Raw genomic sequence first — 277,930 nt, 5'->3', positions numbered from 1 at the left:
CTGCCTCGGCCTCCCAGAGTGCTAGGATTACAGGTGTGAGCCACCGCGCCCAGCCTGTTTTCCAAATATTTACTATAATTTATTCCTGATATATTTGAAAATCTATAGTTTAACCATTGATTATTTCATAACAAAATCATGGAGTTGGAAAATGTTAGCATTTATGAAAGAAGCCAGTCACAAAAGACCACATATTGTATAATTTCATTTGTATGAAAAGTCCAGAACAGGCAGCTCCATAGTAATAGAAGCAGATTAATAAGTGCCAGGAGCCAGGGGGAGGGGATGGAAATGGGCACAGGGTTTCTTTATGGTGTGATGAAAATGTTCTAAAATTGATTGTGGTGATGGTTGCACAACTCTGTGAATGTACTAAAAACCATTGTACACTTTCAAAAGGTGAGTTATATGGTACATACATTTTATCTCAATATAGCTGTTAAAAAATCTAGCATTCACTTCTCACTGGATTTTGAAAGATAATTTAAAGTTTTCACTTCAGTCTTTAACATTTCTCTAAAATAAGTAGGCAGGTGCTCTTTTCGGCAGCACATATACTAAAATTGGAACAATTCAGAGATTAGCATGGCCCCCGTGCAAGGATGACATGCAAGTTTGTGAAGTGTTCCATATTAAAAAAAGAAAAAAGATTAAAAAAAAAGTAGGCAGTCTTTGGCTGGGTCTTCTGCCTAAACTTAGTTCTCCCTATTTAGGTCTACTTCCCTGTTTCCTGCACCCACATCAGCAAATTATCTTCCCAGAACTCGGCCAGCATTTAGGATCCTCCTCCCTTGCATCACCAGACTCTGCCTTTGCCAAGATGGTTCCCTCCACTGAGAAGGCCAGTTTATGTGGTCAGGGTCCAGATCATACATTACCTCTCCAAGGACCTTTCCTTTCCACCTCACTGGCAGTGGTCTGCCTTCCAGAATATAAGAGGTGACATTTTGATCACGTTTTGATGCCACATAGCAAGGGTCGTTAGCCTTCTATCCTGGAATCCTTGGGCCCTCACCACCCACTAGTGACCCCTTTCACCAAGTTAATGCCAAAGTCAGTTTTCCTTATTGTAGCATCAAAGTCCCTATCTGTTATTTTCTTTGATTTTTGCTTTTTTCTGCCCATTGTGCTATCCTTGCCCTCCTCTTTTTCCTGTCTCCTCACTTCCACCCACTACCATCCCCTCCCTTCATACCTGGCTAACTCTTGCTGAATATTCAGGACTCTGGAAAAGTGTTATCTCTTCCAGGAAGGCTTCTCTGACACTTCTCCTTACCCTTAGGATGCTGACTGAAGTAACATAATAGCAAGGGAAATGTAGAGAAATAAACAAATTTGAAAAATATCAAGGAGACAGATTTGGTAGAACTTGCTAATGTGAAATAGATGTAAAAATAAATAAATCCTAAGATCAAGCAAAATAAACAGTGAATTTGAGAATAAGAATTGGTAACAATTTAGAGTAATTTCATATGTTTTCTTAAAGCTTGATGTCATCTGTAATTTTAATCAGATGGAGTCTCTGTATCCTGCCAAACACATCTTCCTTAAACATCCCTTTTATAATATTGCTTTATTGATTCAGGGCCTTTAATGACTCCCTCTTTGCTAATGCACCAAGCCTAAACTCTGCCTTGCTTTAAAGGCTTTCACAGCTGGTCTAGCCCTTCCCATCAGGGCTCCACCCTGCTATGTCAGGCTGGCTGCTTCATCATCCAGAACAAGGTCTTGCTCATTCCTGCTTCTAGCACTTTTGCCACCCCCCACCTGCAGCAGTACTTTCCCTATGCACATCTTAGGACCATTCAAGGCTCAGCTTCAAGATCATTACTCCATGAAATCCTGCCTGGCTAGTCCATGCCTCCCTGTGCCCTTTTTGAACTTCTGAAGCATTCAGAGTTGATAGCATCCAATTTAGCACTTAATTATATATGCTCATCTTACATAGTTTTCTGTTGTTTTAATGTGTATTAGTCATGTTTACCCCAACTAGATTATAAATTTATTGAGGGCAGGAACCATAATTTATACTTAAGATCATGAAGTCTGGAATCAGACTGTGCTTAAGGTCTGGCTCCTCTTCTTGCTAGTTATGTGGCATTGGGCAAATGGCTTAACCTCTCTATGCTTTAGTCGATAATATTTAAAGTGGAGATAGTAAAAGTACCTATCTCATAGTGGTGGCTATACGGCTAAATGAGGCAACTCATATGCACTGCACGGCAGACGTTCGGCACATTGTAATAGCTTAGTAAACACTAGCTATTATTATTATACCCCCACATTGCTTAGCATGTCATCAAACAGTGAATAGGTACCTAAAAAATAATTTTGGCTGATTTAGTGGGCTGCAAATAAATCTCTTTTAGATGCCTAAGAGAACCAGAAACTCTGGGATTGAGGCGAAAGGGGTGTATTGTACAGATGATAATTATTTTTAAATGTTAACAAGGATAGTTTTCTGCCCAGATGCTCAGGAGCATGTCACCATTGCCCCTGTGTCTTCACCTGGCTCCTGGAGCTCAGACAAGGAATTGGAAGGATGATCTCTCTCACTTCATAAGGACCAGAGATGAGCTTTGGACTGCAAAACAGAACCGAAATGCCTAGGGTATTCTGGGTGCTAAGTACTAGTAATCTGCTAAGAATCCATACAAAAGAATCCCTATTTGTATAGTTTTCTGTTTTTGAATGCATCTACCTCAAAAAAACAAACATAAATTACTGTACTGGCTGTTGGCAGTTGAGGAAACAGTACGTCTCGTATAGTGCAAGACAATAATAAAGGTGAGAAGAAGGTAATTAAAGACCCAAGGCTGAGTTCTAGATACACACTATTATTATATTTTATATTATACCAATTACCATGCTTGCCCTTCCCCCCAAGTACTCTACAAACTAAATGGTATCAACCAGATTATCTGGAACAGCCAAAGCTTTGAGTCCTATGTGGTCCCTGGACTGCATCCTGGTAAAATCCTTGTTACTCAGGTTACTATGGAGAAAACAAATTATTGTTGTTGGTGAGGAATGAGACTGCCACAGCTGATAATACCTAGATGGCCTTTGGACGTGCATAGGATCCATGTCATCATAAAAGATTGTAGAATGTGAATTGTTTTGAAAAGAAATTCTATGGGATTATTCTTCTTCTATTACATTTAAATATCATATTTTCCAAATGAAAGATTAAAAAATAAGACCAAGAGTTGGTTGAAAAGTATAATTGACTTATTGTATTAGGAAGCAAAGATACAAGCCATGGAGGCTAGAAGGTAATAGCACTGAGTCACAATCCCACCTGCTTTATGGTTCTCTTTGTCCAAAACCTCTTAAAGTCATGGCCATGGTCATCAGGCAAGGTGGGGTCTGATGTGGTGAGAGGCCAGGGGTGTCATGAGAAGAACCAGCACACCCAGCTTCCAGCCTGGTTACCACCTGGCTCTGCCTCGTGGGACAAGTCACTCTACTTTCCTGGTCTAAGGTTCCTTATCAGTAAGATGACCAGTGAGGGACAGGAAAATCACCTCTAAAGCTCTTCCAGCACTGGCATTTTATGATTCTGTTGAGTCTAACAAATCTTTGCATTATTCTGGATTTTAGATTGCCGCTTCTCTTAAAAATCAATCTTTCTCTGGCCCCTCTTTCTCTCCCTTCCAGCATCCACATTCTGTCCCTCTTTCCCTCTGACTTTCAGTTCAGAATTTGAGAAATATTCCTAAGCCTAAATATATTGGTTACAAAAATGTACTCCTTACATTTTTTCCCCTGGAGGTGTCTGGTAGGCATCTGCTGAAAGCTTGAATTTAAATTTGTAGTTGCAAAGGAACAGGGGGGAGGATGATACTGAATGCGTGGCCATGTGGAGCTGTCTCAAGGCAGTTTCCCTAGCGGGGCCGAACAGTAGTTCCACACAACGCTGACGAATATACTGCTTCTCTATTTCCCTTCTAATGCTTCCTTACAGTCTCCGTAACTGCTCTAAACCACGCGGGGTCTTTCAATGCAGTCCTCTGACATAATTTCTGAGCAAGCAGTCAGCATAAAAAAGGACTAGGTCAGCTCTCTTTGTGTGTCAGTGCTTGGCAGCACAGCTCCTCTGGGATGTGTCTCCTGGCATCCACCCAGCCTATCAACAATAAAAGCTTCTCTTTGTGCTTCCAGTAAGGCATAAATAAATCTCCTCTGTCCCACCTGTTTTCTGAGAAGAGCTGCAACCATGTCCTTTAGCTTGGGTTCAAAAAAGAGAAAATATTGCTGCTTTAGAAAAACAGTTTTTAAATGTCCACTAAGCAATTGTTCCTTTTCATTGTTCCCTGCTCCCAATATTTAGATGTGTAATTTGAGTTATGGTCCCCTTAGCTACCAGGTTCTGAGACTGGACTGCTTTCCCACTTTATGCTAATTGCCTTTTTGAAGCTGCCCAGCCCTAAGTAATCCTCTTGTGTATAGACAGTGTCAGTGAAGGAAGGAATGGCTCATCCTTTGAGCAGCAGGGAAGGCAAACCCTCTGCTGGGGCAACACCACACAAGGGGCAGGGGCGGTGTCCTGCCTGCTATGGCTTTAGGAACTCTAGTAACTGTCCCCAAAAGGTAAGAGGGCCAGGATATTGGCCTCTGGGGGAGTACGAGGCACCAGACCAGCATTAAAGGAAGAGTAATATAGAGTTCTTATTTAGCCAAACAAGAAAACAGTTAACCTCAGTTGCAGTCCAAACACATTGGATTTCTTCAACACCTCTCATCAAAAAATGCCTCTGAAACATCAGGCCTCATATTACTGTTCTGAGGTAAACATTAATCCTATTTTCTAGCAAGCTGTAGAATGAAGTCAAGCACATTATTTTCTATTGCAGTCAATGTTGGAATTAAAGAAATCTGCTGAATCCATCCTCAAAACTCCATAAATGAGTCATTTCAGATGACTCATCATTGAGTTCATATGAGCAACACGTTTCCTGGGGCATTAAAAACTGAAGTAGGAATTTTTCCCTCTCACATTCCACTGGCCATGAAAGAGGCCTGGAAAGACAAGATGTGAATATTTAAAAAAAAAATCTCCTATCTGAACTTTGGTCCCTATAAAAGAAAATGGATTTCTGTGTTTGTCCAAACTTCCCCTCTCTTATAATACCAAACTCTGCAAGAGAACTTTGCACATGTTCCCACAATTCAGACAAGTTTTTCACATTTAAAAAAATTATGAAATATTTTATATAAACATAAGATTATAAGCAACATAAAAATCTAAAGCATAATTATAAAACCAATATCCATGAACTTACCACCCTCTCAAGAACTAGAATGTTACAAACTGATGGAGCTCCTGTGGTCCCTCCTACATAGCATCCCCCCCCACGCCACTCCCCCACGGAAGAATGTATTTATTATTCTCTTGCTTTTCTTGATAGTTTTGCTACATACATATATGCATCCTTGGACAAATGTATTTAGTTTTGTTTGTTGTCTGTATTAGTTTGTTAGGGGTGCTGTAATGAAGTACCATAAACTGGGTGTCTTAAACAACAGACATTTATTGTCTCACAGTTCTGGAGGCTAGAAGTCTAAAATCAAGGTGTTGGTTCCTTCTGAGAGCTGTGTGGGAAGGAGCTGTTCCAGGCTTTTCTCCTGGACTTGTACATGGCCACCTTCTCCGTGTCTGTCTTCTTTCTATGCATGTTTGTATCTCTGTCCAACTTTCCCCTTTTTGTAAGGACACCAGTCATAATGGATTGGGGTCTACCCTAATGACTTCATTTTAACTTGATTACTTCTGTAAAGACCCTGTCTCCAAGTAAAGTCACATTCTGAGCTACTGGAGGTTAGGACTTCAACATACAAATTTTGGGTGGACACAACCCCTTACGTTGTCAAAAATAGGGTTCTCAAGAAAACGAACTCTGAGATGGAGTTTAGCATGCACGATGGTTATCAAGTCTTGTCCTTGGGATCAACATCTAGGGAAAGGAGGGAGGGGACGCAGGATAAGGCAGAGGGAAGTCAAGTTGTAATGTAGGCCCAACAACTGCCTTGGCTAACCCTAGAGGGGGCTCTGCACTCTGAAGCAACGATGGCCCTTCAGAGTTGTGCCAAGCTGGGCCAAGATGGACAGGCCTCTTTATACTACCACATCAGTCATTGGACTTGGCTACATCAAGAAGGTTATGACCTTGGGTGAGACAGCTCTCTGTGGCTGAGGCAGTCTCTGAAGGGTCTGACGGCTGAAGGCATCTAGCAACAGCACTCCAGTAGCAGGGGCAACAAGTCCCTCAGTAAAGGGGAATCTGAACAGTATATCACAGTGTCCACAATGCTGGATTTGAATTCTATAAAAATGAAGGCCAGGAATGGTGGCTCATGTCTGTAATCCTAGCACTTTGGGAGGCTGAGGCCAGAGGATCATTTGAGCTCAGAAGTTCGAGACCAGATTGGTCAACATAGCAAGACTCTATCTCCACGAAAAATAAAAAAATTAGCCAGGCATGGTGGCCTGCATCTGTAGTTCCCGATACTCAGGAGGCTGAGGCAGGAGGACCGCTTGACCCCAGTTCAAGGCTTCAGTGAGCTATGATCACATCACTGTACTCCAGTCTGGGTGACAGAGTGAGATGATGTCTCAAAAAAACAACCACCACAACAAAAACAAACTAAATATTATATCAGTTAAGATGGTTTTGCTGAAAATAACCAAAACAAAATAAAATAAAATAACTCCAGCCTGGCTGACAGAGCAACATACCATGTAAAAAAATGGAGTCATGCTATATGTCTTTTGCAATTTGGTTTTCAAAAAATCTCATGGGCTGGGCGTGGTGGCTCACGCCTGTAATCCTAGCACTCTGGGAGGCTGAGGGGGGAGGATCACTCAAGGTCAGGAGTTCGAGACCAGCCTGAGCAAGAGCAAGACCCCGTCTCTACTAAAAATAGAAAGAAATTATCTGGCCAACTAAAAATATATATAGAAAAAATTAGCCGGGCATGGTGGCGCATGCCTGTAGTCCCAGCTACTCAGGAAGCTGAGGCAGAAGGATCGCTTGAGCCCGGGAGTTTGAGGTTGCTATGAGCTAGGCTGATGCCATGGCACTCTAGCCTGGGCAACAGAGCAAGACTCTGTCTCAAAAAAAAAAAAAAGCACAAAAAAAATCTCATGAGTATTTTCAAACACATTCAAAAGTAGAGAGAATAATTTAATTAACCCCTATATACCTATCATCCAGATCCATCAATGATCGAGATTTTGCAACACTTGCTTCATCTGTTTCTCTTTTTTTAGTTAGTATTTTAAATCAGACTTCATGTCATTTCACCCCTACATACTTCAGTATCTATCTCTAACAAATATGGACATTTTCTTATATAACCTTAATGTCATTATCATACCTAACAAATTAACAACAATTCCTTGGTCCACCTTCAAATTTCCCTGATTACCCTAAAAAACTTATTTTATTTTTTTGAGATAGTGTCACACTCTGTCACCCCAGCTAGAGTCCAGTGGCATCATCATAGCTCACTATAACCTCAAACTCCTGGACTCAAGCAATACTCCTGCCTCAACCTCCTGAGTAGCTGAGACTACAGACGAGCACCACCACACTTGGCTGATTTTTCTATTTTTTGTAGAGATGGGGTCTTGCTCTTGCTCAGGCTGGTCTTGAGCTCCTGGCCTCAAGCAATCCTCCTGACTTGGCCTCCCAAAGTACTAGGATTACAGGCATGAGCTACCAAGCCCTGCCCTCAGTGGTTTATTTAACTTGCTCCTCTATTCCCCATATTACCTGTAAATGAGAAGTTAGCTCGAATGCTTGGGTAGATCCAGATTCAAAGGTTTACATCATGGGTAGTGCTGTGTGCTTCATATTGCATTACATAAAGAGGTGCACAATTTCTAGTTATCCAACTATTAGAGATGCTAAGACAGGTCCAAGTTGTGACAACCTATTCCCCCCACTATAAAATGCCCCATCAACCTTTCTTGTAATGGTATCATCCTTTGATGATCTTTCCCTTAATCACTGATTTGATACTACAGGTTGCAAAGTGGTGATTTTCTAATTCTGTACTTTTTCCTGCATTCAAAAATTTTTATTTATTTATTATTATTTTTTAACTAGTCCCAGTCAACCTCAAACTTTTTCCTACATCTATTAGCCAAAATGATTTTGTGCACTCTGGGAGGCCGAGGTGGGCGGATCGTTTGAGCTCAGGAGTTCGAGACCAGCCTGAGCAAGAGCGAGACCCCATCTCTACTAAAAATAGAAAGAAATTATATGGACAGCTAAAAATATATATAGAAAAAATTAGCCGGGCATAGTGGTGCATGCCTGTAGTCCCAGCTACTTGGGAGGCTGAGACAGGAGGATCCCTTGAGCCCAGGAGTTTGAGGTTGCTGTGAGCTAGGCTGACGCCACGGCACTCACTCTAGCCTGGGCAACAGAGTGAGACTCTGTCTCAAAAAAAAAAAAATAAAAATAAAAAAAAATAATAAAATAAAATAAAATGATTTTGTAAAGAAGTGCTATTTGGTTGCCCAAAAGAGTTCATATAGAAAAGAGAGGATAAAGTTTAATTCTTTCCCTTTAAATTGCCAATTTTCAGAATATAGTGATGAATATTTTTTGTTTTCTCTCTTTAAAAATCTCATGAATTCATGATTTAAAAAATATGATCAGTGTGTTTCTTTCAATTGCAGTAATTGTTCTTTTGAATGCTTAGAGTGTCCCTTTTTGCCTCAATAGGAACTTCATGTTAGCTCCAGTGCCCTTTTGACAATCCCGCTAATTTTCCTCATAACTTCATTGCTTTCTGGAATAACACAATGTATTACTAACAGGCACATCTTGCACATTTTATACTCCAGACCAGAAATTAACCATTTCTCCAAGAAGCCCTGATTTTTTTTAGTAGAATATAGTTTAAAAAATTTTTTTGTTGTAGAATAATTTTAGATTTACAGAAAAATTGCAAAGGTAGTACAGAGAAATTCCATGTACCCTACATCTAGTTTCTTCTATTATTAATATCTTATATTAGTATGGTACATTTTCCCCAATTAATGAACCAATATTATTAACTGAAGTTCATACTTTATTCAAATTTCCTTAGTTTTTACCTAATGTATTTTTCTGTTGCAAGATCCCATCCACGATACCACATTACAGTTAGTCATCATGTCTCCTTACGCTTCTCTTGGCTATGACAGTTTCTCAGAGAAGAATTTCTGGGTCATATGGTAACTCAGTGTTTAACCTTTTGAAAAACTGCCAAACTGTTTTCAAAGCGGCTATACTATTTTACCTTCCTACCAGCAATGTATGAGGGTTTCAATCAATTTCTCCTCATCCTCAATAACACTTGTTATTATCTGTGTTTTTTATTATAGCCCTTCTAGTGAGTGTGAAGTGATATCAGATAATTTTTTAAATTTCAAAATATTAATGGGATACAAATCTTTTTGTTACATGGATGTCTTTTATATTGCTTAAGTTGGGCTTTTGGTGTGCCCATCACCTGAACAGTGTTCATTGTACCCAATAGGTAGGTTTTATAGACATTTGTTTTTAATCATAGAATTTTCTTGTATCTCTGCTCTTTTCCCAACACATCTTGTATGGTAGGAAACTTAATCAGCCTCCTGAGTAGCTGGGACTACAGCTACTATTAAATTTAATTTAATGCTTATAGTTTATTGCTAATAAATATCTTTAAAAGTAGAAAGAGAATGAAACCCAAATTTAGATAGACACAAGATCAAGACTTTATGAGTTTCTGTCTTTATGTGTATAAAATAAAGATAATAAGAATATCTATTTCACATAGTTGTATAGATTAAATAAGATCATAGATGTAAAAACTCTCTGTAAACTGTAAGATACTATACAAGTATCATTATTACTAACTATGTGGGGTGGTGGAGAAATAAAATCTTTTCATCAATGATGCTCCTTCATATGATGTTGCACTAGACTTTAAGTTCCTAAAGGAGTGAAGCCATATCTGATTAATCTTTTAGTTCTCAATAGTGTCTAGAACATGCTGTGCCTATAACTTTCTCCTTTGCTCTCCTTTACTTAGACTCTCAGGGAACACCGAGACCCCTATTCAGGAATTATTTGCATGCTTTTTTGGTTTAAGGAATTCTTCAAGATTCACTTTTCAACTGTCTTCTTAGGTTGTTAGAACTTCTGCAGGCAGGGGCTCTCCTGGGTCTCTAACTTGTTTGCTTCACATCATGCCTTCTCGTTTCAAACATTTGGATTGAGCAATTCACCTTTAGAATGTCGTAACCTTAGCACTACTAGCCTGGAAACTTGAAAGGCCATTGCATCTGGCTATATATCACACCTTATAATATCTCACCTCTCTGCCTAGCCTTGACATAGGACAGTACTAACTGCAGCATCTGGGAAGGGATGCTAGACACTCATGTTCTGTTAGTTACCAAATCCTGAAAATCTGCCTCTGAAATCTCTAACATTGGATGTTTTCTTTCCATTTGCACTGCCACTAGCCTAGCTCAGACTTCCATTACCTCTTGCATCTTTTCAAATCATATGTTCATCTTCAACTGACTTTACCTCTAGATCATAGCATAATTGGAAAGGAAATAAGGATAGTGTGAATTCTGTTTTAAAATAGGACACCAGTAGTAAACTGAGCCTTGGTATATACTAAAAGTTAGTACAGTGAATTTCAAACAGTAGGTTACCATTCATTAGTGGTCAAGAAATCAACTTAGTGAGTTATGACCAGCATTTAAAAAATGAAATAGGGTTGGGCGAGATGGCTGATGCCTGTAATCCAGGCTCTCTGGAAGGCCGAGGTAGGAGGATTGTTTGAGTTTAGGAGTTCAAGACCAGCCTGAGCAACAGCAAGACCCTGTCTCTACTAAATATATAAAAATTAGCATCGTGGTGGACGCCTGTAGTCTCCGCTACGTGGGAGGCTGAGGCAAGAAGATCACGTGAGCCCAGGAGTTTGAGGCTGCAGTGAGCTATGGTGATGCCATTGCACTCTACCCAGGGTGATAGAGCAAGACTCTGTCTAAAAAAAAAAAAGAAAGAAAGAAAAAGAAAAGAAAAGAAAAGAAATAGAATAGGATAAATAATATAGAGGGTATTAGGGCATTATGTATGCTAAGAGTATTATTTTGTTTTGGATATATAATATAAAAGCAAAATGTGGCTGGGCCCAGTGGTTTACACTGTAGTCCCAGCAACTTGGAAGGCTGAGGCAGGAGGGTTACTTGAGCCCAGGAGTTTGAGGCTGTAGTGAGCTATGAGCGTACCACTGCACACCAGCCTGGGTAACAGAGTGAGATCCTGTCTCTGAGAAAAAAAAAATCACTGGCAAAACCTAAATGTAAGTTTTGATCCACATTTAGCATGAAAAATTATACCACAAGGCTCATAAAGGGTTAGAAAGACTGCTTGGTTTTGAACTCTGGCTCTGTTACGTACTTGGTAACTTTTGGCAACTTAAACTTTTTATATCTCAATTTTGTCATCTGTAAAATGGGGATAATTATATGGGGATAATAGTATCTGTCTCTGACAATTGTAGTGAAGAATGAATGGATTAATGCAAGTATAATGCCTAGAACAGAGCCTGGCACATAGCAATAACTTAAGAAATGTTAGATATTTTTATAGATATTCTCAAATCACTTAGCAATAGGAAGGATTTTTACATCCCATTTTTCTAATGACTACTATTTAAAGTCAGATCATAAAGCTTCTCACATGCAGTGAGTAAGCCAGTCAACTATAGATTTCAATAAAGATTCTTTGGCTGATCATCTCAGAATCCAAAAGCCACCCACAGACACTATAATGAGAAAACTATGCCATCCCTGCAACTTGCTTTGTATCTTCACTCATAGACACTCCCACATACATTCAACCCTCTGAGAAGACTTGGATCATACTACAGCCTGTCCTGAGTTAAATGGTGAACACATCCCAGGTTGGTTTTTTTGCTAAAAAAATATATACATAGATATAGATATACATATACCTATAGATAGGTAGATACAGATATACATATAGATAGGTAGATATAGGTATACATATAGATATAAATATGGTGAACATGGTCGGGCGCGGTGGCTCACGCCTGTAATCCTAGCACTCTGGGAGGCCGAGGTGGGCGGATCGTTTGAGCTCAGGAGTTCGAGACCAGCCTGAGCAAGAGCGAGACCCCATCTCTACTAAAAATAGAAAGAAATTATACAGACAGCTAAATATATATATAGAAAAAATTAGCCGGGCATGGTGGCACATGCCTGTAGTCCCAGCTACTCGGGAGGCTGAGACAGGAGGATCCCTTGAGCTCAGGAGTTTGAGGTTGCTGTGAGCTAGGCTGATGCCACAGCACTCACTCTAGCCTGGGCAAAAGAGTGAGACTCTGTCTCAAAAAAAAAAAAAAAAAAAAAATATGGTGAACACAAATTCTACCAGGTCTTTTGCTTGAGAGAACATGCTATATACCCTCATTTAATAAAACTTATATTAGCACACATCACTGAGCAAATGACTTCCTTCATTTATATGATACAAGAAATCTAGCCATATGATGCCAGGATGCCAAGGATGGGCTCTGTTTCACTGAAGTTAGAGTGCTGGCACATTGCTCTTTAAGAACTCCTCTCCTAGTGGTTTTCTGATAAATTTTTAACTGGCACTGGGGGTGGGGGGGGAAGGCTTAATTTGTATATTTGTCAATTTCCATGATGTACATATTCCCATCATGGCCAATTTCAAGCTACCAATGTGATGTCACTGAACACAGAGTTGGGAATAGTATATATACGATTGGTTTGCGAGAGCCCTTACAAGCAGCCACCAGCACACCAGCATGTATTGTAACTATTTCATATTTTCTGCCCAGTGTATATGTAAGAAGGGAAGCTTTTTAAAATTAAAATATATATGTATATATATATCAAATGTTTCTTTGTCCTAAGAATATCAATTCAACGGATTTTTTGATTATGCAAAGAGAAAGCAAAGATTTCATTCTGAAATGAAAATTTTGAGACATTGTGGCTCCAAAGGACTGAACCAAGCTCGGGATAATGTAAAAGGCTACAGTCCTTCAGATCGTCCTTTTAAAAAAGCATTTTTTTCTAAATTACAATTCAGACCACACACGGTCCCAAAAATGATCTCCTATTCTTATTAGACAAGAAAAGGAAGAAAGTGCATTCCTACTGGATGAAAGTAAGAAGAAAGAAAAAAAGAAAGAAAGAGAGAAAACAAAGAGATCAGATGAATGCAGGAGGCTCTAGGAGCCTCGCCCACATTGAAAAAGAACTAGGTTGACTTGACTGGGATTGCAGAGCCCAACTGGAACCACCCATCTAAAGACCCTGCAGTGTTATTTCAGGGAATAACCTAGATTTGGGGAAATCCAAGGATGGAGAATTTCTGGGATCTGGAGGATCATCGTGGTAGGGCCCTTGTGGCCAGGCCCACCCTGAAGTGCGCAGACATTCTGAATCTCAACCATCCTACAAGGGGACAGAGGGACTCCAGAGCCTGTGCTCTTCACCTTGACACAAGATTGTACTATGCAATTTATTTCCATATAGAAGGCATTCTCTGTTAAACAAAATATGCAGAAATATGGTTGAGAATCAAACACTGAAGCCAGATAGACTCAGATTTAAATTTTCATTTTGCTACTTACTGCTATGAGAGACCTTGGGCATATTATTTAACTTCTCTAGATCTCAGTTTCTTTAACTGAGAAACATAGTGAATGTAATTGTTCCTACCTCCTAGAATTATTTTGAGGATTAAATTAGATAATAAATATAAAGTTCTTAGCCTTCACTAGGTGTTGTAATCACAACAATAAATCTCTTCAGACCCTTTTTTGGAGTCTAGGTGCCTGACCTAAACAGATATTTACATCATCTCAACATTAATGTTTTCTAAATCTCAGTTCAAATTTGCAGTTGTTTCCAAGTTCATAGCTGTGACTAGCCTGCATTTGTACAGGATGGCTTGAATAAGTGGATTGTACTGATTTCTGGGGTTCATCTAAGAGCTGAGAGATTTGACTTTGAGAGATGATGTCAGTCATTTCTGGGAATGATGCTGGCATGGATCTTTAATCAGAATCTTCTGGATTCCTATATGGAAATAGTACCATTATTTGTACCATGGCATCTATGGACACAAAGGTGATATGAAGCTGTCAGCAAATGCTGATGGGACTACCCTGTCTCAGAATTGGAAGTCACCTAAATGTGGTGAAATCTTTCTCGTCTGTGTTCCTTGTCCCAGATTTTTATTATGCATTTAGTTAAAGCTGGTGACAACAGAATACAAATCTTATTTTAATTAAACCTTTCCCCAGTGTCCTGCACTGAAGGAACTGGCATTCGTGAATAGGAAGCTGAGGATGAACTCTGTGAGAAGCCTCCATTTTACACTGATTTTCACTGAACACAAGATGGACTGTTTGCTGTAAAACCACTGGGGATAACGGGTGCTGGATTTTTTGCTACGATTTTTATCTCTGGTGTTTCTGGCACTGGCTAAGTTTTCAGGCAAACAGAGGAATGAAGGACCTAGCAACAATCGCTGGGGAGCTTCCTGGTTGCTAGCAACAGTAAATACCACTGAGACACAGACACAAAGACTCAACCTTTCACATGCACACAATGAAACCTGGAGCCTGGTTTCTTATTTCAGATACAACAGAGTCCTCCAGGTAGAGTACAACAGCTTCTTCTTTCTCCCCTTTATATTAGATTTTTAAAATTTTGTACAGAAACACATACTTCCCAGAAGCCTATACGACCATCTTGCTTCTAAATTTGTCCAAGAACACTAATATTCTAACCTCTGTCTCAGTACCATCACTTTTTACTATTTTGAGGGAGAAATGGAAGGAAATGGTGCTGTTTATTTGACTTGAGAATTTTAAATAATGTGTGACTTGTTTAACTTGTTTGTAATTGCCTGCATTCTGTAAGAGTCACAGTTGATTTTCGCCCTTCTGAAAATATTCAGAAATAGTATCTGAAAGATCTTCTTCTCCAAGTTTATTCTCTAATTTGTTTTTAGAAAAGGTAGAAGCATACAGAATATGAAATACAGCACTGGCAATTTAAGGTTTTTCCATGACTCATTCAAGGAAATTGCATAATGGCCTTTCCCTGCCAAGTTCACACACTCTTCTCAAATATCTTGCTATTTTCCTTATTCTATCCCTTTATTCCCCAACCCCGGTCTCTCTTTCCCTCTTTTCTATATACTATCAATTTTTTTCTCTTTCTGTAAGGCTGTAAAACGCTCTAGGGTATTGTCACGTGATACACAAGGTGACAAGGAAATTTGAAATACCCCCAACCTTGCTAGTCTGTCTCCTAGCAACTGTATAATGGGTTGCTTAGTAACGCAGGGGGTGAAAGTCACTCTTACATATCTAAAAATACTGAAATCGTTTTAAAAAGATTAATAGTGGGCTTATTTATTAAAATATACTAAATCCATAGACAATCTTAGCACATAGGAGACTTATTTCAGGGTGTGCTATCTTCAGTAAACCTCCACATCTCTTATAGTCTATATGCAGTGCTAGAATAACAGATTGTTTTTCATATAAGCAAATGAAGGAAAAAACCAGCAGCCTTTTCTAACCCTTTCTCTTCTATACATGGATAATCAATGTTTAAGTCTACAGGAGAATGAAGAAATGTTTCCTAAATGATCATTTAGGCTGGGCAGATGAAGAAAAACGCAGCCTTTTCTAACTCCTTCTCTTCTGCACATGCATAATCGGTTTTTAAATCTAAAGGAAGATGGAGAAATGTTTCTTAAAATGCCCTGTCAGGTTCGGCTTCACTGGGAGTTGTGTCTTTAGGGTTACAACCTTAAAGAGAGTAACTCTTAGTCAACTTATCCAGGGGTTATTACAATTTAGAAATAACTGAACCACACCAAACACTAAAATTGTTTAGTTCTAAATGATACATTATTAATTCTAAGAGAACAGTATTTGCTGAATTAGACATATTGAATCAGCTCTCTGTGAAGGAACTGGGAATCCATATTTTTAAATAGTACTCCAATTACTTCAACACATTTAGGAAACAACTGTTATACAGGATCATTCTAACGCCTTACAGAGAGATAGTTTCTATTAATATTTTGGTCTTACATTTATGCTTGTAATGCTAGAAGAGATAACAGTAAAGACCGAGTCAGTCCTAAATATTCTGCAACATCCTCCCCTTCAACTAGGCCTATTGTGGGTTTTTTGGGTTTTTTTCTTTTTTGAAGAGACAGAGTCTCACTCTGTCACCTGGGCTGGAGTTCAGTGGCACGATCATAGCTCACTGCAGCCTCAAACGTCTGGGCTCAAGTGATCTTCCCGCCTCGGCTAATTTTTTATTTTTTTTTTGTAGAGACAGGGTCTCACTATGTTGCCCAGAATCCCTGACCTCAAGTGATCCTGCTGTCTCGGCCTCCCAAAGTGCTAGGATTACAGGTGCAAGCCACCGCATACAACTGGCTCTTTGGCTAATAAAATTGGTCAAGCTTTGAATATTAATCATTTATTCATTCTGCAAATATTTATTAAGACAATTTTGAAATATAGTTGACACAATTTAGTGATCAGTTGGGATTAACTTGAATGAATTAACATAAAGTACTTAGAATAGTGCCTGGAACATAGTGTTATGTGAGGTTATTATTATTAATATTTTAATCTAGCTTGGTAGACCAGAAAGATGGTGACAATGAACTGATATTGAGAATATAGAATAACTGAGAATGTGGAGAATATAAAATACTGAGGAAAATAATGGAGAAAAAGAACTAATTCTATTTACATTTACTGCATTTGAAATGTCTGATTTTAAATAATGTGTGACTTGTTTAACTTGTTTGTAATTGCCTGCATTCTGTAAGAGTCACAGTTGATTTTTTTGAGGCTACAAGTCTCAAAGATGAAGATATGTTATATAAGACATTTTAAAAATGAATTGACTTTTTGTGTGGCTAGCTATACATAAAAATGAACCAGTTGTAATTCCTCAGTATTTTATATCTAAGAAGATCACTGCATCTATAAACATTTGGAGGCACTAAATGCTTTATTTTTATTTTTATTTTTTGAGACAGAGTCTCACTTTGTTGCCTGGGCTAGAGTGCCATGGCATCGGCCTAGCTCACAGCAACCTCAAACTCCTGGGCTCAAGCAATCCTTCTGCCTCAGCCTCCCAAGTAGCTGGGACTACAGGCATGTGCCACCATGCCCAGCTAATTTTTTCTATATAGTTTTAGTTGTCCAGCTAATTTCTTTCTATTTTTAGTAGAGACGGGGTCTCGCTCTTGCTCAGGCTAGTCTCGAACTCCTGAGCTCAAACGATCCACCCGCCTCAGCCTCCCAGAGTGCTAGGATTACAGGCGTGAGCCTGGTTTTTTGATCACTAGTACATCTATCTCACCCTACTTTATCTACAATGTGGAATTAATTAAGATAAGGATTTGAGAAGAAAGAAAGAAACCCACATTTGGAAGGTTGGGGGAGGGGACTCTGGAGCTTTTTTTGATTACTATTAAATCCCTGTAGCCAGTGCACCATGGCAACCGTCCTAGCCTGCCACCTATTTCCATCTGCTTTGGAGAAGGAAGGGGGCTGGACAGAGGTGGTTCAATGTGTGCATTCTTATGGGTATAAAATGCAACCAAATTATAAATTGTGCTTCATGAAAACTGAGATTATCTATAGTCATCTCCATTTCCTTCTCTTTCTTCTCTTCTCAGGATGCCTTTGAGCCTCTTCAAGTTTTGTCCCCTTTTTACAAATGTCAGATTTCATCAGTAGGCTTGGGTAAACCACCACTTCAATTTACCAGAGCAAAATTACAAATTAGAATGTGTATCTCAAGACATAAATATTTTGTTAAAAAGAGTGATTCAGTAAATGAATGAACATCAAATGAGTGACTTCAAAGCATTGTATTCCAATGCCATATATATTTATATTTTTAACTTGGTTCTTCCTACCAACAGAGATATGTTTTTAATATTACAGAGAACAGGTATTTATTATGTTATTTTGTAAGTCTTACTTCTGGAATAGAAATCCATTAATATTTATCTCTGCTATACACATAAAAATCCTTCCCAGAATAGATAAAGCTCAGGTACTAGAATGATCAGAATGATAATTCTTACTATAGTTATCCAGAAAAAGCTATTATTTAGTAATATTACATTGTGTTGACCAGAGTTTGAGAAAAAGAATGTTAAGCTTTAAATAAAATTCTAAAGTCTAGATATGGCATCACATTCTTACCTAAATTGTTAGCGTTGGAATTTGACCAAGGTGAATTCAGGGGATAGTCTTTGATGGCCACACATAGTAAAGGCCAATTAATTCAATATATTGATAGGCACTGAACCCTAAAATGAAAGTAAATGTAAATTCAGTGTATCATCATAATTATGTTCATTCCCTTGTTTAAATTTAGAGTTTGAAGTGTGTTTTGCTAGAGAATTTAAGGGAAACCTAGTTGCTTAAATTTACCCATTTACACTCAAACATGCACCAAGAAGGTATTGTGACATGGACAGGTGTGGTCATTTCACAAAGGATGCAGAGGCAGTGATATGGCGTGAAGTGGACACCACAGTGAACTGTCAGCACCTGGAAAACCAGACAACCAGCTTCATCATCTTTGTGTCCAGCAGCTCCTACATTGACCTCCATCTCGCAGCACTCATCACAGTATATTGTAATAACACTTTCCATCCTTGGACCTTGAACTCCTCTGGGGCAGGAAATATTTTTTATGTCTTTTATGCCAAGCTCTTGCTGTATACTGATGTCTTTGTCAGTAAATCCAATGAGCACTCCTCCGTCCTTATTTAACAACTCCTTGGGAGTATTTGATATTATTTAGCATCCTTTCCTGACATCCTCTCCTTCGTTTCTGTAACATCAATGTGTTCTACCTTATTTCCTCATTCTTTGGCCACTCTTTGTTTCATTTTCTGACATTTTTTTCTCTTGCAGTCCTTTACTGTTTTTAATTTCTTAAATCTGTCCCCAAATCTGGTAACTCAACCTCTTAAATATCCCCCAGATCCATCTCTTTTCCATTGAGTGGCATAACTTGAAATTCCGGGTTATGATTGGACAATTCTATTCCCATACCATACCACCAGCATTATAATCATGCTGTTGTCATTAGACTCCAAATATACATCTTCACTCCTCTAGTCCTGACCTCTCTCTGAGCAGTGCCAATCTCATATTCCCAGTAGCCTCTGAGACTTCTGCCCTCAATCTCTCTATTGCCTCAAATGGTGTAACATTCAACTTGCTAGATCATGTCAATTGAACTTTTCTGCCCTCAATACCTTCCCCCCAGGCCGGGCACGGTGGCTTATGCCTGTAATCCTAGCACTCTGGGAGGCTGAAGTGAGCGGATCGTTTGAGCTCAGGAGTTCGAGACCAGCCTGAGCAAGAGTGAGACCCCATCTCTACTAAAAAAAATAGAAAGAAATTAGCTGGACAACTAAAAAATATGTGGAAAAAATTAGCCCAGCATAGTGGCACATGCCTGTAGTCCTAGCTACTCGGGAGGCTGAGGCAGGAGGATCGCTTGAGCCCAGGAATTTGAGGTTGCTGTGAGCTAGGCTGATTCCAGGACATTGCAGCCCTGGCAACAGAGTGAGACTCTGTCTCAAAAAAAAGAAAAAAGAAAGAAAAAAAAAAACCCAATACACACACAAATGTATTTCCTGCTCAGACTTTGTATCCTTTCTCAACTTCCCTATTTCTGTAAATAGCACTGCTACCATTTCATTCCTTTAGTCTTTAAGGCTAAAAACTTTAAGGTTTAATTTTGACTCCTTCCTTTTTACCATGTCCAACCAATCACCACCAGGATTCTTCCTTTGAATGGTCTCTTCTATTATCCATTTCTATCCATTCTCACTGTAATTACGATGGGCTGAGACCTTCTGCTTAGATTATTGCAATAACCTCCTTCTTAGTCTCTTTGTCTCCTGTCTTTTTCCCTACTCCACACACCAGTCAGATTAATTTTATGAAAATGCTGTTTCTTTCATAAATTTGTCACTCTTTCCCATAAGAAAATAAAAGCTTCACACTGTATATGGACTCAAGCCCAAACTCCTTCAGACTGAAGTTCAAAACACTTTGTTAACTAGCTCTACCCTTCCCATATAACACAACACTCACAATTCCATTGCATGCTCTAAGTCAATTTCTTTGTCTACCCTTACACAGGCAGCAGATTGTCATTATGATGTCTTTGCTAATGTTATTTTCTCTATCTAAAGTACTCATTCCACTCCCATCCCATTTAAGTTTAAGAGCCACCATTTCTTTCTTTTTTTTTTTTTTTCAGAGACAGAGTCTTGCTCTGTTGTCTGGGCTAGAGTGCTGTGGTGTCAGCCCAGCTCACAGCAACCTCAAACTCCTGGGCGTAAGTAATTCTTCTGCCTCAGCCTCCTGAGTAAGTGGGAATACAGGCATGGGCCACCATACCCAGAAGAGCCACCATGTCTAATGAAGCCTTGTATGATAAACACTAGTTTAATTTGAGATACCTGTGAGAAAACAAGCCAGAGATTGGAAGTTTACTATATGATCTGAAGCTAAGAAGAGCTATCATTAAGTCATCAGCATATAAAAAGGATTTGAAGCCTTGGGAATGAATGCACTTACTATCCACTAAGAATGGATGAGATCACATAGAATATGAAGAAAAGGTCTAGGACACTAGAAAATGAGGACAAGGTCTAGGACTGAACTTTGAGGAATTCCAACATTTGAAGATTATGGAAAGGAGGAGGAACCAGCAGTGACTGATTAGAAACAAAAATGTAGGAGGGAAACCCAGAAAATGTAGAGTTTTTGAGGCCAAAGGAAGAAAGTATCTCAAGAAAGAGATAATTGTCAACTGTGACAAAACCTATCACAGATTAACAAGAATGAAAAAGTGTCCAGTGGACTAGCAACAAATGTGGAGGGACTTTAGTTTAAAGGAGTGGTAGGAGCAGAATCCAGATTGGAATGGATTTAAGGATAAATAGGAGGTATAGGAGGTATAAGAAGTAGAAAAAAAGTGTTAGACCATTGTTGTTTCCTACATAAATTATGATACAGGGGTCATGCAATGAATTCAACAAGGTCCCTTTCCATAAACACACAAACACATGTCATTCTCAAACCTACATAAATGTATAAGTCTTAATTCTTCAATTAGATTGGAAGAGTCTATAGAAAAAAGACCATGCTATTACCTTTGAATTCCCCACCACCTAGGATGGTCTGGGGCTCACTATAGACACTCTGTAAATGCTTGTTGAATATAAATGGTAAAATGATTTATTAAATACTTTTACACTACTAACCATGATAACAGTTAATGAAAATATGCACAGAGAGCTGCTCATTTAATTCAATAAACATGTATATAATGTCTACTGTATGTTAGGTACTTTGATAGGAACTAGGATTCACATTTTGATGGAGGAGACATATAGAAATGCAAACAAATAATTAAAATTCCACAAATATTAAGAAAAAATGCTTTATGCTAATATTATTGTGTACAAAAATGAATCCAGTAACAGAATTATGCATGTATATTGATGTAAGTTAAAGAAATTGGCAGTAAAAATGAGAAGTGAAGCCAGGGCTCAATGGCTGAAATCCGTAATCCCAGTACTCTGGAAGAATAAATAGGTGGGAGGATTGCTTGAGGCCAGGAGTTCCAGATCAGCCTGGGCAAAATAGCAAGACTCTATCTATACAAAAATACTTTAAAAATTAGCCAGGTGTGGTGGCACATGTCTGTAGTTCCAGCTACTGGTGAGACTGAGGCAGGAGGATTGCTTGAGCCCAGGAGTTCAAGGTACAGTGAGCTATGCTCTCGCCATTGCACTCCAGCCTGGGTTACAGATCAAGACCTTGTCTCAAAAAAAAAAAAAAAAAAGAAAGAAATTAACTTTTTTTTTTTGAGATAGGATCTTGTTCTGTTGCCCCAGCTAGAGTGCAGTGGTGTCATGATCGCTCACTGCAACCTCAAGCTCCTGGGCTCAAGTGATCATCCTGCCTCAGCCTCCTGAGTAGCTGAGACAACAAGTGTGTGCCACCATCCCCAGGATTTTCTGTTTTATGTAGAGATGGGATCTTGCTCTTGCTCAGGCTGGTCTTGAACTCCTGGCCTCAAGCAACCCTCCCGCCTTAGCCTTGCAAAGTGATAGAATTACAGGTGTGAGCCACCAGGCCCAGCCCAGAAGTGAACTATTAAAAAATTTTTTTGGCCAGGTGCGGTGGTTCACACCTGTAATCCTAGCACTTTGGGAGGCTAAGGCAGGAGGACTGCTTGAGCTCAGGAGTTTGAGACCAGCCTAAGCAAGAGTGAGACCCCATCTCTACCAAAAAGAAAAAGAAAAAAAAATTTTTTTTTTTACTTTCCACAGTTTGAATGCTATTACATCAGATAATGAGGAGCAAAAAGAAGAGATTGGCTATTTCCCCTGATCTTTGATTTATATATTTAAGATTATCAGTGCTCTAGTAGTCTATTTCTGACCTAGATCTTGTTGTTACTTATGCCCAAGGAGAGAAAAAAACCGTCATTTACATAAGGAACAAAATGGCTCTGAGAAAGAATTACAAAGAATCAATTGCATGAACCCTTCTCTTTTTTATTTAATCCTCTGTAAATTGCATAAAGAACTGAGACTATTGGAGAAAAGACATATTTCTTAATTAATCTTTTTACGTGTAAAGAAAATAAAATTCAAAACTCTGCCTCTCTTTCCAAAAAGAAGACTTGTACACTTTACCATTGTCCAGCAGTCTGATTTATTTTATTAAAACTGTGAAAGTATTTTGAATGGGCTACTTATTAATCCTTATGCTCTATCATGCCATTTAATTCTTATTTTTGTTAAATGGACTTCTGGGTTCGGAAAGAAGCATTTAACTCATCCTTAATCCTCCCGTCTCTTTACTGAAATATACTTTTATTTGTTAAAGCGATGGAGATCAGATGATGTTGAGAATTATTTTCTCTACAAAATATGCAATAAGTAGATAAAATGGTTTATGTGTTGGGTTTTATTTTTTCTAGAGAAGACTACTGCAGCAAATTTGAACAAGTAAAGCAGAGCTGTGGATGGCAAGGCTAGAAAAATCCATGGCTGCCTTTGTCACACCACAACCTGCAGCAGCTGTCTTAAGTCCCTCCCTCCCACGCCCTGCTCTGCCTGCCAGCCCAGCAGGAATGAATGGGCTCTGCAGAGCACTGTAAATAGCGCTGCAGACCTTGAAAATCTGTCGCTTAAAAGCCAAAAGGAAAAAATATCTACCAAAATACAAATTTTCAACTTTGGTGGCCAACAAACCTCTTTACCTGTGAAATTTCATCAGAAACATCAAATGATATCAAGTCCAGAGACTTATTCTGCATAGCCCAGCATTGCTGATAATGGAGCCTTTCTAAATAGCAAAAGAATGTTACTGCAATTCATTTCCTATGGGTGAAAGCAAAGCCTTTTTGTCAGAAGGGGCAGTTGAGCAACCATCAGAGTGTCTAGTTGAATAGCAACGGTGTGAGGCTGCCTACAATTCCCACAGTTAGAAGCCCAACCGCAGAGGAGGATATTTACCAAATTCACAAACAAACTACATAAAAATGAAATGCAGTTATTGAGCTGACATCGCACAGTTGTCTGTGGATGGAGGCAACATTAGAAAATGGTCTTCTCTTTATACAACTCTCCTTTTTAATTTGGGTCTTCGTTATCATTATTATTATTATTTTTGCTTGTTACTTTCCAGAAGAAAGAACAATGAAGAAATAAAACTGCACACACAGGTAGTGCTAGCTTCCGAACTCAATTCTTTCTCCTTCTATTTTTCCAATTCCGTATCAGGAAAGATGATTCCTAGGGACAACGCACCACACAAAATATATTACATAGACTTCTCATAAAGGAATAGCTCTGGTAAACTATTCAACTACTGTATATTCATTAGTTCTTAATTACTGCCATGTTAGAACTATTTGTGCGCTTCTTTATTTAGTATGGTTATTCTTCCCATCTTCCATTTTTGTTAAGCCATTTGGGGTGTGTGGAAAAGAAGGTTTGAAAATAAATTATTTGAACCTGAGAAACCATTTTGAATGACTCTATTTCTAAATCTTTTTTAAAATAATAAAAAAAAAAATCACATTTACCCCAGCCATTTTGAGCATTACTCCCGTCTTCTCTCCTACTTTATTTTTAAAATTAGAAATGTTGAACTCTAACCGAATGCAGTCGAGTTTAATAAACTACGAAGGAGGGGCTGGGAGTAATTTTCCATTAAATATTTCGTCTCAACATAAATTCTGCGATTAAGTGTAGGGGAAAAAGCTTACATAGGTGATTTTATCTGTAGTTTGAGGTTTAAGCAATGTAAAACCATCCAACCCCAGTTCTCTTTCTTCCCTTTCCGCCCCTCCCCAACCCCACCCCATAATGGATGCTCGGCCGACTGCTTTTGCACAGCCTCTTTGTCTGAAGGATGCAAACAGTCTATGGATGCTAGGGAAAAAGGGGTGGAGGAGAGATTACCTCATCCCATGTTGCTTGCACCAATCACCACTCTCCTGTCATGGCTTCTCTGGGCAGATTGAGGGGTCTGGACCAACAGGAAAAGGCCCCGGCCCATCCCCATGGTGACCGAGTTGTATATAGGGAGCCGCATCCGCCCATGTGCCGCAGGTTCTCTTACATCGACCGCCTAAGAGTCGCGCTGTAAGAAGCAACAACCTCTCCTCCGCGTCTCCGCCATCTGCTCTGCAGCCGCGAAGCAGCAACCATGGTAAGAATCTGTCGTCTCCGGCTCTTTGTGGCCGTTGGGTGGAGTCAGTCCCCCAGGTCTACTGGGAAAACCTTAAGCTCTTTTCTTTTGCAACTTCTTTGGGTAAGGGTAGTCTTATGCTTTGTGGTGAGGTTTAGCTTTGTTTGCCCTACATCCTTAAGCCTCGGCGCTGCTGCAGTGCAGGGAGCAGGAACCGGGCCAGAACTGCGCCCAGGACGCAGGAGAACCACGGGAAAGAACAAAGGCGGTGCGAGGGAGTTTTTGTTACCCGAGAGCCCTTCGGGACCGCAAGGAGCCCATCTGTCGTGATGGAAGGGACTGGGGCAGGGAAAGGTGTCGGTGGCGTCGCATGCTCGGCCCTCGTGTATGTGCGCACGGTATTCGTGTGACTCAGGCCCTTTTCTTTCTCGTGTCTTTCCCCAGGGACAGGGAGAGGCATTGTCGTCCAAAAAGACCGAGGGGCGGTGGGTATAGCTGGGGGAAAGAGGCGGAGAAGACAGGGACAAAGCGGAGCCTTTGGTTAGTTTAAGAAAATCCCTCGCGGGTTCTTTGGCATTTTAGAAAGATACCCATATATTAACGGGAAAAAATGGTTAGTTTCTGCCGGAGCCCTTGGCAGCCAGTGTCAGGGCGGCGCAAGGGCGGAGTTGTTTGTTTCTGGTTTCTCTGGCGTTGGAGCCACTAGGCGGGGTTCGCCCTCACTAAACCCCCTCTGTCAGAAGACGACTTTTAATAAAAGCCTTTCATCATTGCGGAACTGTAGCTTTCAAGATGTTTTTCATTCACTGTTACAACTTAGATGAAAGATTTTTTTTTTTTCTTGAGCAAAATCACAATTACTCGGCAAGCTCTTTTGTATCTTCTCTGGAGACGCCCTGCCCTGACCAACTGAAGAGAGAGGGGGATAGATAGAGAAACAGAGACAGACAGACACTCTCTGTGTGTCTGTCTTGGCCCCCTGTTCAGCAAGGGAGAAAGCCCACTTTGTGAGCCCCAGGGTACCCTAATGGTCAGGACCAGGGAAACGCCCTTTCCCGCCCCCCTCCCATTCGACAGTGAATAGACAATGAAAGTTGTAGTCCCAAAGACCATAGAGAAGAAAATCTCTGTTGGATGCAAAGAGAATAAATATTATGTGGTGGGTAGACAATCTCAGAATGAAAATACTATTTTGTTGTTTTAAAATAAATATTTCAGTATCCTTTAAACTTGGCTTTTATTCTTTGTTTGGTAGCTTCTCATGTGATATTTGTTTCTAACAGGAACTTTTCTTTTAAGATACTAATAATTTTTCAGTTTTTTACAGTGGAGGAGATTCTGGAAAAATATTTTCTTAAAAAAAGTAATGAAATTGCTACAGACAAAGAAGAATTATACTCTGCATCCCGTTGTCTTTTGTTCTAGTGCATCTTCATTAATTCATTTCAATTCAGGCACATGGTCCCAGGCTGGGTCAGGGGAGGAAAACCAGCAAAACAGCACAATGAGATCATGTAGGCAGTTGCTGGAAATAGAGCTTACTCTGTTAAATAATGTAGCAGACAGTACAGGCTAGAACCAGGTACAGCAAATACAGCAATGCAGCAATGCAGGAGGCAGACCTTGTCTAGCTTCTAAACCCCCTAGTACTCAAGGATTCTGCAGATAGACTGCAAAAGGGTGTGGCTTCTAGCCTCAGCTGCAGTACAGATGTCTACGTTGTAATACCAAGTCCTATTCAGAAAAAAACCTTCATCTTTATTTAAAGGGGAACAAAGCAGTGAAATTAATTTATATTAATTGATCAAATTTAATTTACTTCGTTTTACAAAATCTGCTTTGAATACTTTTTAAATATGAAAAATCTTCTATTTGAGCACGACTGTGAGAACAATAGGTACGCAGCATGTGCTAAACAGCACTGAGGCGACATTATTCAGACCACACCCATATGCAGCATTTGTAGCAGGTGCTTTTCCTTAATCAGTTCTATCATGTTAGATATATGACCTCAAATAAATGTGAAGAGTACTGTATATTACTAGAAATATTTTTAGAAATTTACTGAAAATTCAAAATGCTAATGAAGCTTAATTTTACAATTTTTTTTCACTTTCTCTTCCCACAGCGTGAGTGCATCTCCATCCACGTTGGCCAGGCTGGTGTCCAGATTGGCAATGCCTGCTGGGAGCTCTACTGCCTGGAACACGGCATCCAGCCTGATGGCCAGATGCCAAGTGACAAGACCATTGGGGGAGGAGATGACTCCTTCAACACCTTCTTCAGTGAGACGGGCGCTGGCAAGCATGTGCCCAGGGCAGTGTTTGTAGACCTGGAACCCACAGTCATTGGTGAGTTGACCTCAGTAACCCAAGTGAGATCCTAGTGAGCTGGGACAGGAAGTCTGTCCTGGGGGCTCCATTGATTACACACACACAGTGTCTCCCCCATCCGCTGCCAGGGCTGAGCAGGCCAGTGCAGGTAACTCAATGATGGGTGGCTGGTTTGTTTTCCTTTTCCAGACGAAGTTCGCACTGGTACCTACCGCCAGCTCTTCCACCCTGAGCAGCTCATCACAGGCAAGGAAGATGCTGCCAATAACTATGCCCGTGGGCACTACACCATTGGCAAGGAGATCATTGACCTCGTCTTGGACCGAATTCGTAAACTGGTATGTTTATTCTCAAGAATAAACTAAATTAATGAGTCGAAGGAAGACATTTGAAATAATGTTGTTTTTTCAAACACAGAGTTGAAATGTAATAAAGAAGGAGATGGATTATTCTTTTAGGGATTTCTAAAATTAAGTTAAAACAAACTATTTGGTGTCATTTTATAAATATTAATGAGGATTTTAAGTTTTAAAATGTTGAGTAATTCCCAGAAGGTCTACACTTTTAAAAAGCATTTGTCAAAATAAGATCTAAATCCTTGGAGATGCATGAAAAGTGAAAGCATATTTACTATGATTGTATTACAAAGAACAAAAACTTATCTTCTATTTTTCTCTTTTCTAATAGGCCGACCAGTGCACAGGTCTTCAGGGCTTCTTGGTTTTCCACAGCTTTGGTGGGGGAACTGGTTCTGGGTTCACCTCTCTGCTGATGGAGCGCCTCTCTGTCGATTATGGCAAGAAGTCCAAGCTGGAATTCTCCATTTACCCAGCCCCCCAGGTTTCCACAGCTGTAGTTGAGCCCTACAACTCTATCCTCACTACCCACACCACCCTGGAGCACTCTGATTGTGCCTTCATGGTAGACAATGAGGCCATCTATGACATCTGTCGTAGAAACCTTGACATTGAGCGCCCAACCTACACTAACCTGAATAGGTTGATAGGTCAAATTGTGTCCTCCATCACCGCTTCCCTCAGATTTGATGGAGCCCTGAATGTTGATCTGACAGAATTCCAGACCAACCTGGTGCCCTATCCCCGCATCCACTTCCCTCTGGCCACATATGCCCCTGTGATCTCTGCTGAGAAAGCCTACCATGAACAGCTTTCTGTAGCAGAGATCACCAATGCTTGCTTTGAGCCAGCCAACCAGATGGTGAAATGTGACCCTCGCCACGGTAAATACATGGCTTGCTGCCTGTTGTACCGTGGTGATGTGGTTCCCAAAGATGTCAATGCTGCCATTGCCACCATCAAGACCAAGCGTACCATCCAGTTTGTGGATTGGTGTCCCACTGGCTTCAAGGTTGGCATCAATTACCAGCCTCCCACTGTGGTGCCTGGTGGTGACCTGGCCAAGGTACAGAGAGCTGTGTGCATGCTGAGCAACACCACAGCCATTGCTGAGGCCTGGGCTCGCCTGGACCACAAGTTTGACCTGATGTATGCCAAGCGTGCCTTTGTTCACTGGTACGTGGGTGAGGGGATGGAGGAAGGAGAGTTTTCTGAGGCCCGTGAGGACATGGCTGCCCTTGAGAAGGATTACGAGGAGGTTGGTGTGGATTCTGTTGAAGGAGAGGGTGAGGAAGAAGGAGAGGAATACTAAAGTTAAAATGTCACAAAGGTGCTGCTTTTACAGGGAAGTTTATTCTGTTTTAAACATTGAAAAGTTGTGGTCTGATCAGTTAATTTGTATGTAGCAGTGTATGCTCTCATATACAATTACTGACCTATGCTTTAAAACATGAATGCTTTGTTACAGACCCAATCTGTCCATTTCTCTGATGGGTTTTGAATAAAGTATTCCCTGTCTTAAATGAGTTCAGTCCTGTGTTTTCTATTTGGGTGTCTGAAAATGTTCATGTATACAGTACATTGAGAATAAAGAACAATGGTTGCCTGGTTATACATGTACATGAAGTAACTTACTTTTGTTTTAAGTTACCTTAGTATTTTAAAACTTTTATATATCAAGTATAAAATGTATATCTAAAGTTACCATTACATAGCATCATCTACTATTCTTAAGTTTTGACCTCATTATAATAAAGCTATTTAAATTGTCAGTACTTTTTAGATTGAAAATTGCTAATGCACAGCCAAGGTCTCCTGGTTGGCTGCTGAATCTCATACAACTAACAGCTAAAATGGTGAATATTCCAAATGCATCACAAGGTCTTCTAAGGTCCTCTTCATGCACCCTCAACTCCTTGGCATGTGTCTAGCGCCATTATGCTCTCTCTGCTCAGGGTTCCCAAAAGAAGTCAGCTCTCTCCAAGCAAGTGTCACCTATGCTATACCCAGTTCTTTACTTTAGCTGAATGTCACATTGGAAAAGTCTGATAAATTTATTTACTCTAATTCATTCATTACATATCTCAATGTTAACTCTCTCAAGTTAATATGGACCAATAACTTCAAAAAAAACTCACCAACACTGAGGAAAAGTTTTGGACCTAGCGTTTTTCCAACAATAGAACTCTCCTGCCAGTTCAACTGACCAAAAGGGTGTTTCTTCCCAAGGACAGCAAATTGTCTTCCCACTGTCACATTTTTTTTTCTGGGATAATACTGAGTGGAATGAAATGGTTTTTTGATATTAATCGCCTCTTTAATCTATTTTTCCCTTGACACTGGCAACTATGGGGTATAATAGTATTGTAGTTACTAGAATCTGTATTTAATAGAAATTAATAGAAATAATGTAATATAATAAATCAGTCAAGATCAACTAATTTCAAAGCCAATCCAATACTGCTCAGCAGTTTTAACTAGAAGCCAACACAAAAAGTAAAAATCAGGGCTGGACATGGTGGCTCACCCCTATAATCCCAGCACGTTGGGAGGCTGAAGTGGGAGGATTGCTTGAGGGCAGGAGTTTTAGACCAGTCTGGGGCAACATAGAGACTCCTACAAAAAAAAAATTAGCTGGGTGTGGTGGCACACACCAATAGTCCCAGCTACTCAGGAGGCTAAGGCAGGAGGATGGCTTGAACCCAGGAGTTTGAGGCTGCAGTGAGCTATGATGACACCACTGTACTCTAGCCTGCGCAACAGAGCAAGACCCTGTCTAAAAAAAAAAACAAAAAGAAAGAAAAGAAAAACTGTGGCAGTTCCTCAAAAAATGAAACACAGAATTACCACATGATCCAGCAATTCCACTTGCAGGTATGTACCCAAAAGAATTGAAAGCAGAGACTCATACAGACATTTGTATATCCATGTTCACAGGAACATTATTCACAACAGCCAAAAAGTAGAAGCAACCCTATCAATGGATGAATGGATAAACAAAATGTGGTGTATATGTACAATGGAATGTTATTCAGCCTAAAAAAAGAATTAAATTCTGACAAATGCTACAGCACAGATGAACCTGGAAAACATTATACTAAGTGAAATAAGCCAGACACAAAAGGATAAATATTATATTAGTCCACTTATATGAGGCACATGGCCTATAAAATTCATAGAGACAAAAAAAAAATAGCAATTACCAGGGGCTAGGAGGAAGGAAATAATGGGGAGTTATTGTTTAATGGTTACAGAGTTTCAGTATGGGATGATGAAAACATTCTGGAGATAGATGATAATGATGGTATAATAACACAAATGTACTTAATGCTACCAAATTGTACACTTAAAAATTGTTACATGGTTCCAGGCATGATGGTGTACACCTTTAATCCCAGCTACTCAAAAGGCTGAGGCAGAAAGGTCCCTGGAGGCCTGCTTCAGGCCAGGAATTTGAGGCTATGGTGTGCTATGATCACACCTGTGAATAGCCACTGCACTACAGCCTGGGTAACATAGTGAGATCCTGTCTATTAAAAAAATTGTTAAAATGGTAACTTTTATGTTATATATATTTTACCACAATTTTAAGGAGAAAAAACAAACAGTGGAAGAATAAATCAAGAATTAAAAAACTGGTTGCCTATCGGAGGAGAGAATATGGTCTAACTGGACTTCTTTTGATACATGTGTTGTGTCATTTGACTACAGAAACATGTAATCATATCACATAATTACAAGAAAGAATTAAATTAAGGTAGAAAAAAAATCCCTAAAAATCAAAACCAAAATGAAACAAATGAATCTAACTAAGTTTCAGATTGGTTCTTAACTATAGAGAGGGGAATTATTTCAAATGAAAAATTACTTGAAACTTAACATAGTAATTTGATTACAGATCCATAGTGAGATATCTTAAAGATAAAAGAAACTCCCCCAAAATGTACACTGTTTCTGTATAATCATATTGCTAGTAATAATTGTGATATTATTATTTTGAAACTATTTGTATTAGAATAAATCTAGTATATAAGAACTTTAAAAGTTATTAATACAACTATATTATAGATGTTCAACAAAGTAGATGAATTTTAAGTATCAATGTGGGAGGAAAGATCCAAATCAGAATTCTAGAGATGAAAAATATGTCTGAGATAAAAAAAATACACTGGGCCGGGCACGGTGGCTCATGCTTGTAATCCTAGCACTCTGAGAGGCCGAGGCAGGAGGATCGCTCGAGGTCAGGAGTTCGAGACCATCCTGAACAAGAGCGAGACCCCCGTCTCTAGTAAAAATAGAAAGAAATTAGCTGGACAACTAAAAATATATATAAAAAAAAATTAGCCAGGCATGAGGGCACATGCCTGTAGTCCCAGCTACTTGGGAGGCTGAGGTAGAAGGATTGCTTAAGCCCAGGAGTTTGAGGTTGCTGTGAGCTAGGCTGATGCGACGGCACTCTAGCCTGGCCAACAGAGCAAGACTCTGTCTCCAGATAAAAAAAAAAAATACACCGGATGGGACTAATAGTAGATTAGGCATATAAGAAAAAGAGATTAATAAATTGAAGACGTAACATTAGAAATTATCCAAAATGAAACAGAAATGAAAAAAATGGACTCTATGTATATGAGATAGATATATCTCAACGCTAAATAGAACATAACCAGAAGCAGATTGAAGATGATGCAACATTTTTATTTATTTATTTATTTATTTTTTGAGACAGTCTACCTCTGTTGCCTGGGCTACAGTGCTGTGGTGTCATCAGTCTAGCTCATAGCAACCTCAAACTCCTGACCTCAAACGATCCTCCCACTTCAGTCTCCCAGAGTGCTAGGATTACAGGTGTGAGCCACCACGCCCGGTCAGCATTTTTAAACAGTTTATAAAATTTCAAGAATGAGATTTTTAAGCCTCTTGGTATTACATTTTCTCTATAGCAAACTGTTTTCAATATAAAACATAATGCTAAAAATAATTTAAAATAAAATAAATTTTATAAATCTATAAAAAGATTTTTTTTTTCTTTCTGAAACAGTCTCGCTCTGTCACCCAGGTGAGAGTGCAGTGGCAGCATCATAGCTCACTGCAACCTCAAGCTCCTGGGCTCAAGTGATTCTCCTGCTTCAGCCTTCCAAGTAGCTGGGACCACAAGTACATGCCATTACACCTGGCTAATTTTTGTATTTTTTGTAGAGACAGGGACTGGTCTTGAACTCCTGCAATCCTCAAGCCTTGGCTTCCCAGAGTGCTAGGATTACAGGTGTGAGCCACTGCACCCAGCCAAGAGACGTTTTTATGATTAGAATTTATATAATGTTAAAACACTTAGTTTTGGTTATTTTTATTTATATATATTTACGTTGTTTTATTTCTAATTGTAATAAAATATATATAACAAAATTTACCATCTTAATTACTTTTTAAGTGGACAGTTTGGTAGTGTTATGTATATTCACATTGTTTTGCAACCAATCTCCAGAACTCTTTTCATCTTGCAAAGCTAAAACGCTACAACCATTAAACAATTCCTCATTCCTCCCTCCCCATAACCCCTGGCAACTAACATTCTACCTTCTGATTGTATGAATTTGGCTATTTATATCTCATATAAGTAGAATCATATAATATTTGTCTCTTTTGTGACTGGCTTATTTCACTTAACATAATGTCCTCAAAGTTCATCCTTGTTGTAGCATGTCAGAATTTACTTCCTTTTAAAGGTTGAATAATATTCCACTATATGTACATACCACATTTTATTTACCCATTTATCCATGGACATGTGAGCTGCTTCTACCTTTTGACTATTGTAAATAATGCTGCTATGAACATGGGTATACTAATGTCTCTTCCAGATCCTGCTTTCAATTCTTTCATGTATATACACAGAAGTGGAATTGCTGGATCACATGGTAGTTCTATTTTTAATTTTTTGAGGAATGACAATACTGTTTTCCATAAAGACTGTGTCATTTTCCACCAACAGTGTATAAAGATTCCAATTTCACCACATACTTGCCAACACTTGTTATTTTCTGTTATTTTGATAGAAGACATTTTAATGGGTATGAGGTGATAGCTCATTGTAGTTTTGATTTGTATTTCCCTAATGATTAATGATTAATGAAGTTGAGCAGCTTTTCATGTGCTTATTGCCCATTTGTATAGCATCTTTGGAGAAATGTCTATTCAAATTCTTTATTTTTTAATTGGGGGATTGTTAATGTTAAAACACACTTATCCCACTATTTAATCCATAAGACTATAAGAATCTTGGGTACATTATAATGTAGAAAAAGGCAGCACAAAAATTTTATGCTGAGACCATCACAAGTTTTATAATTGTCCTATATGTATTATTTCCTTTATATCAAAAAACAATACAATAATAATAGTAACTTTGTGCTTATCTTAACCCTTTTTCTATTTTTAATTGGAATGTAGCTTTGGCCTTGAGACATATGTTTTATAAACATTTTCTCAATATATGGAAAGTATATTTCTCAGTATAAGAATATCTATATTATTAAAATTTTTATCAGAATGTATGTTGAATTTTATTAAATGTCTTTTCAGCAATATTTGGAGATTAACATATGATTTTCCCCTTTTATGTATTATGATAAATTACGTTAAAAGATTTCCTAATGTTGAATCATAATTACATGTCTAGTATAAAAAACTTGATCATGGTGGTTTTCTTCTAATGTGCTGCCATATTCTATTTGATGATGTGAAGTTTCACTCTCACCAGCAGTGTATGGGGCCGAGTTGTGTATTATTCTTCTGTATAGACTGTGGCTTCACACTGTGGCATCTTATAGTACTCTTCAATATAGACTGTGGAATATACTAGAGTACATTCCAGGGGAAAAAATGTGATTCAACCAGAAGCCTATATAGTACAGTCCAGGAAAGTAGGTCTTTGATTATCTGATTTAATTCAAAGATAGAATATAGAGTATCCAAAGCAGGGGTTTATTCTTGATGACCAGAGGTGGTGAGAGCAGATATCCTTTACCATTAAGTATATGAGGTTGGCTGTTGGTTTTTCATAGACATTCCATCAGATTGAGGAAGTTCCCTAGTTTCCTGGTTTGATGACAGCTTTGTTGGTTTTTGGCAAATGGATGTTGGATTTTGTCATTCTTTTTCTGTATGGATCTATTGAGATGATCATATGGATTTTCTCCTATATTCTATTAATATGGTGAATTGGATTCATTGTCTTTTGAATATGAAACAAACCTTGCATTCCTGACATAAACCGCACTTAGTTTACATTTTAAAGCAGGAGTTCTTAACCCAGGGCTCAGGAAAGCATAGAGTACTTCATAGACAATTCTCATAGGTCAGTGACCTCCCTAAAGTGTATGCAAAATTCTGTATGAATATGCTGATGTTATATTTTCTCCAAAGACAGCCGCTAACCATTCCTCTCATCCCTGTAGGTATGCTACTTCTTTGATAGAAAGATGGAATCCTGGCTGGCCTGGTGACACCTTTGACAAATAGAATGTGTAGAAGTGAAGCTATGCCAGATCCAGGCCAAGCACTTAAGAAGCCTGGCAGCTTTGTTTTCATTCTTTTTTTCTAGAGACAGGGTCTTGCTCTGTCACCCAGGCTAGAGTGCAGTGGCAGAATTCACAGCAGCCTCAAACTTCTGGGCTCAAATCATCCTCCTGCCTCAGCCTCCAGAGTGGCTGGGATTACAGACATGTGCCACCACACCCAGCTAAGTTTTGTATTTTTTGTGTCGACAGGGTCTTGCTATGTTGCTCAGGCTGGTCTTAAACTCCTGGGCTCAAACAAACTTCTAGTCTTGGCCTCCCAAAGTGCTGGGATTACAGGCATGAGCCACTGTACCTGACCTGTTTTCATTCTTTTAAAAGTAAATCACTGGCCGGGCACGTTGGCTCACGCCTGTAACCCTAGCACTCTGGGAGGCCGAGGTGGGTGGATCGTTTGAGCTCAGGAGTTCGAGACCAGCCTGAACAAGAGTGAGACCCCATCTCTACTAAAAATAGAAAGACATTATATGGACAACTAAAAATATATACAGAAAAAATTAGCCTAGCATGGTGGTGGCATGCCTGTAGTCCCAGCTACTCAGGAGGCTGAGGCAGGAGGATTGCTTGAGCCCAGGAGTTTGAGGTTGCTGTGAGGTAGGCTGATGCCATGGCACTCTAGCCCGAGCAACAGAGTGAAACTCTGCTTCAAAAAAAAAAAAAAAAGTAAATCACCATGTAAAAAAAGCTTGAGTTAGATTAATGATGGATAAGAGATCATGTGGAAAAGAACCAAAGCAACCTATCCAACAGCCAGCACAAAGGCCCCAGACATGTGAGTGAGACCATCCTAGACATTCCCGCCCCAGATGAGCTCCAAGCTGGATGCAGCTGCATGAGTGAAGCCAGATGATACCACATGGAATCACAAGAAATAATAAATTGTTGTTTTACGTCAATACGTTTTGGGGTGGCTGGCAATAGATAACTGAAACATACATACACATCTGGAGAGAATACTGTATACTGTTTTCACCACATTCTCCAAGACAATTAGAACCACTAATCTAGAAGAATGAAATACTGAAAATTCTTTAGGAAATCCTTCATAAATATTCTTTTTTTCAGTGTGTTTTTGATAGATACTATCGACAGTACATTTTAAGATTATATTCTTTTGCCCTATATAAGTAGAGTGTAGCTATTGAGCTATTGAATTTGTCAATTAAATGCAAGATCATGTACTTTAGCAATCTAATAGGAATAAAAATGAGATAATTTATTGGACCATCTCTCCTCTGCTCTGAAGCAAGTTTAGGTAGTATTTGAGGACTAGACCAAAACACTTCACAAAAAAATTTCACATGAACATGTGAAAATATACACACAAAAATTACTATATATACAGAGACTGCGTTACACTGGTACATGGTGGTGTCTGTGTATGCTAACTCCATCACTGTTTCCAGCTCACTGCCAAAAAACAACTATTTAAGGGAGAAAAAAATTATATACAGAGAAGTGAACAAAAGCAGATCTAAAGTTCTACACCAAAAAATGTGGTGTAGTTTCATACATGAACCAGCTGGATGGATTAAATTATCATTAAAAACAGTACAGCTCAGTACTTCTCGCTTCTGAAAATAGTAAATAAAAGAAACAAACAAACAAACAAACAAACAAAAAAACAGTACAGCCATGGTGGGAAATGAGTATGATTTGAGACTGAGTTAGAACCTAACTGGTAAAGTCTAGATTAAAACATGACTGAGATATAGGGCAGGTTTCCATCTGGTGAATGGAGTGAGGTAGGGAATATAGGTGGAAAAAGAATGACAGTACCGTAGACCACTAGTTCCAATCCAGTATCAGAAGTAATGAATAAGAAGGTCCCAGATAATATGGCAAAGAGCTAACCCTGGAGAAAGGAGCTTGACAAGATCAGGCCAAGTATCCAAGGAATAGTTCAAAGGGAATACATCAGGGACCTAGGCAGAGACCTGTGAGGCAGACTGATTGTCTCCCATGTTTGGGATTATTTAGGGAAGCGACAGCTCAGTACTCCTTTGGGTGTCCAGGATATCGAAAGCCAAGATATTCAAGATCTTATTGCCTATTGGCTGAAAACCTCCCACAGTTCCCTGCCACACAGCCCTCTCCAAAGGGCAGCACACAACACAGCAACTGGTTTCTCTCAGGGCAGATAAGCAAGAGAGCAAGAGAGAGCCCTAAGATGGAAATCAGTCTTTTGTAACCTAATCTCAGAAGTAACATCTCATCACTTTTGCTGTAGTTTTATTTATTTAATATTTAGTTTTTATTTTTACCATTTTATTTTTGTGTACATATTTACTTAAAATCAGTGAATTTCTAGGCCAGGTTCAGGTAAGTGAAGGGCCTTTATAAGTAGTTTATATTGTCTAGATCCAAAGAATGCTGCAAACAGTCTGGAGCAAAATGGGAAATAACATCCTTCTAAAGACAGGCTTAGAAATTCTAATCTGGTAAGTTGTTTCCTTTCTCTGGTAGCACAGTTGATTCATACCTGGCTGCTAGGCCACCATTCACTGGTATTGCCAAGAAGACAGGGTACAGACCACCAAAAACAAGACCAACCAGTCCACCCCATGTTACGGTACAGGTTTCATAATTCCAATCACTTGTATTCAAAGGTAAACTTACAAAACATTTGTAAGCTACATGTGCTGTCAAATGGGATCACTGCCATCAGTAAGCCAGCAGCAATATGAGCCTGTGTCACACTGAAGATGCACTGAAAAGACTGTTTTGCTATTAGGCCACAGAGAGTAGCATTAAGTCCAGTATGTGTTGATCCACGTTCAAGTAAATTCCTTTCTGATTCTGGAAGCTGGTTAATTTTTTGGTTATAATATTGAAAAATGTTGAGTTTTCTTTGATAGTATCCTCTGGTTTATAATTTTCCATCTTGAGCTTTATGCTCTCCTTCTGCCAGCAGCTTCTGCCTCCCCCTGTCTTCCTCAGACACACAGGGGCTCACTGCAACCTTTGTTCAACTTGCCTGGGCACAGCCAACTGTGGCTGACATGTGACTCCACCTGGGCAAATGCGGGGTTGCAGCCCACTTTAGCTGTAGGTAATTAGAAGCCTGTAATCCTAGCACTCTGGGAGGCCGAGGTGGGCGGATCGTTTGAGCTCAGGAGTTCGAGACCAGCCTGAGCAAGAGCAAGACCCCATCTCTACTAAAAATAGAAAGAAATTATATGGACAGCTAAAAATATATATAGAAAAAATTAGTCGGGCATGGTGGTGCATGCCTGTAGTCCCAGCTACTCGGGAGGCTGAGGCAGGAGGATCGCTTGAGCTCAGGAGTTTGAGGTTGCTGTGAGCTAGGCTGACGCCACAGCACTCACTCTAGCCGGGGCAACAGAGTGAGACTCTGTCTCAAAAAAAAAAATAATAAATAAATAAATAAATAAAAAATAAATAAAAAAGAAGTGAATCACTAGGGCCAACCTGCAATCAAGGGGAGAGGATTACATACGGACATGAATACTAGAAGGCAAGGGTCAATGGGGGTCATCTTAGAAGCTGTGTACCATAATTACCCAGCTCTCAAAACTCTAACCCTGTATTTAATTGTTGCAAATGTCATATTCTTGGGAGTGAGGATTTCATTCGTCAAGTTTGTGTTAGGTTCTGCCTGTGGGTCAGTAAGGCTTAGCTAGAAGGAACAAGATCATGTAATACATAATATTATTTTTGGACATGGGCATTTCTAGGGACTAGGAAAATGTTGTAGGCTTAGCAGCCACATGAAAATGTATCTATTACAAAGATATACTATAAAGCTATTAGGGCTGGTGGGCGGTGGCTCACACCTGTAATCCTAGCACTCTGGGAGGCCGAGGCAGGTGGATCGTTTGAGCTCAGGAGTTCAAGACTAGCCTGAGCAAGAGCGAGACCCCGTCTCTACTAAAAATAGAAAGAAATTAACGGGACAACTAAAAATATATAGAAAAAAATCAGCCGGGCATGGTGGCGCATGCCTGTAGTCCCAGCTACTGGGGAGGCTGAGGCAGTAGGATTGCTTGAGCCCAAGAGTTTGAGGTTGCTGTGAGCTAGGCTGATGCCACGGCACTCTAGGCCGGGCAACAGAGTGAGACTCTGTCACAAAAAAAAAAAAAAAGAAAGAAAGAAATCTATTAGAACTATAAAAACTAAAAAGAGACTAAACCTGAGATTTAGTATTGTGAAATGAATCTAAAGTATGTTTTCACTCAGTCCTATTGACGATTGCTTTAGCCTCTAGAGCTAAAGGGCGGAAATAAGCCATCATTTTATCACATGCAGATACAACTTAATGAGATAATTCACATGCATCTTGTCTGGATTTACTAAACCAAATTAGAAGACTCTCAGAATTATTAAGGGGTGGTGGAGAAGAGGATAAAGAATATGGTAGACGCACTAGAAATAAGACCACCAAAAGAAGAAATTTTTATTATTATTATTTGTTTATTTTTAAAGAGAGTGTTTCATTCTGTTGCCCAGGCTACAGTGCAGTGACGTCATCATAGCTCACTGCAACCTCAAACTCCTGGGCTCAAGCGATTCTTCTGCTTCAGCCTCCCAAGTAGCTAGACTACAGGTGTGCACCAACATGCCCAGCTAATTTTTCTTTCTTTTTTTTTTACAGAGACAAGGTCTTGCTATGTTGCTCAGGCTCAAACTCCTGACATCAAGGGATCCTCCCGCCTCGGCCTCCCAAAGTTCTAGGATTATAGGCATGAGCCACCGTGCCTGGCCAAGAGAAGAAATTTTAAATAAAAAAGTTACTTGATGGCTTTGAAACTCAAGGCATCTCAAAGGTAGATAGAAAATTGCCTTTGCTGACATTGACACAATATTTACATAAATCACTTAAGGCTGGCTCTAAGTATCTCTGCTTTTTTCAATTGTTGTCTTATTTTAGAGTTATTCTCTAGAGAGTTCTGCTCTCAGTAATAATGGAGTATCTTGTTGCAGATCAATTCTGCAGCAAATAGCAACTAGAAAATATGAACAAGATTTAAAAGAAAAAAATCTGTAAAAAAAAAAAAGGAAAAGAATCCTTTCGTAGGTATCAAAGAGCTACCAAGGCAGCAAGGACCTGAGGAGCTACAATCTAGACAAAAAAGAAGTATAAAGAGGTAAACCTGACATTTGGTTCTCTTTTCCCCTGAAGAAATAGGTCTCGCTATGTTGTGTAGGCTGATCTTGAACTCCTGGCTTCAAACAATTCTTGTGCCTCATCCTCAAGCGATCCTCCTATTCCGGCCTCCCAAGGCACTGGGATTATGGGAGTAAAGCCACCATGCCCAGCTGAAGCACAGAAGTTTTAAAGTTTGATGAAGTCAAATTTATCTGTTTTTTCTTTTGTTGCTTATGCTTTTGGTGTCATATCTAAAGCGGCTTTGCCTAACTAAAGGTCATTAAGATTTTAATTTAATATCTTCTAAAAGTTTATAGTTTTAGCTATTACATTAGGTCTATGATCCATTTCGAGTTAATTTCTGTGTATGTGTGAGGAAAAGATCTGTATTAGGGTTCTCCAGAGAGAGAGAATCAATATGCTTGATTTATAGGAAGGAAGTCAGGAAGGAAGGAAAAAGAAAAGAAAGAGAGAAAGAAAGAAATATGTGAGGAGATTTATTAGGGGAATAGGTTTACACAATTATGGAGGCTGACCAGTCCCACCATAGGCTGTCTGCAACTGGAAAAAGAGAGAAGGCAGTAGTGTGGCACAGTCCAACTCCGAAGGCCTGAAAACCAGGGATGCTGAGGGTGTAATTCTCAGTCCAAGGCCAAAGGCCTAAGAACCTGCTGGTGCAAATCCTAGAGTTCAAAGGCTAGAGAATGCGAAATTCTAATGTCCAAGGGCAGGAGAAGAAGGGCATCTCAGCTCCAGGAAAGAGAGAGTTCATCTTTTTTCTGCCTTTTTGTTCAATCTGGGCCCTCAGCTGATTAGATGGTGCCCACCCACATTGAGTGAGGGTAGATCTTCCTTACTCAGTCTACTGATTCAAATGCCAGTCTCTTCTGGAAATACCCTTACAGACATACCCAGAAATCATGCTTTCCTAGCTATCTGGGTATCCCTTATTCCAGTCAAGTTGACACCTAAAATTTGCCATCACGGGATCCAACTTCATTCTTTTATCTATGGATATCCAGTTGTCCCAACACTATTTATTGAAAAGACTATTCTTTCATCATTGTTTTGTCTTGGCACCTTGTCAAAAATTAATTGACCGTAAATGTGAAAGTTTACTTCTGGACTCTCAATTCTATTTCATTGATCTATTATATCTATTCTTATGCCAACACCACACAGTCTTGATTACTGTAGCTTTGTATAACAGAAAGTTTTGAAATCAGGAAGCGTGAATCCTCCTTGTTCTTTTTCAAGATTGTTTTAGCCATTCTAGGTTTCTTGAATTTTCATATGAATTTTAGGATCAGCTTGTTAATTTTGGCAATGAAGCCAGCTTGGAATTTTGATAGGAATTATGTTGCATCTATATGTCAATTTGGGGAGTACTGCCATCTTAGCAATGTTAAGTTTTCCAATCCTTAAATGTGAAATGTCTTTCCATTTATTTAGGTTGTCTAAAATTTCTTTCAACAATGTTTTGTAGTTATTCCATGACTTTAACTGCAATATTATCCACTGTTAGAAAAAATGTAGTAATTACAAATCAAGACTCTCCATTCTTTCTCAAGATTTTGAAGAGATATTTATTTGTCATAATGGAACTAGAAGACTTTTAATTCTTAATGGGTCCTCAACTTAAATTCTTTGCCTCATTCCCATATTTTGTCTTTTCGGGACTACCAAATATCTATTCCATCATGGTAGGCTAGGTTTCTTATTTATGCTTGATCTTACTTTCCCTAAAGAAACACTATTATACTGCACAACATATTCTCTATATTCATCAGGGATCCAGTATGCTTGTTCCCCTGGAATGACTTTTTACATCTGTGATGGGATGCAAGGATTTTTTTTCCCTGGGACTTATTAATAAATAGAACATCTTATTCTACAGCTGCAGTAGAAGATAGCATTAAGATATCTTCTGTAGACTATGTTAAATGGATAAGGCATATTTATAATTTAAGAGGGAGAGAGTTAAGTTTTAAAATATCCTTATTCAATGTTCTAAACCTGAACTTCTGCCAGATAGGAAATTTAAATGCAGGATAATTTTCTTCCTAATGTTGGATATATGTACAAGCAGAATATCTGCTTGCTTCCCTACAGAATCATATGTTGGTTGGTTGAAAATATGTCAACATTCTTAATAACATAGCCATACAGCTTCAGCTGTACATATTTTTACATCTCCTAATTTATACTTCTTAAGAATACTAAATATAGTATAGTCAAGGAGGTTTAGATTTCATTAATTTTAAAGAAAGACCTTTCTTAGATAATTTCCCCCCCCAAAAAAAAACTATACAGAAGTAAACATTGATTCTCTTCCTTCATCTATAAAATTGTTTAAAGTATTTTATTAATGGCAATTTAACTTGAATAAGTACTTCAAAATAACAAGCTTCTCATCCATTTTTAACAGCTTGTCCTCCCTTCAAAAACACCAGATGTAGCTGGGTGTAGTGGCTCACACCTGTAATTCTAGCACTTTGGGAAGCTGAGGTGGGAGGATCGCTTGAGGCCAGGAGTTTGAGATCAGCCTGAGTAACATAGAGAGACCCTGTCTCTACAAAAAAATTACAAAATTAGCCAGGCAGAGTGGCATGTTCCTTTAGTACTACCTACTCAGGAGGCTGAGGCAGGTTGAGGGCTGGAGCCTAGTAGTTTGAGGTTGTAGTGAGCTATGGCGATGCCACTGCACTCTAGCCTGGGCAACAGAGACCCTGTCTCAAAAAATAATAATAAAAACAACAGAGGTAAAATCAGCATTTTTTCTACTGATCCAACATAATTGCTATTCTTTCTGAGTTACTATGGTTAGTACTATGTGCAACTATGTTAGATAATTTGATTGATATTTTTACTGGTTGTTTTAAAATAATTCCTTGTTTTCTCCATCATGTAGAGATGAATGGTTTTCTTTTGACAGTATATGAGAATTAGTTCTAAAAGCTGAACTGTGTTAAAATGACAAGCAATTCCCTTTCACAAGATGAAATCACTTTATAATATTTTCTGTGGGACCAAAATGCTTATATTATAGGCAGGCAGGAAAAGTGGCCCAAGGACATTTGGAAAGAAAAAAAAAGAAAAGAAAGAAAAATCTGAAAAGTAAATCTAAACTCTAAAAATCTAAAAAGTAATTTGTTATCCATCCTTTAAAATTTGCATTGGGGAAGACTTCTGTAAAGCTATTCTCCTTATTGTTAGAAGGTGGTGGCTGGGCTCAGGGGCTCACACCTATAATCCTAGCATTTTGGGAGACCACGGAGTTCAAGACCAGCAAGACTTCGTCTCTGCAAAAATAAAAGAAATAAGCAAAATTATCTAGGTGTGGTGGCTGGCATGTGCCTGTAGTCCCAGCTACTCAGGAGGCTGAGACAGGAGGATCACTTGAACCCAGGAGTTTGAGGTTGCTGTGAGCTGTGATGACATCACTGCACTCCAGCCTGGGTGACAGAACTAAACTCTGTCTCAAAAAAAAAAAAAAAAAAAAAGGAAGCCTCCAGAGTAAACATGATCAAACATACTTTAGAAGGATCACTTTTAAAAAGAGACTGTCAGAATATAAACAGGGAGAGCAGCAAGCAGTAGATCAGTGTCTGAGAGAGATGATAGACAATTCAGGATATGTTTTGTAAGTAGAGCTGACAGGATTTGCTGATGCATTAGATGGGGGGGGGGAGAGGAGAGAGAGACAAGAATAACTAACTCAGAGGTCTTTGAGCAACTGGGTGAATAGAAGTAACATTTACACAGATGGAGCAGACTGGGAGAAGACTGGGAAAAGAAGGGAGCAATTTGTGTGCATGTGAGCGTGGGAAGGGAGTGGAGTTCAAGAATTCTGTTCTAGACATGATAAATTTAGGATGCCTATTAGGCATCCAGTTGGATGTTGAGTAAGCAGCTGGATATGCACCTCAGAGAACAGGTCTAGATAGAAGATATAAATTTGGTAGTCACCAGTAGATAGATAATATTAAAGCCATGAGGCTACATGAGTATATGTTTTCTTAAGGATTATATAACCATTTCTCTAGATCAGTAGTCTTCACATTTTTGCTTGTGCACCACCTAAAAATTTTCTTTTATTTTTTTCTTTCTTTCTTTTTTTTTTTTTTTTTTTTTGAGACAGGGTCTCACTCTGTTGCCTGGGCTGGAGTACAGTGGTGTCATCATAGGTCACTGCAATCTCAGACTTCTGGGCTTAAGCAATCCTCCCACCTCAACCTCCTAAGTAGCTGGGACTACAGGTTTGCACCACCATGCCCAGCTAAGTTTTCTATTTTTTGTAGAAATGGAATCTCACTATGTTGCTTACACAGGTCTCAAACTCCTGACCTCAAATGAGCCTTCCACTTCACTTCCCAAAGTGCTGGGATTACAGGCATGAACCACCATGCCTGAACAAAATTTTCTTAAAACTACTTAAGTCCAGTCATTTTTAAGTTGATAAATAAAATTTTTCAAGAAAAGTTTAAATGGTTTAAAAGAATATAATTTAAGCATACTGTAAATATTAATGTTTTAAAGTAAAACTTACAGTATTCTGTTACATCTAATGTAATCTAAAAACACAGTAATTTGAAACCTACCATCATCCATTTTTAAAAGATGACAGAATATTGAGTTGCCAATAAAATGGTGAGCAAGATATCTTGATATGCCTTACAATAAAGACTAAAAATGCTGGATAAAATGATAAAATTATTTTCTTAAAAGCATCAAAAATCTGACAAGATAGTAACAAACCCTTAAACCAGAATGAAGTAGAACACTGATGCCATTTCCTCTACAGTCTTATAGGTGCTAGAATAGAATGTAATGTCTGGCATCCACCCTAGTCCACCCTAGGTGAGAAATACAATAAGAAACCCATCCCCCTCAAAAAGTTGAGACTCTAAAGGGTTAAACCTTCAATGTAAGGATGAGCCAAAAGTAAATCTGTCTCAATCCCATCTTCAAAGGAATTGCAATAAAATTTGCTTTGAGGCTGGGTGTGGTGGCCCACACTTGTAATCTCAATACTTTGGGCTCAAGGCCAGGAGTCCAAGACCAGACTGGGCAACATAGGGAGACCCTATCTCTACAAAAAATAAGAAAAATTAGCTGGGCATGGTACCACACGCCTGTAGTCCCAGCTACTCTGGAGGCTGAGGCAGGAACATAACTTGAGCCCAGGAATTAGAGCTTACAGTGAGCTATGATCGTGCCACTGCACTGTAGCCTTGGTGACAGAACAGACCCTGTCTCTAAAAAGAACAATAAAATCAATTGCCTTGGTGTGAACAGAGAAAAGGGGGAAAACCAAAAACAAATAAAAAATACCTGAGAAATAGTCAAAACAATTTGCTCTTATGGGGATTTGCAACCCTAACTCACACAACTTGAGTGTTTCAAAACTCCTAAAGCCATGAGTTTAGTTTAACACATTGACTCCCATGCTAGAAAAAAAATTTTTTTACTTGGGCCTACAGTGTTTCATTATGAAAATGCAATAAAAACTTCGAAAACAAAATGATCCTTTCTAATTTAATGAAAAATTTGTTATTTTTTATTGTTTTCTGTTTTTTTCAATAAAAGTAATATAACAACTTGACAATTAGTAATGTGAAAAGTTGAAAAATAGTTCATAAAGGTAAAGTGTTTTTCTTGACTTGTCAGGCTTAAGTGTAATTTAAAGGTAAACATAAACAGAAAAACAAAATTTATCGACTTCTATCATTTAATCCATGTTTTTAGAATTAAATTGTCAATGTTAATTATAACAACAGAACATCAACAAGTAAGATTTTCATGAACCAACTGCAGGGTTTTGCCCAGGTTTTGCTTCATGAGGCCCTGGGCTCAAAACTAGTGTGAGTTAAATACAGCTCACACAGCAGTTAATGTGTGAAAGTGATTCTAGACTGGTAGTGCCCCCAAGCACCTGGCAGAAGAAAAAGCAAATCCTTATTTTAGGTATCAAAGAATTTCCCCCCAAAATCTAATTTCCCAAGGAAAATGAGTTTTTATGGTTAAAAAAAAAAAAAAAAAAAGGTAAGGCACCCTGAACATCAACCAGTTTTGTTTATAGACCAGAAACAGGTCAGCAAAGGTTTTGGATTTGGGAATTATTAGTTCTAGATTATAAAATAATTCTGTACACTATGTTTCAAGAGATAAAAGAAAAGCTTGAAAATATCTGTAAGAAATAGGAAACAATAAAATGAAAAAATAAAATGATTGCATTAGATTCCCAGGGTTGCCATAACAAATACCACACTTGGTTTAAAACAAAAGAAATTTGTTCTCTCACAGTTCTGGAGCCCAGAAGTACAAAACCAAGGTGTTAGCAGGGTTGATTTCTTATGCAGGCTCTGAGGGAAAATTCGTTCCATGCCTCCCTCCTAGATTCTGGCGACTATTGGCAATCATTGGCATTCCATGGCTTGTAGTAGACACATCACTCCAATCTCTGCCACTATTTTTACATGGCCTTCCCCTGTGTGTGTCTTCCCCTTTTCTGTCTCTTATAAGGACACCCATCATCGGATTTAGGGCCCATCCTAATCCAGGATGATCTCATCTTGAGACCCTTACATTAATTATATCCACAAATACCCTTATTCCAAATAAGGTCATGCTCTGAGGTTCTTGGTGGACATATCTTTTGGGGGGCCACTATACAACCCACTACAATGATTGCAATAAAAAACTCAATAGATTCCACAGAAAAACCTGCATGTAAATGTGGATCGAGCCTGTAATCACAGGTACTCAAGAGGCTAAGGTAGGAGGATTGCTTGGGGCCAGAAGTTTGAAACCAGCCTGAGCAACATAGTGAGACTCCATCTCTAAAAAAGATGAAAAAAATATTAGCCAGGCATGGTGGCTCACGCCTGTAATCCTAGCACTCTGGGAGGGAACGTGGGAGGATGGCTTGAGGTCAGGAGGTCGAGACCAGCCTGAGTAAGTGGGAAACCCTGTCTCTACTAAAAATAGAAACAAAGATTAGCCAGGCAACTGAAAATAGAAAAAATTAGTCAGGTATGGTGGCTCATGCCTGTAGTTCTAGCTACTCTGGAGGCTGAGGCAGGAGGATTGCTTGAGCCCAGGAGTTTGAGGTTACTGTGAGCTAGACTGATTCCAGGGCACTCTAGCCCAGGAAACAGAGGGAGATTCTGTCTCAAAAAACAAAACAAAACAAAACAAAAAAAACAGGCCAGGCCTGGTAGCTCATGCCTGTAATCCTAGTACTCTGGGAGGCTGAGGCAGGAGGATCACTTGAGGCCAGGAGATCGAGAACAGCCTGGGCAACATACCAAGATCTTGTCTCTACAAAAAATAACAAAAAATTTCTTCCTGTGTCAAAAATAATAATAATATTAAAATAAAAATTAGCTTGGCATGGTGGTATGTGCCTGTCATACCAGCTACTGGGGAGGTTGAGGCAGGAGGATCTTGAGCCCAAGAGATCAAGGTTACAGTAAGCTATGATTGTGCCACTGTACTCCCGCCTGGGTGACAGAGAGAGACCCTGTCTCAAAAACAAAAACAAAAACAAACAAACAAATAAATAAAAACCAGGAGTAAATATTTATTAATACTATCTCAGATTAGGCAATGGTTTCTTAGATATAACAATAAAAGTACAAAAAGCGAAAGAAAAAATTGATAAATAAAATTTTATTAAAATTAAAAACTTTTGTGCTTCAAAAGACACCATGAAGCTGGGCATGGTGGCTCATGCCCTACTACTTTGGGAGGCCAAGGTGGGAGGATCGCTTGAGGCCAGGAGTTTGAGACTAGCCTGAGCAACATAGTGAGACCCATCTCTACAAAAAACAGAAAAATTAAGTAGGTGTGATAGAGTGTGCCTGTGATCCCAGCTACTCGGGAGGCGGAGGCAGGGGGATTGTTTGAAGCCAGGAGTTTGAGATTACAGTGAGCTGTGATCATGCCAATGCACACTAGCCTGGGCAATAGAGCAAGATCATGCTATTAGAAAAAAAAAAAAAGGCACCATCAAAAAAGAGTAAAGACAACCCCAGGATGAAGGAAATATCTGCAAACCATATATGAGATAGGAGACTTATATCCAGAATACTTAAAGAACTCTTACAACTTTTAAAAGTGTTAAAATAGGCTAAAATAGATTTCTCCAAAGAAGAAATACAAATGGCCAATAAACACATGAAAAGATGCCCAACACCATTAGCCATTAGGAAAATGGAAATCAAAACACCTTACATCCAGTAGAAGGGCCATAATAAAAAACACAGACAATAACAAGTGTCTGTGAAGATGTGAAAATATTGGAACCCTCATGCATTGTTGGTGGGATTGTAAAATAGCATTAGAATAGTTTGATAGTTCCTCAAACTGTTAATCATAGAATTACCATATAACTTAGAAATTCTATTCCCAGGTATATAGCCAAGAGAAATAAAAACATATTGCTATATAAAAACTTATATAAAAATGTTCATAACAGCATTTTTCATAATAGCCAAAAAGAGGAAACAACCCAAATGTCCATCAACTGATGAATGTATAAAGAATATGTAGTATATCCATACAATGGAATATTATTTGGCAATAAAAAGAAATTAAGTGCTGATACATGCTACAACATGGATGAACCTTAAAAATATTAGCTAAGGCTGGGTGCAGTGGCTCATGCATGTAATCCTAGCACTTTGGGAGGCTGAGGTGGGAGGATCACCTGAGGTCACAAGTTTAAGGTTGCGGTGAGCTGTGATCCACCACTGCACTCCAGCCTTGGCAGCAGAGCGACACAGTCTCTAAGAAAATAAAAAATAAAAGTTATGATGGCTGGGCATAGTGGCTTGTGCCTGTAATCCCAGCACTTTGGGAGGCCAAGGCAGGAGGATCACGTGAGGTGAGGAGTTCAAGACCAGCCTGAGCAAGAACAAGACCCCTGTCTCTACAAAAAATAAAAAAAATCAGCCAGGCATAGTGGCATGCGCCTGTAGTCCCAGTTACTTGGAAGGCTGAGGCAGGAGGATGGCTTGAGCCCAGGAGTTTCAGGTTGCAGTGAGCTATGATGATGCCACTGCACTCTAGCCCCTATGTCTCAAAAAAAAGAAGGAAAAGAAAAAAATATTACATAAACTTGGTTGATAAAGCATTGCCAGGGTTTGAGAGGATTGACTCCAATCTTTTTTTTTTAATTTAATTACCCAATCTTTGGGCTCTGAAGAAATTGATTCCAATCTTAAAAGAAGTTCTATTTTGGGTAAAATGCTATCCAACAGCATCACATGCTATAGAAATCTTTCATGAAAGGATGTCAACTGATGCAGCAAACTTCACTGTTGTCTTATTTTAAGAAACTGTCATAGCCACTCCAACCCTCCGCAACCACGACCCTGATCAATCAAGAGACAGACACTCTTGCTCAGGCTGGTCTCAGCCTCCTTCCCTCAAGCGATCCTCCCACCTCGGCCTTCCAGAGTGCTGGGATTATAGGCCTGAGCCTGTAATTTCAGCAGTTTGAGGCAGTTTATGTAATATTCTAAACTCTTTGTTATTTCAACAATGTCCACAACATTTTCACCCGGAGTAGATTCCATCTCAAGAAACCAATTTCTTTGCTCATCTATTAAAGTTTTATCACGAGATTGCAGCAATTCAGTCACATCTTCAGGTTCCACTTCTAATGCTAGTTCTCTTGATATTTACGCCATATCTGCAGTTACTTCCTCCACTGAAGTCTTGAACACCTCAAAATCATCCATGAGAGTTGGAATCAACTTCTTCCAAACTCCTGTTTATGTTTATCTTTTGACCTTCTCTTCATCTTTTGATCATGAATGTTCTTAATGGCTTCTAGAATGGTGAATCCTTTCCAGAAGGTTTTCAGTTTATTTTGCCCAGATCCATCAGAGGAATCATTAACTAAGGCAGCAACAGCTTTATGAAATGCATTTTGTAAATAATAATACACTGCTCTCTATAGATAAGCATTAATAACATTAATCTCCCTGTACATCTCCATCAGAGCTCTTGAGTGATCAGGTGCATTTTCAATGAGCAGTAATATTTTGAAAGGAATCTTTATTTCTGAAGAGTGGGTCTCAATAGTGGACTGAAAATATTCAGTAAGCCAAGCTGTAACAGACACGCTGTCATCCAGGCTTTGTTGTTCAATTTACTGAGCAGCGGTAGAGTAGATTTAGCATGATTTTTAAGGCCCTACAATTTTCAGAATGGTAAATGAGCACTGGCTTCATCTTAAAGTCACCAGCTGCATTAGTCCCTAACAAGAGAGTCAGTCTGCCTTAGAAGATTTGAAGCCAGGCATTGACTTCTCCTCTCTAGCTATGAAAGTCCTAGATGGCATCTTCCTCCAACAGAAGGTTGATTTGCCCACAACGATGTCTGTGGTTTAGTGCAGCCCCCTTCATCAATGATCTTAGCTAGATCTTTTGGATAACTTACAACAGCTTCTACATCAGCACTTGCTGCTACACTGCACTTTTATTAATATGTTATGCAATCAGCTTCTTTCCTTAAACCTCATGAAACAACCTTTGCCAGCTTCAATTTTTTCTTCTGCAGCTTCCTCACCTCTCCTGGCCCTCACAGAACCGAAGAGAGTTAGGGCCTTGCTCTGGATTAGGCTTTGGTTTAAGGGAATGTGTGTCTGGTTTGATCCTCTATCCAGACCACTAAAACTTTCTCCATATCAGCAATAAAGCCATTTTGCTTTCTTATCATTCATGTGTTCACTGGAGTAATACTTTTAATTTCCTTCAAGAACTTTTCCTTTGCATTCATAATTTGACTGTTTGGCAAAAGAATCCTAGCTTTCAGCAGCCTATCTCGGCTTACAACATATCTTTCTCATTAAGCTTAACCATTTCTGGCTTTTGATTTAAAGTGAGAGACATGCAACTCTTTCTTTCACTTGAATACTTACAGGCAATGGTAAGGTTAATTGGCCTAACTTCAATATTCTTGTGTCTCAGGGAATAAGGAGGCCTAAGGAGAAGGCTGGTGGAGCAGTCAGAACACACACAGCGTTTATGAATTAAGTTTGCCATTATATAGGCATGATTTGTGGTACTCCAAAACAATTACAATAGTAACATCAAAGATCTCTAATCACAAATCACCATGTTAAATATAATAATAGTGAAAAACTTTGAAATAATGCAAGCATTGGCCGGGCGCGGTGGCTCACGCCTGTAATCCTAGCACTCTGGGAGGCCGAGGTGGGCGGATCGTTTGAGCTCAGGAGTTCGAGACCAGCCTGAGCAAGAGCGAGACCCCATCTCTACTAAAAATAGAAAGAAATTATATGGACAGCTAAAAATATATATAGAAAAAATTAGCCGGGCATGGTGGTGCATGCCTGTAGTCCTAGCTACTCGGGAGGCTGAGACAGGAGGATCGCTTGAGCTCAGGAGTTTGAGGTTGCTGTGAGCTAGGCTAACGCCACGGCACTCACTCTAGCCTGGGCAACAGAGTGAGACTCTGTCTCAAAAAAAAAAAAAAAAATAATGCAAGCATTACCAAAATGTGACACAGAGACACAAAGTGAGCAAATGCTGTTGGAAAAATGGTGCCAACAGATTTGCTCGATACAGGGTTGCCACTTTAATTTGTGAAAAAACACAGTATCTATGAAGTGCAATAAAGTGAAGTATGGCTGTATATCTTTTTATCTCTTCAACATTTGAGCCATGGGAATTTTTACCTATTCAAAAAGTATGTATCCAAAAATCTATTGTTTTTATTAGCTACATGTTTTTATAAATCCACTCAGTCAATTGTCTTTTCAGCTACTCTAGACTACCTTGTCTTCTGTTTCACAAATAGTGACATCACAGCTGTAGCAAAACACCAGTCCTGGTTAAATCCAATTCCCTACCTATTTCATACCTTCACCTGAGCAGCTGAACCTGACTAGAGAAAAACATAACCAAGATGACTGATCTCATTTTATATTTACAACCATAAATGTCTGAATGACCTACTTATTCCTTCCACAATACCTGGAAATTCTACCATGTCTCCCTAGGTAATTCACTCTACCATTCAGAAATGACTATTTCACATTTTCTCTTCACAAACCTCCCATATTCCTTCCTCAATCCTTACATTTAGCTAATGACCCCCTCCCTGTTTCACTGAAAAAGGAAAGGAAAAAAAATTAGAAGAAAAAATCCACAAGGTCCCACCACCACATTAATTACGAATTACAATCACCTGCAAATGAAGAAGGTGGTGGAGGAAGGAAGAAGGAAAAAAAAAAACAAAAAAAAAAAAACAGAAAAAAAGACCAGTGTGGCTTAACAAATTGCTTTATTTTCTCCCATAATGAGAAGTCCAGAAGTAGGCAATCCAGGGCTTGTGCAGCAGCTCCACAATGTCATCAGGGACCTAGACTCTATCTTCCTCCATCCTTAGCATATGTCTTAAGGTTGCTTTATTGCCATGAGATGGTGCTTCCACATTCTAGGCAAGAAAAAAAGAAAGGGCCAAAGACATATGCCAACTCAGTCAATCCTGTTTTAGAAACTTTCTCAGAAGCCCCACCAAACAACTTCTACTAACAACTCAGCAGAACCTAGTCACATAGACACTGCTGGTGTAATGGCAACAGAAGCTGGGCACCCTGCTCCCAACAAATCAGGCAGGGTTCTGTTGTTAAGGAAGAGAGGGAGAATGAGGAGAAATTATCTATTTTCTATTTCACTGGAGTGGAACAGAAAAAAGAAGCAATCAGAAGAGAAATTCCACATGTTTCACCACCAAATCTAACTGCCAACCTGAATCCATACTCACACTGTGGCTTCCTCTTGTGTGTCACTGAATGAACACTGTGCTCCTTTCCAAGGCTAACCCGCACTGGATCCCTTCCCATTTCACTACTCTAAAACTTTGCCCCTTCGATTATCTCCTCTTTTCCCTACAACATCAATTTTCCCCCTTTTGTTTATTCTCATTAGCAAACAAACATGCTACAAGATCTCCCATCTTAAAACAAAACAAAACAAAACAAAACCAAGAAGAGGGAAGAGTGGGAGGGGAATGAGGGGTAAAAACTTACCTATCTGGTACAATGAACACTGTTCCAGTGATGCGCACACGAAAAGTTCCAACTTAAGCATTATATTAGGTATGCATGTAACAAAAACATTTGTACCCCTGTTATATTTTGAAATTTTAAAAAAGTTTGGGAAAAAAAAAAGAAAACATCAGAGGAAGAGTAACTGAAGGTAAAATTTTTAAAAATTATTTTTCTTAATCCTAATTGATCTAATATAAGAATCATTTTTTTAAATAATAATGGCAACAATATATTTTATTTATTTATTTATTTATTTTGAGACAGAGTCTCACTCTGTTGCCCGGGCTAGAGTGCCATGGTGTCAGCCTACCTCACAGCAACCTCAAACTCCTGGGCTCAAGCGATCCTGCTTCAGCCTCCCGAGTAGCTGGGACTATAGGCATGCGCCACCATGCCCCGCTAATTTTTTCTATATATTTTTAGTTGTCCAGCTAATTTCTTTCTATTTTTAGTAGAGACAGGGTCTCGCTCTTGCTCAGGCTGGTCTTGAACTCCTGAGCTCAAACAATCCACCCGCCTCGGCCTCCCAGAGTGCTAGGATTACAGGCGTGAGCCACCGTGCCTGGCCGCAACAATATATTTTATATATACTTATATATAGTATATATAAGCTTCTGTATACTTATGTATAAATGAAATGAATGTAATAAATGGATGATACAAGTGGGAAAAAAAGATGAAACCAAAACCCTCCTTTTATTGAACATCCCTATCCAGCTATCCCAATTATTAGCCTTTTCTCTGATCCTTTAAAGCAGAATTCCTCAAAAGAAGATTTAAATTCTACTTTCTTCACTTCCCTTGTCTTACATTCTCTCTTGAACTTACCTCAATCAGGCCTTCATTCATCCCTACTACTCCACTGAAGCCACTCTTGCCCAGGTCACCAGTGACCTCCACACTGCTAAATCTAATAGCGGGTTACAGACTTCATCTTACCCAACCAGAAGGCATAGTTATCACCTGCTCCTGCTTGAAACACTTTCTTCATTTGGTTTCCAAAACGCCACACTCTTCATTAAGAGTGAAGGATTTCTTCCAACACCAATAGCTGCTCCTTTTCATTTTACACTACTGAATCCTTTTGCAAAGGCTGGAGTGCACTGACATGACACAATCATAGCTCACTGCAACCTTGCAATTCTGGGCTCAAGTCATCCCAACACCCTAGCCTCCCTAGTAGCTAGGACTACTAGCCCTAGCTAGGACTACTGGCAAGGGTTAGGGTTAGGGTGCCACCATGGCAAGATAATTTTTTTTCTTTTTTGAGATAGAGTCTTGCTCTGTCGCCCCAAGTAGAGCACAGTGGCATCATCATAGCTCACTATAACCTCAACCTTAAACTCCTGGGCTCAAGCAATCCTCCTATCTCAGTCTCCCAAGTAGCCAAGACTACAGGTGTGCACCACCACGCCAAGCAAATTTTTTCTATTTTTGGTAGAGATGGGGTCTTACTCTTGCTCAGGCTGGTGTCAAACTCCTGGTGGCCTCAAGTGATCCTCCCACCTCAGCCTCCCAGAGTGCTAGGATTATAGGAGTGAATTTTTAAATTTTTTTGTAGAAATAGGGTCTTGCTATATTGCCCAGGCTGGGCTCAAACTCAAGCAATCCTCACACCTCAGCCTGCTAAAGTGCTAAGATTACAGGCATGAGCCACCATGCCCAGCCCCCCACTCTACCATTTAATTCAGGTCTTTATTCAAATAATTAGCTCCTCAAAGAGGCCTTCCCAGATCATGCTATCTAAAATGGCACCCCTCTGTAACTTTCATCTCTATTCTATACTTTATTTTGCTTCATAGCATCTATTAGTACCTGAGATTATATTTCATATCTCTTTGCTATATGTTCATTTTCTTTTGCCTTCACTAGATTATAAGCTCCATGAGGGAGTTTATATTCACTGTTATATCTACCCAACACTTAAAAAGAGTATCTGCCATGGTAGGCTATGAATAAATATTTGACCAATAAACAAATAAAAATAGAAGCCATATTGTTTTCTATTAATATATACAACAGACACTTTACAGTCTTTACCCTACTTAACCTCTCTATAGCATTGACACTGTACTCCTTTTTGAAACTCTCTACTTGGATAGTGAGACCTCCCAGTTCTCCCTCTTTGATCATTCTTTCTCAGAGTCCTTTTATAAGCTTCTTTTCTCTACTTTAAATATGATCATTCTTTGGATTCCCTACTAAGGCCAGGTTCTCTACTTTAGGGTTTTCTACTAAGGTCACCCCTCCCCTAGCTCTATACATTCACCTAAGTGGTCTTATCCATTCCCATGGTTTAATTATCATCTTTATGCTTAAGATTCCAAAGCCTGTATCTCTCTCCTCTCTCTCTATCTGCATATATGTCTGTGTAACAGACATCTCCAGGTATGTATACCACAGACACTTAAACCTCAAAATGTGTCAAAAGCTGAACTGTTAGGTTCTCCCATGTCTCCTCTCCATTTCCCCACTCACTTCTTCCTTCATTATTCTGATCTCAGTGAAAAACACCACCATTCACCCAGTTATTTAAACCAGAAACCTGCAAACTAACCTCCAATACTTACTTTACCTCACAACCCATGTCCAAACAATCTCCAAGTTCAATACTCAACAACAAATTACATATTAAGCATCTGCTATGTGCCAGGCATTATTTTAGGCACTGGGGATAAAGCCTACTTACATTGGCTTAAATTATAAGGACATTTACTATTTCCTTAATGATAAATCTTGAGATAGGTATTTTAACATTGGATCAGCAGCTTCAAGTATCAGACCACTGAGTTGGCATTCCTATGATTCTCTTTGCACTAGACCCTCAAGGTCTTAAATTGGTTCCAGGTATCATATCTTTAAAGGACATTTCCAAAAGCAGAAAGCAAGGGAGAGAAGTAAAATAAAAGCGCTTTCCTCAAGGGAGCAATCTCTTTTCATCTGAGAGGAAAACCATTCCCAGAAATTCTCCAGCTGACTTTCCTTTATGTCCCATTGGTCAGAACTAGGTCCAACTGTGAAAGAGAATGAGAAAGCAAATATCTGGCTAAGGGAAACAAGGTTGCATTGATTTGTTCCTTTAAAAGGTGGGGGTGGGAGGTGGGGAGGTTCTCTTGGAAGGAAGAATGGAAGATGGTGGTTTTGGGAAGGACAACCAAGATTGACATCTACAAAAACAGACTTGGAGTTTACATAAAAGGAGAAACTGTGAACAAGTAAATAAATGTACAAATAAGATAATTTCAGATTCTGTAAGAGCTGTGAAGTAATACAGTAATGGGATAGAAAGTGGTGGGCTTCCAACCCACGGAACAGCAGGCAAAAGAAAAAAAAAAGTGGTGGGCATATTTTAAAGATAAACTGACAAAATTTCCTAATGGGATTGAACGTACGGGAAAAAGATGATTCTCATTCATAAATGAAGCTCAAGAAATGTAATTAGGTGCCTAAAGTCATACTATTACAAACTGACAAAGTCAGAATTGGATCTAGTCCTATGTGACATCTAAGCCAATTTTCTTTCTGCTAACATCTATGGAAAAAGCAGAACACAAAATAGCATATATAAATTTGTAACAATGAAATAAATAAGAATAAAGGCCAAATATTTATAAACAGTTGGTGCTTGGTAATTTGTTGCCATTTGTTATTTTTTTCTTTCCTTGTACAGCTGATAAAATGAACAAAATATTTTGTGAACTTCTGTATCTAACCCACAATATAGAAACTACCAAAAACAGTTACTGACTGCTTAGAACAGTAGCAAACGGCCATGATATGTAGCAAAGATGAGAGTGGCTCAAACTGCAACATAGGATTTTTCCTCTACACGGACTCAAAGCAAATAGTTACAGGCCTGAAAGAGTTTAACAAAAGACCTATACAATTAATTAAAATGTTAAGACAGTAAATAATACTGTGTTTATACGTTCCAGACAAATAACCACTATTTAGCTGTTAAATATAGACAAAGTACATACATGCATATATAATATAAACAAATGGACCCATGTAGGTTCAGTATCAGCAAAAGGAAAAAAAGTTAAGTCTTTCAGGTACTTAAGAGGTGGCAAAATAAATTAATTTATCATTATCCAATATTTTTCTGGCATAAAATACTAGATTAAACTTAAAGGTCTCTTTTAGTTCTGTTACGCTATGAAGCCTGAGGTATTATTAGGGACCTGAAAAAACCCTCAAAATACTTCCTCATTCACAACAGGGGAATACACAGATAACAAGGCTAGCAAAGCTAATGGTTTTAGGAGAGTATCTGGGGAGACACATAGGCCCACAGGAGCAAATCCCTCAGTGAAAGCTCTGATATTCTGCAGAGAGCTGGAAGGGAGGTGCCTGCTTTCAAATGGCTTTCATCTAGAGCCCACAGCAAAATGGAGTTCAGCAGGGTGTTTCCCTAACACTCATTCTTCCAGTTTAAAGCAAGCTAATTATTTCCAGTCTCTTTTTAAGAATAAGGAGAGAAAAAGAATAAGTGAGAAAAATATTCAAGTATATTCCTGCCCCCTTCTAACCCAGTTTGGAAAATGTGTGCAAATTTTGGATTTTGAATCAAATGCCTTTTAATAGGACTACAAAAAATACTTATCAGAAACAAATAAGAATCTCCCAGTTTGCAGGCCAGGTTCACGCAGGTGGAGACTATATATATATCTATATCTACCTATGTATATATCAACCCTTACAAAATACACAGATAGGGTGAATTTGTTGGTTGTCTGAAATTAAGGATGAAGGCTTTTTAACTGAATAAGGTAATAACTGAATATAAACTATGAATTTTTACTGTCTTATGTTTACCTTTTTGTTACTTACTATCATTGGGAAGATATTTTGAAGTTTAGTAACAGCAATAGGTTTCTGCTAGGCCCATTTTAAAACCACATTTTAACTGTAACCACTTTATGTATTTCCAAGGATAGCAATGTAGTTTATGGTCTTGAAATAGATTTTAGGAGGAGAGGGGACGACGAACTAGTCTATTCATTATAATCTGAGCTTCGAAGCACTAAGCTATCACTAACCGATGGATGTATCTTGACATAATGCCAAGCTGTCTTATTTACAAAACGCTAAATAGTACAAGAAATCCTTACTTCCCCATAGCCTTCAGTGTGAATTTATTTCCTCCTTACCCAAGTTTTTCCTAACTTCTTCAATTCAGCTACCACGTTTGAAATGTGTTTTTAAATCTCCTTTTTTTAACAGCCCCTAGGGCTGTTCCATAAAACTGATGGCTTAGGTCTAAAAATGGGGCCTATTCTGTCCTTTTAACAGTTTCAATGCTTAGGTACTACTCTTCGAATGATTGAAATATTATTTAATTCCAGCATTTGGTACTTTAGTTTCGAGAACAAGTCTTTACAGTAAACCGAATAAATCTATTCCGTTTTCTAAAGGCCGCGTCCTCCACATTATCATCCAAGTAGAGAATGCACTGCCTTTAAAGGACTGAGAAAATAAGGAGACAAAACTCACTGATAAGCTGTGGCAACATGAAAAATTATCAGCTGAGCTATCCGGATCAGAATTCTGCATTTAATAGTGCTTCTTTAAAATTGTATGGGTTTCGAAAGTCTTAGGGTTCCTCCAAATTAAGGCAAGCCTCCTCTCTCATTCCGATGCCATTCCCATGTACGTTTCTTTCCGACTCCGCGCCCGCCCCCCGCCAGGCCCTTGCAGCCATGCGCCACAGACTGCAGCACTGGCGCTCGCGGCCCGCAGGCGCGGAGGACCCCGCCCAGCAGGCCGCGGAGGGGAGGGGGCTCCGGGCTCCGGGCCCGCCTCTGCGGCGGCCAGGCCGGGCGCCGAGTGGGCGCGCCGGGCCGGGGGAGTGGCCGCGGCCGCCGCACTGCCAGTGCCCGCCCGCCCCTCCCCAGCCGCTACTTAAGAGGCTCCGGCGCCGCCCCCGCCTCAGTGCGTTACTTACCTCGACTCTTAGCTTGTCGGGGACGGTAACCGGGACCCGGTGTCTGCTCCTGTCGCCTTCGCCTTCGCCTCCTAACCCGTAGCCACCATGGTGAGTGGGCTGAGTGCGGTGTCCGGCTTCGTTCGGGGAAACGGGGAAAAGCGAGCCGGAGAGGCGCAGAGAGCCTCTAGAGAGGGCTGCGACCGATGCCGTCCATTTGGAGGGCAGAAAGCAAGACAAGAGGCGAGGGCGGGAGTAGATGAGACCTCGGTTTGTGGAGAATGGCGGGGGCCCTGCAAGAAGGGGGGCGCTGGGGTTTCTTCTCGGATTCTGGGAGGGATGGTTGGGCGCCGGCTCCCCTCCGCCACATTTGGAGCTCTCTTTCAGCACCTAACTCCTTCGTGGAAGCGGCTCCTTAAGGCCCCGCAATCCTTTTCCTGCGTGTGCCCTTCCCCCCTTCCTTCCCCCGCCTTTGGCGGGCGAGCGCGGACTCTCCCCGCCCTCACTTCCTCTGCGCGAAAAGCGGAGGTGGGAAGGAGCGGGAGACGAAAGCGCACGCGCGACCGTTACCTTCCCGCCGAGGAGCGGCGGGAAAGCGCCACTGCAGTCTGCGCATGCGCGCCGTGTAGCCCCTGGACCTGCTGTAGGGTGTGTCTCCTGTTACCGTCAGTTTTATTTTTTTAATGAAAGCAATAAGAAATGTGGGGAAGGTCAACTTGACAGTGTATTGCACTACAGCAGTGGATTAGAACAATTCGCTCCCAACATCCTGTAGAGGCCATCTGTTCCTCCCTGCTGCCTTAGGAATTCGTAAGGGAGCAGGTGGTGGCGGTGAGGGATTTTGAGGGAATGGAAATCGGATCTTGGCCCGGATCTGGGCCGCCGATAATCCCCTACTGCGCAGGGACAGATGCGGAGGTGCTAGGCTGTGCCCAATGCCTGCGGGCAAGGGAGGATGGGTGGCCAAGGCGGCGCCTCGGCAGACGTGGCCATTGCGTACCTCTGCAGCTGCACGTCCCCGCTGGCCGCAGGGTGGCGCGAGTGATCGCACCGTGAATTGCTCATTCATCCTGTGCCGCAGAGCCCCGCCCTTGTCCCTGGGCCCGACATTTCTTCTGCATTTTTCTAGCCACGTGTTTCCTGTGCTAGGAGCTGCCAGGAAATGTGGCCACGTAATCTAAGGTGGGATTCTTGGGGTCTGAGTGCAGGATGAATGGCCGCCTGCATATCGTGGTCCTCCAATGGAGGAAGTTGTGACTAAGCCTTTTTCTTGATCTAGAAAGAGGCCTTGATTTAGCAGTGGGAGGATGTCATTTTAAAGAGGAAATTTGTGGCTGTGTGCTTACCCCTATAAGGCTAGCACTTTGGGAGGGCAAGGTGGGAAGATTGCTTGAGGCAAGGAGTTGGAGACCCCATTTTTTTTTAAAAATATAGAAAAAGTAGCAGAAAAAGTAGTAGGGTGTGGTGGCATGCAGGAGGATCGCTTGAGCCCAGGAGTTTGAAGTTGCAGTGAGCTATGATGATGCCACTGCACTCCATCCAGCCTAGTTGTCAGAGTGAGACTGTCTCAAAAAATTTTTTGTTTTTTTGTTTTTGTTTTTGGAAATTTGTAAGATAATGATTCCATGGATTTTTTTTTTCCACTTGACAGTCACCAATAGATTAAGTTGTGATTTGTTTTGTTTTGTTTTTCCCCTTTCCCACAGCGTGAGTGCATCTCCATCCACGTTGGCCAGGCTGGTGTCCAGATTGGCAATGCCTGCTGGGAGCTCTACTGCCTGGAACACGGCATCCAGCCTGATGGCCAGATGCCAAGTGACAAGACCATTGGGGGAGGAGATGACTCCTTCAACACCTTCTTCAGTGAGACGGGCGCTGGCAAGCATGTGCCCAGGGCAGTGTTTGTAGACCTGGAACCCACAGTCATTGGTGAGTTGACCTCAGTAATCCAAGTGAGATCCTAGTGAGCTGGGACAGGAAGTCTGTCCTGGGGGCTCCATTGATTACACACACACAGTGTCTCCCCCATCCACTGCCAGGGCTGAGCAGGCCAGTGCAGCTAACTCAGTGATGGGTGGCTGATTTGTTTTCCTTTTCCAGATGAAGTTCGCACTGGTACCTACCGCCAGCTCTTCCACCCTGAGCAGCTCATCACAGGCAAGGAAGATGCTGCCAATAACTATGCCCGTGGGCACTACACCATTGGCAAGGAGATCATTGACCTCGTCTTAGACCGAATTCGTAAACTGGTAAACACCATATAAAAATGTTTTTAAAATGGGGTGAGAGGGTTCCAGTGCAAGTTTGGTGGCATGGTTAAATGACAACATTCATTCTTTAGGGCCTGCCAAAATGTGGAATAGACTACTTACTGTATTAATTAGACTTTTAAAACAGACAGTTCTGGGTTATGGGACAACTTGCTGATGTGTCTATTTTGCGAATTCATCATGCTTAACATCAGTCTGACATGATTCATAACTAAGAAAATGTGTCCTGGCATTAAAATACTACATTTTCTATTTGCTTCCTCTACAGGCCGACCAGTGTACAGGTCTTCAGGGCTTCTTGGTTTTCCACAGCTTTGGTGGGGGAACTGGTTCTGGGTTCACCTCTCTGCTGATGGAGCGCCTCTCTGTCGATTATGGCAAGAAGTCCAAGCTGGAATTCTCCATTTACCCAGCCCCCCAGGTTTCCACAGCTGTAGTTGAGCCCTACAACTCCATCCTCACAACCCACACCACCCTGGAGCACTCTGATTGTGCCTTCATGGTAGACAATGAGGCCATCTATGACATCTGTCGTAGAAACCTCGATATTGAGCGCCCAACCTACACTAACCTGAACCGCCTTATTAGCCAGATTGTGTCCTCCATCACCGCTTCCCTCAGATTTGATGGAGCCCTGAATGTGGATCTGACAGAATTCCAGACCAACCTGGTGCCCTATCCCCGCATCCACTTCCCTCTGGCCACATACGCCCCTGTGATCTCTGCTGAGAAAGCCTACCATGAACAGCTTTCTGTAGCAGAGATCACCAATGCTTGCTTTGAGCCAGCCAACCAGATGGTGAAATGTGACCCTCGCCATGGTAAATACATGGCTTGCTGCCTATTGTACCGTGGTGATGTGGTTCCCAAAGATGTCAATGCTGCCATTGCCACTATCAAGACCAAGCGCAGCATCCAGTTTGTGGATTGGTGTCCCACTGGCTTCAAGGTTGGCATCAATTACCAGCCTCCCACTGTGGTGCCTGGTGGCGACCTGGCCAAGGTACAGAGAGCTGTGTGCATGCTGAGCAACACCACAGCCATTGCTGAGGCCTGGGCTCGCCTGGACCACAAGTTTGACCTGATGTATGCCAAGCGTGCCTTTGTTCACTGGTACGTGGGTGAGGGGATGGAGGAAGGAGAGTTTTCTGAGGCCCGTGAGGACATGGCTGCCCTTGAGAAGGATTATGAGGAGGTTGGTGTGGATTCTGTTGAAGGAGAAGGTGAGGAAGAAGGAGAGGAATACTAATTATCCATTCCTTTCTGCCCCGCTGCAGCATGTCATACTCCCAGAATTTCAGCTTCAGCATTAGCTGACAGACATTAAAGCTTTCTGGTTAGATTGTTTTCACTCAGTGGTGATCATGTCTTAATTTTCCATGTGTACCTGTAAGATTTTTTCCATCATGTTTTAAAGTAAAGGCATTAAGAAAGTTTTTTCTCCTGTGTGGTTTTTTGTGGTGTGGTTTGGTTTTGATTTTTTTTTTTTTTTTTTTCCGAAATCTGTCTTGATTTTTGCAGTTCATCTACACTTGTAGTTAGTCCCTGCAACATGATGATACTATATTAACACTCATCTTTTGTCACTTCAACTTTTTCATAGGGGTCCAGGAAAAATGATGGAAATCATTCTGTTAATCCAGAGCTTATTTAGCTCTTGAGACTATGACTGGGTAGTTGCCTATGGGTTAGGTATAAGAAGTAAGTAGTAGCACTTAGGGAGACAGAGGTGGGAGGATCACTTGAGGCCAGGGGGTTTGAGACCAGCCTGAGCAACATAGGGAGATCCTTGTCACTATAAAGAAAAGAATTAAAAAGAAGTAGTTTTGAGTATCCTGAAAATCACTGCTTTTTAAAGGAACCTGCTAACCTGTCCATGTAATTTTTAATTTCTTTTTATAAAATCTCAGAATTATCCTTGAACGGGAAAATAGCTGGAGGAGTAATAATGGGTGATGAGGTAAAGGCTGTTTCCAGCCCTATAATGATAGGAAAAAGTTGCAGGACCAGAATTCATGGTAGTTAACAAGTAGTTCTACTAGGGGAAAAAAAAAAATTGAATAAGCCATGTGCATTGGCAAAGGACTGCATTTTACATGAGGATGAGGTAGCAACATTTGTAAAGGTTAGAAAGGAGTTGACAATTTATAACAATTGGCATGTAAAGGAGGTAGGCAAAGAGGATGCAAATGGAGGATTTAACCTAGGAGAAAATAGATTTCAAATTCAGAAAGCACAGGGACAATTATTAAGGCTGCCAAGGACATTGATGATGTCTTGGTTTAAGAGAAATGAAAGCTACAATTTTCCCAAAATTTTTTTCCTAGCTCATAAACCCTATAAATTTACAAAATAAAGTCAGCTCTCCCTATCTGGGTTCTACAACCGTGGATTTTTTTTTTTCTTGTAGCATAATGTCCACTAGGTTCAGACATGCATGGGTTAAACCAACAGTGGACTGAAAATATTGGGAAAAAAATGGATAGCTGCATGCATACTGAACATGTACAGACTCCCTGGCATTATTCCCTAAACAGTTCAGTATAATAACTTTATATAGCATTTATGTTGTTAGGTATTATAAGCAATCTAGAGATGATTTAAGGTATATGGGAGGATGTGCATAAGTTATGTGCAGATACCATATAACTTTATATAAGGGACTTGAGCATCCACGGATTTTGATATCCTTAAGGGGTCCTGGAACCAATCCCCCAAGGATACCTAGGGACTTGAAGTTGTCCTCAGCTCCTGAGAGAAACATTTCAGAGGAAAATTTCTGGTGGGTGGCCTGCAGGCCCCAGGGGAAGGTGGACACCAGAGTTTTAAACCACTTATGGGACTGTAGCTGATTTAGTGACCAAATGGGGATTAAAGGTTTTGAATTAGTGCTGAACTCACTAAGGAAGACCATCTTGAGAGATGTCTGTAGACCCTCTGAGACATCATGTCCTCTTTTTTTCTGCACAGCAAGCAGGAAAGATAGCTAGACGACAGCCTGAGAAGCGGTAGCAAACTAATATGAGGAGAGCTTGCTTTCTAGGTGGTCTAAAATCAAGGAAGCACACCGTCAGTGCAGAGAGTGCCACGGTGCTTTTTCAGAGTTCTGAGGCACAGGGCAGAAGCAGAATTGAGAAGAAGCCAGGGTTCTCAGCTGTATGTAATGTTTTGGTTTGTTTGGTTTATTTTTATTTTTATTTTTGGTGGGGGCAGAGGGGTTAGTATTTTTAAGAAAAAAATCTGTAATAAATAGGCAAAATGTTAAGATGGCAAGTTTGTGCTTGCTTCAGCAGCACATATACTAAAATTGGAATGATACAGAGAAGATTAAAAAATTTTAATAAAAATGGTGGTAGGTGCATTGGTATTGGCTATTTTATTAAGTTATCTCTCTCTCTCTTTTTTTTTAATTTTTTACCTTTTTTTAGAGACGGGATCTCACTCTCACCCAGGCTGGAGTGCAGTGGCATCATTATAGCTCACTACAGCCTCAAACTCCTGGGCTCATGTAATCCTCCTGCCTCAGCCTCCTGAGTAGCTGGGATTACAGGTATGAGCCACCACGCCCGACTAAGTTATTTATTACTGCATAACAAATTGCTTCCAAACTTTGTGGCTTAAAACAATAAATGTGGGGCTGGGCGCGGTGGCGCACGCCTGTAATCCTAGCACTCTGGGCGGCTGAGGTGGGAGGATCGCTTGAGCTTAGGAGTTCCAGACCAGCCTGAGCAAGAGCGAGACCCCATCTCTACTAAAAATAGAAAAATTTCCAGCCTGAGCAAGAGCGAGACCCCATCTCTACTAAAAATAGAAAGAAATTATATGGACAGTTAAAAATATATATAGAAAAAATTAGCCGGGCATGGTGGTGCATGCCTGTAGTCCCAGCTACTCGGGAGGCTGAGACAGGAGGATCGCTTGAGCTCAGGAGTTTGAGGTTGCTGTGAGCTAGGCTAACGCCATGGCACTCACTCTAGCCTGAGCAACAGAGTGAGACTCTGTCTCAAAAAATAAAAAAATAAAAAATAAAAATAGAAAAATTAGCTGGGCGTGGTGGTGTAGGCCTATAATCCCAGCTACTCAGGAGGCTGAAGCAGGAGAATCGCTTGAGCCCAGGACTTCTTGAGGTTGCTATGAGCTAGGCTGATGCCACGGCACTCTAGCCCAAGTGACAGAGCAAGACACCGTCTCAAAAAATAAAAATAAAATAAAAAGTAATAAGTGTGGTTTTACTTCATGCAGTTTCTGTGAGTCAGAAATGCAAGAGTAGCTTAGCTGGATAGTTCTTCTCATAAGGTTGCTGTCAAATGTTGACTGAGGTTGTAGTCATCTGAATGCTTTGCTGGAGCTTGAGGACTTGCTTCCAAGATGGCTCACTCATATGCCTGGCAAGTTAGTGCTAGTTGTTGATAAGTGACCTTAGTTCTTCACCACATGAACCCCTCCATAGGGCTGTGTGACTGTCCTCAAACATGCCAGCAGGCTTCCCCCAGAGTGAGTGATCCAAAAGAAAGCAAGGTGGAAGCCTCAATATCTTATGACTTAACCTCAAAAGTCATATTGTTATTTCTCTAATATCCTATTCTTTATATCAGACTTACTCAATGTGAGAGGAAACTGCACAATGACAGGAAGTGAGAATCATTGGGAGTTTTATACAAAACCCTAAGGTTTAATGTTTATATAGAGTAGAGCAATACCACACTTACTTTATTATTTTTTTCTGTATACTTGGAATATTTCATTTTAAAAAGGGAGGAAAATCTGTAGTTTAGAGAGAAAAGATTTTCCATTTGCTATAGCCGAAGCCCAAATTTCAATATTTTTGGTTGCCTTTTTTTTTTTTGAAACAGAATCTTGCTGTGTTGCCTGGGTTGGAGTGCTATGGCTATTCACAGGCTTGTTAATAGTGCACTACAGCCTCGAACCCCTGGCCAGGGACCCTCCTGCCTCAGCCTCACGAGTAGCTGGGACTACATATGGTGCCACTGTGCCCAGCTTGGTTGCCTTTTAAGCTATCCTTTAGAACAAACCTCTCCCATCCGCACCTCTCCTGAACTATATACTCTTTATACCCTAATTGCTTGGTTATTGACTCAACGTGCTGCTCATGTTCAGTATTTCTATCTGTTCCCTCTGTTCCCAATTGTCTTATATGTCAAGATGACCACTGATAGTTGTAAGTCAAGGCCTTGGGTGACATGAGACAGATACCAAGTGTGGGTCATGGGGGAGAGGTGGCTATAAGGAAATGCTGAGGCAGTCACAATATGCCATCAAGCGCTCCTTTGCGGGGGCACCGGAGTCTTATTAAATATCTCTGCCCCCGCAGCAACCACAGTGCCTGGTAATGCTATGGCCCACAGAATGCTCCTAAGGAACCAAAAATAAATAATGATTATTTCCTTCTTTTTTTTTTTTAGAGACAGGGTCTCACTCTGTCACCCAGGTTAGAGTGCAGTGGTACAATCATAGCTCACTGCAGCCTCTAACTCCGGGGCTCAAGCAATCCTTCTGCCTCAGCCTCCCGAGTAGCTGGGACTATAAGCACACTACAGGCACACACCACTATGCCTGGCTAATTTTTTTTTTTTTTTTTATTTTAGAGACAGGGTCTCACTATGTTGCCCAGGCTAGTCTTGAACTCCCAGCCTCAAGGGATCCTCCCATCTCAGCCCCTAGAGTTGCTGGAATTACAAGCATGAGCCACTGTGTATTTCCATCTTAAGCCAGATTCCTTATTGTTCTACTCAATGTAAACTTTAAATTCTAAGGTTTTGTAAAATTTATTTACTCACTCTCTTTCCAGGCCCAGGCTTCTTTAAGCACCTCCTGAGAAGTTGAATCTCAGGGGAGAGGCCTAGGGAATAAAGAGATACATTTAGCCTCTTGTTCTGTCACTAGTCAGGCCCCCTTAACCTCTGGGCTTATTTTCCCTTTTGCACTACAGATATCCATCCTGTCTTTCTCAGAGCGGGTAGCAAGTAGAGCAATGAAGTTGAGAAGGGCCTGTAAGCTTAGGGATGTATTTCCATGCTTGGGAGATGAGGGACAGTGCATCGCAGGTCTTGAGAGTTCTGCTCAGCCATACCCCAGAGCCGCTACCAAGGAAGAATGAGCCATTTATTCAGAAAAGAAATAGAAATACGAAAAAATCCAAGGAGGGTTTACTTAGAAGTGACAGGATAATGATAATAATAATGATAACTAATCTTAACTACATAAACACCTTCTTTTTTAAACACTAGAATCCTGAAATGCCTTCACAACCCAGCATTCTTCACCTCCTTGAGGTCACTGTTAAAATGGGAGGAGTCCAGTGCTTCATTTTATGGAAGACAGATTTAATTGATAGGGAAGAAGAGAAGTGATACTATAGCTCTGTGTCCCACCTTGTAGGACCAGGAGCCTTAAATATTGCTTGCCACAAGAATGGAGGGGACATGAATCTTTCAGCATGGTTTAGGGACATGCTCAGACTATGGAGGCTTGAGTGAGGGAGAAGGGAAGAGCTTTTGATGCGGACATGCCATTTTTCCCTTCCAGTCCCATCAAGCTCCTGGCAAATTCCTTAATGCCCTGCAGATGGCACCACTGACAAGGAGTTCTCTGTCTGGGAGCCTGAGCTCAGATTTGTGAACTTTGCCCTTGTCACCTTGGAGCTGAGGCTAAAAGATGTACAACAAGCAGGAAGTGACTGACCTGGCATCCGTATCAGTCACACGCTTGTCACTTTGTGTTCTGTCCATTACTGGAGACAGCTGGGCCTTGTGCTGTTAATCAGGCGGCCACAGGAAACACCACCCCCAAGGAGTTTCTTGACCCCAGCCCCTGCTTCAAGGATGCTTCCTCCCAGGTGGGATGGGTATAAAAATATGGCCTTGCAGTCCACATGTAGTAAAGGAAGAGCATGTTGCCACATCAATCTAAACTCAATATTGATACAAAGTCAATAACCATCTGATAATGTGGGCATCATCATGTAGATACCGATGTCATCGTATTGCTAAGGCCAGCTTTCTCCTCTCCACCATCTGGTCCATAAACCAAAATATATGCCCTACCCCACCCCTCCCAACTGATCAACCAAACAACTCATCTCCCAACTGACAGCCTGTTATTTGTTACTGTGTCCAACTGTGATGCCTGCTGTATGTTACTGTATCCAACTGTGATGGAATCAAGCTCATCACCTCATTCTTGCCTGGGGCCTTCAAACATACTCTTCTCTCTGCCTACAATACCTTCTATAGCCATAAGTGGCCCCCAAACCTTTGTCCAGTAACTTATACTCTTTCCTTCAGTGAAGGAAACCCAAATGTTATCTCCTCAAGGACTTGGAGGCTAGGTCAGACTAGGTCAGATTCCCTATTATATTTTCATAGAAACTTCTACTTTTCTCTCATAGCATTTATTACATTTTGTAATTATATATTTGTGTGATTATTTAATTAATATATTTCTCCTCCACCAGATATTACAAGTCCTTCTCTATTGTGTTTATCATTGTACCACAAATTACCTAGCTCAATGCTTAGTGCATGGTTGGCACTCAATAAGTATTCTAAGAATTAATTTCAGGCGAAAGCAGAGATTCAAGCTTTTAACTCTGAAAGCTAGAAATGACTACCTCCTCCACTTCCTCCCTCCTTTCAGACTAAGCCTCGGCTCAAAGCTCTAAGGAGCCTCAAGAGAGTAGAGGGTGGATAGTGACATCAAATGGAGGTGGATAGGAAGATTTCTCCTCTGTTCTAAAGATTCTTCACAAAGAAGGTTGCTCAGCCTCTCTCTGGCACAGCTCTAGTGTCCTATGATACTGGCATGCTAGGAACTTCTGCTGGCTCACAATGACGGAATCACTGGGTGCCATGAACCAAGATATGACCCAGCTGCCAGAACAGACCAATGTCACCTTAGACATTCCTTCTATACCACAATGCTCAAAGGTAAGCAAGTAAGTATTCCCACTATCCTCTTCACTGGTCACCCTACTGTGCAATCTGTTACCCAGTTCTGGGTATGTCATTTCAAGAAGGACATAGATGAGAGTTTTCTCCAAGGGGTGAGTGAAGTGGTAAGGGGTACTAGACAGAGAAACTTGGAGAACTGAGGATGTTTGGCCTAGAGAAGAGAAACCCATTGAAGGACTGCTGTCTAGAAATGGCAGTAGACTCACTCAAAACCCCAGAGGGTACAAGAAGAGATGGGAAAGAACGGCAGCTCACTTTCTAAAACTCAGCTAGGACCAACAATGGACCACTATGCCATTCATGTCATGAAGTACAAACAGGTAGACCTGATGACTTCTAAGATCCCTCTCCATTCCCAGAGTCCAAGACTTCACATTTTTTTCTGCTTTCTCAAGCCAATCTTTCATTATGACTATTTTCTCAAATATTTCTAGAGAGGTCAGAGATAGGTAGGAACAAAGAAATAGAATCTCTCAAAGCATGTTTCTTAAACTTTTCTCCTCCCTACCCCGACAACATCAACAAAAAATTCTGAGACCCAGGGAGGCCTTGCCTAAGGGAATCCTCTGTCTTCCCTGGCACCCTAGACAGGAGCGCAATTCTAAAATTGCTGGCTTATTTCTAGGAATTGGTCCTATTTCCACTACAGAGAAGAAAAAGGTTAAAGCCTGTAGTATTTTCACCTCAGAGCAGCATGAGCTTTTCCCAAGACCCAGGAATTCCTGGGAGCAAAACCACTCAGAAAGTAGTCTTGGAGTGAGCAGGAATTTTTCTGTACTTACTGTGTTTTCTATAGGAAAATCAGGACATACAGGTAAGCAAAGAGAAAATAAAAATAACCCATAATCTGAATGTAGAGTTCTGAAATCTTTATTTTAAAAAAGGGTGTGCTTTGAGGAAAATGGAGGAGGAGGAGGAGGAGGAGGAGAAGGAAGAAGAAGAAGAAGAAGAAGTAGGAAGAAGGAAGAAGAAGGAGGAAGGAGGAAGAAGAAGGAAGGAGGAGAAGAAGAAGGAGGAGGAGGAGGAGAGGAGGAGGAGGAGGAGGAAGAAAATAAAAAAGAAAAGGGTGACTTCCTAATTCCTCTGCACCTGTCCTGCCCCAGTCACCTCTGGGCGTAGGTGCTCCTGGGTATTCTGTCTGGTCTACTCAGGATGCTGTTCAGTAATAAGTCTTCATCATTCAGAAGCTCAAAGGTAGCCCCGCAGGAAGGAGCAGAACAGTGAGCCCTTTAAGATACAGAGGGGAAGGTGCCATGGTCTCAAGAGTATTGAAGTTCAAGTTTTAGCTTTTCATTACACTGAGCATCTAAGCTGTGTGGTAATTAAGGGAATATGGAAATTGGGGGATGTAATCCACTAAGAGGAAACAGCAGAATACTAGGTAAAAGGGAGGCTTTGGAGTCAGACAGGTCAGGTTCAAATCCCAGCTCCACCACTACTACTGTAGGCCCTTGCACAAGTTACTTAATCTCTTTGAACTGATTCCTCATTTATAAAAAGAAAAAATGAAGTCCATTTTGCAGTATCCTTGTAACATTGAATAAACTAATCTGTGCAAAGTATTTGTTAATGTTTAACACTTAGTGGAGGCTCAATCTGGATGAGTTCCCTTACCTTTGTTGCTTGAAGACCCTGAAATATACTCTACATGGTCAAAGTAGCCCCTTCCCTACCAAAAATCCATAACTAATCTCCTGGGCAGATCAAATCCACAAAAATTTAAGTGTTGATTATGAGAACTGTGCTGGGTTAAGAATTGGGTATGGAATGAGGGAGGTAAATTGGAAGCCAAATACATGTTTCTAACTCTGGAAGAGGAGAGGAAAGGAGAGAAGACATAAATGACGGTAAAGTTAAACAATACAAAGGATTTAAATAACAGTTCAAGATAAACAAATGTTATGAGACAGTGCATATATGGCCAATTGTTAATTGCCCACTGAACAGCTAGATGTTACTTTAAAAATTTAGAGGAGGTGGAAATTCCTTTAAGAAAGAACTGGAGAGGCTGGATATGGGGGTTCATGCCTGTAATCCTAGCACTTGAGGCCAGTATTCAAGATCATCTTGATCAATAGGGAAACCCTCTACAAAAAGCAAAGACAAAAAAATAGGCCAGGTGCAGTGGTTCACACCTGTAATCCTAGCACTCTGGGAGGCCAAGGTGGAGGATCGCTTGAACTCAGGACTTCAAGACCAGCCTGAGCAAGAGTGAGACTTCATCTCTACTAAAAACATAAAAAATTAGCCAGGCGTGGTGGTGCATGCCTGTAGCCCCAGCTACTCTAGAGGCTGAGGCAGGAGGATGGCTTGAGCCCAGGAGTTTGATGTTGCAGTGAGCTGTGATGACATGACTGCACTCTAGCCTGGGCAACAGAGTGAGGTGTTGTCTCACAACAAAACAAAACCAAAAAAAAAAACCTCAAAAAACAAAAAAAAAACAAAGAAAGGATTAGAGAAAGGATATTATTTTGGTTCAGTCTTAGAAGTAGGTAGGATTTGGACATAAACAGTAGTAACACATGTTGGAGGGAAAAAAAGAACAACAACAAAATGATTTGGATGAAGGAAGATTTGATGATAGCTTCAATATAATAGATTAGTTAAAAAAAAGGAGATTTGGTAAATTTTAAAGAAAGATTATGTAATGTCCTTTGTATAGAGTTCTGAATGGTAATTCAGTAAACAGAGAACCCTTCACCAATTCTAATCACAGGCACTGGAAAGAAAGTTATTGTGCTTCCAATGGATTTGTAAACAAGAGCTCAGGACTGTGAGCAACTAAATCAGATTGCTGCTAGGCTCAAAATTGCTTTCTCTACGAAGTCTTCTAGATTCCTTCTCTCTGTTCTGAGCTTGAGCTTGTCTTATATGCAGTTCTGAACTGATGCATTTATTGATACTTTGCTTTTTTTTTTTTTTTTTGTACACAGAGTCTTCCTCTGTTACCCAGGCTAGAGTGCCATGGTGTTAGCCTAGCTCACAGCAACCTCAAACTCCTGGGTTTAAGCAATCCTTCTGCCTCAGCCTCCCAAGTAGCTGGGACTACAGGCATGCACCACCATGCCCGGCTAATTTTTTCTATTTTTTAGTTGTTTGGCTAATTTCTTTATATTTTTAGTAGAGATGGGGGTCTCCCTCTTGCTCAGGCTGGGCTCTAACTCCTGACCTCAAACGATCCTCCCACCTCGGCCTCCCAGAGTGCTAGGATTAAGGAGTGAGCCACCGCACCCGGCCCAATACTTTGCTTTTAAAATTGATTTTAGTGGTACTCGTCTATGCATTCTATATGATAAGTCTCTAAGCAGAATCCATCCTAACCAGTTGTTGTAAGTATAATAGTCTGTGACTCAGGTGGTCACAGCACTTTGTAAACTATAAAGTACTGTGAACATTAGATTCATAGATTTTGGAAGCAATCTGAAGATGAGATGAGATAAGATGAGATGAGGTGAGATGAGATGAGGGGGAAGTATAGCCCAAGATGACACACAGGCTGCTAGAACCCAGCTCTTCTGATTATTAGCAATGCCTGCCATATTTTATCACTACATTTGCAAATGTTTGAGTGCCTACAAGTATTAGGCACCAGGCTAAGGTCTAAGGAAATAACCCTGTTTAAGACAGACATGATTCCTTCTCTTGAGGAGTCTATATGGGGGAAGCCTGATGAACAAATGCAAACAAATTAAATACAACTGTGGCAACTTGTGATAAATATTATGACAAAAATAAGTTGCTTTAGATAAGGTAATGGGAGAAGACTCCTCTGAGCAGGTAACATTTAAAGTCAACCCTGAAGGGCCAGGCGTGGTGGCTGATGTCTAGCACTCTGGGAGGCCGAGGCGGGAGGATCACTCAAGATCAGGAGTTCGAGACCAGCCTGAGGAAGAGCGAGACCCTGTCTCTACTAAAAATAGAAAAAAATTAGCTGGACAACTAAAAACATATATAGAAAAAATTAGCCAGGTATGGTGGCGCATGCCTGTAGTCCCAGCTACTTGGGAAGCTGAGGCAGAAGGATTGCTTAAGCCCAGGACCTTGAGGTTGCTGTGAACTAGGCTGACGCCACGGCACTCTAGCCCGGGCAACAGAGCGAGATTCTGTCTAAAAAAAAAAAAAAAAAAAAAAAAGTCAAGCCTGAAGGAGACTGGAGCCAGCCAAAAGCGAATTTGGAAGGAAGAGGGGAAGAGGAGAGCTCTTTTGAGCAGAGGAAACAGCAAGTCCAGAGTCCAGAGGTGGGAAAGAACCTGGCAGTGTCTACCAGGGACTGACTAGCCAGGGTGAGGGTGATGCCAAGTCGCAGTAAAGAGGGGGTAGGTCATGGGTCACAAACTCAAATGTACAGCTGGGCTGACAATGTAAATGGAAAAACTGGTGAGGTGTAAAACTGAGCGATGAGGGATGTGGAAGACTGGAGCACATCTGCTCTATCAATAGAAGCGTAGGTCCTTGTTGCCCAGTTCTGCCAGACCTTCTGTTTAAGTTAAGAGACAGGAATCTGAATTTTAAAAGTGTCATTTCCTGATTTTATTTTTAAAATTTTTATTTTTTTAAGGCTAGTCAATGGAAGTAGTGGGAGTGGAGAAGGAACAAAGGAATCTGTAACTGGTTGTGATCAATTAGTTGTAAACACCACTGCACTTGGACCAGCCTCCTCATTTTTAAATGTTGGTTCAAATTTGTTAAAAACACTGTGAGCCAAACCAAACAGCCTGTCTCACATAGCCCAAAGGCTAACATTTTGCAACTTCTGAGGGCCCTGAATGCTTGTTTAAGGGAGGTGAATTTTAAATGCAATTGGATTGCCTTTGAGGGGCTTTGAGTAGGGACAAGATCTGATTTGTGTTTTATTAATACCACTAAAGCACATTGCTTTTCATATTTGAAATAAATACCTGAGAAGAAAGGTTTAGCACCAGGGCCCCCCTCCCTGACAAGCTGCAACCTCCTCTGGGGCAGGACCTTGATCCATTCAGGTTTGTTCCTAAAATACACTCAGTAGACTCAAGCCATCTCCCTGCATCTTTCCTTTCCTTCCTTGCAGCACACCAAGGACCCAGCTAGCTATCTTCTCCTGTTTGTCTCTATTCACTCTCTCCATTGGAGTTTTCACTCCAAGCTTGGTTGCTAAGAGGGAAATCAGCTCTTCAGGTCCTCTTATTATTTTGCTATCACCAAAGATAAGTATATACTGTGTGTGTGTGTGTGTGTGTGTGTGCATTGCTCCCTCTATGGGGAGGGAACCATTTAGAGAAAGGGTTCAATTCCATGAAGGTGGGACATCCTACACAGTACAGGTAGCCAGGTCACAAGAAGGTAATTTACATTCCTTAATTGTGTGAACTTGGGTATGTCACCACCTTTCATTATTTGCTAATCTTTAAAATTCTAATCACAAAGCCAGGGGCGGTGGTTTACACCTGTAGTTCCAGCTACTCAGAAGGCTAAGGAAGGAGGATCCCTTGAGCCCAGAAGTTAGAGGCTGTAGTGCACAATTATGGAGCTTATGAATAGCCATTGCACTCCAGCCTGGGCAACATAGTGAGACTGTCAATCAATCAATCAATAAAAAATAAAATAAAATTCCAATCACAACTATAAAGGGCCAGGCGTGATAGCTCACACCAGTAATCCTAGCCCTTTGGGAGGCTGAGGCTGGAGGATCACTTGCGGCCAGGAGTTTGAGACCAGCCTGAGCAAGAACTAGACCCTGTCTCTACAAAAAATAAAAAACAAACAAACAATATATATATATATATATATATATATATAGCTGGGGGTGGAGGTACGTGTCTGCAGTCCCAGCTACTGGGGAGGCTGAAGCAGGAGGATCACTTGAGCCCAGGAGTTTGAGGTTGCTGTGAGCTATGATGACGCTAGCCCAGGAGACAGACCGAGACCCAGTCTCAAAAAAAAAAAAAGACTAAAGTGAATGGCACATAGTAGGTGGTTAGCTAATGTTAGACTCAGCCCGACTCACCAATGATCCCCTGTGAGCATTTCCTCACAAAGTGTCGGGACATTTCTGTAGTACTCTATCCAGTTTTCTTTAGTATTTGTTCCAGCACACACGAGGCCCTCCACAAAAACGACTGAGTGAAAACTCGTGGCGGCGAGGAGGCAGAGGGTGGGGAGCACCCCAACACAAACACACAGAAAATGCTGCTCCGGACCTTGGGTTACTAGACAGCGGTACCTTTCAGAACCGCTATGGTGCGCTCACATCCTGCCTGTCTGGCTTGATCCAAGTGGTGCATTTAACCAAGGTCAAACTAAAGTCTCAGCCGCTGTTAAAGTCCAGGAACCGTCACTTCTCAACAGCAAGGGAGGAGACCGTTTCTTAGTTTTAGAATGAGCATCTGTGGGCCCAAAAGATCCCGCCTCCTTCCATGGGGCGAGCCTATCAGCGTTCCTCAGTGATGAGCGGCAGCTCTCTAGAAACCAATGAGTTCCGCTCCCTGGAAGTAACCCGCCCATCCCTTGTGTCGTCACTCGGTTTCTTAAAAAGGTGGAACCAGACCGCCGCTTCCTCCTAGCGAGCCTGGTGGCTGCTGTTTGCGTTGAAACGTGACCGTGGCCTGACCTTAAAGGGGAGGGAGCAAAGGGGGGACCGGAGTCCTTTAAAACTAGGCGGGCTGGTGCCTGCCCCTTTAAGGGCGGGGCTTGCCGACGACTGAATCCGAGCTCTGCAGTACCCCGAGTTTCCGTCGCAGGCTGCGAGGAAAGGCTCCTTGGCTGGGTCCGGGTGTTTGGCGGCGGCGGCTTCATCCCCGCTCGTCCTCCCCGGGCCCGGAGACACCCCAGCTCCAGTCATGCTGAGCAGAGTATGGAAGCAGCTGACTACGAAGTGCTATCCGTGCGAGAGCAGCTATTCCACGAGAGGGTCCGCGAGTGCATTGTGAGTGCGGGACCTGGGCAGGAAGGGGTAGGACCAAGGCGGGGAGAAGCCCGGGTGCTGCGGGGAGAGGTGGAAGTTCAGGTGGGAGCCCACCTGGGCTCAAAGCGCTGTCAGACCCTGCTTGGCTCAGGGACCGGCGACGAAGGCCTCCGTCCGGACAGAAGGGCGGGTGCCCTGCTGGCGAACCCCTAGATCGGATCAGCTGGGTCGCTGAGCGATAAACAAAGCCCGTCGGTTTCCGTTCCTCCCCTGCTCGCCCCTCCCCCCGCCCTTCCTCCTATGCCCGACCCCGCGGCTGTTCTGGCGGTGGGTCTTCGTGTGTCTGAGAGGCTGGCGACCCTGCCTGATCGTTGGAGAAGGATGGGCTTGCTTCGGGCGGGTGGATTTGGGTTTGCCCCCTCAAACTGGGTTGAGGGGCAAACCCATATGATGTTGAGGGCAGGCATCGTCACTCTGAGCTAGATTCCAGGAAAGGCTTGGGAAGCGTAGGGATGGCAGGCGGGAGGAACCGAAGGACTTGGTCGGTCGTCTTCCACCTTGGAAAAAAGAACTCTTGCTGGGGTGGATTCTAATGTGTAGAGACGAGCAACAACCAAGCAAGGTTTCCCTCTCTTTTTTTCTCTCTTCTTGGTGTTTGTTTGAAACTCTGAAAGACTTCCCAGCCATTCAGAGATTTCCCCTGTGAGTGGTCCCCCTAGTGCCCCAGAGGGCACCTGGCCGTTGAACCGTTGAACCTGCCGCACAGCACTGGACGGTTCTGGGATAGGGGCACCCAGTGGAGCCTAGGGAGCCATATCGTCATCAGGCTTGCTTGGAATTCTCATCCCTCTCCTGTTTCCTTCCCCAGAGCTCCCTAGGGTAACTGTCATCTCCAAATACTAAATAGAAAGGGAACAGTTTGGAAGAATTAGAAGTGTTAATGAGTGGAGGAACCCACTGATGGGTCGTCCTTCATTTTTTTCAGGTTGGGCTCTAGCTGGCCCTGAGCAGCCTCAGATGGGAGGAGGGGTAAAGTGAGCCAGGACATAACTAGGTCTGCCCTTATGGATGAAGGCTGGAAAGTATATTAGTCCATGTGTGGAACTCCAGTAGAAGTCTGCTTTCAGGAAGCCTCCCTTGCATGTTCCTGGGTAGACAGTCCCACATGGTGGGGTTGAACATGTTGTGGAGGTACACCCAGGCCTTGAGAAAGTAGAGAACAGGGAGGGATAAGACCTTGGACAGATGCAGCCTCTTGGATGTCTCCCCCATCCTTAATCCCATTAGCCGAGGATAACAGTGCTGGCCAAGGGCAGATTGAAGGCTTCTGGTGCCTCCCCCCCCTGGCTCCCATCTAGAAGCTAGGGAGCAACCTAACCTCCTGTGGAGCTGCGTGGAACTCCAGCCTGACCTTTTGATCCCTCCCCGGTTCCTAGCTATTACGCAAGCCCAGGGCAGAAGGCTAGGCTGTAAAATCCTGCAGCTACAATCTGAGTGGCTCCTTCTATTCTGCTTCCATAATGTCAAAAGTTACAACTTTGTCCTAGACCCATGGCTTTCCTGGGTCTCTGTGGCTTCTTCCATCCTTATATATAGCTGTATGCAGATTCCCTGTGGGGTCAGCCCTTCTTGGAGATTGGAAGACCCATGAGACTGATCATGTCTTGGCCTACCTCAGACACCATAACATCTCTTCTTGAGACTCTCTGGTTTTGATTATAGAGCTGACCATGGCCCCTCCTCTGCTATAGCAACTTACTTGCGATAGGGTAGGGATCCATGTGCAGATTAACCTGGCGGAGTTCTGCCATAATTGTCAGTTGGAGGTCCAGCCACTCAAGGGCATGGAACAGACCCTGAGGGGCCTGGCTCTAGAGTTGGAAGTCACTTAAGGTAGGGTCCAAGGATGGACTGGCTTTAAAGTAGCTGATGCTGGCTCTAGAAACTTTGTAGATGGTGGGCCCCAACTAAGGTTGCTCTTAGGGGCAGAGGATTAAATGAGGCTTTGATTTGGCCCAGTGCAGACCTGATCTTTCATGGCCCCTGAATAAACATAGAGTAGAAATTCTGACTTGGTCTAGAAACATGATTCCTATTTATTCTCTCCTAGAGCTTTGGTCAAGGCAGAGTGGGGGTGGGGTAGGGGTGGAGTGCCAGGAAAATACAGACCTCCTCCTCCCCTCAAACCTGCTTCCCTTTCCAATAATGTGCTCAGAGTAAATTCCTTCTGGTTCACAGCCTATTTTAGGTGTGTGTGCATGTGCATCTCTAGGAATTTTTTCTGCCTGTTTACCAACCAGGGTTGGGCTGAAGCTATTTTCTCCCAGGAAAGTGCTTGTAGGACTAGGAATGGTGCTGTTTCCCCAGGTGCATGGGGGCAGCCCCTGTCTGGTCCTCAGAGGCTCCTGAGGCCCTGACTAGAAGGAATTGCTGGGGAGGAAGAAGGAACCCTTGGAAATAGGGAGCCTTGTTTTGGGGAAGTGACCCAACAGAATTAATAAGAGGCCCTTGGGGCTGTGGAATGTGCTGGGATTAGAGCTTCTCATCCCAGCTCACATTCTGCCACAGATCTCAACCCTTCTGTTTGCGACACTCTACATCCTCTGCCACATCTTCCTGACCCGCTTCAAGAAGCCTGCTGAGTTCACCACAGGTACTGTGACTTCTCTCCCTTCTGCCAGAGTTCCTGTTGCCATGGGGCCAGCCTCAGGGGACTGGACCTAAGGTGCCTGCTGGGACAGGAGAGGTGGCTTTGCTAGTCTCTTCTGAGCCTTTGCCTCTTCAGCCTCCCCTCCTCACAGGTGGGGGCAGGGTGGTATATTGGAACGTCTAGATGGAAGTGTCTGCTGGGCCAGTCACGTAACTTTCCCAATCCTTAGTTTCATCGTACAAAATGGGCATTACAGTATCTACCCAGTCCACTGTGTGGACCAAATGAGACAGTTAATGTGAAAGCCCTTTGTGAACCTGGTGCGCAACTGCAGGGCGAATGTCATTAGGGGAACAGGCTCTGTGTCTTCTCTCCTAGTGCTCCCATAGCCAGGACCAAAGACCTCTGGGGCACCAGGACCTGATGATGGTGGCCTTTCCTTTTATAGAGAGCCTAAGTGTGCTCAGATTGGCCCTTTCCTTCCCATAGACACTGTGTGATTGAAGGGCGACACACTTGCCCTGTTTCCTAGCCCCAGAGTATCCAAATCATCCTGTCCTGGCTCCAGCCTTCCTTCCTCTCAGGATGGCTTCAAGAGCCCCCATCTAGCAAGGCAGCTACCCTAGTGTAATTCCCCTGAGGACTTTCTCTGTGAATGTCCCCTTCCCCTTCACCTCTTTTCCCTTCCCTGTACCCAGCCACTGGTATAACCAACCTCACAGACCAGTTGTTTATATTTTGAGCCTACAAAGAGGAACCTGTGCTGGGAGAGATGTGGGAAGGAAGGGGAGAAGTAGGGGAGTTTCTGGCCTAGTATTCTCTCCATCTGGGAACACTGATCTTTAAGCTACCACCTTGGCTGGAGAATAGTTTGTGGGGTTCATAGTGTGAGGTCTCCCAGAGCCTCCTACTCAGCTCTGCCTCCTCTCAGGGGCTGGGGAAGGGGCAGGGGGCCACAGTGTAACAGATGGCTTCCAGAGCTGCCCGCTGACATCCTGCCTCTTTCCCTGTGCCTCTGTCTCTTGTAGTGGATGATGAAGATGCCACAGTCAACAAAATTGCGTAAGTGTCACTGCCGCAGCACCTGACATCTGTAGTCATTAGGAGGTGGGATCTAGGGAAGGCCTCTGGAGCTGGGGGGAGAAGGGGGTCTCATACAGTGAAGGGAGAGTTTCTGCTTCCATCCCCTTTCTGGCTTCTTCCGGCCGTAGCTCACCCTGAGGACACTCAGAAAAGCTGCTGTTCCTGTCTCCCTGGTTAGGCCAGGAGCTTCTGGAAGCCTCACATCCAGGAACTGTCAGCTGGGGCTTGAGTCACTGGAAATGGCTTCAGCTTGGCTTCACCTCCCAGGGGCCAATGGGGCGGGAGTGAGGTAGGGGTGTAGACTGATGGAAACAGAGGCAGGTGTGGGGAAGGTGGAAACTCCTGAGGGTGGCATGCTTGGTTCTGAGAGGAAGGCCCTATTCCAGGTGCTGTTATTCACTGACACATGCAGAGAGAGAGAGAGAGAGAGAGAGAGAGAGAGATGACCCCTCTGGGTCAACAGATTAGAAGGCAGCCCTCCACACTTGATGGACCAACTAGATAAAAGTGTCCCTTCTTTTCAGCCGTTGCAGTCCAGGGCACAGGCCTTGGTTATGAAGCTGGGTTTCGACTCCCCCTTGTCCTCCTTTGCCCTCCTGCCTTCATGCAGGGCATAGCCATATGGGGTGACCCTGCTCTCATGCAGGCTGAAGGAGGCAAGCTTAGAAATCCATATGTCTGAGCAGAGAAGATAAGCCAGGTCCCTTAGCTTTGGCATCATGCCTGGCACACCCTATAGGCATGTACAGGAAGATCACATTCCTGGGGTCAGCCTGGGCAAGTGACATGGCAGGTGACCAGGTTACCATGAATGTCTGATGTTGTGCCCATCCCACATGCCAAGGCTTCCCTGGAGGTAAAGGCCTAGGGTGTGGCAGCAGTGGGTAGAGCCCCAGCAGCACAGCTCCTTCCCTAGGTCAGTCACTGCTACAGCAGGTTCTAGATGCCACATGTGCCCTCAGGGACAAATAGGGCTTCTTGGGCACAGGGCAGTGAGTGCCGAACTAAGGAGGGGCACTCTCCACTTCTCTGCCCAGGCTCGAGCTGTGCACCTTTACCCTGGCGGTCGCCCTGGGTGCTGTCCTGCTCCTGCCTTTCTCCATCATCAGCAACGAGGTGCTGCTCTCACTGCCTCGGAACTATTACATCCAGTGGCTCAACGGCTCCCTCATCCATGGTGCGTGGCTCCTGGTTGCAGCTTAGGGTGGGGATGGGGAGCACGTAGAATGAGGCAGGCTCAGGCAGCCTTGGGCTAATCAGTCATCTGTCACCCTTCCCTCACCCTCTCCCCCACCATGTGGCTAGTCCCCTGTGGGTTGCTCCCTTTACTGACCACCTCTGCTTTCCCTTTTTTGCTTCAGGCCTCTGGAACCTCGTTTTTCTCTTCTCCAACCTATCCCTCATCTTCCTCATGCCCTTTGCATACTTCTTCACCGAGTCTGAGGGCTTTGCTGGCTCCAGAAAGGTGAGTAGGGAATATATATCCAGGCAGGAAACAGGATTCCACTCAAATGGTTCAACTGAAGAGATTTTAATAAAGAAACTGTTTGCAGAGGTTTAGTCAGAGTTAAGGGAACAAACAAGGAACTTGAGGCTCTAGTGACAGTAGGAAGTCATCACCACGCCTAGGCCTATGTGGACAAATGGAGGAAATAGTTTCTAGAACCCACTGATAGCTGAAGCTGGGGATGTGTGGCCGCCCAGCAGAGGGGCTGCTGTCTTAGTGTCATAGCCACTGCCAACACCGTGATGCCAAAGGTGGGAGGAAACACAGGTAGGAAACTTCCTACCTTCCACTCTCCTGCTGGTCCTTCCCATTAGGCAAGCTGAACAGGAAATTGGGGGGCAAAGAGCTTGGGTGATGCAGACATCAGAGGTCAGCCTCTCAGGGCAGCCAATGATGAGGAATGGATCTGGGGAAGGGGTTGCAAATGAAGGATATTGGATGACCTTCTCCAAATAAACTTGGCAGAGCAAGGAGGAAACATCCTCACCTTCCTCCTGAATTCAGACCTCTCTGGTTCCCCCAGCTTAGCCGCTATCACAGATGTCTTTCCTCACCCACACTGCCCTGATGTTGACCCCCTTGTCCCCTTTACCTATTGCTTCCCTCTGTAGGGTGTCCTGGGCCGGGTCTATGAGACGGTGGTGATGTTGATGCTCCTTACTCTGCTGGTGCTGGGCATGGTGTGGGTGGCGTCAGCCATTGTGGACAACAACAAGGCCAGCAGGGAGTCACTCTATGGTGAGAGGCTCAGCTTTTTCCCCTGCCTCCAGGCTGAGTGGCACTTCAGTTGGCCCATGTCCCCCTGCCTGGAACAACTGTATCCCTCTGAAGTGGAGAGAAGGTTGGCACCCTCTCCCTTAGACTGAAGATTCAAACTGAGGGACTTCTGGCTAAATCAACCTGTAGAAATGTTCCATTGGGCCCATGCAATGGTTAAAAAATATATATGATTCAGTGAATTTGGAGGTTTCACATTAATATCCAGACATCTGGCTTTGATTGACAAGGGAGAGAATCTGGCTATACTAGTCCTGGTAACTGGGGCCAAATAGCAGTTATGCCCTTTAGTTAGGCTTAGGATCTCCAGTTTACTATAGTCCATGCCACTCACTCTTATAATGCTGGCCAGCTTTCCTCATTTGCACCACTTGCCTAACCCCTGGAGGTTTCTGTACTGTGTCCTGTCTAGACCCTGAAGCCTGTCAGCCCCCAGTAAGCAAGAGGAGAGAGATGAGCTGACATGCTTCTTTTTCTACCCTTAGACTTCTGGGAGTACTACCTCCCCTACCTCTACTCATGCATCTCCTTCCTCGGGGTCCTGCTGCTCCTGGGTGAGTGTGCAGGGTCTGGGAGAGAATGGGCAGGGTCCTTGGGCCAGAGCAACCAGGCTGGAAGGAGAGGGAACGGAGGGATGGGTAAGGGGAAGAGTGGAGAGAAGGGCCTGGCAGGTGACTGGCTTTTGTTCCCACAGTGTGTACTCCGCTAGGTCTTGCCCGCATGTTCTCAGTCACTGGAAAGCTGCTGGTCAAACCCCGGGTATGTAGTTTTCCTTGCCCTTTGATCCTGCAGGGTGAGCTTTCTGCAAAGCTGGAGCCAAACAATGAAACACCCCTATAGTTGTATAGTACACAACCTGCAGGGGGCTACTGCCTTTGTTGACTCCTGTATTCTATACCCTTGTCATCTGGAGCTGGTGATCAGACATACAAGGCAGAACACAAGGCAGTTGGGAGGGATTGGACAAAGCTGCTGGCCACAGTGGCGAGTGAAGGTTAGGGGAAGGTCTGGGACTATGGAGCCCTGGGATGGTCAGGGAGCCTCTGACAGTCCCTCCCTTTCCCCTGCCCCTAGCTGCTGGAAGACCTGGAGGAGCAGCTGTACTGCTCAGCCTTTGAGGAGGCAGCTCTGACTCGCAGGATCTGTAGTGAGTTGCAGTTCTCCCCAGCTGGGATGGTGGGGTTGGCCTGGGCAGGGACCGCAGGACTGGGGGACAGCAAGCACTGTCTTCCCTGCCCTCAGATCCCACCTCCTGCTGGCTGCCTTTGGACATGGAGCTGCTGCACAGACAGGTCCTGGCCCTGCAGACACAGAGGGTCCTGCTGGGTATGTGGGTTAGTAGGGCTTGGGATAGCTGTGTTTCCCCAAGGAGAGTAGCCCCTTGTTCTAGGTGCTTGCTAACAGCCTCCCATCCCTGCACAGAGAAGCGGCGGAAGGCTTCGGCCTGGCAGCGGAACCTGGGCTACCCCCTGGCCATGCTGTGCTTGCTGGTGCTGACGGTGGGTATACCGCCCTGAGTGGGGGTGGGGAGTGGGCCCTTGAGTGCTTTAGGCCTTCTCAGGGAGGAGGAAGGAGATGCAGGGGACGTGGTTATCATTAATGATAGTAGTTGCGTCTCACTGAGTGCCTATTTTGTATCCTGCCCTATGCTGAGACCATCAATCCCCATTTTGTAAATGATGAAACAGAGAAGTTAAGTAACTTGCCCAAAGTCACACAAAGCCATTGAGTAGTTATGCAGGTTTGCTCTGTGATGAGAATAAGCATTGAAATCCAGTCCATTCCTCTCCAGTCTTTTGAGTTGGAGGATTTGCAATCCTTCCACCTGGAAGAGATGGATCATGTAATAGCGTCAAAGGCACTCTGTTGCTAATAATGGCCTGGAGGAGGTCCCACACAACTAATTGGAAGCAGAACTAGGCTTAGAAACTGAAAATGTTGGACCAGAGTCTCTCTGCCTTTAACATTCAGATCTGGGTGCAGCTGTGGGCTCGGGGAGGGATGGGAGTCTGCGGCCTTGCCTCACACAGGGCCTGTCTGTGCTCACTGTGGCCATCCACATCCTGGAGCTACTCATCGATGAGGCTGCCATGCCCCGAGGCATGCAGGTACTGGGCTGCCCTCTCACCATGTCCTTTGCAGAGGGCCTAGGCAAGGCTGGGGAGAAGGGGCAGAAGCTGAAGACAGAGGGTGGGCTGGGTACTGGGTGGTACTGATGGTGGGGAGTGCTCCACAGTGACACTGCTCCACTCCTCAGGGTGCCTCCCTGGGCCAGGTCTCCTTCTCCAAGCTGGGCTCCTTTGGTGCCGTCATTCAAGTTGTACTCATCTTGTATCCTTCTGGAAACTCACCATTGCCTCTTCTCCAAATCTGTCTCCTGGGACTCTGGACAGAGCTCCTCTTGGACTTTGTCTCCTCTGGGACTCTGGAAGGGAGTGATGGGAAAGGGGCAAGTTTGAACCTTAGGTTCAAAAACAAGGAGAAGATGATTTTGAAAGGAGGGCTGGGAGAGAAGTCTATTCCCTTTAAGGTGAAGTATTAATCCTTGGGAGCTGGCCAGTTCTTCCCTAACCCAGTGGCAGTTACCTGATGGTGTCCTCGGTTGTGGGCTTCTATAGCTCTTCACTCTTTCGGAGCCTGCGGCCCAGATGGCATGACACAGCCATGACGCAGGTAGCTGGGAGGGAGTAGGGGAAGCCTCCTGGGTACGTGGATGGGTACTAAGTGCTGGCAGCTCTGCTACCTTTACCTCTCTTCTCCCTACTTCCATCTAGATAATTGGGAACTGTGTCTGTCTCCTGGTCCTAAGCTCAGCACTTCCCGTCTTCTCTCGAACCCTGGGTAAGTAGCAAAAGGAGGTAAGGGAATTGGCTTTTATTGAGTACCTACGTGCTCTAATTCCTGCAACAAACTTGAGTCGGTACTAATATTATCCCCATGTTTATACAGATGGGAAACTGAGGGCTCTATAAAGTGCCTACACTGAGTGTCAGAGTAGTGTTGTTTCAAAGCTCATACTTTTTACATTTGCTACATCTCAATGCTTTTCCCATTTACTTCTACTTTTTGGTGGAGAACACCACTTTTCCCCAAATCTTCCTTCTGGGTGGATCATCTAATAAATGTTCTCATTTGAAAGATGAGAAGAACAGCCAAGCACAGTGGCGTGCATCTGTAATCACAGCTACTTGGGAGGCTTGAGGCTAGGAGTTTGAGACCAGCCTGGGCAACATAGCAAGACCCCATCACTACAAAAAATTTAAAAATTAGCTGGGTATGGTGGTGTGCAAGCTAGTCCCAGCTACTCGGGAGGCTGAAGCAAGAGGATCACTTGAGCCCAAGAGTTCAAGGCTGCAGTGAGACATGATCATGACACTGTACTCTATCCTAGGCAACAGAGTGAGACCTTGTCTCTAAAAAAATAAAAAGGAGAGAAACACAGAGAAGCTTATTGATAGACCCAGAATTAGATAGCCAGCTTTAGGCAAGACCAAGTCAATCTAGAACTCTTGTCTCCTGAACCCTAGTCCAATACCTTCTCCACACACTGGGGTGTCAGGTAATAAACCTAGTTTTTCTCCTGCCTTTAGTGCTATGATCTAGAATTAACTGACAAAAAAGTTTAGAAATGTAACTAGTTCACCCTAAGGCAGTATGGGAGCTACAGAGGTAACAACCCTTCCACACTTCATCCTCTGTATTTTATAAATGATTTCATATTTAAATTATCTCTATTTAGTTCTTAAGTTTTTACTCTTCCCACTATATCATTTGTGCTTATGCCATGGGAATTTAGTAAGGAAGTAGACTTGTGGGTCCACCAGTTAATTCATTTAGATTGGATGCAGGTAGGAATATTTAGGCGGGGGCAAACTTTTGATTTATGACAATATCATTAGGGGCCCAATAAATGTTAGAATAGTGCCTAGCACATATAGTGCTTCATATGTGTTGTCTCATTTAATTCTTACAGTCCCATTCTTTTCTCTACTTTATAGTTGAGGAAACTGAGGCACAGAGAGTTTAAGGAACTTGCCCCAGATCACACAGCTAACTAGGGGTGGAGTTGGGTTATGAACCAAAGCAACATGATCAGAGTCTGAGCTCTTAGCTGCCACACTGCTCTGTCTCCTAAAAGAAACCTAGTGACCAGCTTGTAGGTTCCTGGCCCAGAAACAAGTAGGGCCAGGAGCTGGGGAGCTCCTAGGAACGCCTGGAGCCAGAGGGGTCCCCATTGGAGGAGCAAATGCCAGACTCTGGAAGGGAAGTTGGAGCAAGCCTAGCTGTTGACACTTCCTTCAACAGCCCTAAATTGCCCTTGAGACAGAGCTTGGGAGGTAGGAGAATTTGACTCAGAGGAGAGGCTAACCTATCAGTTGCAGTGTTGAGATGTGGCCACCAGGAGGCAGCAGAAAGTTGGGCTGGTAGCAGGAGAGGGGCTGGGGAGCCCACCTCTCACCCTGGCTTTTGTACTCCAGGGCTCACTCGCTTTGACCTGCTGGGTGACTTTGGACGCTTCAACTGGCTGGGCAATTTCTACATCGTGTTCCTCTACAACGCAGCCTTTGCAGGCCTCACCACACTCTGTCTGGTGAAGACCTTCACTGCAGCTGTGCGGGCAGAGCTGATCCGGGCCTTTGGTGAGAAGAAGAGGGGGTGCAGCCTGGTGGGGTGGTTGTAAGATGGGGCACTCTGGATCACTGTTCATCCCAGCAGGGGAGAGAGTGTGCTTCCCGCTTTGTGTGTAACATACCTCACCCACCCATACTGTGGCTTGGTGTCTTATGCCTGGGGGACTGGACCTATGCCCTGCTTTTGACTGTCCACTTCCCCCTCTTCTGCAGGGTTGGACAGACTGCCGCTGCCTGTCTCCGGTTTCCCCCGGGCATCTAGGAAGACCCAGCACCAGTGACCTCCAGCTGGGGATGGGAGGGAGAACTGGACACTGCCATCTCTGCCTAGGCCTGGAGGGGAGCCTGAGGGTAGTTGGACCTCAGGACCAGGAGTCTGAGAGGGTGGATGGCAGAGGGGAGCTGAGCCATCTGCACTGTTGCATAATCTGAGCCAGAGTTTGGGACCAGGCCCTCCAGCTTTTCAAGACTCAGCATGGGGCAGGGCTGGGTGAGTGGGTCTAGCTCCTGGTCCCAAATCTGTTTACACATCAATCTGCCTCACTGCTGTTCTGGGCCATGCCCGTAGCCATGTTTACATGATTTGATGTGCAATAGGGTAGGGGAGGGGAGGGACTGGGCCAGGGCAGGCCAGGAGGCAGGTTGTCTCCCTTGCCTCTGGCCCAGCAGAGCCTAAGCACTGTGCTATCCTGGAGGGGCTTTGGACTACCGGAAAGAGTAAGGGCATAGGGAAAGGAGGCTACACCCATCAGCAATAAAGTTAATCCCAGAGTTTGCTTTGTTTTTTTAAAAAGCCTGTCTCTGTGTCTATTTGGACAGCCTTGCTCCCACCATCCTTTTCTTTCCCTTTTTTCTGCATTCTTAGCATCCTTTAGGGACTTGGATCTGGTGTTAGGCCATATAATTGGGCAGTGGGAAACTCCTCCTTCCTTAGCTTTGCTTACTTAAAGCTGGCTGGTGCCCTGACCTCTTCCTTATACCCATGGCCTTGTCCTTGTTTCTTTTTCTGTCTTCCGTTTTTTGTTTTTTGTTTTTTTTTTTTTCTTTTGGAGACAGGGTCTCACTCTGTCCCCCAGCTAGAGTGCAGTGGTGTCATCATAGCTCACCGCAACCTAAACTCCTGCGCTCAAGCCATCTTCCTGAATAGCTGGGACTACAGGCGCTCACCACCACACCGGGCTGATTTTTTCTATTTTTGGTTAAGACACAGTCTCAGTCTTGCTCATGCTGGTCTGGATCTCCCGACCTCAAGCAACCCTCTCACCTCAGCCTCCCAAAGTGCTGGGATTACAAGTGTGAGCCACCACACCCAGCCTATGGCCTTGTTTCTGTACCTTGAGTATTGTGGGTAGGACATGGGCACAGGAATAGGATAACCTCCCCTGTACACTCACACCTTCAGCCTTGTCCTCCCTGACTTGGATAAAGAGTAAAGGAAGTGGCTGACAAGGGTTTTGATTCCTACCTCATCTTTCCAGGAGCTATCAGTTCCTTGAATAGCCCCCTTGCTGTGTTGTGCCTAGGGGCAAAATTTATACTTAGGGTTATATGGATTGTGCATTGTACAACTTCTAGAGGCACCATTTGCCTCGGAGTCATTGTATGGATAGTTACTATGACAATTTTCTCATAAATGGCAGATGTCTTGAAGGGATGCTTTTTTTCTATTTTACACAAAGTTTCTGTGAGAGCAGGGTTGGGGGGGGGGTGAATATGGAATACAAAAATGTGTAGATTCCACAAATACTTGCAGAGCACCCTACTGTCGACCAGGCACTTAGCCTTGGAGATACGTGATAAACAAGCTTGTACTTAAGAATTGCTTTGTCTAGTAGGGGTGCCAGATAATTCTAATACTGTAACACCACAGCAGTTAGTTACTGCTTCTCAAGGGAACACAGGTGGGTGGTGCTGGGACATCAGGGATGGCTTCTTAGGAGTGATTTCTAAATGATAGAAATTGGTAGGTGAAGTGCCTGAGGTGAGATACGAGTGGCTGAGAGTAGAGCCCTGGAGTCCAGAGAGGGAGAAGGCTAGAGAGGTGCCTAAATGGACGGTAAACAGAGGTGACCCTTAACCTTTTACAGACTTACTTTAAGTGCCCACTGCCCTTTAGCAGCTTCCTATTGACAAGTTATTCATTTGAAAAGAAGCAGCTGTTGGATGCCTGGCAAAGAAGAGAAGGGACAAAAGTTGGACATCCTAATCCGCACTATAAGTACCAATCTTGTCCCTTGGTCTGAGGAAGTTCCCAGTGGAGGGCTGTAAAGTTACCAGGGAAAATGGACCCCTGCTATCCACACCTCCCAGTCCTGGTTGCTAGTGAGTGTGAGGAGAGATGAGAGCGGGGGAGGTTTGGGGAGAATCACAGAGAAGGGAGGCTCTAGTTGTGTTTCAAAAGGCTTGGCTGGCCTTGGGCAGAAATTGGAACCCACACTTCCTGGATGACAGCAGAGGGCATGGCCTGCCAGGGTAGGCTTTGGAAGAGCAAAGATCCAATTCAAGTAACAGAGGGAGAGTGGTTTGGTTCCAAGTTTAGGCTTGGAGGTAGAAGGATGCTTATTCGGGCAGCCAAGGACTGTAAAGCTACAAGGATTAACTAGGCAGGTGCCTGCCTCATTTCCAGGATGGGACATACTTTCGTCGTGAAAAGGACCAGCAGTAACCTGCTAGATCCCCCGCCCGGGTGGGAGGGGGCGGGACGGTCCTGGGAGATGGGCGGGGGGCGGGGCCAGGGGCCACTTAAGGCGGAGTCCGGGCGTTCTGACAGCACCAGACCAGGGCAGCAGAGAAGGGCTGGGCTGGCACTCACCCACGACCCCTTTTCCTGCTATAATGGTCCGTCAGTAGCAGGTTCCAGACCCCCTGGGGACATGTGGGCAGAGCTAGCAGCAGCCAGGTGCGCAGAGCCACGAGAGCTCTAGGGCACTCTGGGGGCAGCTCTGCCTGCTGCGCCTTTCTGGTGCCCGTGGAGATGCCCAACTGACAGACGAGTTAGTGAGGACAAGAACGCTCCCTTTTGGCCCCAATCCGTTGTACCCATGGCGCTGCCGGCCAGTCTGCTGCCGCTGTGCTGCTTGGCACTTCTGGCGCTGCCGGCCCAGAGCTGCGGGCCAGGCCGAGGGCCGGTTGGCCGGCGCCGCTACGTGCGCAAGCAGCTCGTGCCGCTGCTCTACAAGCAATTTGTCCCCAGTGTGCCCGAGCGGACCCTGGGCGCCAGTGGGCCGGCCGAGGGGAGGGTGGCAAGGGGCTCCGAGCGCTTCCGGGACCTCGTGCCCAACTACAACCCAGACATCATCTTCAAGGATGAGGAGAACAGTGGCGCCGACCGCCTGATGACCGAGGTAAGGAGAGCTTCTCCCCACCTGCGCCAGGGCACCGCCAACTCCTTGGTTTTCCTATGGTAGCCCAGGAGAGTGAGATGGGCTCCATCTACAGAGACCTTAGTCTTAAAGAAACACCTCCCCGCCCCTGCCCTGTCACCTCCCTCCAAAAAAAGGTGGGGGAACCTGCTGGCGGGACAGAGTGGTTAGGAAGGATCCCAACTGGGAGAAGCTGGGATGGAGAGGGGGAGGAGGGACTGACTAGTGAGAGTGAAGCTGGGAGAGGCAGCCAGGGCGGGGAAAGGAGGGGAGGATGGCGGCAGGCGAGACGGGAAATGGCTGAGGCGTGGACCGGGGGTCAGCCACCCAGCCAGGCAGGAAGGGCTGGGGTGAGCTGGGGGCCAGGAGCTAGCTAGGCAGCAGACAGAAGGGTCTACCTTTAGCCTGGCTCCTGACCTGATTGTGGAAAAGCTCTGTGGTGGGCCAAAGACAGAAGAAACTGAAGGGGGCTGGGAAAGGGGTGGCCAAGGGTCAGGTCATCAGACCATCTACCTGAGGAAGGGCTGGGCAGGAATTGTCTTTGGTACAGGAAAGGTGTCCTAGAACTAGGATAGGGCTATTCTAGGGTCTACAGGACAGTCCTGGGGTAAAAAGCAGTCCTCAATGAGAACAGATGGGCCCACCTGAGAATCAGAGGACTCCCAGGTCCCCTAAGCTCAGTTTAGCTGAGGAGCTTTCCTTGGAATTTAAAGAATTAAATAAATTCAACAACCATCATTGAGTATCTGCTGTAGTCTGGAACTGAAACAACTGAGGGTGAGGTTAGCGATGCCTTGAAAGAGAAGGACCACCTCTGGCCAGTGATCTTGAATGTTAGAACTGAAAGAAAACTTGGAGGTCACATTCCTCCACCCAACTCCACCCCCATTTTACATCTGAGAGCTGGGCTTTTCCCAGGAGGAAAAGCAATTTAATCAAAGTCTCACAACTAATTAGTGGCATGGCTGGGACTAGAATTCAGGACTCCTGATTCTAAGCCCAATATACTTTCCATTACACCACCTAATTGTGTATGGAGTGGGGAGGTGGGGAGAGAGGGAGGGGTACGGATTTCCTCTGATTAATCATCATAGTTTTCCAGGTTACTTTTGTTAGGAAAACCTGTTTAGGGGAGAAAGAATTCCTTTTTGCTCCTGCCCTGAAGCCTTACTGCTACCAGAGTTTGGGAAGGGGACATTCCTTCCTTCCTCCTTGGTCATGGAACATAGTGGCTCTTTCCTCTGGCTGCCACCTGCAGCAGAGGGGGCGGAACAAGGGACAGGCTCAGGAGGGGCTCTGACAGGCCTGGGAACCCCCTCAGCACTGCTTATCTCCCACACCCTGGCTGCAAAAGGCCTCCATTGAGTTGGCTTTGCACTGGGCTGCTGCCCCCGCAGGTCAGGGCCTCAGGGCCTCCTTAGGGGACAAAACGACAAGAAGTTGGAAGGAGCTACCACTTTTCCTGTTCTGCCTCCTTCCCCCCCCCCCCACCCCCCAATCCTGCGGAGGTGGAGACGACCAGAGAAGAAGGGCAAGGGGGAAGTGTCCCTCTGGCAGTTAGGAGAAAACCAAGTCCGAGGTGAGAGGTGTGAGGGGGAAGAAGAAAAGGAAGCTGTCCTCTCGGTTCCTCCTCCCGCGGTGTTCGTGCTATGGTGTGAGCCAAGGTCTCCAGCTCCCAGACTGGAGCGGCCAAGATAACCGTGGTCTCACTCCCCCGGGTGCAGGCTTCCAGCCGCTGCTGCTTTTCCTTCTCTCCACTCCCACCCTGCAGGGGGCCCCCCAGATCCGCGCATGGGCAGCTCCCGTTATCCTCAGGTGCTACTCCCACGCCTTTCTGGGCTGCATCTGGAACAGAGATGGAGAGAGCCTTAGCTGGAACTGGGAGGACTGGCCGCGCTGGGGGAGGGGACCTAGCGGGCGGGAGCAGGGATGGGGGGCGCGGCTTTCTGCCCTTTCCTCTCCCTGAGCCGGGGCGGCTGAAAAGCGCCTTTGTGGCTGGAGCTGCTGAGTCCGCTTCTCCCGGCGCGTCCCCGGCCTCGGCCCGGGATTCTCGCTCGGTTAAGTCATCCCGGAGAATAGCCATTGTACTTCGCGCAGCCCCCGCCACCCCAACCCTTTTTCCAGTAGCCTTGATCCCGCACGGCTCCTCTTGGGCACCTCTATGGGGGGTACCCAGATCACGAAGGGGTTAATGCTAGGGGCCGAAAGGAGGAGGAGGAAGGAAGGAAGGAAGCGATGCCCAGTGCCAGGGAAGGCCATGAAACAAAAGATGAATCAGGCGGAGGGAGGGCAGCCGGGGCCTGGGGCGGGGGCCAGGCTCAAACTGGGGCTGCTCTCCAGAAGCCACCCCCCGCCCCCACACACACCAAGGACCACGCTTCCAACCGCTCTCTCAACTCTGGCCCTCTCCCAGGATAAGTCGAGGTCCCAGAACCATTAGGGGTGGGGGGCGGTTATTAAAAATGGGGAAAGCGCTAGCTAGGTGTCCCCTCTCAACCTCAGAGGTGACCCCACAGTTCTCCAACGGCACCCTGGGAAGAGAGGGCAGATTGGCGACTACACCTATTCCGATTCTCACTTCCCCATGGCACTCAAATGTTGGGAGGGAGAGGAGTAGGGCTCAGATAACAAAGAAGAATCAACCCTCCTATCAAGGTCCCTTTTGCCCCGATGGTGGTGGTAGTCGTGGTGGGGAGACTGACTTCTTTATTCCCCGCCAGCGTTGTAAGGAGCGGGTGAATGCGCTGGCTATCGCAGTGATGAACATGTGGCCCGGAGTGCGCCTACGCGTGACCGAGGGCTGGGACGAGGACGGCCACCACGCTCAGGACTCACTCCACTACGAAGGCCGTGCCTTAGACATCACCACGTCCGACCGCGACCGCAATAAGTATGGGTTGCTAGCGCGCCTAGCAGTGGAAGCCGGCTTCGACTGGGTCTACTACGAGTCCCGCAACCACGTCCACGTGTCGGTCAAAGCTGGTACAGTAGGGGGCGGGTGGTAAGGTCTGCCCAAAAGGGGCTCCCTCCAGGAAACTGAGTCTGCAGTAGCCCTGTTGCCACCCTAGGGGAGACCAAGTGGGCGTTAATGTTGTAAACCAGTCTTCCATTCCTACCCAGGTTGGGGCCACATTAATGGGAAATCGCATTGTGCAGGACTGGTGAGGTCTGTCCTGGGCTTGACTCACATCTTTGAGAATCTGTACCAACATTCTGGAACCGCTGGTTTCGATTCAATCTCCCCTGTGGTTGTTCCCTACAGATAACTCACTGGCAGTACGGGCGGGCGGCTGCTTTCCGGGAAATGCCACTGTACGCCTGCGGAGCGGCGAGCGGAAGGGGCTGCGGGAACTGCACCGCGGAGACTGGGTGCTGGCGGCAGATGCGGCAGGCCGGGTGGTGCCCACGCCAGTCCTGCTCTTTCTGGACCGGGACTTGCAGCGCCGGGCCTCGTTTGTGGCTGTAGAGACCGAGTGGCCCCCGCGCAAACTGTTGCTCACTCCCTGGCACCTGGTGTTTGCCGCTCGAGGGCCGGCGCCTGCTCCAGGCGACTTTGCACCGGTGTTTGCGCGCCGGCTACGCGCTGGGGATTCGGTGCTGGCGCCAGGCGGGGATGCGCTTCGGCCGGCGCGCGTGGCCCGCGTGGCACGTGAGGAAGCCGTGGGCGTGTTCGCGCCGCTCACTGCACACGGGACGCTGCTGGTCAACGATGTTCTGGCCTCATGCTACGCGGTTCTAGAGAGTCACCAGTGGGCGCACCGCGCCTTTGCTCCTTTGCGCCTGCTGCATGCGCTGGGGGCTTTGCTCCCTGGCGGGGCTGTCCAGCCGACTGGCATGCATTGGTACTCTCGGCTCCTCTATCGCTTGGCGGAGGAGCTGCTGGGCTGAGCGCCCCAGGCATAGAAACCTTGAGGCGCCCAACGAAACGGGGCATGCTGGCTGAGATCTGGGGTTGCGGGCAGTAGACGATGCTGACTGGGAGAGGGAGGGAGGGATAGGGAGAAAAATGGGGCTCTATGGGAACTGTCTGGTTTAGGGGAAACTTCGAACTGAGAGGAGGTGTTCTCGGTCCTAGGTAGGTGGGGATGATGGTGGGCACTCCTTGACAAGGACTATATAGCCTCTTCCCCAGTGCCACAACCCCACCCAATAATTTTATTTTCTATTTATAAATTGTAATATAATGAGCTGCTTGCCCAGCTTGCCAAGGTGAGGGGCTGGGGCATGCCGTTAACACCGTCTGACACAGCCAGCCAATCTGATGTCTGACGTTTTCCTGGTGGGCTAATAAAGGGAAGGCTCACAGGAGCTTATTGGAAAACACCTCCATCCAGAGGGTGATTCACCTCCAGAGAGGGTGGGAAAGGGGACCAACCTGAGCCAACACCTTACTTTTGGCTCCTCCCTCCTTTCTCAGAAGAGTCTTCTGGATCCTTTTCCTCCTTTCAAAGGGGACATCCCAATCCATCAGCAACGGAGACCAGAAGAGTCATGCCCTTGGGGTGGGAGTGGTTCCACCTCCCATCCAGAGAGGACCAGCATTCCGCCCTGAGCTTGCGTACAGACTGGAAGGTTCAGGGTTGTCAGGGAGGAGGAAAGCCGGTGCACATCCCTTCTCTGTTTATAAGAGCTCCACGGAGGGCTCAGGCCGCTATGGGTACTGTACTTAAATCATCTCAGTCTCCTATTGTTAGCCAGCAGTCCTGGCCCCACCCTCAAGGCCATGAAATCAGCCTGGCCCACGTCTTACCCTGGTGGCAGCGTCTGGATCAGGTGGATGTTTGTTTCTGGAATGTCACTGGGCCTACTGATGACCCACAGGAATTCTGGCTAATAATTTACAGTTCCCACACACTCGTGGCCTAAAGAAAGGAAGGGGGGTGGTGCTGGAACCTTTCCTTACCGAAGGGCTGCGCAGAGAGAAGGGTTCAAGCCTGGGTGTATGTGGGGGAAATAAATAGGCTCCCAAGCAAGGGTACATACGTAAGTATTGCAACCCGAGCTCCCCTCCCGATTGTCCGCCCCGTTGTTCATTCTACTGGCTTCCCCTGTCGCCCCTCCTCCTCCCTCTGCCGTTATCACCGGCTCTGCTTCCCTGGCCTGGGTGTTTTGGGAACCTTTGGGTTCCAACACAGTAGATACTTGGAATTCAGACAGGTGCCCCTGAGTTACAAATGCAAGCTCGGAGGAAGTTGGGCTGCTCGGGAAGGGGAGTGTCTAGGGCGGTGGGGGGCGAGAGGGGAGGAGAGTCGGGGGTTGTTGGTACCGCAGGGAGCCCGCCCTTGCCTGTAGCAGCCGTGCGCTCCCTGCTATACACCGCCCTCTGGTGGCCTCCAGGAGAATTTAGGCGCACGCATATGGTTCTCACCTAGATGCAAGGAAAGTGGTTACCAGCGGTTGACCGATTTCGTGAAAGACAATTTTTCCACGCACGTCGAGGGGAGGAGGGGCGGCTCAGGCGGAGATGCGTGCTATGGGGAGCGGCTCACCTCCTGCTGTGTGGCTAGGTGCTTAAGTTTCATGGAAGACAATTTTTCCACGGACTGACGGGGCGGGGGCGGAGCTCAGGCGGTGATGCGGCCGGGGTCCTAACAGGCCACGGACCGGTACCAGGCCATGGCCCGGAGTTTGGGGACCACAAAATTATGCTACATGGATAGGGGTACTGGACCTGCGCAAACGAGTCTCTCCCGGGAGGGAAGAGGTGGTGGGCCTTGTTAACCTGCCAGGGCTGGGCCACACGTGTTAGGAGCTGGCAAGGAGCCACCTGCTTTTTTGGGAAAGCCCTTCCAGACCATGGCACTTTTACATCCGTCATGCCTTAGTTCTGTGGCTCCCAGAAGCTGGAGGTATAGTAGTATACCTATGGTAGTCCAGACTTCCTTGCACATCGAAGTTGCCTCCTCACGTCCTTCACCCTGTGACCCTTGAGTTCAGTAGTCAAGGAGCTGAAAGCACAATAGGGTTCCAGGTAGTGTTTGGTAAAGGCAGTATTTGGAAGTGAGGCTAAGTTTGCCTTTAGTGTCCTTCTACCCAACATTGGCTTCAATCCACACCAGGTGCCTGTTGCCACCCCCTCTTTTCCTGGTCTCAGAAACACACTCCAAGCTTGGATCTTTCCTACTTTCTATCCAGACCTCTTGTTTCCTTCTATCAGATCCTAGTACCTTCCTATTATGTCGCCCCAGATGATGACTAATCTGATAAACTAATTAGCCTTCCTGCATTGATGGGCTCCTTGGTTTTGCTACTGTCCTTCCCAGATAATGCATGTATCTTAAAGGCCTGCTGAAAATAAAGCCTTTAATCATAAAACCATAATGGCGACTCCAAACACTTTAATAAGTTGTCCAGGGACAACTTCCCCAACTTAGTAAGTTGGGGAAAAGGAGAACTCTGATTTTCCTTAAACTACATCCTGTGGGTAACTTCCTTAGGCCTGAGGCTCACCTCTTGCCCCCACCCCCACTTCCATCTCTTCTTATCCTTGTTCCCTTGAGGTCCCTCCTAGCTCTCTAAAAGAAATTCATAACTTGCTCTCAAGCAGCAAAGTGCACCATCTCCATGAAGCACGTGGGCATATTCACTTGGCCATGCAACAGCTTCCAACTGCAGCAGCTCTTCTCATCAACAAAATAGGCAATGAGGATGAGGGAAAGAGCATGGCTTGGAAGTCACATAGATCTGGGGATAATGACACTTCTCTGGCAGGATCATGGACAAGGATTGTCCCCAATAGGCACTCAGTAAATGTTCTCTGTTCTTTGGCCATTTCTTGCTGCCTTTGCTGCTTTTTGTTCTCTGACTGCTTCTCTTCTCATCACTCCACCAAAAGCATTATCAGTGCAAACTTTCTGGGGTTGTGTCACACCTGTGATTGTTTGATTTGATAAATCTCCTTTCTTCAGAAGATGGTGTGTGACAGATTTGGGTTTGTTTTAGAACTAAAGTATAATTAAAGGTAATCTTGTTTTGAGAATTTAAGGAGCATTGTGTGATAACCCTGGCAAGATCTCTCTGCATACTGAGAAATCAGAGTTGAGAACCACCCCTTAAAGGTTGAGGGGACCTTTTTATTGCCCAGAATCCGGTCTTTCTTTTATTCCTTTCCTTTCTTCTAGCAGGATTTACTGAACATCTACAGTGTAGCACTGTATTAGGCACTGAAAAACACAAAAGGTTAAGAAACAGCTTCTTTCCTGGAGAAGTAGATATAAATGCATAAAATATGTAACAGCCAAAGCAACATTGTTACTTAATTGGGATGAGTTGAACTGGCAGTAAATGCCATATTAGTACAGAGAAGGCCTTGTGAAGGAAGGAGAGCCTGACTAGGATGTTGAAGCATGTGTAGGCGGAGGAGACTAGAAAGGGCATTCCAGGCAGAAGGAACATCATGAGCAAGAACTTGGAATCTGGGATGAAGATGTGCAACCTATTTAGAGCAGGAGACTGGGGAGTGTAACAATATGTAGCTAATGGTTACTGAGAACTTAATGTCAATATATGCCAAGCCCTGTTCTGGCACATTGGGAGCATTCATTTAATCCTCACAATAACCCTCTCAGATGGTATTACAGATGAGGAAACTGAGGGAAAGAGAGGCTTAAGTCACTTGCCCAAGTTATCACGGCCGGTAAGCAAGGAAATGGAGCAGGAGTCATGAGAAATAAGACTGTTTTGATGGATGGGGCTGCATCATGTGGGGCCTTAAGTTGTTTTTCACTCTTGTTCAGTCCTTTCATTGAGTCACTACAAAGTCCTCCTAGCTTTCTGACAGTTATTTCTCTCTCATTTTCATTGGCTCTTTTTCCTCCTGACTAGACAGCTGGCCTTCCTAACTGAAGCTATCTAGCCATCGGGTTAAGGAAATACATATATTGGTATAGGTTTCTGGCAGGAAGCCATGGCAGGCTAGTACACCAATGCAGAAAGCATAAGAAGATTCTTAGCTCTTTTTGGACTAGACAAGGAGAGGGGGCATGGAGCTTCGTTATGGACCAAATGTTTGTGTTCCCCTCCCCCATTCATCTATTGAAGCCTAACCTCCAGGGTGGCTGCATTTGAAGATGGGGCCTCTGAGGAAGTAATTAAGGTTAAATGAAGTCGTAAGGGTAAGGCCCTGATCCTATAGGGTTAGTGCCCTTATAAGAAGAGACACTGGAGTGCTCATGCTCTACTCCCCACCCCGTGCACATGAACTGAGGAAAGGCTATATGAGGACATTGGGAGAAGGTGGCTGTCTGCAAGCCAGGAGGAGAACTCTTACCAGAAGTCAAATCAGCTAGAACCTTGATCTTGGACTTTTAGCCTCTGGAACTGTGAGAAAATTAATTTCTATTGTTCAAACCACCCAATCTGTGGTATTTTGTTATGGCATCCTTAGCACACTGATACAAACTTCCAGAAATGTTTGAAGCAGGAAGAGGCCAATGGTAAGACCTTAGTGAAAATAATCAGCACAAACTTGACATGTTTATTTTTGACTGTGCTTTTGTGGTCTGTGCTACGTCAGAGGAAGCTTTCCTCTCTGGCTGGGAGATTGAGACAGCTGCCATGGGAAAGAAAGCTGGTTGAGGTCTATTTCCCTATGAGGGGTTTTGTGGCCAATTAGCACATTCAACCCCCGCCCCCGTTATTGTCTCTGTAGGTGACTTGTTTGATTCATACAAAGGAACATCTCTCTGAGAGGGGGTTATCTTCCATTCAATAAGGTTTACTGAGTGCCTACTATACATCAGGTATTGTGGTGTGTGGTGGAGACAGGACAATAAAGGCAGGCACGGACATAATCCCTTCCCTTCATGGCTCTTACAGTTCATCTGGCAAGACAGGCATAAGTGATTAGAAGGTTGTCGAGTGTGGTCAAAGAGATGAGAAGTGACACTTGTGCTGAGACCTGGAAGATGGGTGTGAGTTGTCCAAGCAGAGGAAAAAGCACAAGCAAAGGCCTGGGGTTGGGGAGCAAGAGTAAGATGCATCTGAGGAGCATCAACAAGTTCAGTGTAGCCAGGGAGAGATGTGATCTGCTTTAAGGATTTTGGATTTTGTCCTAAATACGAAAAGCAATTGTGGGATTTGAAACAGAGGAATAATCCTACCAAGAGGAATAATCAAACTTAGATTTTAAAAAAGGAATTGACAATTGGACAGGGCTTTTTAGATAGTGTTTATCCTTATCCCTATGTAGATTTGTCCTCATCTGAGCATCTGAGTGTTCATGCTGTAGTTTTAACCACAAGTAGAAAATGCTCCCACTCCCACACAGAGCATCCTGTGGGAGCAGATAGTGGGGGGCAGCGTAGGGAAACTGGAGCAGGATAGGATAGGAACAGAGTTGAAGGTGATACCTTCAGCCTGAGCTCTGTTTCTCTCAGAAACCTAAACCTAAACTGTCCCTCAACTTCTCTTCTTGGGACCACATAACCTAAGAACACAGTTGTCTTATTTCAAACCACATGGTGTCCAAACAGAAGTCCTTGGAACTAAGGACTCTTTCTCTGCTATTCCCTTTTACTTTCCAGTGATCCCTTTAGCAGAGCCTTGGCTTAGCTTGGAGCTGATGGCCACAAGCTGAGACAGAGCTGTCACCCTGAGAGCCAGGCCTGGGCAGAGCATTGCAGCTGCCCAGGGAACAGCTGGTTAAGCCCTCAGCAGCTGCAGCAGCTGGGATTCCACCCAACATTTGAGCTGGGATTAATCCATTTCCTCTATACACATCCCATCCTTGTTCTAGTCCCTGGCTAGTCTATAGTATCTTGTAGAATCTTTGAGAATAGATATCACAGATCTCTTCCCTAACTGAGCAAGAGCCTGTTACCCACCTTCTTCTCTTGGAGGCAGCTGGCCCAAAGCACTTTGGGACCACTACAGAAAGGAGAGTGTGGGTCTCTCTCTCTCTCACCCATAGCCTCCTTTCCCTCACTCTCTTTACCTTTCAATAAACTGACTAGGATGGAATATTCTTTGAATTGTTTGATTATTTTTTTGTTGTTGTTGTTTGAGACAGAGCCTCACTCTGTTGCCCAGGCTAGAGTGCCATGGCATCAGCCTAGCTCACAGCAACCTCAAACACCTGGGCTCAAGCGATCCTTCTGCCTCAGCTTCCCAAGTGGCTGGGACTACAGGCATGCACCACCATGCCCGGCTAATTTTTTCTACATATATTTTTAGCTATCCAGATCATTTCTTTCTATTTTTAGTAGAGGTGGGGTCTCGCTCTTGCTCAGGCTGGTCTCGAACTCCTGAGCTTAAATGATCCACCCGCCTCAGCCTCCTAGAGTGCTAGGATTACAGGCGTGAGCCACCGCGCCCGGCCTTCAATTGTTTGATTTTTAATAACTGTTAGTATTGTCTAAAGATGAAGGGGAGGTGAATTTCCTTCATCTTTTTTTCTCTCCCAGAGAGGGTCTCACTCTGTTGTTGCCCAGGCTGGAGTGCAGTGGTGCAATCTTAGTTCACTGTAACCCTGAACCCCTGGGCTCAAGTAGATCCTCTTGCCTGGGCATCCCAAAGTGCTGGGATCACAAGAGTGAGCCACTCTGCCCTGATGAATTTCCTTTATCCTTGATAGACTATACCAAGGCCTAGAAACTATTGGTGGGAGTGTCTGGGGAGGATCAAGCATCGTGCCAGTGGTTGTCACTTTTAAACTGATTGCCTCTCATTTAACTGTGACTCTACAGTTAAAAACAATAGGGCTATATATTCTATTTGGTTCTTATTCAGCAGCTGTATGGCCTTGAGAGAATCACTTTGAGATGCCAGAGGCTAGAATTAGGTGCTTTCAAGAAGCTAGAAGTAGGGAGGTACCCTGAGATTTAACTCAGGAAGGGACAAAGCAATTCTTCCCAGATCCAGAGACTTGACTCCCTTCCTTCAACAAATATTTATTAAGCCTCTGCAAATACTCATAGGCATTGTGCTATACTAAGGATTTTGATATTTTTCAAGAGAAATAGGTAATCATTTTAGTGGATTAAATTAATTTAATTAGATTCTTAGCTTGGAGGAATGGTCTGGTTAAATTTGTGTTTTAAATAGATTACTCTAACTGCTGAGTGGAGAATGGATTAGAAGGGGGCTACCTGGTTCAGGGAAGAGCCCAATGAAAAGATCATGCAGGCATGCAGATGAGAGATGATGTTGGCTGAGATAAAGAGGTGGCAATGGAGATGGAAAGAAAGGACAATTCTAGAAAATATTTATGAGATTCTTCCAGCTTCAACAGGTCATGGTTCAATTATTTTTTAAATTACTGGTTGTGGTCCCTGGATGGAGAAAAGCCCATTAGAGCAATGGTCCCCAACTTTTTGGCACCAGGGACCGGTTTCAGGGAAGACAATTTTCCCACTGTCCTGGGGTGTGGGGCTGTAGAGCTCAGGCAGTGATGCACTGCCTGTTTCCTAACAGGCCACTGACCTGAATGGGCTGCAGCCTGGGGGTTGGGGACCACAGCATTAGAGGATCTAAGAACTTCCCATCTTCCTGGATAGGTTGGTATTTATCAAACTCCATGCTGGCAGAAGTCAAGGGTAGGAGTATATACGAGTGAGAGGAGAACCAGACATAGGGAACATATGTACAGAGAGGATGCCTGCACATGTATCCTGCTTATTTTGGGGGAAGTAGGTAGAGATACGTCCTTAACTGGTCCATAAACATGTGAATATCTGGCAGGTGCCCCCAAATCCACATGTCAAAACTGAATCCAATTATTCAATGTCCCCCATACCCCCACTAAAGAATTCCTGCTCTTCTTTTCATGTCTTCTAATTCTTTAAATGAAATTGCCATCTTCCTTCACTTTGTCCCCTTTACCAAGGTCACCAACATCATAACTTCTATTTGCTGTGCCCTTTGTATGAGTCCTCACCACACTCTCTGTTACTAGCCTAGTCCAGGCCCTCATCTTACCCCTCCTGGGTATTGGCTTCCTATTAGGGTTTCCTGCCTCCAACCCCAACCCCTCTCTCAGCACATCCTCCTCCATAGGGCCACCAGTGTGATCCTTACAAAGCACAGCTCTCCCGGTGGTACTGACCTGCCCCCAAAAGAAGCAGCAAAAATTTCACTGCTTATTGCAGTTTTTTTCCCCAAACCTTGTATTATTTTCATGACTGTTTCTATAGTCCCTTACCACCCATATTATTATTTATTGCTTCTATTATAGTTGCTTCTACTGTGATGAGACAATGTAAATTTGCCTTCTAATCTTTTACTCAGTAGTTTCCCTTACTATATCATTCAGAGGTGTATCATTCAGAGTCCTTGGAAGAAACAAATGGCACACTCAAATGGGGAATTGAGAATGTAATAAAAGAGCTATTCAAAAAGGTGTGGGTAGGGTGAAGGGGTACAACAAGAGTGGTGAAGCTTTGAGTCTGGCCATCTGTGGGGAACCATTACCACCCCTAGGCCTGAAGGAAGAAAGGGTTTTAAGACCCAGAGAGAACTGTAACTGCAGTGGTAGCTGAAGGAGAGTGCCATCCAATAGGATCTGTGGCCTCTGGTAGAGGATCATAGCCACTATCAAGAGGTGGCCCAGCAGAGACTAGGGAAATAAACATTCCAACCTTCTGTCCTCTACTCTCAAGTCTCTGGCCAATGTTTCGTATTAGCTAAACCTATCTAGGAACCAGAGGATGTTAACGCAATCTATAAAGGACGGCCTTCCAGGAGGAGAGTGCAGGGTGGAGAGGTTAGTAAGAACCATATCCCTAAGGTTTGGGTCTTTAGAGAAAGATCTTCAGATTAGAAAGTGACAGGGAGCACCCAAAGTAACTTACTAGCTAATTTCTTTGTTTTCCTTTACTTTTTTTTTTTTTGGAGGCAGGGTCTTGCTCTGTCACCCAGGCTGGAGTGTAGTGGGAGGATTCATAGCTCACTGAATCCTCAAATTCCTGGGCTCAAGTGATCCTCCAGCTTCAGCCTCCCATGTAGCTGAGACTAAAGGCATGTGCCACCACGCTCAGCTAATTTTTCTATTTTTTGTAGAGATGGGGTATCACCCTTGCTCAGGCTGGTCTTAAACTCCTAACCTCAAGCGATCCTCCCACCTCGGCTTCCCAGAGTGCTAAGATTACAGGCACGAGCCACCACTGGCTAGCCTTAAAAATATTTTTGTAGAGATAGGATCTTGCTATGTTGTCCAGGCTAGTCCTAAACTCCTGACCTCAAATCATCCTCCTGCCTTGGTCTCCCGAAGTGCTGGGTTTACAGTTGTGATCACTGTGCCTGGCCTTATCAGCTAATTTAAACCTAAGAAACATAACATGTTTGCATTTTATCTTAACTCTATATCTGCATATTATTTTTAAAAATTTGATGCTTTTGATCATCAACTGAATGATCATTCATTTTCCTAATTAGAAGATACAAAACAAAAGGTATTGGTTGACGCGGTGGCTCATGCCTGTAATCCTAGCACTCTGGGAGGCCGAGGTGGGAGGATCCCTTGAGGTCAGGAGTTCCAGCCCAGCCTGAGCAAGAATGAGACCGCATCTCTACTAAAAGTAGAAAAATTAGCCAGGCATGGTGGTTTGTGCCTATGTAGTCCTAGCTACTGGGGAGGCTGAGGCAGAAGGATTGCTTGAGTCCAGGGGTTTGAGGTTACTGTGAGCTAGGCTGACGCCACAGCATTGTAGCACAGGCAACAGTGTCTCAAAAAAAGGAAGAAAGAAAGAAAAGAAAAGGTGTTGTTTGGCCAACTTGCTTGAACACACTTTTAGGAATTAAATAATCAAATGTCTAATTTATAATATGTAATGTATTAACTTCCATGTACTGCACATATTTAAAAGTACATGTCCTATAATATAATAGATTACTGCTATTTTGCTGCTTTTCTATTCTTACATTGCAAGAATAGTTTTATTCAAACTCTGATATTGATATGAAAATATTCATTTTCAATATAAGTGCCTTTATGATCACTAGAGCCTCTTTTGGAACTTAGATGTAATACTTGAAGGTGAAATCATCTTGTGACCATGGGGTGACAAACATAATGAAAGGGTCAAGAGAACTGTAGAAATGTCAGATTTGACATTATGGAGCAACTAGACTAATGCCACTTACCTCCAGCTTTGTTACATGAGAAAAATAAATCCCTGTTTTTTTTAAGCTATTGTAAGTTGATTTTTCTGTTACTGTAGCCAAATATGTTCTTTTTTTCTTCTTCTTTTTTTTTTTTTTTTAGAGGTGGAGTATCTCTATGTTGCCCAGGCTGGCTCGAACTCCTGGCCTCAAGGTGATCTTGCCTCAGCCTCCCAAGTAGCTGGGATCATAGGCATGAGCCACCATACCCAGCTACATCCAAATATGTTCTTAATATCCAAGTTACTACAACAACAGACCGAATATCAGAAAGTTCAGGTTAGTGTAGACTGGGCACTCAACTTCTATGACAGATGCCATATATGGCCTCCTTGTCTACCCTGAAGGCACAATCAGAGTGCTCCAAGGTGGTGTGGGTGGTGAGGATGGATTTGAAGGCTCAACTGCAGCTGTGGAAACCTGGGGGCCAGGTAAATGGAAAATTCCAGCTTGGAATTCTTGCCATAATAAATCTACTCTGTGACAAATTGAAAAATATAACCACATTATTTTGTAGTTCCTGTCACCAAGAAATGGAGTCTATTTCCCTGGGCCTTGAATCCGGGCTAGTTTTGTAATTTGCTTCAGCTAATAACATGTGGCAGAAGTCATGCTGGATGAGTTCCAGAGCCTAAGGCCTCAAGAAGCCATACAGCTTCTATCTTTGCCCTCTTGGGTGTTTCTGCCACCATGTAAAGAAGCTGGACCACTGAATGATGAGATACACGCAGAGAGTGAGAGGCCCAGGCAATACTCAGCACCAAGGCCCCAGACATAAGTGAGGTCCTGTTAGACCTTCAATTTCCAGTGGATCTTCCACTGACTGTAGATACATGAGTGAGTCCAGGAGAGTCAACAGAAGAAACACCAATTCAACCCATAAAATCCTCAGAAAAATACATTGTTGTTGTTTCAAGCCACCAAGTTATGCAACAATAAATAACTGATACATCAGCAGGGAGGTGAACCAGTAACAGTGGAAAACCAAAAAGCCCTGAAGACCTGTGCAATGGAATCCATTAGAAAAGAGATGCAATATGATCTAGATGCAGATGTAGTAAAGATGCTTTCACTTGGCCGGGCGCGGTGGCTCACGCCTGTAATCCTAGCACTCTGGGAGGCCGAGGCGGGTGGATCACTCGAGGTCAGGAGTTCGAGACCAGCCTGAGCAAGAGCAAGACCCCGTCTCTACTAAAATTAGAAAGAAATTATCTGACCAACTAAAATATATATAGAAAAAAAAATTAGCCGGGCATGGTGGCGCATGCCTGTAGTCCCAGCTACTCGGGAGGCTGAGGCAGTAGGATCTCTTAAGCCCAGAAGTCTGAGGTTGCTGTGAGCTAGACTGACGCCACGGCACTCACTCTAGCCCGGGCAACAAAGCAAGACTCTGTCTCAACAACAACAACAACAACAAAAAATGCTTTCACTTTTTACAGGGTACTTAAAACAGCTTTTTGGGAACATTTTATCTTTATTTTATCTCAGTTGTTTGAGACAGCAATGTATGATGCTGTCGCTAGAAATATTATTTCAAGTCCATTTACCCAACATCAGTATAGTTTACTTCCTTTATTTGATCATATATTTGTGATCTTCACATACCTGTGATCTTTACAAAGTAACCATTTATGCATTACTTTTAAAAGTGATTGACATTTAATGAACAAATATTTAATAAACAAACATTGGTCCTAAAATGTGCAGGTTTTACATTTATTTCTAATCACTTTCTCTTTTGTCTTTTGCCTTCCTTTTTTTTTTTTTGAGACAGGATCTTGTTCTGTTGCCCCCGCTAGAGTGTGGTGGCGTCATCATAGCTCACAGCAACCTCAAACACCTGGGCTCAAGCTATCCTCCTGCCTCAGCCTTCCAAGTAGCTGGACCACAGGCATGTGCCACCATGCCCGGCTAATTTTTTCTATATATTTTTAGTTGTCCAGCTAATTTCTTTCTATTTTTAGTAGAGACGAGGGTCTTGATCCTGCTCAGGCTCGTCTCCTAACCTTGAGCGTGAGCCACCACACCCAGCCCCTGCCCACACCTTTGTAGTCTCTTTATTAAATCCATGCTGGGCTTGGTGGCTCACGCCTGTAATCCTAGCACTCTGGGAGGCCGAGGTGGGAGGATCTCTTGAGCTCATGAGTTCAACACCAGCCTGAGCAAGAGCGAGACCCCATCTCTACTAAAAAATGGAAAAAATTAGCTGGGCATGGTGACACGTGCCTGTAGTCCCAGCTACTTGAGGCAGGAGAATCGCTTGAGCCCAAGAGTTTGAGGTTGCTATGAGCTAGGCTGAAGCCACAGCACTCTAGCCTGGTCAACAGAGGGAAACTCTGTCACAAAAACAAAACAAAACAAAAAAACAAATGTGTAAATGTGTAGAGCAGTACCCCATGGTGAGTGACAGAGAGGCTGTTACCACTGTAGGCCTGAAGGGTGAGGGGAGAGAGTTACTGGCAATCACAGAGAGAGAGAGCTGTGTGTGTTACTCTCTAGCCCACTAATTTCTGATTTTATTTCCCATTGCAGTTATTACTTTTTTATTATAACTTATTTGTTGTTTATTTGTTGATTGTTAGTCTTCTCCCAAAAGAATACTTGCTCTTTGTGAGCAAAGACCTTGTGTGTGCTGTTTGCTGCTCTATTCCCAGCACCTAGAAAGGTACCCAGGACATGGTTCCTGTTTAATAAATATTTGCTGATGAATAAATGAATAATACCAATTATAAAACTTAGGGCTGTTGTGAATATTAAATGAGATAATAAAATGCGCCGGGCACATAGTAGGAGTCTCTAAAAATGCAGGTATTTTCCTTCCTTTTTTTCCTCCGCCTCTCTTACCTCCTATATCCAATGCTATTGCAAGTCAGCTTGACCCCAGCTTCAAAACATATCCTGATTTCTCTACTTCATTCATCACTACCACTCTAGTCAAGCCACTCTCATCTCTCATCTGGACTACAAGTAATAGTCTCCTAGCTGATCTCCCTCTTGCTCCTGTTCCCCCCAAACTCCAATCCATTCTCCACAGCCCAGGAGATCTTTTAGGAAAACGATTCAGATCATGTCATGCCCCAGTTTAAACATCTTCAGGTACTTAGAATCAGCCCATATTCCTTTGTGTAGCCTGGCCTCTGCCATTCTCTTAGACTTCACCTGCTTTAGGCTAACTATCTCTCCCCACTGCCCAGAATTTACCAAATTTATTTCCATCTTAGCGTCTTAGCCTGGATGGATTCTTTCTGAATCTTCTGCTAGTTTGTTCCTTATTGTCATTCAGATCTCAGTTTAGATTGGGCTTCCTCTAAGAGAAAGCACCACTAATCTAAAGTGGTCATTTCTCATCACGCCACCTTTTATAGCACTTAACACTATCTGATATTTCCCTATCAATATGTTTGTTTTTCCCACAACAAATTTTAAGCTTCCTGAGAGCAGGGACCTTGTTTGTCATGTTCATTGCCCTATCCTCAAAGCTGGAGCAACGCCTGAAACATGTTTCATACAGGCTCAGTAAATATTTATTGAATAAATGAATTCATTGATTATGATGATGATGATGATTACGAAACCTCGGACTACCTGGTCACAAATTCTAGCAATTTTCCCAAGCACAAGAATTGCAGTTCCGAGGTTAGATGCTTGAACAAAAGGTCTGGGGCTGAAGGCTAGGGGAAGCAGAGGGAATATATTGAAATCTACCTTCTTTTCCTATCCAGGGATCCCAGAAACCTTGCAAAAGGGAGGCCTAGAATCTTTTGACCTGAAACTCCAGCCTAAACACAACCGGCATTTTCCGTCCACCATTCTTCGCAGCTACTTCTGCTAGGCTGCAAATGCGCAAACACCTCTAGGACCCCGGGTTCCTTTCTTTTTCTTTATGAATGAACCGACTCCAGTCTGCGCACGCGCAGCTCCCAGCGCTCCCGCTCCACGTGAGGCCCATCCTTCCCTCCTGCCGGCGGCCCCGCCCTTACCCATTCTAATAGACCAATGGCGTACGGCCCGGGGGGCGGAGCCCTGAGCGGCGCGGCACTGTAGTTCCCCCGGCGCCCGGCTCCCTAGCCTTAGACGTGCTGTGTTGTGATCACGTGGCCCGCTCCGGGCGCGGCGCTTGTTTTGGTTTCCCTCTAGCTTGCCCCTAGCAGCTTCGGGGTGAGCGACTTTCCTGCACCGGTTGCTGCGCCTTCCTGCACCCTGACCTCTTCTTCTTCGGGTATCTCAGCCCGCAGTTCTGCAAGCCTCTGGGGCGGGCTCCTGCCATGCCGCTGGTCCGCTACAGGAAGGTGGTCATCCTTGGATACCGCTCTGTAGGTGAGTCTCCGCCCTGCCGAGCGCACGGATGCACAGTGGCTTTGTGGTCAGAGAGGCGCGCTGCCGCGCGAACGCGACCTAGGGAGGAATGGTGGCATCGTAAGAACGCGGGTGTAGAGCGAGGATTGGAAGGGTGGAGGAAGAAAGGCTGGTAGTGTGTGGAGGTCTGCAGGAAGCGGGAGCACGTAAGGGTTAATGTGGATTTGGCTTTGGGAACCTCCGAGGGGTCCCCAGCATTACTCTGGAGGTAGGGTGGGGTCAGGATTTGAAGATGGGGGCAGGGTGTGCGTGGGGCAAATAGTTGTAGGTATCCTGGAGCAGATAGGACTTGATTTTAGGGAATCCTGGATCTTCCCGAGGGTGGGGTGAGGAAAAGTGGCGGAAAAGATTTCTTGGGGGCTTCTGAATGCATCTGGTAGCCAAAGTGCAGAGACCTGGGAAAAAGAGGTTGAGAGTGGGCCAAGGGAAAGTATTGCTTGGGCACTCACAGGTTAGGGTGCCAATTTGGGGTCCCCTTTTGGTCCTGGGTCACAGTCTGAAAGAACAGAGGATGCTAATGTTGGTGGTGGATATGGCTACAACTACCACTGCTCCCCACAGGGAAGACATCTTTGGCACATCAATTTGTGGAAGGCAAGTTCTTGGAAGGCTACGATCCTACAGTGGAGAATAGTGAGTAGACTTCTCCCCTGGTGTGCTGGGGATGGGACTGGGAGAGTTTGGGTGCCCCACCCAACTTCATAATATGGGATTTCCTTGGTGCCAAGGGGCTGATTTATTTAGACGTTAAGTCTAATTAATCTCTTCTCTAGCAATCTTTTCTATGAGTGCCTAGGATGTGGATTTTCCAAGATACTGAATCCAGGATAGTATAGATGTAGACAATAAACCCTAGCATGTCTGTCTGGTTACCTGGAGAACTCCTTGGACCTGGTCTATCTATGTCATCCCCTGGGGATTAAGAATGTAAGGGGGCAGCTGGGTTGTGGCACCCCCCTGTAGTTCCAGCTGCTGGGTAGGCTGAAGTGGGAGAATAGCTTGAGCCCAGGAGTGAGGCTGTAGTGCGCTATGATCTAGCCTGTGAATAGCCCCTGCACTCTAGCCTTGGGCAACACAGTGAGAAGCTGTCTCCATCTCTTAAAGAAAAAATAGAATGTAAGGGGGCATACATTGCTGGCCCTACAAAGCACCTCACAGTCAAGTTTTCTTTTCTTTTCAGCTTACAGCAAGATAGTGACTCTTGGCAAAGATGAGTTTCACCTACACCTGGTGGACACAGCAGGGCAGGTACCAGTTGGGGTAGTGTATCTAAATGTGGCAGTTCAGCCCTAGGAGATGAAGCCTTGTAGTCTCTGTGGCTGGTTTGTACAGTAATAGTAAAAAAAAAGCATTTTAGTTGCTAATAGTGTATAGGGCTTATTGGAGCTGCTCCATAAGTACTTGTTGAATAGAAGAGACTGTAGTAGGGAGTGCCCCAGGGAGGGTCACCTGTATATCCTGACAACCTTTGTCATCTGAGTAGTATGGATCTAGGTATTGATGTTTCTGTTTCTTGTTAGGATGAGTACAGCATTCTGCCCTATTCATTCATCATTGGGGTCCATGGTTATGTGCTTGTGTATTCTGTCACCTCTCTGCATAGGTAAGTGACCAAGGTTGTGAGTGGGGGACTTGGGAGGACCTGAGGACTGTCTCAGAACTAAGGTTATAGCTCCATTTCTTGTGTTTGAAGCTTCCAAGTCATTGGGAGTCTGTACCAAAAGTTACACGAAGGCCACGGGAAAACTCGGTAAATGGCCCTGGGGAATAGAGACATAGTGTGGGCATGAGGGGGTGGGAGAGAGGAGAGGGGAGAATTGTCCAAATTAGAGGGAGGCTGGGACATAGATCCTGCCTGGTCTGATGAGTTGTCCAGCTTTGACGTGAAGGAGTTGGGTAATATGGGAAATGAGAGAGGGGGGGATCCTATAGTAACTGCTGTTTCCTCACAGGCTGCCGGTGGTGCTAGTGGGGAACAAGGCAGATCTCTCTCCGGACAGGTATGTAAATCCATGCCACTCAGGGCAAAGGGAAGTGAGCTGGACTAGAATCAGTCAGGCTCTTGTCCTGGCTCTGCCAGTGATGCAAACAAGTTGTTTCACCTCTCTTCATCTCTGACTTGAGAGTTTCTATCTCAAAAGCCACAATTTCATATTTCAAGCCTCAGTCTTAGCCTAGATTCATCGATTGTTCCTTTGTTTACTTATATTTTCCTCCTTCCCAACCCTCCTCCCAAACCTTGGGGAAGTGGGATGGATCAGAAGTCTAGATTTTAAAGATTTTGCAGAGCGCTTGGAGACATCTTTCCTCCGTCTTTACATATCATAAATTTGCTTCCAGAGAGGTACAGGCAATTGAAGGGAAGAAGCTGGCAGAGTCCTGGGGTGCGACATTTATGGAGTCATCTGCTCGAGACAATCAGGTCCTGGGCCTGAAGATTAGGAGGGTGGTGGGGAGTGGCAGTGTTTTTCTCATAGCACTGCTTGGTGGTGGGGATGTTGGGGAAGTGGGATGTTTACCCCAGAGCTGGATGGTATTGGCACTGAACTGACTTTTGCCCCAAATCCCTATCCTTTGTAGCTGACTCAAGACATCTTCACCAGAGTCATCCAGGAGATTGCGCGTGTGGAGAATTCCTATGGGCAAGAGCGTCGCTGCCATCTCATGTGAGCCCTTGGGTGTAGGATAACTGCCTTGTTTCTGCCCCTGGCACTCGCCAGGCTCCAGTGGGGGGCATGCCCTCAGGACTGCATGGGCATGGTTGCCAGCTGTGTTACTGGCCCTCTGGGCACACAGTGTGGTATCCTCATGTTTGCACACTTTCCCCAGGCTTCAGTGGCCTGGATGTCAATGTTTACAAAGGGGCAAGGATGTCTCATGGGCACTGGCCTCTAGCCCTCTGGTTTTGCTAAATGAGTTATGTTGGAACCTGTGGGATTGGGATATGAGTCCTGGGCATTTTTTATCCAGGGCCCTTCCTCCTGTGTAGGTTTTGGGTGTTGGCTGGGAAAGGGGAGCTGGGGACTCCTGAAGTAGAGCTGGCTTCTGGGGTGACAATGTATATATGCAAATAAACTGAGAAATCTTTCGTTGTTGACTTCCCTGTATCTGGGGAGAGCTCAGGGCCAATATCTTCTTTTCTAAGGAATGAGTGATAACTGTGGTCTTTGGGGAATCTTTCCTCCTATGTTGTTTCTATTCCTTACTCCTCACTTAATTAAGGACCATTATCCTAAGTCTTAACGCTTGCCTTCCCACCTTTCTATTCTGCTGGGTTCCCCCTATGCTGAGTCCAGTTGGCTGCCACTCCCAAGTTTGTAGCCTCTCAAGATTGCTTTAACTACAGAAACACCACCCTCTAGTGGCCAGCTGCTACATGCTGACCTAGCTATATTCCTGGGGCCTTGGCATTTGTTGGAGCTCAGAAAGAGGGTAATTGGTTTGGAGAGGAGGAAGGAAGCCCCTCATTCCTAATGACATAAGAATTGAGAAGCAGTATAGAGGCAGATACTAAAATGTTGTGAAGATTTTGACTTCTCAAGAGAGTTGAGGAGTAAAGTAAGAAATAATGCCCCTGTTGCATATCAGTCCCTTTGTCCACGACGTCCCCAACGTCTTTCATTAAAATGGACATTCTTTGCTCTTTGCATACCTTTGGTGATCTTTTTGTACCTTTCAAACCCTTAGAATTGTGCTTTTTTAGGTGTCAAAGGCCATTGCTTCTGTCATTCCTTATTGACCTACTGCCTCTAGTAGGATTGGTATTTCAACTAGGAAGGTTTGGTCCCATTTTGCCCCTACTTTTCTTGATTCCCCTTCCCCACCAGCCCAAGAGCCTAACTGGTCTAATACCTCCTCCAAAGACTTGAAAATATTATCTGTGTAGTATAGTATCTTCACAGGGAGAGAGAGTATAGACCTCTCCTGCCAACTGGGGGACCCTGAGGCACCCGGTTAATGCACTTAGTTGGGAAGGATGGACACAATCTAGGTGCAATTTTTAATTGTAACTTTGTCAATGCCTGACTCCAGGCTTACAGTTGAGATATGGTTTGTCATGCTGATTTTCAAAAGTCCTGCCAGCTGCTTTTGCTTTTCTGATCTAGAATCTAAAAAGAAATAAGGGCTGTTGGAAGAAACGTACTCCAAAGAGCAATCTCAGTATCTTAGGATGTTCTTCACGGCTGTCACCACCCTGTCTCCTTATATTATAATTAAGTCATTTTGCACATCTGATCTGGGATACTCATTACAGGGGCCTACCTTCCCAATGCCATTTTCATGAAGTCTGGGGTTTTCTAGAAGTTTCTCAAGTGATCTCAAGGCCTGGGGACAGTAAAGAATGGTGGTTAATAGTTGGTTAATAGCTCTTCTACGTAGTTGTGTGACTTTGGGCAGTCACTTAATCTCTCTGAGCCTCAGTTTCTCATTTATGAAGTGTGGTTAAATCTAGGTTGAGGTGAGAATTAAATGAGGTAACATGTTACAATTCATCATACATAACAAGCCCTTAAGAAATGTGGCTGTGTTTACTACTGGAGGTCTTTCTGGTGAGGGTCTGCCTCTCTCTGCCTCTGGGTACACAGAGTAGGGAGGGACCTTCCATTTTCCAACTTCTGTCTCTTGGTTAACTTATCATATTAATTGGGACAGGTGTGGGATCACTGCTGGAGTTTTTGATGAAACAGACCTGAATGGTCAGTGCAGAGAACATGATGCCAGTGTGTGGCTAGCAGAGGATATGCCTAGTTCTGATCTCTCCTATGAGCCTGGCCAGTAGGGATGAAGTTCTCCTGCACTGTCCAAAATGGAATCAACTAGTCACCATATGGCTATTTAAGTTTAGTTAAAAAGTTAGTTCCTCAGTTGCATTACCTACATTTCAAAGTTCTCAATAGCTACATGTGATTAATGGTTATCATATTCGATAGCATAGATAGAGTACATTTCCACAGTTGCAGAAAGTTCTGTTGAACAGCACTGTAAACCCTTTCCCACAAAACTAGCCCTGGACTTCACTTGCCTGCCTCTTTATAAAAATGTATTTTTTTAATCCTAGGAAAAACATGGCCTTTGGTTTAAATCATCAGCTTCCCGCTAGATGTAGTTCTGTGGGCAATTTCACCTAGTTTAGCTTCAATGTTTTCATCTGTAATATGGAGATAATTCCCCGTAATTCATAACGTAACTGAGAAGATATAAAGTATCTAGCACAGAGTTAGTTTGTGTCTTCCTGTCCGCCCATGTGCACAGCTAATGTAGAAAAGGCATTCGAATTCCTTCTCATCCAGACTTATGGGGGGGGGGAGGGACCTGCAGGGAGTGTGTCTTGGGATCTTGTCAAGAGTAACAGTACTCCAGCCAAGCAGCAGCGAGGCTACCTCAGTTTAGCAAAAAAGGGACACAGGTCCTGAAGATCCCGAAAGACGAAGAGGGGGTGGAAGCACCCTGAAAAGGAAAGGAGGCTCTACATTTATGTTTTGATGGGGAGGTGAGTGTGGTGATGGTGTGGGCACCCACAGTCCTTCGATACGAAGGGGTCTGGGAGCCAGAAGGAACGACCATGGACTCGTCCGCCTTTCTTCGGGCCCCCGAACGTGGCAAGAATCCACCCTTTACAGCGCGCCAGGAGCCGTGCCTCACTTTCTCCATTTGCGGACTCCAGTTCCCAGGATGCAGAGCAGCGGCCAATCTCCTGGCTCTTCTTCCATCCCCCTCCCGGGAAAGATTGCCCCTGACCAAAGCAAGAGGGCAGTTGGAGTTTCAGGGACCAATGATTGCAAGGGAACGGAATTAGAAAGTGGCCAGAGTCCTAGTTTCACATCCTGGGAGGTAAATGAGGCAGTTTCAGGGCCCGGGCGAAGAGGAGGAGGGCTTCGTTCCCACGTGTCTGCACAGCGGCCGGTCCGGCGCAGTCGGGGTTAACCCGTGGCGGAGGGATCCCGCAGCGTGTGCGTAGAACTGCAGAGTCACAGCCTTTCCTCCGAGAGGGCAGTATCCCTCCGCAGCTCCGCTCCAACACAAAATAGGGCCGCATCTTCTCCTTTCTCCCCTTCCCGAGTGGGGTTCCCTTGCCAAAAGGACCCCCTGGATCTCGCGCCGGAGACTTCACGAATCTCCACGACCGCTGCCCAGATCTCGGGCCAGGAAATAGCCCCTTCGCAGGAACCACCCTACCGGCCGAACAGGAGGCGGAGGGGGGGAGGCGGAGCGGCGCCGCGCTGCACTACTTTCCTCTCCGGTTGCAAATGGCTGCCTCGTTCCCCACTTTCCGCTCAGTTTCCTGACCCCCCGGTGCCGGGAGCCGGGGTTGGGCCATGCACCTCTAGGCCTCCCGCGATCACAGCCAGCCGGGGGTCGAGGGGGTGCCACCGACCAGAGCCGGCCAGGCCGGGGGCGGGGCAGCTCCCGAGGCCAGAGGGGAAGGGAGGCGAGCGCAGGGCCTGGAGCGGCCGGAGGGGAGCGGGCAGAGGGCTCGCACCGCCCGCCCCTTCCTCTTCCTCGCCCACCTAGCCTCCTCCCTTCCCCGGGGGGAGCAGAAGGTGGGGGGCTCGAAGCCGCCGAGAGTGAGCGCTTGGGGTCGAGAAGCCCGGCGCTGCTGGGTGTGTGTCAGGTTCAGCCCCGCGGCCCCGCCGGCTCCGCGTCGCCGTAGCTCGCGCGGCCCCGGGGCGCCGGCCCGGGCGGGGAGAGGGGCTCGGCGCTCCAGTGAGGGTTTCACGTTCCATCCGGGCCCGGCGCGGGGCGGCGCGGCATTCCTTCCGGGCTGCTGGGGAGGCGCCTCGACGTTCCATCTGGAGAGCCTCGACGTTCCGCCCGAGCCCGGCGCGGGCGGCCGGGGCGCTGGCCGGGCCCTAGGACTGAGAGGCCGCCCGGCGACGCGGATGCGGAGCCTGCTCGCCCAAGATCAAAGCCACCGGTGCTCTCTTTGTGTCCGCTCGGGATTCGCCGCCCTGGGGCTGTCCATGGAAACCTAAACTGCTGGAACCCGAGGCAGAGAACCCCCTCCTTTGGCTTCTTGCTTTTTTGGGGGGGTAGGGTGGCCACTCCGACCTGGATTTACCGTTCTTGGCCCCCCTAAGCCCCCCCGTGCGGGGGGCGGCTGTGATCGCTCTGGCGGTTGGAGGTCGGGGAGCGGCCCGGGCTCTGGCCATGTTCTCGGATGAGGATTTCTGGATCGCCCTGTGAAGAGGTGAGTGAAGTCCGCCCGGCCAAGGCCCAGAAAGGGTTGGACTGGGGGCACAGCCAGATGGACTATCTTGGCCGGAGCTGGCCTTTAGGTTGGAGAAAGGGGTGCCAGAGCTGCGGAGGGTTCCTTTGGCAGGGTCTGTCAAGGGAACCTGAGCCAGTCACCAGGGCAGAACTGAGGCCTGGTGTCTTGGGGTGTGCCTCTTTAAAGACTGGGGGTTCAGAGAACCACAGGAGTTTGGGAAGCTGGCCAGATAGCCTCTCTGCCTGTTTATTTTTGTGTTGGGGGGAGCTTGACTAAACTAGGACCCAGGCCCTGATGCCAGCACCAATCCCTGGCTGCTGCTTCTCCCCCCAGGGTTCCTTGTGGGCCTTGGGACAGGACAGCTTGGGATGGGGGGTGGGGAGGGTGCCACTGCCAGGTCGGACTTACTGCCAGTTGGACTTAAAGGTTGTTCCTACTCAGCTGAACACCCAAAGCAGTCCCTGGGAAACTCAAGGAACCCTAGATCCTTCACCAGGCCTTGTTTCACTAGGCAAAGGAGAGAGTGTGGACACTGACTAGTGTGATGAAAGGGGTGGCTGGGACAAGAAGGAGGCGGGGCTGGGGGCAGCTCTGGCCCTGCTGTTCAACTTTAAACTACCCCTGCCTGGCAAAGTGACCTCAGTGAGGCCTAGTGCTGTCTTAGTCTGCTTTGCCTCCCCTCCTCTCGGGATGGACCTAATCTCCAGGGGATTATAGAGGAGGCCGTTGAGATTTGCTCCCTGAGAATGTGGGCTGCAAAAAATGGCTTTTGTCTCCCACTTTCTCCGGGCCTAGTGTGGAGAGCTGGCTGCCTGTGAGTCCCTGATCAATCCTGCAAGCCCCTCCCAGCCCTCTCTAACCTTTTTTTGACCAGGGAATGTTAACTGGTCCTCTGTTCCTGCCCCAACCCTGCAGAATAGGATGGCCTCTATCTCTTTGAGGGAAGAAATGACTTGATCAGGGCTCCTTTCTGCTGTAAGCCTGTGTTTTGAGCCCTGGCAGGAGCTATTGAGGAGAAGGGGTGTGTATGTGCCTGCATGAAGGGTGCAGCATGAGCCTCATGCCTCAGGCCTCTGGGCTCTGGGCTGGGACAGCCCCTCTCACACCTGTCATGTTGCCCAGCAGGGATTTGGCTGGGGCATTTTGCTCTCTCACTTCACCCCCTCGAACATACATATGCTGGATCTCTTTGAGTCCGGTCTTGGAGAAGGGAAAATAGGGGTTTTGCCCTTGAAAGATTTCTGGGAGGTGAGAGGTGGCACAGGGGTGATAGAGTGAGGTGAGCTGTCAACTGTGCCCTCTGCTCCTGTGTTCTATGGAGAGTCCCTCATGTCTGCCCCAAACAACCTCCTTAGGTAGGACTGTACCTTGTTAGATATGGCTACTCCCAGGATGACCCAGGGACAGTGTGGAGGGTCTGCAGGACCAGTGTTGCCATTCGGATCCATCTTGGAGGGCTGACCCAAAATGGGGGTGGGGAGGGGTGTGGTTTGATTCTCAGGCTGGGAACCAGGAAGTCCTGAATCCTACTGAAGAGCTGTTCACTCAAGGGCCTGCTTTAGCCTTACACCTCTCCAAGCCTCCATTTCCCCCCTTGGCTGGGAAAATGGAGTGAAAGCTATTGGCCTGGGATGGAGGAGGGAGGAGAGTGGGTTGAGATAAATCCCTGCCTTCCTCCTTGCTGTTTTGGGCCTCCTAGGCATAGGGCTAAGGGGTGCTAGCACAGTTTCACTCCTTAGATCTGTTACTTGCTCTCTGGGATCTCTAGTTCCCTAGAGGAAGCCTGACCAGGCTCTGGCCCAGTATAGATCCAGGGAAAAACCCTTGGGGGATATGTGTGTGTGTGTGTGTGTGTGTGTGTATGTGCACATATATATGTATATATATGTGTGTGTGTTTAATGGCTGTGAATAATAGGATGGGGGAACCTGTGGTCTTTATTTGGTTAGATATGTTCAGGGGCCTGATAACTGTGGGTGTAAGCATTGAGGTGCAAGTGCTGGACTGCAGGGATGAGAGATAGGGATTGAGGGCTCAGACTTCTTGGAGGTGCTAGATTCATTTTGATACAGTTTGGAGGATATTTTTCTCTTTGCTTCTTGATCTCTCATTTTCCATGGTCCCATGAATGGGGCTCTGGCTTTGGAGGATGTTGGTACTCTGTCTCTCAAGGCCGGATGAAGGTGGTTTCTGTACCTTTTTGAGGAGTACCAGCCTTACCAGCCTGAGAGGGCTGCGCTCGGGGGAGGGCTGAGGAATTTGCCCCTCTGGCCTTGTATGAGGCAGTCCTCCTCCTACCCACTGTATTATCATTGTTGCTTTTTATTTCTTACTGCTTTGGCCTCAACTTTCAGAGCAGAGGGGGTGGAGGATCTTTGGGGGCATGTGGTGGTAAGACATAGTAAGATGCAAACAATTAGAAAACTTTGAGGGCCCCTAGGACCTTCTGGGTGTGGTCGGGTTGTGAATGACAAAATAGAAAGAGACCTGGCTGGTGCCCTCACCTCCAACTCCTACTTCACATAGGTGGCTTCTAAGGGCTCCTCAAAGTTCCAGAGCAGCTTTTCTGTGAGCCAACCAGATGACCCACCCTGCTTTCCTTTCAGGTGTAGGGGTGTGTGTGGCAGGTGTGGGAAAGAGAGATGGTTTGGGAATGGAGATGATAGGTATCAGGTGATGCTTTACTTTCCCTAGCTAGTGTATTCTGAGAGTGTTAGGGAGAAAAGTAATTTCCTTTCCTGTGACATGTCTCAGGAGGGGCATAGCCAATATCTGGAAATGAAGTGTGAATTCAGGGAAGGAGGACTGATATTGAGGTTCTTGGGGAATTGATTTACCAATCTTGGGCACCTCTGAGGGTTACCCGGGCTCATTTGCTCCAGTCATTCAGCCCTAAGTGGCTGACTGGGGTATTTGCCTTCCAGTTGGGGAGGAGAGGGTTGTTCTTACTAAGGTTGGTGTGGTTTAATCACTCTGATTAAACAAGAGGAATGGAAAAGGTGAGAGATGAATTTCTCAAACTTTTATTATTTAGAGTTCTGTTTTAGAGATTTCCCCCACCTTGCCACCCCCTTCTCTAGGAACACTGTATATTCTTTCTCTGATTAAGAGAAAGGGTCTACACTTCTAAGAGCTGCTGGCACTTATTCCTTTTTCCCTTCTTCTATAGGATCCTTTTCCTATTCCTCACCTCCGTACTTTGTTCTTTACTACTCTTTTTTTTCTTTTTTTTTGCACTATGCTTAGTTCCCTCTGAGGTCTAGGAATGTACACCCAAGGGTGTGGGTCTCAGCTTTTTTGGGATAACTTTAGTGTGTTTCATTTGGCTGTGGTACAGGCATGCATATCTTAGGAGGGAAAGGGGACCGTTATTTTCCCCTGCCCCCATGTGTGTGGAAACCCTGCTTGACGGAAGAGGAAGGAAGCTGCTCTGCTCTGCTCTGCTCTGTCCTGCCCCGTTTAGAACTCCTCCAAGTGGCAGTGTGCTTCCTGAGACTACAACTCCCAGCATGCTTAGTCTCAGGCCTGACTACACATGCTCAGTAACTCTTAAGGTCCACTTCTGTTAACTACTAGGGGCATCTGAAGAGGAAGGGCAGTTGGTGTTGCTAAGGGCAACGACCTGAGGCCTTCAGGCTGGGTGAGACTCTGAGCTCAGTTAGGGCAGGGGCCAGGGGTGGGCCTGACCTGGATTTGGGTTGGAAGTAGGTGGAAACTGGGGAGTTTCTTCAGTTGTGATTAGGATGTCCTGGTTGAAACCAGTGGAGATGGGGGAGATCTAAAGCTAGGCTTTAGTTTCAATAGTGTGTTCTATCTCTTGCAAGACCCCAGACTCTGCCTCTGGGAGAGGGATTGTGGGTGGACGCAGACTTCCTGGGATGTGACTACCCCTGGGATGGCACTGGCAGGCCTCTAGAATGGTAGCTTACTTGAGACCTGAGGAAAAAGCCCACAGGATAGGGCCCACCAGAAGCCAGGAACTCAGAGGTGAGGCAAAGGGCGGTACTAGGTGTAAATTGAATGTGCTTGTAGTTGGGTGCTGTTGCCCTGTGAACTCGTACAGAGGAGGCTGGAAGTGGGAAAGTGGAATGAATCCCCCTGAGACTCCAGAGTGGGAGAAGAGGGTATGTGTTTATCTGGGGAGAAAGTAGGCAGTGGGTTTAAGGGTTAGGGAGAATGACTTTCCTTGCCATTAGTATAAGAGTTTGTAGGTATGGCTTTGCTCTGGCTGTAGGATCTGGATGTTATTAGCTGCCTTCTCCTTGGAATTCTGGGAAAAGTGCTTACTGGGGAGAGACTTAATAGACATACAGATATCTCTCTTGGCACCAACAGGTCTCCCCGAGAGGGCCCTGCCCAGTCGGAGAGAGGGATGGACAGCCAGAAGTCGCCTGGTGAGGATAAAGATTCAGAATCAGCAGGTGAGTAGGACAAATCCTGGGTTTGCTTTCAGCCTTCTGCTCTTCATGGGCAACCTTAGATTTTTGGTCCTGGCACAGGGACATGGGCTAAGTCTGTGTAATAGACAAGTAATTGAAGGACTTTGTTCTTTGAGACAAAAGTCTAAATGCCATCACTGTGGTCCACTGAGGGTTTTGGATAATCTCACGGGTCTGTTGAGGGGACTTAGTATTGAATAGGGGATGATGGCTGACACATGCTGCTCTGTTTGTTCATCAGCCGATGGACCCACAGCCTCTGAGGACCCAGGTGCCACTGAGCCAGACCTTCCCAACCCATATGTGGGAGAGGTTTCTGTCCCCAGTTCTGGGAGTCCCAGGCTTCAGGAGCCTCCCCAGGACTGCAGGTAACTTGTCTGGGGAAAATGAGGATACATAAGGGCACCTGAGGATTTGATTTGAAAGTCTGGGGCTTTAAAGGAAGAGGATTTAGGAAAATGAGTGTTTGGGGAGCATGGGTGTGCCAAATCATGGGGTCGGCAGGGGCCTGGCATGGTGCTGATGCTTGTGTGTCCACAGTGGGGGTCCAGTGCGGCGTTGTGCTCTCTGTAACTGCGGGGAGCCCAGTCTGCATGGGCAGCGGGAACTACGGCGCTTTGAGTTGCCATTTGATTGGCCCCGGTGTCCAGTGTTGTCCCCTGGGGGGAACCCAGGGCCCAATGAGGCGGTGCTGCCCAGTGAGGACCTATCACAGATTGGTTTCCCTGAGGGCCTTACACCTGCCCACCTAGGAGAACCTGGAGGTAAGTGAGGGGACAAGGGGCAGGAAATGGGGTAGGGACTGGGTAGTCCTGAGCCAACGATCACCTTTTTGTTAACTCTTTCCTTTCTCTTTCCCACCTGTAAAGGGTCCTGTTGGGCTCACCATTGGTGTGCTGTGTGGTCAGCAGGCGTATGGGGACAGGAGGGCCCAGAACTATGTGGTGTGGACAAGGCCATCTTCTCAGGGATCTCACAGGTGGGGCTGGGGCCAGGGGATTGCATAGGTGAAGGACAGGCCTGGGCTTGCAGGGGATAGGCACAGCTGGTGGGCTTCTGAGAGTCAAGATAGAGACGGATAGTGGGCATACTGGGGCAGAGCTGTGCCTGAACTGGTTCTCTGGAGAGAGCTGGCTGGCACTGAGGCATTGTCTCTACCCTGGCAGCGCTGCTCCCACTGCACCAGGCTCGGTGCCTCCATCCCTTGCCGCTCACCCGGATGTCCACGGCTTTACCACTTCCCCTGCGCGACTGCCAGCGGTTCCTTCTTATCCATGAAAACACTGCAGCTGCTATGCCCGGAGCACAGTGAGGGGGCTGCACATCTGGGTGAGAAGTCCTGCCCTTTGGATGCAGGGCAAATGAGGGACCAAGTGTGCCTTGGATTTCGTAGTCTGTGGAGCACTCATCAAAGTCTGTAATTATATACTGTCAGTCTGCCCCACTAAAATAGATATGAACTTTGTGAGCACAGGGGCTTTGCCTATCTCATTTACTGTGGTATCTACAGTGCCTAGAACAGTGTCTGGCGTATATTGGGCAGACAGTAACTGTCATTCATTCATTCTGTGTCCATGGAGTGCCTGTTATGTATACAGCACTGTGCTGAGTCTTGCAAGGAATCCATAGCTGGCCTGTGCTGTCTGTCTTCCCACTGCAGAGGAGGCTCGCTGTACAGTATGTGAGGGGCCGGGGGAATTGTGTGACCTGTTCTTCTGTACCAGCTGTGGGCATCACTATCACGGGGCCTGCCTGGACACTGCTCTGACTGCCCGAAAGCGTGCTGGCTGGCAGTGTCCTGATTGCAAAGTGTGCCAAGCGTGCAGGTAAGAACGGAAGGGCAGGAGCGAAGCCTTAGGCAAAGCACAGGTTAGGGTTGAACACCAGGGCAGGGAAAACACTGTAATGTTCTCTGTGCCTTCGCAGGAAACCTGGGAACGATTCTAAGATGTTGGTCTGTGAGACGTGTGACAGAGGATACCATACCTTCTGCCTAAAACCACCCATGGAGGAACTGCCTGCTCACTCTTGGAAGTGCAAGGTGAGTGTACCCTGATTCTGCCTTACTCTCCCTAATTCTGCATCCTGCAACATCCCCAGAGTTCCTCTGTCATGACAAGTCCTGTGTTCTCCAGTCTTTGCTGTCTGCCTGACCAATGCCTGTTTTGCCTGCTCTCTTCCCCTAGGCATGCCGGGTATGCCGGGCCTGTGGGGCAAGCTCAGCAGAGCTGAATCCCAACTCTGAGTGGTTTGAGAACTACTCGCTCTGTCACCGCTGTCACAAAGCCCAGGGAGATCAGCCTATCAGTTCTGTTGCTGAGCAGCATCCCCCTGTCTGTAGCAGGTAAGTGGTGTGGACTGGATGAGATTGGGACAGGGGGTCAGAAGGACTGAGGTTGGCAGGGGCCATGTTGCATCCAGTGGACTCCGAAAGGGGAGCCCTAAGGTGGGCAATACCGTCCACAGCGTTCATGCCTTGCCCCAGTGTGCTCTCTAGGAGCTGTTAGCTGGTGAGAGCCACAGTGCCTGCTCCCCTGTACCCTCTGCAGATTTTCACCCCCAGAGCCTGGCGATACCCCCACTGATGAGCCCGATGCTCTGTACGTTGCATGCCAAGGGCAGCCAAAGGGTGGGCACGTGACCTCTATGCAACCCAAGGAACCGGGGCCCCTGCAATGTGAAGCCAAACCACTAGGTGAGTAGGGTTTGAGGGTCCCTGAAATTAATCCCCTTTCATTCTGTGGCAAGAGACAGTTTCTGCTTTGCCCCAAACCCTGTGCTTTCTGTGGAGTAGATCGGAGCTAGGTAGGAGCATAGTGTGTTGTGTCTACAGGGAGAGCAGGGGTCCAACTTGAGCCCCAGTTGGAGGTCCCCCTAAATGAGGAGATGCCACTGCTGCCCCCACCTGAGGAGTCGCCCCTGTCCCCACCACCTGAGGAATCACCCACATCCCCACCACCTGAAGCGTCGCGCCTGTCCCCACCACCCGAGGAATCACCTGCATCCCCACCACCAGAGGCATTGCACCTGTCTCCACCGTCAGAGGAATCGCCGCTCTCTCCACCGCCTGAGGAGTCTCCTCTGTCTCCCCCACCTGAGTCATCACCTTTTTCTCCACCGGAGGAGTTGCCCTTCTCTCCACCAGAAGAGTCACCCCCATCTCCTGCGCTTGAGACGCCCCTGTCCCCACCACCTGAAGCATCACACTTGTCCCCACCATTTGAGGAATCTCCCTTGTCCCCCCCACCTGAGGAATTGCCCACTTCCCCGCCGCCGGAAGCATCTCGCCTGTCTCCACCACCTGAGGAGTCACCCATGTCCCCTCCACCTGAAGAGTCACCCATGTCTCCGCCACCTGAAGCGTCTCGTCTGTTCCCACCATTTGAAGAGTCTCCTCTGTCCCCTCCACCTGAGGAGTCTCCCCTCTCCCCACCACCCGAGGCATCACGCCTGTCCCCACCACCTGAGGACTCACCCATGTCCCCACCACCTGAAGACTCACCTATGTCCCCCCCACCTGAGGTATCACACCTGTCCCTTCTGGCAGAGGTGTCACACTTATCCCCCCTGCCTGAAGTGTCACGCCTGTCCCCACCGCCTGAGGAATCTCCTCTATCCCCACCGCCTGAAGAGTCTCCCAGGTCCCCTCCACCTGAGGCTTCACGCTTATCCCCACCACCTGAGGACTCACCCACATCCCCACCACCTGAAGACTTACCTGCTTCCCCGCCACCGGAGGACTCGCTCATGTCCCTGCCACTGGAGGAGTCACCCCTGTCACCACTGCCTGAGGAGCCACATCTCTGCCCCCAACCTGAGGAGCCTCATCCAACTCTCCGGCCCGAGGAGCCGCACTTGTCCCCCCAGCCTGAAGAGCCGCATCTGTCCCCTCAGCCTGAGGAGCTGCGCCTATCCCCTGTGCCTGAGGAGCCACGCTTGTCACCCTGGCCTGCGGAACCACACCTGTCCCCTCAGCCTGAGGAGCTGCGCGTGTCCCCCCAGACTGAGGAGCTGCACCTATCCCCTGTGCCTGAGGAGCCACACCTGTCCCCCCAGTCTGAGGAGCCACACCTGTCCCCCCAGTCTGAGGAACCGCACCTGTCCCCTCAGCCTGAGGAACCGCACCTGTCCCCTCGGCCTGAGGAACCGTGCCTGTCCCCTCGGCCTGAGAAACCGCGCCTGTCCCCTCGGCCTGAGGAACCGCGCCTGTCGCCTCAACCTGAGGAACTGCGCCTGTCCGCTCGGCCTGAGGAACCGCATCTGTCCCCTCAGCCTGAAGAGCCTGTGGAGGAGCCAGGCCAATGCCCCACACCTGAGGAGTTACCCTTGTTCCCCCCACCTGGGGAGCCACCCTTATCCCCCTTGCTTGGAGAACCGGCCCTGTCCGAGCCTGGGGAACCACCTCTGTCACCTCTGCCTGAGGAGCTGCCCTTGTCCCCATCTGGGGAGCCATCCTTGTCACCTCAGCTGATGCCACCAGGTAAGGGAATGTTAGTGCCCTCTTACTCTGGAGCAGTCTTAACTCTTTATGGCACATCTAATCTAAGGGCTTCTCTTTTTCTCTTTCCCTCCAGATCCTCTTCCTCCTCCACTCTCACCCATTATCACAGCTGTGGCCCCGCCAGCCCTGTCTCCTTTGGGGGAGTTAGAGTACCCCTTTGGTGCCAAAGGGGACAGTGACCCTGAGTCACCATTGGCTGCCCCCATTTTGGAAACACCCATCAGCCCTCCACCAGAAGCTAACTGCACTGACCCCGAGCCTGTTCCCCCTATGATCCTTCCCCCATCTCCAGGCTCCCCAATGGAACTGGCTTCTCCCATCCTGATGGAGCCCCTTCCCCCTCGGTGTTCTCCACTCCTTCAGCATTCCCTGGCTCCTCAAAACTCCCCTCCTGCTCTGCCACTGTCCATGCCCTCCCCATTGAGTCCCATAGGGAAAGCAGTAGAAATCTCAGATGAGGCTGAGTCACATGAGATGGAGACTGAGAAAGTCCCAGAACCCGAGTGTCCAGCCTTAGAACCCAGTGCCACCAGTCCTCTCCTCTCCCCTATGGGGGACCTGTCCTGCCCTGCCCCCAGCCCTGCCCCAGCCCTGGATGACTTTTCTGGCCTGGGGGAAGACACACCCCCTCTGGATGGGATTGATGCTCCTGGTTCACAGCCAGAGGCTGGGCAGACTCCTGGCAGTTTGGCTATTGAACTTAAAGGTTCCCCTGTGCTCCTGGACCCTGAGGAGCTGGCCCCTGTGACCCCTATGGAGGTCTATGGCCCCGAATGCAAGCAGGCAGCAGGGCAGAGCTCACCCTGTGAAGAACAGGAGGAGCCACGTGCACCAGTGGCCCCCACACCACCCACTCTCATCAAATCCGACATTGTTAATGAGATCTCTAATCTGAGCCAGGGCGATGCCAGTGCCAGTTTTCCTGGCTCAGAGCCCCTGCTGGGCTCTCCTGACCCTGAGGGGGGTGGCTCCCTATCCATGGAGCTAGGGGTCTCTACGGATGTTAGCCCAGCCCGAGATGAGGGCTCCCTACGGCTCTGTACTGACTCGCTGCCAGAGACTGATGACTCACTATTGTGTGATGCTGGGACAGCTATCAGCGGAGGCAAAGCCGATGGGGAGAAGGGGAGGCGGCGCAGCTCCCCAGCCCGTTCCCGCATCAAACAGGTGAGGGGCTCTCCAGCCACTGAGTGTGGTCAAAGTTATACCACTGTCTTGTGTCACTTGTACCTCCTCACCTGGCCTATTGAATCCTAGACTCTGGGATCCTCTGTCTAGTCCAACTATTAAGGAGAATATTAATACATAGAGGGGACAAATGCCCAGGTCCCAGGTTCGTGGTCACTCAGTAATAAAATTGGGACCAGCAACTTGGCTCTGGTCCACTGTTTTTTCTCTGTGTCTCATGTTGGCCACTCCTAGGGAGGGGACAATGGATTTTGGCCAGAGCTACCTAATTGTTGATAATCTGGAAGCTTGGCTTTTTCCCCTGCCTTGAGTGGGACTCCTGAGCTTTATTACCTGTCATTCTGTCCATTCATTTCTTTTCTTCCCTCCAAGCCTGTGAACCCAACACACTAGCTCTTGACTTGCCCCTGCAATTGTCCCCTTTCCTTTCAGGGTCGCAGCAGTAGTTTCCCAGGAAGGCGCCGGCCTCGTGGAGGAGCACATGGAGGACGTGGGAGAGGACGGGCCCGGCTAAAATCAACTGCTTCTTCCATTGAGACTCTGGTAGTAAGGAGAGGCCTCCCATCCCCCAAGCATGCTTCAGATGGTCCTTTCAAAATTAAACACCCTTTGAATCTTGCCAATCCCTTGCAGGCTTGCCTACCTGCCTGCTGACCTCGGGCCCATCAGGCTATGTCTATATGTCTGTCCATTTGGCCCCCAGGCTTTTCTGAAATGTCTGTCATCAGGCTGTGGCTCAGTTTGGGAGCTGGGGTGTCCTTTTGCCTTTTAGTTCTGGCTTCTGGCCTTCATCTTAGCCAGGGGTTCATACTTCTTTCCCCCAACACCAAAGAGGGAAGTAGCTTAGTTGGGGGCAGATTTATCTACCTCACATTCCACAACTCTCTGCCTTTAAGGTTGCTGATATTGATAGCTCTCCCAGCAAGGAGGAAGAAGAAGAAGACGATGACACCATGCAAAATACCGTGGTTCTCTTCTCCAACACAGACAAATTTGTTCTAATGCAGGTACTATACTCGACTGGTGTAGCCCCGTCATCAGCAGTGAGACAATGGCGAACTAAACATTGTGTTTTGGTGAGAGGGTAGATGGGGAAAACCAGGGACCTACTTCTGGGGATACCCACCTAATGAGAAAACAGATAGTGACTTAGGATCGTGTTCATTTGTTTGTCCATTCATCAAATTTTTCTTGAGTATGTCCTTTGAGCTTGACACTAAGAGGAGCTAGACAAATAGCAATGAAAAAGGCAGAAATGGCCTTTGCCTTATTGAAGCTTATATTGATAGTTTAGGGAGCTTATCTATGTTCTCACCTGAGTAATCTTGAAACAAGTAGAATTTTGTCACATAGGTGATTGTCACCCAACCAGTCTTTAATCCCATCTTGTCTTCCTTTAATTTCTTTTTACCTTTACCCATGTCAGGCTTATAAATTTAAGTTACCTGATTAGGTGGGCAAGGCAGGAGTAGTTCCTATGGATTGACTACGAGGAGCACGGTCCTGTGGTGGCTTATAGTATCCTAATGCTGGGGATGGGCTTCTTGTTTCCTGACTCCCTGGTCCCAGATTAGTGTTACAGTCAATAGGCTGGGACTTAGTGGGATGAGACCTTGTTGGACGTTCAAGTTTGTGTGTTTCCTCAGGACATGTGTGTGGTATGTGGCAGCTTTGGCCGTGGGGCGGAGGGCCACCTTCTTGCCTGTTCGCAGTGCTCTCAGTGCTACCACCCTTACTGTGTCAACAGCAAGGTGAGTTCAGGGCCCAAGGGTAAGTTTCCTGTCCTGGCCACACTACTGATTTATTAATAATACAGTTGTTCGTCATGGATGTCATTCATCAGTCACCAATGGTTATCAAACTTGTCTTGGGGAAAAGTACGTTGGAACTCATGGTAGACTCTTTGGTAGACCATGACTTGCTGGTGTAATTCAATTTATCATACAAACTGTGACAACTTTACTAGTAGAAAACATGATATAATCTGGAGATAAAACATAAAATCAAAATCATAAGTGCATGTCCACAAAGAGAAAACAGTATTTTTGACCTAAGCATGATCAATTGTTTTGGGGTTTTCATTAATATTAATTTATGACTTGTCCACTGCTCACATTCACTAACTAGTAGCAATAGCAAGTTGTAAATGTTCAAAAAAAATTGGGGGAAATACAACCTAATTTTCTCCAGTCTTTTTGGGGACTTGGCTAGGGGAAGATGGCTATTGCACTTGTAATGAGGCAGTGGCTGGTGTGGCTGTTCTATGATCAGCAGAGATCCTTGGGAATTGAGAGCCACTGTTGTGGGGGCAAGGGTGCTCTGCGTAAACTTCCCTGTGCTCAGGTGGAGGTCTGGCCTGTGCGCTGGGTTTCCTGCAGCCCTACCCGTGTAAGTCCCGGCTCCCCTCCACCTCACATCCTGACGAATCGCCTTCTTCCTCGCCAGATCACCAAGGTGATGCTGCTGAAAGGTTGGCGTTGTGTGGAGTGTATCGTGTGTGAGGTGTGCGGTCAGGCCTCTGACCCCTCACGTCTGCTGCTCTGTGATGACTGTGATATTAGCTACCACACATACTGCCTGGACCCACCACTGCTCACCGTGCCCAAGGGTGGCTGGAAGTGCAAATGGTAAGGAGACCTGGGATCTTTGAAGGGACCTGGGGCCTGAGATGTTAGAGTGGATGTGATGTTGAGTATGTGACAGAGGCTGGTCACTTGGTTCTCAGTGAGGGCATCTCTGGGTGCTGAGGGTCTATTTTCTTTCCCCTACCAGGTGTGTGTCTTGTATGCAGTGTGGGGCCGCCTCCCCTGGCTTCCACTGTGAATGGCAGAATAGTTACACACACTGCGGACCCTGCGCCAGCCTGGTGACCTGCCCTATCTGTCATGCTCCTTACGTGGAAGAGGACCTACTAATCCAGTGCCGACACTGTGAACGGTGGGAGCATCCCTGTCCACCTGCATTAGCCCCTGTTCCCTGTTGTCAGCAACACATTGCCTGGGCTCATCTCCTCCCGTCTTGTTCTCCAGGTGGATGCATGCTGGTTGTGAGAGCCTCTTCACAGAGGATGATGTGGAGCAGGCAGCCGATGAGGGCTTTGACTGTGTCTCCTGTCAGCCCTACGTGGTAAAACCTGTGGGTGAGTACCAGCTGTGGGGATGGGGAGGGGGAGTCAGGACAGGGGTGCCTTGCTTTGGGACAGGCCCTTAAACTGCCTTTGTGTTTCTCTCCACAGTGCCTATTGCACCTCCAGAGCTGGTACCTATGAAGGTGAAAGAGCCAGGTGAGTCACAGAAATGTTGAATGCCGAAGCCAGATGAGACCTTAGACACCATCTTGTCTAGTGTCAACAGCCCCCAACTTCATCTCCTCATTTTAAGAGGAGGAAACTAAGATAAAGACCCAGGGAGGTCGAGTGGCCTGTCCAAGGTCACCTAGTAAGTTATGGCAAAGTTATGACTAGAACTGAGGCCTCCCAACTTTCCCAGGCAGTGTTCCTTTCACTAGGCAACATGGCCTCTTTACTGCCGGAAGTTCATCTCCAGAGAACACAACTCTTCTTCCTCAGTGAAGGGGGCCAGGGCCATCTCCTCCTTCATCATGATGTGGGCACTGCTCCTGGCATGTAGGGCACTGTGTGCTGGCCGCTCCTAGCCCCAGATAGCAGGGGAATTTATTCGGTGGGCCTAGAGTTAATCACAAGCAAAGCCAGGCTTTTGCAGTTGCAGTCTCTCTCTGAATCTCCCGGGGTCACTGACAGAGAACTCAGGCCTCAGCCAGTACCCCTTGGTGGCCTGTTCTTCCCAGGCCTCGGACCCCAGGCTGGACTTTGTGTAACTGCCTTTGTCTTAGCTGGGGACATAGGTCGAAACTTGGAGTTCTGGTTTCCCTGGAGCCTCCATCCAGGGGTCACATGCTCTTCCCTCTTGTGCAGAGCCCCAGTACTTTCGCTTTGAGGGTGTGTGGCTGACAGAAACTGGAATGGCTGTGCTGCGTAACTTGACCATGTCACCACTGCACAAGCGGCGCCAGAGGCGAGGACGGCTTGGCCTCCCAGGGGAGGCAGGGCTGGAGGGTTCTGAGCCCTCAGATGCCCTTGGCCCCGATGACAAGAAGGATGGGGACCTGGACACCGACGAGCTGCTCAAGGCTGAAGGTTGGACTGGGGAATCTCAGGGAGAGAGCCTGTGGGAGTTGGGATGTTGGGTGGGGGCCACATTGCCACTCTCAGTCACCCTCATGCACTGTTGGTGTTGTTCAGGTGGCTCTGCGGCAAGCTACTCAGCTCTCTCAGTGGCAGGATGACAAGGTTAAAAGGGCACATACCTCTGAAATGCCTCCATCTTCTCTGTCACCATACACAGGTGGTGTGGAGCACATGGAGTGTGAAATTAAACTGGAGGGCCCTGTCAGTCCCGATATGGAGCCTGGCAAAGAGGAGACCGAGGAAAGCAAAAAACGCAAGCGCAAACCCTATCGGCCTGGTGAGGCCCTGGGAGAGGGTGATGGGGTAGTGAGGGGCAGCGCACCAGGTCCCCCAGCGGCTTCTCATCCTCAGCTCTGCCTCCTCATAGGCATTGGTGGTTTCATGGTGCGACAGCGGAAATCCCATACGCGCGTGAAAAAGGGGCCTGCTGCACAGGCGGAGGTGTTGAGTGGGGATGGGCAGCCCGACGAGGGTGAGACGGGTGAGGGCACCAGTGGGGCCTGGGAGAAGGTGGGGATCACAGCACCCATGGGTAACGCCGGGGGGCTCTGGGGGTGGGCTCACTGAAAGGGCCAAGTGGGTGGTGGGCCCAACCGGTGTTGGGGGAGAATAGGCAGAAAATGTCACCTGGCCTGCTTGAGAGCAGCATGCTCCCAACCCCAGAGAGTCTGACACCTCCCTTTTATCCACAGTGATGCCTGCTGATCTGCCTGCAGAGGGCTCCGTGGAACAGAGCTTAGCTGACGGGGATGAGAAGAAGAAGCAACAGCGGCGAGGGCGCAAGAAGAGCAAACTAGAGGACATGTTTCCTGCTTACCTGCAGGTGGGTCTCAGGCTCCAAGGGGTGAGGGAGGTGTCTGTGTCCTGCAGGGCATGAAGAAGACTGTTTCTCCCTGATGCCCCCACAGGAAGCCTTCTTTGGGAAAGAGCTGCTGGACCTGAGCCGTAAGGCCCTTATTGCAGTTGGAGTGGGCCGGCCAAGCTTTGGACTAGGAACCCCAAAACCCAAGGGGGATGGAGGCTCAGAAAGGAAGGAGCTTCCCACCTTGCAGAAAGGTTAGTTATGTGGTGAGGTGGTCTGAAAGAATCCAACTTCCTTGTTGCTGAGCTGGCGAGGGTATTTGGTGGAAATAGACTGGTCTCCAGGAGTTAAGGGTGGGGCCAAGGGCCCTGTCCTGTGGAGCTGGGGACTCGTTCTGGGCATCAGGTATGAGATGTCTCTGATTGGAGTGGGACTGTTGCTCGTAGGAGATGATGGTCCAGATGTTGCAGATGAAGAATCCCGTGGCCCTGAGAGCAAGGCTGATACACCAGGTGAGGGCCACTGAGGGGCTGTGTCCTGTCTTGGCTTTGCCTCTATCCATCTGCTCTGCCCCGAGCACTGTAATGTGAGGGTTGGAAGCTGGAAACTTGTTCCATGTTCCTCTGTGGTTCAGAGTGGCCAGTGTGGTACCTCCACTGGCCTTGACTAATGGGTTTCTCTTGGCAATTGCAGGACCTGAGGATGGGGGTGTAAAGGCATCCCCAGTGCCCAGTGACCCTGAGAAGCCTGGTACTCCAGGTGAAGGGATGCTTAGCTCTGACTTAGACAGGATTCCCACAGAAGGTGAGGCTGGGACCCGCACCTCTTCCATGTGTAAGGGCCCTCTGTGGGAGAAGGAGAAGGTCCTACCTGTGGGACTGTGATCTGTACAGCTTTTTTGGGGGTAGTCCTGGGCACCCTCCCTAGCCATGACCATTTTTATAGATTTGTGGTGTCACCTGAACTCCCCAGTCTTCCTCAGGGGTGTCCTTCATCATTCCCCCACAGAACTGCCCAAAATGGAATCCAAGGACCTGCAGCAGCTCTTCAAGGATGTTCTGGGTTCCGAACGAGAGCAGCACCTGGGTTGTGGAACCCCTGGTCTAGAAGGCAGCCGTACGCCACTGCAGAGGCCCTTTCTTCAAGGTAATATGGGTGGGAGTGGTTCGAAGACTGGTATAGCCAAGCTTGCCCCCAGGATGGGCCAGTCACTCTTTTCTCTGATCTGGTCCCTCTTGTAGGTGGACTCCCTTTGGGCAATCTCCCCTCCAGCAGCCCAATGGACTCCTACCCGGGCCTCTGCCAGTCCCCGTTCCTGGATTCTAGGTTGGTATCTGTGCTTAACCTTCGTGGGCAGTCCTTTCGTCCTTTCCCTCCATCTGGGTCCATGCCTTGTCTCCCCTGGACTCCTGGGATGCTGTAGCAACAGTTCTCCTGCTCCTCCCCACTCCCTGTTAGGGAAGGGCGGTGGCCTAGGGCTCTGGGCAGTTTGTCTGGGGTGGGACTTGGTATCCCTACCCCCTGTGACTCTCTGCCCCTGCGCCCCAGGGAGCGCGGGGGCTTCTTTAGCCCGGAACCCGGTGAACCAGACAGCCCCTGGACAGGCTCAGGGGGTACCACACCCTCCACCCCCACCACCCCCACCACAGAGGGTGAGGGCGACGGGCTCTCCTATAACCAGCGGAGTCTTCAGCGCTGGGAGAAAGATGAGGAGTTGGGCCAGCTCTCCACTATCTCACCTGTACTCTATGCCAACATTAACTTTCCTAATCTCAAGCAAGATTACCCAGGTACCTGTGGGACAAGGACAAGGGAGATGACAGCCTGACAACATGGCTGGTGGAGGGAGGGGCCACCTGCCAAGTCTTCCCTAACTCAACCCCTCTACCCCCCAGACTGGTCTAGCCGTTGCAAACAAATCATGAAGCTGTGGAGAAAGGTTCCAGCTGCTGACAAAGCCCCCTACCTGGTGAGACAGAAAGGAGCATGGGTCAGCATGGGAACTGGGAGGGAGGGAGGTGTCTTTGGGTCATTCACCTCAGTTCTCTCCACCCCGCCTCCCTGCTAAAGCAGCTGGGCCAGAAGGGATCAGCCTTTGGGTAGGGAGCACGAATGGCTTTGTGAGGGATGGAGGCTGGGTTTGAGACAGAGTGCTAGGCCCTAAGGCAGTGTCCTATATCCCTTAGCAAAAGGCCAAAGATAACCGGGCGGCTCACCGCATCAACAAGGTACAGAAGGTGAGTCGGGGCTGGGCTGGGCTGAGCCATCCAAGTCCTCTAGCAGGTGGCCTCTCTGAGAGTGGGAGCACATGGGGCCTGCCTACAGCAGTCTGACTGCTCTGTGCCTGGTCTCCCCCTGTAGCAGGCTGAGAGCCAGATCAACAAGCAGACCAAGGTGGGCGACATAGCCCGTAAGCCTGACCGACCAGCCCTACATCTCCGCATTCCCCCCCAGCCAGGGGCACTGGGCAGTCCGCCCCCTGCTGCTGCCCCCACCATTTTCATTGGCAGCCCCACTACCCCCGCCGGCTTGTCTACCTCTGCGGATGGGTTCCTGAAGCCGCCGGCGGGCACGGTGCCTGGCCCGGACTCGCCTGGTGAGCTCTTCCTCAAGCTCCCACCCCAGGTGCCCGCCCAAGTGCCTTCGCAGGACCCCTTTGGACTGGCCCCCGCCTACACTCTGGAGCCCCGCTTCCCCACGGCACCGCCCACCTATCCCCCCTATCCTAGTCCGACTGGGGGCCCCGCGCAGCCCCCGATGCTGGGTGCCTCATCTCGTCCTGGGACTGGCCAGCCAGGAGAATTCCACACTACCCCACCTGGTACACCCCGACACCAACCCTCCACACCTGACCCCTTCCTCAAACCCCGCTGCCCCTCACTGGACAACCTGGCTGTGCCTGAGAGCCCAGGGGTAGGGGGAGGCAAGGCTTCTGAGCCCCTGCTCTCACCCCCACCTTTTGGCGAGTCCCGGAAGGCCCTAGAGGTGAAGAAGGAAGAGCTTGGGGCATCCTCTCCTAGCTATGGGCCCCCAAACCTGGGCTTTGTTGACTCACCCTCCTCAGGCCCCCACCTGGGTGGCCTGGAGTTAAAGGCACCTGATGTCTTCAAAGCTCCCCTGACCCCTCGGGCATCTCAGGTAGAGCCCCAGAGCCCGGGCTTGGGCCTTCGGCCTCAGGAGCCCTCCCCTGCCCAGGCTTTGGCCCCTTCTCCCCCTAGCCACTCGGAAATCTTTCGTCCTGGCCCCTACCCTGACCCCTATGCCCAGCCCCCACTGACACCTCGACCCCAGCCACCACCCCCCGAGAGCTGCTGTGCCCTGCCTCCTCGCTCACTGCCCTCTGACCCTTTCTCCCGAGTGCCCGCCAGTCCTCAGTCCCAGTCCAGCTCGCAGTCCCCATTGACACCCCGTCCCCTGTCTGCTGAGGCTTTCTGTCCATCCCCTGTTACCCCTCGCTTTCAGTCCCCTGACCCTTACTCTCGTCCACCCTCACGCCCTCAGTCCCGTGACCCGTTTGCGCCATTGCATAAGCCACCCCGACCCCAGCCTCCTGAAGTTGCCTTTAAGGCTGGGCCTCTAGCCCACACGCCACTGGGGGCTGGGGGCTTCCCAGCAGCCCTGCCCTCAGGGCCGGCAGGTGAGCTCCATGCCAAGGTCCCAAGTGGGCAGCCCCCCAATTTTGCCCGGTCCCCTGGGACGGGCGCATTTGTGGGCACCTCTTCTCCCATGCGTTTCACTTTCCCTCAGGCAGTAGGGGAGCCTTCCCTAAAGCCCTCTGTCCCTCAGCCTGGTCTCCCTCCACCCCATGGGATCAACAGCCATTTTGGGCCCGGCCCCACCTTGGGCAAGCCCCAAAGCACAAACTACACAGTAACCACCGGGAACTTCCATCCATCGGGCAGCCCCTTAGGGCCCAGCAGTGGGTCCACAGGGGAGAGCTATGGGCTGTCCCCGCTGCGCCCCCCATCAGTTCTGCCACCACCTGCACCCGATGGATCCCTACCCTACCTGTCCCATGGAGCCCCACAGCGATCAGGCATCACTTCTCCTGTCGAAAAGCGAGAAGACCCAGGGGCTGGAATGGGTAGCTCTTTGGCGACACCTGAACTCTCAGGTACCCAGGACCCAGGCATGTCCAACCTCAGCCAGACAGAGCTGGAGAAGCAACGGCAGGTGAGTCAACAACCTGGAGCTGAGCTTCCCCCATATCTGCTGTTTCTGTGCCAGACCCATGATTGGAGTAGAATGGGTTTATTCGTCTTCTCTGTTTTCTACACAGCGCCAGCGACTACGGGAGCTGCTGATTCGGCAGCAGATCCAGCGCAACACCCTGCGGCAGGAGAAGGAAACAGCTGCAGCAGCTGCAGGAGCAGTGGGGCCTCCAGGCAACTGGGGTGCTGAGCCCAGCAGCCCTGCCTTTGAGCAGCTGAGTCGAGCCCAGACCCCCTTTGTTGGGACCCAGGTAGGTAGAGTGGCGAGGGGTGGTGGGGCCAGGATACTGAAGTTGACCTTACCTTCATCTACCGCTATCTTTTCTAGGACAAGAGCAGCCTTGTGGGGCTGCCCCCAAGCAAGCTGAGTGGCCCCATCCTGGGACCAGGGGCCTTCTCTAGTGATGACCGACTCTCCCGGCCACCTCCACCGGCCACACCTTCCTCCATGGATGTGAACAGCCGGTGAGGCTCCAGGAGGTTCTCTGGGGGTAAACCAAGGGGACAGATTTGACTACTGTTGTATTCTGCATCTGATTTTCCTTTCTCACTAATCCTTCTCCAGTATCGCTTACTCTTCCTCATTCCTTCCCCCTCACTGCATTCTGTTCTTCCTTGCTGCCCTAAGCCCGTGTTCTGGCTCTTTTTCATCCTGATTGCATATTACTGACTACTGTGCATTCTTCCAGGCAACTGGTAGGAGGCTCCCAAGCTTTCTATCAGCGAGCACCCTATCCTGGGTCCCTGCCCTTACAGCAGCAACAGCAACAACTATGGCAGCAGCAACAGGCAACAGCAGCAACCTCCATGCGACTTGCCATGTCTGCTCGCTTTCCATCAACCCCTGGACCTGAACTTGGCCGCCAAGCTCTAGGTTCCCCCTTGGCGGGAATTCCCACCCGCCTGCCAGGCCCTGGTGAGCCAGTACCTGGTCCATCTGGTCCTGCCCAGTTCATTGAGTTGCGGCACAATGTACAGAAAGGACTAGGACCTGGGGGAGCTCCATTTCCAGGTCAGGGTCCACCTCCGAGACCCCGTTTTTACCCTGTAAATGAAGACCCCCACCGACTGGCTCCTGATGGACTTCGGAGCCTGACGGTATCAGGCCTTCCACCACAGAAACCCTCAGCCCCACCAGCACCTGAAATGAACAACAGCCTCCATCCGACTCCTCACACCAAGGGTCCCACCCTGCCAACTGGCTTGGAGCTGGTCACCCGGCCCCCCTCGAGCACTGAGCTTGGCCGCCCCCCTCCTCTGGCCTTGGAAGCTGGGAAGTTACCGTGTGAGGATCCTGAGCTGGATGATGACTTTGATGCCCACAAGGCCCTAGAGGATGATGAAGAGCTTGCTCACCTGGGTCTGGGTGTGGATGTGGCCAAGGGTGATGATGAGCTGGGCACCCTGGAAAACCTGGAGACCAATGACCCCCACCTGGATGACCTGCTCAATGGAGATGAGTTTGACCTCCTGGCATATACTGACCCTGAGCTGGACACTGGGGACAAGAAGGACATCTTCAATGAGCACCTGAGGCTGGTGGAATCTGCTAATGAGAAGGCTGAGCGGGAGGCCCTGCTGAGGGGGGTGGAGCCAGGACCCTTAGGCCCTGAGGAGCGCCCTCCCCCTGCCACTGATGCCTCTGAGCCCCGCCTGGCATCTGTGCTCCCTGAGGTGAAGCCCAAGGTAGAGGAGGGTGGACGCCACCCTTCCCCTTGCCAGTTCACCATTACCACCCCCAAGGTAGAGCCAGCACCTGGTCCCACTTCCCTTGGCCTGGGGTTGAAACCGGGACAAAGTGTGATGGGCAGCCGGGACACCCGGATGGGCACAGGGCCATTTTCCAGCAGTGGGCACACAGCTGAGAAGGGCCCCTTCGGGGCCACAGGAGGACCACCAGCTCACCTGCTGACCCCCAGCCCGCTTAGTGGCACAGGAGGATCCTCTTTGCTGGAAAAGTTTGAGCTAGAGAGTGGGGCCCTGACTTTGCCTGGTGGACATACAGCATCTGGGGATGAGCTGGACAAGATGGAGAGCTCACTGGTGGCCAGTGAATTGCCCCTGCTCATTGAGGACCTGTTGGAGCATGAGAAGAAGGAGTTGCAGAAGAAGCAGCAGCTTTCAGCACAGCTGCAGCCTGCCCAGCAGCAGCAGCAGCAGCAGCAGCATTCCCTATTGTCCACACCAGGTGCTGCCCAGGCCATGCCTTTGCCACATGAGGGCTCTTCTCCCAGTTTGGCTGGACCCCAACAGCAGCTTGCCCTGGGTCTTGGAGGTGCCCGACAGCCAGGCTTGGCCCAGCCACTGATGCCTACCCAGCCACCAGCTCATGCCCTCCAGCAGCGCCTGGCCCCATCCATGGCCATGGTGTCCAACCAAGGGCATATGCTAAGTGGGCAGCATGGGGGGCAGGCAGGCTTGGTACCCCAGCAGAGCCCACAGCCAGTGCTATCACAGAAGCCCATGGGCACCATGCCACCTTCCATGTGTATGAAGCCCCAGCAACTGGCAATGCAGCAGCAGCTGGCTAACAGCTTCTTCCCGGATACAGGTAACCTCAGCTGATGGCATGGCCAAGTTGCTCAGAGGTGATCATTGTTATCACCAAATGGGCGCTGAGGCCAGAGACCTAAGATGATCCACACTTAAGGAAGATGGGACACAAAGAACCTTGGCTAAGTAACTGATGATATAGGTGGAAGCACTGTAGCTTTTAAGGAGGGAGGGAAGAGTTCTTGGCATATAGTAGGCATTGAGATGTTTGAATGAATGAAGGGAATGAATGTATCAATGAAGTCTGATTAGCAAAGGCTTTGTGGCTGTGGTAAGGCTGAAAGTGTAGGACTCGGAGAGAAGTGGCACAAGAAAAGGTAAAAAGATGGAGTAAGGCTGTAGTGGCAGGAAAACCTATGGGATTTCAAGAACAGTGAATGAAGTGGTTAGGCTGGAGTAGACTTTGTGTAGAGGGAAGTAAGTGAGCACTGCCATAATTTTGGAGAGTTAAGAAGGGGGGCCAGATTGAGAAAGACCTCAAATCATAATAGCATTTATTGAGTAATTATTATTTGCCAAGCAGTGTGCTGAGCACTTTATAACAGACTCATGAAGTAGGTACTGTTACTACCTTTGATTACGGAAGAGGAAACTGAGATGTGGAGGTTAAGTAACTTGTTGAAGATTACACAGAAATTAGCAGAACTAGATCTGAACCCTGGTGAATTCCAGGAGAGGGAGTTTGGTTAGTACTTTAGAAAGTGGGGAGTCAGTTAAGTTTTTTGAGCTATGAAGAAATATACAAATTGTAGGATTTTAGGAAGAGTTAAGTGTTTGGTGGTTGCTTTTTTACGTAGCATCCTGGATAGACAAGGACATGGGGTACACAAGGTACATGTTGTACCCAAAACAGCTCTGGCATCTAGGGCTTTGCTACAGTGCTTGCATCTTGGGTTCTTGGGTTGTGCTAGTTGTACTGAGAACACTACTTTTGAAGAGTGCTTTCCCAGTCATGAAGTGTACTCATATTCCTGTCACCTTTGATCCTCAACAGTTCCATGAGGTAGGCAGGGTAGGGATCATCATCTCTGTCAAATAAAGGGGTAAACTGAGGCTTAGAGAGGTAAAATGACATTGATAGAGTGACTCAACAAATATTTACTGAGTCCCTTTTCCTAGCACTGCAAGTAAAAACAGGACCACATGTCCTGTGAATAATAGAGCTGAGTCACCCAGGCATCCGGGCTCCTAGTTCAGTGGTCTTTCTGCCATGCCGTGCCATTGTTCTGCTTGGCTTGGTTGAGGTCAAGGTGTTGAAAGGAAGAGCAAACATACAATGCCCCGCAAAGCCCCACTCATTTGGCTATTCCCTCTCCAGACCTGGACAAATTTGCTGCAGAAGATATCATTGATCCCATTGCAAAGGCCAAGATGGTGGCTTTGAAAGGCATCAAGAAAGTGATGGCTCAGGGCAGCATTGGGGTGGCACCTGGTATAAACAGGTAAGACTCGGGGCTGGGGTGGGGTTGACCCTTTTCTTTCCTAGTCACACCCCTTTCCTTCTTGGCCCCCTTTCCTACTTGTCCCACTTCTTTGCCTTCCAACTTTTTTCCTATTGCCAACACTTATCTTCTATGCTTTGGTGGACTCCAGGCAGCAAGTGTCTCTGCTAGCCCAGAGGCTCTCTGGGGGAGCTGGCAGTGATCTGCAGAACCATGTGGCAGCTGGGAGTAGCCAGGTAAGTAGTCAGGTGGGAGTAGAAACTTTGGTTCTATGCCATTGGCCCACCCTTCTTAGGGCTTGGCATGGAACAAAGACCCTGCAGCACCCTCTTTCATCACAGGAGCGGAGTGCTGGTGACCCCTCCCAGCCTCGTCCCAACCCGCCCACTTTTGCCCAGGGAGTGATCAGTGAGTATGGGGCTTGAGAGGAAGGCATGAGGAAGTGGGAACATCGGGAAGAAGAGGGATTAGGATTATCATTTTGCAGGTCCTGACACCCTGCTTCCTTTCCCAGATGAGGCTGACCAGCGGCAATATGAAGAGTGGCTGTTCCATACCCAGCAGCTCCTACAGATGCAGCTGAAGGTGCTAGAGGAGCAGATTGGTGTGCACCGCAAGTCCCGGAAGGCTCTGTGTGCCAAGCAGCGCACTGCCAAAAAGGCTGGCCGTGAGTTCCCAGAAGCTGATGCTGAAAAGCTCAAACTGGTTACAGAGCAGCAGAGCAAGATCCAGAAACAGCTGGATCAGGTAGGGAAAGCAAACTTTGGCCTAGCACCCAGAAGGCAAGGAAGTGGGATGGCATAGGTGGGAATGCCGCAGGCTGACCTCTCTGACCCTCCCATGTTAGGTCCGGAAACAGCAGAAAGAGCATACTAATCTCATGGCAGAATATCGGAATAAGCAGCAACAACAGCAGCAGCAGCAGCAGCAGCAGCAACAGCAGCAGCAACAGCATTCAGCGGTGTTGGCTCTCAGCCCTTCCCAGAGTCCCCGGCTACTTACCAAGCTCCCTGGCCAGCTACTACCTGGCCATGGGCTGCAACCACCACAGGGGCCTCCGGGTGGACAAGCTGGAGGTCTTCGCCTGCCCCCTGGGGGTATGGCACTACCTGGACAGCCTGGTGGCCCCTTCCTCAACACAGCTCTGGCCCAGCAGCAACAACAGCAACATTCTGGTGGTGGTGGATCCCTAGCTGGTCCCTCAGGGGGGTTCTTCCCTGGCAACCTTGCTCTTCGAAGCCTTGGACCTGATTCAAGGCTTTTACAGGAAAGGCAGCTACAGCTGCAGCAGCAACGTATGCAGCTGGCCCAGAAACTGCAGCAACAGCAGCAGCAGCAGCACCTCCTAGGACAGGTGGCAATCCAGCAGCAACAGCAGCAGGGTCCTGGGGTACAGGCAAACCAGGCTCTGGGTCCCAAGCCCCAGGGGCTTCTGCCTCCTGGCAGCCACCAGGGCCTCCTGGTCCAGCAGCTGTCCCCTCAGCCACCCCAGGGGCCCCAGGGCATGCTGGGCCCTGCCCAGGTGGCCGTGTTGCAGCAGCAGCACCCTGGAGGTTTGGGCCCCCAGGGCCCTCACAGGCAGGTGCTTATGACCCAGTCCCGGGTACTGAGTTCCCCCCAGCTGGCACAGCAGGGTCAGGGCCTTATGGGACACCGGCTGGTCACAGCTCAGCAACAGCAGCAGCAACAACAGCACCAACAGCAAGGATCCATGGCAGGGCTGTCTCATCTACAGCAGGGTCTGATACCACACAGTGGGCAGCCCAAACTCAGTGCTCAGTCCATGGGCTCCTTACAGCAGCAACAGCTTCAGCAGCAGCAGCTACAGCAACAGCAGCAACAGCTACAACAGCAGCAACAGCTACAACAGCAGCAGCAGCAGCTACAACAGCAGCAGCAACAGCTACAACAGCAGCAACAGCTACAACAGCAGCAACAGCTGCAACAACAGCAGCAGCAGCAGCTGCAACAACAGCAGCAACAGCTTCAGCAGCAGCAGCAGCTACAACAGCAGCAATTTCAGCAGCAGCAGCAGCAGCAGCAGCAGCAGCAGCAACAACAGCAACAACAGCAGATGGGCCTCTTGAACCAGAGTCGAACTTTACTGTCTCCTCAGCAACAACAGCAGCAGCAGGTGGCACTTGGCCCTGGTGTACCAGCCAAGCCTCTTCAACACTTTTCTAGTCCAGGAGCCCTGGGCCCAACCCTCCTCTTGTCGGGCAAGGAACAAAACATTGTAGAGACGGCTCTTCCTTCAGAGGTCACTGAGGGGCCCTCAGCACATCAGGGAGGGCCATTAGCAATAGGGACTACACCTGAATCAATGGCCACTGAACCAGGGGAGGTAAAACCCTCACTCTCTGGGGACTCACAACTCCTGCTTGTCCAACCTCAGGCCCAGCCTCAGCCCAGCTCTCTGCAGCTTCAACCACCTCTGAGGCTTCCGGGACAGCAGCAGCAACAAGTTAACTTGCTCCACACAGCAGGTGGAGGAAGCCATGGGCAACTAGGCAGTGGATCATCTTCTGAGGCTTCATCTATGCCCCACCTGCTGGCTCAACCTTCTGTTTCCTTAGGGGAGCAGCCTGGGCCCATGACCCAGAACCTTCTGGGCCCCCAACAACCCCCCGGGCTAGAGCGGCCCATGCAAAATAACATAGGGCCACAACCTCCTAAACAAGGGCCTGTCCCCCAGTCTGGGCAGGGTCTGCCTGGGGTTGGAATTATGCCTACAGTGGGTCAGCTTCGAGCACAGCTCCAAGGAGTCCTGGCCAAAAACCCACAGCTGCGGCACTTGAGTCCTCAACAGCAGCAGCAGCTACAGGCACTTCTCATGCAGCGGCAGCTGCAGCAGAGTCAGGCAGTACGCCAGACTCCACCCTACCAGGAGCCTGGGACCCAGCCCTCTCCTCTCCAGGGCCTCCTGGGCTGCCAACCCCAAATTGGGGGCTTCCCTGGATCCCAGACAGGCCCCCTTCAGGAGCTAGGGGCAGGACCTCGACCTCAGGGCCCACCCCGGCTCCCTGCCCCACAAGGAGCCTTATCCTCAGGACCAGTTCTTGGCCCTGTCCATCCCACACCTCCACCATCCAGCCCCCAAGAGCCAAAGAGACCTTCACAATTACCTTCCCCCAGCTCTCAGCTCCCCACCGAGGCCCAGCTCACCCCCACCCATCCAGGCACCCCAAAGCCCCAAGGGCCACCCTTGGAGCTGCCTCCTGGGAGGGTCTCACCTGCTGCTGCCCAGCTTGCGGATACCTTGTTTGGCAAGGGGCTGGGACCTTGGGACCCCCCAGACAACCTAGCAGAAGTCCAGAAGCCAGAGCAGAGCAGCCTGGTACCTGGGCACTTGGAGCAGGTGGTGAATGGACAGGTGGTGCCTGAGCCACCCCAACTCAGCATCAAGCAGGAACCTCGGGAAGAGCCATGTGCCCTGGGAGCCCAGGCAGTGAAGAGGGAGGCCAATGGGGAACCAATAGGAACACCAGGTACCAGCAACCACCTCCTGCTGGCAGGCCCCCGCTCAGAGGCTGGACATCTGCTCTTGCAGAAGCTTCTACGGGCAAAGAATGTGCAACTCAGCAGTGGGCGGGGGTCCGAGGGGCTGCGAGCTGAGATCAACGGGCACATTGACAGCAAGCTGGCTGGGCTGGAGCAGAAACTACAGGGTACCCCCAGCAACAAGGAGGTGAGTACTCTAACTAGAGTGAAGCGGGTAGATTGGGGCCTGGAGCCAACCCAGGGCAATGTGAGTGGGTCTGGATCAGACAGAAGAGATGAAGGCTCTGAGGATGATGGCTGCAGCCTTCACTAGGCTTATCTGGCTTAGGATGCAGCAGCAAGGAAGCCTTTGACACCGAAGCCCAAGCGGGTACAGAAGGCAAGCGACAGGTTGGTGAGCTCCCGAAAGAAGCTGCGGAAGGAGGACGGGGTCAGGGCCAGCGAGGCCTTGCTGAAACAGCTGAAACAGGTGACCCCCAGGAGCCAGTCCCCTGGTCCCATCCCAGGATAGGGGGCACCCTGTCCCCCAGCTGTGTAATGACAGATGCAAATGCTGCAGATTTCCAACTTTGTCATCTTGCCCTTCCTAGGAGCTGTCCCTGCTTCCCCTAACGGAGCCTGCTATCACCGCCAATTTTAGCCTCTTTGCTCCCTTTGGCAGTGGTTGCCCAGTCAGTGGGCAGAGCCAGCTGAGGGGGGCCTTTGGAAGTGGGGTGCTATCTACTGGCCCTGACTACTATTCCCAGCTGCTTACCAAGGTCAGAAAAATGGCAATACCTTTTGGGAATAATGAAGTTCTTGGGAAAGTGGGGGTGGGAATGAAAGACATGCGGAAATTGCTGATATAGTGTGGGGCCAGGAGATTATATCAGTCTCCCTATGCCATCTTGCACACAACACCCCCCACCCCCACCCCCCAGAATAACCTGAGTAACCCGCCGACACCACCCTCGTCGCTGCCCCCCACCCCACCCCCATCGGTGCAGCAGAAGATGGTAAATGGTGTCACTGCATCTGAGGAGCTGGGGGAGCACCCCAAGGATGCCGCCTCTGCCCGGGATACTGATGGGGCACTGCGGGGTAAGTTGAGAGCAGACACCTCCCCCAGTGGGGTTTGGTGGCTAGGGGCCAAGCCAATTAGTGTGTCATACGGTTTAAGAAATGAGTGGGTTGCATTCTGCCCTGTGTGTTTACATGACAGGGCACCTGGGCTGGGAAGGGCCTTTTCAGGACTGATTTGTTGGGGGCAAGGATGAGCTTCTGGACTCTAGAGTAAAGGCAACAGAGTAGGTGGCAGGGAGTATCTTAATGATGCTTTGTGTAGAAGGAACTAGTCCAGTTTTAGTGAGTGGGGAGCTGCAGTCCAATCTGGATTTGAATTGTCACTCCTGCTTATTGAGCTGTGTTACTTCAGCCAAGTAACTCAATTGACTTGGGTGAGCCTAGTTTCCTTGAGTATTACAGTACTCATCTAATGGAGTTGTTAAAAGGGTAAATAAAGAATGTTCCTAAAGCCCAGAGCCTGGCACACAGGAAAGGCTCAATAAATATAGCTTGGCTGCCCCAAACTGGTGGGTGGGAGGGTAGTCAATCATGATAGCTAAGCTGAGAGCTTAGACCTGAAATATTGGGGAGAAAGTACCGTCAGCTCTGGACACCCTCACCCTGACTTTTCTTCTCCCTACCCACCTACCAGATGCTTCAGAGGTGAAGAGTCTAGACCTGCTGGCTGCCTTGCCTACACCCCCTCACAATCAGACTGAGGATGTCAGGTAGGGGTGGGGCCGGAACAGGGGTGGGGCCAGAATAGGGGTAGGGGGGCAGGTTGCCTCATTTTTCCTTTGGCCAATGGCAGATTTCAAATAAGATGATAACATCTAAAATCGAGATTTGGGAGAGGGAATCCACAGGGCTGTAGCAACAAATGTCTACTTGTGGCACACAGGATGGAGAGTGATGAGGATAGCGATTCTCCTGATAGCATTGTGCCAGCTTCGTCCCCTGAGAGCATCCTAGGGGAAGAGGCCCCTCGTTTCCCTCATCTGGGCTCAGGCCGGTGGGAGCAGGATGACCGGGCCCTCTCCCCCGTCATCCCCATCATTCCTCGGGCCAGCATCCCAGGTATGTGCTGCTGTGGGGATGGGCCAGGCCAGGCTTGGCTGGCTTGTCAGAAGCTGGGGGAGAAAGGCAGCGGAGTTTTACACAAGTCCCTCTTTCTCATTCAGTCTTTCCAGATACCAAGCCTTATGGGGCCCTCGACCTGGAGGTCCCTGGAAAGCTGCCTGCCACTTCTTGGGAAAAGGGCAAAGGAAGTGAGGTATCAGTCATGCTGACAGTCTCAGCTGCTGCAGCCAAGGTATGTTCTGAGGGTGCCTCAAGGCCAAGGGGACCCTGATCAGAGGGCAGTCCCTGGAGTTTGTCCTGATAAAAGAAATACCATTGTTCAGAAACATGTACTAAGTACTGACTGTATGGGAAAGCCTGGGCTACAGGTTGTGGGATTAGGGAATATGAAGCATGGTTGCTGCCCTCAGGGGGCTCATGGCAGACAAGTGGTAAAAGGTAGACAAGTCAACAAATAAGGTGGATGTGTGTAATGCGACAGATGCTACAAGACAGCGTTTCCCTGGTCACATTTGGTGAAACTCTGTCTGTTGTTTTTGAAAACGTGAACAGGATTTTGTGGTCAAAGAAAATTGGAAAACCCAAGTTAAAACAATAATATGGGTTTCTTCACTGTAAGACGTCTCAGGTCCTTTAATTTGCTAACGTATGTCATGAATCCCTAAGTTACGGATATAGCACACATCATTTCCTAAACTAAGTTGACATGGTTTCCTTTTTGTGGAGCTCCTGTCAGTCCCCACAGCAGTTTGGAAGTATGTGAGAAGAGCTGGAGTGGCACAGGGGCAGGACTGATCGACCCCTGGGGAATGGATTCTGGGTGCCCTTGTCCCCACCGAATTGGTGGTAGTGATTACTTTAGGTACTCTGCTGACATGGCTTTTCCATCCTTTCCCCTGCCCTGCCAGAACCTGAATGGTGTGATGGTGGCAGTGGCAGAGCTGCTGAGCATGAAGATCCCCAACTCCTATGAGGTGCTGTTCCCAGAGAGCCCCGCCCGGGCAGGCGTTGAGCCTAAGAAGGGGGAAGCTGAGGGCCCTGGTGAGTGTGGCAGGAAAGCCCCTCGGGACCTGAGGGGAATGATTCTTGTGGGAGGCTCTGACCTGTTCTTTCCTGCAGATGGGAAAGAAAAGGGTCTGGGAGGTAAGAGCCCAGACGCTGGCCCTGATTGGCTGAAGCAGTTTGATGCAGTGTTGCCTGGCTATACCCTCAAGAGCCAGCTGGATATCTTGAGCCTCCTCAAACAGGTAGGTCAGAGGAGAAAAAGGGGTGAGTGTTAGGAAAGAGGTGCTCCCTAGGGCAAAAAAGGCAGAGGGCTTCTGGGAAAGTGGAACCTAAGTGAGGGAGGGAGGGGGCTAGTTAGTTGAGGAACTGACACTAATGATACAGGGTGCCCTCCCGTAGGAGAGCCCTGTCTCAGAGCCGCCCACCCAGCACAGCTACACCTACAATGTCTCCAATCTGGACGTGCGACAGCTCTCAGCCCCACCTCCCGAAGAACCCTCCCCACCCCCATCCCCCTTGGCACCTTCTCCTGCCAGTCCCCCTGCTGAACCTTTGGTCGAACTTCCGGCTGAACCCTCGGCTGAGCCACCGATCCCCTCGCCTCTGCCTCTGGCCTCATCCCCTGAATCAGCGCGGCCCAAACCCCGAGCCCGACCTCCTGAAGAAGGTGAAGATTCCCGTCCACCTCGCCTCAAGAAATGGAAGGGAGTACGCTGGAAGCGGCTGCGGCTGCTGCTGACCATCCAAAAGGGTAGTGGGCGGCAGGAGGATGAGCGCGAAGTGGCAGAGTTCATGGAGCAGCTTGGCACAGCCTTGCGACCCGACAAGGTGCCTCGAGACATGCGGCGCTGCTGCTTCTGTCATGAGGAGGGTGATGGGGCCACTGATGGGCCCGCCCGCCTGCTGAACCTGGACCTGGACCTATGGGTGCACCTCAACTGTGCCCTGTGGTCCACAGAGGTGTATGAGACCCAGGGTGGAGCACTGATGAATGTGGAGGTTGCCCTGCACCGAGGATTGCTAACCAAGTGCTCCCTGTGCCAGCGAACTGGTGCCACCAGCAGCTGCAATCGCATGCGTTGCCCCAACGTCTACCATTTTGCTTGTGCCATCCGCGCCAAGTGCATGTTCTTCAAGGATAAGACCATGCTTTGTCCAATGCATAAGATCAAGGGGCCCTGTGAGCAGGAGCTGAGCTCTTTCGCTGTTTTCCGGCGGGTTTACATTGAGCGGGACGAGGTGAAGCAAATCGCCAGCATCATTCAGCGAGGAGAACGACTACACATGTTCCGTGTGGGGGGCCTTGTATTCCATGCCATCGGACAGCTGCTGCCTCACCAGATGGCTGACTTCCACAGTGCCACTGCCCTCTATCCTGTGGGCTACGAGGCCACACGCATCTACTGGAGCCTCCGCACCAACAATCGTCGCTGCTGCTACCGCTGCTCTATTGGCGAGAACAACGGGCGGCCAGAGTTTGTAATCAAAGTCATCGAGCAGGGTCTGGAGGACCTGGTCTTCACTGACGCCTCTCCCCAGGGTGAGCACTGGGCGCTTGAAATGATGATGTGGTATTGGGCAAGTTTCTGCCAGGGTCGCTGTTAGGATGTCCATAAGAGGATCTGCAGCCTCCTTGTGAGTGATCCTTCTCCCTCGCCTCAGGCAGGAATAGTCTCTTGAAAGTGTTTCAGTCTCTCTCAATCACCTTAAATTCCCTCATAATTGAAAATATTTTGCTTGTCTAATCTCACATAGTCTGGCTCCTTTTTCTAGCCTCAGTGAAACTAGAGAATACAGTTCTGAGACCCTATCATCTGGTTCACCCAACCTGATCCTAACCATGAGTTCCTTGCGGTTGTTTTTCCCTGGACAGAATGTTTTGGTCTTAGTTTTAGTGTTAATGAGAAAAATAACAATAAGAGCAGATACCTTTTATTGAATGTGTACTATGTGCCACAAACTAGGCTAAGTGATTTGTATAGGTCATTTTAGTCATACAGCCCTGTGAGGTAATTACTATGAATATGCCTATTTTATACATAAAGAACCTAAGTCTTAGATTTAAGTATGGTCATGTGTCATTTAATGACGGGGATACGTTCTGAGAAATGTATTGTTAGTCAATTTCATTGTTGAGTGAACCTGATAGAGTGTGCTTACACAAACCTAGGTGGTATAGCCTTCTGCACACCTATATGGTATAGCCTATTGCTCCTAAGCTACAAATCTGTATAGCATGTTACTGTCCTGAATACTGTAGGTAATTGTAACACAATGCTATTTATATATCTGAACATATTTAGACATAGAAAAGGTACAGTAATAATACAATTTTATAATCTTACGGGATTACTGTATATGTGGTCTATTTTTGACTGAAAGGTTATGTTGTACATGACTGTTTGGCTCACGGCCCCATGACCAGTACTAGAACCTGAATCCAACTGTTCCCAACTCCAAAGCATGCCTGCTCTTTCAGCAAGGACCATGGCCTATGTTAGGTCTCCTGGGCTCTAGGTTTGTATCTCAAGGCTCTGTGATGCCCCTCCAGGGTTGGAAGCCTGCTGGCTTCTTAAGAGAGAGTGGGACTAGGAGGCCAAGAGGGAGTCCTGAAGATCCACACGCATTCATGACAGGGAGGTGTGAAGGCCACAGAAAACAGCTGCAGCTCTAGATTAGGGTTAGGGACTGAGAATCAGTGAGCAGAAGTTGCCTCTGAGGGCTGTTCTCTTTCCCTGCCTCTTAGCTGTATGGAATCGCATCATTGAGCCTGTGGCCGCCATGAGAAAAGAGGCTGACATGCTGCGGCTCTTCCCTGAGTACCTGAAAGGCGAGGAGCTCTTCGGGTTGACGGTGCATGCGGTGCTTCGCATAGCTGAATCAGTAAGGAAGGGGCTGGGAACTGGGGAGCTCGGTGGGCACTGGGAACTTTGGCCTTGCCCCAAAAGGGCTCAGGCTAAGGTGTGCATGACCTGTGCCCACAGCTGCCTGGGGTGGAGAGCTGTCAAAACTATTTATTTCGCTATGGGCGCCACCCTCTGATGGAGCTGCCACTCATGATCAACCCCACTGGCTGCGCCCGATCGGAGCCTAAAATCCTCACACACTACAAACGGTGAGCTTGTGGGGCTGGGGCCAAGGGATGTGGGTGTGGGTATTGGTAGCGATCATCTGGCCATTTCATTATGAGGGTTTAGGATGCAGATCAGAGTTCCTTTAGAGAAACTGGGTATTCATTCTTAGACCTCCTGATTAGAGGGTACACAGGTATCACTAAGGTATCCTTTTCCTCTTCCCCCAACCTGCTCAGGTGTACTGGGTTGACCTGGGGTGTAGGACAGAGTTATCTTGAGCACCCTGGAAATGGCTACTGGGGAGGTTCTGGGTAGATGGTGAAATTTCACAAAATATATAAGGGACCTGGTCGCCTCTTCCCTCTTCTATTTTACTTCCAGGGGGGCCTATGATTCTCCCAAATGTCAGACACCCCATGAGTGCTAGGGTTACCTTCCCTTCCCCAGGCTGAGTTGGTGTCAAAAATAAATAGAGTTATAATAGAAAGATAATAAAACCTTACATTTGTATAGCACTTTATACTTTTTTTTTCAAAGCGTTTTCACATCCATTATCTCATTTGATCCTCACAACAACCTTATGAGGTAGGTAGGGCAGGTGGTATGACCCCCATTTTACAGCTGAGAAAACTGAGACCCAGAAAGATTAAGTGACTAAACAAAGGTCACATAGCTGGGACCAGACTCTTTTACCTCTTGACTTGCGGGTCACTGTTCTTTCTGTGTGCCACAGTAACCTGACCTTGGTCCCTGGGCAGAGGGAGGCAGAATCCACGGTAGCAGGGCTTTCTTGAAGGCCTTTGGAGGCTTGTAGGCTGTCGTAGAGCGTCAGAGACTCTACCCCTAGTCAGCCCCCGTCCTTGATGCTCTACAACGGTGGTTTTCAAACTGTGAGCACATGTGTTCCAAAAAACACATAAACTCATAGGCAGAACTTGCTCCTCCCATGCATAACTGCCCCTCCCCCAAATTGGATTCAACCAGAAGAGCTCCGTTGTCATCTAGTTTATATATTAGAGCTCTAATCAACATTTTGCTAAAGGAAAAAAAAAAAAAAAAGAACGAAAAACGTTTGAAAACCACTGCTCTGGGATGGGCAAGAATTGGCTGGTGCCCTAGGGTGGTGAAAAGGCATCCCGCCAGGCAGCAGTCATTCCCCTGCACTGAGCCGTCTGCACAGAGCCCGATGTTACGTCAGAGAAGGGGACAGTCTGAAGAAATGAAGGATACCACCTTTAGGCTGTGAATTCACAGCCTGTTTTAATTCAAATCCAGCCCAATGTGGTAGACATGGCCCCCATTTTCAGAGCTTCCAGTATGTCCAGGAGATAGGACTGAGACATTCAAGCAAACCATCAGCTTAAATTCTAGGCCTGGGCTGCTTGGGGAAGACCTCCCAGAGGAGCGTGGCCTTGAGTATGGTTTGGCAGGAGGGTGGTAGGAAATGGGAGATGGGAGAGCAGGCTCAGTGTAGGGGAACTGGTGCCCCCCTCTCCCTCCATACCCCACCCCTCATCCTGGGTTCTCTGTGTCACCTGGAGTGTCTGAAGGGTCCCTGTAGCTAGTTGTTGCCTCACCAAAGCTGAGACCCAGTTGCCTCCACTCCACTCCCAAGGCAGCACATGTCCCTAATTGGCATGTTGCACATCCCAGGGAGGAGGCAGAGGAGGCTGGTGGTATGTGCTTGGTCTGAGGGAGAACTGTCTTGTCATGGACTGTATCACCTCCCAGGCCCCATACCCTGAACAGCACCAGCATGTCTAAGGCATATCAGAGCACCTTCACAGGCGAGACCAACACCCCGTACAGCAAGCAGTTTGTGCACTCCAAGTCATCTCAGTACCGGCGGCTGCGCACCGAGTGGAAGAACAACGTGTATCTGGCTCGCTCCCGTATCCAGGGCCTTGGGCTCTATGCAGCCAAGGACCTAGAAAAGCACACAATGGTCATCGAGTACATTGGCACCATCATTCGAAATGAGGTGGCCAACCGGCGGGAAAAAATCTATGAGGAGCAGGTATGGGCCATTGTGGGGCACAGCCACACTCAGCCAAGGAGCCAGGGCAGGACTGGGCCTAGGAGAGCAGGCGGGAAGCCGGGAGTGGGTGGTGGCGGGGAGGGAAGAGGCAGGAGAAATACAGAGCGTGCAGGAGAAGCCCACTGCCTGCGTCTTCTGCCTGCTCCCACCACCACTGCTTCTATTCTCTGATACTCTTGTTCCTTCTTCCACAACCTCTGCCTTTCTAGAATCGAGGCATCTACATGTTCCGAATAAACAATGAACATGTGATTGATGCTACGTTGACCGGAGGCCCTGCCAGGTAAGAGGAATGAGGAAGGAAGGATTTAGGGTCTCTGAGGGTGGTATTCTGGGGGTAGGCCAACAAGGAACCAAAATTGTCCCAACTCATTTGCCTGGCATCCCTGACTCTGTTCCACTGTCCAGGTACATTAACCATTCCTGTGCCCCTAACTGTGTGGCGGAAGTCGTGACATTTGACAAAGAGGACAAAATCATCATCATCTCCAGCCGGCGAATCCCCAAAGGAGAGGAGGTGAGAGGAAGTATCCTGAGTGAGTGACAGAGCAGCTCCTCCCTCTCTCCTCTTCTCTGCCATTCCCTGAGAGCCGGGTTCCAAGGCCACTACCCTCAGATCAGGTCTTCCCTGCCCGCTCTTCCTCTGGGGGGCTAACATTGGTACATTGATTCTGCCCTCTTCTCTTTCCAGCTGACCTATGACTATCAGTTTGATTTTGAGGACGATCAGCACAAGATCCCCTGCCACTGTGGAGCCTGGAATTGTCGGAAATGGATGAACTAAGAAGCTTTTGAGGCTACCAGGCAGGGGAGCCCCCCAACCCCCAACCTCTTCCCTGAAAGGGATGAGGGGGAAGAGAGGTAGCAGCCAGAGCCAGGACCCAGGGCTGGGGCTGCCGGCTGACCGGAGCCCCTGGAGCAGGAGGCTGGGGCAGAGGGCCCTAGGCCAAGCCCACCCTGGGCACCAGGGACAACCCTCTTCCCCGCCACCGGCCCTCAGGCTGGCATCTCTGCCCCCAGCTCCAGGAGGGGCCAGACAGAAGCAGCCATTGGGCATCTCAGGTTTGAGGGGGATATGGGCCGGGAACTACCCAGAAGCATCTGGGAGGCAGCAGGGAGGGGGGAGGAGGATGTGTGGCCGGGCCTCACAGTCCTGCTGCTCCCACTGACCTCTCCGGCCCAACTCAAGGCTGCAAAGAGACTTGACTAAGCTTGACAATCCCAAAGGCCGGGTCCCACACCTGGCCCTGCCTGCCGGGTCCTGCCCCCACCCTCACCCCCATCCTCTTCCCTCTTGATCTGTCTCTGTCTCCCTCTTCTCCTCTGTGTTTCTGTCTTTCTATGGGTTGTGTTTCCTTGTTTTTCACTCTGACAAATGCAACATGAACGGGAAAGAGGCGCTCAGCTGCCCGGGAGGGCAAGCTGGGCAGGCCGGGCAAGGAGACCCCGCACCCACACCTACCTCATTTAAGTGTTGGATTTTTTGCTGTTTTGAAATGTGAGACCCTCTCCAAGCCCCCTACTGCCCCAACCCTCTCCCCCACCTCACTGCCCTCTTCTGAGTGGGTGGAAGGGGGGTAGGAAGAGGAAGAAAAATCAACAACAAAAAATCCATCTTTGTTTTTAATTATGGGCATGGGATGGTGGTTGAGGCAAATGATGATGAAGATTGGGGATGACTGGCCCCTAGTTGCTCTAGGACTTCCTTCTCCATCTGGACATGGGGGCAGGAGGGGTGTGCTAAACCTAGGACCAGGATATCTCCCTCCTGTTTTCCCAACCCCATCATGAGCCCATTTGCCCTCCAGCCCCTAGATGGGGTGGGTGGGGGGTAGGGTGAGGGCTATCCCTGAGTGGCATGCCCATACCTAGTGAGGCAGGGTGTGGCCTGGAGCTCCCACTTTCCCTCAGTCACCAAACTGCTGCTGGTCTGGTGGGAAGGGGTGGTGATGTGGGGGTGGGGGAGCTTAGTGTCAGCGCGGGGAGGGTGGGGGGTATTTATCTATTTATACATGGGATTGTACATAGTCTTGTGGGGCATGGGGGAGCCGGCTGGAGGTGAGAACCCTCCCCTCTCCCCCCACCCCCGGGGAGAGCAAATGTAAAACTACTAATTTTTGTGCTTTATATATTCTATATAAATATATCTATTTTCTTTTTACAAAACCAGTTTATAAATGGTAGGGGGGCATGGGGCGGACACATGGAGCTCCCCTTGTGGGGGGGCCCCCTCCATTACCCAACCTACCGCCCTTTCCCTCCCCCCCCCCACTCCCCACCCCCTGGCTGTGACTGCTGTAAGATGGGGGTATAGAGGCTGGACAAGTCCCACCCCCTGTTGTATAGTTGGACTATGTTATAACGCACAAAAGTGAGCTGACCCCAGGGGGAGCCAGAGGGTGATGGGTTCCCTGCCTCCCTTTCCTTCCCCTTTCTGCCCAAGCTTGTGCTGCAGTTGAACCTCTTCCTGGGGGTGGGGGTAGGTAGGGGGTGGGTGAGGCCCCAAACCCCTCTCTGGTAGGGAACCATGGGGATGAAGATGAAGCTTATATGCAGTTCTCTCTTAGGGGCTGTGGGCAAAGGGCATTTTGTAATTAATATTTTCAAGAATCAAATGTCTGGAGTGTAGGGGTGGGCTTGGTGGAGGTGGATGGGTGGGCCTGCTGGAGGGGGAGCTCGGTCACTGTTGTGATTTTAGGTTTGTTTTTATTTTGTTTTGAATTTGGGGGGTTGTGGATTGTTGGGGGTAGGGAGTTTTTGGTTTTTCTTTTAAGCTGCTTCCTCAACTGTTTCAAGCTGCAAATGTTTAAGAGAATAACACCCCCCACTCCCACAGGAACCGCTGTAATTAAATCAGACAGTAGGGAGACTGGGCTGCTGCCCCCAAAGCCACAGCCCTTGGATGTTCCTTTTCCGTGAGCAAAAGGTCTAGGCTACAGGGAGGGGGAGATTGGCTCCTGTGAGTCAGGCTCTGGTTGGGGCTTGGGCCCTGGGACTGGGAAAAGGGGATGGGGCAGACTTTGTAAGCATATGCTAGGTATCCGATAGTCCTGTAGATTTTAGTGAAGAAACCTTATACAGTTTTTAATTTTTATATAAACTATAACTCAGACCCAAGCTACAAGGTTGGAATTTTGGTTGTTGGTTTTTTTAAGTACCCTGCCTGTATAATTGCATCAGAATCCTACCCCCCGCCCTCCCCCGTGTTTGTATTTTGGGTTGGTTTACACTCGCACATACTCAATTTTCAGTTTTCCCCTTTACAGTCTTCTCCCCTCACCTCCAGGACCCTCCCCCTTTTTAAAAAATAAATCGCTGACAAGTGTGAATCCCGTGAAGACTTTATTTTGTGTTGTGTGTATCCTGTACAGCAAGGTTGGTCCTTCGTAACAACGGATGAAATGGTTCCCTTTTTTAAAGCGCCCTCTCTCCCTCCACCCCCAGCGCCCCTGTCCTTGGCATGTTTTGTATCAGCGATCATTCTGAACTGTACATAATTTATGTTGCGAGAGGCAAAGGGCAAGTTTTGGATTTTGCTTCTTCCAAGTTTGTTTTTAAACGACAAATAAAAAAAGGACATTTTAAATACAAGAGGCTCCGTCCCGTGACCCTCGTCGTCAGCCGGATCCGTGAGGTCCGCAAGCACCCGGGGGAGGGCGGTTAAGAGGCCAGGCCAGCACCGGAAGGGTGGACTCTCCGCCTTCCGTTCTAGTCTTGTGGCTGCCATGACGTGGGCGGAAGTGGCTTCGCGGCACCGGATGTGGGGCGGGGCCTGCCCCAAGCCAGCTTCCTAAAACGAACGAACCGAGCCAGCTCCTCTTGCAATGGAGACGGTGAGGAGCGCTGGAGGGCGGCGGGAGGCGCTGTGGAGCCTGAGACCCCCGTTAGGAGACGGGGAGGGCAGGGCAGGGCAGGGGCTAGCGCTGGTGACTAGCAGACGAGAAGCAGCTGGGTGTCTGTCCTGTCCCGTGACCCTGCCCCTCCGCTCCTTCATTAGGCTCATCTCCTAGCACTGGGCCGCACCCGTGCCGCCTTTTTGTCCGTGGTACCCTAAGCCCGAGCGCGCAGTGACTCCTAGCTCCCTCCTTGGGGTCTGCGTACTCCCTGGCAATCTCGGGCTTCCTTTCCTTTTAGCACTTCAAGCCCATTCAGAGGTTTGCTTGAGAGAGCAGGGTTGTGATCCAGCATGACTGGGTGAGGCGGGGGCAGGGAGCGGGGGTGGTCCGGAGGGATCCCTGCTTTCAGGTAGCTTCTGGACCTCGGTTGTCAGTGATCTCTGCAATCCCTGGCAGGAGGGACATCTGAAGACTTTTATACTGCATTCAGCGAGATCATATTCCCTTAGTAAGACGGAGAATTGGGGTTTGCCTGAAAGAGGGAATCGTTCAGTGTGAGAGGCCGCTGTGTCCCTTCGACAAGTTTAGGTCATGCCCTGCTCTGCGACTCTAAGCAGGCGTTTTGGCATAGCTCATTCTTGGCGAGCAGGCATTGACCAATTGTGCCAGGTCCCTGTCACCCTCCCACAGATGCTGCAGGTTATCTGCTACATGTTTGAAGCCACTCTCACTTTCAGGAGGCTTTTTCTAGCACTCTGGAACCCCTCCCATCCATTTCCCTCTCCACAGTTTTTAACCATGTATCCTCTGTCAGGCAGAGTAACTCCTTACCACCATGGTTTTCATCATCTGCTAACTGTAATTGTGAAAGGACTGAGGGTTCTCTTTGCTTTGGATAAGTTACATACCCAGAGTCATTCTTTGCCACACCCTTTCTCCTCCTGCAGAGGTCCTGTCCCTCAGGTTATTAAAAAAGAAAACAGACGAAAGTGGTAAAGTGATTTGCAGTTGGTCACCCAAGCAAAGAAGTCAATTCCTACAGATTAAGAGAATTTTGAGCAAGAATAAAAGGTCTGATTCCATTAAATTTAAAGTAACATATCATTTTCTACTTGTAGATGTATTATGGTTTACAAAGCATTTTTATTTAGATTTTCTAATTTAGCCTTCACACTTTATGTACTGGATTAGGTTCTGGGGATAGAAATTGTTTTAACAAGAAGAAAAAGAGGCCAGACATGGTAGCCTATGCTTGTAATCCTAGCACTTTGGGAGGCCGAGGTGGGAAGACTGTTAGAGGCCAAGAGTTCAAGACCAGCCTGGGCAATAGCTAGACCCCGACTCTACCAAAAAAAAAAAAAAAAAGCCAGGTATGGTGGCTCTCACCTGTAGTCCCAGCTACTCAGAAGGCTAAGGCAGGAGGGTCACTTGAGCCTAGGAGTATGACGTTGCAGCAAGCTATGATGACACCACTGCACTCCAGCCCTGGCAACAGAGTGAGACCGTATCTAAAAAAAAAAAAAAAAAAAAAAACAGAAAAAGAAGAAAAATGCTTTGCTTACCCAGAGAGAGGGTGAGGGCAAGCCAGCAACAGCTGTTATTTAAGGTAGACTGTAATAAATATTATCATCAAGATGCAAACAAAGGATTGTAAAAACATAGAGGGAGAAAATTGCTGTGGACCTATGAGAGGGCGTTGCTGATTGAGAGAATGGGCATGGAAATTGGGGTATGTAGAGAATAATTGGGGGTTAGCCAGTGGTCTGCTGTTGCTGGCGTTTGGATTTTAGTCACAGTGGGAGAAAAGACTGAAAAAGTAGGCTCAGATCAGGTTAAAGGTATTGCATACCATGCTAAGTTTGACCTTTGTTTTGTAATAGGTGAACCATGAAGTTAAGGCTGTGAAAGTGGAAAGGAGACATATGGATCTGAGGCATTTCTAACATGTCAGCTTAGCTGATACATGTTAGGGAGAGTGAAGGAGTCAAGACTACAGTTCTAGGGCACCTGGGAAGACAGCAATGAAAAAGAAAAAAAATGGAGAGAGATGGGAGCCACAGTAAAAATAATAGGATTGGAAGTTGGAGGGACAAATGATGTTTTGTTTTATATTTAGGCATTTAAGGAGTCTCTGTAATATCTGTGGTTGTCAAGCAAATAACTGGAAATGTGGGTCAGGAGTTTCAGAGAAATTATGTGTCAGAAGTAGCCTGTGTCTCTGTAATAATATTTTGTACTTAGGTAGTATAGTGGTATTTTCTCAGGTCCCCTATGTTATTAAAAGTAGAGAGGAGGGATATAATTCCCCCTCTCATATGGTGAAACAGGTAGAAAGTTAAAGCCATACATTCAGTTGTGTTTGACTCTCTTATGTTGGTATCTATATCTATTTGGCTATTCTCTCTCTGTAACTTAGTCTTAGGTTTCTCTGTTCGTATCAGTGGCCATCATTATTAAAGAATTTTTTAAAACTGAATTGTATGCAAAATAATTTACAAAAAAACCTATGCTAAGTTGTATGAGGGATACAAAGTATAAGATAGTTCTAGGCTTCCAGGAATTTATAATCTGTTTGGATAGATAATGAACAAAATAACTGTAGCACAGTGCAATATGTAAGAATCACATGATGGCTGCAGTAACTTCTACAGAAGTACCTCTTTCTGTGCCTTTGTATAGATCTTTGTGAGACTCTGATATATTAATACCATGTATCTATCTTTACAGCCAAACAGCCCTCTCTCCCACTTACAAGTGATGAGGCTGTTATTCCAATAGCCTTGCCAAAATGCCAGGCCAAGCTGGTAGTCTTATGCAGCCCAGAGGAAGAGAGGAAGATTATCCCTCTTCCCCCCACCCTACCCTCCCCTGACCCATTAAGGGAGGGGAATTTAGGGCTGTCCTGCCAACTTGACCCTGTTTGCCAGCCAACCTCCCAAGTTTAAGCCAGGGCCTTTAACTTCATGTTACTACAGAAGCTATGGAGGTGAAATATGGCTTTAAGTTAGTTTGTGGGATATTACCCAGAGCAAATGGAGCCAAAATTGTTGATGCCAGTGGATGAAAATTGTCACAATCCCTCCTGGGTTCTTAGAGAACAATGAAATTTCCAAATGTTCCCACTTGAGGGAGCACAGAGATGGTTCTGAAGCTTTGTCTATTCAAAGCACTCTCTCATCTCTAATCTCAAACTATCTTGGAAGAGGAAACTTGGAAAACCAGCATCACCTGGGCTATAGCAGTAATTTACTAACAAAGATGCTGAGAAGACTGAAGTTCCCAGGTTCAGAACATTTATGCTCCTTTTCTACCCCCCCCCCCCCCCCCCCCCGAGTCATTCAAGCTTTGACTGTCTGGCTGACAGTCACCTACTGGGATCCTGCCCAGATGTGTCCCTTTCTCAATGGTAAGGGGTATGTCTGTGATTCTAGTGTTAGTGTTTGGGAGCACACAGTGTTATCTCTATTTCTTTGGCTTCCAGGTTTTAATAAACTAGATATTTTAGTCTTAGCTTTTAATATTTAATGTTTCATTAAGCAGCATAGTATATAAGAACAGGAGCTTTGGAACCCGATAGATGTGTGTTTGAATCCCTACTTTACCCCTTACCAGCTATGTGACCTTGGGCAGGTTACTTAATGTCTCTTGACCCTCAGTTTCCTATTCTGTGAAAATAAGGCTGATAATAGTATTAACTTCAGGATTGTTATGAAGATTAAATGAGATAATATTTAATGAAGGGCCTTTTAGTACTTTAAAGGAAATCGTTAGTTCACCAGCTCTTCCCCTAATGTTGCTAAGCTAAAATGGGTGGAGCCTAGTTTTGCTAAATCCATTTTTCTTGTCTCTCCAGGTCACTTCTTCAGATAGCTCCCCAGCTTTGGAAAATGAGCATCCTCAAGGTAAGTTTACTGAAGACAGGGAAACTGGGCATTAAAACAATAGCCTGACCATAACAGTATCTTCAACAATGCTTTTGAATCTCTCCCAGGGTTACTCCTGGGAAAATCAAAGCTGGACTAGATAATGTACCAAACCATACAAATCAGGAACAATAATTTGGCAAGATCACCCAGGAATAAATCTTGGGCAGAGTGGAGACGATTAATATCTTCAATTATCAAACCACTTGAGAGAAACTTCTGAGGTACAGGGAAAACTTCCATAGGCAACTCTGGGCTGGCTAACCATGTTTTAGCAGTCCCTGGTATTTTCTGCATAGTCCAAAAATAATTTCACCAGAATTTTTGGTTGGCAAGCTCAATAAAGCCACTAAGTACACTCCAGAAATTATGCAAAGGCCTTGAAAGTCCTTAGCGTTAGAAGTAATCTGGTAGTAGAATCACTAAACCTCTAAAATCCAGAGCACAGGGGACGACAATCCCAATGCCTGCCTAAATAACTGGTTAGAATGGAATGGTCCAACCCTAGGCCATCTAGAAAGAAGCAGAACTTACAAGCGTCTCTGTCAGGTAAAGGATTTGGTCCAGGAACACTCCTAGGTCTTCCTAGCACGTTTCTGGCATCACAGGTATGCACTTTCCCAGAGGATTGAAATATAGGCTGAGTATAAACTTCAAGAGGTAATATAGTGTCCCAGATCCTAGGCCTTGTTATTAAGGGTTATGAGTTCTTGACAAGATCTTTTAAATTTTCCGTTTTTATTTTATGGATATCCAAAAATGTTATAGGCATATTTTGAATTGTCTGGATGACTCTTCTTAATTGATTACTGCCACATGGTATCAGTGTCTAGTTTATGTTTCTGAGTACATTTGTATTAGCACTAAGGCAGAAGCCAGAAGCTCAAACTGTCTACATCTGCAGTCCCCAACCCCTGGGCCACAGACCAATGCTGGTCCGAGGTCTGTTAGGAACTAGGCCACACAGGCAGGAGGTGAGCAGCAGGTGGGGCAGGCAAGTCACTGAGTGAAGCTTTAGTATTTACAGCCATTGCTCACCCCTCCCCTGAAACTGGTCTCTGGTGCCAAAAACATTGGGGACCTCTGGTCTGTATGGACCAAGCAGTGAATGGACTAGATATGATTGTGACAACCTATAGATTTTGTGTTGCATCTAACAGGAGGCAGCAACTTTCCAGGTCTGGTCAATTAAGACCTGTTTTTGCCAGATCTTCTGATTTTGAAAAGAAACTGGGAATTTGGATTTTTATGTAAATCTTTAGATTTTTTAAATTTAGCAATTGATTTAAATTTTATTTTTTTATTATTTTTTTTTTTATTTTTTTTGAGACAGAGTCTCACTCTGTTGCCTGGGCTAGAGTGCCATGGCGTCAGCCTAGCTCACAGTAACCTCAAACTCCTGGGCTCAAACAATCCTACTGCCTCAGCCTCCCAAGTAGCTGGGACTACAGGCATGCACCACCATGCCTGGCTAATTTTTTCTATATATATTTTTAGCTGTCCAGCTAATTTCTTCTATTTTTAGTAGAGACGGGGTCTCGCTTTTGCTCAGGCTGGTCTCGAACTCCTGACCTCAAGTGATCCTCCCGCCTCGGCCTCGCAGAGTGCTAGGATTACAGGCGTGAGCCACCGCGCCCAGCCGATTTAAATTATTTTAAAACACTGGGAAAGCCAAATCCAATATGTGGGGGGGTTTTTTGTTTTTTTTTCTTTTTGAGAGAGAGTCTCACTCTGTTGCCCAGGCTAGAGTGCTGTGGCATCAGCCTAGCTCACAGCAACTTCAAACTCCTGGGCTCAAGCAATCCTTCTATCTCAGCCTCCCGAGTAGCTGGGACTACAGGCATGCGCCACCATGCCCGGCTAATTTTTTCTATATATATTTTTAGTTGTCCAGCTAATTTCTTTCTATTTTTAGTAGAGACAGGGTCTCCCTGTTGCTCAGGCTGGTCTCGGACTCCTGAGCTCAAACAATCCACCCACCTTGGCCTCCCAGAGTGCTGGGATTACAGGCGTGAGCCACCACGCCTGGCCCAAATCCAATATGTTTGTGGGTCTATGGCCTAAAATGATAGTATTTAGCTATCATTGTAGTGTATCTTCAGCTGATATCCAAAGATGTGTTCTTAGGAGTCTGAATTCTCAAGTTTGAAAGACAATTGTAGGCTTCCAGTTAAAGATAATAGATTAAATATATACATCCGGCCGGCCGGCGCGGTGGCTCACGCCTGTAATCCTAGCACTCTGGGAGGCCTAGGCGGGCGGATCGCTCAAGGTCAGGAGTTCGAGACCACCCTGAGCAAGAGTGAGACCCCGTCTCTACTAAAAATAGAAAGAAATTATATGGACAACTAAAAATATATATATAGAAAAATTAGCCGGGCATAGTGGCGCATGCCTGTAGTCCCAGCTACTCGGGAGGCTGAGGCAGGAGGATCACTTGAGCTCAGGAGTCTGAGGTTGCTGTGAGCTAGGCTGACGCCACGGCATTCACTCTAGCCTGGGCAACAAAGTGAGACTCTGTCTCAAAAAAAAAATATATATATATATACATCCACCTTCATGCCTTCACAAAAATCCCCTAAACCCACTATAAAGGAATTTTTAAAAAATAATACCAAATCTCGGGGGGATGGGCGAGACATGGGCAACATATATAACCTGAACTTTTTACCCCCATGATAAGCTGAAAAAAAATAATAATAATACCAAACTCACCAGGATAGGGATAACAGGAAGAGAGACAATAGCAATGAATTTTTGGAAGCTAGAAAGCAGACAAAACAGTTGTGAGTGACTTAGCAGGCCTTTTGAGAAAACTGTATTATAATTAACAGTGAGGAAAGCTAAGAAGCACTCAAGGTCTAAGATACAGATCCCAGCATACCCTATGCCATTAAGTACAGCTGGGCAAGTCCCCCTCCCAATTTCGCCAGTGACTGAAGATCTAGAGAGGGACTCAGGCACACTTGAAAGCTTAAAGTACCGTACTAAAACCAGGAAGGGAGCATGCAATGAACTATACTGGATGCCAAGCCTTCAGCCCTCTTCCCCCATTCCGTTTCCAGAATGCTGGCAGAAAAAACATCACCCTCAAGCTCAAAATTGAATAATCCTTCTCTCCAGAATCCCCTTGAGGGGAAAGTCCTAAAAATACAAGTATTGAATGTTCCCTATCTAAATAGCTCACAGTCAACAAGGCTCATTTTATATACTTAGAGCTTCTAATCAGCTTTAAAGCCTCCACTCTTATGATAAGATTTGAATTCTCCTTTACTTTTTTTTTTTCTAAGACAGAGTCTCACTCTGTTGCCCGGGCTAGAGTGCCGTGGCATCACCCAAGCTCACAGCAACCTCAAACTCCTGGGCTCATGCAATCCTCCTGCCTCAGCCTCCCGAGTAGCTGGGACTACAGGCATGTGCCACCATGCTGGGCTAATTTTTGTATATATATTTTTAGCTGTCCATGTAATTTCTTTCTATTTTTGTAGAGACGGGGGCGGTGGCGGGGGGGGGGGGTCTCGCTCTTGCTCAGGCTGGTCTCGAACTCCTGAGCTCAAATGATCCTCCCGCCTCGGCCTCCCAGAGTGCTAGGATTACAGGCGTGAGCCACCGTGCCTGGCCCTGAATTCTCCTTTAAACCAAGGATTACCAAACATCTAAAGAAAGCCTCCATGGAAAAAAGTGAACCCAACTACTTGCCCAAAATGCCACATACACTAAAAAGAAACAAACAGAAAAAAAGCAACTGGCAGGGCTGGGTGCGGTGGCTCACGCCTGTAATCCTAGCACTCTGGGAGGCCGAAGCAGGAGGATCACTAGAGGTCAGGAGTTCGAGACCAGCCTGAGCAAGAGCAAGACCCGTCTCTACTAAAAATAGAAAGAAATTAGCTGGATAACTAAAAATATACATACAAAAAATTAGCCGGGCATGGTGGCGCATGCCTCTAGTCCCAGCTACTCAGGAGGCTGAGGTGGTAGAATCACTTGAGCCCAGGAGTTTGAGGTTACTGTGAGCTAGGCTGACGCCACGGCCACTCTAGCTAGTCTGGGCAACAGAACAAGACTCTGTCTCAAAAAAAAAAGCAACTGGCAGGAAAAAATCAATGCACAGAGAAGAATACTTTAATAATTAACATTAATATATTCTCAGGTAAAAGAACATATTTCCACCATGAAACAAATATAGGTTATAATTTTTCTTTCTTTCTTTCTTTTTTTTTTTGAAACAGAGTCTTACTCTGTTGCCCAGGCTAGAGTGCCATGGCGTCAGCCTAGCTCACAGCAACCTCAAACTCCTGGGCTCAACCAATCCTCCTGCCTCAGCCTCCCAGGTAGCTGGGACTACAGGCATGCACCAGGTTGCCCAGCTAATTTTTTCTATTTTTAGTTGTTTTGGCTAATTTGTTTCTATTTATAGTGGAGACAAGGTCTCGCTGTTGCTCAGGCTGGTCTCGAACTCCTGAGCTCAAATGATCCACCCACCTCGGCCTCCCAGAGTGCTAGGATTACAGGCATGAGCCACCGCGCCCGGCCTCTTTCTTTTTTTTAAACAAACTACATTGACTTAATATAATTTTTAAAAAAGGAATTTTCAGAAAACAAAAAGGAGAGCTTAGAAATTAAAAATATAATAGCAGAAATTTTAAAGCCAGTAGTAAGTTTGGAAAATCAAGGTGAAGAAATTTCCCAGAAAGTAGAGTTAAAAACCAAAGAAGTAGAAAATGAGAGAGAAAAGATGTTTTAACAACTACTACCATCCACTAAAACAAACAAAACCCCCGAACATTAAAATATCAGTCTAGAAGGTCCAATATCTAAATAATAGGAGTCAGAGAAAGACAAAAATGGTAACACAGAGGGGAGGAAATAATCAAGGAAATGATTGAAGAACATTTCCTGGAACTGAAGGACATTAGTTTTCATACTGAAAGAACCCATTGAATATTCACAGTGGATGAAATTGACCCACCAAACCACAATCATCATGAGATTTCAGAACAATGGAAACACAGAGAAGATCCCATGAGTTTCCAGAGAGGAAAAAACAAGTCACTTACAAAGAATGACAATTGTCCTGGACCTTTAACAACACCAGCAGCTAGCAGGCAATGGAGCAATGCCTTCAAAAATTCTGCAGGACAATAAATTCCAACCTAGAATTCTATATCCAGCCAAATTATAAAGCAAGGATGAGGGTAAAGATATCTACAGGCTGCAAGGTCTCAAAAGTTCTACTTCCCGTGCACCCTTTCTCAGGAAGCTACTGGAAGATATGTTCCACCAAAACAAAGGAGTAATCAAAAAAGATGAAAACATGGGATACAGGAAATAGGAGGGCCAGTAGAGGAGAGACGTGAAAGGGGTCCCCCTGGATGGTGATGAAGGAAGATCTCAGGATGACAGCAATACCCACTAGGCAAACCAGCCAGATTTGAGCAGGTCAGAAGGCTCCAGAGAGACTCGTTCGGGTAGTTTAATAGACTATCTAATGCTTCTGAACTTCTTGAAAGGAGATTTAAACAATTGGTGAAGAGTTAGGGGGTTGAATTAGTTGTAAGTGCTCTACATAGAAAATCAAACAAACAAAAGGACAAGACCATTATTAAATCCAGGGAAAACAAAGTTGTGAAAGAATAATAATAAAAAAAAATCAGTTTACTCTTTGGCTTACCTCTGAATAATAAATATTCAGTCAAAATGATTTTTTTTTTTTTTTGAGATGGGTTCTTGCTCTGTTGCCCAAGCTAGAGTGCAGTGGCACAATCATAGGTCACTGTAACCTCAAATTCTTGGATTCAAGAGATCCTCCCACCTCAGCCTCCTGAATAGCTAGGACTACAGGTATGCTCCACCATACCTGGCTGATTTTTTTTATTTGTGGAGACGGAGTCTCGCTATGTTGCCCAGGCTGGTCTCAAACTCCTGGGCTCAAGCAATCCTCCCTCCTGCCTTAGCCTCCTAAAGTGCTGGGATTGCTAGTGTGAGCCACCATGCCTAGCCTCAAAATGGTGTAACCAACATTGTGGTTTAACTCCTGGAAGAATGGGGGGTGCTGGGAAGTGCATGTTTGTGATGGAGTCCAGGTAGGAAAGAGAACTAAAAATTCTCATCTTCCAAAAAAAATTTTCTCATCTTCCTTCGTAGGAAGATAATAGATAATGCCCCAAAATGAAAAAATGATAAAGTAGCAATACAAGCATGTTATTTAGGGACATAGAAATAAGTACCAAAATAATCAGCTAAAAGAGGTGAATGTGCTCATCTCTAGGGAGGAGTAGTATGGGAGTTGGGTACAGGACCTGCAGTTTTTCTTAACAAAATTTGTAAAACTATTTGACTCAAATTATGTGCCTGTATAACTTTGGTAAAAAAAAATTGAATATTAAAAAATCAACTGTGAAAAGGTTTAAGAGCATGAACTTTGGAATCATGTATATCTGGGTTTGAGTCTTTCTTGCCACTTACTAATGGTGTGACCTTGAGCAGTTTATTTAACTGTCTGTACCTGTGTTCTCATCTGAAACATGTTGATAATACTTACCTTACATATTTGTTGTAAGAATTAAAGTATGTACCATTTTTAAGTACACAAAGCATAATACATAGTACATTCAGGCTATTAATTTGGGAGGCTGCTTCTCCAATTTAGAGCAAGTAGTTAGAATCACAGGAATTAGAAAGGTAAACCTAGCCAGGATCTCTCATTTGTCTAGAGTAGGTAGAGTGCCTTCTGATTCACAGGGTGCCAGAATGGACACTCAGGGTGTTTTGGGCCAGGTTGATTGAACACTGGGCTCGAACTTAGTATTAATGAGAAATGGCCCAGCTTGGAGCATGACTTTCCTTTTGTTTGTTTGTTTGTTTGTTTAAATTGAGACGAGGTTTCACTATGTTGCCCACGCTGGACTTGAACTCTTGGGCTCAAGCAATCCTCCTGCTTCAGCATTCCAAGTGGCTATGACTACATGCATGTACCACTGCACCAGCAAGGTCTTGGAAGAATTTTAAGAAGCTTACTTGGCTTTTCATCTTCATTGAGAAAAGAGGACAAGTGAAATGTGCTAAATATGTGAAAGGAAAAACTTGGGTTAAAGATGAGAAAAGCTTTTAGACTAGAACAGGTTAAAGAGAAATATTATAGACATTCTATTTTATTAATAGTTGGCCTTCTTTTACCTAAGGAGCCAGTAGATATAATCTTACCTGGAGATAGGGGTTGGATGAAATGGTTTCTAAGGGGTTTATCTAGGTTTTGTGAAAACAATAGGAACAAAAGAGATAAAGCGCCTTATAAAAAATCATGCTTTAAATATTTGAGAAACCAGAACCACTGTTTACTGTCTCTTTTGATTGGGAGTTGTTGTGTAGAAGGAAGCTACTAACTATTCCACCCTATGCAGAGACCCCAGAATCCAACAACAGTGTGTATACTTCCTTCATGAAGTCTCATCGCTGCTATGACCTGATTCCCACGAGCTCCAAATTGGTTGTATTTGATACTTCCCTGCAGGTGGGTGAAATCCTTTTTCCCTTTCTCTCTTTTTTGGAGCCTCTGTTTCAATACCCCTCATCCTATTTCATCCCCAAGGTAATATCCTTGTCCTTCTATGAATTTTCCCCAAACCGTCCAACCCCTGTTCTTTTTTACAGTCCTGCCCTCTGTGGCTTTCCCTTTATGATTATTATTCTCCTGGCTACAGGTGAAGAAAGCTTTCTTTGCTTTGGTGACTAATGGTGTCCGAGCTGCCCCTTTGTGGGATAGTAAGAAGCAAAGTTTTGTGGGTAAGCAAAAGTCTCTGGAACACACTATCATTGGCATCTTGTGCTGGGCAAGGAGAGAAACTTTGGGTAGTGCTGAGGGCTCTTGTCTTGGCCTTTAGGCATGCTGACCATCACCGATTTCATCAATATCCTGCATCGCTACTATAAGTCAGCCTTGGTAAGGAACCTTAGCCAAATCACCAAAACCACTTTCCCTTCCCAGAGTCCCTCATTTCTGTTCCTCCCAACAAGCCACAAGGGCTTACTGAAGCAGAGAGAGCAGGTCTCAAATTCTGTTGCTTCTGCTTCCAGGTACAGATCTATGAACTAGAAGAACACAAGATAGAAACTTGGAGAGGTATGTAGAGAATTGGGGGTTGTAAAAGAATAAAAGGATAGGCTGGCGGGGGGGGGGGGGGGGGGGGTGGCTCACGCCTGTAATCCTAGCACTCTGGGAGGCCAAAGCAGGAGGATTGCTTGAGTTTAGGAGTTCAAGACTAGCCTGAGCAAGAGTGAGACCCTGTCTCTACTAAAAATAGAAAGAAATTAGCTGGACAACTAAAAATATATATGGAACAAATTAGCCGGGCATGGTGGCATATGCCTGTAGTCCCAGCTACTCAGGGGGCTGAGGCAGGAGGATTGCTTGAGCCCAGGAGTTTGAGGTTGCTGTGAGCTAGGCTGATGCCACAGCACTCTAGCCTGGGCAACAGAGTGAGACTCTGTCTCAAAAAAAAAAAAAGAAAGAAAAAAGAAAGAATAAAAGGATGGAGGGTTTCCTAGGAAACACTTTCCCAAGGTGATATTTTGTGAACCATTGCTTTTCCTTTCAGAGGTGTACCTACAGGACTCCTTTAAACCTCTCGTCTGCATTTCTCCTAATGCCAGGTGAGTTCCAGCTATCCCTTTGTCTGAAAAGGGGAAGAGCCTTGACATCAGTATAGCTAAAGCCCTACAAAAATCCAGGGAAAGGGGCAGAAGAGAAAAAAGACACTTGTCCCACCACACACACACACACACACACTCTCTCTCTCTCTCTCTCTCTCTTTAAGTCTGGTCTGCACACTGCCCCCTCCCCTAACCACCAGTTTGTCCTGTTTATATATGCATTTTACAAAGTATATTTAACCACCCTCAGTCCCCTCAGCCCCAGCACTGTGGAACTTAACATTATATCCCACCTTCCCACAGTTTGTTTGATGCTGTATCTTCATTAATTCGAAACAAGATCCACAGGCTGCCAGTTATTGACCCAGAATCAGGCAACACCTTGTACATCCTCACCCACAAGCGCATCCTGAAATTCCTCAAATTATTTGTAAGTGCTCCTTAGCCCAGTTCTTACTTCTTATATATTGGGTTGGAGGGGTATCCAGGGGTGGTTTGGGGGCCTTGATAGTCAAGCTGATGGTTCTTTCCTCAGATCACAGAGTTCCCCAAACCAGAGTTCATGTCTAAGTCTCTGGAAGAGCTACAGATTGGCACCTATGCCAATATTGCTATGGTCCGCACTACCACCCCTGTCTACGTGGCTCTGGGCATCTTTGTACAGCATCGAGTCTCAGCGCTGCCAGTGGTAGATGAGAAAGGTGAGAGATTGGGCCAAAGTCTGGGAGAGGGAGGGATCCAGGGAAGTCAGGGTGGCTCTGGGAGAATCTGCTTTCCCCTCAGCTTGGTCAGCAGGGTGATTCTGTGGGTAGAGGGAATCTTGGATGCCAGATTCTCCTTGCTGAGCTACCTTTGTCCCCCTAGGACGTGTGGTGGACATCTACTCCAAGTTTGATGTTATCGTGAGTCATTGTGGAGGGACTGGGAGGTAGGGAATGGGTGGGGGGTGTTGAAGTGGAAAAGGAGAAGGGAGTCTCTTCTGGGACCTAAGGGTCTTGGAAGCTTCCATGCTTTCAAATCCTATTTGAAAAGGAATTAAATGAACTGGGTGTGGCTTGTGGGCATGGCTGACAATTTGCCCTAAATCCCTCTGGTGAGGTTGGGTGGGTTCAGGGTTTCGGGGCTGGCTCTCTTGCTTCCCTGCAAGCTCCTTCCTCTTTCTCCCCAGAATCTGGCAGCAGAAAAGACCTACAACAACCTAGATGTGTCTGTGACTAAAGCCCTACAACATCGATCACACTACTTTGAGGGCGTTCTTAAGTGTTACCTGTACGAGACTCTAGAGACCATCATCAACAGGCTTGTGGAAGCAGAGGTAGGGAGGCCAGTAACCATCAAGCAGCTGGGTAGGGCAGCCTTGAGGGTGGGGTTGGACAAGGAGGGTAGGGGCTGACGGGCTCACCCTAACTGATGCTGGCACTAAACGTTCCCTTTCTCCCTTGTTGCTCTACGCCAGGTTCACCGACTTGTAGTGGTGGATGAGAGTGATGTGGTCAAGGGAATTGTATCACTGTCTGACATCCTGCAGGCCCTGGTGCTCACAGGTGGAGAGAAGCTCTGAGCTGGGGGAAGGGGTCAGGCAGCACCATGCCCCACTCACTGCTGGAAGCTCTGGGAATCAGATGAAACTTGTGAGGACTGTGACTGTTCCCTGCTCAGGAGCCCCCTACCCTCCTATCTGGGAGCTAGGGGAGGTGTAGGGGGAGGAAGGAGAATGAATTTTTAGCTGCCCCCACCCTAACACATACACTTGAAGAAAACTTTCAGCCTAGCCAATTCTAGCCCTGTCCTCTTAGATATAGCCCCCTTTCTGGGTGAACTATGGGCTTCGTGCCCCTCAGGCAAATTTTGATCTCTAAGAGATCCCCAGACCTCACCCTGCCTTTGCTTCCATCTCTGCCATGACTCTACTCGAAGATAATAGCACAACAAAACTCTTCATCAAGATATTTTTATTCATCCTCTTTCATGATATATGGGGGAGGTTGAGTCCATTTAGTGACACTTCTTCCCATAATATGAGTGGGGAGGATTGTGGGGAGGAGGGCCTCTGGGTTCTTGTGCTGCATGCCTATGAAGGGAGATGGGGGTTAGGTAGAGGAGGAGGACAGAGTGGTTAGCCAAGGTTATTGCTGTTCATGGCAAAGCTAATTAAATGACAGGAATCTTGTCATGGTATTACCGTGTTTGATTTTTGCGGTTGATGGACACTACTGCTCCAACCTTCCTACTTTATATGGCTTGTTCAATTCATCATTAATAACACAGTAATAATAGCACACATGCATATAACTGTGTGCCAGACATCATTCTCAGTGCTTTACATATATTTACTCATTTAATCCTCAGAACTCTAGTAGATACTATTCCAGTTTTACAGATTTTAAAAAACTGAGGCACAGAGAGGCTAAGTAAGTAGCCCAGGATCACACAGCTAGTAAAAAGTAGAGCTAGGATTTGAACCCAAACAATCTGGCCCTAGGGTTCATGCTCTTTACCACTACAGAAGAGTTATTATCTCTCTAGTTTTCCTTTCACAATTGTTCCCCACCCTATTCCCCGGAGTTCCCCTTACTGCCTTTCTTTCCCCTCTGCCCGGACCATAGATAGGACCCAAGGAAAATCCCATAACAGTGTTAGATTTCCAAAAAGTAGACAGACTTGAAGGTCTCCTTTAGGAGACCCTCATCAGCCTTTCTTAGGGAAGGTTGGACTGTGTTTGGATTTTGCTGAGCTGGCACTATCTTTGAACCTACAAATCCCTTTTCTTCCAAGGTGAGAATGAGCTGGGGGAGGGGGGAGAGAGGGAACAGCAGGATGATGGTCACCCCATCAGACCCATTCCCTGGGCTGGAACCACATGAACCAACACAGTAACTAGCACCAAACACCATAGGACTGCTAGACTATGGGTACCATCTCACCCGTGCCTTGCAGGTATGATGCAATTTCTCATCCAAGCCAGCGACAATTTCAGAGTAACACCTTGCCCCTACCCCCACTGTGCCTAAGCCTTCTGATCAACCCCCACCCATACCATACTGGTTCCTCCAAACCAGGCTTCCTGATGGAACACAGGGAAAAGCATCAAGGCCCTTGTCAGAGCTCAGGTTTCAATGCTGCATCAAGACTGTAGAGAAGCTCCTGTTTCTGCATTCACCTCTTCACAGCTCTCACAGCACATTCCCAAACTTGGGGGAGAGAGGCTTCCAAGTTATTAGAATTAGAGTATGTTTATGTGTGTGGGGGTGGGTACATGGTGGAAAGTACAGATGTCTCCTTATGTCACATTCCCTTGTGAAGGAGGATTTGCCTAGGGAGGAGGCAAGGGCTTTAAAAAGCCTTAGGACCAGTGGGATCCAGGGTTGAAGGAAGCACCTTCAAGCAAAGAGTCACCAGTGCAGCTGGTAGGTACATGGGATCAAGAGGGGTAGAGTGGATAGGACAAGGGATGTTTGGGGTTCTCTCTAAAGGTCCGTGTTAGGGAGCAGTATGCTTGGGTTTTGTTGCGCCACTTCTTGGTAAGTCTCTGCCCCATAGCAACCCTTCTGGCCCCCATCCCCTTAAAAGGAAGGGTCTGTGCCCAAAAGGCTACATGTATTATAGCATAAAACAAATTGGGATCTCTTGTTTCTCCCATTTTCTCCTAAAACTCAAACCAGTAAGTCTCAGAGTCTGAGGAGGGAGCTGAGGGAAAGACAAGGAATAAAATTTGGGAGCCTCCTAGATTTTTATTACCTATTCCTCTCAGGAGAGGTAAATTATGCCTTCTTCCTGAAGAACCATTGCCATACACACTCTCTTTCCCTGCTCCCTGCACCCCTCCCCTCCACTGGAGCTGCTGCCATGGTTGCCAGGCATGGTTGCTAAGTCTCTGCATGGAAGGGTTGGCGTGGGCTGTGCTGCCACTAACATTACCATGGTGAATCAGGGGACACCTGGTATAGGCTTGGGGGGCGGGGAGTCATGTGGATAAGCAACAACCCCTAGGACAGAATAAGCCCCAAAGGTGAGCATCTTGAGCACCACTTCAGGTGGGGGCTGCGTGAACTAGACATTGTGGTGGTGGAGCGCTACACTGAGAAGTAGAGGCCACGTTTATCATTTCAGTTGCTAGGGGATTAGTTTTGCCAAGGAAGCACACCATTTCTCCTCCATCCCTCTGTAAGGGTGCACGTGTGCAAGCACTCTATTCTGTCCTCTATAAAGCTGGGCAGAACTGTGTAGGCACAGAACAATGTAACCCCAAAATCCTGGCTTCTGGATTGGGGAGAGATCCTGCTGCTAGGGGAGGGCTCCCTGGGTGCCCAAGGACAAACATCTAGAACGGGAGCTGTGGGGCAGCTTGAGTGGCCAAGGCAGACTCCTGTGTCCTGTTGTATCAGCAGCCCTGCAGCTGCAGCACTGAGAAGGTGAGGAGTTAAGGCTGTAGGGGTCACCCTTTTTGAGCTTGGGGAAGGCAGCTCTCCCCCAGTCACACAAAAGCTTCAGTGAAAGCCACCGCCTCCTCTCTCCACCACATGGGAGCTGGTTACTCATCTCATCTCTGTACCCGAACTGCCGCTAAAAATAGCCCCCCAGCCGTGGGCCAGCCCCTCCTGCACCCCAACCCCATGGAAACCAGCAGAGTGGCAGGCGGAGACCTTGAGTTCCATTCTCACCACTCCCTGTCGGGGAAACTGAAATCTGAAGCAGGAAGTCAGAGGCAGAACCCTGGTGGTCAGGCAACACGGCAAGCTGGAGAATAAAGGGTTAAAACGACAGGAAGGTTGAAGAAAGGGGGACAGCGGGGGAGGGGGCACTGTCATCTTGGCAAGAATCTTAAGTCCCTCCCCTGCCCACTCGTGCGGTCCCATCAGGCTTGGGGGACAAGAGCAGTGGGAAGGGGCGTCCAATCCCGGGCCCCAGGGGGCGGCCGTGCACATGGGGGAGGTAGCAGCGCGGAGCCGTCCGCGCAGTGTCACATGCGCGCGCGCACACACACAGACAGGCACACACGTGTGCCCGGGTATATATAGTTCTCAGTCCTGGGCCCGCCGCTCTGCAGTGGGCGCCGGCTCCCTGGGCTGGGAGGGGGCTGTCGGGGCGGGTGGGAGGGTGGGGGGCCGGGGTGGGGTGGGGCAGGATGCTGGATGGCCCGCTATTCTCCGAGGGGCCCGACAGCCCCCAGGAGCTCCAGGATGAGGAGTCTGGCAGCTGCCTCTGGGTGCAGAAGTCCAAGCTTTTGGTGATCGAAGTGAAGACTATTTCCTGTCATTATAGTCGCCGCGCCCCTTCTCAACAGCCCATGGACTTCCAGGCCAGCCACTGGGCTCGCGGGCCCCAGAGCCGCACGTGAGTGAAGGAGGGGTGAGGGGAAGAGAGTGGTGGGGCGGGGAGTGGGGTCCGGACCTCCCTGCAGGCGCCAGCGTATATTGCTGGTCCCCCTTCTCTTTCCCACGCCTCCCTCTCCCACCCCCTCCCGAGGGCTGGGGCCTGACTCATCCAGTGTTGTTTGGGGGATAGGGGTGGGCGTGAGAAAGGGCAGGAGGTGAGATGGGGCAGACGCTGTTAAAGTGTGCATGGAGAGATGGCGAGGAGTCCCGCTTCGACTTCAGTCCTAACATATACGCACGTGCACACGCGCACACACTCACACACACCCCTTCACATGGCTGCCCCAAGTGGTCTCCAGTGCTCCCAGCTCCCCGGACCTCCTCTCCCTTTCCCCACAAACTGCTCACCTGGGTTCCTGCTCATTGTCCCAGGTGTGGGCCGCGCCCGGGATCCCCTGAGCCGCCGCCCCGCCGGCCCTGGGCCTCCAGGGTGCTGCAGGAGGCGACCAACTGGCGGGCGGGGTCCCTGGCCGAGGTCCGAGCCCGGGAGCAAGAGAAAAGGAAAGCGGCGTCGCAGGAGCGGGAGGCCAAGGAGACCGAGCGAAAAAGGCGCAAGGCTGGTGGGGCCCGACGGAGCCCCCCGGGTCGGCCCCGCCTAGAGCCCCGCAACGCCCCTCGGGCGGCTCAGCCTGCAAGGCTGCTAGCTCCCTCACTGCCGGAGCGTCCCGGGCCAGCGGGGCGAGCGCCCCGTCCATCCGCGCAGCCGCAGAGCGACCCAGGGTCAGCGTGGGCGGGGCCCCGGGGAGGTCGGCGGCCGGGGCCCCCCAGCTACGAGGCTCACCTGCTGCTGAGAGGCTCTGCTGGGACCGCCCCGCGACGCCGCTGGGACCGACCGCCACCCTACGTGGCTCCACCTTCTTACGAAGGCCCTCACAGGACCTTGGGGACTAAGCGAGGCCCCGAGCTCTCCCAGGCGCCCACTTCATCAACCCCAACTCCAACCCCCGCCAGGACAGAGGGAGGGCGCACAAAGAAGAGGTTGGATCCTCGGATCTACCGGGACGTCCTCGGGGCTTGGGGTCTCCGGCAGGGGCAGGGTCTCTTGGGGGGATCCCCAGGCTGTGGAGCGGCCAGAGCAAGGCCAGATCCCGGCAAGGGGACCGCGGAGAAAAGCCTGGGGCCGGCTGCTGCTGGCCTGAACAGTGGTAGCTACAGCCATTCCCAAGCCAAAGCTACAGGGAGTCCAGGCACTGTGACAGCTCCACCAGGGTCTGCAACTGCTACTCCCAGCCCCCCGCGTCCCGCTCCCAGGGCCAGGCACTATCTCAAGGGCTCAAGGGAAGGGAAAGAAGGAAGAGAACCGATCTGGTTCCCCAAATGCTGGATTTCTTCCCCTAAAAAGCAGCCGCCCAGGCATAGCCAGACACTCCCCAGACCTTGGGCTCCAGGAGGCACGGGATGGAGAGAGTCCCTGGGTCATAGGGAGGGTGTAGGACCCGAGTCCCTGAAGGGTTGGAAGGCTACCCGCCGCGCCCACACCTTGCCCCGCAGTTCCCGGGGGCCGGCTCGTGGAGAAGGCGTCTTTGTCATTGACGCCACGTGCGTGGTGATACGATCCCAGTATGTTCCGACACCCCAAACCCAGCAGGTGCAGATTTTGCCCTCTGGAGTGCCGCGTGTTGTGGGAGATGCCCCCAGCCAACCGAAGGCCGGTAAGGAGGAGGGCGAGGGGGGCACGGTCTTTTCCTCCCCTTGCGAAAAGCTGCTATTGAACAGTCGCCTTTTACACCAGCCCGGTGGGGGGCGCGGGTGCGAAGCAGAGGGCGGGAAGCCGGAGGATTCCTCACTAGAGGAGCGCGCCTCCCGCATCTTGGGGCTCCCAGTCGGTGAAGTAAGCCTGCGGGACGCCCCCACGCAGCCAGGTAGCCCAGAGCACCAAGCCTTAGGCCCAGCAGCTTTGGGAGGCGCGGGCAGAGCGGAGGGCTCGGAAGTGGCGGCGGTCCAGTGGCGCGCTGGCCGGGGCTGGGCGCGGAATCCAGGGCCCTACGCCGGGGCCCTGCGGGAAGCCGTGTCCCGCATCCGCCGCCACACCGCCCCGGACTCAGACACCGACGAAGCTGAGGAGCTCAGCGTCCATAGCAGCTCCTATGATGGAAGCGACACAGAAGCCCCGGGCGCCTCCTGGCGGAATGAGAGGACCCTGCCCGGGCTTGGGAGCAGCCAGCCCCAGGAAGGTGGGAAGACAGCTGAGCTGAGCGACAGTATCCGGGAGATTTTAGATGTCATCAGCCAAACCGAGGAGGCCCTCTTCCGGGCGAGGGACACCAAGGAGACCCCACAGGGAAATAGGGAGAAGCAGTGACAGGCCCCTTGTATTTGTGTGCCCCAACACATCCATCCTTGGGCTCACTGGTCCCCATTCTTCCCCACAGACTTCCTTTGCTTCACTTTTCCTTGTATCCCTACCCATTCCCGTTCCCATACAATAAGAAAAGAAAGGAACAGCCCAGACGCGGTGGCTCACGCCTGTAATCCCAGTACTTTGGGAGGCGGAGGCAGAGTTTGAGACCAGCGTGGGCAGCACAGCAAGACTCCATCTCTACAAAAACATTTTAAAATTAGTCAGGCCTGGTGATGTGTGCCTGTAGTCCTAGCTACTCAGGAGGCCGAGGCGGGAGGATCACTTGAGCTTGGGAGTTTGAGGTTGCTGTGAGCTAGGCTGACAGAGTGAGAACCTGTCTCTTAAAAAAAAGGACAGGGTGCATATGCCGATTGGTAATTTTGTTTCAGGAGAGATGAGGGTGAGCAGAAGATTTAATGCCTGCCACAGGGCACAAGAGTGAGATCTTCAGTAAGGGCTGATGCACTGGGTGTACGGCTGAGCAGAGAGGTCTAGCCAGGATCAGGAAGGAGGGCAGGGATGGTGGCAGTCATAGGAGGGCAATGGCAGGGCAGGGCCTCTGGGTAGGAGGGAGAAAGCGATGGAGAGGCTTTGGACCAGGTGACAGAGTGACCAGGTGACAGAGGGGTTCTTGGCAGAAGAGGAATAGGTCCAGAAACAACCAGCAAACCAGGAAGAGGGCTCACCTTGGTGTCACAAGTCTTGGGTTTCAATCCCAACTCTGCCACTGACTTGCTGGTTGACCTTAGGGAAGTCACTTTCCCTCTCCAGGCCTCCTGGTATGTAAAATGGTGGGGCTGTAAGGTCTATCTTCCATCCCTGATGTTTTGGGATCTTTGGAGAGGCCTCTGTCTCATCCCCCCCTCAACAAGCCAAGAAGGAGAGTGGGGAATAAGTGAACAGAATCTGAGGGCCCCTGGCTGGCCTCCTTGTCACCTGCACTCATCCTTAATTTAGCAGACTGTCCAGGGTTTGCAGAAGAGCTGAGTAAGTGAGCAAGGTGCTCTTGTCCTAGTCTCCCCAGTTTCAGTGAGGGCTCCCCAAGGCAGGGCAGAATAGTGGCCCTGTCACTTACCCTGGCCTGTGGTGGTCTGAGCTGGGGAGGAAAAGCAGCCAATGAATCAGCTTGGAACCGTCTTTAGGCCTTCCCTTTTTCCTCTTCCCCAGTGTTCCTTAGTGATGTTCTAAGGCATTACCACGATTTCCCTCCCAGTGGTATCGCCCACCTGCAAGAACCCTGGGAATTTCTTTCTCCCATCTCTGCCTCTTCCAGAAACCCGCTAGGCAAAGAAGGAGGCTGGTCCCAGGAAGCCTGTAGACGTGGGGTGTGATACTCGCTGTAGCCACTACGGGGCGCGCGCAGGCCGCAGATTTCCCCAGTTGCGAGTCCTTCTATCCCGGCACTGCCAGTTAATACGATCCCCTAGTTACCGCGCGCCAGTCCCCCGCCTTGCCGCCTCCATCCTGCGGAGCCGGGAGCAGGCCTCCGGCCTCCCAGACCTTTGGAGCGCGCCGAGCCCCTCTTTGTACCCATCCACGCCAAGCGGCTTGGGACTCAGACACTGAAGTCTTTTTTCTCTCTGATCCTGGACACCTCTGTCTCTGCCATGTAATAGCCATGTGAACTTGGCCAAATCACTTCACCTCCCTGAGCCTCAGTTTCCTCATCTGTCAAATGGGGGTTTATAAACACCTACCTCGCAGGGTTGTTGTGAGGATTTAATGCGATAATGTATGTAAAGCGCCTTGCACAGTGCCTGGCACACAGTAGGCGCTCAATAAATCTAAGCTTCCCTTTATCCAGCGTTGGCTTCTCCCTTTCACTGACTCTTTTCCCAGTGTCGCTCCTCCAGGGCTCCTCCGTTCCTTCCGGCCGGTGTGAGGGGGAGGGGTACTCCTTTCTCCGTTGGTAACTCCTGGCCCATCCCTGTCTCCCCCAGCCGGGACTCTCCCTTCCTTGCCCCCAACCCTACCCGCGCCGGCTCTTTCCCCCGCCCCCCATTCCGGGCAAGGGCTGAGTCAGCCGGGGTAAATTTAGCTGCTGGCTCGGCAGGCGCGGGGGCTTCGCCCAGACTCAGTCGCCCGGTCCTGGCCCAGCCCCCAGCCTCGCCTCTGCTCCCGCTCCCACCGAGTCCCAACTCCCGCTCAGCGTTCAGGTCTCCAACCCGCTCTCAAACCACTTACGGTTTTAGTCTCCAATTATCTCGACGTTACTTCCCGCCCGCACCCGGAGAGACTCTGAGCAGGACTCGGAGTCGGGCAGGGCAGCCTGGGACAACGACTCTGAGCTGGCGCAGCTGGCCTGGGTTCAGCGAGGGAGGGTCTTCTCTTTGAGTTTCCGAACCTGAGGGGAGAGCATTGGTCAGAGCTCCTGGGGAAGGTCCACCCCAGAACCTACCTGGAACCCACACTGCCAGGTTTCAAGTTAGCTCTTGCCGGAGGAGGTAAAGGAAGTGGGGGTCACCTTGGGCAGAGGTCCAGGGTTCCTGAGGTCTGTCTCCCTTCTACTGCAATACCAACTACCTACCACCAATTCTAACTACTGAGCATTTATTGAGCACCTGCCAGGAACAAAGCACTGGACTGGACTCCAAGATAGAGATGAGTAAGGCCTGCTTGACAGTGGGTGAAGACGAAAATACACAAATGACAGTACGAAGCAGTGAGTTTTAAGTACTATAAGGAATCAAACAGGGAGATTGTGTGGATTTTAGGAGATGAGGGAAGGCTCCATGGAGAAGGTGGCATCTGAGATAGAATTTGGTGAGAGGGCATTTCAAGTAGAGGGAACAGCAAAAATAGAGGCATGGATGTGGGGAAGGAAACAGGGTATGTTTAGGACACTACCCAATGGTCTGGTCTGACTGCAGTTGGGAGAAAATTTGGGGGATTTGTGGAAGATAAGGCAGGAATGAAAACAGAGGCCAGATTGGGGTGAACCTGGTCGAGCTGAGGAGTGTGTGTGCCTTGGACCTTCAGGCAAGGAGGAAGGTTGAGGAAGGCCAGGGCAGTGGTGACAGAATCTGCCTGGATTTTGCTATAGCCCAGGGGCTCCAGGGCTCTGGGGCTGATAGAGATGAGGACTGGCTCTGTGGGGGTGAGCTGCACCATGCTGCCTGAGCCCCTTTGAGGAGGAGCTCACCCACACTGCTGCCATTGTCAGAGAACTAGGGTAATGTCATGTGGAGAACATGGACTCTGAGGCCTGGCAGCCTATGTTTAAATCTTGCCTGTACCTCATACTAGCTTTGTGACCTTGGGCCTGTTACTCAACCTCTCTGCTCCTCAGCATCCTTATAAAATGGGATTATTAAAAGTGTTTTTCAGATGGGTGCAGTGATTCACGCCTGTAATCCTAGCACTCTGGGAGGCCAAGGCAGAAAGATCACTTGAGGTTAGGAGTTCAAAACCAGCCTGAGCAAGAGTGAGACTCTGTCACTACAAAAAATAGAAAAATTAGCCAGGTGTGGTGGTGCATGCCCTTAGTCCCAGCTACTCAGGAGGCTGAGGCAGGAGGATCACTTGAGCCCAGGAGTTTGAGGTTGCAGTGAGCTATGATGATGCCACTGCACTCTAGCCCCGGGTGACAAAGCAAGACTCTGTCTCAGAGAAAAAAAAAGAGTACTTCTCTCTTAGGGTAGTTGGGAGGATTAAATGATCCAATTTGTAGAGCACTTAAGAACAATGCCTGCCTGGTACATAGTAAGTGATATGTAAGTGTTAGCACTGATTATGATTATGATTATTGTTATTATTTTTCTCTAGGGCTATTTCATTAGTGTTGGGCTATGAGAATAGGAGGATGGGGAAGAGAATCAGAAGTAGGGGAGGAGGAGAAACAGGCAGCAGAAGCCAGGTTAAGAGGGGACAGGAGCCCTGTGGTGGGTACAAACTGTCCTTTGAATGGGTGAATGGTATACTGGAAGCACTTGGGCAGTTAGGGTGTCGATGTAACATGCTCCTTCCCCCAGAACTTCCTCTATCTTTGCCTAAGGATAGAGTCAGCACCAGCTGCCAAAGTTCTGGGGAGACAGGGAGAGAGAAGAAGGGGAGGAGCAACTGCAGGTCTGAGGGCCAGCCCCTGGTGAGCCCTATCTCAGACTGGCCCTGCACAGAGGGCCCGTGGGTGGGAGGCTGGAGGCTCCCTGCTGCGAAAATGACTTCTAAATCTGGCTGTGTCTGCCAGCCAGCCAGCCTTGAGACGGAGGCCACAACCACCCCCCACCTTGGGACAGCCTCACTGGTCAGGAGTAGGGACAGCAGACACAGGAGGATGTGGTCAGTTTGGGGCAGCAGACCTCAGGTTAGCACAGGACCCTTCTACCCCCACAACAGCCAGGTTCTTCTCAGGGAAGCCCTGTCCTGGCCCACCTGGGGCCCAGTTAACATGGCTTTAGAGGATCCAAGAGCTCTCTCTCTCTTTCAGACACTCAGGAGAGTCTGGGACTTCCCTGGATCAGCCACAAATGGGTAAAGGAAACCCAGAGGCAGGCCATAACTCTGCGACCTCAGAGGGTCAAGAGCGTGTGTGTGTGTGTGTGTGTGTGTGTGGAGGGGACCACAAGAGATGGCCAGCATGAGGACATAGGAAGTGTGCAAAGTGTGTGTGTGGGGGAAAGGGTGGGCATTCACTCAGTTTTTCATTTGTTCACTTACCCATTAAACATGTATGCCAGGCCCTAGGGACACAGAAGAGACTCAGTCATGCTTCCTACCTTCAGGGAGCTCACAAGCTATGGTTTGTATGATATAGGAGAGGGGATATGAAAGATGAAACCCACAGAGTCATTAGAGTTCAGGCAGGCAGCATAATATATGTTAATGAAGGCATTACAGAGGGACCTGGGAGCATGAGGGAAGGAGCATCTCTGGGAGAGGGAATATATATCCAGGCCTCTGGGAGACCAATAGCTGAGCATGCATATTTTAGCGAAGGAAGATTCAGCCTGGTTACTGTCCCTACATCTTCATGTCCTTGCATGGGGTGACTTCCCTCCCTGATGCCCCTGCTACTGCATAGCCTTTTGTGAGCCCTTCTATGGAAGGATACTCCATTCATTCATCTATCCATCCATCCACCCACCCACTTCTCCATCCATCCACATCTACCAACCCATCTGTCATCTATCTGCCCATCCCTACTTCCATCCATTTATCCACCTACCATACATCTATTTATTTCTCCATTCATCTAGTCATCATTTAACAAGGGCATATGATGTGCTTAGCTCAGTGGTACAAGGGCCTACTGAAAGGATGAGTAATATACACAGATCACCAGTATCTGCGACCTGTGGGACAGCCACTATGTGCTGCTAATGAAAGCCCTACCAACAAGGTGCTTTGGGAGTTCAAACAGTCAAGAGTTCTCTGCCAACTTAGAAGAGTCTTCATGGATAAAGGGACAGCTGAGACAGGTTTCAAGAGGGGAGAGAGGGAAGGGGTGCATTCCAGGGTGTGGGCAAAGGTGGAGAGGTTGGGAAAGCACGTGGCTTTCACAGGGAACAGGAGCACTAGGCAATGGAGAGGTGCAGAGTCATGGGTGGAGTCATGGAAAGATGTGTGGGAGCCACGTCATGAAGTCTTTCTTGAAAGCAAGGATAAAACGTTTGAGCTTTCGTGAGAGGAATAAAGGGAGAGGTGAACGAATAGAGAGTTTTGAGCTGGGAATGTTCTAGTGCCTCCTCAGCACCTATAGGATTGTTTTTCCTGTTTCTTGATTATAACCCTGTTGTTCTTGTTACCTTGTGGAATACCCTGCAGGACCATGAGCTATCTAAGGGCTGTGCCTTTGATGTAGCTCTGTATCCCCTACAAACCTGGCATGGAGCAGGCTCTCAGAAAATTCTAGCATAAGAAGGAACAAATGGTAAAACCACCACAGGAACACTGGCATGGCAATGCAGCATCAGAAATGTAGGAGGAGGGATGGCTACTGCCTGGTGTGGTCCCCTCCAGAGAGAGAGATGACCCTGCCCTCTCTGCTGAGGTCTCTCCAAAAGCTCTCCCAAGAGGCACCACAAGGTGGCGCTGTCCCAACTGTGGCTCAGTTCTGCCAGGGTCTGTAGCGTTTCCGCCTGTGAAGTGCCCATCCAGGAACTGTCCAGGGCTGGTCTAGGTATCTCCGTCCAGCAAGTCCTGAAAGAATGAAGAGGCTGAGTGCGGCTGTGGAAGAGAAGAGCTGACAGACCCCAATTTCAATGCAAGTACATCTGGAACCACCCATTCAACAGTGCCTACTGCATGCATATCAGGTACAATGTTAGGCTCTTGTAATACAAGTGACCAAGAAACAGTTCCTGACCTCAAGGAGCTCACAGCCTAGTCCTGCCTAAATCTTTCTTCTCTCTTTCTCTCTCTCTCTCTCTCTCACATGCACAGACTCCAACGCACCTGTTCCCCAGGGCCAGTCCCTTGACCTGGGAAGCCATCAACACATGAAATATACTCTTTAGCCTTGCTCACCACTCCAAATCCAAGCTTCTCCCTGAAGTTGCTAATGTGCATAGCCACATTAGTGTGACCCCTGGAATGCTGTGACCCTTCCTAGGAGGGCTCCTCTTGTCCTTCCCCTGAGCTCCCTGACAAGCCCTTTCCTGTTCTCCTCCCAACCTCCCCCATCATATCCACCACCACTCTGCCACTCTGCCACTCTGGGTAGCTTTAGGGACCTTCCCAGAGTAGGGCTGTTATGGGCTAGGGTCTCCTGTCACCTAGAGCTCTCGAGGTTACTGGGACATGAGAGCGGATCACAAAAGCAACCTGTGAGACCCTGAGATGAAGAGTTGGAGAGTCCAGAAAACCAGAGACCTCAGAAACATGCCCTTCTCTGGCCTGAGGCTCTGCCAGCCAAACCTGTCCCCTGAAAGAGGCTTCCTTCTTTTCTCACTTTCTTTGGGGAACCAGGACTCTCCCTGGACACAACTCTGTAGTAGTGGCTATGGGCGACACTGGCAGTGAGGTGAAGCATTGTGGGACATTGTCCACTTTCTCAACATGCTCCAGGGCCCATTTTAGCCCTTGGAGGGTTTGGAAGAGGAGGGGAGGGAGGGTTGATGCCGAGAGTGGGAGCCAGGCCCATCGAGGTCCCGGGAGTGAATGCCGCATTGTTGGCCAGGCCAGAGTCACAGATAATTACCTCAATTAGTGACAATGGGAGAGTAATAAATACAGGCTTAGTGTCTCCTACCCCACCAGGGCTCCGAAGATTAATCCAGGCTGACGGGCGGGCCCTGAAAGGCATGATGGACAATTCATTAAACTCCCCAAATGCCGCACAACCTGGGCGTGAAGGCTGAGTTAGCCCCCTGGGGGCTGAGCCTTTGTCCCGATTGTGTGTCTCCGCCACAGCAGAGCCGGGCAGCCCCCAGAGAGCGGGGAGGTGAGTGGGGCTCCCCGAGCCGGGCCAGGCGGCAGGGGGATTAGGCCTTGGTCCGGCCCTGGTTGCCCTGGCACACTGGCCCGGCCTGGCTGGAATGTCCGTGGGGGGGAGCTGGCCGAGCGGAGGGGCGGGGCCGACAAGGTAGGGTAAGGGGGGCACACAAAACCGGGGGCAGGAGGAGTTAATTAGACGCCAGCCGAGGAGGGCGAGGGGCCACAATAGGGCTGAGGGGCCGCCAGCGATGGCCCCTTTACTTTACTTCCGAGGATTAATAGGGAGGAGGGAGAAGGGAGGGGCTCAGCCCTGGGGGAGGAGAGCTGGGAGCTTCACAGGGTGGTACTGCCCCCTCTTGCTCTGCTTGGCACCTACTTGACAGGTGGCTGGGAGGCAGTAGGCTCTGGCACATACCCTCAGCATCTCACAGAATGGCTCTTTCTTCCTCACATGGTACCTACATTGTGAGGATGATTGGGCAGAGAGGGGAGAAAGGACCCCATCATTCATCAGGGAAGTAGTGGAAGCAGGAATGTCATGCAGACTTGGGGAACCTGGGCCTTAAAGCCACACGTGGCCCTCCAGATGCCCAAGTACAGCCCCTCGACCAAATCCAAACTTCACAGAACAAATCCCTTTATTAAAAGAATTTGTCCTGTAAAATCTGGATTCAGTCAAAAGGCTGCACAAGGCCTCACTCAAGGATCCAGAAGGCCACATGTGGCCCCAAGGCTGAGGTTCCCCACCGCCGTGCAGCGGGGCTGTATTCTCAGCACCACCTACCCTCACACACAACCTGCTCTGAGGCATAACTGGGGGGCTGAAGCTTTACCTTTCCTGATGATGTCGTCAGGTTAAAGCCAGGAAGTCCTTTAGGAGGGGCCGGAGCTGACATGAACACATGGGAGGAGGGTGGCTGTGTGTGCACATGCATGTGTGTATGTTTGTGCATGCAGGCGTGCCCGTGCACAGGGGCTGGCGTTCAACAGGCCTTCTGTGAATGCTTGTTGAATGAATGAATGAACTTCTGTTTTGCTGAGAGTAAATGGGTATGAGGAAGAGAAGTGGCACTGGGCTGCACTATGACACAGAATGGCTTTCATTCTGAGTTTCCAGCCGTGGCCCAGGGAGAGTAGGGCCCCCATCTCTGAAGAGATGCGCAAATGTCCAGGGAAAATGGAGTGGCAGTGGTTCATTCACCTTGAAAAGGGAAAAAAAAAAAAAAAAAAAGCGCAGTGGCCTCTTGGAAGCCCCACTTCCTCCTGGGCCTCAGGAAACAGGGCAGCCCTGGCTCCTCCCTAGGAGCCACCCCACCCTACCCCTCCGGGGGATGACAGGGGAGCGAGTTGGCGGCAGTTCCCTGGGCATATTTATAACCTGCTGCTCTCTCACCAACGTCTGCTTTTAGCCCAGACGGGGGAGGGGATAGGGGGGTGGTCTGTCTCATGCTGGGCGCCCCGGCTGGGTGTGGAAAGAGTGAGTAAGGGTGAGTGGTGGGCAGCTCTGCATGGATATTCCTGCTCACACCACAGCCAAACAGCTTATTTTCTCCTCATTTTGTTATTTTTCTCCCTCTGGCCTGGAGAGGAAGACTGAGCCAGCCTGGGACGAGGGGGGTGGGGTCTGGACCCTAGGGTATTTGCAGCCCCACTGACAGGGTTTTTCCAGGGTGCGTGTGGCAGGGTGTGTGGTGCTGGCTTGCTGACCCCCTGGGGACTGTGCACAGCCTGCCTTTCCTCTCAGCTTTTCCGCTCCCCTCAGGATAGTTCAGGACCAGTCTCTCCCTCGCTTGCTGAGGCTAACCTGTGTCCAGGCTCCCTGCCAGCCTCAGATCCCCTGAAGTGTGTGGCACCTGGCACTTGAAGACCAAAGGTGGATGAGAGCTGGAGCATCAGGCATGTTCCTGATGACACTATCCCATGGCCACCACTCTGAGCTGCTCTGGACCCTGAAACCTTTGTGAGGCCTCTTTCTAGGCACAGCTGTTCTTGTGTTCTTACCCACTCTAGCCCTGTGTGAGGACAGCACAGATGATCATAATAAAAAATAATAATTACCTTCTATGTATTGCTTTGCAGATCCTATAGGATCTTTTTTTACCTGTTTTTTGTATTTTATTAGTGCCCCATTGAGGCCCCAGCCTCACCCTGCACTTCCAGCACCACCTGCCTTTGAAGTCCAGGCCCTGGAAGAGAAGGGACTCCATGCTGAGGCCTGCAGTATGGGAGTCTGTCCTTAAACTCGATGCCTGTGCAGAGGGCTTTACACTTCACTGAGCCTTCTTTGCATTCTCCCATTTATACTGATAATATCTGTTTTTGTGCTTGATTCCCTGACCAGATTGTCACCTCCTCCGAGCAGGCACTATAGCTTGAACATCACTGTATCGTTAGCATTTGGCAGATGCCTGGTACCGAAGAGGTGTAAGTGTTGCAATGACCCAAGTTTTCATGTACATTATCTCATCTGAACTTCATCACCTCCCTGAAGGATAAGTAATGATAACCATCCCTGTTTAATAGACAAGGCAATTGAGGCTGAGAAAGCAAGAGAATTGTTGAAAGTGTACTTAGGGACAGAAAAGGATTCATTGCTTTCCCTTGCTGTTCTTCCAGCTCAGATGTGTCAGCTCAGCCCAGAGCTCTCCAACTTCCAGGCTAACTCCAACTCTTGGAGTTAGGACTTAGGTGAGAGTAGTTAGAGACAGCTGCCAACCCTTTGACTCCCTAGGCTACTGCTTCTCCTCAACCTGAGTATTGTCCAGCAGGGGCCTAAGCCCGTCTCCTGCTTCAGGCAGCCCTTTAACTTCTTACTTTGGGAGCTGGGAGATCTAATGGCTTTTTCGGTTGTAGACCAGGCATTCTCTGCAGGATGTTCTTTAGTGGAAACCCAAGACCTGTTGGGTGCTTCCTACCTAGGACCGATAGGTTTTTATTCCTCCCCATAGGCTGCGCATTGCAGCTGAGATGGTGCTAGCTTGGCAGATGGAGAGAAAGGGAAAGGGATATCATTGTGGAGTTGAGCAGCTCCTGGCTGCACTCCCCTATCCCCACAGGTATCTGAAAGCCCAACAGGAGTCAGAGTTCACACACCCAGGGAGAGGTGAAAGGCAAGGACAACAGCAAAAGGCTCCTGGGAAAAGGGTGAAATTCTCAAGTAGGCTGGGATCAGTTGTTCCCCTTGGGGTGTGGATGAGGGGCTTCATAGCTCCCCCTGCCCTTCTGATCCTCCCCTAGGGGGAGGAGTTAGGATTAGGGACAGACATTAGAGTTTAGGAAGGGGTTAGTGTTTGTCTGAAGTTAGGGTTAAGGCTAAAGTTCAACCTAGACCTAGGAACAGGGAGAGGATTAGAGTTAGAGATAGGTTTAGGGCTATAGGCGGGATTAGAACTCTTGCCCACTCCGGTGAATGTGCACACAGGTGTATCATATTGGTGTTGTTAGTAAAGGAATCCTCATTCTGGCTCTTTATGGGAATGGCTAGCTTAATGGTTTGGTTGTGGACCACACTTGGGTTTCCTTTTGGTTACATTCATTGAAGCCTAATCTGTATTTGGATTCTAACACTCCTGCTCCCTTTTTCTCTCCCACAATCATGTCTGAGATTATGGGTCCAGGACTAGAGCTTATCACCTGTTCCCTGGATCCCCCTGAGCCTGAGGTTGGGAATTGGGGTCTTAATAAAGTATTTACTTTTCTTGGAGGAGGGGGCTTACCTCCTGTCCAATGCTGTGACCACAGCTGAAGATGAGCTTCAGGGGCCAATAGTTCTCCCCACTGGGGACAGCAGCACCCTTTCTACTTGAGTTTCTTTTCCTACTTTTCAGAACATGGTTGCAGCTATCACTCAATTGTAACTATTTTCACAACTCTTCCAGGTAGGAAAAGCAGGTGCAGAGCGTGTGTGTTTGTTTAGCACATGCACTTGCCCATATCACACAGCCAGTCAGTGTTAGATTAGGAGGAGGAACCCTGCAGAGTCTTTTGCCTCCTGACCAGGTTCTTTTCCCAGGAGAGCTGGATCCCCAGTGGCCTCATTAGGGTCATCCAAGGGTCAGAATCTCAGGGGCCTCTTGCAGGGCCGAGAAACCAGTCCCCCAGCAATGCATCCTATTTATTTAAGAGAGGTAAGCCCTCAAGCATGGGAGTGGTAAAAGGAGGGGGAAGGGGACACCACAAACAATGTTGTGTTCTGGATTCAAGGAAAAGCCACCAAGTCATTGATAAAAATAGAGATTTTATTCTACAGAGGAAGATACTATATTGGTGGGGCGAGGAGCCACTAATAGCTACAGTGAAAGGAAATACTGATTTCAGTAGGCAAAGGCATCTTTGAGAAACTGAGAGGAGGGACTGGAAGAGGCTGGGTGGCAAAAGGAGAGAAGAGCAGAGAGGGGTTGGGTTGGGGTGGAGGTGGTCTCTGCAAACCAGGCTGGAACCCAGCACAATAAATAGTTTTATTTACAACAACCAAACTCGTGGCCTTGTATCCACGTTTCAGTGCAAATTATTTACACACTGATGAGGAGGCAGGACAGGAAGGGGTAGGAGGTGGCCCGGGGAGGCATGGCTCACAGCTGTTCAGTGGCTCCACGACAGAGGGAGAATGGGGGCATTTCTGCTGTGTCCCCCAACCTCATTTCCACATCACCACAGCTGCCCTTTCACCCTGGAACCTCCTGCTTCAGCTGCAGGTGGGGAGGAGAAAGTCCCTGATGCCCAGGTGTGTGTTCAGGGTCTGGACCCTTGCCGGGATAATGAATGGGAAGGGGCCGGTGAAGACCCGGAGAAAACGGAGGACAAAGGGGAAGGAGAGAGGTCGCTGGAGCAGTGGACCAGGCAGAGCAACACCGTCAGGAGCTGACTGGGGTTGGGGGAGGGACGCATCCTTCTCACACCTCCTGGCCAAGCAAGGGGCAGTGCAACAAGGGGTCTCCCGTGGAGAGGGAGGGAGGTAGGTCCGGGCAGGTCCATCAGGATGGCAAGAGGGTTTGTGCTGCCCCAAGCAAGTGATTTGAGGAGTCCCCAGGTGGAAGGAAGTGGGAGAGATGGGATACGTATGAACCGCGGGCAGTGTGGCTGAATGTACTGGGGTGGGCAAATATCGGGGTCTTTAGTGCCAGCGAGTCTGTTTGGGGGTGGGCTCGAGGAGAGCGTTCCTGGGGGGGCGAGTCCGCGCAGTGCCTTACAGACACTCGTGCAGTACGCGCGTGTGCGTGCAATTGCGACAGCTGACGTGGCAGCACCAGTGGAACGTGCAGTTGCAGCGCTCAGTGACGCGCTGCGTGCGCGTGCGGTGGCCCCGGCCACAGCAGAGCAGCTCGCAGCCGTCCAGCGCGGGCGACGAGCTGTTACAGGCGCGCCCTGCCGTGCCCGCTGTACCCAGGCGTCCGCTGTACGTGCAGAAGTTCGGTGATTTCTCGAAGTAGACGAGGTCGTGTGGGGAGGGAGGCTTGTGGGCCGGGTCTTCAGGCTCTAGGCGCAGCAGCTCCGCCCGCGAAGCGCGGTTGCTGCCGCGGTTGCCGTAGAGGACGCGCGAGGCACCGTCGAAGCGGTCGCGCAACACGTCGCCCACGGCACGCAGCGTGGGCAGCCGCATCCAGCACGTGCGCACCGTGCACGAGCCAGACATTCCATGGCATTTGCACTCCTGCCGCATCTCGGAGAAAACGGTCTGGGGGGAGGGGGGAAGAAAGGGTGTCCCAGGGCACTGGGCCAGAGCCACCATCCCAGATACCGCCCCCTCCCGGACGATAGCAGGACCGGACCTCGGCAAAGGCCCAGACCTAGCTGAGCCAAGGGAAGGGAGGCGCGAAGTGTCCCGCTGAGATTTGAAACCCGGCCCAGCTCTGCTCCAAGCCGGCCGAGTCAGTCTCGGCCTCTCAACCTTATTTTTCGAATCTGTACAATGGAGGGGCTGTAGGCAATACATTCTATGGTTTGGATGACTTCTAACCTCCTGTTTCACCTGCCCTCAGCCGAGGCATCCCTTTGCCCTCAGTCACTGTATTTTCTATGCTCCGGCTTCGTTCCACGCCTCCCGCTCTTTCAGGACGCCCTCTCCTGGTGCCCCTTGCCTAATCACCGACCGCTACTTCCCGAGCCCGAGGTTAGCCCCTGCCACTCCGCTTCGGGTGCGAAGCCTCTTAAGCCGGCTCACCGTGCGGCCCGCCTCATTGTTGTGAAGGTTCATGAGGAAGCGCAGGTCCCGCCCTTTCTCTCCGGAGTCCACGAACTCCCGGCCGAAGAGGCGGCCGAAGTCAATGTTGTCGCTGCAGCCCCCCCAGTGCCAATCAGGGCCCCCAGGGCCGCGTCGCCGGTAATCACACGTGCAGGACTCAATGGACCCCTCTGAGCAGGAGCGGGCCACCGAATGGGTGACCCCGGCGGAGGTGATGGCGAAGATAAAAGCCGTTTCCCGACAGCCTGTGGAAGAAGGGAGAGGGGATCAGCACGGGATACGCGGGCGCGGCTCAGTGGAGAGCTTGGGACCCTGGAGTCCTCCGCCCCGACTCCACCCTTAGAGTCCTGAGAGCCCGGCGGCCCGCTGTATTGGAAAGCTGGTCTCTAGGTCTCATAGAGAAAGCAGGTGCGTGAGCACGCACCCACGTCCACTGTCGTAATCACGCCTTACTGAAACTCTTCAGGGCGCATTTTGGCTCAATGCAGAAGTGGGGCAGCCCGAAAGAGAAAAACCGAAAAGAAGGGAGCGGAAGAACTATGCATTGCTATGACCTCTTCGAAAGCCCAAACTTTCGGCCCATTTTGGCAATGCAAGCCTTGCTGGTCAGGAGGCAAGACACGCCCGCAGAGAGCAACTTCCCAGGCTGGGGGAAAGCGGCGGTCAGCGGGCGTTCACGACCCGGAACTCTCTTTTTCTGGGACAGTAGCTCAGGAAAGTTAAGTTCGTCCCCAGGGTCCACGGGTGGAAAACGCCTGGTAGAAAGAGTCTGGCCCGCGCTAGCGCTGGGCACTAGGCACTTGGCGGGTTGACCGTGTGCCCCTGCAGGCGCCTGAGACACCTTCGCTGCATTCGCCCGCCCATGCCCTGGGGGTGACCCCGCGTTTTCCCTGGTCCCGGAAGCGTCGCATTCCTGGGCACCCACCTCGGTTGACAATCTTGCCGAAGAGGTGGGGCCCTGGAGCAGTGGGGCAGTTCCAGCGGCGATTCCGGAACTGCCATTTGCACTCGCGCACGGCGCTCTGCAGACCCCCGCTCACGCTGTGCAGGATACCCGGGTTCTGGCGGATCAGACGCCTCTGTTTGCGGCTCAGCAGCTGCAGACTGGGCTCGAGCACCAGCTGCAGACTTTTGGAGTCGGTCAGCAGGTTCGTGGAGGAGGCTACGTTCACGATGCCCCTGGTGGGACGCATGATAGAAGCTCAGGCTTGGGAAGGGGACCTGCACCCTGGCCGTAAAGGCTGTGCCCACCTATTCTCTGCCTGGCGCTATGAGGAGAAAGTCTCAGGAGATCAGTAATAAGGTAATGATTACGCGCTACCAGGCTCACTAGTTTGAAAGAACTGGGCATCCAGACTTTTCGGTGCCTAGGAGTCTTAGGGCTGCTCTCGGATCCCCGTGTCCGGAGACTGAACAGAGGCTTGGGGAACCAGGAGACTAAGTGTCTACCTTGGCTTTCCGAGCCTCCTTCTGGTCAGCTTGAGCGAGGAAATCATGGCCTGCAGCCCTTGCCCACCCGAGACTTGAAATGCTTAGGAGTCCCACCCTCGTCTTGCTTCCTTTCTAAGTGAACGTCTGGTCCTTCGCTTCCAGAGGTGGAGAAACCTGTGGTGCGGCCACCTCTGTGAGGCTGGTGCTCAAAGGGGAAGGGCGGTGCTAGACGAGAGTGGGCTCCCTGCCTGGGGTATCTTAGGCCTCCGCGGGCGGATCATTTGCCCCACTTCAGCAGAGCTGGAGTTCCTGGGGCAGCGCTACGCCAGAGCGCCCCTCGGTGTCGCGGAGGGAAGTCAGAGCGCGGGAAGGATCCTGTCGGCGAACGGATCCCAGAGCGTGGGAAGCTGGGTAGGGTTGGCCCCCTGGCTCTGTGCCCCAGGACAAGTGGCGACCCCGCACCAGCCCACTTACCACCATCGGCCACTGCTGTTGGCAGCCAAGGCTGCGGGCAGAGCGGCCAGTGCCAGCAGAAGCGTAGCAGAAACCCAGCCGGGCAGCAGCGCCCAGCGCCCCATGGCCTGCTTTGCCCGCTCTGTGCTGCAGTTGCGGCGACTTTGGCTGCTGCCCGCGACGGTGCGACGGGACGCGGCGGTGGCGGCAGTGGCGAGAGTTCCCAGTCTGGCTTTAACAAGCCCGGGGGCGGGCGGCGGACAGCATGGCTCGCGGTCCCGGCTAGTGGGCTGAGGCAGCCACGGCGGGCGGCACCGCCTCTTATAGTTGCGGCGCTGGCTGAAGTGACGGGAGGAGGCTGCCCCTCGGGGCTGCACTGTGGCACCAGGGTGCACCGGTTAGGGACGCAGACAATGGGCAGCGAGCGGAGCCTTGGCTCCCGCCCGTCTGAGCCTAGAGCTGACGCGCTGACCGTCGGGGCTCACTCCCTCCCCCTGCCTGGTGGCCCCCGCCTCCAGGCCTGCACTGGCCGCGGACCCCTCCCCTTGGGACACCCTCCCACGCGCGCCCGCCTCACTTCTCTTAGTGTCCGGAGCCCGTCGGGGACCAGCATCCGCCAGGGGGCGCGGCGACAACGTGCTGCGGGGAGAACCCGCCAGGAGCCCAGCCAGCCTTGCCACCCGCAGTGGGGCTGTCCCCTCGACGTCACCCCGGGCCCTGCCGGCGTCCCCTCTCTCCCCCATCCTGAGCGGCGGGAGGAAAGCTGTGGTGATGTGGTTCTGGGCAGGGACTCCGGAGAGACGCTTAACTACCCAGGAACCCCCATGGCTGGACTGAGAAGGAAAAAGGGGAGACGGTGGCGTGGGTTGCGCTGTGGTCAGGGAAATCCCGGGGGTGGCTGGGGGGGGGTGGTTAGGTGACCAAAAGGAGCTAGGCAGTGGAGAGAAACCTGAAACAGCAGCAGTTGGAGCATGTGGGCCAGGAGCCCACAAGTGGCTGTGTGTGTATGGTGTGTAAGCGCAACAATGTGAATACAAGTGAAAGTGAGAATGTGCTAGTGCGTTCTGAGGGCGCACACTTCCTGTTGTCAGCATATGAAGAAACTCCTTGTTCTGAGGAGGAATGTTAGGAAACTTTCTGAAGAATTTTGGAATATAGCTCAGGTCAGAAGGGATCATCCAGTCATCTTGTCACAGTCACCACCAGGGACAGTGTGTTGGTAGGGAAGGAGGTGGCAGCTGTTGACAGGAGAGACCCAGAAGCTTGATTGAGGAATAGAGTGTCTGGAACTGTGAGTGGAGTGGGTGGATGAGTGTGTGCATGGAGAGATTAAATATGTGGCGTGTATGTGTCACTCTGTCGCCCCGTGTACCTTGAGACATCCTATGGTGTGTCACCCTGTGGCATGTGTCAACCAGTGTGTGTCACTGGGGGAGGGAGCCGTGCCTATAACCAAAGTGATATCAAAATGGACCAGTCTGGAGGGGCCGAGTCTCTCTGAGGACTAGGTTCAGAAAGGGGTGGGCAGGCTTATAATGACTCACACCTGTAATCCCAGCACTTCGGGAGGCTGAGGCGAGAAGATCACTTGAGCCCGAGAGTCTAAGACCAGCCTAAGCAACATAGCAAGAGCCTGTCTCTACAAAAAATAGAAAAATTAGCCGGGCATGTTGGTGTGCACCTGTAGTCTAAGCTACTTGGGAGGCTGAGGCAGGAGGATCGCTTGAGCCCAGGAGTGTGAGGTTGCAGTGAGCTATGATGATGCTGCTGCACCCTAGCCCAAATGAGCAACAGAATGAGACCCTGTCTCAAAAAACAAAAACAAAAAGAGAGAGAGAGAGAGAGAGAGAGGATGGGCAGTGGTGTAGATGTCAGGTGCGTGTGTATGGTGGTTGAGGATTGAGAAGAAAAGGGCTGCTGTCTGCACTGAACCTAGATCAGGGAATTTACGCCTCCATGTGTTTGCTTCTCTTTGGATTTTTCTGCCAAGTTTTCATCTTCCCCTAAAACTCTGATTCTCTCCACTCTCACCACACTGGAATACCCAGAGTACCTATGACCATCTCATCCACTATACACTTTTCTCTTCTCTTCCAGGGACTCCAACTCAGCATCAAGGCCACCCTGGCCTCCCATTGAAGTGGCTGCCATTCCCTATGTGGGGCATAGGGGGCACTGCCAGCCTGGTTATCATGCCCCACCACCACACACAGATGGCCCTTGGAAGGAGGGAAGATCTTCTTTACATCTCTCCTGTCTCCCCACTTTACAGAATTAAAAATAGATCAGGCAGTTGTCCAAGATCCACATCTAATAAATGAATCAATGGCAGAGCTAGATTAAAATCTAGACCATTTTGACTCAAAGCCAAGGCTTTTTCCACCTTACCAGCTGCTTGCCAATGTGCAGCAATAGCAGGCAAGAGCCCTTCTCAAAATTGACAGATAGGTAAAAATGATTTTTAGGACCCTCCTGTCTCCCTTTTAGGTCCTCTTTTTTCCCCCCATCTCCCCTGTCTTTTAGGATGCTTTCTGATTGAGAAATTTCCCCAGGCCTAATCCTAAAGAGTCTCAAGTCCCCAAAATGACCAGGCCTCCCTTCCAAAGTAGGGAAATCACTCTAAGGAGTAAATGTCTGATAAGTTAAATTAATATTCCCGGGGCATTTGTGTATTAAATAAAATGTGTATTAACCGAGATGAAGCCTGATGGAGGTTATTCTTGAGGGAAATGTCCTTCCCAGACCCTTTGCCCAGCCCAGTGTATCTGACCCTGGATTCATCCCTGAGGGGCAAGGTGTACCAGCTCAGCATCCTCCACAGATCCAAAAGCTTGTAGTCCCTGTGCATAGAGCACCCAGAATAGACAGCTCAAGTAAATGGACAATGTACTATGGGCAGCCTGTCCTTTGTCCCTTAGGTATTTCTCTGCACTGGGACCTGGGTCACATCTTTTGGCCTGGTGGATTGATACAACTTCACAAAGGTGGGACGTGGGCTGGAAGACAGGGAAGCCCTGTCTGTGGCCACTGGTGTCAAGCAGAAGTAGGAAGAGAGAAGAGGAGTCAGTACCCTCTGTTCCACTGTTCCACCCAATAGGAGTAGGGGAAAGAGGGAAAGGGCCCTAGGTCTGGATCACACTGTGTATGACCTGGGCCAAATTTCTATTTAGAGCAAATCATCACTTTATCAATGGTCCCTCTTTCTTTCCTGCATTATCAATTTATCTCTCTACTGGAACATACCCATAAGCATGCAAACATACTGTAATATTTCCCATCTGAAAAACCCCAAAACTTCTGTTTGACAATTATCACTGTCCAAGGTTGCCCAATTTCTCTGCTCTCTTTCACTGCAAAACTCAAAATGGTTGCTTTACTTACTAGCGCCAATTTCTGTTCTTTTTTCTCTTTCCACTCCAGTCACACTTTGAACTCACTACACTTCCTTATCAAAATCACCTATGCACCACCTCCTTGTTGCCATACCCAAGAGTCAATTCTCAGTTCTCACCCTAATGAATCTTTCTGGAACAACAGGCACAGTTGAACACTTCCTCCTTCTTAAAATACTTTCTCATTTTGTTTCTAGAACACCATTTCTCCCTCACTTGCTGCTTACTTGCTCAGCCTCTTTGTCTGCTTGCTCCTTGTTGGCCTAATTTCTGAATATCGGAGTACACCCAGTTCAATCTGAGCTTCGTCTCAGTGTACACAAACTCCCTTGGTGGACTATTCAGTTTTATGCTCCTTAATGTAGATCTCTGGTCTTGAACTCTGAGCTTATACACCTAACACTTGAATAAACATCTGAAATTTTATATGTCCAAAACTGAACTTTTTTCCTTCTCCTCCTCCTCCTCCTCCTCCTCCTCCTCCTCCTCCTCCTCCTCCTCCTCCTTCTCCTCCTCCTCCTCCTTCTTCTTCTTTGAGAAGAAGAAGAGTCTTGCTCTGTCATCTGGCTAGACTCCAGTGATGTCATGATAGCTCACAGAAACCTCAAACTCATAGGCTCAAGTGATCCTCCTGCCTCAGCCTCCCAAGTAGCTGGGACTACAGGCGTGCACCACCGTGCCTGGCTAATTTTTCTGTTTTTAGTAGAGAGGAGGTCTTGCTCTTGCTCAGGCTGGTCTGGAACTCCTGACCTCAAGCGATCCTCCTGCCTTGGCCTCCCAGAGTGCTAGGATTACAGGCATGAGCCACCACCCAAAACTGAACTCTTGATACCTCCCTCCCCCACCTGTTCTTTCTTCAATTGTTTGCATCTCAATTAATGGCAACTTCATCATTTTAGTTGCTCAGAAGAAAAATCTTGGAGTCATCCTTGACTCATCTGTTTTCTTACACTTCATGTCGAATCATTCAGCAAATCCTGTCCTTCAATCTTCAAAATATATGCAGAATCGGATCCATTCTCACCACTCCACTGCACCACACTGGTTAGGGGCCACCACCATCTGGCCTGCATTACTGCAGTAGCCCCCTAACAGCTCTCCTTGCTTCCACCCTGGCCCCCCACAGCCTGTTCTCCACACAGCCCCCAGAGCCATCATTCTAAAACACAAGTCAGATCACTTCATTCCTTTGCTCAAAATTTTCAGTGATTCCCCATCTTAATCAAAGTAAAAGCCAAAATTTTTACCGTGGCTGACAAGGCCCCATATGATCTGACCCTGTTCCTTCCTAGTCCTCCAACTGAATTGCTTACCACTCTCTCCTTTGTGGGTCCCTCCCCTTTAGCCACACTGACCTCCTTGAGGATCCTTTGCACATACCAAGCATGCTCCTTTCTAAGGGTCTGTGCACCTGCTTTCTGTCTTCTGGAATGCCCTTCCTCATATCTCCATGTGTTTGTTCCCTCACATACTTTTCCCTCCCCCTTTATAAAATAGAATGTCACTACCAATCTCCTCTACCCTGCTTTATTTTTCTCTGTATCACTTTTGACCATGGATAACTTTAAAGGCTTGAAGTAGAAAATCAGTAGCAAACCACCCCCTGGAATAGGGATAGGAGAGAGATGTCGGAGGGGAAAGGGGCTCTGCCTTGCCATTGGGATCTGGTGGAGGAAACAGGGGACCAGGGCTGAGAGTTTGTAGGCGGAAGAGCCTACCTTCCTTTGAAGCACCGGCAGGCAGCACTGCCTCCTTGGGCTGGGAAAGCACAGCCCATCCATTAGCCCCAAGTAGAGAAGGGGGCAAAATTCTGTCTAGGGTAATCCCACAGATCTGTTGGGGTGGACTGCTGAACGTGGGGGGCTTTCTGAGCCTCCAGCACAGTTGGGCTGCAGACCCTTTGGTGCCTCCAGGTGGTGGCCTATGGTGCTGCAGCAGAAGACGTGTGAGGCAGAGGGTGGGCAGCGCAGCTGAGCTCACCGCCACGGGCGCATCCATCCCTCCTGGGCCTATAATTTGGGTTCCCCGGCCCTGGCCGCCCCTATCAGCGGCTCAGCAACAGATGAGTCACCCGGGACCCTGGGCCAAGGCAAACATGGTGGGGGGAGGAGTAGGAGGAGGTTTCCGAAGCTGCTTTAGCCACCGCCTCAGTTGCTCGATGATCCCCCAATCTCCAGGGGCTCCCACTCTTTTCTTTGACCCCCGCCCTCCAGGGCCCCAGTGTTCTTCCCGCATTGTTCTCGCTACACCCTCCATTCCCATGATGGCAAGGACAGCCCTGCTCTCTTCTCATGGAAGGGAAAGGGGACAAGCTTGTTCACACACCCTCTCCATAGCGATGACAGCCCCCCACTTTCCCCCTCCTGTCATGGCCCCAACCCACGTCAAGGGCTCTCTGGTTCCCGCCCCTCCCCTTTCCTGGAGCTGGCCGCGTGCTTGGGGTATTAGGCAATGGGTGTGCACCCGCAGCCCTCTCCAGGCCCCGCCTGTCCCACCGCCCTCTAGCCGCCTGCGGGTCAGTGCTCAGGCCAGCCGGTCGGGCTGAGGGCACTGTGGGCCAGCTCAGGCCACCCAGTCTGCCTGCCTGTGGCCTCTTGTCCCAGAGTTGGGCTTCAGTGGAGAGAGGGAGCAGGAGTATGGGTCCTTAGATTTGGAACAGTCCAGCTTGGGGAGCCCTAGAGTTACTGAGAAGTTGAAACCTATGGTAGTCGTTCTGACCCCAGCCCCTTCTTGGCACCTGAGTTTATGCTGGAGCCAGACAGGGGTAGAATCAGAAGGCAAAAAACTTGAGGGAGACCTAGAGCCATATGGAGAAATACTAATGTCCATGACATCCCCATGGAGAAAAGGGGGTTAGGAAACCTCACTTCCCTCTTCCAGGGACCTGGCTGGAGTCTCAGGCTGATGTGCAGGAAAAAGGATGAGGACATTGGTGGGGATCACTGAATCCAGGTGTAAGGATCAAAACTACCGAGATAGGACTTGCAGAGTCTGGCGGCCTCAATAGCCACACTTGTTTTGGCTCTTGTCCTCTAAATGGGAAGGAGGGTCAGGAGCTCTAGGTCTCCCTCTCCTCCACAGTTGAGGTAGGGAATCAGAGAAACGCAGCCCTCTCTGGTCCAGGCTGTCCAGTGTCAAGGACCATGGCACTTTCACCTCAGCCTGCTCAGGGCCTGGTGGTCAGTAAATATCCCAACAGATGTAAGTTGCTGATCTCCTCTCTTCAGATGGCTGTGCCCCCATCCAGCAGTGACCCCTGCAGCACCAGGCAGAACCTGCAACAACACAGACTAGGCCGGCTGCCCAGCAGAACTGCACTAACACCACCAAGGAAGAGGTGACTGTGGCTGTGGGTATCAGCCCTGTGCCTCTGCTTACTGGGGGGCAGTCTCTGAGTCAATGTGCCTGGGGCGCACGGGGCCAGCCGTGCCTTGGGCTGCGGTCTGGCAGGGGCGGGGGGCGGCTGGGAAGCCTGGGGCCCCTCTCTGGCAAAAATAGCCCACAGTGGTTAGAGCTGCGAGGGTGAGTCAGGCGGGAGCACAGTGGCGCCTAACCCCTTCGCTGCCACTGGAGCTCCCTAAGGCGGTTTGCCTTCATCTGTGCACCCCAAGACCAGGTTCTTTCCTGGTCGCCCTTGGGCTGAGCTCAATTTGGGATCCCGAGGCTCTCCTCAGCCCATGTGAAGCAAGTCTGCAGCTGGGAGCAGGAATCTGAGCCCCCTGAAGCGCAGACCCAGGAATCTCAGGAAGAAGGGTAGGAAACCTCCGTCGGCAAGGATGCCTGCAAGGCAAGGGAAATGTAGCAGCAGGCTGGAAATCTTTGGGGCCACTGGAGCCTCCGCTAGGACTAAACTCTGAGGCCAAAGCTGACCCCTCCCAAGGGGCAGTCCTAGGGCTTAGAGTGGGCGGGAGCCAAGCCGCCCAGACCTGCGCTTCTCCTGCTCACTCCAAGTGCCCTGTGTGTGCTATAGCTGTGGGCTCTACGTGCAACTGTCCCCCATCTGAGAAGCCTGAGGACTGTTCAGCTCCATCCTCTGTCTTGTCAAAGATGCCCTCCAGCCACCCTCCTCTCGGTGGAGAAACTGAGGCAAGAGAAATGATGAAAGATTTGGTCGCTTGGGCCTGGGCCTTGCTCCCTTGTCTGGGTCACTGCACACTCCCTGCAGCCTTGGCAACCCCAGAGCAGGTGAGAGGAGCCCTAGCCACCTCCCACTTCAGTGGGGCCAAGCCTAACGGGCGTCGGGGGAGAGGGTGTGTGTGTTCACTGGGAGGAGGGGGAGCGGCTGCGTTCCCCTGGTCAAGGCGCGGGGTGCAGGGTAGGGTGGGAATGCCCCGGGCTCGGGGTGGGGCCGCAGCTCCGACAGCCCGGCAGAGCCACCGTGAGCTCGGCTTGAGCAGAGCCAGGGCCCCTAGTTCTTTGCTCGCCGGCTCGCTAGCTCTCTCGATCACTCCCTCCCTCCCTCCCTTCCTCCCGGCGGCCGCGGCGGCGGCGCTGGGGAAGCAGCGAAGAGGAGTGGCCCGGCCAAGAATGCTGCTCTGCCGAGGGGGCAGAACCCGACGCTGTCTCCCCACGGTTTAAGCAGCCCGATCTGAACCCAGGAGACTCAAGCGTGCAGATCGCGGACCCCGCACCCGAACAACTGGAGGTAATTGGACCTGGGAAAGCAGGGAGGGCAGGGACGCGCACACCGGGACGAGACAGGCACACGGGTAGTCAGACAGACACGCATCCACCCACAGGAGCACAGAGAGCCAGAGATATTGCTAGAGATAAAGACACAGCGAATAAGGGAGTGCCCCCAGATTTGGAGAGCAATGACCATGAGATCCAAAGGGTGGGGACCAGACGGGTGCTGTGCTGAGGAGGAGAGCATGTAGTTAAGAAAGGTGGGGGACAGGGAAGAGGACTCAGCTTGCCAGGGTCCCTTTCAGGAGGTAGCCAGGTCCCTCTCCCTGTCTTTTCCACACCTGGAGCCTCTCATCTTTCCCTGCTCTGCAGGGAGGGAGTAGAGTGGGGTGGGGGAGCCCATTCTTAGACCTTTCCGGTGGAATCTGCCTGCCCTTGAGGGCACCTGGAGGCAACACCCCTGTAGGTGGTGGGGAACCCCCTCCCTAACCCGCCCCCTAGCCCTGTGAAGGCGGGGAGGGGAGTTCTGGGGCCCTGGAAGAGGGAGCGGTGGGTGAGGTCCTGGAGCAAATGTTTTGTGAGTCTGTGTCTGAGTTTGCATGTGAGTGTGTGTCTGGGTGCCTGGCATTGTGTCTGACTGGGCAGGGCTCCAGGGGCGCTCGCGTGAGTCCTGAGCTGAGAGGCTGGACTCTTCCTTTATAAGACCTCCAGGACTCAGGGACTCTGGGAATCAAGGGGTGAGTCTTTCTGTTTTGTTTAAGGAGGGATGAGAAGGGTCAGTGGGGTGGCACCAGTGGGTTAGGAGTCCGAAGCAAGGGATCCTTTGGTTGCCGCGGCGAGCTACCCTATTCCAGAACCCGCATCAAATCTCCCTGTCCCGCAGGTCCTGATCGATCTGCCCAGCGGAGCCTCCGGGCTTCGACATGCTGGAGGAGCCCCGGCCGCGGCCTCCGCCCTCGGGCCTCGCGGGTCTCCTGTTTCTGGCGTTGTGCAGTCGGTGAGCAGTTTCCCAGGCTACGGGAGAAGCACCGACCGGGTTGGGGGGAGTTGGAAAGGGCGCGAGACCTGGATCGCAGACGCCAAGACGCCTTCTCCGTTCCTAGGGCTCTAAGCAATGAGATTCTGGGCCTGAAATTGCCCGGTGAACCGCCGCTGACGGCCAACACCGTGTGCTTGACGCTGTCCGGCCTGAGCAAGCGGCAATTAGGCCTGTGCCTGCGCAGCCCCGACGTGACAGCGTCTGCGCTTCAGGGTCTGCACATCGCGGTCCACGAGTGTCAGCACCAGCTGCGCGACCAGCGCTGGAACTGCTCAGCGCTCGAGGGCGGCGGTCGTCTGCCGCACCACAGCGCCATCCTCAAGCGCGGTGAGCCTGGCTGGGCGGGTCTGCGCCGCCGCCGAGGCAATGGGGTTGGGGCGGGGGCGGGGTGCAGGCCGAGGCGCGCGGAGGCGAGAAGGGACGGGTTCGCGGCTCCGGGAGGGGCCTCTCTGGGAATCCCCCCCACCCCCCAGCGCGCTGAGCCGGATCTGGCCAACGTCTGGACCCATGAGCGCCTGACTTACACCTGCGCGCTGCGGGCAAGGCAGCTGGGTCCCCTGCTCCCTTACCCTAGGGCCTCCCTCTCTTGCCTCCGCCCAGCTTGATCTGGGTTGCACCTGTGAATAAGAGATGCCCCCAGCCCTGGAAGCTTCAAACGCCCCCCTATCCCTCCCCCATTTTTTTCTCTTCTCCGTCTTTGCTGGACAAGCCCAGGCTGGTGTCCCCAGAGTCTCAGCGGGGGTGGGGTGACGCCCCCAACCGTTTAAGGGTTAAACATGCTCCCCTAATTGCTGGGGTTCCCAGGAGCCAGAGCTGGGAACAACAAAGACCCTGATGGCTTTGAAGCCGAGAGCAGCCCCCTCCTCTGTGTTGTTGGGGCCCCAGGTGTTGCTCACCTGAGCAGGTGAGGAACTGCTGGAGGGACGGAGAACAGGTCACTGCCAGCCTGGTCTAGGAGACATGGTCTGGGAGACATCGCTGCCTCTCCCCATGCTCTGCTAGAGTTCACTCCCTGAGAAGTAAAGATCTATGGGGGCTCAGCCCAGCAGTGGGGGCAGTGCTTCGGGGACTATGGGGTTAATAGGCAGCTGCCATCTGCGGGGAAATTCCCAAGACGTGTGCAAACAGCTTCACCCCTGGAGGGTTGGGGTTGGGGGACCAGGAGGCTGGCCCAGGAGCCCTGGATCCTGAGGTAGGAGAGGCCTGGCCTCTAAGGAGGTGCTGTCTCTCATCTTCTCAGGGCTCCAGAAAGCCCCTGCCTAAAATGAAGTAAGAATTCCTCCCTTCCCCACAGGGCCTGGTATAGGGAAAGGCTTTGATGCCCAAATAGTGAGCATGTCTATCTAAGCCTGGGAATGACTTGTCATCCTGAGCCTCTGTGACCCCCAAAACATAACAAAGAAGCCAACTTTTTAAGAGGGCCTTAGGGAAAATCACCCCCGCCTCTCTCCTCCTCCCAGTGTTTTATAGGGTAATAGCAGGTTAGGGTAAACATAAAGGGCAGTCTTGAAGGGAAAATATAAATCTAGAACCTGGGAAGGGGAAGGGCAGCTCTATAGCTCCAGTGCTTTGGGGGTGTTGGGGTGGAGAGTAAGTTGGTTAAAAGACTGATTAAAATAACCCTGAAGAAAAAAAGAACCCCAAAGGCTTCTGCTCCCACCTCACCCAAGCTCCCTGCAGGGCTGGGGAATTTCTAAGACTTTCAGATGTAGAACTCAGTGAATACATCTTCAAAGACCTTAGGGACTCACTCTTAGTCATCTCCCAACCCCAGAGGTCTCTCCCTCTAGGCTAGCTCTTTCATCTACACCTGAAAACCACAGATTTACGGAGTGAGAATGGGCCTCAGAGATCATCTTGATCCATCCTCTCCCTTTATAGATGTAGAAACTGAGGCTCTGTGCTTTCTTTTTTTTTTTTTTTTTTTGTCCCCTAAACATTCTCCAGGATGAGACTCTGTGCTTTCTGTTCCCTTCCTCATCCCTGTCCCCAGTGACTTTCTCTCAAATCACTCAGCTGGTGAATGGCAGGGTCAGGATTCAGTTAGGAATTTCTGGAATTGGAGGGGGGCTGTTTATTTCCTTCCATCTCCCCACTCTCTCAGCTGCCTGCCAACCTTACCTCCACCATGACACCCTTCTCATCCCCAGGTTTCCGTGAGAGTGCTTTTTCCTTCTCCATGCTGGCTGCTGGGGTCATGCACGCGGTAGCCACGGCCTGCAGCCTGGGCAAGCTGGTGAGCTGCGGCTGTGGCTGGAAGGGCAGTGGTGAGCAGGATCGGCTGAGGGCCAAACTGCTGCAGCTGCAGGCACTGTCCCGGGGCAAGAGTTTCCCCCACTCCCTGCCCAACCCTGGTCCTGGCTCAGGCCCCAGCCCTGGCCCCCAGGACACATGGGAATGGGGTGGCTGTAACCATGACATGGACTTTGGAGAGAAGTTCTCTCGGGATTTCTTGGATTCCAGGGAAGCTCCCAGGGACATCCAGGCACGAATGCGAATCCACAACAACAGGGTGGGGCGCCAGGTATGTGTGTACACCTTGTCCTGGGTCTCCCTAGATTTTGAGGACTGGCCAGAGTTTGAAAGGCACAGGAAAATAATAGGAGGAGGTGTAGTGGGTGATTGCCACTCACTGTCAGCAAGTCACCCAATCTCAGTTGTGCATCTGTAAAGAGAGCCTAATGATACTTAGTTAAGACTGAGCTAGCAAATAGCGCACCCAGCATAGTGCCTAGTTCTTGGCTCATTATATAGTAGCTATTATTACGCTGCCTGCCCTACAGAATTTAGGTGTGCTCTGGGCCAGACTCCCCATTTTATCAGCACTTACTCTGGATAGGGCACTGGACTGGAAGTCAGAACTACAGGAGTTGAGCCCTGGCTCTTACCACTAGTGACTGAAGATGGACAAATCACACGACTCTGGTTTTAGTTTTCCAATCATAAAATGAGAGAGTTGGGCTAATAGCTAACTTCGTAGTGCCCTTTCTCCTCTGACAGTCCATGTTATTCTTGCCTCCATTTGTCCCTCCCTGTGTTCTCTGTTCCCTTCCCTCTCCTGTCCCTCTATTCCTCTGTCCATTTGCTGCCCTCCCCTTCACCCCTTCTCCCTCTAATGCTCTAGGTGGTAACTGAAAACCTGAAGCGGAAATGCAAGTGCCATGGCACGTCAGGCAGCTGCCAGTTCAAGACATGCTGGAGGGCAGCCCCAGAGTTCCGGACAGTGGGGGCAGCATTGAGGGAGCGGCTGGGCCGGGCCATCTTCATTGATACCCACAACCGCAATTCTGGAGCCTTCCAACCTCGTCTGCGGCCCCGTCGCCTCTCAGGAGAGCTGGTCTACTTTGAGAAGTCTCCTGACTTCTGTGAGCGAGACCCCACCATGGGCTCCCCAGGCACGAGGGGCCGGGCCTGCAACAAGACCAGCCACCTGTTGGATGGCTGTGGCAGCCTGTGCTGTGGCCGTGGGCACAATGTGCTCCGGCAGACGCGAGTTGAACGCTGCCATTGCCGCTTCCATTGGTGCTGCTATGTGCTGTGTGATGAGTGCAAGGTCACAGAGTGGGTCAATGTGTGTAAGTGAGGGTAAGCCTCACCTTGGGGCTGGGGAAGGGGACTGTATGAAAGGGGCAGCTTTTCAGCCCTTTGCTCTGATTTCCATCCGGGGTCAATCTTGGCCCCTGAAGGCTCAAAATATCTACCTGGAAACAGCTTTGGGGGTGGTGGGGGTCAGGTGGACTCTGTGATGTGCAGCCTTCTCCCCAAAAGTTTGAGGGCCTTGGGGGAAAGACGTTACCCCTCTTCTGCTCCTTAAACACCTGAATGGACTAATATGAAATGCACTGTATTGCTCCCGCTTCTCAACTCCAGGGCCCCTTTAACCCTGACTCACACCCCTTTTGGCTAGGGAGTCCCTGTAGTTTGACCACTCTTCTCCCTTGAGGGATAACCACCGGCATTGTGTGGAGCCATAGTTGTGTATCTAGAAAGAGACCACCCACTCCTAATTGCTATTCCCAAATTCCTCTACTGCAGCCTGGGCTCCCTCTTGTGGGGTAATGGGAAGTAGTGGTAGAGAGTTTTTTCTTGGGGAAGGGACAGAGTACTGGGGGGCACTATGCCCTGAGTCCTCAGAGAATTGTCTGTCCAGGCCCTTAGGGAAGTTGTCTCCTTCCATTCACATGTTAAAGGGGACCCTCCAAAGGAAGGGTTTTTCCTAAGACTCTTGGGGCCTCTTTTTCCTCGTCAGCAGGAGGGGCGGGCATAGATAATTTATTGTACTGAGACTTGTTCTTGGTTCCTGTTTGAAACTAAAATATAATAAATTAAGTTACTGGACTGGTGGATGCAGATAGTGATATAGCTACCCACACTTGGGATCCAAGTCCATGGCTTCTTTTCCAGGTGAATTCTCCTACCCTCCTACACGCAAAAAATTTATTTATGTAAATCCTGCTGAGTTTCACAAAGGATTTGAAATGGTCTTCAGTGATTAAGTTGGTAACTTTTAGTTTGTAAAAACCAAGAGGGACTTCTAGGTGGGAGGGGCCATAGAGATCCAAATGTAGGCCCTGTTTACTGTGTGCCTCAACTCCAGATTTCACCTTGATCACTGCCCTAGAACAAGGGTTGGCAATTTTGTTTTTCTGTTTTAAAGGGGTAGATGATAAATATGTTAGGCTTGTGGTCTTTGTCCCAACTACTCAACTCTGTCATAATTACTAAATTCTGTTGTTATAGATCAACAGCAGCTATAGACCACACATAAATGAATGGAGATGGCTGTATCCAATAAAACTTCACAAAAATGGGCTGCAGGACCATATTTGGTTCTCTGGCTGTAGTTTGTTGACCCCTGCCCTAGACCATGAAGTCACCTTTGTCCTGGGGGTTTCCAGTCTTAAACATATCTTAACAATGAGATTGGGCCCAAAAGAGCAGGTACTTTTTTCTCTGGCTCCAAATGAGAGAACTTGGGAGGCAGAGGTAAAACTGAAGGGAAACATATTAAAGGGATTCCTATGCTCAAAATGTGACTTTTTTTGATTCTAGAAACCAGCAAAACCAGCATGTTCTCCCACTGAATTATTTGTATATATATTTTGTCCTTCCTTATTCAGAGCTCTTTTGTATTTCATCTTAGTGAAATAATTCCTTTATCTTTTAAGAGATAACCATAACTAAAGAGAATAGAATTTCTTTTATTCCAACCTTTCTATCCCTAGCCCCAATATCTTTGAAAATAAACTATTATCTTTCTAAGATTCGATGCAGAAAAGGGATATACATCACATGTTTAGAACTTTACAAATAACTGCATACCTACAAGGTGCTGCAAAATACTGACTCTAACAGGTCATCTTCTTGGCCAAGGAATGTAGAAATTGTTCTCTCACTTCTCAAGGCAACAGATATATCTGCAACCCAAATTACCCTCAAAATCAGGTGAAATGAGTGGAGCACAAGGGTAGCAAGGAAATTTCGAGGAGTCTTGGGTTAGGGTAAATACTTCATGGCAAAATTTTATGTCCCGAATTTTCACTTGAACATTGAGAACTCTGGGCTTGGAAATGTGATGGAGGCAGATGTTCCATCCTTACTTCAGGCACTTACTGAACCTAGTGTGTGTATGGGGAAAAGAGCAAGGGAGAGGGGATGCACCTAGAATGAACATAGGATATGAGAGACAATAATGATAAAGAATATCCAGAACTGGAATTTCTGATACTCAGGAAGAGGAAGGGGAATCTCTAATGGAGTCTCAGCAAGAATATTTCAGCTTTTTCCTGTTTCCTTCCTCTGTACTCCCTTTGGCTCCCTCTTTCTTTTCTAGCTTTCCTTCTTCTTTCATCAGACATATTCTGTGGCAGACTTAAGCCCCAAACCACAACCTTGATAAATTCCAAATGGATTTTGTCAGCAAGGCCAACAACCGCCCCCCCAACAATCCTGCCACTCCCCAACCCTGCTCCCAGCACACACACTGGGCTCAAGCCCAGGCCTGGGGTCAGTGACAGGGTTGGAATATGCAACCCACAGAGCTGGTGGCTACAATTTCAGCTGTTACTAGTTTCCAAAGAGGGAGGGAGAAAGACTGATGGACTGTAAGTCAGGCCTCTTGTCCTCCTTCAGCTCCAGATAAGCTCTACTCCCTCTGGCCTTTACCAAGTGGCTAGGAAATTGGGGAGTGAAAGTGGCCAGCTAATTGCTAGCTGGGCAGCACTCCGCCTATCTCTGCTCCTGTTTGCTCCATGGGCAGCCCACTCTGATGCTGCAATAGACATTTTCTTCTCCAGACTCCAAAGAGGTGAAGGACCGAAGAGCTGGGAGATTCTCCAGTCCCATTTTTAGTCCTCACTCAAATACCATGGTACTTGCTGTTAACTGTATTAGGCTGTCATCATTTTTTTTTTTCTTTTGAGAGTCTCACTCTGTCTCCTGAGCAAGAGTGTGGTGGCATCAGCCTAGTTCACAGCAACTTCAAACTCCTGGGCTCAGGCGATCCTCCTGCCTCAGCCTCCAGAGTGCTAGGGCTGTCATCATTTCTATCCTGTTGCACCTGGGATACAACCTTGAGATCTGAAGTCTTGGGCAGGAACATTGAAAGGTTCCACCTCCATGTCAGAGGCCTACAGGGCATGTGGGTGCGGTTGGGGAACTAGGGAGGAATTGAAAAGCATAATTTCGGTGGTCAACGGTTGATGTATAACATGGTGGGGTGTTACTAGAAATTTCTAGGAAAAGAAATGGAAAGAGTAATCATGTGGAGGTATCACAATATCACAATGCCCACTCTAGGAGTCTGTAATAACACTGGAGGAGTCTTTTGCCTTTAAAAACACAGACCTGCCCAGTGTGGTCCCAGCTACTTGCCAGGCAGAGGCAGGAGTATAGCTTGAACCCAGGAATTCAAGGCTGTAGTGCACTGTGTGTGGTCATTGTGATTGCTCCTGTGAACAGCCACTGCACTCTAGCCTGAGCAACATAGCAAGAGCCAGTCTCTTAAAAACACCCCAAAATACAGAAGTTTATCAGGGCAAAGGCCCTTACAGCAATGACCCAGGACAGAAATAACTCTCCATGTTATAACAGATTCCTTTTATCCATCTTATCCCTCCCCATCTTAAATTAGAGTCCTCTTGACTTTACATTCTAGGATCATGTTATTCTTCAGGTTAACATAAGAGAGAGAACAGATTGGGATAAGGGACCGGTGAATGCATACACCAGATATTGATGGGAACAAGCGATAGGCATAGTATGGCTACCAGCCTAGTTCTTGGAAGGAGACAAAAAACAAGGCAAAAAATTCAGAAGAGCAACAATTTTGGCTCAAGCCTTAGGGAAGAGTCATGTGTTCCCCCATACTGCTGTAAATGAGAGAGGGCACTTAAAGAACCTTCTTCTGTTCTTAACATTACTAGGGCCCTTCTATCACAGCTGTAACTGTTTCAAGGCAGTGTTGCATGTTTAGACCAGGTGCAAAAATGAGTGTGAGGGAAGTGGGGGTGAGTAGGAAGCAAGAAACATGGGTGCAAAGTCCTTCACTTTTCCTTGGGATACTAAAATCCATACACATCTCGGTACACTTCATCAAACGACACCTCTGAATATTAGGCTTCAACCCTCTGTCTTTCAAGTTGCAACTTCCTAACTGGCCCAGAGTCCAGTTGTTTCCTTTAGTCTCTTAAACTCATCACTCTCTCTCTTCCTTATGGGAAAGGATCTCTTGATTCAGACTCCGGAGTAACCAGCCTTAGGAATAGTAAGCAGCAACGATGGTGCAGTGAAGGCTCTGGTGGTGGTGGGGGGGAGGGGGGGGTGAATGCAACTAGCTCAGGTTAAGAAATAAAAATGAAGTCTGGTGGGCCAAGGCTGGCCATAGTAAAGCCTGTTCACCCATATACAGCTCCTGGCTTTGCCCAAGGAGCCCCTGGGCCCCTCACCCCGGCTCCAGGCCCCAGTGCAGCCAGCGCGCGGCCTCAGTCCTTAAATTCCAGGCACAACCATGGAGCTTGGGATTCTCACCTCAGTCCCCGCTGTTTCATCCCCATTCCCGGCTCCCGCCTCCGCCGCCCACAACCTCCAGCCCCCACACCAGCGCCCGCCCTGACTCCAGCTCCAGTGCCCGGCTGCCTCTGCTGCAGCTGCTGCCATGGTGATGGGTCTCGCGAGAACTGCCGCTCGCTGCCGCACAGCTCTCGCGCGAACAGGGAGGTGGGAAGTATCCCGGGCTGGGGGTGGGGGTTAGCTGCACTGCTCCTGTCGCCGTCGCGGCTTCCGGTGCTAGGTGGAGGGAAGGAGGGAGGGAGCCGCGGAGCGGGCCAGGGGAGCAGCCGCGCTGAAGTCGGCTAGGGGAGCCGGAGGGAGAGGAGCGAGAGACGAGCGGAACCTGAAGGGCGGAGGCTGCGGAGGCTGCGGCCGCAGCGGAGGAGCCGGGAGCAGGAACAGGTGAGGGGCTGGGGAGGGAAGGTGGATCCCCGTAGAGAAGAGGCTTGGTTGGGGTGGGAGCTGAGGAGATAGAGGCCCCCGGGCCCCGCCTGGCACTGCCTGACATGGGGCGGTGTGGTCTTTCCCACCCGAGAGCTCGGAGAGGGGGCATCAGGCCAGCCCCACGCCTGCCCCCGCGTTTGAAGGACGCGGAGCTGGGGTGGGGGTGGGGGCCGCACACAGATTTGTCCTCTGACACGCACAAGGAGGCGACTTGGGCTGCAGTTGGGTTCTCCTCGCCTGCAGGAGGTGGGCTTTCCAAGGGTCGGGGTCGAGGGGGAGGAAAGCCGTCCGGGGAGAGGTGATGCGGGGGCGGTGATGGCTGTTTGTTATCTTTTTTCTGTTAAAGGGCTAGAGAATGCTGCTCTCTCCTACTCCCTCTTCCTCCCCCACCTTAGCAATAGGAGACCAGAGAGAAGCCTTGCTGTGGTTACAGCCCCTCCCCCCATCATGGGACAGGGGTGCGTAGGGGGTTTGGGGGTTAGCCAACAGGGCAGGCTGATGGGACACCCCAGGGGCACTATTCTGGTGGAGGATGAGCTTTCGGGTCTTAGGAACCGCAGGTTGGAAAGAGGGCAGCAGGTGGGGAGAGGGTGGAGAGGAGGCAGGAGAAGGGGGAGGGGGATCTGATCTTGCTTGGAGAAGAGAGGTGGGGCCTTCCTCCCCCAGGCGAAGCGGGGGCGGTCTCACAGGAGGAGGGAGCATCTTGTCACTGGCCCTGAGTTTGTGTCTTCCAATCCGCTTTCTTTCTTTAGGAAGTACCAGGATTCCCGGAACAGAAAATGGAGCCATTGCTTACGCCAGTCCTTTGAGGGAAGGAGGGGGGAAGTGGGGAGGTGGAGTTCCCTGTTAAAACGGGCCACTTGATTAGCAAAGTGGAGCTGTTCTTTTTGGGGAGTTCCCTTCTTTCTGGGTTGTGTTATTGCAGGTCTCCATCTGGCCAGGCCAGGAGGAGTGTGGTGGTGGAGGTGGAGAAGTGTGGTATGTGGTCAAGAGTGAGAAGAAATAGTGAGGTCATCCCGGTGAGCTAGAAATGTAACCTAAAACCTGTCTCTGCTCTGTTGGATTGGGTCACCCCCAGTCTATGGCATGAAAGTTTTATTGGGAGGAGATCTGCTGCAAGAGTCTGATTGCTTGGGCCAGTGCAACAGGACAGAATCTAGTCTCTGCATACCTCCTTCCCTGTCCCCAGTCAGGTAATTAGTGACAGACTTTGCTGCCATTTTGTTTTGGGCATGTTGCTGGGGCAAAGTGTCTTCACTTGCTGTGACTGGCATGGGACAGTGATCTATCATTGCATGTTGGACCTGAATTTGAATAACATGTCTGTAAAAAGCTCATTCTAAGAAAGAAACTAATCCATTTAGATTCAGCTTTCCACAGAATGAATCACTGACCTTGGATTCAGCCAGGAAGGGTTCCCATATATCATATACTCACATGCCTCCTGCCTCCCAGCATAGAATTATTACCTTGCCTAGTCAAAACTTTTACGGGTGTGTATCTTGCTTTTCCAAAGAGACTAGAAGCTTTTTGAGTGCAGAAACTGGGTTTTATCTCTTGTCTCCTGCAATGCCTATGCACACAGTAGGTACCCATGATGGATACAGAATGTGAATAGATAAAATTCAACAAACTTTCTAACTACAGTTTAAGGAAAGGGAAAGAGATGGCTTGGCTATGGGCAAAAGTGCCTGGAAATAGCTGAGTAAGGGTACAGAATCCCTTAGCCTTTGTAATTGAGAAGTCTTGATCTCTCCACCTTCCTAGGAAGCACAGAACAAGCATAGATAATGGAAACTAAGACCCAAAAAGAAAAATATTACTAGAACACAATCATTATATATCTGAAGTCCCAGATTTCCTGCTTCTCCATTATGGGTGAAGTAGTCTCTCCATCAGACCTAAGTCTTTGGAAGTGTTGTATATGAATTGGGATGCTTGAGATTATGGAGGAGGGGCCAGTGTATATATATATGGTGCCTAGCATGGAATTGATGCCAGTGAGTGGTAGCTGCTATTATTACACTAAATGCAAGTATAAAGGAGAGCAGATAGTAGGCTGGGAAGAGTGGAAGTGAAGTGTTAAGTGCATAAAAGGTCATATTGTAGCATGTATCCGTTCACCCTACTCTCTTTTCCACTATAGTCATAATAAGAGGAAATGGACTCAGAGGACAGAGGGTGGGGTTTATTGGTTAGAAGGAAGAACTTCTTTAAAACCAGTTTTGTTTTTTTTTAAATTAAATTTAAAGAAGTTTTTTGACATAGGTTGACATGGGATCTCACTATGTTACTCAGGCTGGATTTGAACTCTTGGGCTCAAGCAGTCCTTCCACCTCAACCTCCTGAGAAGCTGGGATTACAGGCATGTACTACCATGCCCAGCTTAAAAACAGATTCGTTAAAGTTGAGTATGTAACTGTGGGAAATTGTGGAATTTGCTTCCCGGTATACTTTTAGAAACAGATGCCAAGAGGCCTGAGATTCATAGCATATCACTATTTTTGGCTCTTTTTACCATTTTTGTTGCAGGTCAATTTAGAGGCAGAATGGTATAGTAGTTAAGAGTGGACCTTGGAATCAGACAAAATTGGGTTCAAATCTTACCTCTGTTAATTACTAGTTGCATGTTTTTGGTAAAATTACTTGTCCTCTCTTAGCTTCATGTTCTATATCTGTAAGGAAGGTAATGATAGTACCTACTTAACAGGGTTGTCATGAGAATTAAATGAGATAATGAGCATAAAGCACTTAGTATTGTGCAAAGCATATAGTGATCACCAAATAAATGTTAGCTGCCATTAATAATCCATCATCATAATAATATGAACACTGAGGGCTGCCTTAGAGGAAAGGAGGTTTACAAAAGAACAACTTGCCACCCTAGTTTCTTGTGTAGAGGGATGATTGTTACCATGACTTTCTATGCTGGTCGTAGGCTTATGAGCAGTGAAATCTTTTTTCAGTATCAGCCTCATAGAGGCAGTTCCTGCTGCCTGAGTGGGAGGTAAAGCTGGAGCAAAGCAGGGGCCCTGAACCGTCAAGTTGGATGTAGGGTGAAAATGTAGGGGCTCAAGAATAGCATTCATGTTAGAAAAGTCAGTGTGACTCTGAGGTAATGGTTGACTCTTTCATAAAAGAGCCTCCTGATTGACCCAGGTCAGGGATTTAGATTCCTGGGTCCTATTATTTTAGGTCTTAATCAGGATTTCAGGATCCTCCATTTCCTGGGCTATTCTTTTCATTTAGTTGTATCTTTTTTTTTTTTTTTTTTTTTTTTTTTTTTTAGAGACAGAGTGTCACTTTGTTGCCCTGGCTAGAGTGAGTGCCGTGGCGTCAGCCTAGCTCACAGCAACCTCAAACTCCTGGGCTCAAGCGATCCTCCTGCCTCAGCCTCCCGAGTAGCTGGGACTACAGGCATGCGCCACCATGCCCGGCTAATTTTTTCTATATATATTTTAGTTGGCCAGATAATTTCTTTCTATTTTTAGTAGAGACGGGGTCTCGCTCTTGCTCAGGCTGGTCTCGAACTCCTGACCTTGAGCGATCCACCCGCCTCGGCCTCCCAGAGTGCTAGGATTACAGGCGTGAGCCACCGCGCCCGGCCAAGTTGTATCTTTTTTAAATGTCTGCCTCTGAGTATCTGTTTAGAATGTACTGTGTTATGGTCCAGAGATTGTATAATTCTAACACACCTCTAATCCACCATCTATTGCAAATATAGGTAGAGTGCTAATAAAACTTTTTGATAAGGAAAAGACACAGGTAGCATTTGGAAAGAGTCCCACAAATATTTGAAGACTTCATATTATAGTCTGGGAAAGAACTGACTGAGGTAGGGATTCTGTGAATGTGTTAGAGCTTTGTCTTGGACCTCTGCAAAGTATCTGCCACACCATATGGACCAGAAAGGAAATGGCTCAAGATTTCAGCGATCCACCATTATCACCATATTCCTAAAGAAAGGTGAGATGACTGGGTGTGGCAGGTCTCCTGGTACTTTAAAGTTCTCCCATTGCTGGTGAGAGACTGGCATAACCCTTCCTTTATTAGTTTATGCACAAGAGTGTCAGCCACAAATGTTTGAACTTGAGCATGAGTTTAGGATGCAGGATAGCATTTGCTCTCTGTTGCAATGGTTTTTGTCCTTTTCTGGTAAAGAGTAAAACCTTACTTTAAATAAAATCTTATTTGAAATCTAATACATAAAATGGATAAAAGTGGAGTTGCTCTAGTGGTGGTAGAAGTGGGGGAGCATAATTAGAGCCCCTTGTGTGCTCCCCCTTCATCTCAGGCAGCCTCTGAATTCCATCCAAGGAACTCTAGGGCTCTGAGAACATGGAAACCATTTCTCCAGTTTGTCAGGTACAGGAAAAGTATCAGCAAACACCTATAGAATACTCTGTTCCCCAACCCCACAAATGGTTTGCCACCCTCAGTAGAACTATTCTCTTCAACAAGCATGGTAGTCACTAGCTACAGGTCAGTCATGGTGCTGGATGCAGGGGACATGAAACATGAATAAGGCATAGTCCCTGCTGGCAAAAGGCTCGTAGTCTAGGGAAGTACTTCCCAACCTTTTTCCCATAATGGCATACACAGAAAATGGTAATAGAAATACATGAAACCTGAGATGACTGACCCAAGGCCTCTAGCCACCCCTACAGTGGCTAATGGAATCAGTATCTCCAGCTGACCTGTATTGCATAGAGGCACATTGGGAAGTTCCGGCTCTGGAAAGTGAGACAGACAGACGTGAATAAATCATACTGTGATGCGTCCTAGAGTAGAAATGTGTTTGAGGTGCTGAGGGATCACAGATAGCTCTTTTTTTTTTTTTTTTTTTTTTTTTTTTTTTTGAGACAGAGTCTTACTCTGTTGCCCGGGCTAGAGTGCCATGGCATCAGCCTAGCTCACAGCAACCTCAAACTCCTGGGCTCAAGCGATCCTCCTGCCTCAGCCTCCCAAGTAGTTGGGACTACAGGCATATGCCACCAGGCCCGGCTAATTTTTTTTCTATATCTCTTTAGTTGTTTGGCTAATTTCTTCCTATTTTTAGTAGAGATGGGGGTCTCGCTCTTGCTCAGGCTGGTCTCGAACTCCTGAGCTCAAACGATCTGCCCTCCTCGGCCTCCTAGCGTGCTAGGATTACAGGCATGAGCCACTGCGCCCGGCCCACAGATAGCTCTTACTCCCCAAGGTTCCCTGTTCTCCCGTATCCTTACACTGCTCTATAATGGTTGGCCTTGTCTATATCATGTCTTCCTGTTTGAGCTGTGTACTCTCAGCTCCATCTTGATATGCACAGTGGGACCAGATTAGGGGCAAAGGATTATTAGGGCTTTAGGCTGTCTATCGATAGACTTTCAGTGATGTATTAGCTAGGAAAGTATGGTGTTCTAGATATCCAAGGCTATAGATGTGGGCATTGGAGGAGCCATAGAATATCAGGAGATGGAGCAGTTAGTTGTAAGCTAATCAGACTCTTAAGAATAAGGCAAGCTGAAAGCTTTGGCAGAGGGCAGTGCCACAGAATGTTCTGAAGAAACAAATGAGTCCAGTTTTTATCTGGTCACTGTTTTATCTAGCTAGGCCATGTATTCTGTTTTTCTTTTTTTTCTTTTCTTTCTTTTTTTTTTTTTTTTTTTGCAGTAGACCTTATGCTATGTTCGGACTCACTTGCTAAGCATTGTCCATGGGAAAAGCTAGACCCTTCCCAGGTGTTTTGGGTCTCCATCAGACAGAGTGATTCAGGATCCTTCTGCACTTGATAGCTGTAGCTTCCGGAGTTATGTGTGCTGGTGTCTTCTCCAGTACTCTTTCTTGTCTCTGTTTCTGACTAGAAGAAAACTGGCATAACAATTCTGGCCTGAGCCTCAACACTACTAGTTAAGTGGGGCCTAATTTTAGTTAACTATGTTTCAGTTTATACCCGGTTGTGGTTGATTGCCTAGTAGTGAAGTTCAATAGGTATCTTTCATGCTTTATTCAATTTGACTGTTCTACAGCTTTTGGCCTTCCCTCTTTTCTGTGTTCTTTCCTCACTGGTGTCTGTGGTGTCTTGCTCTCTTGATTTCCCTTCTACCCCTCTGGTTGTTTCTTACTCTCTTTCCTGGCCTCCATTTCTGCCAACTACTTTAAATGTTGATGTGCCCCAGGTTTCTGCCCTTGCCCTTTTCTGCCACTGTGCGCACTCCCTCTAGATATATCAGTTAGGATATATTAGTTGCAAAAAATAGAAAATACACATGTGGCTCCAATAGTTAGGATTAATTAAATTATGTAGTAAGAAGTATAGTTGAAATAAGCTAGACACAAAAGGACAAATATTGTATGATTCCACTTATATGAAGTATCTAGAGTAGTTAAGTTCACAGAAAGTAGAATAGTTGTTGCTAGGGGCTGGAGGGATGTGGGAAAGGGGAAATTTTGTTTAATAGGTACAGAGTTTCACTCTGGAGATGGATGGTGGTGATGGTTGCACAAAAATGTAAATGTACTTAATGCTACTGAATCATACACTTAAATATGGTAAATTTTATATCTATTTTACCATAGTTAGAAAAAAAAAAGAAGCCGGTGCAGTGGTGTTCCCCTGTAGTCCCAGCTACTGGGGAGGCTGAGGCAGGAGGATGGTGGATTGCATGAGGCCAGGAGTTTGAGGTTGTAGTGTACTATGATTGTACCTGTGAATAGCCACTGTACTTCAGCTTGGGCAGCATAGCAAGACCCTGTCTCAAAAAAGAAAAAAAAAAAAAGGAAAATCTAAGGATAGGGCACTTTTTGTTTTTTGTTTTTAACCCATCAGCTTGATATTGTCATTAAGGACCCAACCAAGTTTTCTCTGTTTTTCTGCTCTGACATTCTAGAGTTCTTACGTCTGTCCCTTCCCTTCATGTTCTCAAGATTACTCTGGCATCTCATCCTTCTACATCAACGTCCAAAGACTGAACAAGAGAACATTGCCACAGATCCGTTTTTAGGATTGGGGGAAACTTTCCTAGATAATCCCAGCATCTTATTGACTAGAATTAGTGAATGACCATTTGTGCCCCAATCATTGGCAAGGGAAATGGAATGTCCACATCTCTCAGACTGATCAGTTTTCATTCCCTAGGGCTGAGGATGGTGGCCCTTCCTCATCTCACGTGCTGAAGCACACTTCATACCCCACACCCTCTCCCCCAACATCTGAACAAAATAGGGGTCTGTTAGAAGAAAGAAGGGGGAGAATGGCCTTTGGGTAGGCAGCCAGCAGTTACTGCCATCCTGGGTTATCCTGGTTCCTCTTATGGCTTCAGTTACCATCTGCACAGATGGCTCCCAAATAGTCAGCCCAGACTTTTCTCCTGAGATTCATAACTTAGCACCTCAAAATCAATGTTTAATGTTTAAAAGATGTTAAACATCTTTTCCTCCACTAAACAGTGTTTACAAAAAAAAAAATCTTCACCCTCATATCTGTTCCTCTTGTATTTTCTTTCTGAAGAAATGCCACCCAGTTGGGTGTGTGACTTGTGCTTGTAGTCCCAGCTACTCAGGAGGCTGAGGCTGGAGGATCACTTGAACCCAGGTGTTTGAGGCTGCGGTGAGCTGTGATCACGCCACTGCACTTCAGCTGGGGTGACAGAGTGAGACCCCATCTCTAAAAAATAGAATAAATTTTATTTATTCATTCATTCATTCAGTGGTGTCCTTGGTATTCATGGTGAGGGATCCAGGGGGCAAGGTCACCCCCAGCCTGAGGGGGCCAGGGGGAGGGGGAGTCTGTGCTTCTGGGTGCCAGCAGCAGTGGTCATTCTACCCCACACCAACTGCCCCCCCTAAAATTTAAAAAGAAATGCCATCCAGCCACCCAGGCCAGAAACCTGGAAATCATCTTTGACCCTTCTACTCTTCTGCCTACATTTAATCAGTCATTAAATCCTGTGGATTCTACCATTTTGATGTTTCAATCTGTCTTCTCTCTATTAGCACCTTTAGTTAAGAACTTGTGATTTCTCATCTGTATTACTGTACCTCCCAAGTGGTCTCTCTGCCTCCATTCTTTCCTGCTTCTAATTTATTCCTGAAACTGCTGCCAGAATGGTCTTTCTAAAGCACATATCTGATCATGTTACTCACATGGCCTTTAAGGTCCCTCATGATCTAGCCCCTGTTTATCTCTTCAGTCCCCTCCCTTATCACTTCCTTTTACTTGACATGCTGCATCCGAATAAACTACCTCTCAGTTGCACCTGGCTTTGGCTAAATAAAAGTGCTAGCTAACTCAAGTCTATGCCTTTGCACAACTATTTCTTCTCTCCCATTCCCTCTTCTTTATTATCTCATTACTTCCTATTCTTCTTTCAGAAGTCAGCTCAGGTGTGACCTGAGGATCATGTTTGGGAATCATCCTGTACCCCTCAGTCTTGATTAACTGCTCTAGCTTTCTGTCCTCATAATACTATGTGCTTACCTACTCTTTGCCTCACACCATTTTGTAGACCTTTGTTTACTAGTCTTTCTCATTAGATTGAGTTTCATGAAGGCAGAAACCCTCTTCCTCTCTGTATCCCTAGTTCAGTGTACTCAGTACATGGATGGAGACTGACATCAGAAACTATTTTTGGCTTTGGGAAATCTTTGAGTCCAATAGAAATCATCGAGATACTCATCTAGGAGTTCTTGTGTTCTGATTTCAGTGCTCTCGAGATTTAAAACTTGGAGTTTAAACAGGTTATAAGCTAGCTGTACCAAGGAAACTGAGTACAGGCATTCCCTTAAATTGTATTGGTCTGCTTGGTTATCTATGCTAAAAATAGCATCTCCATTAGATATCTCAATCTGAAAATTTTCTGGGAACAAAGCTGCATTTTTTTGGTTTTGTTTTGTTTTTTCTGTACCCTGCCTGGCAGCAAAGGGTTTGGGAGTCCCTGGTCTTCCTCTGGACCCTGAAGAGAAGGAGGTGGTGTCAGATCAGGAGTCCCCTCAGGTGTCCCCTCAGACACTCAGAGGTGTCTCAGGGCACATGTCTGGATCAGTCACTGGAATCAGGTAGGGGGAGTATGTATGGCAGACTGGGCTATGGGCTATGAGTCCCTGAAGCACCTGGAGATTGAGGCAGGCATGTTCCTGCAATACACACAAGCCAAGATGGCTGAGCAGCCAGTTACAGCAAAAAACAGCCTGCCTCTCCTAGGGGGGTAGGGGTGCGGGTAGGGGCGCTGAGTTGTCCTCAGGCGAGGACATCCTCAGATAAAGCTTAAATCAGCCGATGTACGTAACTGAACTCCCACAGTGTCCCACACGTTGTACTGGAGTACATTTTTTGGAGCTCCTGTTGTTATTTTGACCTGTGATAACAAAGTTTCTGACTATAAAATAGGATGTTGAGATAGAGTCTTTGTTAATAGAGATATTACTATATTCCATTTTTTATCTTGAGCCACTCACCTTCAGTTTTAACTGCTGACTCCTGGTTCCCAACAGCCCCATGGAATCCTGGCATTTTGCCCTGTCAACACAGGAGTACCATCTGTGGTGAAAGAGAGTAACTATAGGCTATACAGTACTATAGTAGGTAGAGAAATAATCAAGGTGGTTTTTTAATTTCTATTTCATTTATTTATTTGCCATTCTGTTTCCTCGACCTTTTTCTAGGAATGCATTATGGAGAACTGGCTGTATAGCCAAAGATTTATGTTCATGGCACAAAGCTAAAATCTGCCACCATCCTGGTGGTAGGGCAACATGCTATCTCGTAATAAGGCAGGGACAGAGAAAGCCAAGACAAGAAAGCCAGCATCCTCTATCAGCCCATTGCATATTAAATGGCAAGAGAAAATCTCACCAATTCTAGTCTTTTAATCTGTTTCTGGTGTTCCCAAACCAGTCTTGGGATCAGATATGTGTGGAAAATGGCTGAGAATTTACAAGATATCTCAGCAACTATCTGTGCATTACATAGAGATACCAAGTATTACTGGACAGAAGAAATGATATAAGGACATCTTCAGATGAGGCTTAAATCAGCCAGTGTGCTTGCTTAATCTCCCACAGTGGGCTTGGCATTGAGGGGGAGGACAGATCCAAAATAAATAAAAGCCATAGTCCTTGCCCATAGGGAATACACAGTTTAATTGGGGAGACAGCTCCACAAGGTAGTAAGTGCCACATGAGTGGTTCAGGTCATTCAGGGGTCTTGATGTGGCATGCCAGGAAATAGAAATAGGTGTAACACTGGGATCAACTTTTGAACCAAGACTTTTGTATGACAACTTAGCAAAGAAGCAAACCAAAGGACAGTGTACCCATGTTCTGGGGCAAGGAGTGTTGGCTGCTTATATCTTTTTCAGCCACTGCTGTATTCACAGTTGGTAATCATTTAATTAGTGATAGTTCCAGTCATGGATGACAGCAAGATAAATGTGTGGTATAAATTCAACTCACACAGGACTGCAAACTAGTACAACCTCTATGGAAAGTAATATGGAGATACCTCAAAGAGCTAAAAGTAGAACTACCATTTGATCCAGCAATCCTGTTACTGGGCATCTACCCAAAGGAAAAAAAGTCATTCTATAAAAAAGACATCTGCACCAGAATGTTTATAGCAGCACAATTCATAATTGCAAAGATGTGGAAACAACCCAAGTGCCCATCAATGCATGAGTGGATTAATAAATGTGGTATACATATACGATGGAGTACTACTCAGCCACAAAAAACAGTGGTGATCTAGCACCTCTTGTATTATCCTGGGTGAGCTGGAGCCCATTCTACTAAGTGAAGTATTACAAGAATGGAAAAACAAGCACCACATGTACTCACCATCAAATTGGCATTATTCATTAACACTTTTGTGCACATATAGTAGTAACATTCATCGGGTGTCAGGCAGAGGGGAGGGGGAGGAGGGGATGGGTATATTCACACCTAATGGGTATGGTGCACACCGTCTGGGGCATTGACATGCTTTGAAGCTCGGACTCAGGTGAGGCAAAGGCAATATACATAACCTAAACATTTACACCTCCGTAATATGCTGAAGTTTAAAAAAAAAATTCAACTAAGAATCTGGGCCACTGCCTAATACCAAACTTTTAAAGCAAAGAGTCATCTGGAGCTGAAGAAAAGGCCACCTGAGCAGGAGGCAGGGTAAAGACTAGGAAGGCTTAGGGAAGGTTTAAATTTCTGGAGGTGATGGTAGCAGAACCAGAAGTCTGACTACCACAAATCGCTGAGGTTGGTGAGATTTGATCTTAGCTGGGCAGGTGTCCCCTCCGGCCTCAGGGATCCTCGGGATTTTGTTTGGCTGGGTGGGTTGAGGCAGGAAGGGTAGGAAGGATGGCTAGTGGGCGACTTGGCTGAAGTTGAACTCTAAGGTTGAGTCAGGCCCGCTTCCCGGATTGTGAACCCTCTGGGTCAGGGGCAGGGCTCATCTGGGGAACCTCCGGGAGCGCCACGCCTGGCTCATTAGAGGATGTCTGGGGAGGCCTTTGAAGATGAAACACTCCATAAGCACTCATTGTTTCTCTTTTTTTGGACAAACTAGTACTTTGGTCTCCAGGGGCTGTTGATCTGGCTCCTTTGCACTAGTCTGGAATTTGCTGCAAACTGAGAAGAGTGGCAGGGAGTGGGGTTGGGGATGGGAGTGGGAAGCCTGAAGAAGTTTTTGAAGAAACAACTAAACTTCCACCAAACCCCAGTGCTTTAGCTTGTAAATAGGATTCCTCCCCATCCACCTTTCACATTCTTGGGTTTGGGTGCACTCTGTCTTGACCTGTTCTTCTCCTGCTGGGTTTGGGGTGTGTGTGAGTCTCCAGTTCCCATACTCTGTAGAAAATGCCAGCAGCTGGCATATGGCAATTGCTGAATAAGCTGCCCGCTGACGCATGCCTCCTGCAGGCACAGAGAACTGGCTGGCATGGGTGAACCCCCACTTTATTACTGTTTCAAAGATGCATTTCTGTGGTTGTCCTGTGCCATAGAGAAGGGAGGGAAGAAGAGAGAGAATGAATGAATGACTGTGAGTCTGCCTGTTGGGGGCAATGGCTGGAGTGGGCAGATAGGCATTTTGGACCTTCATGGTGGTTCTTACTGCTCCTCTTGATCCTTTCAGTAGATATTTGTTAAGTGCCTACTATTTACCAGGCATTGCATCCAATCTGAATGAGCTGCCAGTGAGGTCAGTAGAGACACTGAAAATTAGTTCAGTTATTCAACTACCATGTGCTAGGCGCTGTTCTTGCTACTGGTGACACAGCAGTGAACAAAACACATAAGGAGCTGACATTACAGGAGGAGGAGTAAAATTATACAGCAAGAAATGAATATAATGTTTCAGATGGTGATAAATGTCATGAAGAGAAGTAAAGTGGCATAAATGGGGTAGGGAGTAAGGGATGTGTGTGTTATATACAGGTGGTTGTGGAAGGCCTCTTTGATAGGTGACGTTGGAACAGACACCTGAAGGAGGTGAGGGAGTAATCCATGAAGCTTATCTGGGAGAGCAGCATCCCATGCAGAGGGAATAGCAAGTATAAAAGCTTTCAGGCAGGAAAGCATAGGGGAATTGGAGTGGAGTAAGCAGGGGAGTGGTAGGAGATCTGATGAGAGAAATAAGGGAGTGTAGTTCATGCAGGACCTTGTGAGCCATGGTATAGGCTTTGGGTTTTACTGAAAGGGAGCTATGAAGCCAAGAGAGAGTTTTAAACAAAGAAACCACATGACCTGAGTTTGGTTTTAAAATCACTGTGGATGCTGTGTGGAGAATAGAGTGAAGGGCTTAGGGAAGAAGCAGGAGACTAATGAGATGACTACCTCATTGCTGGTGACCATGTGGATTGGCTCTCCTTGGATGGGGCACAGTGAGCTTAGGATTTACCTAGCTGAGAAGTAAAGGATAGCCTCTCCACCCCCCACCTCCCAATTCTCTGTGCACTGTTGTATGAATAGGGCACAACTTTAGCAGCTAGCATTCCACAGGGTGTAAAGGATCAGCTTCTTTTAGGAGTGCTGTTTTCTTATTTCTTCTTCATTTATTTTGGTGTGGAAGGAAGATGGAATTGCAGAAATATAGGAAGGGAAGAGGCAGAGTCTCTTGATTAGAGCAGAGAGCATAAACCTTGGGAACCTGGCAAGCCTGAACCTTGTCAGGAGTCACAGAGAGCCACTCCTCATTCCACTCTCTCCTCTCCCGCCCTTTCCAGAAGTCTTAGGGTAAGGTTGGGGGAGGGAGTGGCATTAATGATCTTGCAATGCCTTGGGGTATAGTATAGAATGTCAGAACTGAAGGGACTAGAAATCATCTAGTTCCAACCCCCTCTATTTACAGGTGCAGGTATGGAAAGGTGAAGTAACCTGCCCAGAGTCACATGGTTAGATTGCTGGCAGAGCAGGGATCCTGAGTGTTCACTGCTTTGTCTCTGTTGCCAAAGGCTGAGTATGTATCTGAGTGGTCCCTGGTATTCATAGTCCCCTCAGTCTCTTGGTTTGTCATGAATGTACTCCAGCCATGACTTTGGTAAGTTCCATTTACATGAAGTCCTGACAAGCAAATGGTAGTAATATGTTTGCATTTCCTTTGCCTAGGATCAAGTCCTCCATACCAGGGACCAGGACAAAATCAGACTGCCACTGCCCCCACTTGGGCCTCACTGTCAGAACGCAGCTGCTGTGATCATGGGCAATATCTTTGGGAACCTTCTGAAGAGCCTGATTGGGAAGAAGGAGATGCGCATCCTGATGGTGGGTCTGGATGCTGCAGGAAAGACCACTATCCTGTACAAGCTGAAACTGGGGGAGATCGTGACCACCATCCCTACCATTGGTAAGGGCGCAGCTTGGATATGGGCTTTCATGTCAACCGCTAAGGCAGGGCAGGAGACCTAGTCCTGTTCCCTCACCTGGCCTCCTCTTTCCAGGCAAGTCTATGCAATCTGTGGGGTTTAGAGAAGTGTGGCTGTTTAGCTCTCTAGCAGGTGCTGGGCCTGCCATTTGCCCACCTGCCCTGGCCCTCCCTGATGCGGGAACTTCCACAGCCTGGCACTCAACAGTTGCCCTCAGGCACTAGAGTCGGTTTGTTCTCTGTGTTGTTTGGAAAGCAGGTGAAGGACTTTGATGTTCCTGCCAGAGGCCTGGGATTGCTTGGGATTAGATCTTCAGTGGCTGATCCTGGTTAAGACCTGCCTGTGGGAGGGAGAACATTTGCCACGTAGATGGGGGCTCCAGTCATCATTGTCAGCTGGCTCTGCTATAGTCCTGAAGTCCTGGGACTTCAGGACTATAGCTCACTTCTGTTTTTTCACTCTGCCTCTCAGGCCCCACATCTTAGCTGAGGCAGACTCTGGTGGCCAAAGTACAGGAGCTGGGGCTGAGTCATTTCTTCGTCGGAGGGAGAGCCAACGACTGAGTGAATGAATGGGGGAAGGTTGGCTCACATTACAGAGGCAACTGTGAACCTCCTGACCAGCCCTTCTCATCCTTCTTGACTTCTCTTAGGTTTTCATTTTGGCCTTCAGGCTACTAGGCCAAGGATTACCAGATGTGAGGAAGCCTTAGCTTTTTTTCCATTGTTGGTGTGATGACCAAGGCTGGGGGGAAACAGAACCAAACTCATTGGAACACTGCTTTTAGGCCTGGTTTTTGAGGCCAAGTGGCCAAATTGCCTGTTTTTTCAAAGGATTCAACGTGGAGACAGTGGAGTATAAGAACATCAGCTTTACAGTGTGGGATGTGGGTGGCCAGGACAAGATTCGGCCCCTCTGGAGACACTACTTCCAGAACACCCAAGGTATGGCAGACGAGCTGCCCAGGACTGGCATGGGTTAGTTGGGTATGAGAAGAGAGTGTGGCTGTCTTCATTGTTTATGGGCAGCCAACCCTTGCCCTGCTGCAGCTCCTGGGGGTGGGAGAAAAGGAGGAAAGGGAGCAAATATGTGGAGGGTGTTGTCTTTGGGTGGTGGGGGAGGGGGTTATCTGTCATATCTGTGCAACCCATGCTCTGCCTCCCTAGGGTTGATATTTGTGGTCGATAGCAATGATCGGGAGCGAGTAAATGAGGCCCGGGAAGAGCTGATGAGAATGCTGGCCGAGGATGAGCTCCGGGATGCTGTGCTTCTTGTCTTTGCAAACAAACAGGTGAGACTTCTTCCCACCCTTGAATTTGGAAGAGGGCAGCCTGCTGTGGAAGTCAAGCAGTCTTGGCGCTCATTATATGGGAAGCCCTGTGACTGTGCTCTCAATTTTGTGAGTGTGGGAAATATGAACAGTTGGCTTCTTTATTCCCCTCTTATTCTCCCCAACCCCAGCTTTATTAGCAACATTTCAGGCCTCAGGGATTGGTGTGGTAGATACATGGCCTCAAATATTTCTTTCGTCTTCCCTATTGTCTACTTTAGTGGAATTGCCCTCACTCCTACTGTAAGACAGGCCTGACTCTTTGGTCAGTCTGAATCACCTGTCTACTTCCCTACCAACCCCATACTTAGTCTCCATATTCAGAATAGAATGAGCTCTAGTGCCTTGGATCTGGTGTTCTAGGGTGACTAAATCCTTAGGATATTATTGTGGGTTTCCTGAAATAAAGGAGAAGAAGGTACTGATACACATTTCTTTGGTAGATAGGTGCTCTAGAAGCCTTGAAAAGATCTTGAGGCTTCTTTTTTGTGTCTCCCTCGTGCTCCAGGATCTGCCTAATGCTATGAATGCTGCTGAGATCACAGACAAGCTGGGCCTGCATTCCCTCCGTCACCGCAACTGGTACATTCAAGCCACCTGTGCCACCAGTGGGGACGGGCTGTACGAAGGCCTGGACTGGCTGGCCAATCAGCTCAAAAACAAGAAGTGAGAGCCAGGCAGCCCTATCCGAGTGCCCCACCTACCCCTGACATACTTGTTGTCTCCCAACCCCAGCCCTACCCCTTCCTTCCCATTGCAAGTGTGGCCAGGGACCTGGGTTTCATGTCCGCATGCCCAGCAAGAGCCTTGCCTTCCCTGCCTTCCCTTCTCTCCCCTGTCCACCGACATTACCAGTCCCCAGTTGCTGTCCTGTTGATGAATCATTCCAATTTACTGGATTTAAAACAAAAACAAGGTTGTTATGGTTTCATGGGGTGGTGGCCCCTCTCTCTCTCACCCTCTGGGTTTTGGGGTGGGGTATTCTCTACATTTGCTTCATTTGGCACTGGTTGCTGTGCTCTTGGCATCTGAATCCTTTCCTTGTCCCCACAAGCCCCTCTTCTACTCCTTGTCTTCCTTTCCTTCACCACCCTCTCCCTGTTCTACATGGAAGTTGCACGGGCCTCTCTGTGTGTGCGTGCATGTGTGCACCTGTATATACATGTATAGAGAGATATATATGTGGGGGCCAGGGGGAAGGGGGGAGGGGGTGGAGTACAGCTCAGGGCTTGTAGCCAGGACACTGCCCACTGGGGCCTATCATCTGCCCCTTCCATGTTAGATAAAGGGACGAAGGTGGGGGGAGGGAATTGGTCAGGCTGGACTGCCCCAGTCTTGGGCTAGTTTTCCTCCTCTCTGCAGGTAGGTTATCCTGGCTGGTAGGACAGATGATGGATTCTCCACCACCATCTTCCTTGTATCCCTCTTTCTACCTTTTGTAGGGCTGGGGGGTGGCATTTATCTCTAGATGGCTGTTCCCAAGGAGATGCCTGCCATTCTGCTATGCCTTGTTATTGGGAAGGCGAGAAGAACCCACTCACTCTTATCAGCCCAGAGTGTTCAACTGATCCACCCCCACCATCCTTAGATCTCTTCCTCAGGAGCTTGAGGAGGAGGAGGTGGGAATAGCAAGACCATGGTGTGTGTTTGGTTACCGGGGCATGGGGAAAGCAAGGAGGAGGCCTTAGGTTTTCCATTTTCATTCTCTTTTGTTACTAGGAGAAGCGAGGCATGGAGTAGTCCTATTCCTGCCTTCCTGTGTGCCCCCCCACAATCTTCTGATCTTAGGGGCTGGGTGGTTCATTTATCCTTCGTCAGAAGTTTTCTCGCCCTAGTAGTCCTGCTGGCCTGACCAGGGATGACTGGGTGGTCTAATGAGGAACTGGGGAGTGGGGTGACATAGCAGACCTCAATATCAACCCCCTATCCAACTCATTTTCTAGTCCAGGATGTGCTAAAGGATGACGATTTTCTATTGTTTCCAGGCCCTCAGACCATCCTTGCTGTCCCTTCCTCACCCATTTGCCATAAATGGATCTAAGGGTTGGAGTGGAGGAAATAGAACCCTGAAATGGTCATCGTCGGTGCTTGTGGGATGCAGTGGTCTTCAGGGTCCTCCCCCCATTATTGTGTAGTTGTTCAGAAGCTGCTGCTACTTAGTCTCTCTGTCTACAGGGAGCACTTGTCTCTGAGGTCCTGGCCTGGGTCCTGACTCCTGCGGTTTCTGTGAAGCCGTGGCTGTTCTGTGGGCTCCTGTGTGTGCTGGTTGTGCCCTGAGCTCCAAGATAGCTGCCCATGCCTTTCCACGAAGGTCAGGGCTCAGGGCCCCCCACAGCATGGCTGAAGGACCCCTTCCCAGAAGGGCTGTCCCAAGCCCTACTCCATGGGGCCAGGCTTCCTGCCCCCTTTGTCTACAGCAGGCAGATCAATACCCCTCACCCCATCCCAGACTGAACTGTGAAAGAGAGGTTCCAGGGGTATCTCCCTCAGTGCCAGTTACTTAGTGATGTGTTATCCAAGATGCAGTGGGTATGTGTAGGTATCTTGCTCTCTAGACTGTGTGTGTGTGTGTGTGTGTGTGTGTGTGTGTTTGGTGTGTGTGTGCGGGGGGGGGGGGGGCTTGGAAGCTCTGTTTCATTTAAAAATGTATTTATTCCCCTGACCCCACAGATGCTTTCCTCCACACTTTTTCTTTGCTCTGTTTCCTCAGATTTTTTTGTCCTGCTCCGTTGCCTTTCCCTCCCTGGACTCTTTCCTTTGGCTTCTCAATTCATTCACTGCTGTTGCTGTTTATCTTTTCCTTGTTTTTTTTCTACTTAAGATTCCTCACTCTGTATCTTTGTGGTTGGTGAGAACTTTGCCTCTTCTCCTGCCTCACTCCCTCTCTGACCCTCCCTAGTTAGATGCCAATCCCAAATAGGTTTTCCTCATTTAAGCCCTCACCCCCCACCTCGTTTTTTGGGACTCCAGGGATCAATCTGGGGTTGAGGGTGTCAGGAAGCAGCCTTGGAGGTTGCCTCGGTGGTGCTCCAGACCTGGCCAGCAGGGGGCAGTAAGTGATCTTGGTAGTATCCCTGGCTGCTAAGCCCTTGGCAGGGGTGGTCCTTTCTACATTCCCATTCACTTAACAGCTCTTTTGGGATTGGGTGTTTCATTCCATTTCTGCCCACTCCCTCTCCTGCTTTCCTCTGGTAGGTTTAATTTTATGCTTTCCTTGGTTCCAGCTTTCTTCTTCCTGGGGACTCCCCCTCCCTGCCACCCCCAAAGTTTGTTTGTGGTGTTATAGTGGTAACTGCAGTTCTGAACTGGTTTTTCTCTTCTTTTTTCCTCCTCTGGAATGTAGACTGTATATGTTTAATAACTCACCTTCTCTATCCTTGCTCAAATGTGGGATAACGCGATGACTGTGACCCTGGTTGGAAATTAAACTTGTTTTATGCAGCTTTGGAGCAGACCTTCATCCTTGATGTGCAGGAGCCATGGGACAGTAGTTTAATGGTGAGGGTAGTTCTGTTACTGGTCTCTCTCTCTCCAGACTGCCCCTTCTCTCCGCAGAGCAGTAAAGGGCACACTTGATTGGTGGAGAGTGAGGTTATGGAATAACTTAGGCCCTTCTCCGTGATGCTTATTTCTTCCCATCATACCCGGTGCGGGGGGGGGGGGACCCAAATGAATTGGGCATCAGAGTATGAAGGCTTTGTCTTTGCTTCTCTAGTTCTGAAGGGTTCAGCCCTGAACTTGGCCATATTTATCACCTGTTGGTAGACGTTAGGGACTTCAATGGCTGGAGGGCCCAGAACTTAGAATGCCCCACACTGCTTTTACTCTCAAATCTCCCTAGCCCTGCATATCAGGTGCTTCAAACTAGTTTGAATAGGGTCCCTTCATCTATTGATTGGAGTCTCCTCACCAATCTAGTTCTAGACTTTAGCAGTGAGTAAGCATGAATGGTCAATGTCTGGGCAGTATAATGAACTTTATCCTTCTTACAACTGATGGCCCTACATCAACTCTACGTCATGCATGTGGTTTCCCATTGTCAGGATGCCAGGCCTCATCCAGAGATTGCACAAATGTCTTGGGGAATAGACCTTTTCCATAAAGCCTGTCCTCCTATCCCACTCCCACCACTATGGTGTTCCTCTCTCCTATTGTCTAGCTCCAGTCAAAGAAGGGGATGATGCTACCCTTGAGGTGGGTGAGTTTGGGTGAGCCAGGCAGGCCTTCCTCAGTCTTACCACTTTCTTAAGCTTTGAGGACAGAGGTCTTCCCAACCTGCTGTTGTGGAAAAGGGACAGGATTTAGGCATATAAGTTTGAGAGCCCCACCTATCAATGTGAAGTATATAATTTGTATTCTGTTGTCTCTCTACTGCCTCCCCTGCCAATTTTCCTTTTCAGCTCCTCTCCTGTTAACAAGCCATCACCCTCAAGGACCAGTGCTTCTGCCCCTGTGTAACCCTCAAACTACTCCAGATATCCCTTGATCAACCCCATAACTTCAAACACCCACTTATCCCTCAAAATCAGATGTCACTTTCCTCATTCTAGGCTTCTCCAAAGTTCTGCTTGGTGACAGCTTGCAGATAAGAGCACCTTATGATGACGCCACTGCACTGGGGCGACACAGCAAGACTCTGTCTCAAAAAAAAAAAAAAAAAAAAGCACCTTTCCCAAGTGCTTTATTTGTGTAAATGATAATGGAGAGGACTTTAGCTGAATGGCAGGCCAGTGGGAGTCTTTGGACCCCTGAACAACTTGGGGGAGAGGATAACCTATTTCTTTCTGTTCCTTAGTACTCAGTTTAGGATGCCAGGAAGGAGGTAAAGGAGAGCCCTCTTGTGGCAGTTTAAACATTTCAGCTTCTTTTAGGGGGTCATGGGATGAGAGGGAAACTCAACCTGGGAGGTAAATGCTTAGCACCTAGCTCCTACACCAAGCAGCAACCTCATCTTCCAGAATACAAATAGCTCATCATTCATGGGTTGGTGGAGGACCCAGGACCCAGGATCCACTTCAGGATAATCTGGGCAAAGGAGCTTCCAAAGTAAGCCTGAAGAAAGCCAGTGGAAAGGCTTGGCAGTGTCCCCTTCATTCCAGAGTATAGGGGCAGTGACAGAGAATGAATGTGAGTATATATGAGTTTCTCAGACTTGAAGGCTCTGGGGATTCACTGCATGCACCACTTCCAGTTCAAGTGCCTGGATTGGTTGGAACAGAAAGTTGACAAGTATTTATTTAGTACCTTCTATGTTTTTAGGCCTGTGCTAAAAATGTCTCAAACCACTGTACTCAGGGACCTGGGAATCCAATTCTCGGATGCTCTGGAATCCTTTGGGATATCTTTAGCACACCACGTGGGGTAGTGAGAGTTGGGGAATAACATGTAGGGGGGAACCCCTTCCTTTGCCGCTGCTTAGTATAGGGAGTGGTGTCTTTGGGCATGCAGTCATAACACTAAGAGCAGCTTTTCCAGTTCTGAAGGAGGTAGGAGAGCCAAAGACTAGTTCTCTCACTTTCTAACCTGGTGGCTGCTGCAGTATGCTGGTCACTGGGGAATGATAGGATCCAGATGCCTTCCTTCCTCTGCAGGTTTTTCTTTCTAATTGGGTTTCCTGACCCTGGTTGCTGGTACAGTTAAGAATGACCCTGAGTTCCTGAGAAAAGGGAAGAGGGTTAGAACAGAGGAAATGGAAGCTTTGAGAGTAGGGTAAAGGGGGCAAAGCCACTGAAGGAAGTGGTTGGAGGTCTGGAAGTGAGGAAGTTGGGTCGGGACCATTCACCATCCAGGCTTGAAGGTGAGTGTCTGTTTGTGTGTGTCATTTTGGCCATGAGTTGCAGAAGAGAGTATCTGGGCTCTAGTTTAAGAGCACATCTGGCTTCTGAGCTGAACATAGTGGCATAGAGAGGTCACTTGAACCAAAATCCTGCTGTCTGTGCACAGGGCTGATTGGTTCTACCTATGCACCCTTCCTCACAAACCAGGCACAATTGAGAAGCTGTCTGGCAGTCAGGTCAGGCCAGGCAGGAGGTTTGAGACTGAGCTTGTCCACCTGGAACGTAGAACCTGTCTCCTGCCCACCTTCCACCTCCACCCTTCCATCCCATACATTGTTGAGAGCCCTCTGAGGACAGAATTGAGTTTAAGGACTTTTAGAGGGCTTAGCCTGGGGCTCTGAACCACTGTGATTCTTTGTGAGTTCTGAATATAGTAAAGGGCACACTCTTGGCTATAGATAGGTTATAGATAGGAGATGGGGAATCTCTGTTTCTGCCTTTCCCAGATCTTGCATTCATGGGATGATAACCTCCTTGGTTAGCACAGCCATAGGGGAAGAGCGGAGGAGGGAGACCACAGCTTCATTCTTGGATAAATGAGTGCATAACCATAACTAAAAGAAAAACAACTAGTCAGCTGGGGTACACATGCCCTTGAAAATATGATATCACATTCGGAATCCAGATTTGCATATGCTGATTCATAGGCTTTTTATTTGTTAAGAACCTGTTATAAACATACTAAAAACATTTAAAAAGCAGTGCCCTGCTTACTATCTGGCACCTAAGAAGCATTTAACCTTGATGAATGAATGGGTGAATGAAAAAACATTGCCCTTAATTGCCCAACATCATTGGGCAAAGTGAGTATGGGGAGTTGTGGTAGAGTTTCTCCCTACAAACTGAGATACCTTTGAGGGTGGGGGGTTTTCTAGCTGTGGTCCTCTGATTAAGTTATGCCTCCAGCCAGAGTTTGGCCAGCTCCCCTACCTTTCCCAGAACCATCTCACCTTTCTCTGTCCTTGAGGTTTCTTCTAACTTGACCCAAGGAAAAAGATCCTTCTGTGGTCCCTCCCAGGTCCAGGTGGGCTTGTGCTGCCCTCTGTGGGTGGATATTGTCTTAACTGTAACAGTTCTGCTTTTCCATGCCTACTCCTAGGTGAAAGACACCTTCATGACACCATTCCAGTCAGCTGATGCATCAATGCAGTATGTGCTGTTACTTCTTTGCTCAGAACCTTTCAGTGTGTTCCTACTGTCTTAGTCTGACATTCAAGGCTCTCCACAACCAGCCCTTAATTCCCTCTCCTACCACCTCTGTCCATTCCTGACCGGATCCCTTACTTTAGCCAAACTGGTCCATTTATTTTTCCCCAAACACCTGGCCCCCTGCCTTTACCCCCTTTCTCATTTGTTTAAAAATCCCACTCCAAGATCTAGCTTGTTTTACCTCCACTAAGCTGCCCGTGCCCTCTCTAACCACAAGGACTTTTTATCCTCCTCCCCCTGCCTTTAGCTCTGTTAGCACAACTCATTCAACACCTCCCACACATTCCCTTGTATTGCGATATATCTTGTTCATTTAATATTTAATTTAAAAAAATATTTTTGTAACCAAAGTAATTTTTATTGTAAAAGATACAAACGATACATAAATACAATGATCAGCATGTGGAACTTGTTACCCTCTACTCTTCTCATTCCCATCCCCAAACATAACCATCCTCAGCTATTTGGTGTGCATCCATCCAGTTCCTTTTCTAAACATATCTACCTAGCACATTTAAGGTGGGGTTAAAATATAATTGGGCTCATATCACAACCTTTATTCTGCTACTTTTTTAACTTAAGGGTATATGTATTTATTTTAGAGTTACTCCGTATTAGTATAGTTAGATCTTCCTTTTTAATGGTTTCTTGGTATTTCATAGTAGAGTAATCAAAATAAAACATATTTGTTGGCCGGGTGCAGTGGCTGACACCTGTGATCCTAGCACTTTGGGAGGCCGAGGCGGGAGGATTGCTTGAAGCCAGGAGTTCAAGACCAGCCTGAGACCCTGTCCCTACAAAAAATACAAAATTAGCCAGGCCTGGTGACATGCGCCTGTAGTCCCAGCAATTATACTTGAGAAGCTGAGCCAGGAGGATTGCTTGAGCCCAGGAGTTTGAGGTTGCTGTGAGCTATGATGGTGCCACTGCATTTTAGCCTAGGTGACACAGCAAGACCCTGTCTCAAAAAAAAAAAAAAAAAAAGTATTTGTCTAGAATTTGTTATTTGGAGGGTATTGTGTAGCCAGTATATAGGGAGCTCCAGACATGATGACAACCTTGTCCTTGCCATCAGTGAGCTGGTGCTTTGGGGGAGGAGATAACAAGGGGGGAGGACTGGGGCATAAACAACTGCAACATAGGGAAAAATATAATGATGTCCGCAAGTGTATGCCTGAAGTTCAGAAATAGAGGAAGTCACTTCTAGCCAAAGGAATTAGGACTTCACTCACAGAGGAGATGATGTTTGAACTTAGACTGGAGGGCACTTGACAGGTGAAGGAAAAGCATGAGTTCGGGCATAGAGCCAGAAACACGATATGTAGGTTTGTCTGATGCCAGACCACAGTCCATGAGTAGGAAGGGGATTTGGTTCAATTCATAAACATTTAGCAAGCATTTATGTGTCAGACACTATGCTGGCAATGAGGATATAGAAATGAGAAACAGGTTCTTGTCTCTAAAAGGCTTTCAGTTTAATGGAATAAAAGCCAAGTTTGGAAAAGTAGATTAGGGCTGGACGACAAAAGCTTTAATTGGCATATCAAGCAGTCAGAATTTTATTTATTTGGGCAATGTGAGGCCTTAGTAGGCTTCATAGTGGGCAGGTGATGTGACTGAAACTGTAGATAGTAGCAACGTACAGAATGGTCTAAAGTAGGGAGAGGCTGGGGTTGAAGGGTTTACCACTCTTTTCTTAAAAAATAAGTTTATTTCTATCTCAGTTTAAAGGTGTCTGTGGTAGGCAATCCAGGGCTGGTATGGGGGCTCTCTAGTGATCAAGGACTTAGGCTTCTGTCTTTCTGCTTCACCTTCCTAGCACACAACTTCCATCATGGTGACCATGGCTGCTAGAGCTTAATTCATCTCATCTACATCCAGGCAGCAGAAAGCAGGAAGGAAAGATGACTGGGGGGAGGGAGAAGAGTACACACTTCCTAGCTAAATTAACTCCTTTTAAGGAGCCTTCCTGGAAGTCCAAGACAATACTTCCAACACTTCTGTTTATGTCCTATTGGCCAGAATTTAGATGACTATATCTATTTTTAAGGGAGACTTGGATATGTAGTTTTGTGGAGATTTTGGTTGTTATTTTTTCTTTTCAAAAAATTTGAGATATAATTTGTATACAGTAAAATGCACAGATCCTAGGCATACAGTTTGATAAGTTCTGACAAATGCATGCACCCATGTAACCCACATCCCTCTCAAAATCTAAAACATTCCATGACCCCCAGAAATTCTCTCCTGCTGAGGCGTCTCTCTTTTTTTGTAAACAATCCAAAAGAGAGATAATGAGGGCTTAATTAGGGTGGTAACCATGGGAATAGAAAGGAAGAGCTGGAGAGACCATGGATGGAGAATCCAAAGAAGACTGGTTGGATGTGGGAGATGAGAGAAGAATAAAGAGAATGCTAACAGCAGAGCCACTAACAGGAACAGGAGATTGGGAAGAAGTCTGGGTTGTTCCAGATGGGATGGAAGGAGAAGGAAGAATGAGTACAGTATTGTGTGTGTTGAGTTTCAGGTGCTGGCCAAACACCCAGGTGGAGATACCCAGTAGACAGCTGTGTTTAGAACCTGGAGAGGCCAGTCAGAACCCGATGGCATCAAATACCACAGTGATGCTAAAGAGAACAAGGGACCAAGAACTGACCCAAGAATTTGGTGACCCAAGAAGTTGGAGCTTGCTGATGACTTTTGAGGGAGCAGAATCCAGACACCAAGTCCTGAGTGGTCAGTGGGGGTTTAAATCCTGCAGGAGACCGGTAGGATCACCAAAAATAATCTTAAAACCTTTAAAAAAACTGAAGTCTTTGCACAAATATAAAAGGTTTGTATGTGCTGCCCTTTTGAGAAGTTTGTTGAAAGGTGAAAGCAAATGGTAGGAACAGAGGAAAAGATCAAGGTTCACCCCATTCTGACAGGAAAATAGCCCCTTGCCCTTTTCAGTCAGCACTCCCAAGGACAGGGCATAGGACAGCTCCCAGCCTTCTTCTGAATATACAGCCTCCAGAAATTCAAGCTGAAGGGGTGGAGGTGGGAGAGGGATGCCACCTTTGACAACTGCCTGGGTGGGTGGGTAGGCCCGCCAGGCACTGCCAGGAGAGGTGTGAGGAGACATATGGTAGGGGACAGAGCAGAGAGCAAACATGCTGGACTCGGATAGTCCTGGGTTTGAATCCTGTGTCTGTTACCACCTGGTTTGATGACCTTGGGCAAGTTACTTATGTTTCCTTATCTGTAAAATGGAAACAACTATGCCTACCTTTCAAGGCGCTTTTGAGGATTAGACGCTAGTGCCTGGCACACAGTAGGTAATAGTAAATGGATGCTATTATATAGCTCAACCCCTCGTTGTGGGACAGAACGGGCTAACGGACATGTCAGAATCTGCGACCTCCCGATCTCATAGGGTAGAGAGGGTTCCCCGCGGCCTCCTCCCTTTAGGAGGTGGGGACAAGGTGGAGGAAGGGCTGCAGGAGGAGGAGCTCGTGCATCGCGACCCGCCCCGTCCCGTCCAGTCTGGTCTGGGCGCCGAGGGAACGCTGTCCTAGCTGCCGCCACCGGAGCAGCCTGTCTTGCTGCCCCGGTGCCCTGCCCCGCGTCCAGTCATGACCCTGCGCCCCTCACTACTCCCGCTCCATCTGCTGTTGCTGCTGCTGCTCAGTGGGGCGACGTGCTGGGCTGAGGCTGGGTTTGAAACCGAAAGTCCCGTCCGGACCCTCCAGGTGGAGACCCTGGTGAGGAGGAGACAGTCCCGGACCCCAGCGCCCACGGGCCGGGCCTTGTGGGGGAATACGGGGCTCTGAACGCCTGGGAGCGGGGAGGAGAGGAAGTGCGGGAACGGAGTTGGGGGCGGTGCTGGGTCCAGGGGCGAGAACGGGATCTTTGGAGGAGCATCCGTGACCCCTGTAGTCCGATCGTAGGTGGAGCCCCCCGAACCGTGTGCGGAGCCCGCTGCTTTTGGAGACACGCTTCACATACACTACACGGTGAGGGGTCTGGGGCTGGGGCGGGGCCTGGGAGGGGGCGGCGCCCTGCTGAAACACGTCAGCTTTGGCTCGGACACGTGGCAAGCGGTTCTGGGGAAGAAACTCGGGGCCCAGGGGTCGTCTGGCACGTGGCGGGGGGAGGGGCGCTGCTCTTCCTTGCCTCTTTCCCCTCCCAGCTTTTCCGCCAGTTCCTACCGGGCACTGAGAAGCGAAGGGTGGAGGAATCTCTGAGAAGTGCCAGCCCTTTGGGGCTTCCTGTGCCTTTCTGTCCTGAGGGGAACGCAGGTTGTAGCTGTAAGGGGGTCGCCGCCTCCCAGCGGGCCAGATGAGTGTAGCGGCCAGGTGTGTTGCCCACTGCTGGGAGGGAGATACTAGGTGTACGCTCTCTATGCTCTCCCCCCCAGGGCAGCTTGGTAGATGGACGTATTATTGACACCTCCCTGACCAGAGACCCTCTGGTTATAGAACTTGGCCAAAAGCAGGTGATTCCAGGTATGTGACCTGTGCCTCCCTTTCCACCTCTTCCCAATCTAAGTCCTTTCTTAGCCTCTCCAAGGTTGAAGAGGCTCTGGAAATGCTCCCCTGGAATGAGTAAGACCCTAGGGTTCTACCAGCTACCTCCTGAGATTCAAACCCCATTTCTAATACTCCTCTTGCCACATACCCCACTGGAGGCCAGGGATTTAAGAAGTGGGGAAAAGCTCGATTGAGGATCCAGGGGGAGCCTTTGATCCTCTTCTTGTGGGATTTGGGGAATGTGGGTAGCTTCCAGTTCAGTTGTATCTTTTTTCCTCAAGGTCTGGAGCAGAGCCTTCTAGACATGTGTGTGGGGTGAGTATCTGGGCAGGGGTGGGCCTGGGAATCCCCTTTGCATGGGTAGAGGCTTTCTTTGCCATCCCTGCTCCTCAAGGAGGCAGGAGCATGTGGGATAAAGGACCCTGACTTAGCACTGGACAGGTCCAGATCAGTGGTGCCCCTGAGGGCATCCAATGCCTCTATGCCTCTCTGGCTGTTGGTTTTGATGGAGGAGTTGAGGCATGTGGGGAGACGGACGCCTTTGCTGGTCAACTTGCTTGGTGCTCAGGTAGAAAAGTTCACATTTTGAGTATGAATATCCAGGGGGTTTTGCTGGTGGAGCTTCAGATGGACTGAAGCTGCTGGCCCACCCTCCTGCCTCTGGCTGTGACTCACGTTCCCTCCCTCAGAGAGAAGCGAAGGGCAATCATTCCTTCTCACTTGGCCTATGGAAAACGGGGATTTCCGCCATCTATCCCAGGTAATCTGACTAGGTCTCTCTCCCAGGCCCTGAAAATACCCAGTCCCTAAGAGCTACATGAGCTATATGTACTTTGTCTAGAGCTTGAGAAGGTCCAGACCAAGTTTGTTGAACCGGACAGGAGTAGCTGGGGCCTCCTTCTTCAGGGCCACTTTTTTCCTCCTCAGATCACCCACAGGGATTAGAGACATATAACCTATTAAGGCCACCTGGCTTGACCTCTGGCAGCCAGTGACTTGTTAGGGAAGAGACACCTGCTAGAGCCACATGGGTCTGCTGCCTGTGCCACACTTCCCAGAACTCTGGACTTCTTTCCTGCCTTTTTCCTACGACTCTACACTGTGTTATTTGTGCAGTTGGCATGGTTTCTCACCACAACCCCCCTCCTTCCTTTCAGTCTCCACCAGGGAAGAGATTGTAAAAATAATCACAGGCAAGTAATTCAAAACAAAACAAAAAGCAACTTTTAAAGCCAAGTCTACCCCATAACTTTAAAAGCCATCATAAGTCACTGCTGATACCTATTCTTGAGGGTCTGAGACTAGATAGATTTCCCAAGACATGTATCTCTAGCTTTTGGTTATAACAGATGTTCTATTAGCTAAAATGTGTTGTACTCCACAGAGATTGGGATTGTAATTCTTATCCTAGTTCCAGCTTAGAGGAAGGCCTGGAAGGAGGGTAGGGGGACCAAGGAAAAACTCGTTTACCCAAAGTCCTATTACCTCCCCGTTCCTGGTGCCGCTTGTTTGCTTCTGTTCGCACCTCTTCCCCCACTTTACTCCTGTTCCACCTGCCCCTTTCCTTGTTAAGCAACAGCCTTCTTCCTCTCCAGCTCTTATGTTGATGCTCTTATGTTCTATAATCACATTGAGTATGTTCATTGATTGATGGAATTTTTAAGAGTCTAGTTTAAATCCAGTTAATTTCAGCCCTGCAAAGATTCTATCTATGTGGCTGTTTGGAAATGGGTTATGGTTAGTATAGAGGGTTCCCTCAATTATAAATGGAGAAGAGCCTGTACATTTCATATTAACAGAAAGTTTTCCTTCACTGTCAAAGACCTGTCACTGAACCCAAGCCACATGTGTAGGTGGGGTCAACATGACTATCACTAGACTCTGCTCATAATCCTCCTCTGCCTTTGTCTAAGGGAATTCAACCTCACATTTAAATCTTGCCAGCTTCATAGTTGTTGGCTTTGCTGTGGCCCACCCTCCGTGTTTACATTCAGATTCTGAGCCCTGGAAAAATGTACCAAGATTCTAATCGTCCCCTCCCCTCTGCCTCTCCAGCGGATGCAGTGGTGCAGTATGACGTGGAGCTGATTGCATTGATCCGAGCCAACTACTGGCAAAAGCTGGTGAAGAGCATTTTGCCTCTGGTAGGCATGGCCATGGTGCCAGCCCTCCTGGGCCTCATTGGGTATCACTTATACCAAAAAGCTAACAGACCCAAAGTCTCCAAAAAGAAGCTCAAGGAAGAGAAACGAAATAAGAGCAAAAAGAAATAATAAATGATAATTTAAAAAAAAAACTTCTTTGCATTCTTCACCTGATACTTTCTCAGGCTGCTTTTATAAGTGAAGTAAAAAGGTGTTCTGAGTTGGATCTTGCCTGGCATGGGGGTGGTTGGAGGCCTTGGATCACTCTTCCCCTGGCCTCCTCTTGCTGTCCTAACTTACTCTAAGAACCTGGTCTTGAATCTTCCCATAGGATTTCTAGGTGCTTAGGGTATGGGTTTTGGCTCCCATAGTGCCCTGACTCCAAGCAGCAGTGCTTCATTGAGGAGTAAGCCTCCTAGTAGTTGCCTAGCTATTGTCTCTATTCCCTGAGACCGCAGTATTCCGAGTGTCTCAAAGCAGACTGCCCTGTCCAACATGGCAAAGATATAAGGAGCTCATAAACTCCATGGAAACTTTTAATAGCAAAGTCCTCAGGTCTCAGAAAAAGAAATCTCTGGGGGTTGAAAAAACATTTTTCTCCTTGGATCACAGGGTATGGGAGATCACGTGGGCTGCTTCAGTGATATTGTAAGTGGTTGGATGTTGTTTGTCACCTGGCTGGGCTACAGGTGTGGGCAAGGGCTGGGGTAAGTTGCTTCGATGGTTGACTATGAAGAGTGGGTTGAGCTGGCTCAGCACTTCGTCACTCACTGAGATGCCATCCAGGTACTGCTTCAGCATCTCCCGCAGCTTCCCATTGATTTCCAACAGCTGAGCTCGTCTGTGTTGGAGGCTCAGTTGCTCCAGTTTCACTTTGTTGTACCTTTTCCAGAAATTCTCCATCCCTATGTAGTCCACCATCACCTGGGAGTTGAGTAAAAGGGAGAAGCTGTGCAGCGGGACCCGTTAGCGAATGCTGCCCGATGCCCCATCATTCCCCAGCCTTTACCTTTGCGAGCTCCTCAGTAAGCTCTCCCAGGTTAGTCTTGATCCCCTCCTGCTCCTTCGGAGTCAATACTGATGAATAAAAAGGCAGCACTTTTTCTTCCTCTGTTTCAAATTTCCTACATATTTCAGCAAGTTTAAGGATCTTTTCACCCTATTGGAAACAGAAAGAGACTTTTATTAGTACAGGGATAGAGAGGGGAGATGGTAGAGTTGGTTCCCCTGCTTGAACCTGGGAAAACTACTCATCCAAATGGGAGACAATAGTAATAAGTACATCTAACATACAGTGCTTACTATGTAACAAGCACTATCCCAAGTATTTTACACTCTTAATTATAAAATTAATTCATTGTTAAGTCATCTCACTTAAAATGTAAGAGAGGGAGGAAACATGGAATAAAAAAAGTATTCCCAGTGTCCACTCAGGCAGGAAGCAGGAAGAAACCCTCCTCTACCTCTCCCAAATCCTTTTCACCTTGCAGCAGCGGTCCCCAACGTTTTTGGCACCAGGGACTGGTATCATGGAAGACAATTTTTCCATGGATCGGGGGCGGGGCAGGTCTAGAGCTCAAGTGATCATGAGAGCAATGGGGAGCAGCTGTAAATACAGAAGAAGCTTGGCTGGCTCGCCCCTTTCCTAAGTTTCATGGAAGACAGTTTTTCCACAAATGGGGTCGGGGTAGGGGTTGGTGGGCAGCGGAGCTCTGTGACCCAGTCCTTAACAGGCCTGGGAGGGGCGGTTGGACTGCAGCCTTGCAGGGAGCCAAATTCCTTAGCTTTGTTCTGATTGCCCTCCCTCCCATGTTACCTTATCAACAATCTTTCTCAGGGCCTTGAGAGTGGCATTACTTTCCAGGGTGAGTTTGACCAAGTTCTCCTGGGATACTGCCCGGGCCTCAGTCCTTTGGGCCTTAAGTTTTCGCAGTTGTACAAGAACCAATTCCTTGTCATTACGGACATACTGGTTCTGATCTTCACTGTCACGGCTGTGTATCATGATCTTGCCCCTTAAAATAATTATGGCATCCTGGAAAAACAGAGTAGGTTAGAGGAAACACTTAACCAGCAGAGTGTCTTCAGTGAGACAGGTAAAAGGGCTTCCTGGGAACTAAAATCAGAATATTCTCATCTTTTCCCAACCAGGCCCAGTGGAAATTGGGGGAAGATGAAAGGAGCAGTTAAAGCAGTGAGTATATCTGGTTGGCTACACTAACCTGTAGTTTCTGTATTTTTCTCATCTGTGCTTCAATCTCTTTGGAGCTCTTCTCGTCCTTCACCTTCAGGGTCTCAAAGGCAATTTTTCGATCCTCTGTGGAATCAGTGTAATTCTTGAGGGAATCCTGGAACCTTCTCCATAGATCTTCCACTGTGTTCTCCAGTTGTAGTCTTAGAAAGTGCTTCTCTTCTAAATTCTAGGAAGTGACCCCAAATAGCTAATGCTTGGAATTACCCTATTAGTGCCCTTCACTTTCATCAGCAACCTCACCCTCTTGAACTGTTTGTAGCAGAGGTCCCCAATGAAAATGCCTACAAAGACCAGGCAGATGATATATAAATAAGTGTTGTGGGCTGGGTGGGGCCTGTGGCAAAGTGGAGAGGAGATGCTCCATCTGTGAGGGGGAGGGGCAGCCACTCAGCTCCATGTGAGTATTGCCAGATCTTTAAATTTTTCAGGAGAAGCTGAAAATCTGCATTTTTATGTGACATCTCTCCACTTTTTAAATGTAGGATACTTATTCAAAAATGTTATAAAACACTTTGAGGTAAAATAAAAACAAAGAACCCCATACCCAAACCTAGGTCTGTGGGCTAGCTAAGTTTGCAACCACCAAGATGGTGGAAAGCTCTTTGGGCCAAGGAGCAGGAGACCTAGACTCTCCTTCTAGCTCCGCCACAAACCAGCAGCAAGACTGTGGCAGGTCATTTTATGTCTTTGGGCCTTAGTGTTTTCATCTGCAAATCACAGGGGTGAAGCCAGATGATCTCCTTGGTGCTTTTTAGCTCTAAAAGGCATTCCCCTGACATTTTAGAATAGTCCTGCCTCCTGACCAGTTTTCATAAAATTACAAAACGCAGTAGCGGTACCCACAGTGGCAACAGACTTTTATTAGTCAATAAAGTCATGTTGGTTAAAGGGGTCTCTTCTAGCTCTAGTAGCCTTGAGTATTTTTCTCCCACTTCTCTCCTAGTTCTTGCCCATCTGCTCTCCCTCTGTACCTTATTTTTGAGATCGTCCCACATGCTCTGGAACTCCAGCTTGCTTTCATACTCAGAATCTATACAGTTCTGCTCCATGGCCATGAAGACATCTTGTAGGTAGCGAAGCTCTTTCTCGTGTTGGTCAATAATTGTCTTCCTATAGGAGACAAGACACTGTCCCTGCTCTGAGGGATAAAGCATGTGGACCAATAATGACCACTCAGAGCAGTATATAGTAAAACTATATGAATGGTACAAACTCGTAGGTACTAAAGGAAAAAAGAGAGAGGGAGGGTTCTGTTCCTTTTAGGGCCAAAAAGAATGAATAAGATTATTTTGTTTTGACTTTTGAATAGGTAATACATTCATATGATACAAAGATCAAAAAGTACAGAAGGATACAGTGAGAGAAGTCTCCCTCACATCCCTGTTGCCTGCAGATGAGTAGGATTTTGATAGTTGAAAGTGAGTGGTGAGGCATATAGATTGGGGCCTGGCATGGGTAAAGGGAAGCTAAGACTGCAAGCTTAACCTGAGTTTAAAAGGAACTCAGGATCTTCTCTGCTGGGGATCATGTCATGATCAAGGTGGGATGCTCCAACGTACTAGCCACTTGCTTACAGGCAACTCCATGACACAAACTCTGGGCACTGCCCTGCATTTAATTCCCCATCTCTTAGGCCCCCATACCTTTCTGACTCAAACTCCTTGGTTAGGGCCTCCAGCTCCATGTTGTAACTTTCCTCCAGGAGGTTAAGCCGACGCCTCTGTAGGGCCAAGAGCTGGTCAACATTGTGCAAGTGGCTGCGCAGGGCATGGGCGTACTGCTCCTCGGCTTCTGACAGGTCTTTAGCTAAAGACTGGGCAGGAAAAAGAGAGTTACCATTCTAGCTGAATGGCATCTATATGAGAAAATAAAAATGTATTCAGCTGCCTGGCTGGATGGCATGATGGCATTTTTTCTTTAGTTCCTAATATCAATTCTTTGGCTTTAGGGGTGCTAGCTCTCCCCCTCACTCTTGAATATAAAGCAAGAGTAATGTCAAGGAACCCCATGAAGCCAGCCAGTGTCCTGTAGACAACTAACATTTATGATGATGGAGCTACTAATAAAGGGACCCAGGGATGCTTGCAGAAATGGCTGATTTGAGGTGTGAGGCCAAAAATATGTTGAACCTAGGGTGTCTTATCATACAAGATAGCAAAGAAGCTAGCTAAGACCAATAGGGTCATGTCAGAAGGACTCAGGAATCAACAAGTAGTGGCTCACTGTGGCAGATTTTATTTTCTAAAGAAGAGCATAGCAATATCTCCCAACCTACAATTTTCTGCAATTCGATTTTGCCACTTCCCCATCAAAAAGTAGAGTCTCTTCTTTGATCTCCTTGAATTTAGGCAGACCTGTGACTACTTGGATCAATAGAAAATGGCAGGAGTGACACTGTCCCAGTTCTAGGCATAGCCCTTGTTTGGCCTGGCAGCTTCTGTTTCCTGCCCCTTGGAATGCTGGTTCTTGGGATGCTCCCTCCAGGAACCCAACTGTCATGCTGTGAGAAGCCCAGGACACATGGAGGGGCTACATAAAAGCATTCCAGTCAACAGCTGGCTGAGCTCGAAGCTGACAGAATCAACTGTCAGGCATCTTGGACATCCATCCCAGTCAAGCCTTGGATGATTGCACCTCCAAATGACGTCTGCTGAAAACTGTTCTTGCTTGAGAGACCCCAAGGAAAAACCACCCTGAGCTCAGTCAACCTACAGAACCAGGAGAAATAAGAATAAATTGTTGGCCGGGCGCGGTGGCTCACGCCTGTAATCCTAGCACTCTGGGAGGCCGAGGCGGGTGGATCGCTCAAGGTCAGGAGTTCAAGACCAGCCTGAGCAAGAGCGAGACCCCGTCTCTACTAAAAATAGAAAGAAATTATATGGCCAACTAAAATATATATAGAAAAAAAAAAAAATTAGCCGGGCATGGTGGCACATGCCTGTAGTCCCAGCTACTCGGGAGGCTGAGGCGGTAGGATCCCTTAAGCCCAGGAGTTTGAGGTTGCTGTGAGCTAGGCTGATGCCACGGCACTCACTCTAGCCCGGGCAACAAAGCGAGACTCTGTCTCAAAAAAAAAAAAAAAAAAAAAAGAATAAATTGTTGTTTTAAGCCACTATTTCAGGGGTGGTTTGTTATATAGCAGTAGATATCTGGAATACTTCCATTGGCAAGAAATGGACAGTTTGAGCATCAATAAGGATAAGAACTGCAATGTATTGAAGAATATCAAATATGTTTGATTATGAGTTCATAAGGATACTTAAAAAAAAAATCAGCCGGGTGTGGTGATTCACACCTATAACCCCAGCACTTTGGGAGGCTGAGGCAGGAGGAGCACCAGAGGCCAGGAGTTTGATACCAGCCTGGGAAACACAGCAAGACCCTCACCTTGTTGTTATAAAAAATAAAAATAAAAATAAATTAGCTGGTACAGTGGTGTGTACCTGTAGTCCTTTTGGAGGCTGAGGCAGGAAAATCTCTTAAGCCCAGGAGTTTGAGGTTACAGTGAGCTATGATCATGCCACTGTACTCCAGCCTGGGTGACAGAGCGAGACCCTGTCTCTAAAAAAATTTAAAAAAATCAGTTACCAATGGTGGATGTCAAACAACCTATCTATCTATCTATCTATCTATTTATTTATTTATGGAGACAGGGTCTCACTCTGTCCCCCAGGATAGAATGTAGTGGCATCATCATAGCTCACTGTAACCTCAAACTCCTGGGCTCAAGTGATCCTCCTGCCTCGGCCTCTCAAGTAGCTGGGACTACAGGTTCACACCACCACCCCTGGGTAATTTTTCTATTTTTTGTAGAGACGGGATCTTGCTCTTGCTCAGGCTAGTCTTGAACTCCTGACTTCAAATGACCCTCCTGCCTCGGTCTCCCAGAGTGCTAGGATTACAGGTGTGAGCCCCAGCACCCAGCCTTTTTTTTTTTTAATTCATAAATAGAAGAGAAAGAATCAAGCATTTATCTTGCCCTTCCTATATGAACTATACTTCTGGGTAACTGAATATGGGAAGTATATGGGAAGTATCTCTTTATAGAAGTATTCAAGCTAATAAATGAAAAAAGAATGATAATATTAGAAAATCAGCATTTAATCCCCAACGAATTAGTGGATCAGCAGCACCTCCTCACATCCCAAAAGAGAGATAACTAGACATTATGTGTCACCTGATAGAAGAATACAACAACTCCAAGCATCTAGATTCAATTACTAAAATACAGGACATAAGGAGGACAAAGCAACAATACAGAATATTATACAGTTGTAAAAAAAAACAAAAAACAAAATAAGAGCTCTTTATGGGAAAATATGGAAAAATCCTCAAGCTATATTATTAACTGAAAAAAGCAAGGGGCAGAACAGTGTGTAATACTATCATTTGTGTAAAAAAACTTTACTCATGAAAGTAGACTTATTGTGAGGAACACCGGGTAGCTGGATGGCACTGGTAGGAGGAAACTTTTCTCTATATAACATTTTTCACCTTTTGAATTTTGAACAGTGTGAATGTGTTACCTTCAAAAAAGTGAAACAAATTAAATAAAACAGAAAAGCATTTACTGAATGCCCACATCATCCAGGCACCTTGAGTCCACTCACTGTTAACGACCATGACCTCTACACAGAGCTAGCTTTTACCTTATATATTTAGAATGAAAAAAGGATCCTATAAAATAGGCTCTGATAATAGAAAACTTCACTCACTCAACAAACGTTGACCAAACCCTGCACCAACACTGTGATGGATGCTGAAGATTCAGAGATAAAAAGATATGTTCACTGCTCCCAAAAGAGCTTATAGTCTAGTAGGCAAAGAGTTACATAAACAGAAAATCACCATATGGAAATTGCTATGAGGTTGATACTTTATTAAGTGACAATGGGATATAAAGGACTGAATGCCTACACCTGACTAAGAGCACTGGAGAAGGCTTCATCAAAGAGATGTCATTTGTATCAACTCTTGAAGGAGGAGTGAAAGTTTGTCGGGAAAACTGGGAGATGGAGAGAATTTCAGATAGAACAGCAAGTGTAAAGGCTACTAAGGTAAGAAACAAGGCTGGCTGTTTGGAAGGTATAGGTAGGGGTCAGATCACGAAGTGCCAACTACAGCAGGACAGTGGGGAAGGAGAGCAGGGCATGGCTTTGAAAAATATGGAGAAGATTTATACAAGACTTAGTAACAGAAGAGGTCAGGGATGGAGGAAAAATCTAGGATGCTTCCTTCCCAGATTTCTGGCTTGGGTGATTTGGTGAATTTGGTGAATCCAGCCACCCCAATGGAAAGTATAAGGATGACCAGACTGTGGAGGATGCAGAATGGGCTATTCGGGGAAGGGGAAGCTCATGAGTTCAGTTGTGAGGACAGTGCAATGGCCAGAAACAGGTATCTACGAAACCTAATATAAGGATTTGGAACTCAAGAGAAAAATCCAGGCTGGTGTTACAGACTGAGAGTCATCAGTATGTAAGTGGTATTTAAAGCCAGGGTAATGGGGAAGATTGTCTAGGCCCCAGACACCTGGTCAAAGAATGAGATGGCCAGACTCAGAAATCTGGGGATTGCTAAAGTTCAGGGAATGGTGAGAGGAAGAAGAACTCACAAGGGGGACTGGATATGTATGTTCCAAAGGCAAAATAAATGCCAGAATGTCATGGAAGCCAAGGGAGAATTTAAAGATATAGGGCATGACCAAGAGTGTCAGTGCCATAGAGAGGTCAGGTTAGATGAAGACTAAATGAAGCCACAATTCTGGACTGGTGGCCTTTACCAGAGTAATTTCCTAGAGAAGGGTGGAAATCAGCTGTTTTGGGATGCAGGATGAATGGGAAGTGAAGAAATGGAGATAGCAAGTGAGAATCACTAACATTTGCACATTTCATCTGTACAGTCTGTTATTCAGGAATGACCCTGAAGGTGCTTAATATTAGCAGTGTGTGATTTACCTAAGGCAAGGACTGTAATCATAAACTGCAAGACTACTGGGCAGGAAGAAGTAATTGGCTCATGGGTGAACCTGGCCAACTGCTCAGCTTCCCTTAATGGACACTGCTGGTACTCTTCTTATCAAGTCTTTGATAACTCCTAACAAAGGCCTGAAAAAGCCACTTAAGAAGCCATAAGGGCATAGCTAGTGGGGTGAGGCCTTCTAATGTTTAATAGTTTTTGCAAATTTGGGGACTCAATATATATCTCTTGAGGCTGCCCAAGGTCTGCTGAATTTTTTCCCCAGGGGTTAGGCTATGAAGGAGAGATATGTGTTTTCTAGAGGGGGAATACCATGTTGGCCGTGTCTATTTTGCTATTACTGTGGGATTTTTTTGTTTTGTTTTGTTTAAAATGGAAAAGACTAAGGAGAAGTCAGTAAACCGAGGTAGCATATAAAAAGTAGGATAAAAGAAGGGATACGGCAAAATCCCTTAAAAGAAAATATGGGATAGAATTAAGAATTCAAGAACCTCCTAAGAGCATAAAGATGGCTGAATGAATTGCTTAGAAATCCAGAACTACGGCCAGGTGTGGCGGCTCACGCCTGTAATCCTAGCACTCTGGAAGGCTGAGGCAGGAGGATGGCTTGAGGTCAGGAGTTGGAGACCAGCCTGAGCAAGAGTGAGATCCTGTCTCTACTAAAAATAAAAAAAATTAGCCGGGCGTGGTGGCCCACACCTGTAGTCCCAGCTACTTGGGAGGTTGAGGCAGGATCGCTTGAGCCCAGGAGTTTGAGGTTGCTGTGAGCTAGGGTGATGCCACGGCACTCTAGCCTGGGCAACAGAGTGAGACTCGGTCTCAACAACAACAAAAAAGAAATCTAGAACTGCTTTTACCCATGGAGATCTTCCCAACCTTATCTGGGGCCACTGAAGTTGAATCAAAGAGGCCCAACAATTTGGTTGGATGAAGCACTTGGAGTGGGAGTCAAACCCATGCTGTAGTCCTAGTTTTCTCACTGACTAGCTATATGACCTTGAGCAAGTCAGTTCCCCTCTCTGGAACTGAGCCCTGTGACGTTGAAATGAAGGTGTGGGACTAATTTCAAGTCACCAGGTAATGTCTGCTGTGCCTTACAACTCTATCATTCTATAGTAATGGTTTGGGGCAGTAGATGACCAAGGAGAATAGCTTCTCTAAGAGAGGGAGAGGGATGAATGACAGCCCAATATTCTAATTTTCATTTCAGTGAAAACTGTTACTACCAATAGCCTGGCTTTCTCACAGCCTGCCTCTTGTGAGGGCTTTAAGATTGATTAATTCACTAGGCTTACTCTATTAAGAGAAGAGGTCAAGAAAGCCATACTCAAGTGTTACCTTAGAAAGAGTACCTACCTTGATGACACTGTTCTTGCAGTCCACCACTCTTTCAAATGTTTGGCTGAGGATCTCAATGTCCCTATGAAGTTCTCTGGTCTTGACTTCCCGAAGGACAGTTCTCCACTGTGTGTTTATCTTATTAAGGTTCAGAGCACTGTTGTGTTCCTCCTTGGCCAGCTTGTCCTATGTGAAGGAATAAATACACCCCCAGGAGGTCAGGGCCAAAAATCCCTGACACAGTACAACAAACAAGATCACTCTTAATTTGTCAGCTGACATCTTACCCCTTGTCTTTTCCCAGTGACCAAAGCTCCTGATGGTTAACACCAGAGGGGTCCTGTTCTCGTTTTGGGAGGGCCTGAAGTAAGATGGGAACAGCCTGACCGCATTTTAGGAAGGACAAGGGCGAATTTCCCTCAGGGTGGGAGCAGCAGAGCAGGATGTTGTTTGTAATGACCCATCTCCAGGGAGAATATCAGAATTCCAGACAGGTCAGACAGCTGACAAGACCTACTGTCCTAGTTCTGGGGCTCAGTAGAGACTGCCAAGCTCGAAGCTCTATACCACCCACCCCCTCCATGCTTTGCAGAGAACTCCCCCGCCTCCCAAACAATGTTGCCTGAAATCTAAGTATATCTGGGTCTCAGGATTTCCGGAGGAGGCGGAGACCGGAATGAAAATGAAGCTGGCGCGATGACAGGGCCGAGACGACAGGGCCAGGGCAAAGGGTGAGTGGAGTTGGGCAGAACGCAATGCAAAAGACCATCACCTTCAAGAACTGGCTGAGGAGCCTCTCTTTCTTCTTGGCCATCTCCTCCTCTGCCAGCAACTTCTGCTGAAACAGAAGCAGCTGCTCCTCATCGGACAGGGGCGTCTTGGCCTTTCTTTCTTTCCTAGACATGGCTAGGCGAGGGATTGGATCCCGGCGAGGAGCCTTGGCCCGCCTCGGCCAGCCTTAGAAAGGGTAGAAGGAAAACGCCCCTACAAATGGGGCTTCTAGAGCTGCCCTTGGGCTGTAGTGGAACCTTAGATCTCAGCTCTCCGGCAAGAGAGAGCCCCTGCTATTGGTGAGACAGACAGAGCTCCGGGGTAAAAAGACGCATCTCGTCTCCTAGCAACGAGAACCTCGCTAAAATGGCGCGGCGAGAGGCCAGAACAGCGAAGTCTTGGAGCGCCCCCTGCCCACTGGAGGACCGAGGTCAGTTTTTGAGAGGAAGGTCCTTTTATCTGTCAAAAACCCTAGTCTCCTCAGTGCACTTTTAAAAACCTTATTGTTTGTTTGTTTGTTTTTAATAGAATGGCCATAATAAAAATGTAATAACAAATGTTGCATAGAATGTGGAGAAAGGGGAACCCTCATATATTTCTGATAGAAATGTAAAATGATGCAGCCACTTTGGAAAACAGTTTGGCAGTTTCTTAAAATGTTCAACATAAATTTACCATGTGACTCAACAATTTCACTCTAAGGGATCTGCCTAAGAGAAATGAAAACATATCCACACAAAGGCTTGCACAGGAAAGGAATGTTCTTAGCCATACCACTCATAATAGACCAACTGGAAAAATTGGAAACAACCTAAATGTCCATCTACATGTGAATGGGTAGACAAAGTATGCTATATCTATCCAATGGAATACTATTCAGAAATAAAAAGGAACAAACTATGGATACCTGTCACTGTGTGGATGAACCTCAAAAATATGCTCATTAAAAGAAGCCAGACACAAAAGACTGTATGTATGGTTCCATGTCTATGAAATATCCAGGAAAGGCCAAGCTATTACATAAATACAGAAAGGAGATCACTGTTACAACCCTAACCCAATGAAATGGTATTAGGAGGTGAGGACTTTCAGAGATAATTAGGTCTAGACATGTCATGAGGGTAGAGCTCCCATTATGGAATCAGTGTCCTTAGGAGACAAGAAAGAGACTAGAGCTGTGTCTCTTGGCCTTGTGAGGATACCAGGAAAAGACTGCCACCTACAAACCAGGAAGAGTACCCTCACCAGACACCAGATCTGCCAGCACCATAATCTGGGACTTTCCAGCCTCCAGAACTGCGAGAAAAAAATATTTGTTGTTTAAGCCACCTAGCGTATGATATTCTGTTATGGCAGCCTGAACTAAGACAATTATCCATTGCCTTTGGGAGGGAAAAGGGAGATTAATAGTAAGTGTACATGCTGGATCATATTGGGATGTTGAAAATGTCCTAAAACTGATTTATGTTGGACAACTTAATAAATTTGGTTTAAAAAGTAATTGAATGAGGTAGAAATTCTAGAACTAAGAAAAAAAAAGTCATTGAAGTCAGGTGCAGTGACTCATGCCTGCAATCCTAGCACTTTGAGAGGCCGAGGTGGGAGGATCACTTGAAGCCAGGAGTTTGAGACCAGCCTGGGCAACATAGCGAGACTTTGTCTCTATAAAATGAAAAAAATAATTAGCCAGGCATGGTGGCAATCTCCTGCAGTCCTAGCTACTCAGAAGGCTGAGCCAGGAGGATTGCTTGTGCCCAGGAGTTTGAGGTTGCAATGAGCTATGATCCTGCCACTGTACTCTAGCCTGCGTAACAAAGCGAGACCTTGTATCTTTAAAAAAAAAAAAAAAAAAAAGTCATTGAATTGTACACTTGAAAAGGGTGAATTATGTGATATGCAAAATGTTTCTCAATAAAGTTGTTTTAAATGTGAAATATAATGCTCATATTAGGATTCTCCAGAGATACAGAAACAATAGTGTGTGTGTGTATGTGTGTGTGTATTTATTATATTTATTATAAGTAATTGGCTTACGTGACTGTGGAGGCTGAATAGTTCCAAGACCTATAGTTGTCAAGCTGGATATTTAAGAGAGTTGACATGTAGTCCAGACTGAAAGCCAGCCAGCTCAAGACCAAAGAAGAGCTGATGTTTCAGTCTGAGTCGGAAGGACTATATAAACCAACAACCTGGCTTAAGCAGTCAGGCAGGAGGAGTTCATTTTACTCAGCCTTTTTGGTCTATTCAGGTCTTGAATGATTGGAAGAGGCTCACCCACATTACAAGGGCAATCTGCTTTATTCAATCTGCTATTAATTCAAATGTTAATTAATAATTCCCAATCTAATTCAAATGTTGATCTCATCCTGAAACACCCTCACAGACACACAGGAATAATATTTGATCACATGTCAAGGTGACAATAAAAAGAATCATTGTAAGTCCACTCCTTGTCAGCTTGGGACCCATAGTCCACCTTTGTCAGCATCTCCTTAAACCATACTTAATTTCCAGATAAAGACATAATAAGGTCATAATTCTGCCTAACATGGTACAACTATTCTGTGTACAACCAAAAGCACACTAACCCCTTCCCCAGAAAAGGAGGTAAAGCCCTTGAATGATTACTCTTTTTGATATCCCATAACGCAAATGCCATGATGCAAAATTAACAATACTTAAATACTATGATATAAAGTTGATACATCTTATGTTACATAAGGGAATAAGAGAAGGAAGAAAACAAAGATATTTGCTTAATATATACACCCACAAACATATTCATAACAAAACAAGGAGGAAATATTCATGACAATTACAGTCCTAAATTCTGTAACTGGTCACATGGTCATATCTGGTATTTATAACTCCTGTCTTCCACTACTTATCCTGTATTTCCTTTGCCTTCAGCAAGCACCTCAATGGGTCATGGTTCTTTACCTGGTGGGGTGACCCAAACCTTTGTTCCTGAGGGGTCTGCCCAATAGTCCTATCTGGATAGGGTTGTTGTAGTTTTTCCAGTGACCTTAATCACAGGGCACTGTAATACTAAGAAATGCCCTAAGGGATCTCCTATAGTCCAGACACATTCTTACTTACCTCCATTGTGGAGTAACAGTCCGATTTCCCCTTGGTACTCAAGGTCAATCACTGCAGCCAGCCCAGTAACTCCTTTCTTTGCCAGCTGACTTGCCCTGAGGAGCCCAAAGTGGCCAGGACTCAGCCAACTTCCAGTTCAGTGGGATCATTGTTGCATCTCCTTGTGGAAGCATTCCTCCCTTTGGAGTAAGATTCCTAGGCCAGCAGACCTTGAGATTGTGGGAACAGGAAACAAAAATTTTGCTAGTGGGGTCACTACGGGAAATAGTGAGTGGTTCAGTTCCCATTTCCACCCCTTGATTCCTGGACCCATGAATCTGGCTATGGGAGAAACAGCACTTACAGGACACTGATGAAGAGCATATACAGTCTTCTCGAGAACTGTGCCCCAGCCCTGCGAGGTATTGCCAAGTAGCTGGTATTGTAACTGTCTTCAAAAGGCCATTTCACTGTTTTATCAAGTCAAAGGCTTCAGGCTGGTGGGGAATATGGTAAGACCAGTGAATTTCATAAGCATGGGCCCATTGCTGCATTTCATTTGTTGTGAAGTGAATTCCTTGATCAGGAGCAATGCTGTGTGAAATACCATGATAATGGATGAGACATCCTGTTGGCAGAGGCATTGTGTGCAGAGAAAACAAATAGGTTTTGCTCCTTCTCATGTTTATTTGCCATTGAATCTCCTCTTTTGTGCTGTATCTATTCAAGTTTCTTGCCAATTTTCATATTAGGTTGTATGTCTTTTATAGATTCATAGTAGTTCATTTTATACAGTATTCTGGATATGCATCCTTTATCAATGTATGTATTCCAAATTTCTTCTCCCAGTCTATGGCTTACCTTCTGACTTTATTTTCTTTTTTAAAAATTTAATTCACATACCATAATATTCAACCTTGTCCTTTTCACCTTTTTAATGATTTTTTTTTTGGTTTGGCCCAATAAAATGTTTAAAATTTTTAATGTAGTCAAATGTATCAGTCTTTTTCTTTTTATTTCTTTTTTTGAGACAGAATCTCACTCCCTTGCCCTGAGTAGAGTGCCATGGCGTCAGCGTAGTTCACAGAAACCTCAAACTCCTGGGCTCAAATGATCCTCCTGCCTCAGACTCCCGAGTAGCTGGGACTACGGGCGCACACCACGATGTCTGGCTAATTTTTGTATTTTTAGTAGAAACGGGGTCTGAGGCTGGTCTCCTGAGCTCAAGCAATCCTCCCACCTCGGCCTCTCAGAGTGCTAGGATTACAGGCATGAGCCACCGTGCCCAGCTGATGAAGTTATTCTTTATCAAATTAAGAGAGTTTTCTTTTATTTCTTAGTTTATAAGAGGTTTGATTGTTTTGAATAATGAATCAATATTGAATTTTACCAAACACTTTATCTATTGCTCTGTGCTGCCCTGTTTGTCATAAATCAAGTGCCATATATGTGGACAAAATCACTGGACTTTCCTCACAAGTGTGGTTAATATAGTGTATAATACTGATTGATTTTCAAACATTAAAATAATGTTTTCATTTTAAGAGTCTCATGCTCTACCGACTGAGCTAGCTGGGTGGTTGTAACCTTTCATTTTGGAATAAGGTGAACACAGTCATGATATATTATCCTTTTTATGTATGGCTAGGTACTATTTGCTAACTTCTTGCTTAGGACTTTTGCAAATCTTCCTTTCTTGTAATGTCTTGTTTTTTAGAGACAGGGTCTTGCTCTGTTACCCAGGCTGGAGTGCAATGGCGCGATTATGCCTCACTGCAGCCTCAAACTCCTGGGCTCAAGCGATTCTCCCACCTTGGCTTCTAGAGTAGCTAGGACTATAGGCGTGTGCCACCACACCCAGCTAATTTTTAAAAAATTTTTTTGTAGAGATGGGTAGGGCATGGTTGGGATCCCATTTTGATGCCTAGGCTGGTCTCGAACTCCTGGCCTCAAGGAATCCTCCTGCTTCAGACTGGCAAAGTGGTGGAATTACAGGCCTGTGCCACCATGCCCAGCCCTGCAATGTCTTTATTGGGTTTGGTATCAAGGTTACCTTTGCCTAATAAAATGAGTTGTGGAGAGTAGCCTTTATTTCTATTATTTGGGAGAATTTGTGTCCAATTGGCATCATTTCTTCCTTAAATATTTGGTAGAATTCATCGATGCCACATCTGAGCCTGGGATTTGATTTGTGGGAATTTAAGAAAAATCACAGCTTTATTGAGATATAATTCACACACTACACAATTCACCCATTTAAAATGTACAACTCCATAGTCCATCACCACTACTAATTTTATTTTTTTTCATGATCTGTGATTTTGTTTTTAATTAAGTTATGATCACACATAATTTTAAAATTTGTGTTTATCTCCTGTACTTTAATCCTTCTAATGAGTTGGTAAAAGCACCATTACCAATCACACATATACAGAAGTTCTACAGTTTTATGTGTTTCAGAAGAGCTGTTTAAAGACAATCCTAAATTATAACTTAGTCTGACTTAGGTAGTGAAGAATTCAAAAGTTTAATTTGCTATTTCGTGTCACATTGACTTTTAAAAGCATTTAACCTTATAGATTGTCTATAAAATGTGATAAATGTTAAATATTCTTTATTTGATATTACACATAAACAACACTAAAATGCCTTTCAATAAATAAAAGGCAGCATTTTAGTAGACACAGGGAAATTAGATTGGCATAGTGAAGACCAAAAATATATAAAGTAAACATTGGTACCTTATCTCCAGCCCTCGCCTTTAACAGGCTAATAATGAACACACGTTAAAACACCCGTGAGTCTTGCTTGGTTCCGAGACAGTGAAGCAATTTCCCTAGTATTTAAATATATTCACATAACCAGTTATATAAATCTAAATATAAAACCAATCTTCAACAGGTTTTGAAATGGCAATTTACCATCCTTGTGAAAAGTTGAACACTACTAATTAATCCAATCATATCTTCAGAAGGAGAATACAGTGATAGCATTTACTGTATTGGAATTACTATCAAAATTCAAAAAACCGAATTAACCACAAGCCAGTCTTAGTTAAATCAGGACTGTCCAACAAAAATATTCTGTCACTCTTTCATGATCTGAATTCTGGTGTATGAGACCAATAAATTATGGTACACATAAAAAAAGTTATGAGATATTTCTGGTTTGTAATAAATAAGGCAGTGGCCTATTACTCATTAGTGGCTTTTTTGAGATAAGCTATCAAGTCTGCCCTTTCTCCCTTCTTCTTAATGCCAGCGAAGATCATTTTTGTTCCAGGGATGTACTTCTTGGGATTCTCCAAATACTCCATCAGCGTATCCTCTCCCCAGGTGATGCCTTTGTTCTTATTGGCGTCTGTGTAAGAGAATCCAGCAGCTTGACCTGTCTTCCTCCCAAAGAGACCATGGAGATTTGGCCCAGTCTTGTGCTTGCCTCCCTTTTCCACAGTGTGGCACTGGGCACACTTCTGAACAAAAAATTTCTTGCCTTTCTCAACATCACCCATATTTAATTCTCTCTTTGGTTGCTGACAGCACGAAGGTTCCCAGTCAGAAGCCGGACGTCCCGCTCTCTGCACTACTAATTTTAGAACATTTTCACCACCCTATAAAGAAACCCCAAACCATTGGCAGTCACTCCCCTTTTGTGGAAATGTTTTAAATTATAGATTCACTTAAGAGTTTTCTGCTTCCTTCATGGTCAAACTCAAGTGCCTACACTTCAAGATTAGCTCTTCCCTGAGACTCCTGCTCCAGGGAATCAATGTCACCAAACAATGACTGACTGTGGCACCATGCTGGGCACGGGAACACACAGAAAGGAGATGAGTGGATGGGACATTGAACCCTGGCTCTACAGATCCCTGAGTTTTAGCACCAGGTTAGAGTTAAGCCTTTGAACATTCAAGCTTACATTCTAAATTTATATCTTCATCTGCAAAGTGGGGAGAGTAATCCCTTCTCTATTTTTCAGGATTAGGGTGAGACAAATGAGAGAATATGTATAAAGGCACTCTGAAAATTGTAAAGTATTATTAAGTTATTACTGAAGGGCTGGAAATTCAGCAGAGAGATATTACAGAAATAACAGAAGTAATAAATATGGATCCATAAGCATGTATGGCAGCAACTACGCTTTTGAGCACCCACCATGTGCTAGGCACTGCGGTAAATGCTGTATGTGCATTACCTCACTGGATTCCTACAATCACCTGTGAAGCAAGTGCTGCCTTATTTTCATTTTACAGATGAGAAAAGTGATGCTTAGAGGAGTTAAGTAACTCACTCAAGGTGAGATGGCTACTAAATGACAGTCTGTGGGGAGGGGTTGGTCAGTTTGGACTGACCAGTGGCCCCTGAGAGGACTGCATTTATGGTCTGTCAAGGAAGCAGACCCTCCTCACACAAGTTATTCAATAACCCCTATAAAGCAATCCTCCCTTCACCCAGGCTTCTCTTTCTCTCTCCATATTTTTTGTGAACGTTTTCCCTTTTGCCCTTCCTGTATCTCTCTGCAAACCCCTCCCCACCCTCCCGCCCCGAAATCTAGATTCTTCTCATAGCTTCACAAATCAGCTCTGGGATGGATGCAGAGGCTCCTGTTTCCATGGTGATGTGGGGAGGCTGGTACACCGCACGCCAAGTGTAGGCGATGCAGAGAATTGGCCGAGCGAGGATCCAGAGGTGTCGGCAGTAACCAGGCTCCGGGAAAAGAGATCGACGAGAAAGCCAAGTCTCAATGACTGGACCTCCCTTGAGCTCCAGAAGAACCTCCACCCCCACCACGTCCCCTGCCCTCCCTAGACTCCTAATTTGGGAGTAGAAGATAGGAGCCCTGGGAAGGGAGGCGGAGAGGGCGCCTAAGGAGAAGCCACCGCCCCTGATTTGCTTTGAAGACAAAGCCTAATCGTAGATGGAAAGCCTGCCCGGTGGGGTGCCGTGCCCTCCCCTGGCACCTGGCCTCGCCTCCCTCCCTCCTTCCCGCGCAGACCCCAGGGTTTGAGCCACCTGGCCCTCGCCGGGCGGCTGAAGGGGAGCAGGGCAGCCAGCAGGGGGCAGAGTCTCCCTCATTAAAAGCTGCAGGACTCTTTCCTCTGCTCCCACCCCACCCCCTGCTTTCAGCAGGATTATTTTCAGCTGACAGGCTGCAAAGGCGCAGTAGGTGGATTTCAGGACAGGAGATGGGTTCTGGCAGGGGCTGTGAGCCACTGAAGCGTTGGTCTTAAGCTGTGGGCCCCACTGAGGAGAGGGGCATTTAGGGCCATAGAGTCAGGGGCTGAAGCAAGGGGCACTTTTACTTTTCCTGGCAAAGATTTCTTCTGAGGTTTTTCTTAATCCACTGAAAACATTAAAAACACCCTAACAGTGAGGAGGAGGCTTATTCATTCATTCGATAACTGTTTATTGAGTATCAACTATTACATTCACTGATGGATGCATCCAATCAGAAACAAGTATTTACAAAATGCCTACACTGTGTTTCTTAACCTTTTGGGGATGGAGGTTGTCACGTATCCTTTGAGATTATGACAAAAAATACAGACTCTCTCCCAGAGAGAATGCACTAGGGACCTACAAACATTTGCACATGATTGTGGGAGGCTCATCCACAGGCCCCAGGGCATAAACCCCTGGTCTGTTACCGGCCAGGCCCTGGCTGGGCACTGGGGATACAACAGCAAGCCAGTTAAGCATGATCCCTGGCCTGCCTGAGCGTGGCAGGCTCGTGGGAGGCATAGACAGGGAGATGCTTGAGTGGGCAATCCAGGTGCTGGGAGACCCCAAAGGAGGGCCACCTGCCTAACCCAGTGGGCTTCCTGAAGTGACAGGTAAACTGAGACCTGAAGATGGAGTAGGAACTGGCCAGGCAACGACCCGAGGGAGGAAAGCACGTGTAAAGGCCCTGAGGAGAGACAACAGCCAAGCTGAGAAACTGACAGCAGGCCCTCGTGGCTGGCTCTGAGATGCCAGGAGGAGGATGGAGAGAAATGAGGCCAGAGGGGTAAGTGCCATCTGTACTTGGAATACAGCTGAGAACAGGGAGACAGCTGCTACCCTCAAGGACACAGACAAGAAAGCCAGTGGTTATGATGCCCACGTGTCCAGTTTGTCATTGAAATAGGGTGATATGGGAGTGGGGGGGGGAGCATTGAACTCAATCTTGGGGATCAGGCCCAGGGCCCAGAAAGTGGGGTTCCAGAGGCAGGTGGACCCATGGGGCATTCAGAATATTCTCAGCCTCTGAAGACGGCTGGAGGGGAGAGATACTGGGGGAAGTCATCAGCACACCTTGGTTTGACTGCAGACTACCACTGAGAACATCTTTTATTCTGGGGATGAGGAGGGCTGCGGTGGGGGTGAACTCAGCTCTACTTTTTTTTTTTTTTCTTCAATATTTCCCAGGCTGGAATCAAACTCCTGAACAGAAGCCTCCACCTCCTGTGTAGCTAAGACTACAGGTGTGCACCAACTTGCCCAGCTACTTTTTTAAGTACCAGAGTTGTGGCCAGAGGCAGCTTCGAGTAAGCAGAGGGAACAGCAGGCTCAGCCGCTGGCTCCTTGATGTGGTCCTAGGGGGTGGGACTGGAAGAGCCTGGGATGAGACAGGGAATCAGAGACGTCGCAATGATTTACTGCCAGTGATTCAGTTTATTTGAGAAACAATCATATACGGTAGCCCCTCCTTATCTGTGGTCTCGCTTTCCATGGTTTCAGTTACCTGCGGTCAACCTTGGTCCAAAAATATTAAATGGAAAATTCCAGAAATAAACAATTCATAAGTCTTAAATTGCTGCCGTTCTGAGTGGTGCGGTGAAATCTCATGTCATCTCATTCCCTTTCACATGGGACATGAATCATTGCTTTGTCCAGCATATCCCCGCTGTAGACGCTGCCCGCCCATTAGTCACTTAGTAGCCCCCTTGGTTATCAGATCACTGTCTTGGTATCACAGTGCTTGTGTTCAAGTAACCCTTATTTTACTTAGTAATGGCCCTAAAGTGCAAGAGTAGTTAGTGATGCCAGCATATCATAGTTGTTCTATTTTATTATTAGTTATTATTGTTAATCTCTTACTGTTCCTAATTTATAAATTAAACTTTATCATAGGTATGTAGGTATAAGAAAAACCATAGTGTCTGTAGGGTTTGGTGCTATCTGTGGCTTCAGGCATCCACTGGGTGTCTTGGAACGTATCCCCTGAGGATAAGGACCGTAAGTGCTGTATAATTACTACATGCCAGGCACTGTCGTAAACATTTAGCAAATATTACCTCATAACATGCCTAGGAGATAGGCATGATCATCATCATTTTACACATGGGGAAACTGAGGCACGGGGCAGTTTAGTAACTTGGCAAGGTCAAATAGCAAGTAAGTGACAAAGCCGCTATCTGAACCGGGGCAGTCTGGCTCCAGAGTTTGTGCTCTTCACCACAAAACTATGCCATCTCTTGAGAGGGAAGGCAGTTGCAAGGGTTAAGAATTGAACCTGGGCCTCCCACATGGGACAGATAGGAATTCTACCACTCCACCTCCCAGGCCACTGATGAGGTATAAGGAGCACCTGCTACAAGAGGGTCCCAGGAAAGTGGGAGCAGCCGTGGGAAAGAGTGAGGACTTACAACTGGGGAAGCTGCCAGAGACCCGGGCATAGAGGACCAGGACCAGAGAGGGGCAACTAGTTAAGAGATGAGGTTAAGCCTGGCGTGGTAGCACACACATGTGGCCCCAGCTACTCCAGAGGCTGAAATGGAGGATCCCTTGAGCATAGGGGTTCAAGGCTGTAGTGTGCTCTGATTGTGCCTGTGAATAGCCACTGCACTCCAGCCTGGGCAACATAGCGAGACCCTGTCCCTAAAAATCAAAAAATGATACGCTGCTTTGGCAACCATCCCCAGTGTGCTCCTTACTTCTGGCAAGTAATAAAACCCCTTTGTTTTAACAACAACAAAGAAATACATAAAAATTATAAAATGAAAGAGAGAGGTAAGGTCAGGGCATTGGCAAAACGGAAACTCCTACGGTGGCCTATGAGTTCTAGCCCCTGTCATCTTCCCTTGTCATCTCCTGCTGTTCTCCCCTCCCTCGCAATCTTCCAGTCACACCGTCCTTTCCTGCCCTAGGGCCTTCATACTTGACGTTGTCTGTGCCATGAACCCTCCCCACACAGACGCGCTTGCCCTTTTCCAGGCTGTCCCTCATGCATCCTCCACATCTCAGCCTCACTGGCAGTTCCTCGGAGAGGCCCCCTTAGATCCAGTCTCTGTATTAGATCCCTTCTCTTATTTTCTCATAGTGGCACCCTATGATCAAATATTTCCATTATAACCTGTATCACAATTTGAAATTATATATTCAGTTGTGTTTATTTATTTACTGTCTAACTCTCCCATTAGACTGTAAGCCCATGAGGGCAAGGACCCCACCTTATTCTCCATTGTAAACTTTGTTCCTAGCACAGTGCTAGACCCATACAGACACTATCATAACATTTGCTAACTGGGCATATGAATTTAGAGGCATCTTAGAGGTCTACTGGTCCAATGCTTCTTTCCTCTTACCATATACCCAATTGGTGGTCATCTACTTTCTCCAATACTCCCAGCAGCAGAGAACTCAATACTTCATGAAGAGGCCTATTCCACTTTTTTTTTTTTTTTTGAGACAGGGTCTTGCTCTGTTACCTGGGCTAGAGTACAGTGGCACAATCATAGCTAACTACAGCCTTGAACTCCTGGGCTCAAGTGATCCTGTAGCCTCAGCCTCTTAAGTAGCTGGGACTACAGGTGTGCACCACCACACGTGGCTGATTGGTTTTTTTTAGTAATGGGGTCTCTCTATATTGCCCAGGTTAGTCTTGAACTCCTGGCCTCAAGCAATCCTCCCTCTTTGGCCTCCCAAAGTGCTGGGATTACAGGTGTGAGTCACCGTGCCCCACCCCATTCCACTTTTGAAGAGATTTAATAGTTAGAAGGTTTTTCTTCATCAAAGAAAAATCTGATGCCCTGTTCTCTGTCTGTCCTAGTCTGGCCCTCTGAAGCCGCCTCCTTTAAACCTTGGCTGACAGTCATGCTTGCCCCGCCCTCCTCCCTCAGCCTTCTCTGTGCCACCTCAACAGGTGCAGCTCTGGAAGGCTTGGTTTCTCAACCCTTCTTTACCCCGGTCCCCCTTCTCAGGAAACACTCCCTTTGGTCAGCACCCGGATTTGTGATTTATGATCATTTCCCCAGGCACTCTAGCAACTGGGATACAGGCCCAGCATGATGAGGGAAGGGAGAGAGGAGAAAGTGAGAAAAGAAAGCTGCTTTCTTTTCCACCATATAACCAGAAGTATTTCTCCAGGAAACAATATTATTGATGATGGTTGGGGCCCCAGGCTAGTCCTAAACTAGATGTACCACTGTCAGCTGCATTCTAGGTCAAGTGGCCTTTCTGGACCCATTTAAGATTTTTTCTCTGGGAAAGATGTGTTTGAGTTCCAAACAACCAAGTTATATATAAACCGTTTAAATAACCAGCTTACAAATTGGGAACGGCTTCTATAGAAGTATTTAGGTAACACTGAGTGGGAGAGTGAAGGGATAAGAACAGAGTGGGCTTGCTCAGAAAAGTTTCCAAGAAGATCTTGAAGCAAGCATAGGAAAAGTGGGAAGGGTTTGGACAACCCTGGGTTTAAATCCCAGCTATTCCACAGACTAGCTATGAGCGTTTGCCTAATTTACCTAACTTCCCCTCAGATTCCTCTCTCTAGTAAAGGAGGACAGTATTTTTTTTTTTTTTTTTTTTGAGACGGGGTCTCCCTCTGTCACCCAGGCTGGAGCGCAGTGGTGCAATCACAGCTCACTGCAGCCTTGAACTCCTGGGCTCAGAGGATCCTCTTGCCTCAGCCTTCAGAGTAGCTAGGGCCGCAGGCACACGCCACCACATCTGGCTAATTTTTAAATTTTTTGTAGAGATGGGGTCCTCCCTGTGTTGCCCAGGCTGGTCTCAAACTCTTAGCCTCAAGCGATCCTCCCACCTTGGCCTTCCATGGGATTACAGGCATGAGCCACCAAGCCCAGCCTGAAGACAGTTATTTTTACCTCACGGAATTGTGGGAGACATTAAATGACTGTATGGCCATCAACACGATGCCTGGCACACAAGTGCTACATGAATGGTCGGTATTGTAATGTTTTCCAAACAGGGATTTTTGTCCTCTTGGAGTGAGGTAACAGGATCTACGACCTGCTAAAGACCCTGAACCCTATGTGCAGTTCTACCTGTGGGAGCCCATGCTTGTTAAAGAGAGGACTTATTAAAGAGAGCCCTCTGCCTTCCCCAAGCACACACTCCAAAGCATGGAGACTAAAAGGGGGCTCCAGAGGGGAGGCAGGGGGGCAAAGGAGCAGGGGTCTGAGTGTCCCTAAAGACCAGTGTCTCTGTAGGGGTGCCTGTCCTGCGTGGACCGCGGTGACCGCGTACGCAAACATGCTGCCTGCTCTGCCTGTCAGCGGGACTCTGAGACTCCCCTCCCTCCCTCAGGCTCCATTACTCAGCTCTTCGCAGCCCCAGGCCTTATCACTTAGCTGTCTGCCCTCTGGCCTCTTCCCTTTGTTTACTGGCTTGGCTGGCTTTCTCCTCTGGGAACAAAGGAGGTGTTCAGTTCTGGGCAGTGCCTGGCTCCAGCTGCCCCACCCCCACCCTTCCCCTTTCCAGGAGGGTTGCCCCTATCTCAGACAGACCCCGTGGTTCTGAGAGGCCCCTTCCCACAGTTCCAGGGAAAGGGGAGGCTGAGTTCTTTGGCACCCCTTTTTTCTCACCCTCTGGGCCCCATTCCTGTCCCCAACGAGGCCCCTGAAGCTTCACTTGTCTAGGCTAGAGACAGCTCCTCTCCCTATTGTCTGGCCAGGATTTGGAAGCTCTGGTTTCCATAGCAACCCCTGGGCATTTAATTAAGGGAGGAGGCCTTCTCTTCCAGGCTGGGCAGTTCCAAATCTCAGCCCGAAAGGCTACCCTGAGGGGGTGAGGGAAAAGTGTTGTCCTCCAATATTGCACAATTCTGGCTTCCCCACAGACTTCATTGTGGCTTTCCCAGCCCACCCCTCTCCCATCTGCCACCCCTATCCTCACTTCCCACCAGAGCGGGCTGGGGAGACCTCTCAAACCAGCTACGGCAAACCCAGGTCCCAGGCTAGTAGAGGTTTCAAGGGGTGACATGCAATTGCTGTAAGGCCCCCCTGTATATACTGTTGCTTTGTTTCCTGGACTATGTATGTATAAGGTTGGGGATAAGAGCAGGCGATAATTCAACACTGGTCCTGCTATCCAATTTCTCTACCGTAGAATGGGTTTAGGGGCTCTTTGAAGCCCCTGAAATTGAATATAACATGTGTATAAGTTCATTATAAGCTTTTCCCCAGATACTAGGTACACATCTTTCATCAGATCCTCAAAAAAGGGATCTGTGATCTCAGAAAGGTTCCTAGCACTGCCATTTGCTGGCGATGAGACCTGAGTCGAATTACTTAACCTCTCTGTGCCTCTCTGTTCTCATCTGTGAGGTGGCGATAACAGCGTTAATACTTTAACAAGATTGTTGGCACCTTAGTAAGGTTGTCGTTATAGTAGTTGTGATTACTATGAGAGTGGGCTAAATGGAAGACCCCACGCCTTATCCCCCCCACACTCACACCCCCTGAAGGTAACAGGTCCGCCCTCTCGGTGGGGGGCTTCATCGCCGCCTCACCCTCTCTGCCCCCGCCAGGCTGCTGGAAAGCGCTCCAGACTCTGATCGGAAGCCGCAGCTTTCAAGAGCCTCACGTCACGCGGTGGAATTTCCAAGCTCAGGTCACTGAGTTATCCCAGTTCCTGAAATTCCTGTCTCAGATTTCTCAGCCGTCGCCGTGACCACTTTTCCCCATTTCTGGTTAGGTTACTTTGTGTGTGTGTGTTTCCTTTTCATGGTATTTTTAGACTTTGGAAAAAATAAACATAATTCACACACCAGCACCTCCCTGATCTTTTGGCTCTCCACAGGCACGGGGGTGGGGGCGCTTCTCCTGACCGTTCTTCAACCTTGTCTGCACCCCCACCATACATTGTCACCTTCGGTTGAAAATTCCCGGATTTACCCTCCCACCTCCCATCACTCTGCCCCCATCCCCTCGGCACCGATATATGCAGATTGTACACAGTTCTGAACTGTATGTGTCTCTGCATCTGTTATCTTTTTTATATTCTCTTGTTTCCCTTCTAGAAATTCTAACCCCTCTCCCTTCCTTCCTCCCTTCCCCAGGGCTTTTCCCCTCCCTTCAGAAAAGGCAACTCTATTCCTGCAGTTGTTGGGTTGTCCCGCTGAGATGGCATCCGACTCAGAGGAGGAGCTGTGGGGCAGGTGACCCCTGGGCCCTGTACCCCACCAGTTATGTTTAGGTTTCATAAACAATAAAATAGCATTTATGGCTGGCTCATGCCTGTAATCCCAGCACTTTGGGAGGCTGAAGTAGGAGGATTACTTGTGGCCAGGAGTTTGAGACAAGCCTGGGCAGACCCTGTCTCTATAAGAAATAGAAAAATTAGCCTGTCGTGGAGGTGTACCCCTATAGTCCCAGCTACTCGGGAGGCTGAGGCAAGAAGATTGCTTGAGCCCAAGAGTGTGAGGTTGCAGTGAGCTATGATGATGCCACTGTACTCTAGCCCAGGTGACAGAGAGAGATGCTGTATCTAAAAAAAAAAAAAAAAAGTATTTAGTAGAGTTGTAGAGAGGTTTGAATGAAACCATGCAGGGAGAGCACTTAGCACAGCGCCTTGCAGGTGGCAAAGGCCTCAGGAATGGAGCTGTTATTCTCTGGATCTGAGGGTTCTACAGGACACAGGATCATTTCTCAGCTCTCTTTCTCTCAGCTCAGTTCAAACCCCAGCCAGAGGCACGGAGCCGGACTCAGTGCTGCCAGCGTCAGAGGACACAGATGATAGAGGGAGGTGGCAAAGGACAGTGTGGGAAACGCTGAGAATTAGATTTGTGAGGGCAAGAGAAGGGGATTTTCATAATTCAACCTGGAGAAAGCTGAAAGAGGGAAGGAAAGACTCTTAATAATCACAGTTTGGCCAGTGCTACTGTGGCAATTCCATTTTCCCTCCTTCAGGGAAGAGGAAGTGTTGGGGGTGGGGAGACTGAGGCTGGCCATCAGCAGAACATCCCAGCTGTGGCAGAAACCCGGGCCCAGGAAATCCAAAGTCCTTGCTGAGGAAACCCAGGCTCCCAGAGGTTGTGGCTGATCTAAGGTCCAAATTAGTTAAGTGCTGGGCCCTGGATTCACACCTCAGCCTGATGAATGCAGAGCCTTCCCACCCCCATGCTGTACTCAGTTCAGCAGCCCCACAGGGCCGGGTGGGAGGCCCACTGGGGACTCCTGGTTTGCTTAAGATTCTCAATCCCCAGGAAGGCTTCCTGGGGATGTGCTGGAAAGAGCATGAGGTTACGAAATTGAAACAATTCCTGTTAGACATGAGAAAGCCCCAGGGGGAGGTTGAGTTATTTACCCTCGGTCACACAAGTAGTAACTGATGGGGCCAGGATCCCAACCTGGGCAGCGTGGCTCCCGCTGGTGCTCTCGACCTGCGCTGCCTCTGCAAGCATGGGAATCAGGTTTTGAATCCGATCCAGCTGACTCCTGGGGCGGAATGTGTCATGGTGTTCCGTACCACTTCTTCCGCCCTCAGAGGACTAAGGGTTGACTGAGACAGTGCAGGCAGAATATTTAGCACACAGGAACTGCCTCACCATCGGTTGTCTTCCTTAGTCCGGTTGGCTCCAGTTCTGTCTTTCCATTACTTGTTCTGTGCCTGGGTTTAATCCTTGGCCTCCAGCACCCTGGAAGCGAGGCCCTTCCATGGTAACTGTCCTCAGTTGACTGTCTGACCTTCTCGGTCCTGCTCGCTGGGCACGACCCTAGGAGTCTGGAGCACATCCTCTGCTGTGTCCTGGAAAACCGGATTGATCATGGGAGAGGTGGAAGGGCTCTGGGGAGCGGTTCCAACCTCGCACTTCGTAGGGGAGAATGCCCAGGCCCAGAGAGAGCAGGAGTCTGCTTAGGCTCACTCCCTCGGTCTACCCGAGTGACTGAGGGCCTCCTGTGCTCTGGCACTGCTCAAGGTGCAACATGGAGAAGGCGAGAAGGTCCCTGCCCTTGCAGGGTTCACCCCAGCACAGTGAGGCAGAAAGACAATCAACAACAACAACAAAATATAAACCAGAAAAATATCATTGTGATAAAGGCCAAACTGAGAACATGGACGATAAGGTTCAGGTGGCTATTTTACTCTGGGTGACCTCTCTGGTCACGTGACACTTAACCTAAAATCAAAAGGATGACAAAGTGCCACTTGGGACAATCAGAGAGAAGGGCATTCCCGGCAGAGAAATGACCCTGAGTATAAGCTTGGTGTGTTGGAGGAAAGTGGACAGTGAGGTCAACTTAGTGAGTCCTGACAAGCATTTAAAAAAAAATAAAGTAGAAAAAAATCAGAGTGTATTGTACTTAGTAAAGGCAAATGTTTCAGGAAACTTTAGAAGATATATATACACACACATATATATGTAGAGAGAGAATGTGTACTTTCTATTGATATATCTACATCTATACATAGTGTGAGTATTTTGGATTGTGATATAATATGTATTTCTGACTGTGACTTGTAGAAATGTTTGAAAGCCAATATTGAAGGAATCCAAATGAGTTCAATGTGGTTGGAACATAGTGGAAGAGAAGAACCGCAAGAGACGAGGCCAGCCAGGGGGCAAGGGCAGGTCACGTGTGGCACTATGAGCCAGGATGAGAAGTGAACCTGACGCCATGGGAAGACTTTAAGCAAAGGATGGACATGATCTATGCAGTTTCTTGTGTTTGTTTTTAATCTAGCCATTTGGAAATAGAGGAACTAAGTGTCCTTACAGTCATTTCCCCACTGTAACAGTTTTATCTCACTTTTGCAGGCAAGACATCTACGGGTGGGCAGGGGGAGAGTTATACTTATGTCTATCTTTGCCAGATCAGTAAGGACGTCCCAGAGGGGCCCAGTAGAGTGGAAGCAAGAAGACCCCCGGGGGGATGTAGTGGAAGGAGAGAAAAAGCAGGATCAAAAGAGGGTAAAGGGGTGAGGGAGTTGCTACAAGGGAGGATGAGAAAATAGCTGGACCTAGGAAACTGGAGAGGGAGTAAGCCAGGCTCAGGGTCCACATCATTTCCGACTCACTCCCATGTCCCTGAGGTCCTTTCCTTCCTTAGAATTACTCCCTACCACGCACCCAGCAGGTGGTCACCTTGGTCTCCGCCAAGCCCCGGCGTGGTGGCAAAACAAGGCAGGAAGGCCTGCCTGCTGCCTCTCTCCAGTCTCCTGTTCTCCACGTGCCGGCCCCAGGTGTGGCTGTGGCTGAACTCCCTTTGGCCCCCTTCTTCTCCTCTACTTTCCTCCACTCCCACCCCCAACTCAGCCAGAGCCAGGCCACACACAGGCTTCTTCACGACCACTGTCTTCAACGCCTGCCGCTGTTTTCACTCTGACCCCATCCTCGGCCACTTCCCTCCCAATTCTTAGTCCAGCTCAGGTGGCTTTTTCCCCCTGTCTTTTCTCCTCCTATACACACTTTTATTCACACACACAAACATACACATACACAGTCACACATAGGTCCTCTTCTCCGACCTCCATCTCTTGCTTCCAAGCCATCCCATTCCCCTCGAACATTCCCTATTCTCAGGCTCACCTCTCAGCATCCTAGTCTTGTACCATAGCTCAGTGCTACTTCTTCCAGGAAGTTTTCCTAGAATATTCTTCTCTTTTCTTTTGTTTTCCCTTTTTTTTCCTCACCAGGCTTATGTACCAAGGCCCAGTTCCCAGGAAGAAGAGAGAAGAGGAGGCTGAGAAGGAGAAAAGCAGCCCCCGACAGCCAGGAACTGGCCTGGCACTCTCAGCAATGCTTTGGTTTTCTCCTCCTGGACAGAAGCATTTCACAGAATACCAGCATCGGGAAGGCCACTCTGTGACCATGGTAGATCAAGAAAAAAACAAGACCTCTCTGTGATCATATCTGAACAAAGCCAAAAACAAGAACATTGTCTAAACCACAAAAACAACCACCCATCCACACATCCTAGCTAATAAGTGAATGCTGCTTCTTTGCCAATCAAAGCTTTAGCCTTGCTTCATTCTTCCCACCTTCTACATAAGATTTTTTAAGATATCCCGCTTTCTGACCAGCATCCAATCCAGAGCAGTCCCACTTCCTTGACCTCTCTCCCAAACCACCAAACGGAAATCCAAATCCTAAGTCCTTTCTAAACACTTTTATTAGATGTGCCACAGTTCCACCATGGTGTGCATTCTTCTTATTGAAATGAGTCAACAAATGCAATTTTGTTCAACTGCAGGTGTCTACTGGAGGTCTTTTGGCTGGAAGGAATGGATAATCAAAACAACACGTAGGTATACGTATATGCATTTTTCTTAAAGTACAAACTTCTCTATCTTTGGATTTGAAGTGCATGTTTACAATATTTTAGCAGCAGATTTCCCTTCCTAATTATATCAATTAGATTGATTCTGCAGTCCTTGGGTGTGCTTCCCATTGTTCTACATTCATGGTCTTCTTGCAATCTTGTATCAGAATTGAGGCCCACGTGTAACCACCCTCTTCCTTGACCACCTGACCAGATCTACACTCCTACTGCACTTGGTTTTAATTACTTACCAGGCTTCTTGCCTATCTCCCTTCTTAGCTGTAAACTCCCTAAAGGCCAAGCCTGTGTCTTTTTTTTTTTTTTTTTTTTTGAGACAGAGTCTCACTCTGTTGCCCAGGCTAGAGTGAGTGCCGTGGCGTCAGCCTAGCTCACAGCAACCTCAAACTCCTGAGCTCAAGCGATCCTCCTGTCTCAGCCTCCCGAGTAGCTGGGACTACAGGCATGCGCCACCATGCCCGGCTAATTTTTTCTATATATATTTTTAGCTGTCCATATAATTTCTTTCTATTTTTAGTAGAGATGGGGTCTCGCTCTTGCTCAGGCTGATCTCGAACTCCTGAGCTCAAACGATCCGCCCACCTCGGCCTCCCAGAGTGCTAGGATTACAGGCGTGAGCCACCGCGCCCGGCCTAAGCCTGTGTCTTAATAACTCGGTCAGCACTTCAGTCAGCTAAAATACCAGCAGTCAAAAGGTCAGGCATTCTGAAGTGCCAGGGGCCAGAGACCCCTGAGATCATAAGTTATCGCTTAGGACTGAGGAGTGGGGCACCTGAGTCATGGTAAGGGCAGGAGAGAACAGGCCTTGCCCTGCCAGACTCCTGGGAGCTAAAGGTGGCAGGGTGCCTGGGGGCTCTTTGCAAGAATCCCGAGGGCAGACAATGTACTGGGCTTGTATATTCTTTGGTAACAGTCAGAGTGAATTTTAATCTGCTACCATCCTGTGTGTTGTGCCACTGTCCCAGATAGGGAGCTTATCAGAGTAATCAAAACCCAAAAAAGATAGGGCAGCCCTGGGCTTTGGGCATGTGGTGTATATACACACACATATTTGTGCTAGAGGACAATATCCAGACCAGTAGTTTTAAAACTGTGTTCCCTGGAGTTTGTCCCTTGGAGGTGCTACTCAAGGAGAGGAGAGAAGGCTGGGTGACACCTCCCTCCATGTCTCCCATTCTGGTTCAATCATTCAGATTTTAAAAAATGCTGATTCTGAGCATTTTTGTTTTTCATCTTTTTTGTGTCTTGGCATTCTGCATAAGATGTAGTTTGTAAAAGAGTTTGCTACATGTAACCAACACCATGGAGATGTAATCAGCGAAATCTAGAATTTGGAAGACACTGTAGAACAACCTGGTTTTTTCAACAAATAAATTGCAAGAAAAAAAAAGGGGAGGTGAAACCTGTAAAATAAAAATCATTTAAGAGCCACATTAACCAGACTTAACATGTGGACCTTGTTTAGATTCTGATTTGAATAAATCCAAGATGGACACAATTGTGGAAATTTTAACACTGACAGGATATTTGGTGATATTAAGAAGTTATTTATTTATTTTTAGGCCAGGCATGGTGGCTCACGCCTGTAATCCTAGCACTCTGGGAGGCCCAGGCAGGAGGATCACTTGAGCCCAGGAGTCTGAGGTTGCAGTGAGCTATGATGATGCCACTGCGCTCTAGCCCCAGGCACAGAGCGAGACTCTGTCTCAAAAAAAAAAAAGTTGTTTATTTATTTTTACCTGTGATAATGGTGTTGTGGTTATGTTTACAAAAAGTCCTTTCTCAAATATCTGTGTATGAAATGATATGACACCCAAAATTTGTTTTAAAATCATCCAATACAGGAGATGTAGGGAAGACAAGTGGGTGGGGATATAGATGAATCAGTATCGTGTTGATAATTATTGAAGCTGATGGTGGGTACTTGGGGATTTATTGTATTATTCTTTCTACCTTTTTAAAATGTTTGAACATTTCCACAAGAAAAAAGCTTTTTTAAAAAATAGGTTAAAGGAGACTATATAAAGAAGATTTGAAACTATAACTTTATTTTTCAAAGTAACAGCTTTATCAAGATATAATTCACATGCCATACCATTCACCAATTTTAACTGTACAGTTCAGTGGTTTGTCAGTCACTCCTCTTTTATCCCCCACACCACTGCCCTAGGTAACCACTAATCTACTTTCTCTTTGGGTTTGCCTATTCTGGACATTTCGTAGAAATGGATCATAGGATATGTGGTCTTTTGTGATTGGCTTCTTTCACCTTGGCATAATGTTTTCAAGTATAACCTTCTTTTAAATTTTCCTGGTCTTGATAGGGAAGAGCTATCTTATAAATGTATTACTTGGGCTACGGAGTTTTAAATAACTACACTTGGAAGAGGTTTAAACAAAGTTGGAGGAGGGAGCTGGGCATGGTGGGCACCTGTAGTCCTAGCTACGAGGAGTCTGAGGTGGGAGGATCCCTTGAGTCCAGGAGTTCGAGACCAGCCTGGGCAACATAGCAAGACCCCCATCTCTAAAAAAAAAATATATAGGAGGGAGTCTAACTATTAAAAAAGAAAAAAAAATCTAAAAACCCCTTTTCTAGTTAAACCCCTCATATTACATTTAAGGAAAGGGGCCCAGACAAGGAAGTGACTTATCCAAAGGCACACAGCTTGTTAAGGAAAGAACTGGGTCCAACAGCCAGACCTACTGAACTTTGGCTCCATCCCTCTTTTTGTGTTACCATGCTGCCTCCTGACCTAACGCACACACTCTCACACACAACACCTTTCCCACTGCAACTCATAAACATACGATCCACAAAATATCTTTGGAGACACATCTTGAGACTCAGCCATGGTGGAGGCTGCTCTGTATCATGGCTCAGGCTTTCTGCTGCCAAACCCTGAAATGTAGCCATCCAGGGAAGAATTAGTGCTAGCATGAGAATTTCCATCTCAGAGGAGCTCAGGAATGGCAACCTTGTTAGAAGCCAGATGAAGCTGTTTGCATAACAGGAACAGTTTTTACTTATACTGAATGTTTATTTGGAGTGGTGGGTGGAGGGTGTGTGTGTAGGGGGAGGCTGGTAGAGAACATGGGGAGAAGGATAAAACCTTTGGGGCTGTGATTAGAGGGAACCCAGTTAAGGGTTAAGAGGATGTATGGGAACCCTACTGATGCTTCCAGAACTAAGTCCAGTTGAGACTGAGGGTGGGGAACAGGAGGATACAGAAGGAGAAGGTCAGGTGAAGGAAAGGATTCCAGATTGAGGCAGTCCATGATCTTACAGCTGTTCCTGGAACTCTGCCAAACCATACTTATGGGCAGCTCAGAGGACGAACTCTATAGACCGAACATCATCTGAGGACTGAGGATGAGGCCTGGAGGAAAGTAGAGGGGAGAAACTTCCAGAAAGCCTGGGAAAGGAGGGTAACCAGCTAATGGTAGCACCTGGATAACCCTCTTTCTACCTTGAAGTTTCCCTTGATTCCTGATTCCCTGAAAATGGGTGGACCTTAGGAGATGGGTAGAGAGTAGTATAGGCCTTGGCACCATGACCCTCTGCCAAGCAGCTAGGACTTGGAAGCTCAGGGTTTGACTGAAAGGACACTGGCTAGAGTCTCAAGATATTGTTAAAATAACTTCCACTCTCCTACTGTCTATAGTGCGCACTGGAAATCCCAGTCTTAGAGATCTGTCCCTTTGGGTCTAGGGAAGGCTTAAGCATCCTTTATCATGGAGGAAATATCCCTGGGTGGGGCAGCAATGACTGTGAATGAAGAGTAAAACTCAGATGGAACAAGACCCAAGGCATGCTCCAGAGGTTCCGGGTTTGACAAAGGGAAGGGATTGCTCAAGGTAGGTCTTCCTTTAATCCCTAATCTCCAGGAGGCCTTATTTGGACTGTTGGTTCCCGTATAATCAGTGGTTTATTTAAGCTGGGTACATCCATGGTTCTGTCTTTAGTGCAGAGGCTCCCCAAGATACAAGGGCTCTGAGGGGCAGGGCTGTTAGGTAGTTACATAGCTCATCTCAGCTTTAGCTCACCCTCCAGCCTTTTCTGATCTCAAAGTCCTAGGCCCAGTCTGGACTTTAACCAGGCGACACACATTAGTGCGTCAGTGTCAGAATGTGTCAACATAGAACTAGACCTGTGCCTGATTCATCCAGGAAGTGGAACCTAGGCAGCAGAACAAACACCCCTAAGCAGCTCCTGCTAGGCTTGGGGTGACAGGTTGTCTGGACAAACAGCGACTTTTGTTTACTTGGTTCTCTTCCTGCCTTCCATCCCCACTTGCCAGAGTCCAGCATTCTTTTCTCTCTGTCCATCTCTGGGTCAGGTGCTGTATAGTTTTTTCCAGATGACGCTAGAAAGTTTGTTTTTGCTTTTGTTTTTTGGTGGTAAAGGTGATACCTGAGGAAGAGACTTGGGCTTTACGAGGGGTACAGTAGGAGCTGATACTGGAAGGGGAAGCCAGAAGTAGGAACTGCTTTGGATGGGGATTAAATGGAACAAAAAAGTCAGAGGTCTCTGGGGCTAACCACCGTGCTCCAACCTGTCTATAGTTTAAGCAGGTCCTGCTCTTCTCCTGGGACAGTCCCTGCAACTCCACCTTGACTTCACTTCCTGCTTCCAAAGCTGGTTTCTGATTTTTGGCACTAATTGGTGGACACTCAAGATCTTTTAATTTTGCTTCAAGTACCCTCCCCCTTTCCTAATACAAATGCAAAACAGCGTGGGAATCCCCCTTCAGAGGGAAGAAACGGTGCAGCTTTAAGAGAAAGGGAAGGGAGGAAGAGGGCGCTGAGACAGAGCCTCCTACCATTGGCTGCTGGAGGAGATCCCACCTCAGGGATTGGTCTTGACAGAGTCCGCCTCCTCTTGTGATTGGTTCAGCCAAACAGATATAAAGCGCCTGTGCCGGCCTCCTCCTCAGTTGGAGGGAGGCAGGGAATCCGGCTGGGTCTGCGTTCCGAGGCGCACCTGGCAACCCTCCCCTCTCAGGATCGGAGTCCAAGTCTCGCGGGGGCTGCAACCATGAAGGAGAGACGGTCCCCCCAGCCAGTCGTGGCCAGATGTAAGCTCGTGCTGGTGGGAGATGTGCAGTGTGGGAAGACGGCGATGTTACAGGTGTTAGCGAAGGACTGCTATCCGGAGGTGAGCTGCCTGCCCGCCCGCCAGCCGGCTTTTCTCCCCGCCTGCCTGCTGGGGGTCGGGAGGCGGGAGTAGATTTCCACCTGCCCAGGACAGCTGTCTCCCCCAGCCCCACAGCACCCCATCCTCGGCCGCTTTCTGAGGCTGCCCCGTCCCCAGCTGCATTCTGACTGGAGGACTGCCCTGCCTTAGCTTCCCCTGAGACCTGTCCCACTTCTGCCGCCCCGCTGGCTCCTCCTCACCTCTTCACCCAGAGGCCCCGATCAAATCCCCTCCTACCTTCCTTCGTCCCCGGAGTCTGCTCTCAGGAGATGGAACTGGGGGCATTGGAGAGCCTGGGGTTTCTTCTTGACGTAGTCCCTGCCTGTCCCCTCGCCCCTCAGCAGAGGTTCTACGAGTGTGCCTCCAGGCAGGCTTCTGCTGCCCCTTCTGCCGTTCACCTGGCTCAAGGGGCTTGTAGGGAGGAAATGAAGAGCTGGAATTGGCTTGTGGCTTTCCAAAATTGGGAGACAAACAGATCCGGGGATGAGGAGTCTCTGTGTGTGTGTGTGTCCCTGACCATCTAGGATATGGGGGGCTTGTCCCTGGCTGGGGGCTCATTCACATTTCTTACTTGGATAGAGCAAAGTGCCTGTGCCTCTACAGCCTCTTCCCTCCTGCCCCATGTATCCCCTCCTCTGGCCCTTTATCTCCTGTCACTTTAGTGTCTCACTAGGGTGAGTCCTTGTGTAGCCAGCACTAACCAGAGGATCCTGAGGGTGGGGTGTGAATGGTTCCTCTCTTCTCACAGACTTATGTGCCCACCGTGTTTGAGAATTACACAGCCTGTTTGGAGACAGAGGAACAGAGAGTGGAGCTTAGTCTCTGGGATACCTCAGGTAAGACTATGGCCCCAAATGCCCCTTTTCCACCTCCACTGGTCTGCTGCGGCTGCTGTCTTTTAGAAATTGTTTCCCCATTTGGTGGAGAGGAGTATAGCGCTTGCCAGGAAACAGAAAGACAGGGATCTGAAGATTGCTTAGTTGCGGGGAGGGGTGGTAGTCGGTTACCTCCGTTGAATGGTCCAGGGCTACAGAGTGGATGAACCCCACAGGACTCGCTTCTGTGCGTCTAGTTCTATCCTTCAGGGGGCTGGGATGGTGAGGTGAAGGGATCCATGAATCCTCCTGGGGGGCAGCCAAACAGGGCTTCTTGATTTCCACTCCCTGCCACCCAGCACACACACTCATACACACACACCATGCACACCACCTTTCCTTCCCCAGAGCAAAGCCAAATAAGAGGCAGGAGGTGTGGTGCTGCTGGAGGCAGTTGTGGTTGGGGCAGGGCGACAAGTCTGCCTTGGGGGAAATATCGCTCAGACTCAGTTTTCTCTCCTGCATTCCATCTCAGGCCACTGCTGTCCTCCTGCCGCAGCTTAGCTCCGCTCGTCACACTTCTGCGGCTCAGGGATGAAGCGATGCATCACCGATGTTTTGGAGGGTGGGGGAAATGGCTTAATATCGGGCATAGTCTTGTTGTGAATAGTGGCCAGTGGGGTGCAGGGGCGGTTGGTTCTGACTGTTTTGCCTGTACTGGGGTGAGGTAGAAGATGCACCGTCTCTCTAGAATGTAGAAAGCAACGTTTTTCCAGCCTGTCAGCCTCAAGCCCTTAGTGCTAGGCTATCCTTTGCTTTGGTTCTGACCCCTTTCCACATCTCTTTTCCCCAGATCTTTTTTAATAGACTGGCTCAGAGTCATAATTAAGGAATAAAAGCCAGAAATAGGAGGAAGAAAATAAAATCCACTACTGCCCCAAAATGCATATTCATGCTGAGTTTAAAGAGGAACTATAAATCATCAGGGGTTTCCTATTACATATAATAAATATGATGTCCTACTCCTCCAAAGAGCTGTTGTTCCCATGCTCCAATTTTGAGATCTGAAAAGGTTAGGGGTAGGGGATGGGTCGACAGAAAATGAGACTCCCTTTTGCTTCCCTGCACACCAAACAAAAATTCCTCAACCTGGTATGCTTTTCTCTGTTGCGGTTCCAGGGGTTGGGAGGCAGGGTTCTAGTTATCCTGGACTGTGCTATGCTGGCTGGATTGGACTAGAATGCAGCTTGGCTGCATGATGTATGGTTTTTTGGTTTTTCATCTGCTGTACCCTCCCACCTCCCAATCTTCCCAGAATCTTACTGCAGCTCATCTCTTTTCACTACCACCGCCCAAACCCCCTGCTGCTTCGCCCCTCCTCCCACAGTCAGAATGCAGCCCTGAATCCCAATTCAGATAATGGAAAATCAGCAAGTGTGGTCTCTGTTCCCTGTGTCACACCCCCACCACCCAATTTCAGAAAGGATAAAGGCTATCAGTAATTCTCAAACTCCCTCTTTCAAATTAGATTCCTGTAAGGAAGGAGGAAGTGGCTGTGGTGTGTGGGACAGGGCTTCCCAATACTGGGGCCAGGACAGATCCTGTTCCCATTATTCACTTGCTGGTCTTAGGGGAGGGGGATCGAGCCAAAATGGAGGCCCTGTCCCCTCCCCCTCCCCCAGTGCTGCAGTGCTTCTGTTCCTCAGTGCTGCAGTGGTAAGACCCCACCTCAGAAAGGGATGGGGGCGATGGCTGGAGGAACAGGCAGCTACCCCAACTCCCCTGTACTCCTTTTTTTTTAATGACCACCCCCTCCCCAGCTTGGATTTCCCCCAGTTTCCATGGCGATTGCGGTGCAGGGAGAGGGGCTGCTTGCTATTCTGAGCACGAATTGTCTGAGTTCCAAATCCACTACTGTTCCTTCCCTAGGGTGTGTGTGTGTGGGGGGTAGGCTCAGCTCCTAGCATTCTCCCATATGGGACCACCTGGGTGGGTACTGCCTACTCTCTTCCCAGTGAAGGACCCTTGCTCTGGCCTCTAAATCCCCAGCTGTTGGTGCTGCTGTCTTTGAGATTGCCTTCCTGAGATCTTAAGGATAGGGGCTACAGCTTTCCTTTTGCCCTTTTCAGTGTAAGTGATTTGGGAGGGAAGGGGAGTGGGGCACTGAACCCTTAATGGTCTCCCTCCCCTGCCAACCTCCTGGAGCTCTGACCCCATGGTAAAGAAGCAGGGCAACCAGTTACGTAACAGGCAGGTTTGTTTCTTCACTGGGGAGACCCTGGAGCAGAAGAAGCGAGCAGAGTTGGGCAGCAGGCAGACCCTAGAAAAGAGGAGACCTAAAATAAGCAGGAGTTGGGAGCATCTTCTGAGACTCAGAAAACTAGTAGATCTCAAAGTAACCCTTCTATAGGAGACCCAGACAGGATCAATTTATACATCACCGCTTTTATTTTGCCGTCTCTTCCTTTTTTTTTGGACTAAGGGAAATGATATTCTTGTGCTGCCTTCTGGCAGATGGTCAGTCCCAAGCTTCTAGGCTGCAGCACATTCCCCTGGGAGACGGATAGAGCTTCAGGGATCAGGAATGGTATTCCTGAGGCTCTTTGGACTTAGGCCTAGAGGTGAAAATACCATGGGTCAGCATCAGCTGTTTTCCCTCTACACCAGGATCTCCCTACTATGACAACGTCCGTCCGCTCTGCTACAGCGACTCAGATGCAGTATTACTATGCTTTGATATCAGCCGTCCAGAGACAGTGGACAGTGCACTCAAGAAGGTAAGGCTAGGTAAACTCCACAATCTCTAACTCAGCATGAGAACAAGAAGGAATCTTGGGGACCTTGTCACCTAATTCCCTTTTGTGAAACAGTAAGAAACTGAGGCCAGGGGAAGGAAGGGCTTTGCCCAAGACCATACCATTAGCTCCAGCTCTGGTTCCAGAACCCAGGTTTCCTTACCCCTCTGCCTCCTGCCCTTTTCACTGTCCTGTACTGCTTTGCCAGAGGCCCAGCAAGCAAAGGACTGAGAATCAGAGAGCCTTTCGGGGGATATGTTTGAGGGTCAGGGATAGGACCTTTTGGAAGCTGCTTCAAGAGACCTGATCCCTAGCAGGACGGTGGCCATGGAAGTCGGAATCCGCTAAGGAGTGTGTAACAACTCACCTGCCGAATCAACTAGCCCACAAATAAATAAATAAATAAATAAAAGAGACCTGATCCCAGGCCCACTGAGACTGGGTGAGCCAGGCAGGTCTGAGCTGAACTATTGGTGAGAAATGCTTGAGTCTGGGTGGATCTGCTTATACTGAAGAGTCCCAGGAAATCTTGCAGAACTAGCATAGTTTCTCAGAGGGTGCTGGGATGATGTCCTTTCCTTGGGAAGAGACTGGTTGGCTTGCCCCTGACCTTTTGGACTTGTGAGGCCCTTTTATTGGGGTGAGAAGGCAGATTCATATCCTCTATGTGTGGCAGAGAGTGGGAAGAGAATTGCCCCTGTGCTTTTTCTGGTGACTGGGCTGTTGACTGAGGGGACAGGTTCCTGGGTCAATACTCTGGTGGCCCCAAAGGCCTCATGGGCAGGAAGATGATGTAATTAGTGCAGTGGAGATGCTGTGACTCAGAGGGAGGACTGGGCTGGTGATAAGCGGGATGATGGGTATGATGTTGCCAACTGGCCTCCTCTGGGTATGTGTCTGTCACTGACCCGCCTTCCTTCCTCCTTCTCCTTCCCTTCTTCCTGCTCTGGCCCTCAGTGGAGGACGGAAATCCTAGATTATTGTCCCAGCACTCGTGTTTTGCTCATTGGCTGCAAGACAGACCTGCGAACAGACCTGAGCACTCTGATGGAGCTGTCCCACCAGAAGCAGGCACCCATCTCCTATGAGCAGGTGTGTCCGTGTGCGTGTGTGTGTGCGTGCGTGTGTGTGTGTTGGGGGTTGAGTGGGGATGGATACAGGTAGAGGGATTAAAATGTGACCCTTGCTCAAACTCTTCCACTGTGGTAAGAGAGAATTGGTGTTATAATTAGCAAAGTAGTCACCTGGATAATGGGTACCTGTTTACCTAGGTACATGCTATAGGTTAGCAGGTGAGCCATTTCTGTGTGTGCCAGCATTTCTAAGATTGCATCCTATATGGACCACTTGCATTAGAATCATTAGAGGTGCTTGTTAGAATTTCATATTCCTGGCTCCATACCTATAGAATCACTCCGGAAGAAAGATATGGGTGGGAGTCTGCATTTTGACAAGACCCCTGGATAATTTCTTATGCACATGGGAGTATAAGGACCATCTCTTTTAAGCCAGTGTTTCACATTAAAATCTAATTTACTTAGTCTGGCATCACTAGGGTTACAAAAGCAACCCAGGTGGTTTCTAATGTGCAGTTAGGCATCATCTTAAGAAAAATAATCGGCAGAGGGTGGTGGTGGGAGACTGGCAGTTGGGTCCCATCTGGAGTAGCTCTGGGGAGTGGCACACAGAAGGCAGTATTGTAGAGCCATTTTGGACCACTGCATTAATGACCTCACCTCCTCCTGTAGGGCTGTGCGATAGCCAAGCAGCTGGGTGCAGAAATCTACCTGGAAGGCTCAGCTTTCACCTCAGAGAAGAGTATCCACAGCATCTTTCGGACAGCATCCATGGTGTGTCTGAACAAGCCTAGCCCAATGCCCCCGAGGAGCCCTGTCCGAAGCCTCTCCAAACGACTGCTCCACCTCCCCAGTCGCTCTGAACTCATCTCTTCTACCTTCAAGAAGGAAAAGGCCAAAAGCTGTTCCATCATGTGAAGTGGGAATTGGAGGGGGAGACAACCCCCCACTTCCTCCCTTGGGGTGCAGAGGCACGGGGAGAGGGAGGACAAAACAATTTAGGACACTGGACATAAGCTTTT

General features: G+C 47.5%; 14 protein-coding genes, 1 long non-coding RNA gene, 1 other non-coding gene and 2 pseudogenes across 27 annotated transcripts in view; 14 read left to right on the top strand and 4 right to left on the bottom strand.

Moving 5' to 3' along the window:
• The first annotated feature begins 533 nt into the window (after positions 1 to 533).
• On the top strand, positions 534 to 637 carry LOC138397713 (U6 spliceosomal RNA). The gene has a single exon (XR_011235840.1). It is a non-coding gene; the product is annotated as a U6 spliceosomal RNA (small nuclear RNA).
• A 24,141-nt stretch (positions 638 to 24,778) lies between these two features.
• On the top strand, positions 24,779 to 29,076 carry LOC138397514 (tubulin alpha-1A chain). 2 transcript variants are annotated; one of them, XM_069491619.1, is made up of 4 exons: positions 24,779 to 24,882; positions 26,990 to 27,212; positions 27,384 to 27,532; positions 27,882 to 29,076. In XM_069491619.1, exons 1-4 carry the CDS (start codon positions 24,880 to 24,882, stop codon positions 28,860 to 28,862), a joined length of 1,356 nt encoding a protein of 451 aa, XP_069347720.1. In that variant the 5' UTR covers positions 24,779 to 24,879; the 3' UTR covers positions 28,863 to 29,076. The 2 variants fall into 2 exon arrangements, with proteins under 2 accessions (XP_069347720.1, XP_069347721.1); XM_069491620.1 differs by having other exon boundaries at positions 24,779 to 24,971.
• Positions 29,077 to 37,420: 8,344 nt separating this feature from the next.
• Positions 37,421 to 38,007, bottom strand: LOC138397559 (transmembrane protein 126A pseudogene; annotated as a pseudogene).
• A 21,201-nt stretch (positions 38,008 to 59,208) lies between these two features.
• Positions 59,209 to 62,837, top strand: LOC138397517 (tubulin alpha-1B chain). The gene is made up of 4 exons (XM_069491633.1): positions 59,209 to 59,361; positions 60,957 to 61,179; positions 61,351 to 61,499; positions 61,789 to 62,837. Exons 1-4 carry the CDS (start codon positions 59,359 to 59,361, stop codon positions 62,767 to 62,769), a joined length of 1,356 nt encoding a protein of 451 aa, XP_069347734.1. The 5' UTR covers positions 59,209 to 59,358; the 3' UTR covers positions 62,770 to 62,837.
• Positions 62,838 to 76,026: 13,189 nt separating this feature from the next.
• LMBR1L (limb development membrane protein 1 like) lies at positions 76,027 to 87,820 on the top strand. Of its 6 annotated transcripts, none has more exons than XM_069489443.1 (17): positions 76,027 to 76,391; positions 78,939 to 79,023; positions 80,049 to 80,082; positions 81,141 to 81,280; positions 81,465 to 81,568; positions 82,222 to 82,348; positions 82,873 to 82,941; positions 83,082 to 83,146; positions 83,462 to 83,534; positions 83,630 to 83,713; positions 83,810 to 83,886; positions 84,418 to 84,495; positions 84,645 to 84,718; positions 84,970 to 85,060; positions 85,162 to 85,228; positions 86,866 to 87,027; positions 87,232 to 87,820. In XM_069489443.1, exons 1-17 carry the CDS (start codon positions 76,320 to 76,322, stop codon positions 87,297 to 87,299), a joined length of 1,470 nt encoding a protein of 489 aa, XP_069345544.1. In that variant the 5' UTR covers positions 76,027 to 76,319; the 3' UTR covers positions 87,300 to 87,820. The 6 variants fall into 6 exon arrangements, with proteins under 6 accessions (XP_069345544.1, XP_069345547.1, XP_069345548.1 ...); XM_069489446.1 differs by lacking the exon at positions 80,049 to 80,082 and having other exon boundaries at positions 76,027 to 76,060; positions 76,207 to 76,391; positions 87,232 to 87,819; XM_069489447.1 differs by lacking the exon at positions 83,082 to 83,146.
• A 2,239-nt stretch (positions 87,821 to 90,059) lies between these two features.
• DHH (desert hedgehog signaling molecule) lies at positions 90,060 to 94,268 on the top strand. The gene is made up of 3 exons (XM_069491281.1): positions 90,060 to 90,362; positions 93,101 to 93,362; positions 93,643 to 94,268. The coding sequence occupies exons 1-3, from the start codon at positions 90,060 to 90,062 to the stop codon at positions 94,266 to 94,268; spliced, it is 1,191 nt and encodes a 396-aa protein (XP_069347382.1).
• Positions 94,269 to 95,301: 1,033 nt separating this feature from the next.
• Positions 95,302 to 111,883, top strand: RHEBL1 (RHEB like 1). The gene is made up of 9 exons (XM_069490618.1): positions 95,302 to 95,363; positions 108,706 to 108,794; positions 109,395 to 109,466; positions 110,014 to 110,081; positions 110,354 to 110,436; positions 110,527 to 110,583; positions 110,786 to 110,833; positions 111,174 to 111,255; positions 111,414 to 111,883. The coding sequence occupies exons 2-9, from the start codon at positions 108,743 to 108,745 to the stop codon at positions 111,501 to 111,503; spliced, it is 552 nt and encodes a 183-aa protein (XP_069346719.1). The 5' UTR covers positions 95,302 to 95,363; positions 108,706 to 108,742; the 3' UTR covers positions 111,504 to 111,883.
• A 2,975-nt stretch (positions 111,884 to 114,858) lies between these two features.
• Positions 114,859 to 154,691, top strand: KMT2D (lysine methyltransferase 2D). Its single transcript, XM_069489591.1, has 55 exons — positions 114,859 to 116,022; positions 120,379 to 120,464; positions 120,724 to 120,850; positions 121,023 to 121,246; positions 121,352 to 121,461; positions 121,649 to 121,811; positions 122,143 to 122,308; positions 122,409 to 122,523; positions 122,669 to 122,826; positions 123,032 to 123,177; positions 123,316 to 124,962; positions 125,057 to 126,150; positions 126,604 to 126,717; positions 127,068 to 127,178; positions 127,818 to 127,922; positions 128,617 to 128,798; positions 128,944 to 129,108; positions 129,201 to 129,310; positions 129,407 to 129,454; positions 130,106 to 130,327; positions 130,536 to 130,655; positions 130,746 to 130,859; positions 131,071 to 131,201; positions 131,287 to 131,434; positions 131,627 to 131,692; positions 131,874 to 131,984; positions 132,189 to 132,326; positions 132,422 to 132,506; positions 132,729 to 132,970; positions 133,076 to 133,149; positions 133,367 to 133,417; positions 133,542 to 135,353; positions 135,460 to 135,642; positions 135,720 to 135,856; positions 136,081 to 137,942; positions 139,263 to 139,386; positions 139,538 to 139,622; positions 139,728 to 139,794; positions 139,901 to 140,133; positions 140,234 to 143,074; positions 143,216 to 143,356; positions 143,478 to 143,645; positions 143,808 to 143,967; positions 144,584 to 144,659; positions 144,833 to 145,008; positions 145,113 to 145,243; positions 145,920 to 146,052; positions 146,131 to 146,258; positions 146,416 to 147,556; positions 148,763 to 148,899; positions 149,001 to 149,131; positions 150,822 to 151,107; positions 151,338 to 151,411; positions 151,537 to 151,645; positions 151,820 to 154,691. Exons 2-55 carry the CDS (start codon positions 120,416 to 120,418, stop codon positions 151,910 to 151,912), a joined length of 16,764 nt encoding a protein of 5,587 aa, XP_069345692.1. The 5' UTR covers positions 114,859 to 116,022; positions 120,379 to 120,415; the 3' UTR covers positions 151,913 to 154,691.
• A 208-nt stretch (positions 154,692 to 154,899) lies between these two features.
• PRKAG1 (protein kinase AMP-activated non-catalytic subunit gamma 1) lies at positions 154,900 to 169,706 on the top strand. 3 transcript variants are annotated; one of them, XM_069489595.1, is made up of 13 exons: positions 154,912 to 154,961; positions 155,912 to 156,035; positions 158,818 to 158,866; positions 166,288 to 166,397; positions 166,588 to 166,669; positions 166,768 to 166,826; positions 166,961 to 167,006; positions 167,482 to 167,536; positions 167,840 to 167,966; positions 168,072 to 168,237; positions 168,401 to 168,438; positions 168,705 to 168,851; positions 168,993 to 169,706. In XM_069489595.1, exons 4-13 carry the CDS (start codon positions 166,326 to 166,328, stop codon positions 169,095 to 169,097), a joined length of 897 nt encoding a protein of 298 aa, XP_069345696.1. In that variant the 5' UTR covers positions 154,912 to 154,961; positions 155,912 to 156,035; positions 158,818 to 158,866; positions 166,288 to 166,325; the 3' UTR covers positions 169,098 to 169,706. The 3 variants fall into 3 exon arrangements, with proteins under 3 accessions (XP_069345694.1, XP_069345696.1, XP_069345695.1); XM_069489593.1 differs by lacking the exon at positions 155,912 to 156,035 and having other exon boundaries at positions 154,900 to 154,961; XM_069489594.1 differs by lacking the exon at positions 155,912 to 156,035 and having other exon boundaries at positions 154,918 to 155,170.
• Positions 169,707 to 172,661: 2,955 nt separating this feature from the next.
• DDN (dendrin) lies at positions 172,662 to 175,213 on the top strand. The gene is made up of 2 exons (XM_069489592.1): positions 172,662 to 172,870; positions 173,284 to 175,213. Exons 1-2 carry the CDS (start codon positions 172,662 to 172,664, stop codon positions 175,211 to 175,213), a joined length of 2,139 nt encoding a protein of 712 aa, XP_069345693.1.
• An 11,630-nt stretch (positions 175,214 to 186,843) lies between these two features.
• Positions 186,844 to 191,140, bottom strand: WNT1 (Wnt family member 1). Its single transcript, XM_069491313.1, has 4 exons — positions 190,713 to 191,140; positions 189,733 to 189,986; positions 188,787 to 189,052; positions 186,844 to 188,300 (listed from the first exon to the last, which is right to left on the bottom strand). Exons 1-4 carry the CDS (start codon positions 190,814 to 190,816, stop codon positions 187,812 to 187,814), a joined length of 1,113 nt encoding a protein of 370 aa, XP_069347414.1. The 5' UTR covers positions 190,817 to 191,140; the 3' UTR covers positions 186,844 to 187,811.
• A 7,312-nt stretch (positions 191,141 to 198,452) lies between these two features.
• On the top strand, positions 198,453 to 204,086 carry WNT10B (Wnt family member 10B). The gene is made up of 5 exons (XM_069491042.1): positions 198,453 to 198,728; positions 199,593 to 199,706; positions 199,813 to 200,075; positions 201,899 to 202,272; positions 202,873 to 204,086. The coding sequence occupies exons 2-5, from the start codon at positions 199,633 to 199,635 to the stop codon at positions 203,329 to 203,331; spliced, it is 1,170 nt and encodes a 389-aa protein (XP_069347143.1). The 5' UTR covers positions 198,453 to 198,728; positions 199,593 to 199,632; the 3' UTR covers positions 203,332 to 204,086.
• Positions 204,087 to 208,000: 3,914 nt separating this feature from the next.
• On the top strand, positions 208,001 to 224,438 carry ARF3 (ARF GTPase 3). Its single transcript, XM_069491527.1, has 5 exons — positions 208,001 to 208,199; positions 221,817 to 222,054; positions 222,907 to 223,017; positions 223,240 to 223,364; positions 223,912 to 224,438. Exons 2-5 carry the CDS (start codon positions 221,907 to 221,909, stop codon positions 224,071 to 224,073), a joined length of 546 nt encoding a protein of 181 aa, XP_069347628.1. The 5' UTR covers positions 208,001 to 208,199; positions 221,817 to 221,906; the 3' UTR covers positions 224,074 to 224,438.
• Positions 224,439 to 233,961: 9,523 nt separating this feature from the next.
• On the top strand, positions 233,962 to 237,246 carry FKBP11 (FKBP prolyl isomerase 11). Of its 3 annotated transcripts, none has more exons than XM_069490302.1 (6): positions 233,962 to 234,180; positions 234,379 to 234,444; positions 234,849 to 234,936; positions 235,242 to 235,275; positions 235,650 to 235,720; positions 237,016 to 237,233. In XM_069490302.1, exons 1-6 carry the CDS (start codon positions 234,064 to 234,066, stop codon positions 237,231 to 237,233), a joined length of 594 nt encoding a protein of 197 aa, XP_069346403.1. In that variant the 5' UTR covers positions 233,962 to 234,063. The 3 variants fall into 3 exon arrangements, with proteins under 3 accessions (XP_069346403.1, XP_069346402.1, XP_069346404.1); XM_069490301.1 differs by having other exon boundaries at positions 233,963 to 234,192; positions 237,016 to 237,246; XM_069490303.1 differs by lacking the exon at positions 237,016 to 237,233 and adding an exon at positions 235,906 to 235,955 and having other exon boundaries at positions 233,963 to 234,192.
• A 376-nt stretch (positions 237,247 to 237,622) lies between these two features.
• On the bottom strand, positions 237,623 to 247,783 carry CCDC65 (coiled-coil domain containing 65). Of its 2 annotated transcripts, none has more exons than XM_069490408.1 (8): positions 247,448 to 247,783; positions 246,694 to 246,861; positions 241,002 to 241,171; positions 240,330 to 240,468; positions 239,327 to 239,524; positions 238,921 to 239,139; positions 238,114 to 238,263; positions 237,623 to 238,028 (listed from the first exon to the last, which is right to left on the bottom strand). In XM_069490408.1, the coding sequence occupies exons 1-8, from the start codon at positions 247,577 to 247,579 to the stop codon at positions 237,711 to 237,713; spliced, it is 1,494 nt and encodes a 497-aa protein (XP_069346509.1). In that variant the 5' UTR covers positions 247,580 to 247,783; the 3' UTR covers positions 237,623 to 237,710. The 2 variants fall into 2 exon arrangements, with proteins under 2 accessions (XP_069346509.1, XP_069346510.1); XM_069490409.1 differs by having other exon boundaries at positions 246,694 to 246,843; positions 247,470 to 247,783.
• Positions 237,969 to 241,866, top strand: LOC138396757 (uncharacterized). The gene is made up of 3 exons (XR_011235722.1): positions 237,969 to 238,143; positions 239,256 to 239,298; positions 241,707 to 241,866. It is a non-coding gene; the product is annotated as an uncharacterized lncRNA (long non-coding RNA).
• Positions 247,784 to 253,544: 5,761 nt separating the features above from the next.
• On the bottom strand, positions 253,545 to 254,035 carry LOC138397168 (cytochrome c, somatic pseudogene; annotated as a pseudogene).
• A 17,953-nt stretch (positions 254,036 to 271,988) lies between these two features.
• RND1 (Rho family GTPase 1) overlaps positions 271,989 to 277,930 on the top strand; it is a 6,651-nt gene continuing 709 nt past the window's right edge. The window contains exons 1-5 of the mRNA XM_069490452.1: positions 271,989 to 272,183; positions 272,971 to 273,058; positions 275,705 to 275,814; positions 276,790 to 276,924; positions 277,581 to 277,930. The exon at positions 277,581 to 277,930 is cut by the window's right edge and continues 709 nt beyond it. Of these exons, the coding sequence (XP_069346553.1) occupies positions 272,064 to 272,183; positions 272,971 to 273,058; positions 275,705 to 275,814; positions 276,790 to 276,924; positions 277,581 to 277,826 (699 nt within the window). The 5' untranslated portion in view covers positions 271,989 to 272,063 and the 3' untranslated portion in view covers positions 277,827 to 277,930. The remainder of the gene's footprint in view (positions 272,184 to 272,970; positions 273,059 to 275,704; positions 275,815 to 276,789; positions 276,925 to 277,580) is intronic.

This window comes from Eulemur rufifrons, chromosome 16 (assembly GCF_041146395.1).
Source record: "Eulemur rufifrons isolate Redbay chromosome 16, OSU_ERuf_1, whole genome shotgun sequence".
NCBI classification, from domain to species: Eukaryota; Metazoa; Chordata; class Mammalia; order Primates; family Lemuridae; genus Eulemur; species Eulemur rufifrons.
The sequence above is the reverse complement of the archived record's forward strand: the minus strand, read 5'-3'. Positions and strand labels throughout refer to the sequence as shown.

What these genes read in the sequence shown, in the direction of transcription:
- ARF3 (XM_069491527.1), top strand. Translation starts at nt 221,907, where the DNA reads ATGGGCAATATCTTTGGGAACCTTCTGAAGAGCCTGATTGGGAAGAAG. An exon ending in GACCACCATCCCTACCATTG is followed by an intron (nt 222,055 to 222,906) that starts GTAAGGGCGCAG and finishes GTTTTTTCAAAG; the next exon opens with GATTCAACGTGGAGACAGTG. An exon ending in TTGTCTTTGCAAACAAACAG is followed by an intron (nt 223,365 to 223,911) that starts GTGAGACTTCTT and finishes CTCGTGCTCCAG; the next exon opens with GATCTGCCTAATGCTATGAA.
- RHEBL1 (XM_069490618.1), top strand. Translation starts at nt 108,743, where the DNA reads ATGCCGCTGGTCCGCTACAGGAAGGTGGTCATCCTTGGATACCGCTCT. An exon ending in CCTTGGATACCGCTCTGTAG is followed by an intron (nt 108,795 to 109,394) that starts GTGAGTCTCCGC and finishes TGCTCCCCACAG; the next exon opens with GGAAGACATCTTTGGCACAT. An exon ending in GCAGATCTCTCTCCGGACAG is followed by an intron (nt 110,834 to 111,173) that starts GTATGTAAATCC and finishes ATTTGCTTCCAG; the next exon opens with AGAGGTACAGGCAATTGAAG.
- DDN (XM_069489592.1), top strand. Translation starts at nt 172,662, where the DNA reads ATGCTGGATGGCCCGCTATTCTCCGAGGGGCCCGACAGCCCCCAGGAG. An exon ending in CGCGGGCCCCAGAGCCGCAC is followed by an intron (nt 172,871 to 173,283) that starts GTGAGTGAAGGA and finishes TCATTGTCCCAG; the next exon opens with GTGTGGGCCGCGCCCGGGAT.
- PRKAG1 (XM_069489593.1), top strand. An exon ending in TAAGAAGCAAAGTTTTGTGG is followed by an intron (nt 166,670 to 166,767) that starts GTAAGCAAAAGT and finishes CTTGGCCTTTAG; the next exon opens with GCATGCTGACCATCACCGAT. An exon ending in ACTCCAAGTTTGATGTTATC is followed by an intron (nt 168,439 to 168,704) that starts GTGAGTCATTGT and finishes CTTTCTCCCCAG; the next exon opens with AATCTGGCAGCAGAAAAGAC.
- LOC138397514 (XM_069491619.1), top strand. An exon ending in CCTGGAACCCACAGTCATTG is followed by an intron (nt 27,213 to 27,383) that starts GTGAGTTGACCT and finishes TTCCTTTTCCAG; the next exon opens with ACGAAGTTCGCACTGGTACC. An exon ending in TGGACCGAATTCGTAAACTG is followed by an intron (nt 27,533 to 27,881) that starts GTATGTTTATTC and finishes CTTTTCTAATAG; the next exon opens with GCCGACCAGTGCACAGGTCT.
- FKBP11 (XM_069490301.1), top strand. Translation starts at nt 234,064, where the DNA reads ATGACCCTGCGCCCCTCACTACTCCCGCTCCATCTGCTGTTGCTGCTG. An exon ending in CTTCTAGACATGTGTGTGGG is followed by an intron (nt 235,276 to 235,649) that starts GTGAGTATCTGG and finishes TCCCTCCCTCAG; the next exon opens with AGAGAAGCGAAGGGCAATCA. An exon ending in ATTTCCGCCATCTATCCCAG is followed by an intron (nt 235,721 to 237,015) that starts GTAATCTGACTA and finishes CTGCCTCTCCAG; the next exon opens with CGGATGCAGTGGTGCAGTAT.
- CCDC65 (XM_069490408.1), bottom strand. Translation starts at nt 247,579, where the DNA reads ATGTCTAGGAAAGAAAGAAAGGCCAAGACGCCCCTGTCCGATGAGGAG. An exon ending in AAGGAGTTTGAGTCAGAAAG is followed by an intron (nt 240,469 to 241,001) that starts GTATGGGGGCCT and finishes TGTCTCCTATAG; the next exon opens with GAAGACAATTATTGACCAAC. An exon ending in GAAAAATACAGAAACTACAG is followed by an intron (nt 239,140 to 239,326) that starts GTTAGTGTAGCC and finishes CTGTTTTTCCAG; the next exon opens with GATGCCATAATTATTTTAAG.
- DHH (XM_069491281.1), top strand. Translation starts at nt 90,060, where the DNA reads ATGGCGCTGCCGGCCAGTCTGCTGCCGCTGTGCTGCTTGGCACTTCTG. An exon ending in CCGACCGCCTGATGACCGAG is followed by an intron (nt 90,363 to 93,100) that starts GTAAGGAGAGCT and finishes ATTCCCCGCCAG; the next exon opens with CGTTGTAAGGAGCGGGTGAA. An exon ending in CCACGTGTCGGTCAAAGCTG is followed by an intron (nt 93,363 to 93,642) that starts GTACAGTAGGGG and finishes TGTTCCCTACAG; the next exon opens with ATAACTCACTGGCAGTACGG.
- WNT1 (XM_069491313.1), bottom strand. Translation starts at nt 190,816, where the DNA reads ATGGGGCGCTGGGCGCTGCTGCCCGGCTGGGTTTCTGCTACGCTTCTG. An exon ending in AACAGCAGTGGCCGATGGTG is followed by an intron (nt 189,987 to 190,712) that starts GTAAGTGGGCTG and finishes GCGTCCCACCAG; the next exon opens with GGGCATCGTGAACGTAGCCT. An exon ending in CGGCAAGATTGTCAACCGAG is followed by an intron (nt 189,053 to 189,732) that starts GTGGGTGCCCAG and finishes CTTCTTCCACAG; the next exon opens with GCTGTCGGGAAACGGCTTTT.
- LOC138397517 (XM_069491633.1), top strand. An exon ending in CCTGGAACCCACAGTCATTG is followed by an intron (nt 61,180 to 61,350) that starts GTGAGTTGACCT and finishes TTCCTTTTCCAG; the next exon opens with ATGAAGTTCGCACTGGTACC. An exon ending in TAGACCGAATTCGTAAACTG is followed by an intron (nt 61,500 to 61,788) that starts GTAAACACCATA and finishes CTTCCTCTACAG; the next exon opens with GCCGACCAGTGTACAGGTCT.
- LMBR1L (XM_069489443.1), top strand. Translation starts at nt 76,320, where the DNA reads ATGGAAGCAGCTGACTACGAAGTGCTATCCGTGCGAGAGCAGCTATTC. An exon ending in TCTGACTCGCAGGATCTGTA is followed by an intron (nt 83,535 to 83,629) that starts GTGAGTTGCAGT and finishes CCCTGCCCTCAG; the next exon opens with ATCCCACCTCCTGCTGGCTG. An exon ending in AGAGCTGATCCGGGCCTTTG is followed by an intron (nt 87,028 to 87,231) that starts GTGAGAAGAAGA and finishes CCTCTTCTGCAG; the next exon opens with GGTTGGACAGACTGCCGCTG.
- WNT10B (XM_069491042.1), top strand. Translation starts at nt 199,633, where the DNA reads ATGCTGGAGGAGCCCCGGCCGCGGCCTCCGCCCTCGGGCCTCGCGGGT. An exon ending in CAGCGCCATCCTCAAGCGCG is followed by an intron (nt 200,076 to 201,898) that starts GTGAGCCTGGCT and finishes TCTCATCCCCAG; the next exon opens with GTTTCCGTGAGAGTGCTTTT. An exon ending in ACAACAGGGTGGGGCGCCAG is followed by an intron (nt 202,273 to 202,872) that starts GTATGTGTGTAC and finishes CTAATGCTCTAG; the next exon opens with GTGGTAACTGAAAACCTGAA.
- KMT2D (XM_069489591.1), top strand. Translation starts at nt 120,416, where the DNA reads ATGGACAGCCAGAAGTCGCCTGGTGAGGATAAAGATTCAGAATCAGCA. An exon ending in ACAAATTTGTTCTAATGCAG is followed by an intron (nt 127,179 to 127,817) that starts GTACTATACTCG and finishes GTGTTTCCTCAG; the next exon opens with GACATGTGTGTGGTATGTGG. An exon ending in AGCTGGAGAAGCAACGGCAG is followed by an intron (nt 135,354 to 135,459) that starts GTGAGTCAACAA and finishes TTTTCTACACAG; the next exon opens with CGCCAGCGACTACGGGAGCT.